The sequence below is a fragment of the Pelecanus crispus genome, chromosome 5, assembly GCF_030463565.1.
Source record: "Pelecanus crispus isolate bPelCri1 chromosome 5, bPelCri1.pri, whole genome shotgun sequence".
Lineage (NCBI taxonomy): Eukaryota > Metazoa > Chordata > Aves > Pelecaniformes > Pelecanidae > Pelecanus > Pelecanus crispus.
In genome coordinates, this window is record NC_134647.1 from 53407320 (window position 1) to 53693223 (window position 285904).

Sequence of the window (285904 nt, forward strand, 5' to 3'; positions counted from 1 at the left end):
AGCCTGAGATGCCCAAGGGCCAAGCTGGGCTGTGGAGGGGCTGGAATATGGAGAGGAGCCACTGCAAGTGCTGGGAAAGGGTGGGTGGGAGAGGGTGTGGAATGTTTGCTCTGAGGATATTGCAAAAAAATCCCCCCAAAAGAGAGGAAAAAGGGCATTTCATCAGCTGCAGAAGCACCCACATGGTGGGAACTGGAGGGGACAGGGTGGGTGAGACCCCTGACATCAGCTGCCCACCTCCTCTGGTGCTGCGGGGCCAACAGAGCTGAGGGTGGGTGCAGGCACCCGGGGAGGACGGGGCTGGTTTTGGCAGACCCTGTGAGCCCCATGGGGTCTGCTCCTGGCCGGGCCCAACTAGCACCAGCCCCTTTCTCAACACTCACATCCCTGGGCTTGCGACCGCCACCTGCCCATCTCCCCCCCGCCCCAGCTTGCACCCCCACCTCGCCAGGCTGAAGGCATTCAGCCCGATGGATAAAATCCAGCTCCATGCTCGCTGCCTGGGGCGCCTGGCTCTGCCCTGGCCCCGCAGGGATTCCCTGGCCATGGGGTCCCCACCATCTCCCCCCCGGCTCTGGAGCAATGCTGATGATCCCAGGTTGCTCTTTCAGGGAGGGCTGGCGGTGGATCCAGTTAGCTGGCTGCGGCCAGAGGCTGGGGGAGCTCCGAAAGGAAAGGGCAGAAAAGAATAAAAATGAAAAAATAAATGCCACACAAGAAAGCACATCACTGGTATGTCCCTGTCCCCCCTATCTGGGTGTGTTGGTGCTGCAGGAGTTGCCCCAGCTGCACCCATGTGCCCACCCCCCCCCCCCCCCAAGGTTTGGGTGCTGCTTTGTGCCAAGCCCCCGGCCTCGCTGGGCACCGCAGGTGGCTGGTGGGGAGGGGGACGGGGGAGGCTGTGCCCGCTGGTCTCCGTCCCCCTTCGACAAGGCCAAACGCCCCCGCTCCCTTCGCTGTGTAAATTTTGTACAGTTCCGGAAAGTGAGAGTCTTGTTTCCTGGGCGATAAAAAGGAAAAAAAAAAAAAAAAAAAACCCAACAAAGAAAAGATAATAATAAAAAAAAATTTCAAAGAATAAAACTTTATTTATTGCCATGTCTTTGGGGAGAAAGGAACCCCCAGTCCTCCCAGACTCGGGCCTGGGGCATTGCTTTTGTACCCTGCCTCCTGTGCGTTGGCATGAGATGTGTACGGTCACCCCCTCGCCTCGAGAGAAAGCGATGTCAAATAAACTCGGGATGCTCTTTAGCAGCTGCTGTCTTTGGGATTTTCTTCCTCAATGGGGCGGCAGCTGCCACCATTGGCGTCGCCTGCTCCAGCGCCATCGGCTGTTTGGGGTCAGGATCCCCTGGGACTTATGAGGAGCCGGCATCCCAGGGTGGGACAAGTGACACCGGTTTTCGTGGCCTGGCTTTTTGCGGACACGGAAAGGTGGGTGGGTTGGGGGTGGGCGTCTCCATCCCTGCCACATGGCACCCCAAGATACCCGCAGCTTTCTGCAAGGGGACCCACCGCCGTCACCCAGTCATACCACCGCAGCACCCAGCGGGCGCAGGTGAGATGGAAGAGCCATGTTGGGAGCGGGGGTGCAAGCCCCTCCATGGGCACCGGTGCATTGGCTTTCTATATTTTAATCATTTTAACATTTAATGCTTCTCAATTAAAGTGATTTCGTGGAGTAGATGCCAGGCTTAGGTCGAATGCACATTAACCACTTTCTGTATCGGTAGTTAAAGGCACCGAGGGATTTAAACAGCAATCCACAAGGCTGCTGGGGAAAGGTTTGGCTGAATAAAGCAGATTATAAACAATAATATATGTCTTTCTTGTTGGTTTTTTTTTTCACCCTCCTCCCTGCTTTTTTTTTTTTTTTTTTTTTTTTGGAAAGGCTCCAACCTCACAAACAGACCTAAAGTGCTATAAACATCTCCAAGGCTGAGCGCTCAGCCCCCAAATGTGCTCTCTGAAAGCACGGGCATCGCGGCTACTGCTTTTCATCCCTGCTTTAAGAGAGATTTTTTATTTTTATTACCCAGCCTGTCCATCAAGTCAGGCAGGGGCTGTGCATTGTGGCATTGCACAAGGGTGGCCTTGCTTGTCCCTAACCTTGATGCCACCATGTCCCCATCCTGAAGCCAGCGGAGCAGCTCTGTGTGTGTAGCACGCCAGCATTGGGGTTGGCATCTTTGCTTCATCCGCATCCGGATGCAAAAGTGACTGGCGTTGCTGTCAGCACCCGTTGCATTTTGACTGCACACGCTGTGGCTGTGATGAGACCAGGCACCGTCAGCCTGCAGGTCCCCTTGGCAGGGTGAGGGAGAGCAGAAGCCATTGCGGGTGCTTGCTCAAGGGTCGGGGGGGCTGTTGCATTGCTTCCATCGAATAAGCATCGCCCCACAGGGACCCTCAATGTTGAAACCTGGCATTTGCTGCACAGCGTTAATGTTTATCAGCAGCTTGTTTCATGCATCTCTGCATCCAAGCTCCCTGCCTGCTTGTTTCACCAGCCCCTTGTCACAACTGGGCAGCAAAAGTGTCCCCCAACACAGAGGGGCTGCGAACAGATACACAAGATGTATTTTATTCTTGCCATCCATGCTCCAGCTGGGAGGCAGTTTCTTTGGGAGGCTCAGAGGGAGCAGGCTTCAGGCTCAAGTTTCCTACTGACTTCAGAAAAAGCCCCAAAGGGACTTTTTTTTCCCAAAACATGGAAAGCACTACTGCAGCTCCCCAGCCCATCGGACCCCTCCAGTATTAAATTAATGGAAAGTCAGTTGACACGGTCAATATAAGGGCCCGTACAGCCCATTAACTTGCCCAAGCCATTTCGTCCATGCCTTGTGTGTGAGCCACGCCGTGGTGGTGCTTCGGCTGCTGGCGGCATTCAAGCCAGTGCAGCAAACTTCATCAGCATTAGCAAAAGCTGGCAGGAGCTGGCAGCTGCCGTGAGGGGCCAAAACCCACGTATGCCTCCTGCCTGGCCAGTCCTTAACGGAGGGAACATTCCCATTTATTTTCCTGAGGCTGGATGCACTGCAGAAAGGACTCGATGGCAAGTAGCTTCCCATCACAGCGATGGAGATTTCCTATGCTCCCCGCAGGCTGTACGTCTCCTTGTCTGGGGAAAAACAAGCGGCATGGCAATGCCCCGCAGGGAAGCCATGGCCTCCTCTTGCTGCGTACGCCCACCCAATGCAGCAGCCTCCCTCCCAGCCAGGAGTTAGCCCGAAACACAAACCCATCCCCAGCAGCTCCCCTGGCCCACGGCCGACCCACCAGCACAGCCCAGTGGGGATCCCGGTGAGGATGCAGAAAGCCCCGCACCCATCCCACCTCACTCCGGCACCTGAGGTATTGCCACAAATCTCCCATTGTTCTGGGTATTTGGCCAGCTGAGAGGACCATGAAGTGTCCAAGACAGGCAGGCCCCCAGGGGTGACAGGGTGAGTGCAGCCTTATGTCTGTGCTCGGCTCTTACAAAACCCCAGCCCTGAACGAGCCACCCTGGGGACTGGCACGTGACAGGAGGACCTGGAGCTGCTGATGGAGGTGGGGGTTTAATGCTGTTTAATTCAGCAAAGCAGTTGTGTGACGTGGGAAAAGTCCTCTCAGCTTGGAGAGGTTGGTCAGCCGTAAAGCATTTGTCTTATGTATGTTAGGTGAGAACTAGAGGGACAGACAGACGGCTGTACAACCCCACTAGCTTTTGTAGCCCTGTCTCCCCAGGACGAGAGCTTGAGCAGAGCTTTCCAAGGGCTACAACAGCTCTGTGCTGCCTCCCATCCTTATTGTTTCCAAGGAATCAAGTCACTCCCTGCAAGACAAACACGCAGAGGCTCTGTCTCAACACTGTGCTTTTATTGATAATATTTTGTTTGGACCCAGGGGGAAAAAAACCAAACCCAAAACTCAACCTGAATGGGAGAGATGAGCCTCTCACCTGGCCCAGCAGCCCTCCCCTCCCCATGGAGGAGCCGACCAGTCAGCACAGGCTGCTCTGGTGAGACATCCGATGCAGTACTTGTGTTTAATACATTAAAACAATACTTGGGGCCTTCTCCCGGCCCTTGCTCCCTTCCCTTGCTCCCTCCCCCCCCAATACTGATAAATGTCAGAGCATGCAAAACCCTGATCCCATCCTGCCCAGGATATGCGCTCAGCCAGCCAGGCCTTGTGCTGGAGAGCCCACCCAGACCCTATGCTCTAAAAGCTCCCCTTCGAATCCCCAAGGCATTTCGGAGGGCAGCAGGGGAAGAAAAGGAGGGTTATTGCGGAGCGTCTCTGTCCTCCCCGCTGCGCATCGCCACGGGGTTAGGTCTTGCCAGCGGTGTGCTGCTGCAGAGCCAAAGTGATGGCTTTACAGTCTGTCACCTCCTCCGGCAGGCAGCCCTCCTGGTCCCGGCGTGTGGGGTCGGCGCCTGACTTCAGCAGCAGCTCCACGATGTCCAAAAACTCGCAGGCAGCAGCTGGAGGGGGAAAGGGAAGCGTTAGTCTGGGGATCCTGACCCAGGGCGGTGGTGATGAATGTTTCTGGAGCGGGTGCTGTAGCTGGCGACTTCTCATGCGTGTGCCAGAGGCAGGAAACGCCATCTCAGCACCTGGCCAGGCAGAGCAGATCATTTTTCGGGGCAGTGTTCAGTACTCAATGTATTACTTGCCTTTGGATTTAACAGTGCAAAGGAAAGAGAAAAGACAGAGCAAAAGCAATGAAAAGCCAGAAGTCCTGAGAGGGTGTTACTGGTGCATCCACAGCCGCAGAGCCTGGGCAGTTTGCAGGGCATCACCTGGGATGATGCACGGGGTGCCTGGGCACCATTCGGCTAATGCTCCTTCTCATCCAGGACTGGAGACAGACCCTGGGGGGGAATACTGCAGCACCACAGAGAGCCCCAAAGTGCTGCCTGGGAAAGCCTTCCCTGCCTGCTTTTGTACCCAGAATTTATAATGTATTTATAATTTATAACATGCTTATAAACCCCTGCCCCTCACCTGCCTCCTGAACCTCCCAGGGCTCCACAGGCAGCACGTCCCAGGCAGGACATCGGCAGCACTGCCTCACTCCCTGCTTTTATCCATCATTTCTCCTTGCAGAATACTTGGATGGCTTTTAGCTGCTGGCCGGACTTCCCCTGAGCACCACCTCCACATGCCTGTGCCCACAGAGAGCCAGTAATGGCACACCACTGTTATTTCTAACCCATATGTCGGCTAGCAACTATTTTTTCAACCCCAGTTTACTCTGCCAAGATAGAATCAAGTTTGACCTGAGCTCTTCCCTGTCCCAAGGACAGCCAGCTCCCTCTCCAGCCTTGCCTAAGGATGTTAAAAAAAAAGAACCAGGAAAAACTCTTACATTGAAGAGCTGGGCTAGGCTGATACCAGAAGTCCCAGTCCCTGGATTTTCCCTTAAGCCCGTGCAACACAGGTCCCAGTGAAGCCAAAAACTGCCTCAGCCCCAACCTGCCTTATGAGACCACAAAGCTGGCAGCTTCCTCTTGCATTGGTAGCAATTGGTTTTAATTATATTTCAGGCACTTTTACAATGTAACCGACTAACTCTTTTTTGCCATTAAATGTAGTAATTAGAGTGTCTTTTGCATTACTCTGCAGTTTTCTACTGACCCAAAGGGACAAGCAGCACTGTTTACTTAAAATAATTCGAAGTGTGATTGGAGCTTATACTGAAAAAAATAAAAAAAGGGGGGGAAAAAGGGGGAAGAGGTTGATGAGGAAGCAGGTGGGGGTGTGGGTGAGGCTGAGCTGAAGGGCTGGGGGGCACATCCTGGGGTGATGGCACAGCACCCTTGCAGAAAGCAGACTTCCAGGGGTGCCAAGGAAGGTGCGGTGGCAGCTCCTGGGGATGGGGAGTCGGTGCCCGCACGGGGAAAGGCGGCTTCCTCATCTGGTGCTGCTGGCAGGCACCGCCCACGTCCCCGAGTGGGCCAGGGACATCCCCGGGGACGAGCACAGCTGCTGGATTTATCGCACCCTGGGACCCTCGATTTGTCAAGGGCCGGAGCGGCAGCCCTGACACTGGCACGGGTGAAGATGAATTTCCATTCAGCGCAGTTTGCCTTCTGACTCCATTAATCCTCAGGGTTCAGATGATGAATTTCTTTCTTTTTTTTTTTATTATTTATTTTCCCTCCAGCGTTCCCTCCCACTGCCCTGCCACAGCACAGAAAGAGCCGAACAGATGGTGCTTTGCAGGGAAGCCGGAGCGCCCATGAGGATACAGAGCCTGCCCACTCCACGGCCACGTGGCCACAAGTGCTCGGAGAAGCCTTGATTTCCTCTGGGAGAGGCAGCGGCAATGATTTTAGTATTCCCAGCGGGTGGATGGATGGATGGAGAGGAGCTGAAGATGAACGGGCCGTTTAGCGGGAAGACTGTGCTCATACCGATCAACACAGCACCGACCGCTGCCTGCAGCCTGGAGCAGAGCGGGTGCTGCGGTGGGTCCCGCCGGTCAGCCGGTGCCTTCGGACCGCGCTGCCGGCTGGCCTCCACTTAACCTCCGATTAAACCCGGGGTCGGCGCTGATCGGAAGGAGGCAGGATTTATAACCCACAGCAGGATGCAGTTTGACACCGGCTGTAATCAGGAGAGCTGTCACCGCAAGGACAGCTGTCAGGCCACGCCGGCTCATAAAAAGGGATGGAGACACCCTAAAAGCAGTGGCTGTCTCACTGGCCTTGCTCACGGGATTTAACCCTTCCCTGAACAGCCTCTAACAAAAGGGAAGGTCTTGTAAAGGCACCGCTCTGCTCAGCACCGCCAGTTTTCAGACAAGCTCTCATGCCTCTCTGCTGCGATTAACAGCTTGGTTACAAAGTGCTTACTGAGATTGTGAGATTTTCAGTGAGTTCTAGTTTCAGGCAAACAGCCACGTGAATCAAAACCATTCACTCATTGAACAAGCTGTTTTCAAGATTGGGGTGATTTATGACCAGATCAGCTAAGTAAGGGAATGAGGACAGCCTGGGTGCAGCGATGGTCAGCCGGGGACAGTGGGGCACCCGTGGGCACACTGGACCTGCGTGCCAGTGACCCAGAGAAGCTTCCCCAAAGATGATGTACAGGGAGGGGAGCTGGGATAATACTCAAGGTGAAGAAAAAATTTTAACACTTAAAACATTTGGGAAAAAAACCCTGGTAAACTGTCATTATAGAAACATCTGAGCTGGCAGGGTGGATCAGAGAAACCCTTTCTGAAATAACGTTAAATAAATCAGTTATGTCTGTTTGCCTGTGTTAAACAACCAGCTTCAGCCAGCAGCCAGAAGGATCCACCTGCAAATAATTTACATTGAGGTGGCGCACCCATCCTTTAACATATTGGACTTGCTTGAAGCAGGTGCTCTTGCATAACTTACACACATGCTATGCTTTTCCACAACCTACTATAATCCACTGTGCACCCAATGGAAGGCAGATGTCAGTGCCGGAGTTGGGAGCAGGGGAGAGCATCTTCCCAGGAGAGAGAAAGCCCAAAATGTGGAATGAGCTGGGCAGAGAAAGAGGCAACGTGGCATTAAGTGCTGTCATTCTGTGGACATTGCTGCACTAAGCAACAGATTTGCTACTTCAGTCAGAATATAAGAATTTGAAAAATAAAGTACCCTACAGGAAAGATCACAATGGGGAGAAATCATACATTATTGTAATTACAGTCTCGGTTCAGAGGCCCTGGAATCTGGTAGGTTAGATCCAGATCCAAATGCTGTGCCTTGGACTGATGGCCTGCAAAGCAATTTTGCCATCCTGCTAATGTCCTTGTGGAGAGATCATAAGAGAGAAAAAGACACAAACACTTCAGAATGACAAGTATGCTCTTAATTACACAGTGACAGGCATCGAGAGAGTATAAAATAATAACTGGGTATGTCTTAATTTTGGAAAAAATTATGATACAGATTAAATTGCTACTTTTTTTCCTATTCCCTGCACATCAGCACCGCATGTGTCACTTTAGTCTCTACTTCTCTCCTTTGGAGATAGAACAATCTTTCAATTAAAAACACTGCTCTAAAATCATGTATCTAATTAGGACGTAATTGTAGGAAGGACACAAACTGTAACTTTGCTCTGCTGGTTCTGGTAGTAGAGAAGCTGCTGCTCTCTCAGCTGCAATCAAACAGGTTTGTCACCAGGACATGTGGAGGTGAAGGCCATCTTGCTCGTCCCCTTCCCCTCACCTGCCTAACCTGTTCAAGCCACTACAGACCCTCCTCTCGACCCCCGATGGCTAAGGGACTTAGCATTCCCTAGCCAGAGCCACTCCCAGGTCTGGAGGTAGCACAACTGCGTCCTGGAGACACACAGGCGCACAGGACAAACTCTGTGGAAAGTGCATCATTAATTGGGGGAAAAGGAAGAATTTAAGGTGAAATTTGCAGAGCAGAAAGAAGGGAGGACAGCAGTCTTCCTCGCTGCTTCTCCCAGGGCTCCTATTCATATCATGCTGGGATTTGCTGGTGGAGGTAGCTGCTGGTTAATCAAATGCGGCTTCCCTGCTCATATTTCTGCTGAAATTTGCTTTCTGTACATAGACCATTTACTCCAGCTGCAAATCCATCCTGTTAAGAGGGAACAACAAGCTGAAAGGCAGCTTACCGTAATGGAGTGCAGTCTGGCCTTCCCCGTCCTGAAAAAGAGAGAGACTTGATTTTAGAGGTATAGGTAATGTTGTGGGGATACAAGTAAATCCCAGTTTTAAATAAATAAGCTGAATCACAGCAATATTTTAATTGTCTAGATAAACAGCCCAGGACACCCAGCTACCTGGCAGCCAGGCTTTGAATCATCATCCACCATCAATCCGTATTGATGGATAATCAATACCTATCCACACATAAGAGTGCGTGTATCACGTCATGACATGAGTATAATTCAGTTCATAGCGTTATCACTTCCAGCCCATAAAAATGAAGGATTTCGGTCCTACGGCCTTACTTTGGGATCCTCACTAATCCTGATGCTTTAGTGCAAGATGCTTCTGTGCAAGCCCAGCCTTGGCCAGCTACTCGAGAGAAGGGTAAAGCACTGGGACGCTAGCACTGCTCAGGGTGCTGCACTCGTCAGCGCAAGGGAGCACACAGGGGAAACCCCCACTTTTCTTCCAACTGAATAAATCTTAGCTCCTCACTCTTCAGAATTCAGGTCTGGACAAAGGTGGACCCAAAGCCCAAATAATTTCTGTTGGGCTGCTGGTGTCCCTGCCATACGAGGGTAAGGAAAGGGCTTGACACTTGTTGTAGGCGCAACACTTGGGAATGAGAGGCGGCTGCCAAACTCATCCTTGCAAAACACCTGCGGTGCAAGGGCAAAGCAAACCGCATGATTTGAAGACATCGGCACACAGCTTCCTCCTCAAGCTAACATGTACACCACTGCATCAGCTGCAATGGTTTGGGAAGCATGTCCTGCTCCCAGACTTGGCCAGCACGGGCTGGGCTTTTCTGGCGAGTGGTCGGTGCTCACATGGCACGTCCAGCAGTGCAAACCCAGGCACTGCACTGTGCTGCAGCCTCGCCTTACCACAAGAACAGGTGAAATAACAGAAGGAAAGAATTACCGGCCCCTTTGCTTTCACTACCCCGCCAGGATTAGCCTCTAATTCAGTTCTTTGCCTCCTTAATTTATTTGCATCTGTTTATGGAGACTTAAGTTTTTAATTACCATCATCTTTGGGATTAAGGTGCAAATTCTACAGCCTGCCGTGGATTCTGGAGCAGGCAAAAGGGAAAAGAAGAATAAGGAAACAGGTAGAAATCCCACCCGTTCCTGTTTGTGGACTTCTGGTTTCCCAGCCTGTTATTCTGTTTGATATCAACCCTGTTCTGCCGAGGAACCAGGAATGACTTGTGTTTCAGGGTGGAAGGTGCCATGCTCTGCTCTGGGACATCGCACTGACACAGGAACCACAGGAGCAACACGGACAAAAGAGAAAAGCCAGATGTAACAGGCATCTGCTGCCTAAACATCCGTTTCACGTCTTTGCTGGGGAAAATGTGGGGGGTGAGATTTTTTCTTCCATGTGCCGCTACGCCCCATTCGTGGCACTCACACTGACATTTGGAGGCGCCTCATTTCAGAAACCTATTTCTGCCCAAACTGTGGGCAGCGTAATGCAAATGGGTGTCATTAGGAGATACTGCAAACCAAACAAGTGAAGGAATCAAGGATGGCATCCATTGATTATTCCACATTAATAAGGTAGCCGATCTGAGCCAGAGCCCCTGAGCGGTCCTTAAGCACATGCCCACTCGGAGGAGTGACAGGGCCGCCACTGACTTCAGCAAAATATGGAGCAGGCCTGGGGAAGAAGAGGCGGGAGCGCTACAAATGAGTTATTGGTAAGGCAGGCTTTCAAATATGCGGGCTGTGTGTGTGTGCTGGGGGATGGGAAGCCAGCTCCCCTCTGCATCACCGCCTTCAAAATTGTAGCTGACAAAACCCGCAGGTGAATGGGACTGGAGATGTGCAGCAGAAATCCCTTTCCATGGGAACGCTTTGCTGCAAAACTCCTTATAAAATACATAGGACTGCTCCAGGAATTACTACAGCCATTTGTTCCTCTTCCAAAGGCTTGCGTAAAGCACTGCTGCTTCAGCAGCAGGTTTTGGGCTAACGAGGCTTTTTATTTCTCTTAGATGTACTTTCTGGCATTTATTGGGCTAAGAAGAGAGCGCAAGTCCTGGCATACAAAATGCATCTCTTTAATCCCAGTGTGGTTTTTAAAAAGAACTATTAATCCAATGTTATGCAAACATTGTTTACACTTTATTTGAGCTGTGGATTTTTTTTTTTCCCTTTTGAGCCTGATGGCTGGCCAAATGCTATTTGTTATACTTCTCAGATGCTATGCTATTTGCTTGTATTTTCTCTGTGACAAATTTTAATCCAGGTAAATGGAAAAAGCTCTACTGTGGTCACTTAATAAGGGCCTTGAAATGTCCTCGGGAGGCTGCTGATCTCAATCCCTCTTTGATTTGGCTTTTTGGAGCACTGTGGCTAATCAGAGCCCAACGTGCTCGGCTGCTCTGTGCACAGCACTTGGCTCCAGGTACGGCAGCGCTGAGCCTTCTGTGCAAAATGGTCACACCCGGAAACTAATCAAAGATGGGCTGTGAAAGTGAGGATTACAGCTCCCATCGTGGAAATTATGTGAGATGAATATCACCTAGTAGGTGCTGGAAATGTTTGTTTTACAACGAAACAAGACGCACAGAAGTGGTCTTACAATGAATCGTAGCCAGCTTTGATGCAAGGGATATTTCTGGATGTGTGAAAGAAAGCAGCGGTTTCTGGAGCATCGTAGGCAAGGTGCAGTGTGTCCTTCTCCCAGCACATGCCTCTGTTGGGATGAATGACCCCAAATGGTGAGTGGACAGAGACAGCCTGCCACAGCCTCCGTCCTCACCCTGCTGCACCCCGCCCAGGGCACCGGCAAATGTCACTGGCCCAGCCTGGGATTGCTGGCACCAGATTGCCACATCGCAGCCAGGAGCGCATCCTCTGCAGCCAGAAGGAATGCAGAGATGCCAGTGGTGATCAGATGGACCGTTTCACTCATCTGGCTTGCAAGCAGGGGCAGCTAATTTTTCTCCATCGAAACCCATCAGGATACTTCTTGGTTTATTTTATACAAAGCACCAAGATGGAGGGGGATGTTTGTCATGGTTGTTCACTTCTCTCTCCAGCTTAGCTTTCAAATTACGGAAATCTAAATCATACAAAGATGCAAGTACAACAAGACCCAGAGTCTATCGATATACACTGAAACAAATCATTTGATAAATCTGTAATGTAAAAACCCAAATACCGTAACCAGTTATTTCTAAACTGTGCCTATGGAAAGTTAGGCAATCATGGTGCATCATCATTTCTGTACTAAGGCATGTTAAAAGAAATTAGAGAGTTTTTTTTTCCCCAATATGAGCTTCTGTAGCATGACAGAAGCACAAAGAGAAGGTGTTGAGTAGGGGAGCTGATGTCAGGGAGTGCAGAAGAAGAGATGGGCAGCTCCGAGGCCAACACTGAGCTCTGCTGTATGCCAGGATGCCTCCAAGAAATGCCCTTTCAACATCACACATCAGCTGGAATAATGTCAACATGACAGGTTAAAAAGGAGGAAATTAGAGTTCTGATTAAGTGAACTTCAACACAAAAGGGGGAAAAGGCCAGGCTCAAAGCAGTAATACGTGTTTCTGTACAGCTTTGCTTTCGGCTTGTGAGGCAGTGGCAGGTACCTGTCCCAGAGCCCTTTTAGCAATAACCTGTCTATAAAAAGGAGGAGCTTGTGGAAATGGCAGAAACCACACAGGCAGACAGAAGATGACCAGAAAGGAAGGAAAAACTCGTCAAATGTAGGAGCACTCAGTCCCACATACACAAGTTACTGACCAACAACAGATCGATTCCAAGCTTTCCTCTTGCCTCCTAATGCCTTGTGCCATCCCTGGTGCCTTTCACAGCCTCCTGGCACATCTGGCCACGGCCGGATGACAGCTGAGCTGCGCAGCCTTCAAGGGAGATGAGAGTGTTTCCAAATACTTAAAAAATGAAACCAAATACCCACATCTACCAAACCCATCAAAACAAAGATGCTACAACATCACCGGTACCTCTTACATCCATGGCTGTGACAGATGTCACTCAATGAAAATCCAACTACCAGTGGGTATCTTATTGGATAACAGGATTTTGTTCTGCTCCTGAGAAATTTAAGCAAGAGAAATGAGAGAAGATGGACCGAGCACAGATGGACCAACTGTCTTATCCGTTAAGTGGTACTATGGCTACTGCATGTCAATTTTGTCTTATAAGTGATAGGATTATACCGGTGTTGCCATCCCATGTTCATTCCTTGGGAATTTCTGTACCCTGCTTAACCTAACACAAGGTTTCTGGACTGAGGGGCAGAGACATGGGAACAGCTTGGCTGAGCCCTGCTGAGATGCTGCACACGCTATAAAACACAATTCCCACTGCCCCGCCACGGCAAGCAGACCTTGATGTGCCAGTGTTTGACTGTGCTGGTTTCACAGGACAGTTTTTAAAACAGTGTTATATAAACACCGATCTTCCAGACCTGCCTCACTTGCTCTACAAGCTGTGTACAGAAACCTCTGTGAGCAGGAGGGCGGCCCTAAGGGAGACACCGTCTCTTCCTCCATCTCACATGTTTTATTTAGCACAAGTACAGAAAGAGGAAAAACAAAACCATGTTGGTTACCTGGGCAAACTTTGGTCCAGCTAGACCACATATCAGTGACAAAGCTGGGGCTGGACAGCCCTCCACACCAGCTGCGAGGGTCTGCACAGGACCCCCATACCTCCTCAAGTGCTGATCCACACCGAGACCTCATCTCTGTGCCTTCAATCACATCTCCAAGCGCAGACACCATGAGCATGAAAAGCACAGCAGAAAACATACACACTAACCTCTCCCTTTTGAGGGACAGCATATGCACTCTTTATTTTAAGGTATTCTTTCCCCCACATCACCTCTTCTTTCTGTTCATTTGTGGCACCTTTTAAGGTGCACGCTTGTTCCCATTGACAGACTCCAAATGTTGGCAGGGATTGCAGGAGATAAGACCGATGAGGTGATAAGAGTGTTTAACAGCGCTGGGTCCTGGGCAGCATGGATGGGCCAGAGAGAAGATAAATATTTACACTACATCTTTAGAAGGTGAGTGAATAAAAAGGGCTAGAATAATGCAGCTTCTGAACAAGCACCGGTGCTTAGGAGCTGTGAATATAAATCTCTGCAACCTCACGACACACACTCACTCAAGCCAGGGAGATGAAAAATAGCAAGAAAATACCTCCCTCCACTTTTAAAAAGGATTTTATTTCTCATTTTTTTCCACTTTAGACTTCAACTTCCCAACAATTTACTTTAACCTCATCATCTTCTTTTTCTCTCTCTGAAATTTTGTCCCCAAGATGACTGAGGGTCAGACTACAGCTAAAAGCATACCAGAGTTTACATGCTAATACCCACGAATACATAAAACCACGCAATGCAGGCTAATGTAACCAGTCCAAACTCCACCAGACAACTCAGTGGATGGCGCCAAGGCAGCCTTTATTTTCATTTACCTGCTGCTTTTGCACACAGCAGCCTGGATTTGGACACGTACATTAATACACGTAAAATGAATGCTTGTCCAATGGAAGCAGATAGATGAGTGGATATGCGTGTGTGCATATGCTGGCATAGAAAAGCAATCGTTTAGTTTGAAAGTTGATCCTGTTTTTTAATATCCCTACCTTAGACCAGTGTGTACCCACACGCACCTAGACTTTTGCTTTTAACTGCCTCCTGAGCCTTAAAGCAATACCAGAGGCAGCGCAATTTGAGAAACAAGACCATCTAACAGCTTTGTGCCAGAACATCTAGAGTCCCAAATAGCTCCGGCCCTAGGAAAATGAAGCAGACTTTTATGTTTTCTCCCCATTTTTCATACTGGGTGGCCCATACGAGGATAACTGGTTAGCTGGTGTTTGTGAAGTGCTTGTGAGGTTACGGTTGTTAGTGCTAAGCATAGGCTGTTGTGAGACATTGTGATGTGCATCCTTGGTTCCAGCTTGAAGGCAGCTCAGGCACTCCCCAAGGACCAATGCTGTGGGACAAAGGATGCAGAGCAACCTCCGGCAGAAGCAAACCCAAAATCCATGCACTGGTCACAAGCAGCTCTTACTTGGTGATTGCAAATAGCCCAAGCTAACAAGCGCAGAGCTTAGATATCCCATAAGTTTGGTTCCCCAATTTAACTCTTCCACCTCCCCTGCATGTGGGTAGGCTTGACAGGGACCCCTCTCTCACTGAGCTGTCCCTCCAAGAGTTTTCTCCTTCGCCCCCTTCTTTCCATTCAGACCTTTTCCAGCACTGTGCCAGGCAGACATCCATAAGGATGGAAGGTGCTAGACAGATCTTTATCATCACCTCTTGGGCCCTTCTCCAGAGCCTACCGCCAGGCTATCATTTGGCCTATCTTCTAAGTGCCTCACGGATAAATTAGATCTGCATAGAGAAGCAATTATTAAATTTCTAATGGCATGGACCCTTACAGCACAATCTGCTACTGAAAGGCAAAGAAAATTGCATTAGCTTTTGTTTGATTCAAAATTATGATCAAGGGAAGAGGGATGTTGAAGCCCTTTAAAGCCAAACCTCTGAGCTGGGGATCTTTCTGTCTGGGGACCTCCCTTCATATTCGCTGCCTGAGCTCATACTTGTGGTTCATTTAGGTGCGCTAATTTGGAGGAGCCCTCCACTTGCAAAGCTGCTGTTAAAACCAGATCTAAGAAAGCTCAGAAAGAACATGATGCCCAGGAACTGCCACTTGCTCCCTCCTGAAGCCTGCATCTGCTAATGCACCCAAATGCCACCGGCCCGAGGAGTTCAGCGTGCCAGGGTTACGCTAATCCCTCATCGCCCTAGTTTCTAACTGGTGGTGTACCTAAATTTCCAAGTGCAATTTCAATGGGATTTATCACATCTACTATCATCAGCATGTAGTGCTGCTGGCACAGATACAGACTCTCAATATCCCACCGCAGACATGGCTGTCTTTAATTGCAGAACAAACTGATTTCTGAATCTACACAGTGGCTCTGAAACTCTCCGTGCTGTTTTCCTATTGAGCATTTTCACCCCGATTTGCAGCCAGCACTCTGAGCAGAGCTGTGCATTTGTACGCACGTATTTCTAAGTCGCTCCAAAGAATATTTGCTACTACTTGTTACTTGCAGCATCAGGCATCTTTCTGGTCATCAAACAAGTGTGTTGGTGCAATATAAAAGCTGCTGGGAAGCTCCAGGCTCCCTCAGCCCAGGGATCAAAAATGTGTTTGGAAAGAGCCAATGCCTAGAGCGGTAACAAGTGTCACAGCGCTGCAGCTGAGCCAGCCCCCAACAAAACTATGCAAATGTAATCCCAGGCTGTAAACAGGACAATATTCCTAAGGGCAAGATGTTAAAATCTCTCTTCTCAGGGCACCTCCCTGCCCCCTCCCTGCATAAAAGTTAGTAGTTCTTGTACTGCTTTATCACTTTAGCGTGGCTGAGGCAGATACCTGGTTATTTAAGGGGCAGGATAAATGGGCTGAGACAGCTTTCCCATCCCCAATTCACTCGGGAACACTTGGAAATTCCACCTGACACCGGGACCGTGCTGTGCTCTTAAACAATCTCCCGTCTGATCCGATTGTTCCCCAGTGGGGAGGCAGGCTGCAGCTCGCTCAAGAGTCATTGATTGGATTAACAGCCTAATTCCCAACAGATGAATAGAATACTGATGTCTTGTCAGCCCACATCATAGAAGGAAAACACAATCTGCTTCTACAGCCCCGAAATTTAACCCCTTGCTTCCCCGCTCCCCCTCCCTGGGGCACGGGGCTGAACGCATGGGTCCGGCACTTTCAGCTCGAGATCCTACCCATTTGAATGAGAAAAGATTATTAACCTTTGGGACGCTTTGCCTAATCATCTGCATGCTATGGGATCATACGTTATTTTCCATAAGGTTGGTTTTGTAAGAAACCCTCTTTTCATCCTTTCTAGACAAAAGAGGTTTATATTGGGGACCTTAATTTTTTTTTTCTTCTCTATTTTACCACCTGCCGTTAAAGGAAATACTGTGTGCTTCACAGTAAGCGCTTGAAAATTCATTCGCTTAACAATATTTTTTCTGAAATATACAGATATTGAAGGTTTTCCAAGTCTATCATTTGATTTGGAGGACAGATCTGCCTGGAGAGGAGCATCCAGCTGCGTTGCAGGAGAGGCATCACTGCAATGCCCTCTCCCTCCAGAAGCTCTTGGCAAGCCGCGGGGCAGGGAAGAGAAGCTGGGCACATCATTTGCTCTCAGAGAGCTCCCGTTCTCCACCTCCTAATGGAGACACTAATGTTTTCTTACCTCATAGAAAGACTGTGATAAGAAATTAATTGCTACTGGTCAAATGTTCACTACTACAGAAGCAGGACCGTGTGCATATTAAAGAGATTCTCCAAGAACAAAATTTATTTATGGACTCCTTGGCACTGTCTGCATTTATTTCCTTGCTCGGGAGACAAGAATAAATAAAAATCATCTGATTTTAAGAAATATATTAAAAATGACCTATTTTTTTCTCAGATTGTTGGGGTCCATAATGGAGTTTGTTTCTTTCTAACAGCTACCTTTTATGCTTGCATTTACAAAACAGGCAGATACACATTTAACTATTGTCATTTTTCAGCAGCAATCCTAGAATATACAGAAATAGAGCTACAGCACTCATGTCAGGACTGTAACCCACACTGAGAGGTGGCTTCTGGAGTAACTCTGATCTAACAGTCTCAGTGGCAATGGCTTACCAACTCTAAATGTTTTTCCCACCTCTGCAAGGTGTGCATCACCTGAGATTAGCCAGGTTGCTCTGCGAAACAGGAGTAAGATATTTCCAGTTTCATTTGGATTTTACAGCTCGCATGCACAGTGGAAAAACTCCCTCCATCACTCCTTAATTCTAAAAAACTAATTAGCCCAGCATTAACCAACATGACAAATAGGAGAGAAAGTATGAAAGAATGGAGGTGCACGCCCTTCCCCCCCCATCCCTTTTAACAGTACCTGTTAGCAATGACAGTTTTCCAGACTTCTTCATTTCACAGCATTAATATGCATATAAAAAATTTGCTAAGAGATTGGCTGAAAGAAACAGGCCTTCTCTCTTCTGGCTGCCAATACATCAACCCTACAGAGAGCCCTGTCTTCAGAGAGACGCAAGGTGCTCCACGTTCACAACAGAGGCAGTGGGGAGTCAACAGTATGCATTAATGACAGAGCTGCTTTAACCAAAACAATTAGTGAGAGATGCCGCATTGACTCAAACAAATCAATTAATGCAGTGTTAGTGCTAGTATTTTGAAGTCATTCAAATTATTAGCTCCTTTTACAATTTGAAACCATAATGTTTCATTTTCATCCCAGATGTGAATTGTTCCAGAATGGCAATAAATAAATAAGTCAAATTACCCCTGTCCAGTCCAGCCCCTGTCCTGTAATATGGCTGCATTGTATATTCACGAATCCAGGGTAAGGATGAGTACTGGGGCAGTTGTGCCCTGGAACTAGCAGACTGCAGGTTTTATAAATACATACAGAAATAATTAAAATCTAAGGGGTTTAGAAGGGTTAATCTCCTTTAAATAATCTCTGCCACAAAGCCTGTAAAGTCACTGCTGGCACCGTGCCCGCATGGGACCGGCTGTCGGATATCAGGACAGCACGTGTGGATGGGAGCAGAGAGATTAAATGGAAGCGCTGCCGCGGTGGCCTATCAGACACGCTGCTCCCCTGCATATGGCTCCCCCGGTCACTACCGAGGGGCTGGAAATGCTGCGGGCAGGATCGGATCCAGCGCCAACCAGCAAGTCAACATGCCACTTGCTCCACCTGATTAAAGAGAGAGAAGGAAGCTTGATTAGGCTGCTAAATTTAGCAGGCTGGACGGGAGACAGCGGGAGCCGAGAGCGTTGCTGCCGCTGCTCAGTTCACCTGAGCCCTTTCTGACTTCAAGGCAAATGCTGGCTTATATTTATTGAAAGGGATTCAGGACTTTGGAAATAACGTCTTTTCTTATGCAGGCTTGAACCTACACCCCTGGGTGGCCAAGGAGATGTTGCACTTTTAATTGTCAGCTTTAATGGACTCAGAGCTGCCACTCCGCATTTCACCAGTCCTCTTTGTATAAAGTGTCCTTTCAAAGCCAACAACTGAGTGGCCGTTAGAGATAAAGAAATCCAAAGAAAGCAGGGAAACTACCCCTGTGTGGCCTAAAGCAGTGCCCTGTTTGAACCCACAGTTTGATTTCTGCTGATTTGGGCAAGGGCAGGGTCAGCTGAAACGCCCAAGAACCCTGCAGTAGCAGCTGGAGCCCTGGCAGGGAGGTTGCAGTATCGTGACGACTGCCGGCACGGTTGCAATAAAACCACAGCCACGTTGCGCATGGCAATGTGCTGCAGGAAGAGCAGAGGTGCTGCTAACAGCCTAGGGATCTTCTTCTCTTTTAAGTCAGTGAGGATAAAGCCTCTGGAGACTCTGTTTTGGTCTCATAAACCTTCCTCGGCTTGGTGTGCAAAATCAGAACTTTCCATGTTGAGACAGTCTGAACCATCCTCTGAACTCATTAAATGAGATCTGCATTTTATTAAGCCAAGCTTGGGGAGGCATGGGGGTAGCAGGGGAGCTGAGTTACAGTGGCCCATGGCCCTCAGCTTGAAAGGCACTTTTTTTTTCCCCCTGTTCTTTTAGAACAAACCCAATGCCTGGGACCCTGCTCAGATATTTCAAAGCACCTCAGGGTAGTCCTGTGCCCTGCAGACTCCAGACAGCCCTTCCTTCCCAAGCACGCCTGTTTCTTAAGCATGATGACTCCTCTTTGTGGCTAATCTGGAATTAGAGAGGACGTTCGCACACTCACAGCTGTCTGCCAGAGGGGGAAAGCATCAGAGCCTGGATCCTGCCCCAAAGTGGACCACTGCCAGGGAGAAGCCGACTGCACGTGTTGACTTAAGAAGCTCCCATCTCATCACCTCAAAGGGTTGCTGTTTTTGTGACATCCAACAGCCTTTTAGCAGCCTCCGTGAATTGTATTAGTAGCTGATTTACCATTTTTTATTTTACAAGGCATGAAGCTGATCTTTCATTTGATCATCCCCCACCAAGTATAACTACATGTTAGACTCTGGAAACTCCCCTCTTAGCCTGCGATCATTGGGACTGCTCCCTGATGGAAGAAAGGAGAAATAAATAGAGAGGGAAAAGATTTATTGATACTGCTTATTCACAGAGAGCCTGCTTTCTAAACAACTATTAATAAAGTGCCAATACTAAAGCAAAAAAGGAAAAATGTCTGGAGAAAACTGACTCAGGACATCAAACTGTATCAGTAACTGGGATTTCTCAATGGAGCCACAGTGCTATTAAAATAAAACTGAACTAAGTACTTGCATTTTGGTCTGTCATTACTTATTTAGTGAGATGCAAAATTGATCTTCACTTTAAAAGGCTCTTTCAAAGTCTAGAGGCAGCACTTGCTCCCCCCTTGTGCTGTATAATAGAGGTGTTCCTAATGAAATTCAGCAGGGTCTGGAGGCAACCAGGGAAAACCACAGCCAACTTTATAACAGACAGATTTATGTTCAGGGATGTCCTGCTTTTTGAATGAGTTATTCTGCACAGGGCAGGAATAACAGGTTCACCATTCATGGGTCGTAAAAGCACGACAGAAGGTCAAGTTCCCCGGTGGTGCTCAGTCCGAGCCGAAGGCTGGGGCTGCCATCACATCTGGGGCTGAGCTGAGCGGGTCCGTCCCATTTCCTACTAAAGCAGCCCAGGGAGCCCGCTGGGACCTGGACATCTGTCCCCAGCGCCAGAACTGGGACCAGCCCATTTCGCACTGGGCAGACGGCCGGGGAGGAGCAGATGGTAGGTACTGGTGGTGGCAACTGACATGGGGCAGAGCTGAACCACTGACCTCGAGGTGAAAGGCTTCGTATCTCCCATTATCAATCCCCAGAGCCCGCTCCGAAGTAAGTGTTGATACATTAATCTTTCTGACTGATGGAAACAAACTGCAAATATAACGTTCCATGGGGGAATCTTTATTTATTTTGAGCCAAAACAATGCTTAAAAACATGAAGTTAAGGGCATGCTTAGGTTTCATTCTTTCACCAGAAATTTTACTAGTTAATACCATCCTTTTTCTCTTCCAAGTACCAAATTTAAAGAGCACATCATCACGCATTAGTCTCTGAGCACAGCCCTAGCGTGGATTGCAGCAGTAAATAATAAACTGGTATTTGTGTTTCCTCCTGTGCATGCTGTCCTCCTAAATAGTTTAATAACAACAAGTATATTTAGGAGTGCTGCTGGAGTGCCTCGATGAAACATGTTGTGTAGGATAAATACCTCCACATCAGGACACTTTTCAAAACCATCAGGCAGAGGGGTCAGCCTGTTGTGGGTTTTTTTAAAACTGCACAAGCTAATGCTTTAAGAGTGTCTTGATGGAATCAGGGAAATTGGATTGTCCCCCCATTTGCTGGCCTAAAACAAGCCTTTTTTTATTTATCCCATTAGAGGAACACAAGGGAAACCTTTTAAATGTCACTAAAATTTTCCCTGCATTGCAAAACCCAGTCAAAAGGGTTTTAATTTTCCCTGAGACCTCTTAAGTAATGCAGTATGTCAAGGTTTAATACATTGCGTGTAAGGGATTGTCTATATTCTCTGCTGTTTCACCAGGGTGACTCTGTAGGGTCGGTCCCGTTTGCTGGATTTGGTCACCACCAGCACTGAGCTGCTCAACTAGCCCACGCCACTTTAGGTCAGTTCCGGTGAAACAAATAGGCAAGTGATAATGAGATGAGATGTGTCTTCTCCTGGATCAGTCTGAGATTCCCAAAAATGCAGCAGTGTTGGTCATCACTCTCCAGTAATTTTGTTCTGTGAGTTGGGGTGCTCTGGTTTTCTGAGTGCCTGTAGTTTACAGGCTTTATTTACTTATTTATAGAGGACTAGAGAGACTTGGCAAGAGGCACTTAGGTACACAAGGCTCCAGATTCTCCTGGAGTATTTAATATGACAAACATAAGCTGCATACCGGAGGCGGAGCCCAGGATTGAAAACTGGCAGCACACAAAGTGCTAAAAAGCACACCGGCTAAAGACAGCAACAGGGTCACACACTCTTTAATGGCTGTGCTGGTGCCCGCTCAACCCTTGCTGTGCCAATGGCTGCGGGCATTAATGCCAAAACAGCTTCTCCCAGCCCCTCCAAGCCCATCCACCTTGTCAGCCAGCCTGTAAACTGGAAGCTATGGGTGATCTATTCTCCCACAGTAATCCCAACTAGTAATGTTTGCTACTCAAGTATACCATTATTTTGCTCCTACAGGATAAGGAGCTCTTTATCCACGCTGTCCCTGTTTCTTTTTGCAAACAGTGAACACGTTGGCGTACCACAGCAGGAGAGGACCTGGGGTGCTAAGTCATTTTGGGTTGACTGTGTAATTCTCCCCAGCCCTGGTTTTAGAGGGAGAGGAGGAACTGGAGAGCAATGAGAACCCAAGCTGGGGTAACGCGAGCCCTCAGCCTCTTGCCCCTGAACTCATGCACACCAAGAGCTGGGAGAGGTGCAGAGCTGGGGAGAGCGAGGAAGAGGAGGCAAATCCCAGCCTCTCAACTAGTCACAATAAGACATGGCCCTGAGACTAAGACCCTGCTTCCTGATCTTCCCTGTAGGGCTGCATAATCTGTTTTACAAAATGTCAAAATTCAGCACGAAAATTAGAAAAAGGGGGAAACAAAATAAAAATCAGACTAGCTGGTTATTGGACCAAGGGCTGTGTTAAAAGGATCAGGAGGTGGTGGGCCGAGTGGTGGGGGAGGGAATGGGATAAAGTAGTGGGCCTAATCAAATCAGTTTAAAAAGCTGCAGCCTCTCCGAGTTAACCTTGCCAATCAGAGAGCGAGCGGGAGCATGTCTGCGCACATTAAAGCAGGAGCGTGTCCTTGAACCCGCAGCATACTCCATCCTCCCCCCGGCAGCCCAGGCAGACTGTGTACCCAACACCCTCGGCAGGCAGCAGGAGAAAAGCCCAGGATTAGGCACCCTCCTTAGCCTTGCTCAAGTGGAAGTCAACACGGCAAAAGCAGCTCGGATGCTTCCCTGTGATTAGAGGTGAGCTCATGGGATTAAGCCAGCAAGAGTTGGAGAAATGTTAAAAAACAAGCAAACAAAGTAAACAAAAGGAGAAACCCTCCCATTGACAAATGCTGTCGTATTGAGTCTGGCAGCTGTGAGATGCATTACTAACCTTTGCTAATGACTAAGGGCACTGAAGTCACTTTAAAATAAATATTCACTAGGAATTACATGGGTAATCTAAAGGGATTATCCTGCTGCCTTAACAGGTCCATAAACTAAACGTTAAATGGTTACACAAGTGTTTGCATTAATTTTGACCCAAATCAACCCTTCTGCTAAAAGCTGTGGAAAGACAGATTCAATTTTGGAAACCGCATGTCTGCTTTGAGTTAGTGTTCTTATAAATTCCCCCAGATCCTCTGTTTTCTGAAGGAAAAATGGGCCCATGGAAGCCAGGAGCCTGCCAGCAGCCAGGGAAAGGCTTTAGCAGAAATGCACGTTCAGAACACAAAGCAGCAGGCACAAATCCAGTCCATCACATAATCCAGTCCCTGTGGCAAAACTATCTGTGTTTAGAGTCTTAGCTCCAGCCATTCTTCCTTATGGAGACAGGGAAAGCACTGTGTGGGGAGAAGGAGCTCTGCCATAAACAGTGGCTGAACCCCAACTGTTCTGTGCCTCAGTTTCCCCACCTGTAAAACGGGGAGTGCGTCATGTACCTTCCAGCTGGGGCACTCATCCCTGTGCCTCAGGCTACATGAGGGGAATTAAGCTGAAGCAGGGCTGTGTGTCTGACCAAGGCTCAGCAGCTAGTATTCAGGCAGGTCAGGAGAGCAGGAGTTAAGGCATATGCTTCAACAACAGGGACTGAATTATGAGATGAGAACAGCTCCTATGCACCAGTCTGCAGCTCCTGACAATAACTTCATTGTCTGTACGTTAAAAAGTATACTCTAAAAACACATTGATGCCTTAAAGCCACCATATATACAATGTCTGAATTGCATCTGATTCCAAAGATCTATCGGACACAAATGGGGAATGAGCACCACAGAGGAATAAACAAAGTACATCAATGCTTCCTTCCAGCAGGCATTTCAGACCCAGCCTTAGAAAAAGGACTCAGGGTTTTGCTCATTTCCCAGCCCGTGCTGCAAGCTAGGGAACACACCAACGGGTTCAGGACCCCTTAGTCCAAGAGAAAAGGTGCATCTCCAGCCTGTAATCTGACATACTGGACATGTGCCCACCTTGCAAACCTATGTAACCTTTTTTAACCTGGACCCCTTAGCCTGTATACCCAAGTCGGCCAGTGAGCACACTTCTGAAGAAAGCTATTTCTCTAAGGCACACTGAATTCATTTTTCAGAATGCAACAGGACTAAGGGAATTGAAGACATAAACTCCTTTTAAATCCCACTGCTCCTGCACAATCACTAGCAATAAGCTAGGGCCCTCTTCTAGCAAATTAGGAAAGTGAGGGACATGGTCAGGCTGCTTGAAGCACAGAAATATGCTACACCAATGGATCTGAAGAAACCATGTCCCTGGAGCCCTTCGGGGTCCACTGTACAACCTAGGGAAAAGAAGAATCAAACACAATGGGAAGCTGGCAGAGAAAACACAGTCCAGAAAAAGATCAATATTTAAAAAGCTTGCTTGTACTAATGGAGGGAAGAAAAACATTTCCAACCTTTATGTTTTTTAAAGACTTCTTCACGATGTTCAGAAGTTCCTGGGGTTTTTTTGGCGTTTTTTTTTTTCTTTTTTTTTTTGAGATTAGAAAAAGCCAGGAAAGTCTAACCTGGTAAAACCTAATTTCACAGGAGATCTTCTTTGAAAGCCTTGGCAATAGGAGTGGAAGTGCTGTCTATCACCCACTGAACGCAGTGTGGGAGACGTGCTTGAACAAGAGCATTTTAAACTCAAATGCCAGGCAAACATTAACAGCAAGTAAAGCCACAATTTTACACACTCTCAAATCAAAAATCATTCCACTAAATGAGATTTCTTCCCTCTGAAATACATATTTTTATGAACTCCTAAATATATGCTAGAAAAAAATGAACAGATAAAAAACTAGGACTTCTGTCTTTAAAGAAGATGAATTCTCCCTCTTCCTTTTTAAATAAACACACAGTTTCAAAGTGTTCTTCATATATTGTAAAAGAATGATAAAGGGGAACATCCTCCTCACTGATATCAATCTGCTAAGTAACCTAAACCAATCTCTTGCAGCTGAATGAGCTCTGAACAAACCTGAGAACATCTCTTCAGTCTTTACTATGCCAGCTCTAAACCAAAATACTAATTGCCATAAAAAAGACACAGTTGCTATTTTCACTTCCTATCCCAGCCAGCAAGGGCTGGGATAAGGGAGCTTTTAAAAAGAGAAACCACAGAGCCTAGTAGGACAAATCACTGTCCGCAGAAGTGTCCCTGCAGGTGTAGAAGAACTCACCCACGAACACCAGCCCCATGGGGTGGGCTGGCAACATCAGCACTTTCTCAATTGGTGGATAATTCACACCAGCAAATATATTTGCACTTACCAATGAGGCCTGAAGCCTTAAATAGGGATTCAGAGCACCAGGTTCACTGCAGGATTTAAATTGGCAGAAATCACATTCATGTGTCTATTAACAGGGAACACCTGTGGGACTTGCTAATACTACTTGCTTTGTGCTGCAGCTACTAAGGGTGTGTGAGTAGAAAGGGAGGCCTCTCAGCAGGGACAATCAGTTCTGCTGTAGCCCTCCTGAAAGCAATATGTAAGCCTGCTATCTGTATTAAACATGGATATTCAAATATCAGCTGCTTCCACAAAAGCTCCTCCAGAAAACTGCCAATCCATCCAGGATAACTCACCCTACTGCACTGCCTGGTCATGCCACAAAGCCTCTGAGCACCTAAAGCAGAATGGAAATGACAGCTCAAGAGCTTCAGTTTGTACTGAACACAGCAGCCCTGCATACCTAAACACATCTACCAAGAGCATGCAAAGTTTATGTAAGTAAAGCCCTTCTGCAAGCTGCATCGATGTCTGATGCCTAATGAAGACTGAATTTGGATATGAAAATGCATTGATTACTGTATTTCTCTGGGCTGATACAAGCAGTAAGGTAAGGAAAAGCTGTGCAATACCTGGGGGCAAAGTGTGGTTGGTTTTTTTTCCCCCCAGAATACCCAGTTATGAGAGATACTTCCTAAGGTGAATGGGTGAATGTGGACTTTGACCATCCTTCCTCCTCCAGAAACCTTTTCTGCTGTAAGCAGGACTTCTAGTTCAAACACTCCTTTTGCTATTCTATTGCTTGTTCTGTAAAACATCCCACATCGCTGTGACCCTGTGAAGGGAGAAGTCCCCAACTCCCTATGATTTTATGCAGTTGTAGCTGTCATCGGAGCAACTGTGCAACAGCATAAAATTCAAAGATAGATAACTTCACTTGGTGGCTTTTCACACCTTGAGTGCTCAGGAGACAATACCCTTCTCCAAGAAGAGGCACAGTGCTATAGACCGATGGTACATATTAATTTCTAAAAGAGGATTTTAATCATGCAACGTCCTCTGCAGTCGCACAGAATTTAATCTCATTGCTGACAGTGGGTGATGGGGGAGCATGTTAAGTGGAAAAGTTGTATTCAAGACGTTCTTGCAGATATGTGCTATGGGCAGTCCCTTAGGAGGAAGAAAATGACCCAAAGTGGTCTCTCTCGCTGCCGACCACCCTCGCCCAGGGCCCTGACGTACCCCAACCATTCTGCACAGCAGAAATGCAGGCGTGTTCCCAAAGTTCTGCACAAGGTTCAAGTACATGTATTAATACAGTTAGCATTTATCAAGGCTTACTTTACAAATATTGATTTATTAATCTAGGCAAGACCCAGGGATATGTGCACATAGTATTCCCATGTTAGTTACAGAAACCGAGACACACAGAAAACCCTCCACTGCCTGACTTACTCAAGGTCAAATGAGGAACACAGCCCACAGCCAGGATTAGTTTAGGGATCCTGAGCTCCCAGCATTATGCTGTGACTATCAGAACATGCTGTCCTTTTCCGCACTAGGTCTTCCCCTCTTCTTGTAAGATCTGTCTTCACCTAAGCCTATGTTTAGTCTTGCCTTCATTTCATTTAGTAATCTGGGAAGAAAAAATAATGAAGAGCCAAAAGTTGAAAAACATGAACTGTGAACCAAATCTCTCCCAGCTGCTAAGGAGACCCACCACAACTGGGTTGGCATGCTGGCATGTGCCTTCTGGATGGTCATCTTCAGTCTTGTTCCGCTTTTGCCAAGGACCGCTTGCAGGTAGCTTTACAAGTTTTGGTCAATTGAACAATTAAGTGCTAAAGATAAAAATCCCAAAGGAATTAATATAATTTGTTCCACCAGTTTTAATGGGACCTTAAAGCTGATATGAAAAGTTGTACTTATAAATAAATTCTTTTTTAGAAGCTCTGATAGAACGAAAGTAATCACTGCCTAGGAGGGATAAAATTCAATCCCCCTTGCCCCCCAAATAAAAATACTTCCCTAATATATCTGACATTAGGGCAACCTAAGCAATGGCCCAACAGAATACAGTTCCATAAAATCACCACAGTTAAATGAAAAATGATACGTGTTTTCAAACAGCACACATCTGATGCCTGCTCTCTAAAGACAGTCAAACTACTGAGCAGGTAAGTCACTCTGTGAACTCCTGTAGCCATTCTTTTCAGGTATTAGACCAGCTTTGGACTACTAATGGATAAAAATTAAGTATCGGACAACAGATCTACTAGCTTTAAAATCCTGAGGAATTAGAAAGAATGATCATATGCTTTTGTATACGATAGCCACGTCTATAGCATGGGAGCACTGCAAAAAGTTGAAGTATCTGAGTGATAACTACACACTATGTCTGAAGGAATAGCTTTTAGAAGACATGAAATTCAAAGAATACTGCAGAACCCTGCAGGAAAATCACAGCAATGCATTATGCACACTTCTCTATAATTTACGTCACTGAACGCATGGTATGTTCTTTCCACTCTCAGTTTGCCTGGAACATGGGAAGTGTGCTTCTTAGGCAGCCAAGTCAGGCCTGAACTCTCAGGATAGAGAACAGACAACATGAGAAGAGAGGATAAAACTTTATCAAACATGGAATGCTTAATGATAGAATTAAACTCTATGTTTGGTCCTCATCTTTCTCCAGTTGCTCCTTCCTTTTCCTCCTAAAATGCTTGATTTTCTTAACAAAACTTGAGCAGTAAAATTGATTACCTGAATGTGCCAGACATCATCTCCTTTAAGTAGTGTGTTATGAATAAATACAAAGAAAATTCTATTTATTTTTTCCCTTCCAAAACTAAGCCCATCATATTCATGATGAGATTTTAATTTGCTTTTAAGAAGTGTTTGAAAATTTCCTTGTAAGGATTTTTTAAAATTAAATTCTAATTTCCATTCAGATGTACTCAGGCACAAGAGAAAACATAACTAATAGTCTAACAGAGACGAAATGTTTCACCTGATTCAAATGTAAAAATTAAGAATGTGAATAAACTAGGTTAAACTATATAATTAAGTAAACATGGACAGACATTGTGTATCTGTTAACAAAAAGAAGAACTAAATTTACTATAAAGGCTATATTTAGCTGCAAATGAACATATTTTAATGGCTACTAACCAATGACAATCAACCTTTCCTTAGAAAAATAACCAAGAACTAGATTTAAATTGATTATTAAATCAATTAAATCAATCCAACCTGTCAGAATCTCTCTCATTAGAGTCGCTGTTAGATGCAAAGCTGTTGCCTGTATGGTATGCCCACACAGGCAAAACACAAAATGATGCAGTGCCAAAGGTATAGTGAGAGCATAGCACCTTCACAGCACATCCACCCCAAATTACACCAGACGCTGCTGGGTCCTAATGCGTGCACAGACCTCTCCCAAACTGAGTGCATCCATTAATACATGAAGCCCATTAATGTGCCCTATTTTCCTGTATTAACCAACGAAACATAAAAAAAGTGGGTTCCTGTAACAGCCTGACCCATTTTGAGAGTCCAGTGAAGCCAAACTGACTTTTATTTCTTAGAAAAAAAAAAAACCCAATTGTGCTTAAACATAAAGCAACCAGTTGCAGCATTGCAGGATTAGTTGGATGAATCCTTCAGTGGATATAATCAGCTTAATGGCAGCAAAGATCATTGCACAGTTAGTGCAGCTGTGACACTCAGAAGCATTTCACCGAAGGGGAAGGTTTGCACGAGGCAGGAATGGTCCCTTTTATTTCCAGCCTTTTTCTTCTCTTCCTCTGTGCAGTCAACATCTCCATTAGCATGAAAGAATTAAGGAGGGAAATGGGTAGGGTGGAGCAATTTACGTCTGTGGGTCAGCATACTTACACAGCGTCATATAATTCAATTAAATGGACAAATAAAGTGGTGCTAGTTGTTTTCCAAACTCAGGTTAATTTTAACTTAATTCCCAGGCTGCTGTGGGCTAAAGGGCTGCCTGCTGTCTGAGGCTGCCTGATACACAGCTAAATGACCAGCTATCTATAACAGAAAGGAATGCTGTAGGAGTTGTCCTGCTCTTACTCTTAGGATACTCCCAAGAGTATCTTTACTCTGAGGATATTCTTAGTATCCTCATCTTCCCACAAAAAAGAGAGACTGAAGGTAAAGACTCGATTCCCCTAATTAGAGCTCTATTTGCACCGTCAAATCCATTGCTTTATACTATGACTTTTTTCACTGTTAAATTGAAAAAAAAAAAAAAAAAAAAAAAATCCACCAACAGTAGAACATAATAGATGTAAGGAGATTTTAGCCTGTCCTGTAAGAAATTAAGAAACACTATTTTCTAGGCTTCTTAAATTAAGACTTTCACCATCAAAGCCAGTGGTCTGCCTCTCACATACAGTATCAACACACACAAAAATAAGCACCTAATCCTAATCTATTCACTGCTAACTGTTCTGTTTCTGGGTTTTGCTTCCTCCAGGAAAAATCCCCTGAGACGCAGGTGGATGCACTAATGACTGAAAACAGCTGAGGATAAATACAGAAGACCCACAACTCTGTTACCTGGAGGAAACTAATGGAGAGATGTGGCAAAAATATGAATTCCTTGGAAACAAGCCATTTGCTTGTAGAGCTTGCTAAGGTCTTCTGCTCTCCGAGCTGGTAAAACTCAAGCCTACGCAGCTGTGCTTTGGAACAAGAGCTCTGAAGGAGAATTAATTTCTGTTTGCAGAATAAAGATCTTCTTCAGTACTGCAGTATTTTGAAGCCTTTAAAATACATCAGTGCTTGAAGATCCATGGCACTTTCCATAAATAATACAGGCGTGCCTCCTTTTCCTCAGCCAAAACTTCCTTTGCTTTCTCCAGAACGTCAGTTCAACATCCTGCTGTCACTCTCTCCACCAGAAATACTTGCATTTCAGCAGTTCTGCATGGATATAATTTGTAAAGTGCTAGGCAAATAAGCACACTCTGAAATGGGAAACGTTATTGACAGACTACCTGGCACTAAGCTTTCAAACCCACCAGGAACATCAGGAGGCCAGATTTGCACATGTCAAGTCCATCACCTTAGGAGGCTTTCAAAGTTTTGATTTTTGCGACTCTACAAAACGCATCTCTGGAGCCATTATATGAATTAGTTGGAAAGGGGTGGGGGGGAAGGAGGAGCTGTTAAGAACAGCAATACACCCCTGTGAGGACATTTAGAAGCATCTGGCTCAGAGATATTAAGAAAGGAAAGAAAAATTAATCATGCCGGCTGGGGAAAAAAAAAATCTGGCATCAGCACAGCCACCTTGTCATAAGGCAGATATTAATAATGTGAACCTCCAGGGAACACTCAGACATCTGAAAGATCCACTTGTTGGCTATCGCAGAGCAGGCAGGTTTAACTGATGCCTCTTTGAAACCTGCTGAATCTCATGCTAAAACACTGCTTAGGAATTTTCTGCAGCAAAACGAAATCCTCAATGCTAAAGCTCAGACATACACTGCATTTCTCTCTTTTTCCTCGATGGTATCAAAGAGAGTGCACAAGGGAGGGCAACACACCTTGCTGCTTATAGTCACGTGCTATCATCCGCAGCAGAATGGAGCAATGCCCAGTAACTGGGTGCAAAAATATCAGATGCTGAAGCTGTGGATATCAGATAATTAGGATGTTAGGAACAGCAAAACAAAAGGATTCATTCCTGGGGATACCTAGGCACCTCACTCCAAGAGACTTTGACAGCGGGAGGCCCGATCAGGCATTAGCCACTTAATGTTTTATAGACCTGTAGCTTAGCTGCCCAGTAGCTATGAGGGACACACAAGAGAAATGGAGGTGAAAACTGGTTGAGTATTTTAAAAGGAGAAGAAGCAAAAAGGATCTTGCCAGAATGGAAGACAATGGGAAAAACCATGCCTGGGCAAGACACCACAGCAATGGGGGTATGTCCTGATACTGCATCTCAAATATAACTCCTCAGGGTTAGAGACGTAAAGTTGGTGGCAGCAACAATAACTAGAGCGCACATGTTCAAGAGAATTTACTTAGCCAACAAAACATGGCAAAACCCTCCTTTTTTTCTACCTTGTTACTTCTCCAGAGCTGCAGCAGTCTTTCCTGCCTAACACTGAAAGCAAACACCATAAAGGAAACATTAATCTGCTTGTATTTGAGAAATGAGGAGAAACATGCTCCAGAATCACAGGACACACAGCTGACTCACTGAAGTGTTGCACCAGCTACAAACGAAGCATCTTGAAGACAAAATGATGATTTGGATATTTATATGCTATTTGATGATGCAGGAGATGCTACCATAGGAGCTAACAAGCAGTCATATCAAACAAGATGGGTTGTGGTTGGCAAATCTAGATGGACAATTCCCCAGTTAGGGAATATTGCCCAGATATTCAGTTTAAAAACAGCAAACTCCTACATTTAAGCGGAAGATGACACCCTGGAGACCAGCGCTGTGCCAGGTGTTTTCAGTAGCTGGGCACAAGGTTGAAAGCATCATCCCTCCAGCAATGCAGCGCTATTATTAGTGCCACTGTCTGCTTAAATCAGAAACAACTTTGCAGCCGGACTATGTTTTTAAACCACCCTATCCCAAGAGGAAACATTTTCTGCAGTGGGTACAGCTGTGATGCATTCCTATGCAAATGAAGCAATTTTCTCTTTTTCTCTATGAAGTCTCCCATTTCTTCCCCATTGCTGAATTTATCTCCCAATGGACTGGATAAAAAGCAACACTTGAAAGTTTTTTTTTAACTGATCCCAGAAAGGGACACATTCAGCCCTAAGATACATGCCAATAAAAGTCCCACTGACTTAAGAAGGGAATTCACGTGTTTATCCTTCATCAGAAGTCCTCAGTAATGACACCTTACCATCCTTTAAATCCTCAGTAAGATGACTTCTGCCATGACCCTCTACGTCATCGCTGTCTGGCATTGCTTGGGGAAGCGATGAGCCAAGAATACCACTTTTCTGCTGATCTCTGTTTTGTTCTCTTACTTCCATTCACTCAACCTTTCCATTTGCACTGCCTGTTGCACTGCATCTGATGCCAAAATTTCTCTTTGGGAAAGGGATGGTCTTTGCTCTTGCTTGATGCCTTGACTGGCTTCTCTACTAGCTACAACAGACAAAATAAGGCAGAAGAGCTGAGGGCAAAATTAAACCTGCCATTACCTATGTGCCAGTTTCCAGTTCTGTCTTGCTCGTTGCATAGAAAGGCACCGCAGTCACATTCACTGCTCACATACATCTGAGGAGACAACTGGGCAGAGCAGTGAAAACTTGCATTTTTAGTAAATGTTTTAAAAGCTTGAAAAGATTTTCTTTTCTACTCAAGTTGGGCTTTCCTTTCCCCCAGGCACAACAAAACATAACACTTTCTCTATGGTTTTTGTAGTTATTCTTAGGTAAATTCAGAGAGCTGTTTCAGATTGTAATTTACATGTGCACAAGAGGAAGGCTTGAACTGATAGGCAAAAAAGAAAAAAAAAAGATGATTTAAAACAGGTCTAAATGAATAGTTTACATCATCTTCAATTTTAGACTCAATACACATTTATAATCTGTCTTTACATTGTGGTTTATCCCAAGCGACTGGACTCCTGTGGCTTAGCAAGTTGTTTCTTACCAGCTGATGAATGCAAACTGCCCACATACATGCTTAACTTTTCCATCTGAGAAGTAAAATTGATGATTTGACGTCACCATAGCTCTAAGTTTTTCTGCTGCTCTGAAACATCCAGATCAAAACTGCCTTCATGGTTTAAATTAACCTCTTTTACTTTGCAATTAGGACTGGAGGTGAGGGTGTATATGATCACTTCCCATCATTCAAAAAAACAAGCACTCGGTTATTAAGCTGTGAAAAATTGATCATTTGCAATTGCTGAGCCATAACTTTACAAATCTCTTCCGAGTCTGACCACTGGAATTTAAAGTGCAATGCTCAATTTCATACCACTTCAGAAGCGAAATTACCATGTAATCTGTGAGCACCGCTTGAAAATATCCTGACAATAGCACCTGGAATAGGGCATCACAGAGAAGGTAGCCAGGCAGCTTTTGCAGACCTGGCTTCTGATTCAGATTTCATCTGCACAGCCTGAATGTGATTAAAACTTGAGTTTAAAAAGAAAAAAGAAAAAAGAGTAAATTGAAATTTCCTGCACACAGGTAATCCTGCCTCTGGCCGAGTCCAAGCATGTGTCAAGGTTTCTCTGTAGCACGTTCCAGCCTATTGCTTTCTGAAATACTTCTCGTCTTCCTTCTGTGTTGGAGAAAGTCAACCAGTCAAAACTCCTTCCTTACCGTTTTGTTCATTAATCACTATCTTGCTTTGAGGGCCATGCTGAAAGGGAGACATTTCTCATCCAATCACCAAGCCAGGCAAGGAAAACGCCTAAAGACAGAGCTAGTGCTTTCCTCCTCTCTCCCAACGTCTCACAAAGCTCATCACTAACCGTGCCCAGCCTCCCTGTTAGCAACAGGGATGTGTGGGGTTTTCTCCAGTGTGCAGCTGCATGGCAGGTTGGACTCAGCAGAGATGCTGCCCGGAGGTACGGCCGTCTCCAGCCACTCGGCTCCATCTCCGTGCCACCCCTCTCCATAGCTTTGCTGCACAGCTGTGGCCAGCCAGGGCACATGCACACTATGAACCAGACCTCCAAAACAGTCCTGGATAAAAACAACCTTTAATGCTATTGCCATTCCTTTCCCCTGCCTCGCAAGAATACTGCTGGATGTACAGTAAAGGAAGGAAATATCACAGAAAAAAAAAAAATCAATTAAAAGAAATTTGCAAATCATTGTGTTAGAGCATCTCATTTGGAGCAGCCACTTTTTATCTGCAGGGCAAGTAATTGCAGTACTATCGGAGCAGTAACATCATGCATCAGAGAAGGTGACAACATTTTTAGGGGTATTTATTGTAAGCATACTAAATTCAAGACTGTACCCCGCAAATTAATTTTCAAGGGTGACAGAAGTCAGCTGGCTAGAGCTGTTATTGCTAATAGCTAGAAAAGACCCACTTAATCACTTTGCATTTTTATTTGTAGAAGATAAAGAAACATCTCTTTCACTAATAGTTTCATGCTTGTTTCATCTCATTTTATCTGGACTGCAAGATCAGTTTAATTTCATTTGATCAGTTTTCTAAGGATCTTAGAACTACCATATTTTTATAATCTTGTTACATCCATAAGATAAAAAATGATTATTTGCCTCACCATTTCCCAAATGGGAAACCAAGACAGAAGGAAATCAAGTGACTTGTTCAAGGTCATGCTGGGATTCTGTAGCAAAACTGGAGAATTAGAAACCTGAACTTGATTCTGAAAATAGCCATAAAGGGAATTTCCTTACCGAATCAACAGGGATTCTACAGATCTGGACATCTACTGCTATGTTTTTTAATGACATACGTAACTGTGGATAACCCAACTCTAAATGCACAAATCCTGTTATTTCTCTCAGCTGAAAAAAAAGTAAATTCTCCCTAATAAATAACACTAGCCTACCCCCACTACCAGATGGGGGGAGCCGGAAGTGTAGCAAAAGCACTTGAAAGTATATCAATTGCTCGTTCTGAAAATTTCAAGTAGCAGGTCTGCATCACAGGTGCGTCTCTATGAAGAGGAAAAAAATAGTAATATTCATATTTTAAATTTTTTCTTCTAAACCTTAGCAGAGCCATAACACAAGTTAAAGGGAAATATCCATCTCAGAGTTCTGTACATTCAGGACACCCGTTGCTCATGACATTTTACTGTTAAATGGTGAATTGTTCAGCACTGTAGTACATCTGGATTTTTCTGTTAGCTTTTATATGAAAATGAAATAAATTACTCAACCCTTCTCTCCCTGCAATGATGGGGAAAACAACAGTTGCCAATGCAATGTTGTTTGCAACTGTAAGCATTTAACAGCCTCAGGAACTCTGTTCTGCTCCTGTCCAGGCTGGGCAGGAACACAGCAGGAGCAGACAAACAATACAACAGAAACCTGGAGAGTGAAGCCACCAACTTAAAAGGAGGAGGGTGAGGATGTGTGATGGATGGGACATGAATGAGGAAAGTAGTATATAGTATAATAGCAAGTAGTATATAGCAACAGCAGTATACGTACATACTGAACAGCTGCCTTGTTCACTACATTCTGTCCACATGAAGCAAATGTCCTGCAGTGGAAAACAAGAGGTGTTTTCCAGAGACAGTTTCAAAAGGGTGTGAGGGTACAGCAACCATTCATACACACAGAAGTATCAACAGTTGCTCATTATGTTAAAACCTGAAAGCTGGCCAGACAAGGTGTTTGACCGAGACCTCTAAACCTGAAGAGTGGAGCTCAAGAGATATTCTAAACGTATTTGGCAAGTTGGACATTATCAGATGCTTTAGACTTATGCAGTGTTAATGGGAGGAACATGTATGTCAAACTAAGTCACTGGCTGCATCCAAGCTGTGGTTTCCATCTCTCTTCCAAGCTGTGTTGAAGTACGTTGGCAGAACAACATCCACAGGGATGTACTGAATGCTGACCACAGCAGAATTTGTCCTCTGCAAAGAGGATATGAGCACAACAGTTGAATCTACATAAACATCGCATTAATAACAGACTGGGTGAAGATTGCATTTTAATATTGAACTCCAGTTGAAGTACCTACTTATTTAAAAGTTCAGAGATGCATCTTCGGTTGCTCGTATTGACAAATATTTCAGTACCCACTCCTAGGGAAGGCTGCACGTACAATGCAATGCCACAGGTCTCAGGCTAGGACCTCATGCTTCTTCCCCTGGCTTAGGAGTTAGGGGATCAGTGTTGTAAGTCAACACCCAAGGTTGAGTTGTGCCTGGGTAAGGGCTTGGGAAACCAGCCATCACTAGCACGTACAAACACCTGTAAACAAAGGGAACATTTTGGAGGTCAGAGCAGAGACACTGACTGCTTTTCTGAAGAACAGGTGAGACCACATCTGCCTCTGCTGGTTTCTCTCACACTACATATCTACCTTAATGATTATTTACACTTCCCTCTTCCAACCTTCCTCTCTCCCCTTATGTAAACGTACTATAAATACAGACTTGGCATAAAGCCCATCCATCTACTGCTCAGCTTCCCCTGATCCTAAATGTCTTTCTCCGGACAAGCTGTGATTTAGCTCCAAGTTCCTGTAAGCCTGAGCAACTTCTTCCAGCCTCCATCAGCACTAATGTGACACATGCCCTTGTGCTACCGATGAGAGACCCACACCTTGAGAAACCAAATCCAGCATGACTCACATGGCCTTTATGGGTATCCTTCTTCTGCAGCTCCCATGAGCCCTTTAAGGGTTCTTTGGGGTTTTGGAGGGAACACTGACAAAAGTCACCCTAGAATATACATGCCATAGGACTGTGCCCCGAACAAGACCAAGACCTCTGGCCAGTGTCAGATAATCCGTCACTATAAGCTACTTGTATCCAAGCCAGATATTTATTGCTATTGATCTGCCTGGTCCCAGCGAAAGACTTTTGTTCTCCCAACCCGGGACTTTGACCTCAATTAAGTTATGAATTTCAATCCGATAGACTGCTCCACTTACCCTGCTGCTCTCCCTGACTGGATTAATTAGAATTAGCTAGGCTGGGAGTCACCCCGAGCGCCTCATGGATCATGTTATTTTAATAATAAATAAAGAGACGGCAGCAGCATACAAGGAAGGATTTTGAAAGATTGTTCATCCAAGAGCATCATTCAGAACCTGCCAATACTAATTTCTCTGAGTTTGATTACCTCATTTACTTCTTTTTATTTCTATTCATTAATTGAGTTTTATCCCCCACCACTTCAGCTCCCCAAATGTGCCCTTCCTATAAAGGAACCAGACACACACTTTGCTGTTACAAAGTTTTATTACTGCAGCTCATCAAAAGTATAGTTAGCAGGAATGGAACACTCATTAGGCATTTAATAATCTAATAGTGCTGAGAAAATATATATATAATAGGGGAGGGGGAAAGGAAAGGAGAGGGACAAGGCAACCCTGTCTATTGCCATAAAGTGTGCACCGAGGGCTCTTTATACAGATAGTTAATTGGCTGGTGGACAAAACCGAGCGTCTTCAAGAAGGTAACATCTAACACTGGAGAAAATGCATATATCCATTAGGATATTTTCTGACATCACAATAATGTCTTTGGAATGAGCCTAAAATGAGTTGAATACCGAAGAAATTTGATTGGCAAGGGGAAGTTTCTGAACTAGTGAGTTGGGGCCTGATAGCTACATTATCCTTATTACTTCTCTTTCCCTATAAAAGCAATTACATACTTGAAGATGTCGGGTTGCCCAGGACTGTACTGAAATGGATTGGCTCGGCCAGCCACGTCACAGACATACTAGGGAGTTATTGACCCATAAATGAACACTTATTTGTCATGCTCATTTTAATGTTTAATTGGCTGGAACCAGAGAAACAGATTTAGATGACGGAAGTTCACCAATTCTTCCAACACTGGTACCGAGCTTGCAGATAGCCAACTCCTAACCTGAGAACAAACACAGCAGACAACTTCAACATGCTTTCCACCTTCATCTAAGTTCAGGCCTTCATTTTATAAGAAACGCTTCTCAAGACAGAATGATTTATTCCAGCTTGTTGTAAGAGGACAGAAGACCCATTTCAACACGCCATGTCTAAGGTGGGACAGCCAATTGGTCTGTTAGATAAACTAGGTTACTCCAGGACAGGATTTACTTGTTTTGCTGCAAAAGCAGCAACTGAGCAGTCTCTCTGTGCGAGGCAGTGGGAGGATGGCACCAGCCTTTGTTTCCCTGTGCAGGCGCGCACCACCAAGACCTCTGCTACCCCTCACCAGAGGGGATTCCTGTTCACATGGATTTCCAAAAGCCTTCTGATAATAGCCTTTGGTGAGAGGATGTAAATGATACTGTCACAGAGCAAGAGGGAAGGCCTTTGCACTGCTTGATAACTGATTACAAAAGTAAAGACTGAATAGAAATAAATGCTCAGTTCACACAATTGCTGGTGATTGCTGGAGCCTCTGAGGGATCTGTGCAAGGGCTTGGGTTGTTCAACCCACACAAATGAACAGGGGAAGCAGGCTGAGAGTGAAGCATCCAAGTCTGTTAAACCAAAAGCTGACTGTAAAATGCTACAAAAGGACCTCAGAGTGACAGGGTGAAAAAACTGCAGATGAAATTCAGTGCTAATAAACACAAAGTAATGCACATGTGGAGAAACAATCTTAGTCTAAATCCACAGTGATGGGCTCCAAGCTAGCTATTACCTCTGCAGAAACAGATCATGAGTTATAATAGACAGCTCTATTATAACACCAGCTCAGTATTCAATGGTAGTTAATAAAAGGCAAACAACAAGAAGACATTTTAAAAAAAAAAAAAAAAAAGAGGAAATAAGAAAACATCATTATATTGCTTCATTAAACCTCATATTGCACTTACAGCTTGGGCACTGAGAGAAGTGCTACTCCCTTCATCTGAAAGGAAATAAGGAAGAACTAGAAATGATTCAAAGGGTGACAAGAAGGAGCAAAGTTACCGAGCAGCTTCCAAATGGGGTAGGATTAAATAGATTAAACTCCTCAGTCTGAAAAAGAAGTGATCAGGGGGAATCAAGGAGGCCAATAAAGTCAAAAGCAGGACAGAGAAGGTAACTGGGGGAACAATTACTGTTTCTCATTACAGAAGAACGATGTGCTCTCACATGAAATGATTGTGGCAAGTGCAAAGCAAATGCACAATTCAACTACAGAACTCCCACTGGCATAAAAGGTTGGGAATCCAAAGAGGGATGAGAGAAATTTATCAAAGAAAAATTCAGGAGCACAAAGATAATACCAATGGTTCAGGAAGCCTCCAAGCCACAGACTCTGGGAAAATAAATGAAATTACCACTATATGCTCACCCTATTCTGTCCCCTAAGCATTCACTCTTCCCTGCTGCTGGACACACAATACTGAGCTAGAAAGACTCCTGCACTTACAGCTATTCTTACGGATGCAGCAGTAAGATGTACAAGTTGAGAGACAGGAACCTCCTAAATTAGCTTTGCCATTTTGAGTGCCATTTTGCCACTTACAATCCCTGGAGCCAAGAAACAGCTATGACAATCAAAAATCTTATGTAAAATCTAAACAAAATAAGCATAAAAGAGTTATTCCTCCAACTTCTAAAGTGTTAGAACAATCTTATTTAGGAAAACTAACAAAAGTACTTTGCACCAAAGACTGCAGATTCAAGATACCCCAGTGATGCACTCAGAACTACTTTTTTGTTGTTTTTTGTTGTGTGGGGGTTTGTTTAGTTTTGTTTTTTAGAGCAAACTGGAAGAGACAACTGTCGACAACAGATTAATACAAAATTCCATTTGGAAAGTAAAACCAGACTTTCTCATATTGAAAAGTCCTCAGGGAAAAAGTGAGTGGCAGAATTTAACTCCTTCAAAACAGGGAAAGCTTTTTCAAGAGGCTGACCGCAAAAAAAGATATTCTAGGAACCATCTCTCCTGAGCAAAGAGTAGCTGATTGCTTGGCAAAGGTTGTTCCTCTGGCAGTGAGAGATGACTGACGCCAATGCTATAGGAAATGAAGCAAGGCTAGAGACCATTCCTGTGGTGATTAGAGACCATTCCTATGGTGATGCATTCACCTGAAAAACCAGCTCGGCTGCCAGTGGTATCCTGTTTGTGCAGTTAACTAAACCCCTTAATGAGGGGCTAAAGCATCTCCAACAATGACTTCACAAATTACAAGTGTTTTAACACAAGCTGATTTCAAAGATGACCATGAGACCAAGAGACAAAGGGGCATGGGACCACCCCATGTTGTCTCAGGGAGACATTCAAGGTAAGGCTCTTTCCTGACTCTGCAAAGACATATAAAGACAGTAGGGAGTAAGATACCTGTTTCTCCTCTGCACCAAAACACAGGACAGCACCATGGTGCCACCTGCACTGACCTCAAAGCTCACTGCTGCTGGCCTGTGTCTACCATGAGCACTGGCAGATATTCCAGCTATTATACCACAAAATAGCTGTGCTGGTCAGGCATAGAAACAGGCACGAGGCTCCCTGATGCAGAGGGTGGTCACGTTCCCTGAGCTAGAGCTATGTGCCCACTGCCAGACAGCATTTCTCTTGCACCAGCACTGGCCATGAAAGTGCCTCCCTCTGCACAACTCAGCCCTCAATACAAGGCGATGCCCACAAGCCATGCAATCTCACAGCAATCCACTAAAATGTGCTGCTGTCCTTGGTCCCTGGCTTTAAATCCTGCATTTTGATTACCCTGACAGCAGCTTTAGATTTTGAGGGTCAAGCAACAGAGACCACTGCTAGTTTTTTCAGGACCAGCTCCTGGATTTCACTTTTCAAACACCGGTTTTGCACGTAGTGGTTGAAAGGACCGTGTGGACCCTGAAATCACTGCTGGAACAACACAGAAGCCTGCAGTTGCTTTCTCAGCTGGTGAGCCTGCTTTGCAGGCAGCGCTGCACGCGTACTGCCTGAGCAAGGGTGCCAACTGCTTTGCTGCACCAGCAATGAAGCAATGATTCATATGTCTACAGGGAGCAGGAGAAACAAAGACTGTACATGTCAAGCTGGAAGATGGGAAGAAACAATGCAAAAAAGGCCAGCCTGCACAAGCAGAAGGAAACATCTCATCATCTGTACAACCTACAGTTTGTGTTGATGAGGCTTGAGGTGTCTTCAGAAGCTGAAGAACAAACCAGGGATAAATCTCCGCACCTCCCAGCATATATTTAGAGCTGCAAATATTTTTTCAAATGTTTCTGCTGAAAGGGACTTTTCTCCCAGTAGGTAAAATCAGCATCTGCTGAGTGGTGACCATTTAACATTCAACCTGCTGCCAATCTACATTCCACAGAGAGACCCGCAGGAGAGACATGGAGCTGTGCCACTTCTAATAACTGTGTGACTGGCACCATGTCAATGCTTTAATGTAGAAAGCTACCCTCTGTCACTAAGCAGATCTCTCCTTTCTTTTGGCTAATGGCTTTCACACCCATTGGCAACAATGTCAAGACTGAAGGGGTATGAGCCTGCAGAGTCTTCTGAGATCTGCTTGGCAAAGCTGACTACAGAAATACCGAGATAGGGACTCGGGGGGCGGGGGGAGTATAAGGAAAGAAGAAAACTATTGAGGTTAATAACTCTGCTCTCATTGCTTTGTTTTTCATCTTTGTTTAGCGTCCTCATCCGTTTGCCACTGTACCTTCCTACCACAGCAATGGTCAATTCAGCAGTACCTGCGACATCCTTTGCTTGCTGTGAGCATAACTACATCAAACCCTCTGCAGCAATCATCAGATCCAGGACAGGGTCCCTCCTGCCTTTATAAGCCAGGCTTTTAGTATATTTAGGGGGAAGTTTATACTAGGGACATTAACTGCAAGGGCACAAGGCTCAGACATTTTCCTTTTTAACCTCGGCCAGGTTTAGAGAATGGTTATAACAGCAGAGTACTTTGGCAGCTGGCATCCTACCTACAAGTGAGTTTGCGCTCATCAGCTTACAGCAAAGGTGGTGAGCTGCATGGACACACACACATATTCACCGGGGAGGGGGAAAGCTGTGTAGATACAGCCTGTGGCCTTTGGTACTTGGTCAGAACAGTCAAGATGCCCACACCGATTTCCTCAACATCTCCCTAAAGATACAGAAAAATGAGGGCATGACCTATATTCAGTGCAGGAGGCACGGAAGGGATGCATGTTTGCTGAGACCAGCTTAATTTTTAAATGTCTGCACAACGCCTCCAACATGAGGCCCATGCAGAGACTGAAGCAGTTTGTATTCTTGCTGTGAAATCCAAATGAACAAGACTGAAAAGAAAAAACCCAGGCAGTGACAGGCAGGCAAGCAGGCCTGACTTTTCCTTGCTTCTTTTTATCCTATACAGACACAATCCTTTTAGAGTCAGGCAGGAAAACAGAAAAAACATCCAAATAAAACAAAAACAACAGACCACCAATCTTAGCAATCTTCGACATATCCATAATTTCTACTTCATTTTTAGCTAATGGTGGAAATTAGTCTTTGGATAGTTGATAAAAATCACCCTGTCTCTGCTGGGTTAGCACCATGATCTGTGGCCCAGCAACTACTTCTAGTACAATTGATTTTCCTTTTTGGCAACCAATAGGCCAGTCAATAATAATGTTGTTTGAGAAGGATTGAGTCATGAGGGAGATGAACACTCCCTGCCATTTATTATGTTTGTATTGTCTTCATTTGAAAAGATTTTTTCTTTTTTTTTTTTTTTCCAATGAGGACGTGAGTGAAGGTATTACAAGGGGACAGCTACTCCACATCCCTGTCTCCAGAAGCCCTCTGACTCACAAGTGTGTTAGCACGCAAACAGAGAGGAGGGAAGCAGCTGTCTGCTAGAGGTGCATGGCAGGGGACTGGGAAAAAAGACAAGCTAGGGAGGCAACCACACTCCTCCTGCTACTCTAGATGTCTTTTAGGGAAAAAAAAAAAAAAAAAGAAAAAAAATCCTGCTACCTCAAAATCACATGCTGACAGGCACGACTTCAGACAGCTGTGCAGCCTTGCATGAAGTGGTACAAGATACAACATTGGTACCAAAGAGCAACCAGCTCTGCAGACAGCACAGACACTAGATGCTTTTCACTGAAATTGCTGGTGTATATAAATGAATAAAATAAAATCCACATATACTAGCAACAGATTTCCTAACCTGATGATTTTCAGCTTCAGTTCTCAAGTTTCCTTCTCAAACCCCTGAGGGTCCATGAGTAACCATTGAGAACTCGTTGACAAGCGGTTTAAAATCTCACTACAGTGATCTGCACCTTTATAGGAAAGTGAAAGGTCAGCAAATAAAACCTGAAGATCAGTTATCGCTTTTTTCATCCTTGTAGTCATAATTATGTACAATTTTAGCATACAGAAATGATTACCATAACATTGATAAGCTGATTAATAGAACTGCACAATGATGTCATTTAAAAATCATAAAATATTTAGATACAATTTTAACTCAGCCACTCTACCACTTATATATGTGCACAGCCCTTAATTATCCTGTGTGTCAAGTGATACAGGTCCACTTACAACTAGCAATATTTATTTTAAAACTTGTTCACATGGCCAGATGAACTTGAAAAGCTTTTTCAAAGCTCATCTGTGGCAACCACTTCAGGATAGTTCCCCACGCATTCCCAAGGGCATGCCCTGAACACACAGATTATTATTTTGGAGTAAAGAGTACCCACAAATGGAACAAAGTACAGCCACAGCGAGTCCAAGAGGAGAGTCTATGGTCTACTGTTTTGATGCTACAAATGAGAGATCCTATTTGTCCTCTCTCTCATTGGACAATTACTATACCATGATGCCCTTCATCTTTCTTAAAACAGCACTAGAAATTTGTACACCCACAATGCTCCCTGTGTAGGATGAGCAATCACATGAGGCCTTTGCACCAGAGCACAGAATCCTTCTTTTCAAACCGCCTTACTTGCCTTGCTCCTGCAGGAAGAGGTGACCAGACTTAGACCCTGCCCCAAGAGCACTCTTCCACCTCATAGCACTGAAGCAGTACACTGTGCCTAAACTTCCCCCTAAATACACTAAAGGAGCTCCTCCGAAAGCCGGCTGAGCAGCACCTCACATCCACGAGCGGAGCCGAGTTCTGCTGTCTCCTCCACACTGGCACTGCACCACCAGATACAACTGAGGACAAACAAAGTCTCCGACCCGGCCAGCTCGCTGCTCCTGGCATGGGGAATACTTGAGGATGCCATGGCACAGACGCAGGGGAGTGCGAAGCTGGGGTGCAATTCTGCATGATTTGCATTCAGTGCCTCCCCTGGCCCCAGAAAACCTCTTTTCCAAGGCCAGAGAAAACATTGCAAGGAAAAGCTCTCCCTGTAGGGGAAAAAGGTTTTCTGTTGTTGCTCATCTTCTGCAAGGAAAACTTATTCATGTCTTCATATATTTTAAAGCTAGAAATAGATATTATAATCATACTGCCGAGCTCCTTCATAACTGTTATGTTATGAATATACTCCCCTTCCTTTCACTTCATCGCTCAATTAATAGCCTACATTTTAGGCGAACAGTTCCAGTGGAAGGAGACTGTTTTCAGACTAAGCCCCAAGCTCTGGGTGTTTCCAGCAGAGCTCCTAAATACCATACCACCGCCTACTTTGAAATGGCCTCTGGCTCTGAAGATTTAGGTAATTCAATTACACAAATGCCCCTTTTCAACAAAGTAGAGAAGCCTGTTGCCTTTCTGTATCCTCTTTGCCCATGGCAATCGCTTACCACCTCTTTTCAAATGTGCTATTAGAGCTAATTATGAACAATCAGAGAACTCAATGGCTGCAGCTTTTCAGTGACATTAGTGAACCACCCTTTTGAAACTGCAGTACCACTGTTAAAAAAAAGCACAGGCACTGGACCACTGCAGTCCAGGAGTGCGTGGTTATTCCCAGACTTAAAACGGTTTCGAGCATGCTACAGGAATGAGTGGAGCCAGGCGACCTCTCCTCCTGCTCCCAAGCTGTCTGTTTATCAACAAAAAGCAGTAAGTTGACTTGTGCAGAAGCTCTTGATCCAGAGACTGCAAGTACTTTGACAATAGATAGTACAAAGATAACTAAAATAAGGCAGCAAAAAGTGAGTAAGGCACAGGCACAGGGAACTGGTACGACTTGCTCCAGGTCACCTAGCAGAGCACCACCATCACTGTCTGCTTAGGGCAGCTAAATCCTTTAGCACTCTCCAAGAGTCAAGATGGAAGAGCATTTATTAAAAAGGTAATGGAAGAGAGCATAAATCTGTCGTGCTATTTGACTAACTTTTTAGAAGCATACTAAAACACAGGCAATTTAAAGAAAAAATTGGTCTATAACATTTCTCTCCTTCCCTACCTGCTCATAACCCTCATAATCCCTAATTTATTCTTTATCTCTTATGCTGCCTGCATGTAGGTACTGCTGCAAAATTGAGCGAGACAGAAAAACACTAGAAGACATGAGTGGCGGGTGGAAATTGCAGACGCTGCTTTTACACCGGGCTCTGGCAGAGGTGCTGCATGCAGCCTGTGAAGGGAACCTCGACTGAGAGCACATAGCTCTGAAATAACAGTGCCACTGATTCAAGTCACCAGAGATTCCCTTACACTTAACCCACCATTCTTTATAGCCTACACATTAACTGATAGTGCATTTGGTAATGTATAATAGCAGGCGATGTGGTGTTTATGGCCTGTTAGGAAGCCAGAGTTTTTCCCTCTCCTTTTTTCTTCTGGTTGCTCTTAAAATTTCTTCTCTTGCTTTGGATGTGAATTCTTACAGGGTAAAGGTCAAAATAAAAAAAAAACCAAGAGAAATAAACATTAGGTCACAAAGTCTTGAAATGTTATTGCAATTTATATATGGCTGAGAATAAAAATGTGTCTGCCTTCTCTGGGAACACACCTACGTGTGAACAGAGACCTTTATAAAAAAATTCTTCTTTATTACCTTGGGGGGGAGGGGGGAGGAATCAAAGATTGATTTTCTTTTTATGGCTATTATTAACCTTTTGTTACTGGCCAAAAATAATCTGCTTAGAAAATGTGCAATACATCAAAAAGAAAAAAAGAGAAGAATTTAACAGAGAATTAATGTGCAGGGAAAAAATAAGATGACTCTCCCTTCGGCCTTTTCTTCTAAGAGTCAGACTTCACCTCCAAAGAAATGAGACAAGCATCAAAGAGAAGTGACTTTACAGACTGCTGCAGTGGTACAGCATCCCAGATAGAATGATCTCCTAGGCTGCCAGGGCAATGGGGACGGTGCAGGTGTCTGATCCGACTGCTCCCCAATTTCAATGCAAAGCTGTTCCCGTATGTATCCAACACGTCACTCACCAGCTCTGACTGAAAGGCTACAATCCAGTCTGACAGGGGGGCATGCAAAGCCCCCCATTTGTACTGGCTCCACTGCCCCTCTTCTACGTAAGGAAAAACTCCTATAAAATCAATTACATCTGAAACCCCCGAGGCCTAAGCATGAAGATACGTGTCTCACTGGCTACTGCAGAGCCATGCTTCCTAATACCCACCCCACCAGCAATTCTGCCCAGGCAAGGGCAAGAAAGACTTTTTTTACAACTATTTCATGTGTGTGTAAATAACAACAAGCTATTTGTAGCTTGTGAACACTACAGGTCTGCTGAGAAGCCTTCAGATTGCAACTGTACTTAAGGTCTACCTCTTACAAATTCCTGAAGCATCTATTGCAAGGCTGCTTAAGATCTCACCGGTCAGAGCTAGCAAATTTGTCAGCAGAGGTGTACCTATGTCCAAACAGGGCAGGAGAACAAAGTCAGTAAGTATCACGCTAGTAAAAAGCAGTCAATCATAATTTGACAGAAATATGTTGGACAATTATTTCCGAACATAATTGCATTTACACAGGTCAACCCTTAATTACAACAAGCTGACAAAACTAGAAGTGTTGACTCATGAGCACAGGCAGACTCAAGCTGGCTGGAATGAACCACTGGCCAAAGCAGTTGCAGAACCAGCAGAGTTCGCAGCCTGGTCTATTAAGGTACCCTACAACTGCTGCTAGTTACGCTCAGACACGTGGGCTGCAAACTGCAGTGGCTAAAAAGCTGCTTTATGTTAAGTCAAATTGTGCTAGAAATGGTGACCCCAAGGGGGTGAGATGGGTATGTGGGGATGGAAATGGCATAGGCCGTTTGACTTTGCCCTCAGTCAGCACTGAGATCCTACTGTAGCAGTCACGTGCCCACCACACTGTGACCTGAAGCATCACCTACCCCTGCGGGGTGCTCTGCTGAAAACAGCCATTTATTGGATGCTTTTCTGCTACGCAAAGTGGGATTCTCTTTCCATTAGTCCACAAAGTTCTGCTGAAAGTGTAGTGTTACCAAAAAAAAAAGAATACATTGGAGAATGCACTTTATGTAGGATTTATGTACACCTCATACACAGGAAACCCCTCTTGCCATCAGTACCACGAGTCACACTGGAAGTCACAACCAGGTGATCAAAAAACTTTACTGCAGGTAGAAGTTTCAGCAGGAACTGAAAAAGGCTCCTTATGACTATGTATTTCATGCAACCAAATTCTGTCATTTTTCCCAGGTCACTTTCTTTAGGTGATAAGTGTTCTGAGAGAACTTGCTATGGAGTTTTGGAAGAATTCAGTTTCTGGGAAACATTTGGTCAGGAGCCTATGTAACACATCAATCAAATTCAACTTCTTATCCCTTTCTTACCTGGCTGTTAACGTCGGCAGCGTGCTGTAACAGTACTGAAACCAGCTCCTTATGTCCTCTGTCACATGCCCAGTGGAGCAGAGCCCGGCCCTGCAACATCCAGGAGAAAATTAACAAAGCCAGCAAAAAAAAAAAAAAAAAAAAAAAAAAAAGCACAAGAGAATCACAGTCTTGCTATGAAGTATTGAGTACCAATAACAAAATTAACACAGACTTTTTAAAAAAACTATACTAATATCAGCATGTAACATACTATTGCTCCTGATTTGGACTTGCAGAATAATGCTAGAAATGTTAAAAGTGACACATAGTTCAATTTTTCATTAACTTAGCATCAAACCCACAACCCAGCAAAAATTTAGAGGGGAAAAGCAGCAAAGCATGAAAGGCAGGAGACATGACATGATTTGTTTTCCTACATAGATTTGGGATTTTGACACCTTTGACTTTTCTGGCAGCAATGACTTACACAGTAAGGGTAAGATTTTCAATGCTGCCTCAGTCACTCGGATGCCAAGTCCCCAAAAGCTCATTCCTCTGGCAGGTCTGAAACACTCAACCCACAGGCCCCGCCTCTGCTGCAACAGAAGATTAAAACTGGGCGTCTGGGCAGGCATCACCCACGACTGTCTCCCTCTCAGCTCTGCAACACAGGCTGCTGCTTCCATGCCTCCAGCCCCTCCCAAACCTCTGCAGTTTTCTTCCCATTCCCTTTCTACAAGTCTCTGCACACCTGAAGTCTCTCTGCGTGTCTCTGTCACCATGGAAGAGCATGCAATGGAAGTTCAGAACTTCCTGCCTGTCAAGGACATGGGAAGTAGCTTAGGACCCCTCTGAGGGCTGGCACACACGTCTGAAACCCCAGCTGGCCTTGGAAAGGACTACGGAAGTAGTGAAGCCAAGCTTCTGGGGCTGGGTTCATGGGTACTGCTCTGATTCTGGGCTAGAACAGCCAAGCCTGTGAAAGGTAATGCTTGTTTTTGCAACGGGACACCACAGCAGAGCTGTGATAACAGTTTTGTATACTTTAACAGCCCTGTGCTGAGGCTGGAGTGCTTATCTCAGTAGCAGAGCCTTTTGACAAGCAGCAATAAGGTATTTTCTATGCACTACAGAAGATTTTATATACTGGCAACTCCAAAGAGGAAGGTAGCTCAAAGTAGTTTGAGACAGAAGGTTTCTTCTTTGTTTACTATGCACCCTGACTAAATTAGACTTACTATTAGTATCAGTCTCTCCTGATTTAGGACGACTTGCAGGGGATTCCTTGGAAATCCCCCTGCAGATAACCAGGAAATCATCCGCCAAGCTGTGACACCGTCAGACTGACCTGAGTCTTCCAGTACGCTACACAGAACAGTCACAGACCTTCACAGATGAAATCAGTTAAATTAGCCCATGCCTGGTTATAAATCTCTCGACAGAGCAGTGGGGAACAAGGTGAGCAACTCATTTATCTGCTAATGGGAACTGTGAGCCAAATTTCCCGACCACGGTGCCAAAACAGCAGGAGGGGCAGAAGACATCTGCAACTGAAGCTCACGCTGCTTCTGCTGGATATTCTTGGGCAGGGCAGCAGAGGTAGAACGTGATTTTGAGTAAGGATATGCAATCTCAGACACAAGGCATTAAGCTTTTTAACACACTTTTTGACCCAGCAAGTAATTAATTTTTGTAACGCATAATTTTAATGTTACACTAATTAACCTTGAATTAGAATGAATTTTCTGACAATGACTTTCTATGGAAGCACTGATGACATCCATGGGCCATTTAATGATTAATGTTCTTGCACTCAATACCACCGTCAAAGTCTAAAAGGGGGAAAAAGTACAATTTAAAACAATTGGTAAACATGGAAAGATCTTTAATTCATGTTTAGCATCCTTAATTCATCTCTGGACTGGCAATTACTTAAGACTTAGGATTTCAGTTGGACAAACACCAACTTTTTTTGTGCCACAGATGTTTCGTGCCACTTCTTTCAAAAGAAAGAAGTATTATCTGCAATGTGCACAACAGCAATAAATACTTCAACAGATTATTTCAGTTTGTTTATATACATGTAGAGGAATGATATTGTAATTACACAAGTGTAATTATTGTGCAATTACATGACAAAATAAAGGGATTTCTATCCTTTATATCAAAATTCACATTACAGATTAGTGGCTATAATATGTTGGTTTGCATTTGTCTCTGGACAAGCAGAATCTCATTTTATTGGTGCTGAACTTGGCCAAGGCCAATAAAGGAAAACCAAGAGTTCGGGAGAGACAGTGCTGCCAATTCTGTCAGCTCAGGGGTACTGCAGCACTGTGCAACTGGTCCCTTCCCATGACACTGGAAGGCTGGTTCTGCTGCAAATGTTGCCTTTTGAACAAGACAAGAGACTGAAGCCTGATCATCTATAGTCATTAAAAATCTCCTTGTGCTATTTGCAGGAGTATGGATTGCAAGTCTTGGGCCAATTCCACTTTGGGTAATTACACTCTGCTTACCTATATATTTTCTCTGCAATTCTAAATGGATACAATATTTTCCAATTAGTGCCTTAAATGGCTCTGCATTGTAATTGTGCACTATTAAAAAGCTGACACGTTCCACCCAAGAAATGTCTGCATCCTTGCAGCATGCTACACCGTAAACACAGGGTGTAAGGGACTTCAGAGACTTTCTGTGCAAGAGCACACCATTTGATGTGGAAGTAAAAATACCTGCAGAAGAATCTCAACCTACTTACTGTATAACAAAAAGCATTACGAAGAAACTTGTATTTAAAACAAGATAATATTCACTACTATTCGCATAATATTAGGCAGATTAAACCACTCAGGAGTTCTAGCTAATGTACTTAGGCAACTCTACGGCTACAAATTCCACTTGTTTCCCACGTCTTCCTTAAAACAAACCTTAGCGATAAGACAAACTTGAATGTACAATCCAACTCTTTGTATAGCGTGGGTATCACCTATGCATGTTGAAAAATCCTTTAGTCCGCACAGCTGTTGCTGTATATCAGCATATAACATGTGTTTGTGTGTTTAAATAACATGGCAGAAATCTTAAGAGCCACAGATTGAGCTTTCCCAAAACACTTTCCATATGACTATTTCATTAAGCAGTGAGAGCCTCAAAGCAACATGAATAATTTTGTATAGGAAAGCACTGCAGTAGTGAGGTCTTGAGTAAATGCAATCAAACATCACGGTACTCCCTCCATGCAATTCAAACACACAACAGTTGTTGCAGAAGTTACTTGAGAGGATGCATTCTCCCCTGCCTTTGAAGTATTTAATAAAAAAAAAGCATAAAAATAGCCCCAGTGCACTAACCCTGCCTCTTAAATCTTCTGTGCTTTGCTTGGATAACCGCTGCCAGCTTGGCCAGCTTCTGCAGCAGTTTCTCAAGCCAACAGCACATCAATTTTGCTCAGCTCCAAGTCACAGGGTGTTCACAAACAAAGCACAGGACAGGGACTTGTCTCAGATATACCGAGTCTCAGCAGACAAACGGATGGGAATGATTTTCACATCAATTAGCCAGTGCAGAGAAAGAGGAGAACAAAGCCAAACTGAATGGATGTGCTACAATATTAAGCTATACTTCCAGGCATGATGCTTGCAGCTGTAATGGCTGTATAGCAATGAGAGCCACTCTAACTTGTGGCAAGTGTTTTATTACTGGTAATTAAGAAGAGAGATATATATAGAACAGCTGCATACCTCCATGACAGCAAAAAACAGTGAATAGAAGGGCCATTGTTGCAATTATACAGGTAAACTTCAGATTTGATTTGGAAGTCAATCGCTTTCAGAGCTCTGAAACATTTGGGGACGTTTTTCTAATGGGAGTAAGCCTGTAAATCCGGAAGTATGTGATCCTTCTTCAAACCCATTTTTTTCCCCTGTCCTTTACTTGGCAAGCTGGCACCAATTTGGCACTTGCTGTCTCAAAAGCATGAGGATCAGGGACTGAGTGAGCATCATTTCAGATGCCTTTCATTAAAGTTTTGGCAAGGGCTTAAATACTGCACACAGGTAACACGTTTGTTTACTGGGATTTCTCCAACAACTAAAAAAAAAAATTATCTTTCTACAACCTCCACAGCCCTTGGCACAAATTACAAAGCAACTCATCTATGCCTTTAAGCAGTTTCTCGTTTGTTAAAAGTTGAAGAAATATTGTTCTCAAAAAGGCAGCAAGCAATCCACACTACCAGGATGTGCCTGTGGCAACTTCACAGCCACAGTCTATTTCTTATTTCATTAGCCCTGCTGACATACGTAAGAGAAACAGGTTGTTTTAGTCTGTGCTGCTACTTCTAAGTGAATGTAAGCTATTGTGTTGAACTCTGGGCAATTTAGATACAGTAAATGGAAGCTTGTACATGATTACTGTCATTAGATTCTTTGTTTAATTCTAAATTGAAGTTTATTATATCCAAACTGTTAGCAGGTATGCTGGCTTGAATGCTGTACATGAAGATTGTTATTTCTTGTGGGGAGAAGACCACTTATGCTTTGAAAGTTGCCAAGTGCATCTATCTAAACCCCAAAGACTTCTATTGCCTTTCCTGAAATTCTTTTGCTTTGAGTAAGTTGGCTTGTCCCCATTTTACATTTTTATTCTTGATTTCTTTTCTCCTTTCGCTAACTTATTTCAGATTTGCACAAAATGAGGGGACACAATTAGATACAGTACTAATGCATCACATGGAAATAAAATCTAAACACCTTACAACCTCAGTCAAGTCTTTATTGTAAAAGAAAAGGCTGAGCCTAGCGTCTTTGCAGTTTAGCACGAGACTATTCAGTGCTTCAGTAGATTTTGTTCTGTAACAAGTTAACTTTTTGTATCTAACCCTGCTGCCATTTTAAATTTATATGCATTTAAATCAAAGGATTGACAGCGTGAGTTATGTTCAGAGGGCTAGGAGAGGCATCTTTTGGATATGGCAGGATGTTTTTATACAGTAACACTAAAATAGTTAATAAAAATGACAAGATTATGCTTGCATGCACTTCACTCTACCAAAAGCTCAGTCTGGGTTATCTCTAGTCTAAAATGGGTTCTAAAACTTCAATCAACCTGCATGATACTGGAAAATAAGCTACCCTCCAGATTGTGAAGAACACATTTAGATATTGAACAACATTGGTAATGGTTTCAGCTCCTTAACACAACATGAAATAAATATTTCTTTCAGATTTTTCTTTTTGGTATGCTTTTTTTTTTTTTTTTTTTTTTACCCAGTTAGAATGAAGCCTAAGGAAGCCAGCACTTGCCAAAAAAAAGGTTGTACTTCCCTGTTTGAGCATTTGCTGGGGTAAGCCAAAATCACTGAGGCTGTGAGAATTTAATCTACGGGGGAATTTTGCACCACTGGGACTCTTTCCATGAGCCTTTCACAGGTAGGCAGGGTTTTCAGTGTCCTGTCTGTGCTGAAGCAATTCCATACTCTGCAATAGTCCTGTGCTAATACCCATTAGTTCTGAAATAGGTCTTCTCTTACATCAGACACTTGTAGGTAATTCCCAAAGAGGATGTCACCTGGCAGTTTTCCGATCTGGCTCTAAGCATTTATGTTGAGAGCACAAAAACATTTCAGCCATCTTTTACCAAGTATTTTGATCTTTTTTAAAAAACAAAATTTCTTTGGCTAAAACCAAGTATATTTCTTGCTTGAACACAAAGGAAGGTACGAGCTTCTGAACTCTACTAACTATGAAAGAGCATCTTGCCAGTGGAAATGAAGCAATGCTAACATAATGTTACTATACACTTATTGCAAGCACGTGATCCCCAGAATAAGCTTTTATTAATGCAAGGACTCCAGCCGTGTTCTGTGCGACTGCCCTGGACATTTACTTCTGTAACCTGTGATCGGCAGGAGGAGGGATGGAGCTCAGAAATGGCGCTGTTGCAGTGACTGTGTGGCACATGACAGTTTCACTTCATTGAATTTATGATGTGAAATTCCAACCCTGATCGTGAACACCCTCCCTCCTCTCCGCTGAAAATTAATTCACATGAATTCCTGATTAATAATAAAAGGCTCTGCCATCAGCATTCAGAGCCCCAGCCGGGGCTGTCATGGCTCAGAGGGCAGAAATCTGCTTAGAGCTACAGGAGAACCCAACTGAATTTGTGGCGTCTCAGTCTATGAATGTGTAAGCACTTCATCTGTTCACCAAAACACAATGTGCTGGAAAGCAGCGCGCAAAAGTAGCTGTACATACATGGACCACAAGCAGGGCTAGGTGGCAGTATGCAAGCATTGAAACCAAGGTGATAAAGCTGGTACCGCTATATTTCCTGAAGCATGAACAGGAAACTGTCCACATCAGGTGTTTACTTTTACCAAGAAAAGGATCAAGCCAATTCACAATTTGAGACACTTATCTTTTCCTTGAGGTTTCTGGCAATGCTTGTATTATCTCCCTATGGGGAAATGGTGTTTTGAGTCTGATGAGCAGAGAAAGGGTGGACGATGTCACTGCTTTTGTGAAGCTGGAAAGCCGGTGTCACCCATTTGCCCTCCACCTGGGAACAATGAAAAGCTGATGGCACGGCAGAAATCCTACTTCACTGGTTAACAGAGTTTATCAGTCAAAAAAGCCATTTCCCTCACTTTCTACATCTATTTGACCACATTTAGTGTACAAGATGGGGACAGGGGGGTATTCAGAAGATCTTATTCTGCAAGTGGCTGCTGGTGTTGCTGAAAATAACATAGAAAGTAAGTTTCTGATATGCTACAGCATCACAGGTAGTACATCCGCACTACTAGAAATCCAGTGGAAAGCTGTTTTCAAATAGATTATCCCTGTCTCAATGACCAAGTGTTTGTCCAACTGTCATAGTACCTTGTTATAACAATCCTAACCAGGGAATTTTGAAAAGGAGCGGCACTGAATTAGTACACCAAACAGTTAAAAGATTGATGGTCTTTATCTTTTCCTCCATACCTCCTCATCTGTGACATTCACATCCACTTTTTTTGATCGAATGGCTTTGGTTACATAGTCAATGTTGTTTTCTCTGCAGTAATCAAAAATGTTCTTGTCCTCTTCCCTATTCAGGAAACAAAAGCAAAAGAAGCAGTGTTACTTCACAACACAAAGGCCACATGCACATCATATGCTCTAACTTTGCTACAGACATTTCAGTAGCATCATTGGACTGAAACAGTCGCCGAGTATTGCACATGCAGAATAATACGGTTTTCTTCCACAGTAAGAGACAGAAGATCCTGCTTCCTAGAAAACAAAGGTTGTTCTTAACAATATTATGCCAGGGCAAAAGTCAGCTTACTCCTGTGAACTGGCACAAGAAGTCTATACAGTTAGCCAGCAAAAACCACATTCAAGTCCTGGTATAAATCACTGCAATCCCACAGAAGATAAAATGCTAAAGCTGCTCTTCTCCCTGCTATACAAACTTATAAACAGCCACTCTGGGTCAGACCAAAGGCCATTCCGATGCCATCCATCTCAGACAGTGGCCACTAACGGTGGCTTGGAGAAAAAAGCAGAAGCAGCAGGACACATGCAAAGCAATCTGTCCCCAGTTAGATCCTCCCAGCTTCAGAAACTCAGTGGCTTAAGGATTTCTGTAGCTAGAGGCTGCATCCAGATGAGCATATTGATCAGTCTTTTCCAGGTTCCTTTTCCACTCTATTCTGCTCTTTAACCCATTCGTATTCTTGGCCTCTCTAAAGGACAAGCTCTACAACATGGTATTCTGTATGTGAAGGGGTCAACAGTGGGCAAGTACTTGATTTGGTGGCTTTAAAACAGGTGTCTGACATTATTGGGCATGCTTTGGTAAGTACTTGTTCAGGGATTTGTGAAATCTTTGGTGTTTGTCTTGGAACCTTGTCACAGGGTTTAGTTGGTTTTATTGCTTTATTTACCAGCCTGCAAGTGACTGCATTGCACTCCTTTTTGTATTGATGGTGTTAAGACAAAGCTTGACTGTGATCTCTGCTCAGAGCAGCAGGCTGGCATATGCAGAGGGACCAGCAGGTGTCTGTGCCAGGATGCCAGTGCGTGCTCACTTAGGCCTGCTAGCAGGCAGAAAGATCAACAAGTTGTGGTGTCAGAGGTGCTTGAGTTACACCTATAGCTTCTTCTAGAGCTAAAAGCGGTACCCTGGCTTCAGACACCTTAAAACTTCTGTTCTTACCAGCCAATCAAACAGAGCCTCTAATGAAGTTAAGACATTTCACAGATTCTTAAAACATTACGGAAGAGCTTTGTATGAGTGACTGGAGTTACAGTGCTTCATGGCAGTTAAAAAAGCAAATATTAGGAATCTTTAGCAAAGGGACAGAGCAGAATGAAGACGTTTTTATTTTGCTGTATAAATCTGCACTCACGTGTCTAATGATGGGAAGTTACTGACACCAGTATTGCTGAGAAAGTACAACTCTCTTACCGTCCATGCTGGTATGCCAGTGGAAAGTTACTTATTCCAACACAGCCGATTTTTCTATGGAAAGGTGTCTATGCCATACTAGCATGAGGCACCTTTACAATAATACTTTTAGGTATAGATACACTGATACAACTGTGTTCCTTGTGAGGAGTAAAGAAGAGGTCCTTGGTTTTCTAGAAGTAACCCAAAACCCCACATACTACCCTCTCTTTCAAGTTTCCAGATGAAAATTATTGCTCAAATGAACCCATCAGCATTGCTATGAGACTTGGCAGCTTCATAAGAGTGCAACACAAAGTCACTGTCTCTCATGACATCCCCAGTTTTCAATCACCTCAACTTAAGATAGTCTGGGTGTTCAGCAGAACTCAGACCTGGCAGTCTCAAAGGAAATTTCTCATAAAAATGGGAGGTTGCTGGAACAGGTCAGACCCTCTAGGGAAGTCGTTCTGCTGCAGGCCTTAGGGGCAGGAGAGAACACCCTCTGCAACGCCACCAGGCAGTTCAAGGAGAACTGATTCCCTGGCGCTAAAAGACAACACCTCCCATTCATCTGCACTGCTCTTGAACCTCACAGGCTGAAGAACATCAGACCAAGAAAAGTAAAATCTAAATGTTATTTGCATTTAAGCAATGGGTTACAATGAAAGAGTGATGCTCTTTGACCTGTAGTCCCAACAAAAATGAAAATACCAATGTCACCAAGACCATGTCCCCTGCTCCCATCGGGACAGGCAGAGCTCCATGACACAACTTTGACTTCCAGTCTTATTATTACATACCTGGCTTACTAAGTTACACTCTATTCTTCAGACCTCAAGCATCTGTTTCCTTCTTCAGTGCCAGTAAAAGGTAGGAAAAAAGTGCTGATATTCAGCACCTGCAGTAAAGTGCTGCTTTCTCCAAAGAAGTCACTTCCTGTGACCTCCCTCTCATGTTGCTCCTTCCGTAGCACTGTTCTCGTGCACATCAGCCCTATTCTTTGTACACATGCAGTCCTTCCTCATAGCTGACTTAGAATCATAGAATCATTCAGGTTGGAAAAGACCTTTAAAGATCATGCAGTCAAACCATTAACCTAACACTACCAAGTCCCCCACTAAACCAGTTAAGGGCAGAGTAATAATTAATTTCACGTTTCCTGGCTTGGTGGCTGGATTATTTTTTAATGAAAGTAAAAACTAGGAATCATTAAGGTTGGAAAGGATCTCTAAGACCATCAGTCCAACCATCAACCCAAACCCATCATGCCTACTAAACCATGCCCCAAAGTGCCACGTCTACACGTTTTTTGAACACCTCCAGGGATGGTGACTCCACCACCTCTCTGGGCACCCTGTTCCAATGCTTAACCACTCTTTCTGTGAAGAAATTTTTCCTAATATCCAATCTAAACCTCCCCTGACACAGCTTGAGGCCATTTCCTCTTGTCCTATCACTAGCTACTTGGGAGAAGAGACCAACACCCACCTCACTACAACCTCCTTTCAGGTGGTTGTAGAGACCAATAAGGTCTCCCCTTAGCCTCCCCTTCTCCAGGCTAAACAACCCCAGTTCCCTCAGCCACTCCTCATAAGGCCTGTGCTCCAGACCCTTCACCAGCTTTGTTGCCCTTCTCTGGACACGCTCCAGCAACTCAATGTCTTTCTTGTAACTGAGGGGCCCAAAACTGGACACTGTTCCAGGTGCGGCCTCACCAGTGCTGAATACAGGGGGACGACAACATCCCTAGCTCCTGCTGGCCACACTATTCCTGATACAAGCCAGGATGCTGTTGGCCTTCTTGGCCACCTGGCCGCACTGCTGGCTCACGTTCAGCCAGCTGTCAACCAGTACCCCCAGGTCTTTTTTGGCCAGGCAGCTTTCCAGCCACTATTCCCCAAGCCTGTAGTGTTGCATGGGGTTGTTGTGACCGAAGCGCAGGACCTGGCACTTGGGCTTGTAGAATCTCATACAGCTGGCCTCGGCCCATCGGTCCAGCCTGTCCAGGTCCCTCTGCAGGGCCATCCTACCCTCGAGCTGATCAACACTCCCACCCAGTTTGGTGTCATCTGCAAGCTTACTGAGGGCGCACTCAATCCCCTCATCCAGATCGTTGATAAAGATATTAAACAAGGCTGGCCCCAAAACAGAGCCCTGGGGAACACCGCTTGTGACCAGTCGCCAACTGGATTTAACTCCATTCACCACAACTCTCTGGGCTTGGTCAGCCAGCCAGTTTTTTTTACCCAGCGAGGAGTACACCTGCCTAGGCCATGTGCTGCCATCTTCCCTAGGAGAATGCTGTGGGAGACGGTGTCAAAGGCTTTACTAAAGTCCAGGTAGATGACATCCACAGACTTTTCCTCATCCACTAGGCGGGTCACCAGGTCACGGAAGGAGATCAGGTTGGTCAAGCAGGACCTGCCTTTCATGAACCCATGTTGGCTGGGCCTGATGCCCTGGTTGACATGCACATGCCTGTTGAGTGTACTCAAGATGAACTGCTCCATAATCTTTCCTGGCACCGAGGGCAGGCTGACGGGCCTATAGTTCCCCGGATCCTCCTTCCAGCCCTTCTTGTAGATGGGCGACACATCGGTAAGCCTCCAGTCATCAGGGACCTCCCCTGTTAACCAGGACTGCTGATAGATGATGCAGAGTGGCTTGGCAAGCACCTCCGCCAGCTGCCTCAGTACTCTTGGGTGGATCCCATCCAGCCCCATAGACTTGTGAGCATCCAGGTGGCATAGCAGGTTGTTAACTGCTTCCTCCTGGATCATGGGGGCTTCATTCTGCTCTCCATCCCCGTCTCCCAGCTCAGGGGGCTCAATACCCTGGGGATAACTGGTCTGGCTATTAAAGACAGAGGCAAAGAAGGCATTAAGTATCTCAGCCTTCTCCTCATCCTTGGTGGCAATATTCCCCCCCACATCCAATAAAGGATGGAGATTCTCCTTGGCTCCGTTTTTGTTGTTAATGTATTTGTAGAAACATTTTTTATTATCTCTTACAACAGTGGCCAGATTGAGTTCTAGCTGGGCTTTTGCCTCTCTAATTTCCTCTCTGCATGACCTAACGAGATCCCTGTACTCTTCTTGAGTTGCCTGCTCCTTCTTCCAAAGGTGGTAAACTCTCCTTTTTGCCCCTGAGCCCCAGCAAAAGCTCCCTGTTCAGCCAGGCTGGTTGTCTTCCCCACCGGTTCATCTTACGGCACATGGAGACAACCTGCTCCTGCGCCTTTAAGACTTCCTTCCTGAAGAACGCCCAGCCTTCCTGGACCCCTTTGCCTATCAGGACTGTCTCCCAAGGGACTTTCCCAACGAGTGCCCTGAACAAGCCAAAGTCTGCCCTCTGGAAGTCCATGGTAGCGGTTTTGCTGGCCCTCTTCCTTACTTCGCCAAGAATTGAAAACTCTATCATGTCATGGTTGCTAAGCCCAAGACAGCCTCTGACCATGACATCTCCCATGAGTCCTTCTCTGTTTGTAAACAGCAGGTCAAGCAAGGCCCCACCCCTGATAGGCTCACTTACCAGCTGCATCAGGAAGTTATCCTCCACACACTCCAGGAACCCCCTGGACTGTTTCCTCTCTGCTTTGTTGTATTTCCAGCAGACATCTGGCAAGTTGAAGCCCCCATGAGAGCAAGGGCTAGTGATTGCAAGACTTCTGCCAGCTGCTTATAGAAAGCTTCATCTACCTCTTCATCCTGGTTGGGTGGTCTATAACAGACTCCCAGCAGGATATCTGCCTTGTTGGCCTTCCCCCTCATCCTTACCCATTAGCACTTTATCATCACAATTGTTGACCTCTGTACAATCAAAACACTCCCTAACATACAGAGCCATCCCACTGCCTCTCCTTCCTTGCCTGTCTCTTCTGAAGAGCTTATAGCCATCCAGTGCAGCACTCCAGTCATAAGAGTCATCCCACCATGTTTCTGTGATGGCGACTATGTCATAGCTATCCTGCTGCACAAGGGCTTCCAGCTCCTCCTGTTTGTTGCCCATGCTATGTGCATTGGTGTAGATGCACTTGAGATGGGCTATCAGTTTCACCCCCAACATTGCCATGCCACCCTTGGGCTCCTCTCTAGTGAGCCTGGTTATATCCCCTTCGAACCTAGTTTAAAGACCTCTCGATGAGTCCTGCCAACTCATGAGTGAGAATCCTTTTCCCCCTTGGAGATAGCTGAACTCCATCTGTCACCAGCAGGCCTGGTGCCGTGTAAACCTCCCCATGATCGACAAAACCAAAATTCCACCGATGGCACCAGCCACATGTTAACCAGCTGAGCCCCGTTCTAGTGAAGAGCTGGGTGCTGCATAAGATTTCACACTCCATGTATAGGTTTAGGGACATTACAGAATTTTTCCAGTCTTAACCAGCCTCTCATGAACTCATTCACTGGAGTCTTGCCTGTATACTACACAAGCTCCTGGGAAACAGATCACTGCATGCTTTAGAGGCAATTACTTTGAATTCTGGGGAAAAAAGAATCTCATGGTGGGATTAGAAAAGGCAAAAGCTTATATTGCTCAAGATGGAGCTTGACAGATTCATGATGGAGGTTATGAGACATGCCTACCCCCACTAACAAGGGCTGATTTGATATGCTGGGAAGTCCCTCCAGTCCTACCTTGTTAGTCCAACCTCTCAAACGTGCCCTTGGCTGCCGAAAGCAGCCTTTTGGGTGAAGCTGCTATTCAGACAACACTGTACAGTTAGTTGGTTCCAGCAGCTTTTCCCCCGTTGCACAGCCACACACACGTCATTTATTACAGATCACTTTCTGCCGCAAAGCAGAGCCCAGTCCCTCTGTGCTAGGGAAGTCCACAACCATCCTCAGTTACTCCTGGATGATTTTCAAAGTCACAACCATGAGCTCAGGCTGTGCCCTCCATTGCTGGCAGTGATGCCACCCAGTCAGCCTGGGTACCGGCATTTCCGCATGCTGCAGAGCCTGGGCCACTCAGGCGCGGCCGCACCTCGCACAGCAGTGCCAGAGATACCAGCATAGCAGAAGGTACACGGCAGCGATAAAGTAACTGTGCTCCATGGGGAGCATGTTGCAGGGTCTGCACCCATGGAGAGAGGGCACATTAATACTGACATAGCAAAACCAGGCAATCCTCCTACCACAGCCTTCAGGCAAGACTTCTACCGTCTTTTCCCCAAGGATATTATTGTCTGTAAGGGGGAAATGACCTGACACAGCTATTTGGATATGATTTAGCTTTTCTGGAATAACCACCTCTGCAAATGCTCTATATATCCCCCTTCCAAAAAACCACTTTTCTTTCAGAAGTCTCCACAATGGAATTAATCCAGAATAGCAATTTCCCCACCTGAAGGTAAGGTTTTGGGAAATTTCGTCTTTCTACTCTGCATTTATTTCTCAAGCTTTAAACCATTCTTCTGCCCCTGATGACCCCTTTAAAAAAAAAAAGCATATATTATCTCCAACTTTTCTATAAATATTAACAAATAGAAATGAGCCTTTTCCTGAATAGATTTGAGGGAAGTCCATACAGTCATAATGAAGACATTTTACCTGCAAACAAAACAGTCACGTGAAGCTGCACTCCAGACATTTAAAACAATCTGATCTAATTGCATGCCAAAACCAGGAAGGAAAACTGATAAAAGAGCTCAGAGGAGTTAAAACCAGATTTTTTGAGGGACCAATACTAGAGAAAAGGCTCCACTTGAATGGTGTGAATGGAATAAAGACAAGCTACTGTTATTTGCTGACTTTGCATTCAAAACCACATGGGACAAGTAAGAAACATAGCTTGAAAACCTTACAACTAATTTCCCCCCTCCCCCCCTTTTTTTTCACATGTGTGTATGTGTACATACTGAATAACCCCTCTACTGTAATAGCTACAAGAAAACAAAAAGGATCAGACCAGTTCCTAGCAGGAATTTGCACTCCACATAGAACTGATAAGAGTCAGCAACCAGGCCCAGAAACTGGTAGAAACAGTCTAAAACCAGACAGAAGCACATCAGAAATACAAAAGTAAGTGACACTGCAAATACATTGCTCAGATAATGTTGGGGGGGGGCAACACAACTCCATAGCATTTCTATCACTATTTTCAGAAATATCTCAACCTAAGTAGAAATACAGCATTCAAGACATCTTCAGATGGGAAAGACCATGGAACTCAACCTAATGGAGATGTGTACAATTATTTAAAACCTGTAGCTAAAAGGAAGACTCAGATGCAATTCTGTTTCCATGTCAGATTGCATGATATACAAGCACCAGCTCTTTTTGTTGAGCTAAAAAGGAGCCTTCAAGTCAGCGACCACTTGCCTGTCAGTTAAAGGCAGTGAATGTGTTCACATCTATTTCCTGAGGATGGCCAGAAGGCTTTCTCTTCTCTCTTGCTGACACATGTTCAACCCCCAAAGCTATTTTCTTCTGCTCTTCCCCATCCCCAGTAAGAGATGCTAACTCTGATTCAACGTTGAGCTAAAGCATATCTGTTGCCTGCAGGTAACACATGGGCAGCTTTTTCTGTTCTTGAATAAAAGGGTGTGGAAGGACTTAAACCAAGCCGTCTCTTCCCAGGCTTAGAAGGCTTCACAAGCCTTCTTCATAAGCTGTCCAAAACACATGTGTTGAGCCAGCAGTTTTTAAACAGCTCATGAAAAAGATCTGCTGCCGGTTAATCAGGCTTCACTTCCTTCTTACCTCGAGTGCTGTAAACCTCCTTGCTTTCTAAACAGCCACCAAGACTGCCATGAAAAAGGGCACGGAAGAGACTTGAAATTCAGATATTCTACCCTTGTGCAGAGAGCATCCTCCAGGTTTGCCCCACCCCCTTCCTCCCCGCCCCTTGCAGGTTACCTCCAGCACAAAGCTCTGGGCAGAGGGCTGCCATCGGGTGCTACTTTGGGCGTCCTCTCCCCTTTTCCCGGGGCTGGTTCAAGCCATGTCCCAGCGGACCCGCTGCGGTGTGGCCCCGGGTACCGCTAACAGGTGGCTTCGCCCGTCTGCTTGGCACAGCGCTGCCGAGCGAGCAGGAGCGTGGCGGAGCGGAGCAGGCGGCGCGCAGGGAGCCGAGACACACTCGCAACACTTACACTGTTTATGTCAAGGCCCTTGGCCCCCAAGGGACCCATTTTCACATAATCTATAATTATCTCTTCGCTTTAATCGCCTCGTCACTTCTGAGGCTCTCCTGGGCACAGCAAGAGGAAAAGCTCATTAACTGAACCTTTTCTCCTCTCTCCAGCCACCCATAGCTTTTAATTGCTTGGTGTTGTTATTATCTAGCAGTGCAACTGGGATCATTTTCATAAGAAAGGGTGGTGGGAGGGAGGGAGGCAGGAGAGGGTCCCTGAGGTATGCACCACAGACAAACCTTTGCTTTCTCAATTATTTATGCCAGCTGAGGTTTTACAAGCTGAATAAATCCATAACTCAAGTTTATTTTGAACTGGCAGGCCGTCCCGGGGGAAGTGTTGCCCACTTGCTGGCACACTTGTGTGCTGTCCTCCGAGAGCAGCCGGGACATAGCGAGACATGTGTCATCCAATTCCCCACCCATCGCCACGCTGCTGCACGCACTTTGGTAGATTAGTGGCAGCACCAGAGAGGAGGCGGACACGAAAACCCCAAATAGGAGCTGCCACCAAAGGATGCTCTTTCCCAAAGGGAAGGCTGGCCTGAGCCAAGCTGCCCCTTTGCACAACAAAGCAAAGCCCCAAGGGTCATCGCTCTGGGGACAATAAAACGGGGGGAAGCAATAAACTTGGCAATCATCTTGAAGGCAGGGACTTGCCTGCTAAACATCACCAGAAGAGCATCCATTTCTAAGTAACACTGACCTGAAAAAAAAACCCAAACCCCAGCTGCCTGGACCCCCAGGTGTTTTGTTTGAGATGCACCACAGCTGAGCACGCCACAGGCCGCTTGGGCTCCGCGCAACCGGGAAAGCTCTTCTGCAGGGATTGCACAGCCCAGCATTTGCGTGAGCGACAGACATCTGCAGCGCAGCCACCCAAACACACACACAATACCAGCATGAGCCCGTAATTCCCGACATGGCAAGGATGCCGGCTCCCACACCTCTGCAGCTTTGCTCTTATTTCCAGAGCCAATGTTCCCAAAAGTGGGGCTGGAGGGAGAGAACAAAACCCAAACCGTGCTCCGGAGCGCTGGGCTCATCTCAAAAGCCGTCACTGCTCTGAAGCGGCATCCTTGCAATGGATGCTGGAAGCAGCTCTTTAAAATTCAGCAGCCTTTGTGCCTGACCACACGCAGCGACCTCTGGTATTTTCTGCCAAAACAGTTCATTTGTCTCGCACAACAACTAATCAATTCCCGAGGCCATCCATCACGGGGGCTCGTGCGAGCCGGCCCGGCAGTGGGGCCAGATGGCGGCTGTGTTAGTGGGATTAATACAATTCTGATAGATTACACGGCATCAGGTGGGCTTCCAAATACAAGGGGTGCCTGCTCTGCGCCCCGATCCTAAACAGAGCCCCACTCGCAACCAGGGTTGCTCCCAAGCATTACAGGAAAGGATGGAATTTTCTACCAGAAAAGTGGCTTCTTCAGCACCCCTTGGGATGGCAGAAGTGTAAAGCGTAGCTCAGGGAGGCCTCCGTGCCGACTGCCAGATGTCATTCCCATCCCAGCATGGTGAGGCCAGGTGGAAGCAGCCCACTGCAGAGTGCAGGAGGGCTCTTCCACTGGAAGTGGAAAGGGACACGGACATTTGGCAACATTATTTCACATTCTTCACCTGCTAAGTCAATGCTGTCGTTTGCTGGAAACACTCCTAAACTGCCTCCCCCTCGTCCCTGCTTTAAAAAAAATATTGAAAAATAACTTTAAAGTTGAATTTCCAATGCTACAGTGTTTTTGGCATCTCCCTCAGTTTGTGTCTTAGATTAGATTTATACTGGTGACACATCAGTCAACCTCATCTCACTGCTCATTTCCCAGGTTTGTGAAACTGTAATTATAGCTATTTGATTACGAAAGAGCTCAACTACTACAGCTTTTGTTCTGGTAATAAGACCAGAAAAGAGACATAAAGCTTTATGTAGCAGTAAAAAAACTCTACCACTATACCCAGCCTGAAATCACAGATAATTTCTAAATCCTTCCTTCCAGGGGAACTTCCAAGTCCCATCATCAGTCACCAGCACGCGTTATTTTTATGTAATGTCCAAAGTGAGATAAGTGATTTGCAGAGAAACACAGAGGCAGAGCACTATGCTAATACATTCTGCAACTGCTCCCCATTAGTCACTGGGGGTACTTGAGCTCTTTATTGCCAGGGTTTATTAATGACTCCTAATTGATGACCAGTGCCCAGCACCCCAAAGTAAATAACTGCTGCGCCTCATTAGCTCAAGAGACCTTCTCCTGATTTGAGGACTGATCTATGAACACACAAATTGCACTGATTTAACCGAATCTCTTTCTAAATTGATTTAATTAGATCGGTATAACCTGTTTCTATGGATGCTCTTGAATTTATTTGGAATCAGTGCAATGTGCTTTTGTGAGCCAGACTGACCATTTTTCTATCTTGTTCTCAAAGCAGAAACATTTGAGATAATTAGTGATAAGGCAAAATCAGCCCTGGCATCATCCCAGTTCCTCCAACTTCTGATGCACGTCACTTTACGGTAGGGTATGGTAACTCCACTTTGTCCAACATTTACAGATTTGCACCTAAAACCCAAGCATTTCATTCCACAATGTAAGCATTATTTATGCATAATTTTAGACACTCAGCTTGAAAACAATGGCATTGCTACTTTGCTTGGTAATTTACTGCTGATGGTAAACTAGTGGTTTACACTAAAAACAAGATCTCTCATCTTCCTATTACATAGCAGCAGCTTGGAGGAGGTTAATAATTTGTTAAACTGTTCCAAAGTTTCTGGTAAGAATAAAATATGTGAACCTGCTTAGGTGAACCTTCAAAACTCTGCTCTTGCATTCTTGTCTATCTCCTGGTGCAAGGCAAGGTTGTGATGATGCCTGGCTCCAGATAAATTAGACAGCCTTTTCCTGCCTTTGCATCAGCGGAATCCTAAAGGGCATATGGTAGGCTGTGTTTGGCAGAGAAATTGCTTTCAGCAGTCTGTCAGAACCCAGGGCTGATGAGGACTTGAGTTTTAGTTTTTAGTACACAAAGTAAGTGGTTTTTTGCTTTTTCTGGGCTTCCTTAACATGATGCTGTAACTAGAAAAGATTTATCCTATCAACAGCCCCAGGAAACAGACTGAAGTGGTTTGATTCATATTCCAAATTTTGCAAGCTTGTCATAAAGCTTCAGTAAAGCCCACCATAGACAACTGAGTCAATAAAATAGTCTGCATCAAAGTTTCTTTTCTCAGATCTTAGGTTTTGAGGTAGCGCACGCATGCATACTGAACTTTCAGCGTGGGACTTACCCGTAACCATCAATGTGTTTAAGTTTATGCTGGCTCAAACTATTAAGTTTTCTTTCCCCTTAAACATTTTCATTTTCTTCCTCTACAGAAAATGCCTTGTTTTTTCAAGACTACATTCTATTTACAAATGCACTGAAGTATTACTGAATGCTAACCTTATGTTCTTGTAAGTAACCACTCACAGCCTCAGAAAAGTCACCCTTCTCAGGTGAGTGGCATTACTATCAAACCAATTCACTCCATGCTCTCTATAAACTTGGATGCCAAATTGAATGTCTAGGAGCCATCCTTCTTTGGCTCATCTGCTTGCAGATTTTGTACTAGTGCAATTTTGCTGTTTAGGGCTATGCTTTTACTATTATAATTACCACCATTAGAGATGTGCCTATACTTGCACACATTTATTTCCTGTTCTAGTAAAAGAATGAACAGTAGACAAAAGACGTAATACATGGGCAACTGCACTGAGAAAGTTGAAGCTGTACAACCTGCATGTGGATGAGATTATGATGACACTTGCTCACTTCCTATCTTGTTCATTGAAGACACTGATGCCTGCAAGCCAAGCTGTGCTAATGGACAACATGAGTTTCCATTCTGCCAGAGTCCAGAGACTTCATTTAACTCACTTTCAGCAGAATCACCCTATTCCAGCTGTGTCAGAGACTACCTCTGCCTACAGCCTCATTTTGTAAGGACTACAGCTATGCTACACTAAACATACAGCAGGTATGTTCCTCATGGTATGTTTGGAAAAAAAAAAAAATTTATTTGGAGCTGTACTTATCTTCAAGTCCTGCACAAGTTATGTTCTCATGGAAGTAAAAACAAAACTACGACAAGAAGATTTAGACTAGTCAAACCAACCAAAGCAAACTCTGTTTTCCTGTATATTGGGTTGTATTTCATATCCAAGAAGGGGCACAGGCAGTACTTGGGATAGCCAAGACTCTGAAGCACTGTAGGACTAAACATAGTTCATACTTAGTACCCAACACTGTGCAGCACTGATATGTTCCACTCCTAGAAGAAGAGATCAAATAGGATTTAAACCACAAGATCAAACTATGAAATCAAGGATGTTGGCCAAGACCTACATTGACCAAGCAGGGAAGAAAAAGGAGCTTGTGGCTAGCAGAAGTGTTAAACCTCAAACAGCCTGTTAAACCAAGTTCATACCTGACAACCTCTGGTCAAGGTCCAGGGGCAAGCTAAAGATGTGTTGGCTCTCCATGCGAGGCAGAGGAGGCTACTGCTGGCCAACTGTTTCATCTTGCTATAAAGCGGACTGCAACACCGAGGGAAGCGTCCGCACTACTTCCAAGCACAAAACTGCCACCCTATTTGCTTATACAGAACAGCCATATCCTTGCAAAGGGTTTGGAGCCACTTGCTCACGATTTATTTTTCATTAGTTTGTGACAACAAGTCAAAGAAATGCTGTGTTAGGGGTTTAACACTTTGGGAAAGTTCCCAGCAAACTTGGGAGGCTGTGTGTAGAGAAATCAGTGTTTATCTTTAATTTCCTGGAACTAAGATGATACAAGACATTCAGTAGAACAGATGGGATCACATACACATAAATGGGTGACTGCAACATGACAGCAAACACTGCTCAAAAATTTAGTCTTCCCTGACTGTTCATTTTAACTAAAAATACGATGGTGTATTCTGAAGATCCTCCAGGCAATCATTTAGGTATTGGAGTTAATATTATACACATGATTAGTAGTCTGGAACAGTAAAAAACCAACCAAACAAGAAAACCCAGCTGTCCTTATTCAGTAGCTAATGTCACTTACTACTTGCACCTTGACAGTTTTTAAATAGCAGCCATTCTAGTTCAGTAAATGCATTTCTGCTATGCTAGCTGCAGAAGCTAGAAAAAATTAATTTCATATAAGGTACAAACTCTCCCTGAAGGCCATTGTCCAACATTAAAACCTTCACTGAACAATCCTTAATGAATGTATTGGTAAAGAAATAACTATTTGGAAAAGGTAGTGTCTGAATAGCTTTCTATTAAAAATATCCAATATTACCTTTTTTTAGCCATATAACTGAAAAATGGGAAGCCTTGCCCTTCCCCCACATCTTGTGCTAGGGAAAGGTTACTACCTGGCAATGATACAGGCAGTTATTGATTTAAATGATTATGGACCTGAAAAGTTCTTTCCTGTCATTTATTATCCTGTTGTAGTTGCCACCACACTTGTGCAATATTAAAAAAAAAAAGCTTAACAAAATGACATTAGAAAAACACTGTTTTTAACTGAAGTCCAGCACAGATAATCACCTGATTGTTTCTTCTTGATATAATGAGCTGACAACTGGGCCTCCAAATGCAGTTTTGCTTTCTTTTCCCCTCTTCTCTGTTGTCTGAAAGAAAAAGAAAGATTGGTCCAGCATCCTGGCTCCCATCCCGTTCCAGCCTGTGCCACTCCGCCGCCATCTCCCACCCCTTCCCCTGCCTGCCCCAGAGATGGGATCAGCCCTCTGGAAGCTTTATCTGCACGGCAGAGAGTACCCCATGGCCCTACTCCATCCAGAGCAGCTGGATGGATCTCTCGGCAAATCAGATCAATGCTCCTCTGAAGGTGGCCCAGAAGGGTCAGCTGAAAGGTAGGCTTGGCAGCCTCACTGTCCCACTCACGAGCCAAAGCGTTGCCTCCGCAGCACTCCCAGCCATAGCCCCTTAGGACCCAAAAGCCGAGCCTCTGTGAGGCAGCATAATGTTATGTTACTAGATTGCAAAGCTTGCCTTTATAAATCTATTTAATATAGATTTAAAATTAAATTTTATAATGGGCAGCATTTCCAAATGATTTACTCCCAGGAACTCTAGGATTCTGAATGATTCCCACCATAATAGAAATGAACAATTAGAATAATGATTGATCGATTCAGAGCCTCAGGCCTACCTTTTCAAAAAAACATCCTGCAGCTTGGGATCTTCAATTGGCTGACTTTATATTGATGCCAGACTTTCAGAAAGGGCTAAGTGCCTCCTGTCTGAAAGCCTGACCCTATTAGGGGGTGCAGGGCACCAGAAACCCTAACTCTTCTAGGGCATCTAGTATCTCAGTCTTCAGGTAAGCAGTCAAAACTGGTTTGCAGTTCACAGCAGTAATTCCTTATAAAACCAGCCCATAATTGCAATGTGCTGTTGTCAGTGGACAGTTCTGTGGCTTTCCGTGATGAGAGATTATCACACCCGGGGTGAATAAAATCAGAAGCAAAGGGAAAGCCATCCCAACCTCTAGCAGTCTCTCAGTAGCTGCAGTACATTGCCGATTATGCCAAAAAGCATTGCTGCCTCATCAGAATTCTACCTAGAAAGACAATGATTTCTTATTTAAATAAAACATGCTTACATTTGTCTTTCTTCCTGCTCAATAGGTTGCTTTTGTTTTAAAATCAATTTACTGTTTCCTCATAATACATTTACTTTTACATTCTGCCTAGTTTGAGCCAACCGCTTCCACCTTTCAGCTCTCCTGTACCAGCCCAAAGCTGTGATACTTCGATTTGCAGCTATCACAGACATACTTCTTTATAAGAAAAAATGGAAAGGAAATTGGCTTTGAAAACTATTCTATGGCAAGTAGGCTTTCTCTAATTTAGAGTAAAAGGTGACATGAAGTTCTCCTTTCCTGAAGGGAAAGGGCTTCAAAGTCTTTACAGTGCAATGCCCCTCTTAAAAAATTATTTAGCAGAGAACCTTACTGTCCATCCATTATTTCCATACCACTTATAAAGAAAATTAATTTCAGATCATCTGCTAGTACATTTAAGAGTTATTTCTATAAAATGAAGCTATACTCACAACTAGTCTATCTTCTTTGATACTGAGGGACAGCAGTCATTCAACCACTATCAGAAACTACAAAAAAATTTTAATCTGTATTCTTTCCTCTCTTCCCACCACAGTTTTTGGTGGTTGCTTTTTTTCAAAGTCAGAAACAACACTTGAGAAAATAGATTTCATCTTTCTAGAGGCAGAAATTGTAAAAAAGGTTTCTTGGATTAAGTTCACCTTCTTTGCACAACCAATGCATTTCTACCAAAGATTAATCATGTTGATTGAGTACACATAAGGTCATCAGCAGACTTAGCGATAAAGGCTTTCCCAAAAATGCTCAGGCAAAAACTTCTCTGGCTTTTAATCCACATACAGGTTACTTTGTCCAAGTAGCTTTTATCTCATCTCTTTCACACAGAAATAGGTAACTCAATATTCAATTTATGAATGTTGAACCAAGCTTATTCCATCAGTCCTTGATATGTAGAACAAGTTTATGAAAAATGTACAGGAAAAGTCTCGGCTATCCTCTCAGGATTTAATGTGTGCCCCTACTCTGCAAAGCCATGAAAGACAGTGTCATGGCTCCACCGTTCATCACCACTGGACTTCCCAAGGGGAATCTGTCCAGGCTATGAGGAATGCTTCTTCCCAAAAACGTTAACTCTGCCTTGACGCAGATACAAACTGGTTTCTTTCCAGCCACCCTTGACAACTTGCCTATACCATGAGCTCATCTGCCCACTTCCAATATCTATACTACCCAGCCTGCCAGGGACTCGCACGCAGTATCTGAGCATTACGTACCAAACTGAGTAATGAAAGAGGTGGGATAGAAGCACTTGCTCCTTCCAAACCACATCATGTCTATTGTACTAACAGGAACCAGTGTTTTTATTTGTTGCTCATACTGGCTGAAGCGATCAGTATGTGCAGATGCACTTTCCTTCTTAAATCTCTTCACATTTCTACAGCAGAAAAGGGCTTTTAGGGCTGGAAAGATAAAGGAAATGCTACATATACACAGATAATGACCAGTGAGTTTAAAGTCACATTAGCTTGCAAACCATAATGAAATTAAAAACTGACACTGCACATTCTCTATCTCCTCCTTTAAAAAAAGGCACTAATAATTAACTATGTGGCTCTCAATTAAGCCAGCTCAATTTCTTTCACTGCTGGCAGTGCTGTCCAAAAGCACTGCAGATACACATGTAACTAATGATAGTTAAGAAATAACATGATCCCAGGCTCCCATAATTTGCAACCTGAATCCGAGAGAGATGACAGCAGCATTTTCCGCAGTCAGGACCATGTAGGACACATGCTGTAGAAAAGGCAAAATTACTCTGGGGTCCACGAGCGTGAGGGGGTTGCTCTCCAATTGCCAGTTAAAAACTGTGGGAATAAAGGGAAATTTGTGACAGCACAGGAAGAAACCTTGGAGGATTGCACTTGAGTGCCAAGCACCAGCAGTAGCACGTACGAGATCCAGGAAGAGATGATAAAGAAGTTTAAGAGACACCTTAAGAGGCACTGGAATTTCTCGTGTTTTCCCCTAATTCTTGCCCATTGACTCTTTGTTGCTCGTGTACAATTAGGGCTGATATCAAAGTCACTATTACTCTTGACAGTTAACTTTGGTAGGTGGATCTCGTTGACCAAAGCTAGCATAAATCACAGGCAAATAGGTGCTTCAGTATGTAGCATATGTACTCATTAAGAGACATCTTCAACTCCCCTGACTCCCAACGTGCTCACAGACTAGCGCAGGGAACTCCACTAAGCCCAGAACTATCCTTCTCAAATGTCACCAGGAATGCCAAGAGAAAAGCCGCGCTCCTCCCGGAACAGACAGCAGAGCATCCTCATCCCTGCCTCAGTGCACTGTATTTGTCAATAAAAGACCAGCTCAATTCAAGGTACAATCGCATCTCGACTGGCTGTCACTGACAATGCTGCTCCAGACGGTCTCAAAGCCTGACAACCACTTTCTGAACAAAATGGAAATACAGGGACTAATATTTGCTAACATCATTAATTCATTTTTTTCTCCACTCCCCCTTCTTCCTTTATCCACGATGTCAAGATGTATACTTTTAAATTGTTGTCAGCCATAAAACAGACGTCGTGTCCCAGTTCAGAGGTTAACATATAATGACAGACACATTAAAAAACCCTGTCCAATGCCTCACTGAAAATTTCAGCTCCATCTTCTCTTCAATGAGACAGTAGCTCAAACTCACTTATAAGCTTTAACAACATTAAAGTCTAATCATGATTGAAAAATAAAGGAGAAAGAGAAGATAGCTTTATCATACTAAGCATTATGGAAACGAAAAACAATTAGAGACAAACATTTTCTTTGTGAGGGTTTTGAGTTCACCTTCTATTTTGGTCTTAAAAGTCTCCTACGATCACAGCATGATCCATTTCTTCTCTTGCATTTTTGGAGAGCAAGATGAAAATTATCATCTAAGAGGAAGAGCGGTGTTGGGGGTTGGTTTGGTGGGCCAACCTCTTACTGTATCCCTGAAGACAGGACAGGAATTTACTATTTTTCATCTCCGAGCCGAAGCTTTGTTCCAAGCTACACAAAACAGCCTACAACAGATTTAACAAGATGGTACTTCCAAGGGCCCTTCCGATGACTCACTTCAAACTCATGTGCCAGAACTTGTTACAGACACACAAGTGAATTTACCATTGGTGATTACCTGGGATTGAACTGGACCGCATGGTACACAGCTATTTTATATGTAGGGCAAGGGACTCATGAATATGCCAGAAGGAAAGGTACAGAGAAGTCCTACAAAGATACTACAAAACAGCAGGAATAGCACAAGTTTCAGTAAAGCTTTAAAAAAACCAACCAACCAAAAACCCCCATCACTTGGAGTTAACAGAAGAGCTAGATCCTAGGCATGGGTTAAATAGAGGGCATCCCAGTTCTATCCAGAGCAAAATGAGAACTCTGCCTGGCTAGTTTTGCATGTCTAGACACCCAGCACACACGGCAGCAATAGTTGTTTGGCAAGGCACGTGGCTGTGTTGCACAGCACATCTATCACCACCCCCAATTCCTTCACATCTCACTCTGGCTTTTCTCCACACCCAAAACCTTTGAGTAGCTTCACATAAATATATATTTAAGGAAAAGAGAAAGCCATTAGCAAAAAAGATCATCTCATCAAAATAATTCTCTTCAAAGTTACACTGGCTAATGCCTTAAAACAGTCAAGACTTAAGTTCATCATCATCACAGATCTTGGAAACAGAAAAGTGAGACAACTTAAATGAGAGCTATGCATCAGGATCTCACACCCAAGCCACCACAATGCATGGAAGGAGTTATCTCAGGTTATGTTCAGAAGCTACTTATTGTACTATTTCTCTCTTCCTCTGAGCCTGATGCAACTTGAGTCAGAGTAGCAGCTGTATCCAACTTTATGGGATGGAGACAAGAAATACCCCCAACAAAATTACTACAATCAAAGCTTCTCAAGAGTTTCCACACCAGCAAATACATAGTGCAGATTCCAGTCTGCATTTGTTCTGCATAATTCACCTTCCCACAGCTCACCTGTTCCTCCAGCTGCAGGTGTCTGCATGGCATGCTCCCTGGCTTCCCTGCATGGCCCCGCACAGATCACAGTGCTGGGGCCAGGGACACACATTACCTTGCTCCATACCAGTTTGAAGAAAGGTGCATACACAGCAGCAGAACAGTGAAATGCCCTGTGTAACATGAACATGGCAGCCTTCAGCAGCCACCAAAGCAGCAACCAAAATCTGCCTCAGCCTCACAGGGTGCCTTCAGGGCTTTGGGGTGCAACCAAGGGTCCTGAGCCACTGAGCCTGGAGGAGCTGCAAGCACTGGATGTTCAGATGTCTGCTTGGCAGGGGCAGGAGAAACCCTGGCCCATGTCCTAACTCTGCAAACTACACCTGGGAGGTGATGAGCAGCTTCAGTCTCAGCTGCCATGACAAGACAGGTGACATCCTGTAACCACATCAGGCTCACATGAAGGTAGGAGTAAATCCCTGCAGAGTGCTGATTGAATTGTAATTAAGCTGGTATAGTCTCAGGTGACAAATTTTACAGAAGACACTTCACAGAATTAACCCAACAGTAGACCTCAAGGCCCACTTTGCTGGCCATCATGTCCCCTTAATGCTCTGGATTAACATTTCTGGACACAATTTGAGGAGTGAGGATTGTTAGGGAGGCAACAAGAAAACTCTCCTAAAGTTTCAGACACTCACCCCCCTCCTCTCCCTCTGTGCCACGGCCTGGCCATCCCCCTGGGAAGGGAACTTGGGCAGACGCTAATTGTATTTGACAGCAGCAATTACACGCAAGGCTGGAGATTAGAAGTTCGTTAATTGTGTGTGCCATAATTGCTGCCGTCTTTTCCTTCACTAGTTAAGGCCAGTGCCAGGAGAGCCCAGGGGAGGAGGGTGTGCTCCACCCCAAATGCAGGTGGTCCGAAGATGAGAGCCCTTGGAGAAGGAGATGTTGCCTCTCCCCAAACACCGCGGGAGGCTCCTGACCCCATAACAATGCAGGAGGGTCCTCCAGCAGGGTGGCTAATGAAGCATGAAATGAGGACAAACAATGTCCTCTTCCAAAGGTATTTTCCACCTGTATCTTTCTGACTTTACAGCTCAGCTGAACTTCATGCTACCTGCAGTGGGAGGGAAGGTAAATATTAACCCTTCAGAGGTGATGCTACTAAAGGAAAAACAATTTTACCATCTATAAAATTAGGCGCTGTATTAAACACTTGAACAGCACTAAAAATTCTCCCTTCCCCACTAAAATGTATGAGCTCAGCATTTCTCACCACTCTACATACTAGCAGAGGCCAGTTATATCTAAACAAGATAAAAATACACCCCAGCTGAGGGCAGCCTCCCTGTTAGTCTCTGCTGCAAAGCCAGCTTTCATGAAAGGCTGTACCCTCCGCACCAGCCGTATTAATGGCCATCATAAACAGACTATTTTAATATTCCTCTCTCAACAATCCTTCTTGGCTCCCAGCAGCAGCTCAGCGAGAGCATGCACATGACTCAGCACCTGGAGTGTTTTCAAGAGACCACTGAGGATCTGTACAATTTGAGCAAACTGTCCTATAAAAAAATGCCAGTATGCTCTGCAGGATAATGTCAGGGTTTTTTTGTTTGTTTGGTTTGGTTTTGTTTTAAACATTGCAGGTTTAGTTAATATTCCATTAATGGCTACATAAAAAAAAAAAAAGTTTTCTGGTTCTTTTAATATCTCATCACAGAATTTCCTCTTGTAAACATCATCTAACACAGGGAAAATATTTTCCAGATTATATTAAAAAAATAAAAACAAACATACTATAATTAATGTGATTGAGCTGCATAGTTAAACAGTGCTACAATCTAAAACAAGGCCTCACAGATTACTCATTTAACCTGTAATGAGTTAATTAACAACTGCATCATAATCACAGTTGGAAATGAGTAGTAAAGACAGTCAGGGGATGGGAAATAAATGTAAAATGCTTCATGTAATTTTGAGCAAGTTTTTTTACTTGCTAGTAGCTATGATTTCATGACTCACTGTACACATTTTAACATATGCATGGAATGAAGTAATATGCTCAATCAAAAAACCTAATGTAGTGATTTCCAACAGTTTTTGATTTGTGGAGTTTTGTTTTGCTTTTTTTTTTTTTTTAAATGGAAAAACAGATATGTAGGTGGCACAAGATTGACAGCAGACTTTCCTTTCCTCGTCTCCTTTTTGTGGATGGTGCAGTAACTTGCAGACTCCCAATGTCTGCAGATCAAAGGGTGAAATGAATGGCCTGTCTGCACCCTTCCAGTATGAGACACTGCAGAAATAAGGCACTTTCACAAGGGGAACACAGAGCACTGTATTGCCAGTCCTGGAAGCAATCAATCACTTCTGTCACATCGCCCATATGAAAACCCACAAATGCCCAAGCAGAGGGGACCAAATTATACATAAAAACCCCACAGCCTGTACTGTAATTGTAATTTATTTATATAGATTTACACAGGCTTTTGTATGGGCGAGAAACGTATTCTGAGCCAAACTGGAAATACTGAACAGGTAATTAGCTTGGGATGAAACACGTGCTCTGAAGCTTGAAAGCTGAAGACAACCCTAACTTTTAAGATATAAAGCAGTGATAGGCCATCAGGCCCCTCCCCCCCCCCCCCCCCCCCAGCCTGCCTGTTGAAGTATTCATCCCCTACTTGCTGGAGCGACACCGGACCAGACAGCATCACAGCAGTGGCAGAGGATAATTTCGCCATTCGCAAAGGAACAGCTCCAAGACTGCTTGACCAGTGCCACTGAAATTTGTTTCCTCCAACAGACCTGGGTCATGAAGGCAGAGGGTGGATTTATGTGCTCTGCAGACAGAGAAATGGCAGAATGAAGATATCTTCATTGGTCCCTGTCCCCACAGACTCAGGCAAGAGAAGAATCAGAGCATCTCAGCAGGAACAGAAGGTTTCTGAAGTTACGGTGTAACCCTTCGCAGGCTCAGCCAGAAGGACGCAGCGGGATCTGGAGGCAGCTGCCTGCTGAACAGCCTTTAGTGCTGTGCATTGATGCTGTGTCTGAGCCTTAACATGCCTTTGTGCTGGTTAGTTCAGCTCAAAATACTTACAGGATGCTCTAGAGACATTTAAGGAATGCCATCTTTTCTTACAGTAGCAGTAATTGGGTATAATAGTGCCAAAATATCTAAGTACTAGACAATACATGCTCTTTCAAAAGCTAACACTTTTTCCACTCTAAGAGACAAATAGCATTTACAAGACATTAACCAATGTGTTAGCTAACATCCAAACAAAATCTTAATCTCCAGTAATTACACTCAATACCTCCTTGACACTTTGTGGAAAGAGCAAGCTAAACATAACCACTTAACCGTCTTCTAACCCGAAAAAGCTGTATTTTCACTAAAGAAACAGCTTTATTATTCTATAGCTTGTTACACATAAAACAATTGCAGCTATTTTCTCCTTACTAAAAGCATATGTTATTTTTAATTATCACAGTCTCTCTAAACCAGCCTTTATACAGCCATGTGAAGCAGCAGGGTACATAAACCCTTCCTGTGTCTGAATACCATCAAGTAAATGCCTGCAACTTCACATGTAAAAATCAAGGCATTACGTACTCCACAGTTAGAGAAACATGTAATTTCCACCCAAGTTCCTGAATTTTTTTTTAACAGCCTCTAACACAGCAAGTTGAAAGTTCTGCAACAGCTTCAATTACTTTGAAAATTTAGATTTTTTTAATTAGAGGTTGCACCCTTCCCCATTTAAAACAGTCAAGCTCCTTGCATAGCCTGGTGGGTTGCTGGCCAAAACAGGAACAAGAGTTTGAGGAGAGGCTGCCACAAGCTCCTGAGCAAGCCACACAGCAAGCCAAAGCCCACCTCCTGAACGCCCATCTCGTGTCACAAGCAGAGCAGACTGTCCCTGCTCCTCCCACACTCACTCACCACCTCACTTTGCTATGCAGGGCAACATGACTTGGGTGCATTAAATCAGGCTCTTCTGGGTTTCTGGGCACCTCAGGACAATGCTGGGGTCCAGGGACATCAGGGAGGCTCCCTGCTGCTTGGGAAGTGACCTGGCCAGCAGGAAGCTATGACTGAACAGAGAAAGCACCTCTTACCCTCCTGGTCCTCCTCACCTCCCCTTGCAGCTTCCTATTTGGTTTTCCTCCCCTTCCAAACCTCCTGTTACATCAGGCTGACATTCAGCCTGCTCCACTTTCTGCCTCTGTCCCAAGCTCCTAAATGCATCTCACTGCCTGCTTACCTCCCCTGCCCATGACAGCATCCTGCTTGGTTCAACACCTCGCCTCTGTCAGCCCATGCTGCAACCTCCCCAGTTGCAAAATTACATTTTGTAATGTTGCCCAGCGCTACCAAAAGCTTCATTTTCCAACTTGTTTTAGCTAGTGGAGTTTCAGTACAGAAATGAATGTAACAGGGAAGTTTTGATTGCTGGTGGAGCCACTTTTCATGCCACAACACTGCTCCTTTCCGCTTCCAGCCTCACACAGCTGCTTCATGAAAACAAGCTTTTCAGTACTTTTGTTATCCATATTTTTGTTGCTGGGGAGAAGCAGCATTGCTGCTAAAATCTGCAACGAATGAAAACTGCACATGGCATTTAAAACCCTTCCTTGCCTTGCCAGAAACTGCCACCTCAAGGTAGAAATAGCAGAAGGCAATACCTGGTTGCCTCTCAGCCACTTCAGCTTGTGGTCTGACATCTTAACAAATTCAACCTTGCCATCTCAATTCAAGCTAAGATCTTGGGCTCTCCCTGGAAGTATCAGCACCTCTCCATTTTCCGTCAACTGAGCCATAGCAGCAACAACCTTCAGCAGAGGATCAGCAGCAACTTAAACCTGATCTGGTGGTCCTTCTGTGATATTGAGATGCTTTCTCAGCCAGGAAAGCACTTGTTCAAGCGAAGTTTTAAGATCCCAGAGGTCAACTGTGTCCCATGCCTCCAATCCCACAGCTGCAGGATCACAGAATAACCAGGTGCTGTGGGACTGCTACCTGTGCACTACAGCCACACAGCAAAACTTGTTACTTCTGCACATCTATTAAGAGGGAAAGAAAAAAGCAACTAGGTCCCTGATGCACAGAAAGTTCTAGGGTAAAGCACCTTACCTCATTCTATTACATCCTGTCATCATTGAATGCCAGGAGTTTGATTTTTTTTTTTTTAAATATAAATGTTGATTTGATTTTTTTTTCAGTTGTCTCTGGTATATCCGGCTAGCATGCAGTGTCTTAATCCACCAGTAAAACAGAAATCACGATGCCAGGACGCCACATGCATCACTATGCTGCAGCAGCACACTCGGCATCAGCAAGGCAGAGTTACGTCTCCAATTATTCTTTTTTCTGAAAACATTCCAGATAGTACAAGATATTTTTTTGAATTACTGCAAGATGATGAAAGTTAATTCATTGACATATTCAAAAGGAAAAACATTTCATCTTTGCTTAAATGTTTAATCAAAATCACTCCATTGGTAGCCAAAAATGACAAGCCCCCCAATTTCTTGCTTGCAATTCCAGAAAACAACTACTCTTACATTCAAGTAGCTGTGAGAGAATATATTATGTTGCCCACAGTACACTAACAACATAGTGCCTCAGCACTGCTGGATCTGAGCCGGAAAAATAAGGGCTAACATCGTTACAAGCAAAAGTTAGCCCTTGCAGGGCTAGTAAGATTGCACATTTAACATACAGTATTTTTTTAGCCAGACTAGGCAGCTTAAAAGAGAGAAAACGTATAAATCCTTGTCACGATAATGCTTTCCTTTGAAAAAGTTTAGGAACATAGAAACATGGGCAACCTCTGTGCAGGATTTCAGTGTAGCTTTCAATACGTGACTGTTTGCATTGCTGGTTTGCTTTCTAAACTTCAACCTTCCTAAAATACAGGCTTGCAGCTTGGCACCGTTGTATTTCAATCAATCGCTTGAACGAGGATTGCGATGTCATAAATAAAAGGAGCTGAGACCATAAATTTCTGCAGAGATGTAAAATCAAAGAGAACAATCCAACAGACTCCCAGGGGGTGGAAGGCCGACACATATCCCAGCTGTTTATATTTCTACTATGAGACACTTGCTCATTTTAACTTTTTCACTTACGCACAGCTTGCCAGGACCACAATTCCAAAACACTGAAAATCTCACTCTGGATCTGGCATTTTGTTTTGTGCTCTACAGTAAAATGCAGCTGCAAAGCAGAAAAAGCCCTATAATTTATCAAGCTTGTCTACAGGCAAAATCCCAGACCACCACGGCTGACAGCCCCACCAGCACAGCACCCCAACGCCTGGGATGCGAGTTACTTGCTAGAACAAAGCATCCTCAGGACATCTCTGACAACTCCATCCTCAGGCCACAGGTTCATGGCACACGGCTGCCAGCTCCCATCTATGCTGTCATCATTACGAACAGAAGTTACACATACTGTTTTATTAATCCACTCCCTCACTTAAACAACAGCCGAGGAATGGCAGTGTTATCTTCACAGTACTGAGTGAGGACTTGCACTGTCCATGAACCTGTGCTGCTTTTAAAAACAGTAAGTATAAATAGGAAACTGAATTTGATTTGCTGCTCAGAGCACAACAGTCTATACAACAAAGCAGGTAGGCAACATACTACCTCCTACTTGGTGTGCTAGAGTTGAGCTATCTTGCATGGAATAAAATTGATAAACAGTTACACGTGCAAAGACAGGGACAGAAAGGTAGCAAATAACCTATGGACAGCTTTGTTTATGAGTAGGACCTATATCAAGTACTTAAAGCATCAGCACACTTTTCTCATGAGAAGGTACAGAGAAGCAAAGGATGTAACACTATCCACCTTTATTGCAGAAGAACGGGGAAGTTTAGTTCATGTTTGTAGTGTGATATTTTACTGTCTTACACAACAGGAACAAGAAAACATCTCCTTGCTAGTAGGAAAAATTGATTCTGAAAGCATGCTCCAAAAGCAAAACACTCAAGGCTAACTTGTGCAGCTGATAAACTGCCTTTTTTCCAACTTGGATAATGTAAGGTGGGTCACTATGCCTATATTTTTGCATGTATGAGTAAGGTATACACAAACTGCGAGCTTTTGTTAGCCATGCACGGCACAGATTACTCCCACAGGAAGGCTGCATCTACCACTAACTCTGCTTGCACGCTAGAGACTATCCCTCACAGAGCTGGCAAAAGGCAGCAGGGCAGAAGAATCCCTCTGCATGTTAAGATCTAACCCCTCTCAGAACATATACCAAACTATCACATACGCCAATGTGGTCCACAAAAAAAAAAAAAAAAAAAGAAAAACAAAAAGAAAAACCCGCCCACCCACCTCTGTATTCTGCCTAAACACAGATGACACTGCAGTCTTACATGCCCCAAAGTCAGAAGCCCGGGATGGATCAGTTTTTTGGGTTTGTTCTTAATTTCTAGTGCTTCCTTTTCTGTTAAAGGAATAAAAAAGATACAGGCTTGCTGGTTTTGTTGTTGGTTTTGGGTTTTGATTTTGGTTTTCTTGTTTTGTTTTTTTAAAGGGGAAGACCCTGATTACAGTTTATGAACTATCTCAGTGATTTGCTTCTTCCGATGTGGTCATCCATTGAAATAAGAGCTTTCAAAATATATGTAGCAAACAGTGCAGTTTGTTTTCTGCATTTTGTTACATTTTTTATTCTTAAGTACAACTATTAACATTTGAGTAAAAAAAAAAAAAAATAAAAAATGACATTCACTAAGGGTGAACTGACACACAAGATTCTTCTACACAAACCCAGAAAGAAACGGGAGCAGTGAAGAGCAAAGACCCTGGCAGCACTGCTGTGTAGCTTGCAGGAACACAGGAGGCTCCTCTCCCTAGCGTGCTGCATTAGCACGGCACAGGAAGGCAAGCTTTAAGGAGCACAGCCATAATTCGATTAGTCCCCACTTTACATGATGCAATTAAATTGCTTTTATACTACAAAAGAAATAAAGTCACTATTTTCAAAGTTTTTGACCTCACAGTATAGCAAGCCATAAATTGAGACATTTACCCAAACTAACTGCACAGCAGGTATGTGAACACACTGCTGCTCATGACAGGCAGAGACCCAAACAGGTCTTTTCCTTTCCTGCTCTTCCCATCCCCCTTGTAATCCTGCCCACACCACTCTGCTGTTCTTTCCTAACCACAAACGGTGGCTGCTTGGTCAGATTATCGAGGAAGACATCTGTTTGACTGATAGACAAAACAGGAAAACTTGATGGGTGCACTCATTTTGTTTACAGTCCGGTTTTCCTAATGCATTTATTAATTTCCAGAAGAAATTCCATCGGCCTGCAGTACTAACCAAAAAATCCACAGATTTCAGATTTCAGCCTGAAGCTACAGTATGATTTACCACTCACTAATGTAATTCTTAGAAGTTGACCAAACATAAAACCTGTAAACTGTAAAAGAGCAAATCTTCTTGCTCCAGATATGAACAGGCCAGATTTGAGCAATGGGTCCAAATTTAAGAAAAATTCAGGTTTGGATTTCCAAATGCCTGTTTTAAAGTCATTGGATACACAGTTTGTATTTGAATCACTACAGAAATTTTCAGTTGCCTTGGAGATCCTACTTAAATACAAAAGGCTCATCAATTTAAATCAATCATTAAAATATTTCAGTAACACCTAGTGCAACCTACAAAAAGCATACCTATACACTCAGCTCCTCTGCAAATCTGTTAATTGCTTCTCCTGCTTTTCACTATACTCTTGAATTGCAAATTCACTTTTCCACATTTTAGTTTCAACTTGCTTGTTGCATTTAAACTGTGATAGAGAAAGGTTATTTCCAAAGAAAGAAGGGGGGGAGTGAAGCCCAGCCCTGTGCATAGGGTAACTGGCCACCCACCTTATCAAATATTGCCCCCTGCAGTACTTCCGGCAAAAACACCCACTGGCCACTGGACAAATCAATTTGCTTTATTCCTACAGGTTTTCCAGCTTACTGGACTGCTCTGAGCCTGCAGCAGTAGTGCATTTGCTATTTTATTCACTCTGAAGTTTGTTTTCTTTTTCATGAGACTGTCTATCCCCAGGGGTCTTCTCCTGGCTGCTCCAAACACTGCGACTTGGTGCTCCCACACCGACACAGCAATAGAGGTATTTTACTCCTATTGACTACTTGGTCCAGAGTACAGAGAAATAACTCCTCTACTCAAACAAGGCAAGAATGGGGTGGGGGGAGCCGGGGAACGACAGACAACAACCAAACCAAAAACCATGGGCAGTGCTCTCCCCTGCAAACATCAGCACCAAAAATTTCAAACCTTTAAGAGCTCAAAAAGATATTTGGTGAATATCTACTTTCTTTGAGCTCGAGCTCTCTTTCTGCTTTGCCTTAGAGACATGTCTCTGATCGTCAGATTCCTAATATGCAAGTTTCCTCATTACACAGCAGAAATCTTACTAAGCGCATTACTGGTAAAGTCAAGTCAAACAAGTTAAAATGCCAATTTTTTTTTTTTTTTTTAATATAGAAATAGAAAATTATTAAGTCCTCCTGCAAGTTTCAGCAGCCAAAGTGAATAGAAAGAAGGCCTCTAACTGTTTGGGGAAGGATGCCACTGAAGTTAGTAGCGTGACAAGCTGTTGAGATTGGAACTGGTAAATGTGCAATATAAGAAATAGGAAGAGGAAATACTTAGAATCAAGAGATGCCAAAACTGCAATCAGCAAATGGAAGGCAAAAACTGATGAGCAAATCTGGATGCTTTTTTTATTATTTATTTTTATTGTTTAAGCTGTGCCATATAACCATCTTGTTACAAGAAACAATCAATAACCGCTCCTAACCGCCTCACTGCAGTGTCATGTACACACCTCCACCCACGTCCCTTGCGACATGAACTCTGTTGAAGAGATGTGTACAATGCTGCTGACCAAAAGAGGTGCTGTCCCGCTCCTGCTTCCGGATGGTCAGTGCCTGTGGACACAAACTCCCATGTCAATCTCAGGTTTGAAAAATCTGGATGCTTAAAGCCAATGCGGATTTGTGGTATCAAGCACATGACAGAGATTAGAATTTTAGAGTGTGTGGGGGAATGGAAACAGCCACTAAGACTGTCTCAAAAACCGCAAGTACTAGAAGTGCCCAATTATACAGTAGAGTGATATACACAAGAGCAAAGTTATTGCATAAAGATGCAAGACAACCAGCTTGTGAAGGTGAACCTCCCTAAATCACCAAACCCACTGCTGAGACTGCAGGATAGCACCACAACAGTAGGTACCGCAGAGCCACAGCGGGAGAGAGGGGTCAGAGGGATGAGCACACGTAGGCAATAAGCTGCAGGTGGCTGGCAGGGAGAGCAGATGAATGTCATTGCCAAACTCCCACACACATCAGCAAAAGCCACTGAAAGCAACATGTCATTTGCTGCCAGTGAAGCCGTAAGACGACAGGTGAACGTATGAGAAGCGAAGCAGCTGGGACACATATACCTCTCTAAAGGACCCAAGGCAGTGGGAGGTGTTGACGGCATGAAACGTTTCTGTGTCAGGATAGAGAATGCAAAAGAATTGCTTCATAAATTATTCTCTGTTCTGGAGGAAGAGTGAATAGACTTGAAGGACAGGTGATGTCTCTGAAATATGCAAATAGAGCTGAGCTGGTCCAAGCAATTACCTTTCCACTGCCTGGAACTTCAGGCCGAAAGGAATGACTCACAAGAAAGAACAAGAAACAAAAGATGCGCTAAAAGGTAGAAGATGACGAAGGAAGACTGCATCAAGAGGAGAATGGAGACAAACACGGAAAAGTATAGTCCTGACCTCCTACTAACAGCTGTTCTTGGTAAAAGGAACAAAACAATCTATGACAGAAAACACAGTAAGACCCATGCCAACATAGGAAGACCTAGCTGCAAAGCATCCAGAAAGGCAGTTGTGATTGTTGGTTCTAGACTTCTGGGTTCAAGATAAATACAGCAAGGAGATTCCTGCAGCTTCACGAACGGAAAGATAATGGATCTCACCTCAGTATCCTTTAGGTTATCTGCTATTTTAAAGATTTCCTAGCAAACAAAATTGCTGAAAATAAATGCAGTATGATCATTTCTTTCCAGGTTTTAGACTAAGCTCTGAAAGAAAAGATTAGGCATGGCTATCAGACAACCTGCTAGCAGCAAGGGCAAAGAAGAAACTAAAACACACTGGAAATAGCCATGGAAATGAGCCAACAGATGTGCCTCTACTTGTCAAAAGTGGCATACCAGCTTCACAGAACAGAGAGCAGCTGTGCCACTGCCTCTTCACACTCAGTTGTCTCCTAATAAAGTGCAGGTACTCCAAACTCCATGCAGGAGTAGGAAGCAGCAGGTCAGATTTTGGCTGCTACTGGTGTTCTCACTGCTTCTGAACACAAATTCAGGGTGGTCCTACTGCATCAGAATGCTTTTACTCCCCCCCCCCCATCCAAAACAAACAAAGATTACTAAATTATAGCAGTTACAGACTGATGCTGAAAACATACTAATACAGAAACTGCAAGGTCAATTTGAAAGAATGAATCAATGAAGAATCAAGAAAAAGGAATGGAAAAGTGGATCTATTTGGACTGCATAAGAAATACTGCACTTCTGTTCTATTAAGAAAAATACCAACAGCCTGAAAGCTGCAGAACAGCAGCAAATCTGCTGGGAAAAAATGAACCTGTGAAAAAGAGGTGGTGTTCCTAAGTTTTAAATTTTGCATATTTAGTACTAAAGGATCAAGACATTAGAAACCCTTTGCAAATATACGAAACAGGAGACTGAGGAGGATTTAAGATAACACACAAGAACAACAACAGATGAACTGTTGGGGAGAAAATATGCAGGTAATATTGAGAAAGCTTTACAATAGCAAAATTCATGAAGCTGCACAATAAGAAAGTCAACACCCTTATACTGTAATTACTATTTATGATTCATAATGATCTGAAAGCCGAACTTTTCAAAATTTGTACCTAGCACTTTATACTGCTTTTAACCAAATACTAGGAGTATTTCATTCATGATCTACTGAACGTAAGAAAAATTCAAAGGAACCCAGCAGATGAGCATGTAAAGGAGACACAATGACAGTGATGAAGCACCTTGTAATGTACCCACAGATCTTTTCTATAAATCCAATTTGAAATTTGAAGACTAAAATAACTATTTTATCTTCATCCCCTGACACACGCATCTCCATCATTTTAAAGAACAGAGCTCCCTCTCGTGGTTCTAGAAGGTGGATTTGGGCGGGGTTGGGGGGGTGGGAAGTACAGAGCAGTATGAGACAGACCAGAGTGAGAGGACTTCTGATAGCATTCTGGTCATATAAAAGCGGAATTAAAAGGAAGATGTAGTAGGAAGGACAGGTGACTTCTTTTAAAGAAAGCCATGTCACCTGTACTTTAATGTTAACTTTTCAATTACATTCTCTGCTAGTGTAGCTTCCTCTGCTAGGCCTGTCTGCACCTGAGCATATTCCTTCAACGTAAAACACTCAGACTCTTAACAGGTTTCCAGCTCAGTCATGGGCAAGGCACAGGAAAAACAAAGAGGGAGGACAAGAAATGTGGCACTTGTGCAATGGTGCAGGGACAGTAAACCAGAAAACGCCCTACGGATTTTCCTCAGCATTACAGCTCTATGCACCGAGACCACACAGAGGAAAAAATCATTGGCTTCAAACAGTCAAGAAATACATGCACAGTTACATGAGTGAGAGAAGCACAGCTGCTGAAATACTGCAACAAAAGCAGCTGAAGAAAGAAAAACCACAGTGCTTTAAGCCACTCTGACAACTCAGCCCTGCCATCTTCACAGAACTTCTGTTTAAGCTCCAGCATTGCTCTCCTCCTGCAAGCCCACACTTCTTTCATCAACTATTCAAAAAGGGAAGGATGGAGCAACACACAAATGAGCAAACATGCTGGTGCAACAGCATTACCCACCACCCAGTTTCTACCGAGTCCTGGGGACATGCTTATGCAAGGACAGCAATGGGAAGAGACATGCTCACACACATTCATTCCTCACCTTAGGGGAAGAGCAGTGCTGCAAACCATTCTTTGTTTGTTATATGGCTTGCTTTTTTAAAAAAAAAAAAAAACTAACAGATTATTCCACTTTCCTAGCTGACAGCTTTGTAACCTGAAGGTCACACCTGTGACAATAAGTATTTCTCTGAGGCAAGAAAGTGAAGGGAGTACCCAAAACTAAGCTTGTCACCATGAATGAGAAGTCTTTTTAACGAACAGAAGCTCTACCCATAAAAATTCAGGAAATTGTTGGGTGTTTTGGTTATTTTTTTTCATTGTTTAATGAATATTCATATGTTTCACTTTACACTGCTAGACACTTTCTTAATTCAGAATCATACATGGATTCTTTTAAAATTATTTTACTTCTGTAAGAGAATTTTTGGTTGGACAAGAATTTACACAGCATGCAGCTAGCTTTTGCTAACTGCACTTCACAGCATATTGCTAACTGCACAGCATATAAAACTATTTTCCCCAAGGGCATTAACAAGGGTTTCCTCTAAATTACAGTATTTCTTTGCTGCAAAAACAGGACCAACACCTTGAAACGTGAACTAGTGAAGAAAAAACAATTACTCTTATGTCTCCAGAACAGCATCGGGAGACAACTGAGAATCAAATTCTTGATTCATAGGCTTGTGCTCACACAAGATTTTGCTTCCAAAGCACAGGACCAAAAAAGAATCAATTTCCTACCATGAAAAGAAATTACCATGCCTTCAGCATTTTGCTATTAGTGAAGTATCTCCACTCTATCTCCAATCAAAGGTAATACTTTTTCTGAAGAGCAATCCTCTTTAAAAATTGTATAAAAATCAGTCTATAAACAGGGAGATATCCTTAAATATTCAATCAAGTAATAAACCTGCCAGATGAAAGACAGATTAATTAAAATGACAGTACAGTCTCCCTATAACACACACATACAGGACTTACAAACACACTTGTTATGTTGGAGTACCTAATCATAATCAGATTTGGTAATTTGCTGCATCGAAACAAAAAGGAAACATTTTTAGAATTGATCATTCAGTTCATGTCACTTTCATGGAGATTACTTTGTATTGATCAACATTTAAATAGTAGTTGAAAAGAGAAAGATGAGAAAAGGATAAAAAGTATCTTTACATGCTAAATACAGCATGAACCAATAAAAGCAAAATAAATTAGATCACTATAGCCAAACCAACCCTGTGCATGCGCTCACTGTAATGAAGATAATTATGAATGAAAGAGATGGTTCTTCATGTTTCAGTCATAACAAAAGGGGAGTTTTAAAAGCGAATTTAGACTTTAATCTGCTCAAAAATGAAGTTTGCCATGCAGCAATTAAAACCTGTGTGAAGCTGAACCATTGTTAGCTTTGCAGAGACACAAAAGCTGGTTTGTTTTCTGAACAATATTTTCATGTTTCCTACCTGTGGATTCCAACTGGGGTCCAGTTTTTTCACTGTAGCAACATACTCCTGCATAGCTTGATGAGGGCCGGTGTCTCCCAGGGCTTTCCAAGCCTCCCTAGGAGAGAGAGCAAAACATCAAGCAAGCCACTGAGAGACAGCACAATGTGTCTGCATAGTGTCATCAGTGGAACACAGTGAACAGATTCATCTAAACACTTTCAGGGGGTGCAAAGCCATCTTTCATTCAGTTTGAAATGGTCAACTTTTCTCTGAAGCCATGAATGGCTACTGTCAGTGCAGCACTCCACTGTGAAAGGATCTTTCAGGGGATCCTGATCCAGGCTGGAACATAGTTTGTGTTCACAAAGTCAAGCTGTTCGTAAAGCTGTAGCTATTTTCACAAAATTTTTGTTGTATGCAGGCTAATTCTGGATGAACAAGGTAAATACAGGAGCCTGGTGTTTCATGTCTGCATCAGGCATGGCAGCAAACATTTCCCTATTAAACAAAGGATTTTAAAGCCAGTTCAGCGGCAGACTCTCAGAGTTGACATCCTCTAGGTTCATAATGTCAACAGATGAGACAAGATGAAACAAAAAAGTAGAGCCAGAAATTGCTAGGAGTTACAAGGATTTCCTCTTACCATTTCTGCTTTCCCTCAAAATCAAAGAAGCTTGGCTTGGGAGTGTTACAGGTTCCAAATTTCACCTAAGGAAAAGAAATTTTCTTCTGTTAGAACAAAGCGAAGGGAAGGGGACTTGCATAAGGAAATACTGGGTTCTGATGGTTTCAGGGTAATTTTGTTCTTATGCTAGAGGAAAGGTTTTTGAGGGAAAGAACTGACACAAGTCAACCCCATCTTACCCCCATTTTAGCACTCTCGCAGTTATTAGCACCTCTGCATCCCTGTGTTTTCTTTGCGTGATGCAAGGGAAGCAATTTTGTTATGCAGCTCATTCCTTTTGCATGCATTACCCAACAGGGATAACCAGCAAGTGATTTCTCACTTAATGTTATGTTTATTACCCAGCCAAATGCCTCATCCTCCACCAATATCAAGAAAAATTCTGTTGATTAGGGTTTCTACAGAGATGATTATTCATTAAGGCTGAAATTCACCTGCTTCCGCACAAAGCTCAAGTAAACAGACTTTGCTTAATTATTTTCAAGGTCCTCTGGAAGGCAAGGGGACAAACTCAGAGCAAAGGAATGCCAAGCAGCTTCTGAATGTGCTCTGAGGCATCTGGCTGCATGGGAAGCACTGCGCAAGAGACAAGTCAAGGCCTGAGTGCCGGAGATGAACCAGTCTGTCAGAAGCAAGCCAGAAATTAAAACGGCGGGGGAGAAATAAGAAACGCAAGGAACCAAGGGAACGAGCCAGAACTGGTGAATAGATATATGGAAAAAATCTTATAGCCAGTGTAAAATGGACTTAGTGCCAGTGGGATTCAGACCGTTTTCCACAGGGTAGTGTACTGATGGGACAAATACAAAGCCCTTCCTCTCACTGCAGGGAAGTCTAGCAGCCCTATCTCCTCCGTAAGCTCACCCACGAAGGGGAATGCAGAGGACTGACAGAGGCTACGCCTGCTCAGGGCTCCAAAGGCACAACCACGTTCCTGCAATGAGGCCAGCGCTGACAACTGCCTCAAGAACAGAACAATTAGCAGGTTGAGATTTGGGTAACACAGGTATTTTGTTGAAGTCAGCTCAGGAGAACGTATAAGTGAATGTGCCTCTGTCCCTGCCTGGAAGAGCCAGGGAACACGGGTCAGGGCCCACCAGATCTGGCTGTTATCAGTACCCCTTTCTTCTAGAAAACAAAGCCCTTTGCACACAGGCGTCACTAGTAAAATGAATCTAACTGAAATGAAAATATAATTGTGATATGGAATGAATTTACACAATAAATGGATTTTTTTTTTTTTAAAATGAAAGTGCTATATATCCCACAGGGATGATGAAAGACTGTAGAAGCCAGAGTCCAGAGCAGAACCACAGCTCAAAATGCAACAGCCCCTGGAAAAGAGTTATCACAGCAAGTCCCCATAACACAGGGTACAGTCCAGTGCAAAGGAAGCCCAGCACAAATGGGGTATTTAAGCAGACCCCAGGGAGGGAGCACAGGTATGTTCTAGAGGTGGGCAAAGGCTGCTGGTTGAACATTTTGTTAGCCAAGCAAAACTAAACTGCATTCATCAAATGTTTTATGAAATATGTACAAGTGTTCAGGCAGGTGAAGTGCTTAAATCAACTAACAATTCTTCACCTTAACAGGGTGGGGATTTTATGCTGAGGATGGAATCATTAATCAGGCTTTAAAGAGAGCATGCCCATGCTGAGAGATATTTATTAGTTGCACTATGTTTTCATTTAAAGTGTTAGAGGATATGAGCGACTGTAACTGAAATTAATTTTCTGTACATCTGACTGTCTCCCAGTGAGCAATTCATTCAAATTAGAATACCTTAGCGGGCCTTTAAAACAACATATTGCATTTTGCGGACAAATAGGAGAAAGGGCTAGCAACAGTTAAGTCCTATAAATCAGTCACGATTCATGTTGTACTGTAGATGTTTTCTGCTGTGCTCAGAGGTGGACTGGACCACTTGTTTTAAAAATCAAAACAAACATGGAAATAAAATGCAAATTCATTATCTGTATGGAAAATGCCTGCTTGGCAATTCTTTAGTGCAATGTCTGACCTGCAAAAATTGGCCAAGTTAGATAAAAAAAACCCTCATCTGTTTTAATATTAATTTTCCACTACCATCATCAAAACACAACAGCAGTTTCCTCTCTTCAGATTTGGCATTCAAAAGCTGTTCCAGTGTCGGAAAGACTGTTAGTAACATCGATAGTAATACAAATCAAGGAACAGTAGTTAAATTTCATCCATTAAGAGGGGGGAAAAAAGTGCACTTGTGCCCTGTTTGCTATTTTAAGATATATTAAAAAGGCTTGCAATGGGTTTGTTGGAAAGAACAAAATAAAGGTTTTGGCTTCCCTCTTTTTGCTGCAAGACTCCATAATGCAGCAGAAACCAACCAGGAATCTAACATTAGAGGGGATCCGAGCCTGAGAGCTGAGGAAGGGGAGTTTTAGCTAAATATGCCAGTACAAATTCATGGCAAATACTGGGGGGGGTGGGGGAATTTTGTCCTCCTACTACTTCCCTGGAGGGCCTCAAAAGCTGTTTTTCTCCATAACCAGCAGAAAGACAAGAGCCCGTATTAGTATTTCAAGTCAGAGTTTCTCATTCTGTGTCCACAAAATAATTACTGATGGTCTCCAGAGGGCTGACTGGTCACTTGATGCTTAGCTCTCCTCATTTACAGTTCATCAGCTGCATTAAAAAAAGACAGCCAGAATGCATTAAATACTTCCCTCGTATTGCTTCTGCATGCAGAGTCGCCTGCAGGCATTATGCTCATGAATTGTACAAAGATGACCCAGGCAGCTCCAAATGGGAAGCGTCTGCAGACATCTCCATTTGTGGCCAAAATGGAAATTTAGAAACCTTGGATGAAGTCTTCACCCGTGAGCTGAAGGTCACAACATTCAGAAGAACGCTTAGATAGACAGACGCTCAGAGATGTGTTAGTGCTGCACACGATCTCCATACAACTTCATCTGCTGGTCCAGACTGTGAGAAACCTTGAGATTCTCCTTACACACTACTCCACAACAGATCCCTGCCCCCCCATCCCTGGTGGTGGTGGTAGTAAAACAGCTCTTTGCTAGTTTTTCAACTAATACATTTATACAGCAGGGAGTTCCAGCCAAACATTCTTACCTGATTGTAAATCTTGTAAGGTGAATCGTATTTGCAGCCTCCCTATGGAGTAGTAACAAGAACAGAACTCGCCTCCATGGACAGCAAGACTAAGCTCTAACTGTACGCAGGCCAAGTAAGCTGAATTTCTGTGCCAAGACAGGAATTCCTGCCTGTTCCTGCCCAAAGCTCTGCCCCATTAACCTGCCCCAACCCATGGGAAAGCCTTGTACTCAACTGACTGAAATTGGGGCATAAGGAAGAACAAGCAAACATCAGCCACAGAAGGCAAGGGGTCCTGGCCCTGATGACCAAGGGGCTGTACGTTCCAGAGAGACAGAGAGTGATTCCCTTAACACCGAGCCAGTGCCATCACACCGCTCCGTGCAACAGGGAGCTGCAGGCAGAAACTCCAGTGTTCAGGGCAGATTTGTGGCATCATGTTCTAAAAATATTTGAAAGACATCATGCAAAAATGGGGTTATATTCTTGAACCTAAACTCAGAGACAGCATAAGGCCCATTCTGCCAAGAGCACTGGATTTCCAGCTTGCCTGCACGTCTCAGCATTTACTTAGGCACTGGCACATCCTCCTGGCAGGGCAGGTTTTTTTCAGTCTGATAATTTCCAGCAAGTTCTGGATTCCCTCCCCTCCCTGAATGATGACCACTACATTGGTCTCCATTACTACAGTTTCTGAACCTCAGTTTTTTGCATCCTCAACACAACAGGCAAGTGCTATCTTCGCTTTACCACTACAGACTCAAGGCACAGACAAGTGATTTGCCCAAAGCCACACAGAAAGTAGGGGGAGGAACAAAAAAAATCAGTCCCAGTCCAGAGCCCTACTGACTAGTCTGTTCTAACTCCTGTTCTGGGGGAGAGTCGTAAACTCAGCAACATCTTCTAAAAACCTCCCTGGAGATGACAACTAAGCAATTCCCTTATTTTCAAGTCTCTGACACATAAACAAAATCAGAGAGAAAAGTAATAAAATCCTGAAATGGCCTCCAATAAAAGGTAATAAAATTCCAGGAAAAAGCCTATATACCCAAACAGTTTGAAATAAATAATATACAGTATTCTAACAGAGAGTTCAGCTGTTACTGTCACCTCTTTTATGATGGTGCTGTACCTTAAATCAAATCCCTTAGTGACATAAAACACTAAACTGAGGAAAGACAAGGATGCCAAATCAAGGACAGTGGACAGATCTGAGTCAGCACCTTCTGTGTGCTAGCAATACTACTGTCCACCGGAGTAATATATTAGCAGCCCATTATGCATACTGATACAGCTGCTATAATTAAATAGAGAAAACTTGCATTAAGCACCCTCGTTTTGATTTAAAGCACAAAATGCTGCAAAACTCAAAGTTAGCAGAGCATAATCCTGCAGTAGCTGTGCTAGCAAACTTCCCCCGTCTCCACTGCCAGTGCTGCCCTCCCAGGCACTGTGTAACAGGGATGGCACCTTTCTGGACAGCGCTGAGCAGCCAAAGGCACAGAAACCCAGGAGCCAAGCACAGCCTGAAACCAAGGAGCACGAAGGCATTTGCTGTTGCATCCTGCTTGGCCAGGGACAAGAGGGACAGTGGAGAAGAGGACAGAAGTGCCCTGTTCCCTTCAGCTGAAGCCAACTTGAAATCTGTGCCGACACAGTGTTAATTATCAGCGTTTTCTGACTTGTATCAAAACTGTTGTGAAACAGCTTCTGATTTAAGTAATTTTGAACTTTAAACACCTTACTGGTCTTACACTCTGTAACACCAGGAAACCCTCTGGAGTCTGTCGTCAATCACAAACTGATATGCAAGTAATGTCTTCCCATTTCCACCTAGGACAGTTACACAGCATTTGCAACAGAGCGAAAAAGAAGAGGTTATTTGCAACAAATCTCTTGAGAATACAGACAAGAAATTACAGAAGCGAAAAAGCACCCTTTCTTTTCATCTCATCCTAGGCATGGTCTTGTTATTCTTAAAAGTTCTCCTAGTATTTTTCCTCTACCCTCCTTTTTCTTAAAAAGGGACAAAGAAACCTGGAGACCTGTTTAAACACTAGAAAAATCTGAAAACAAAACCTCACGTGACCAGTCTGCTTTTAATACAATTAATGTCCACAAACCACAGCCTAGGAGCTTAGAGAATAATTAAATATTGAATTAAAAAATCAAAGCACTTATAAGTGGCAGTAGTAGGACAAGGGTATTCCATATGGGAGGAAAACCGTGGGGAAGATGTGCACACTCAACTTCAACCATTAATCCAAACAGGTGGGATTCAGTTCCACATTCAGTTTTCAAGTCAAAGCAGCATCTCTTGCCACACACCTGAGTTATATTTGTACTTTTTAGTCTTCCAGGTGAAACAATACTTATGATTTTTCTGTTTCTCCAGTTTAGATGATTATTACAGTCCTTCGTATCTTAACTGGTACTTTTTTGGTTTGTTTTACATAAATTCTCCCACAGGAGTAGCAAAAAAGTCACATTGTGTATTCCCACATGAATGCATCCTAGAGGTTGCTCAATTCACAGGGACTGAATGGGAAAAGGAGTCACGTTCAACATTATAACTCAAACCAACCAGTTGAGTTTCCCAGTCCACTCTAAGGCCCTCCACAGACAGATCTGCACAGGCACGTCCTTCGTGTGGCCGCATCAAAACCCCAAAGGCCTAATGCTCACACCCGGTCATTGCTGCAGATGTCTGTAACGGGGAGGTGAGCACCAGCGCTAGTCCTGCGCCACAGACCCCTCGGTCACCTTCTCCAGCCTGCCTGGGCGGCCTCGTCACCCAGCATACGCAGGGAGCCCGGCAGACGCAGGCGAGGCAGCTGTGCTCCCCAGAGGAGTCACCCCACAAAGACTCAGTGGACGCGGGGACAGGCCACCAAGCCCCCGGTGACCTGTCACAGCCAGCGAACAAAGGCCAAACCCTCCACACCAGCGCCCGGCTGCAATCCACCACGCAGCCCGCTGAAGCCAAAGCGATGTCTCCGCAGCAGAGGCGAGCGGCGCGGCGTGAGGCCTATCCGCACCGAGGGGAAAGGCGAGGAACCAGAACTAGTGATGCATTTAACACGACCGTCCCATCAGGCTTCGTCTACCTTCACCACAGGCGAAGCCAGAGGCACCGAACTTTGTGCCGGACAGCAGGCTCCCCGCAGCCATGTTTCCCACATCCCCCGACACAACTTTTTCCACTCGGCATCGCCACGTCTTGTGCAGCGGCCGCCCAGGCCCCGGGCCGGCGGCCCCGGGAGAGCCCCAGGCCCGGCCACTCGCCTACCGGGCCGGCCCCCACGCCGCCCGCAGCCAGGCGCTGGCCGCGGGGTGCCGGGGCCCAGGCCGCGGGCCGGGTCGGGCCGCCCCGCCCCGGTCCCGCCTCACCTGCTTGTAGCGGGCGTACAGGTAGAGCAGCTGCTCCTTGCTGGCGGCGGGCAGCAGCGCCGGCAGCCGCTCGGCCGCCTGCTCGAAGAGCGCGGCCAGGTCGCGGCCCGACGGCGCCGTCCCCGTCTCCTCGGAGCCCGAGCTCGCCTCGCCGCCGCTCCCGGCCGCAGCCGCCACCACCGCCGCCGCCGCCAGCGGGGGCGACGCCATGGCGGCCCACCGCCCGCCCGGTCCGCCGCCGCGCCGGTCCCCCGCACGCCTCGGTACGCGCGGCCGGGCCGCCCGCGGGAAACGCGCGCCGCGCCCGAGGGTTCCGGGGCGGCCGCGGGTCCCAGAGCCGCAGGCCGGCGAGCGGGAGGCACGTCCCCTAAGCTCGGCTCTATAACCTCTCGCCCGCGGCTCTGCTGATGGCGATTAAACACGAACACCCGACGAGGGGGCTGCCCGCACCCTCAAACTTTTTATAACCTTTGCCAAACGTGACCCCCCCCCCCCCCCCCGCACCCCGCGCCCCCAGACCCCGCTTTGCCCTTGGCTGGGACCCGCGGCCCCCCGAGGTCCTGTCCCGGGGGCCGGTGCCACCGCTCCGGCGGCGGCTGGGGGGGGGGGGGCGACACCCGCCGCGTCCCCGCTGCCGCTGGAGGGCACTCGCAGGCCGCCCGCGGCTCCGGGCCGGGCCGGGCGGGGCGGGGAGGGGGGAACCCGCGGCCCTCGGTGGCGGCCGGGGAGGGACGGCGGGTGCCGGATCGCAGCCAGCATCCTCCGGGGATGCGGGCGCAGGGTGCCGGGTGGCGGCCCAGCCCGCCCTGCCCGCCGCTCCGGGGGTCCCGGCCAAGCGCCATCCCAACGGCGGTTTATATTTAGCCCGGTATCTACTTCGGGCGGAAAGTTTCTCCCCTCCCTGGCACAGCTGTCGAGTCCATCTCCCTCCTCCACCCCCGGCCTCAGCAAATGGCAGCCCTGAGTCCCCCGGGGAAACCTTGGCCATCCTGGCAGCTGCCCGACCCACTCCTCCTCCGGCCGCCGGCCGCCTCGGCCGGGGCGCGCTGCTCCCCACGCGTGGGGGGCTGCCCCACAGCGTGACCCCGTCTTATGGGTGGGCACACTGAGGCGAAGAGGGGCAAGCAGCAAGCTGGGGTTTTGCACTGTGGTTTTGGAGGTCCCCGTCTTGCTCCAAAGCACTGGGTGTTGGGTGCACTCCTCTCGTTCCCCTAGGCACGAGGATGAGGATGAAGGTGCGTCCCACGCGTGATGTGGTCCATCCACAGGGCTGCTTGTGGTCTCCTGGCCTCGTCCCAGACACTACAGACTCATTCACGCAGCCTGTGAGCAATGCACGCACCCGTCTTTCCGTCCTGGGGCTTGCAGGGGGAAATGCAGGAGCTGCGGAAAAGAGACCTTACATCACAGCCAGAAATAAGCTGGCTTTTATTCACTTACTCCCTTCACAGCCTCTTCCCTGCCTCGCTGGGTGCAGGGGGTTTTATTTAGGGGGAAAAAAGCCCCAGCACAGCCAGGGCAGCAAGCTGGAGCATCACTGGAGCCCCTAGACATGGACCTGCAGGGCCACCACCACTCTCCCACCGGGCCACCAAGCCATGGCAATGTCCCTGTCCTTGGGCTGTACATACAAGAAGGGGGTCAGGGTCCAACTGCGGGAGCATGGCTACACCATAGCCCTGCACAGAGCATCCAACCCGTGCAAGAGGGAGGTGTGGCCCCCAGTACCAGAGCGGAGATGGGCTCAGCTGTGCTGGAGCAGGGAGAGTGTCTGCAAGCATCCACTCTGCCTGGGACTGCCTGCCGAAGAGACGGAGGGTGCCCTGCGAGCGGGTCTGCAGCCCCTGCAGCCCCCTTGCCTGTGCGGAGGGGATGAAGCCCCTGCTCAAACCAGGAGTGGGGCGAAAGATGGAAACAGCTTGGCTCTGCGGCTTGCAAATAAAAAATAACAACTCCTCTCCAGTGCGTGATTAATACCTAGCCTCATAAACAGACTGCAATATTTACAGCGAACTTGCCGCACCCCCCCCCCCGCCCCGCTCTCCACCAGAAGCTGATCATCTCCATCCAGCTGGCTGCATCACCCTGACCAGCCCCGCTCGCCATTGCGAAGCATCGCGTGGTGCAAGCCTGCCGGCATTCAGCAAGGGACAGGCACAAGGGCAGGCTGGCAGGATGAAACCCTCCCTGAATAGCTTGGAAAAAGTACTTGCAGCAAATTAACCAAAGCGCACAGCCTCTGCACGCTCTCCGCCTCGTCTCCATGGTGAGAGAGGCCTTGCTACCTTGCTGGGTTTCTTCGCTAGAGCACTTTCAGCTCCTACTAGATCTATCTCACTTTTTCCTTGCCTTTTTTTAAAAGAGTGACTGCACCGAGGGCCTGATCCTTCCTTCCACCCCCTCGCTTTGGCAGGCGTGGGAGCAGGTTTGATGCAAAGCACCCGTGGAGGTTTTAGGAGCCTGGCATGGAAACACTGAGGATGGGGATGCTGGGCTCAGACATGCTGTGCCTGCTCTGCGGGATGATGTTTATTTAGTTGCTCATCCCCAGCAGCCTGGGAGAGGGCAGGACCAGGGCTCAGGGGATGCCAGTGCCAATGCCCTTGTGCTGGATGCACCAAGAACCCCCTGCAAACATGACGCAGTGCAGGGCTGGAGGAGCCCCAGTCATCCCAGTATGAGCCAGGCCAAATTCAGCCCGTTCTCCCAGCCCCTGACTGCAGAGCACACAAAACCAGAAGCATTAAGGGCACTGAGCGGTAAAGAAAATCATGCAGGGCCCTTGCACGAGCTGCGTGTGTAGGTCAGCCCCAGGTCCCATGCTGGGATCGCAGAGGCACAATAACAGGCTGTGACTAGCAGTGCCGAGAAGGGAAAAAATATCCCTGCATAATTATCATATCCATCCTGCCGGTCAGCCTGGAGACCTGTCATTGTCCCTCTGCAGAGGGCAGAGGCCAATGCGCACACCAAACCCCCGGCAGCCTGGACGCAACATCTGAAGGGATCCCTGTGAGCCAAGCTATGATTACATTTTTTTTTCCACAACAAAAGGAGAAAGAGGCAATTAAGAGCTGGTTTGTTTGTGGCCATGCATTTTACTGCAGGAGGCACCTGCCTACAGAGGAGGAGCAGGCTGCAGGCTGGGGACGTCTGTGCCCTCCCGAGGGTGAGGGACATGGGGAACAGAGGGAACCTGGGCATGCTCCCCTCCCATGGCACAGCCCCCAGCACACCTTGACCCGGCACACGTCACCACCACCGCAGGCAGAGCTGCACCTCTGGTTAATAAATGTCCCCCCCTGTCTCCTGACCTCCTCCGGGCTACCCATTGCGTGTGTCCTCATCCCACTCCTCTTGTCTTCTTTGTCTTCCTCATTGCTCCTTCTTGGGAGATTTGCCACCTGTGCCCCGGTGGGAGAAGCCTCCTCCCCATCATGCCTCCAACCATCCCTGTGTGGGAGTTCCTATGCACAGGGCACAGGAAGGACCGAGGGGAGACTCACTCCTGACTGAGCCTTTGCCTTTGCCAAACATCCCCATGGGGCACCACCAAGCCCCCTGCAAAGCCAAGGACCCCCAGGCTGGGCCAGACTTTGCCCACTGATGAAGCCTGGAGCTGTGAGGGTGGCAGCTGCCTGCCAAAGCCTCCTCTTGGCGTGACATGAAGCTGATGGCCAAGAGCTTTTCCCCTGGCTCCCAAGATCACAAAGTCCTCACTGCGAAAAACCAAGCCATGCCATGAGTTTCTGGCAGGCGACACGCCAGTGCGATGCTTTGGGCTCCATGCTTTATCCCGCCTTCTCTTCTATGGTGCTACCACCTCTTGCATCTATTCCAGGTCCTGCGCCAAGAAGGACCTTTCACCGCTCTGATCGCTCCCCAGACCCCACGTTCCATGTGCCGAAAGCAGACCTTGGAGCACAGCCACCTCCCTGCATTAAGCAGAGCCATCCTTCCCTGCCCGGACCTGCAGGAGGAGGGCTTGCAATGCACCCCGGGCTGGAGCAGCGCCTGGCTCTTCAGGCAGGGATGGGGCAGCATGTGCCTGTCTCGAGCTGTGATTTCCGTCTGGAATATGGATTTTTTTACATGTATTGCTACGCACGATGCATGTCACAGCACCTGGCTCAACTTCACCCTGCAGTGGGAGAGGGAGGAGGGGAGGTGACCACCGACCACTGCCCCGCTACTCCACACCCTCACTGCTTTAGCAGAGAGATGAAAAAAACCTGCTCATTTTTCATCCTGTGCATGTGTCTCCTGTTAGCAAGGCAGAGCAAATGCACACCCCGCTCAATATTTTTGGGAGCAAATAGATGCTGTAGCAGCCAGGAGCCTGCAGCATGGCTACAAGAGCCATGCCCCCCTGTCCCTGACAAGGGAGGTGATTTCCATGAAATGGAAATGGAATCATAGGCAACGGGAAACTAAAATTCAATACTAGCCAGGGAAGAAGCTAAACAAAGGGCTAAGGTCTCTGCCCTGACATAAGCAAGGTCTCCCCTGCTTGCATCACCTCTGCAGAGTTCAGCTCCATCGCACATTTTACCTGCATTCATTATAGCACTGGGGCCTTTGTTTGTGTATAATAAAGGGGATCTGGGAGAAAAGCATGTAATTAGCACATCCATCATATAGGTTTTTTAGATATCAATAATACATCGATTCCCTGCTTCCATAAATTCCTGTGCCGTGGTGAATACAAATTGGTAGCGGCGCTGGAAAAGGAATGCCTAAACCCCCTCAGAAGTGCATAAATCTCCCCTCTCCCCGGCATATCATTAAACCTCTTAAACACTGTTGGAAAAACTCCTCTGCCAGGTGCCAAGCGCTGCTCCCCAAGCATGCCTGAAGCCTTGCTGGGCTGATATCAGCAACAGTGTGGTTGCAACAAGGCAGCTGACCAGTGGTTCAAAGGTTGCAGCCGGAGCTGTGCAAATAGTGGATCTTTCCGTGGAGAGAGATATCTCACCACTAAGTCTTTTCAGTTTGGGGCAGTCAGATGAAATTTTGTATGGTATTTTGTTTTCTAAATTCAAATGAAAAACATAAGGAGAAATTTAAGTTTGGCTGACCCAGAGTGTTTTGTTTGATGTGAAACACACACAAAAAGCTTCAGTTTTGTTTCACTTTACTCAGCTTCCTGCTCTATCCATCCTCTTTCCCATCTTTTTTCATGCATGTGCAAAAACCGCAGCAGAGCCCTTAGTTTTGAAACAAAACCCTAAGTGTTATTCATTGAAAACAGCAAATAAAGTCACTTCTTAAGGTTCTTTTTTTCACCTAAGCTAATTATGAAATCTAGCTCTCTTTCAGACAGGCGAAACCCTGAAGCTGCGTTGAGAAGACAGAGCTGAGGTGTTCAGCAGGAAAGCCTCGCTGAAGTTCGGCTGCTGCAGGGCTGCCACCTCCACGCTCCCCTGCCTCTTGCCAGCTCCCCCTTGTCTCACATCTCGCGTGCAGCAGCAGACAGCGAGTAATGGCTCCATTTGTCACTGCCCTGTCACTGCAAGGCCACAGACGTCCCTCATTTTGCTCTCCATCTCCCCCAGGCAAGGTCTGCTGCCCGCCCATCCCCTGCTCACGCCATGCCTGGCTGTGCATCCCTCCAGTGTTGCACCGGGCACAGGTACCTGGCTCACAAATCCCCTGGCAGCTCCCCAGCCACTGTGACATCTCACAGATCTAGAACATAGTGTTGGCAAGATGTGCCTGGCAGTGACCCGCCGGGGATGCTACCCTCACCTGCAGCCCACCTTGGGGTTATCTGGGGCCACCAGCAGCATTTCTCCCTGGAAAGCGCTTGGACCTGCTGTCTGTCCCTGCACAGCCCCAGGGCAATCCCCTGTCCTGCCCAAGGAGGTGAGCACCAGCTGATGTTGTGCCCATGGAGGTGAGCACCAGATGATGTGTTCAATGAGCTCTCCTTACTGGGGAGCATCCTGCATCCCTCCCCAAACCTTCTTTACTGGGGGTTAGTCCCCATCCTACATCCCTCCCCCAGACCCTCCCTGAGCACTGCCTGTGGGTGACAAGGTCCACCAGAGAGGGGACGCAGCTCTGGGAAAGCTGCTCCTGACCCCTTCGCCGCTCTGGCGCTGGCTCCGCTTCCCCCCAGAAAGGAGCGATCGAAGGGAGTGCCTGTAATTGCCGCTGTCAGCAGTAACAATCACAGCCCTGCCGTTATAAATGGCTCCAGCCTGACTTTTACTTACAGATTTCCCTCACGTGATGCTACAAGTCGTGCAAGGAAAAACCTGCACCACAGAAAAGCTATTGCACCTTCCAGCTCTGTAGAAGGAGATTTATGGCTTGTTTTGGCCGTAAAATAGAGCGAGCAGGGCTCGGGTTGCAGGGCGATGTGTCCTGACCGGGAAAACTGGAGTGGTTCACCCGGCGTCCCCTCTGCATCACACCGCTGGTGATGAGCCTGGGCATCAGAGCCCCTGCCCCTGCCCATTTGGTGGTCCCTGTGTGCAAGGGAAGGTTTTTAGCCTAATTCCTGCCAGATGTATGATAAAATCACAACAACATCTGGAGCTAGAGAAGGAACTGTGGAGGACGGGGGTCTCAGACTGTAGAGGCGACCCTTGCCAAATCTGACATCAATCAGAGGCACTGAGAAATGCTGGGGGACTTTCCGCATACGTGCGGTTTGCAACACCGGGACTAATTTCTATGGTGAGGACAAAGCCAGGCTGTGTCCAGTCCGTGGCTGCCATCAGAGATCAGAGCCGTTGTTTTCCAAGCAGCTGGCTGGGAACAGATGTGGAGTCCCCAGCACAAACTCAGCCCAGCCGCTCTCCAGCCCATGGCTGGGCTGGGAACCCAGCTGCTGTGCCACCTCTCAGTCTCTGCCCCAGTGGCACAAGGACTTTTGGGATGTGATCCCACTTGCTTTAAATGATTCTTTCCAATCTGATGTTTTGCAGGACCTGGAGTTGTGTGTTACGGCACCTACGGACAGTTCAGACCCAGCCCTGATGCATAAGGGAATGCGACCTGGAGACACACGATTCCTTCCAGGCCAAGCAGGACCCTCCATGGAGAAATAACCTAACCTAGCACTGTCATAGGAGATCACCAAATGGACTTGCTGTGGACGAGGTCTGTCCCCTGCAACACACTGGGTGCATCAGCAGGAGCTGATGACCCTAAGGGTGCTCATGATGCAGGGCTCGGTGGCAAGGTTTGGAGCCCAAGAGGCAGGGTCAAGCCAGGTTTGGCAGGGGCGGCTGTTGTTTTTAGGAAAAAACACAGGCAGCCCTTGCAAATAGGAAGCCTGTGGCCTTTTGTGCACTTTGATAAGGTTCAGAGGTTGTTTGGAAACCACAAAGTTATGGCAGGGTTTCCAAAAATTCCCAGAAAGTCCAGCCAGCTGTGGAGATTTCTGCCATAGCTATTACCACACACCTCAACCTCACCTGCACTTAGCTTTTTATTGCCATTACAGACATGCTGGTTAAGGGACGCAGGTTTAGTGCAGAGAATCCCAGTGACATGTCCTCCAGCGTGCGGTTGCACTGATGCATGGTGTCACACAGGGGTGTGGTCTAATCTGCTTTCCCAGCATGGACCACTTGCCAAGCATAAAGCATCTTTGTACCAGCATCAAGGCACCACCCCAGCATTTGTCCATCCACAGCCCATCGACCATGGGGGTGGCACAGAGAAGGGTGGTTCCCCCACCCCCACCCCACACCCCTGGATCCGGCTGGCTCTGGAGCAGAAGGAGGAAGAGAGCGGCTTGGTGTGGGCTCCTGTCCGGGCAGTGGGAGGGAGGGAGCTGGTCACTTGTGTGTTGGGCTCACAGAAGCAAAGCACCGCTTGGTGAAGCACTGGAACAGGTTGCCCAGAGAGGTGGTAGAGGCCCCATCCCTCGAAACATTCAAGGTCAGGTTGGATGGGGCTCTGAGCAACCTGGTCTAGTTAAAGCTGTCCCTGCTCCCTGCAGGGGGGTTGGGCTAGGTGATCTCTAAAGGTCCCTTCCAACCCAAAACATTCTATGATTCTATGATTTCTACATAGGGCAGCAGTGGGAGCTGTGCCCCCCGCTCCCCAGCACGCTTTGCAGAGCCCACCCTGTTCACGGGATGCAATTGCCTGCGGAGGTGCCAAGCCCCCCCGGGCAGGTTCCCCATCCCGAGTGACCTGCAAAGGGCACGGTGCTGCTGCTAGCACCGCTCCGCCACCTCATCGTGCTTGTGGCAGCTTGGTGCCTGCAGCACTGATAAACCGAGATGCGCCAGTATCTCGTGTTTCCTCTGCGACCTGCCGTGACTCCGGCATGACGATGGCATTGGCTGTGTGAGCCAGCAGCAGCAGCTCTGGGGACGCTGTTTCTTGCACCAGGTCACGTCCCTTCCCGTTGTTTGGTGGGGTGAGGCCCCCTCCTTTCACCCTCCTCGCATGGTTTATTCCCCTGGGAAGGGGCCAGCAGCCAGGATGGTGATGGGAAGGTGAGAGTGTGTTTAACAAGGCAAGTGAGGTTGGGGTAAACAGGATGGGGATGGTCCCAAGGCCACCTGGCACTTTACCAGCCCCTGTCCCCTGGAAAACATCCTGAAGGGATAAGGGTCCATCCTGCCCCAGGGCACCGCGGGGCAATGCCACAGACATGGAGAGGTGCTGGGGGGACAGCTGCTGCACTCCCCTCAGCTGCAGCTGGTGAGGAGGGGGATTTAGCAGTGGGCAGTCCCAGGGCCAGAGCAGGGAGGTCACAGGCTCTTCCTGGGGCTCTCCTGGAAGCAGCCCAGGCAGCTCCGGGGCTTGGAGGAAGCAGCTCTTGTTTCTTCTCTAATTTTAGACCTTTTCGGGGTGTTCAGTTTTCTTAACCACTGGTCAGCTGCTGTCTGCTCGCACAAAGCGAGCGTGCATAAATTAAACCAGACACATATATATATATATATATTGGAAACGATCCAGGAGCAATCACTTACATGCCAGTGAAGGGTGTGAAACCCCCCATCTGCTCCCAGTTGTAAGACAGCGCGGTGAGTCCCTGGCCCAGCCACCACCAGCACAGCTCCCCGGAGCTTGTCCCTCTGTGGTGGTGGGGGACACGGCACCCCTCACAGCGCAGGAGTGGGGCTGGAAGCAACCAAGCAGGGGCACCTTGACCTAAACTGTCTCAGCAGATGTTTTTTTCTTATTCCCCAGCCGGGTTTCCAGGCAGGACAACCCTGCAGTCTCAAGCAAAGCGGAGGGGACACATGCAAGCAGCAAGGAGCTGCCGCCTGCTCGCTGCCGTGCACATATCGGTCGTGAGTCAGCCCGGGAAAGGTCAGCCTGCTCAGGGGTGTCAGGCGATGAGCGGAGGCAGCCCTGCTCCCCCTGCTCCCCCCGCGGGGCAGGCTCCCAGCAAAGGGGAACTGCTGCGGGTTTGGTTTTCTCCTCTGTGTTTCTGCATCCCTACACATTTCGGTAGCAATCATGCCTCTACACGCAGGCTTGCAGCCAGGGGTACGTTGTTGCCCGACCTTGGGCTTTTTAAGATCAGGCACGTTGACACTGGCTGAGCAATGTACAGGCCAAATTCTGCCCCGGAAAGTGGAGGGGAGGCGATAAATAAGGCGGGCAGGGCATGGTTACAGCCCACAGACCCACATGCCCATAAGCTGGCAGCTGGGGACAGGGCTGCCCCATCCCTGTGCCCCCCACAACATGGGGCTGGCTGTTGGGGATCTCAAGTCCTAAATCCACCTCCATGATGGGCTCAAGTCCCAGTGGATCAAATTCAGCTGGCGGGTAAAGTGACCCACCTGCAGCCAAGGTGGAGGGAGGCACGTCCCCTCCTGGCAGGTCTCATCCTGGCTGCTGCTGAAATGGGGATGAAAGCATCATCTTACCCTGCTCAGAAGAGATGCGGGAGGTTATGGCTGCTGGGACAGTGCTTGGAAGAGCCTGGGATCCGTACCGACATCCCTGCAGCTGGAATCAGGGCCATCCAGTGCATTGTTATTGCCTGAAAACCACTGTTCCTCTTGGCTTAAAAAACCTGCTGCAGGCAGCTTGCCTGGGTGTATAAACGTCCTAACAATTCCCAGTGGATTGGCTTCGCTGCTCGCCGTCTGACCCTGTGCACTGCCTCTGCCCTGGGGACAGACACCCCCGCCCCCGAGCTCCTGATGCTCATTATCACACCTTCGTCCTCCACCAGTACCCGTTGTGGAGGGAAAATATATGAAAAATCAATAGCTTCAGCTCAAGCTGCCAGAGGATTTATGCATTTTGCACCACTGTCTCTGGGAAATCCAATATATCGATTGCATTTCTCAAGACTGGTATCAATGAAGCAGACAATGGGAGCTTTTGGGGCTGGCCAGCGGATGCCAAGGGTGTCCGAAGCCCAAGGCTGCTGCTCTATTGATCCTGGCAGGCAGGGCAGCATCTCCTGGGGTGGTTTACTAAATCCCCTCATTGTTCCACGCCAAGCTCACCCCTGACCTGCTTTTACTTCCCTGTTTATTTATTCCCCCCCCTTCCTTTCCAAGCGGCCGCAGTGAAGCTCCTGCTCCTCCCTCGGGAGCAGGAATCACTGCCCGGGAAGGGCAGGGCAGGGCAGGGCAGGGCAGCGGAGGGTGCGGAGAGGAGCCATTTCCCACCACGATGCCCCTGCTGCCTCTGCAGAGCAGCTCTGGCCGGCGGCAAAGAGCAGCTTTGCCACGCCAAGGTCAGGGGCACACCGCTGCTCCCCCCCTGCCCCGACTCAGGCATTATTTCTTCTGGTTTCAATGGAGAGGAGATGAATTTATCTTCCCAGCTCCCCCTGATGTTGACCCACCCAGTGGTCCAGGCTCCGCGGGTCCTGCTCTGCTCGTGGGGCCAGGGAGGGTCGTGCTGCTAAAGCATCCCCTCCCATGACAAATCAAGCCCCTAAATATCCAGGTGTCTTTAAAGTCAGCTGCCTGGAGAGAAGGTGGGAAGAGAGGTGTAGGAATGGTTGTCTGTGGGTGTCCTGCATTGTCTCCTGCTATGGAAAACCCTCCTCTGTGATTTTATGAATGCCATTAAAGAAAATTTTCTCTCTGCGAGACTCTTTTTCTAAAGCCTCTTTTGAAGACTCCTTCTCCCCAGCAATGCAGGATCTTTAAAAGTATAATTATATTTTTAAAAAAAGCCCCACCGTGCTATTTATAAATTATTCTATATGCTCTCAACAAAGCAAGTGCCAGACTGCACTGGCAGAAAGCCCACTCCCGACTTCTCCTTGCTTGGTTTAAAAATGCAAATAACGTCGCTTCTTTTATTTTTTCCTAGCTACAACAGCATGGGGGGAAATCACAATGCAAACTCTTTCCTGGAAAAGAGCGGGAGATGAGGGGAATGTGGCAGCCTGGTGCAAGCGAGGCGTGGGGACCAGGATCCAGACCCGAGGCACGGGGACCAGGATCGGCTGGGATTGGCATCCCTCCTCGGCTGGGATGTGTCGCCTGCGTTCCCCGTGCCTGCCCTCCAGCCTGGCTGCAGGCAGAAGGCACGGTGGAAGGCAGCGGTGGCCCTTCCTCTTTCCTTTAAGGCTTTGCCTGTCCTTTATTCCTTCCTGCCTTCCTCCCCCAGCCCCTGGATGAACAGAGCTGAGAGTTTTGAAACGTTTCAAGGAGTCGGAAAGCCCCGAGTCTCAGCAGAGCAGCAAAACACTGTCACGATGCCAAGCATGGTCCCAAAGCGTGTCTGATAATGAGGCAGGGTTTTGCCAATCAGATATTTAAATGGAGCTGTTGCTAGAGAACATGACAATGGTGAGTAAGAAGTCCAGCCTCTGCTCTGCCTCCCCTGCTATCATCTGTCTTAGATAATAACATTTATTGGTATTAAATAAATAAATAGCATTTATTGGTGGGTAAAAAACTCTCCGAGGTACAAAGGGAAGGTGGGATCACCAGTTATTTTCAGTTGCTGAATTTGCAAGCTGTCGTATCAGAAGCTATTTGCTTATTATACATCACGGTATATATTTCAAGCAATGAATCCAGCAAATAATAGAGAATATTTATTTCTTAATCTGTTCTCCTCCCCCATGCTGCACGTTATCTCTGGAAGCCTGATGGCATTCAAAGGGTCGAAGCTGCAAAGACCCACCTTGCGTCTGCTCCTGCTGAAGTCAATACCACTGATCGTGGTGGGAACAGGCTCAGACCCTGAGAGATTTTATCTGGTACAAGCCTGCAAAGGTAATGCACTAAAAAGCTGGTGACCTGCTAAATGTAAGTCAAGCTGTGACATAGCGGTTAGCTCGTGCTGAGGTCAGCACCGGGCAGGTTGCTGAGTGTGAAGTTTCAGATGAAGGGCACTAAAGCTCTACTCATTAAATGGTTTTCTGCAAACATAATTAAGAGATGGTATCAGTGAGTATCGCTGCTGCATGTACCGCTGTTGCTGCCGGGTAAATCTCAGCGCGGGTAAGAGCGCTCGCAAATCAGAGGTCCCCGGGCCTGTGACAGGACCCCGATAAATCACCAAAGCAAACGCGCTCTGCGGGTGGGTGGGCCGGTGCTGCTCCTGCAGACATCGGTAGGAGCGATGCTCCCGGCAGCTGCCTCCGGTGGCAGGCAGGAACGCTGCCTCGTGGATGGGCTTTCAGCTGGGATGGGATCCCCCGCTTCTTTAACACCCTGGCGTGGCTATGGGAAAAAGCTCCGGAGGTTGGGAGGCTTCAAGGAAAACCAAAACAAATCCTACACACCGTGAATTCCCAAAATCTGGGAATTGGGGAGGGGCAGGATTAGGGCTACTGGGAAAGCCCGGGATAACTGAGGGCTGCAGCCCTGCTCCAAACAGCTCCAATTTGGTCCCTCATGCTATAGTGCCGTGGGTACCAAACCCTCCAGCCCCTGGGGGTGTCTGTATTTCAGGGCAGCTGTGCTCCTGTGCGGGTGGGCTTGCTTTTACACCTGCCCTGGGTTTCCCTGCTCCCCCCAGCCCCGCCATGGTGCACACAGCACCCTGCCGGTAAGCGTGACGAGTGGTGCTAGGGCAAAGGCTTTTGTGATCACGCAACTTTTGGACAAGTGCCCCTTTTTTTTTACTTTTTCCTTTTTTCTTCCCCTCCTCCTTTTCCTTTGCACTGTCTTCTCTTTCTTTTCCTTCCCCCTGGCTTTTTGTGGCCTGTCAGCCCAATTTCCCTCCTCCCTCAATTCTTACTTATCTTTCTTGTGTTTTCTCCTACTCTTCCCCTCCATCTCCATCCTCAAGTGTTTCTCTTTTCCCTGGCTGGTACCTCCCCACCCCCTCACCTCTTCCCCCCACGCACACCACTCTCCCTGCTGCATTTCTCCCCTTCTCCCCATCCCATTCCCATCCCCTTCCCATCCCCATCCTCATCCCATTCCCATCCCCTTCCCATCCCATCCCATCCCATCCCATCCCATCCCATCCCACCCCATCTCATCCTCATCCTCATCCTCATCCCCATCCCATCCCCATCCCCATCCTCATCCCCATCCCCATCCTCATCCCATCCTCATCCTCATCCTCATCCTCATCCTCATCCCCATCCCATCCCATCCCATCCCCATCCCCATCCTCATCCCCATCCCATCCCATCCCATCCCATCCCCATTCCCATCCCCAACCCATCCCATCCCATCCCATCCCATCCCATCCCATCCCATCCCCATCCTCATCCTCATCCGCATCCCATCCCATCCCCATCCTCATCCCCATCCCATCCCATCCCATCCCATCCCATCCCATCCCATCCCCAGCCCCATCCCACCCCATCCTCATCCTCATCCCCATCCCCATCCTCATCCTCATCCCCATCCCCATCCTCATCCTCATCCTCATCCCCATCCCATCCCATCCCATCCCCTCCCCATCCTCATCCCCATCCCATCCCATCCCATCCCACCCAATCCCATCCTCATCCTCATCCTCATCCTCATCCCCATCCCATCCCCAACCCATCCCATCCCATCCCCATCCTCATCCTCATCCGCATCCCATCCCATCCCCATCCTCATCCCCATCCCATCCCATCCCATCCCATCCCATCCCATCCCATCCCCAGCCCCATCCCACCCCATCCCATCCCATCCTCATCCTCATCCTCATCCCCATCCCATCCCATCCCATCCCCTCCCCATCCTCATCCCCATCCCATCCCATCCCACCCAATCCCATCCTCATCCTCATCCTCATCCTCATCCTCATCCTCATCCTCATCCTCATCCCCATCCCATCCCATCCCATCCCACCCAATCCCATCCTCATCCTCATCCTCATCCCCATCCCATCCCATCCCATCCCATCCCACCCAATCCCATCCTCATCCTCATCCTCATCCTCATCCTCATCCTCATCCTCATCCCCATCCCATCCCATCTCATCCCACCCAATCCCATCCTCATCCTCATCCTCATCCCCATCCCATCCCATCCCATCCCATCCCATCCCATCCCATCCCACCCAATCCCATCCTCATCATCATCCTCATCCTCATCCTCATCCTCATCCTCATCCTCATCCTCATCCTCATCCCCATCCCATCCCATCCCATCCCACCCAATCCCATCCTCATCCTCATCCTCATCCCCATCCCATCCCATCCCATCCCATCCCATCCCATCCCACCCAATCCCATCCTCATCCTCATCCTCATCCTCATCCTCATCCTCATCCTCATCCCCATCCCATCCCATCCCATCCCACCCAATCCCATCCTCATCCTCATCCTCATCCCCATCCCATCCCATCCCATCCCATCCCATCCCATCCCATCCCATCCCACCCAATCCCATCCTCATCCTCATCCTCATCCTCATCCTCATCCTCATCCTCATCCTCATCCTCATCCTCATCCTCATCCCCATCCCATCCCATCCCATCCCATCCTATCCCATCCCATCCCCATCCCACCCCATCCCATCCCAGCCCCAAAGGGTCCAGGGTTCAGACCGGAGCTGCCCCGGAGGCGCCATCGCTTATGGCGGGGCTGGGCTGGAGTCCCTGAGGGACGAAGGTGACACGTGGGGGTCCAAACCGACCCCCCAAAACGAGCAGCAAGAGCAAAACGCAGCGGGGCGCCCCCCGCTGGGGGAGCCCCGGCGTCACCGCCTCCCCCCGCGCGCCCGGCGGGCAGGGGCGGGGCCGACCGCCCTCAGCCCCGCCCCCGCCGGGCCCCGCCCCGCCCCGCGCGGCGGTGGGCGGTGCGGCGGTTGCCGTGGCGATGGCGCCTTGCCGGCGGCCGGTTGGCTGTCGGGCCGGCTGACGGCTGGGAGGCGGCGGCGGGGCGGCGGGACGGGGAAGATGGCGGCGGCGGCGGCGGCGGCGGCGGCGGCGGCGGGGCGGCGCTGAGGAGGCCCGAGGCGGGCTGAGGAGTGGCGGGGCGGGCGGGCGGGGGCCCATGTGTGGCGGCGGCCCCCCCCCGCCCCCCACTACCGGCGGCGGCCCCTTCGCAGCCAGGCGCCGCTGAGGCGGCTCGGCGGGCGCAGAGCGAGCGCGGCCCCGGCCCGGCGGCGGCAGGATGAAGTTCGCCGAGCACCTCGCGGCGCACATCACCCCCGAGTGGCGGAAGCAGTACATCCAGTATGAGGTAGGGCCGCGCCGCCGCCGCCGCCGCCTCGGCCCGCTCCCACCCGTGCCGCTCGGCGGGGCTCGGCGCCGCGGGGGAGGTGTGCGTGTGCGTGCGAAGCCGGCCCCGGTGCCCCGTGTCTCCTCGGGGCGGGGTGGTGGGTGCCCGGGAAGCGCCGGCCGAGCGGCGGGGGTGTCCCCCCCCCCAGCGCGTAGCGGTGGCTGGCCGCGCACAGGGGGTGCGAGGCTGCTCCCCTGCCCGGCGGCGGTGGCTGGCGGCCGGCAGCTTCCCGCTCGTTTTCCCGAGCTGGAGGACGTTGTGGAAGCCTATCGTGGGGAGAGGTGGCGGCACTTGCCGTCCCCCAAAGCTCGGGAGCACTCGGAGGAAAAGCGCTGGGTGGCCAGTTCATTAATTAATTGTTGGTGTGGGACAAAGGTCGGAAGAGGCGCGAAGCCAGCGGGACCGCAGTCCGGGGCTGGGCAGCGCTCTGCTCCCGGGCATCCCCGCCGGAGCCCGGCCGCAGCCCTCGGCGCAGCCCTGCTGTCGGTAGCAGTCGTTTTTCAGCACCACCGCCAGTTCTCTGCACAGGCAGGCAGAGGAGGGGTGACTTTGAGAGGCGGCTCGCAGCCTCCGGCCGCCGCTCCCAAGGGCGAGACCGAGGGGCGAGCGGGCCGGGCAGCACCCACCGCCGCCCGGCTGGAGGCCGAGCCTGCCCTTCCTGCCAGCGCTGCCCGGTGCAGGGCCACACTCTGCCCTGCTAATGCTGACAGCCTGCCTGGGTGACTCGAAACGGGGCAGTAAACCTGGCATCGATTGCCCCTTTTTTGGTTTTTTTTTGGGTTTTTTTGGGGTTTTTTTTTTTTTCCCCTCTAAATAAGGCCAGTGAGGCTTTGCATCTCCTGATTTCATCTTGATTTCAGGTGAACCGCTCGAATCGGGACATTTATGAAACTGTTTACACAAAGTTATGCTGCATTAATCATGAATTATTTACAGAATACAGCTTTTCAGTTTTTATTATGCCAGGTTTCTAAAGGTCACGCTGGTTGCTTGGTTTCAGGTTTATCATAGTGGTGCTTGACTTCAGTTGAACTAGATGAAGCTGAAGGTGGTTATTTGTAGCAAAACCATTTCCTATTTCAGCATTAGCAGTAAAAGTGGATGGTGCCAGTGATGTCGGTCTTTTCCACAAGTAGTAATTAAACCTAGACAACGGAAAGCTGATTATAGGAGAGCCATGATCAGCAGAACTTATTGAATGATTGAGTCTGTCAAAACCATACAACGTTTGTTATCATTTGAAGGCCTGTGTTTTCTCCTAGGACTATAATAGCAATTTATTTCTAGTATCCTTATTAATCTGTCTGCATTTGCAAAGAAAATCACATTTATCTTAGTGTGCTTTGTTATAATGTTGAACTTGAAAAGTTTATCTGCCCTTTTGACTGTTCCTTTGTTTTCCTTTACCTGACCACAAAGGAATGGATGTTTAAATAAAAACTGCAGCCGGATTTGACTTTAGAAAAAAACTGTGATCTCCTTGAATTACATGGAGAACTAGATGACCAAATAACGGATCTGTCTTTGAGAAGGAAGAAAACCATTGTCTTGATAAAATGAAGTACCAGCTTAGTTCTGCATCGTGTCTCCGATGGGTTATCCGTGCAAGAGTTGGTTTCTGTTCCTGGAAACAAAAAACTTGCATATCTTTCTAAGAGAAGGTTTGGAGGTGGGTTGGAGGGGAAGGCAAGGAGGAAATAGAAGGGCAAAAGATTTGGCTGCATGCTGACCAGACAGATGTAGAGGGAGGGTAAAGGAGACCCAGTGAACTATGACACCCTGATTAATGTGTGAAGAACTCTGCTGCTTATCGGCCACTGTTTTCATTATAGGAGGTTAATTTTCAGGTGTTTTAACTAGGGCAGTGTTATTATGTCATTCTCCCTTCATCCCAATTTAAAATAAAGATAGATTTCAGTAAAAACTTCCTTCAAGTTGTTACTCTTTCTGGACCTCAAGTAATCTCCTCCTTGGATAGATAGCTTAATGTAGAGTGAATTAAAGTAAAAACCCCACCCTCCCTTTTAGTAATAAGTTTCAAAACTCTTTGTTTCCCTTGTTGCAGCTGGCTGAATGTGAGTCAGCCTCCTGCTCATGCATATTACAGTAATGGAATAGTCTGGCATTTATTATTCAGTAACTGGTGGTCGCGTGGGTGCGGTGCATAAAAGGCTGCCACTACCTCAGTTTACTTGTTGATTGTACTTGAGGCAAAAAGTGCCCTCCTTTGTCAAGAAAAATTCCAAGTTGTCGATTAGCAAATGTAATGTCAAACGCTGCTTGTGTTACTTGTGTGCAATATTGCTTACAGCACGCATCATGGTAAAATTTTTAAAAATTATCTGTATATTTAATAGCATTATAATGTTTCTCCATCTGACAGTTTATATCTTTTCCTTCTTAATTAAAACAGTAATCAAGCACTGTTTCAGAGTGAGAGATCTTGTCGTGTAGGTTTTTAACTCTGAAAAGATTATTCCTGTTTCCAGGGACTTCCCATGTCAAGTTCAAGATGCTGATGAAAGGACTAGAAGATGGTATAGAAATTGCTTTCTTTAAGTCATTCTGTATCGTAAAGCTTACCTGCAGTCATCTTATTTTTCTACTCTGATATTTGTAGTTATTTCCATTGGAGAGCAGGTGACTGATGCAGTCAGACAGCCCTGAAGTGTGGTAAGACCCAGGTAACTTGTGAGATCCTCACCAGCTGACATGTCTCTGGTTTGATGGGATGCGCAGCAAGTGTGGCTGCAAGGAGCTTCGCCTCGCATAAATTGCCAGTCAAACTAGGGGAGGGTGTAATCTGTTGCTGTTAACGTCAGGAAAAAGAATGAGGCTGTTGTGTTTTGAATACCTAAAAATGTAGTTTCATTTTCATATGGTCTTTAATGATTTACAGTCCTCAAAGTTCTTACCACGAGCGTAATCTTTTCCCTTCAACAAAAATCTGTTTAAGTATTATAACTCTGCTTGTAGGAAGTATGGAAGTTGTCCCAGCTTAGGGTAGACATTCAGTCAGTGGAAGAGCTTTAGAGAGAGAAAAATCCATTCACTTTCTTTAAACAGGCAAAAAGAAGATATACTTCAATAGCTATGGCTTAGATTCTTATTTTCTTTCAGCAAAAGCACTGCAGTGACCATTACTGTCCATCTGCTCTTTAAGAAAGAACACTTGGCTTGTAGAAAAGAAGAAAAATGATGACATTTGCTATTCTGTTTCATTCAGCCTTTCGCAAAGACATTTGGCATGACTTAGTCAACGCTAACGTGGAGCTTGACACAAACCTTGATTGACTTGATTTGACTTTACATTCCAAATTTCCATTCTAAAGATTGCATGAAAGCATGCAAATTTTGTATGTCACATTTACTACGCAAACTCCATTCCCAGCCAATGGTTCTTGAAACCTAAATGAGTGCAAATCATCAGGAGGGCTTTATGTGAGGACCAGTGGCAATAAGGTAGTATGTAATCCCAATATAAAGGGGCATTTTTACTGCTGAAGTCCTGAGTGTCGTTCTTGGGCTACTCCCTGAACGTGATTAAGAGTTTAAAACAAGGCAGTGACAAATGCTTAATTTGTGGAGATGCTTGTTAAATATGTTTAACACTAAATATGCCAAAATTTTTAACAACTTTGGTTGTGATTTCAATGTCTGTCATCTGAAAACTTCCTATTTGTTAAAAGAAATGCTTCAAGTTTCTGTACCCGCTGCCTTCTCTGTGCAAAGACCGCAGCAGAGGGGAGCAGCAGTTTTAGGGGTGCTGGCTGCCTTGCACGCGTACCTGGGCACTCGGCTCCTGCAGCTGCACGGTTCTCACTGTGCAACCGGGCAGTGCCCCATGGATATACCCTGACCCTGGCAGTGGGAGTGAAAAGGTTTGGTCACCTTCTTTTAGGGGATCTGGCAGCGTATTTTCTTCAATAAAAGTTAGTAGCCTTTTCCCAGCCTGTGAAATGATTGCTGTGGCATGCGCTGCTTCAGTGTACTTGTCTTAAAACCTTAAGTTTTGAACCATTCATTTCCATTCAGTGCTTTTGGTGTAAAGACAAAATAGGAAAACAAAATCCCATCTTTTTGTGTCAGACAACAGAATTTTTTCACATAGTACTGAACAAATTAGGGTAACTCTTAGATGAATTTCAGCTGATGCTTTTTTGCTAAGAACATGCTTCACTGCATTTAATATGCGTTTTTTGATGCAGTGAAATTGTTGGGCTGGTAGTTCTCTGTTTATTTACAAATCATGCTGCAGATTTCCTTTGCTCTTGTGTCCATCTCTGGAGTGCTTGTAGGAAAAACAGGAGAGTGTTGCTCTGTCTGCTCAGACTTCTAAACATAAGTGTACGTCTGCACGTCTGGCTGATGGAAATTCGGTGGAGTCTTGCAGTTGCCAGATGGCAGTTTTGTTTCAGTTAATCTGGCCTGAATTTGTATATCTGGATGCAGAAGTCTGACAGTATTTTTAAAGAAAAAGTGCTTAATACCTTTGGAATTGCAGCATCTGGGGAAGAAGGAGAATCAGAACAGTTATTACAGGTACAAACTTCATGGGAGAGATGGGTAAAAGGTATGAGCAAGTGTCTTTCCTTCCTTTTTAAGGAGACTTCCAGGTTTTAAGTACTTTTGCCTTTGGAGAAGAGAAACAGGTTGCTAAGTTTTAGAAATAATTTCTCCAAGACACAACCTCCAGCAGGCAGTAGGTGGGGAAAATGAAGCTGATAGCTGAGGTAGTCTGCTTGCCTTCGGGGTCTCTCTTCCAGAAACAGGCTTTCAGTTTTTGGGAGGTGGCCAATTCTGCTTGTCAAACCCTGCTTCGTGATAGGCAGTTCACACCCAGGCTTACCACCTCCTGACACAAATCTGTTGTGCTATTTTACTATTTGTCCTTCTGGGTGTTAGCGGACAAGCTTAGAAGAGCATAAGCGGTTTGAAAGTGACTCGTTTAAAACAACAGTTTTGTTTGAGTGTTTTAAGGTTTTTGTCCTTGAATTTGTTCACTGTTAAAGTCTGACAGTTGCATTTTTAAGTGTGCTTTCTTTCTGCCTTTTTTCCTTGTTCTCTGATACACATTTATACAAGGTTACTGCAGGTGCAAGGTGTGTCGCTAGCACAATTTAAAGTAAGGAGGTAACCCTTTTTGTCTAGTTTGAGGGCAGAAGGAGTAATTCTTAAACATTTGAAGTTGACAGTGATGGATGACTTTTGGAAACAATCATTTCTAAAATTCTGTAATCTAGAGGACTAAATACTTTAGGTGTGAAGGAGCACTGAGCCTTTCACTTTCAGGTGATTGGTTTACTTATATAGGTCAGGTAAGCAGTAACAAAATCTGCTGTCCTGCAGCTGCCAGATTGTAATGTGTCAGTCTGCATGGGGAGAGGTCTGCGGGGTGACTGACACTTTCAGCTTTCAAGGTTGTTTAGTGCAGGACCATCAGTGTTGTGGTTCTTTTTAATTTGTTTTTTAAAATGACTGATAAAACCAGAGATAGGAAGTACACTGCAGGTTTACCTCTGGGTGGGTTGAGGGATGGAGTTCTTACTACAGTGACTTTCAACTTGCTGTCTCTTCAGATATGTTTATGCTATGCCGTGTGGTTGTGGTTCATGGAAAAAGTTACAGGTAGGTGAGGATGATGAGCGGGATGAAAAAGAGGGAAGGCTTTTTGACCACTTGATGCATGGAGGCAGATCATGTGCTGCTGGCCAGTGAGTCATGGGGGGAAAAGGAGTGAAGCGGCCAGTGTTTGGGAGGAATTTAAAAAAAGCACCGAGGGTTGAGGAGAGCTGTGCCGCTGGAAAGAGGATCATTCAGCAATGGCTCGGTTGGGGAAAACAATTACGCAAGTGACCTTTGAGACCTCTGTGGACTCGGGAATCAGACCTTTGAGAGATGTCTGAGCTGCCAGTGTAGCCTGCCACCTAGGATATCTTGTGATAGACAGACATGTCCTTTAGACCTGATATTTACTTAACAGGATCGTAACCACTATGTTACAACAGTGCTGAGTTTCCAGCTGCTGAGCTTGTGGGTTTTGCCTTGAGGTTATTGGGGTGTTTCTTATCTAGGCTGTGATGTTTTGTCCTGGGGGATGATGACACTCAAGATGGTAAATGCAGAGGTGTAGGATTATAGAAGCATAGGATATGTTGGGGAAACACGCGGAAGAGACAGGAACTAGAAAGACCTGAATCACTTTTGTGTGTTAGATTTCTGTGGGCTCAAAAGTGAGGGAGTAAAACCTAGTTTTTGCAGCAGCTGCATGTGAAGCACACTCACGTTCAGTATGTGCATGAAGATCATAGAATCATAGAATGCTTTGGGTTGGAAGGGACCTTGAGAGATCATCGAGCCCAACCCCCCCCTGCAGTAAGCAGGGATTGAACCTGTGAACTTGGCGTTATTAGCACCATGTTCTAACCAACTGAGCTAACCTGGCTGGTCGATGCCTGTCTTTATCAAGTGATGTGGGGTGTGTGTAAACAAATCACTTTGCAGTAGGAATGGGCCTTTCCTGGTGGCTTCTAGTTCGAAAATTACGGTTCAACCTATTCCTTCAGCCATTGATCTGAATTCAGTTTATTTGATTCTTGCTTGTACTTGTGATGTGAGAGCGCGCAAATCTTTAGTCTATGGCTGGAATAATACCAGCATCTTAATAATTGCCTGAAAAGGAGCTGCAAGTGATGAGGTTTCTGATGTGGTGCCTCTCTCCTGGCTCTGGTAACAGAAGGGGTTATTGCCAGGGGTTCTTGGTATTTAGCTGTAGGACCACCTTGCCTCCTCGTCCTGCTGCTTGCACTGCTCATCTCTTGCACCAGCAGTTTGAGTGTGGCTGAGTGTCTTGTTCCTGTGGTCACTGGGAGGCAGCTCACGGTGCCTCTAGGGCGTGAAGACCTGGTTAATAGTTCTGGCTGGTGTTAATGTTGTCCTTCAGTTTCCACCTCAAAAGAAGGCCATCACCCCTGGTTCCCTAATCTCCTTCATCACGTTGTCTTCAGCTTTTAGAATGTATGTGTATTTCTGTAGTCCTATATAACAGTGACAAGAAATCCCTGAGGTGGATTTTCCTCCGTTTGCCTTGACAAACTCCCTTCTGTGTCACGCAACGCGTTTTTTTTTTTTTTTTTTTTTTTTGATGTAAAACCTTAAACATCCTACCAACTGGGAAACGTTTTTCCAAATGATGATGTTGAAAAATGCAGTTGGAAGAATTTTTATGGATTAGTAAGGTAACAGGCTCTAGACAAAGCAGTCAGTAAATGTGAACTTGTGTTTCTCTTGTTAACAGAAATACGTGCGATAGCGTTGACATCACTTTCCATAGCTTTCTCTGCCAGCCTGGAGAATAAAAGGACTTTAATTGCTGTTGTTTTCAAACAGGAGTATCAAAACAATGTAATTTTTTTTTTTTTTAATATTAACGTTATTCCTTGTTCTCTCCCTCTCCCTTGCAGGCTTTAAAAGAGATGCTATATGCAGCTGTGGACCAGGCCCCTTCTATAGAAGGTAAGCAAACTCTAACTGAGAATCATGTTTTTCTTGGCATTGGGTGCTGGACACATAGTCCTGCTACTTTTCTGTCCTCAGTCCTCCTAAATTGGTAAACTTAATACACTGATGGGCAAATGCCTGGCCTTTCATAGCCTGTGTGCTATTTTTGATTGTTAGAACTCTTTGTCCTCTGTCATTAGGACAATAAATGTCTTTGTATAGTTTGGGACTTCAACAGCTGGATTCCTCTTGCTTATAAGGGCATTCACTGGTGGAAGTACTTTCTTCATTGCTTGAGAATAGACCTTTGTTTTCCTGTGACAGCTAGCCACTTCGGGAGATAATTGTGCTAGAGAGATACTGGTTCCTGATTTGTTACTGGTGATTTGAACTGGAAGAGTCTCATCCTTTTGTTCCATGTGCTACCTCTCGTATGTGGACATGAGTATATTTTCTTGTTTGCATGTGTTTATTGCCACTGAGTGTTCTAGATTATTTTAGTACAGCATTTGGTTTTAAGCTCACTGCATTTTGAATAGTTTGTTTAATTAAGTGATGATCTGTACAAAATTTCTCAATAGAGCCCTTTCTTTCTTCTTCCTTTTGTTGTCTTTGAAGTATTGAATAGTTTTTGCCTTTATGTTGCTTCACTCCCTACTTTCTTGCCCTTCGTGTGGATTTCAAACTGTTTTCTAACCTCCTCACCGTTATTATTTTCACTTTGATTGCAGTGCAATGTTAGTTTCACTAACCTCTTTGAACGTGGCTCTGGGCTTCTTTCTTGTAGAGCAGAAGAACAACTGCTGCTTCTAGTATAGTCGGCTAACATGAATAATGCTAGTCGCTACTAATGTTAGCTTATTAACTACTTTCTTTTTGTTGATTAGAATTGGGAAAAGAGGTATGACAGTTAATGTGGAATATTAATTTCTTTTATTTAACTCTGCCTGGTCTTTGATTAGAATTTTAAAACTTGCAATAGTTAATAGACTAAGTGTGTGTGTGTCTGTGATGGGGCAATCTTTCTTTGTACTTTTCAGAGGTGCAATGTAAGCTAAAAACTTCATTGAAACAATGCTCAGACAGATATAATTTGTCAGGTTTAACCTGACAGTTGCTTGCTTGACTCAGCCTACTAATTTTTTTAAATCAATCACCCTTTTCTCTAGAGTGCAGGTCCTAGAACTAGATTTTTAAAAGTTATGGTCCTAGCATCATCTAAAATTTATGGGTTATCTTTGGAAAACTGAGGAAAGCTTGCCAGCAATACACTGGCAAAAGAGGAATGTCTTGCTTCATTTTTTTGAGTGGCAAAATTGCTTAAAAACACCCATAAACCTAGAGGACCTTTTTTCCCAACAGCATTAAACTAGTTTTCTAGCTAAGAGGAACTGAAGTGTTTTGTGTAGGCCAAACTTTATTAACTTTTAAATACAACTTACTGATTTTGTTGAAAATTCAGCATTAGTTTCATGGAAGACTGGAGCATTTACAAGAAGTCTTTTCTTTCTTCTGTCCATCAGTTTATTATTGACAACGGGAGCAAATGGTGCCTGTGCTAATAAAATTTTGTAGTCTAATGTTTGAACGTGACTTACTGGGTTTTGCCTGTGATAGCTAGAATAGGGCCTTGACTTGCTAGCTGTAAAACTCTGAAGTGTTATAATTCAGCATTTTGATTTCTTCTTTTTAGTGCTTTTGGTATATTGATGTTTTGTAATATGCTGTGATGCTTGTGTGTAAATGTATTTGGCAATGAGAGAGAAGGTGAAGAATAAAATGGTACATCATTACATTTCTGCTCTTTTAAATGTTAAAAGAATTTTACCTTGTGCTTCTGCCTCCTTTTGATGCTTTCAAAGCCTCAGCAAAATGGAAGTAATGAGTTAATGTTGTTCTACTTACAAAAAGTGTCTTCTGTTCATTTTTTTGGGGATCGTGTCTCTTCCTCTGTACTGTAGAGAACGAAGTAATCCAAACTACCGTGAACCACTCATATTTAACTCTGTCTTGCCTGGCCCACTTTTAAGTAGAGCAGCTATACTGATTCCTTCACCTTTTGTTCGTTAAGTGAACTGAGTATGCGTGTGGTAGTTGGATTTGTTCAAAGTTTGTTTTCAGCATGTTCTTTCCCTCTCTGTTTCTCTGCTTAGAGTCTGTTTTGCTTTTTAGTTGTTGGGTTCCTCTCTGAAAATTGTGTGTGGCTCAGGATGGGGCCAGGCTGTTTGCGCTGGAGTGACTGAGCTTTCTGTACAGGCAGGTCTGTTTGAGTCTGGATTCTTCTGCCATTGCCCATAGGAGTGCAGAGGTGGCCGAGGGAAGGCAGATGTCTTTCCATGAGCTGCAGCTTTAGGAAAGGCTTGTACTGGAAATGGATCAAGGCCAGGTATTTCTCCATCCCTGTTGCTTACTTCCTTCTCCTTTAAGCCCTTCTGCCTTTGTTCCTAGAAGCCTGAGGCCAGGGTTAGTGTGTGACTGCATACAAACTGTGCCCAAAATACTGCTCTAGTCCCTGTCAGAGGAGTCAGAGGAAGTTCCTTGAACTCGGGTGTGGGGGGTGGTGGTGTAGCAGCTATTGTCAGGGGCTGGCTGTTGGCCTGCATGTTTTCAGTTTAATATGGTTTTTGAGATGGATACTTGTGTGTCATTTTGAGCTTAGCACAGAAACTACAGGAGCGTACCACTGAAATCCAGCTTCCCAGTGTGAGCCTCGTGTAATCTCCTTTTAGACTGGTCTAACTACAGTCCATTTTCTAATTGATCTCGTTGATCATAGACACACTGTAGATGTGCACAGTTGGTTTTGATTTACCTTACATGTATTGTAAAGCTAATCTTCAGTTAATACATTGGACTGAAAAAAAGGGAGTTTTGTATGCCAAAGCTGAGCTTATTCCTAGTTCTTACTCTGCTCGGCTGGATGTATTAATTCAGGACTTGTGAATGAGTTTCTTAGATTTCTGCTACAGGCTTCTTACTGTATCAGTTGGTAAAATTTGTATACATACAGAAACGCTTTGTATTGCCTAGCAGTATGCTGGAAGCATGTTGGAAACTCTTTTAAAAAAAAAAAAAAGTGCTACCCAACCAAGGCATGTTGTAAGTAACAGGCAAGGCAGGTAATAGGTGAACCATCCATCATTAATAGGTTTCATTGGGTTTGTATTTAGGTAAACAAAGCTATCTTCAGAATGACTCTTAGCACTAGGACCATCAGTCACTGAGCTTATTGTAGTGGACAAAGTGTTGCTGGGAAGAGGATGGTAGATCTAAATTGTGCAGTTTTTACTCTGCTCGTTATCCAGTTATATGGTGACCCTTCTCATTGTGCTACATTGAATCATACCTATGTCCGTCTGCTTTTTCCTATTTTCAGGTAACAAACACAGACTGTGATGTTAAACCCTAAAAAACAAAAAAACAAAAGCAAAAACCATAGAAGTGAATGAGCAAAACCTGTCAAGGCAGAATGATAGGAGGAGAATGTTTATAACTGTCCTCTGACACTGTTGCAGAGTGCTTTGGATCCCTGTATTTCAGGAGAGTTATACCAGAGTGCATGTCTCTTCTGGAAGCTGCTAGCTGTAGACATAGATGTCTTTAATCTGTTCAAAGATACGATTTTTTTCCCCTTGTCTGCCTACTTTGTAACAACAGTTTCCTTTATGCCAGTGTTATTCCTCTAGATTCTTAGAATCTTTTTACAAGGCTGTTCAGTGATGAAACCGCACCATCCTTCCACCTGAACAACATCTGCACAAAATTAGTGTTTAGTCTGTTAATTCATACACATCACTGGAAAAAGTATCAAATGATGCTTGATTCCCAGCTGTGTGATGGGGCTTGCTTGAATTTCTGGAGAATTCTTTGATGCGTGTTTGCTTTGTTAGCAGTTTGTCACATGCTGCTTACTGTTACTGGAGCAGCCTGGATGAATTGATGCTGCCATGATGTTATTCTCGGCTTCTGAGTCCTCGTGGATTGGCAGGAATGCCTGCATGCAAGCGAGCCAGGTCAGTGTGAGCAGGCACCGTTCCTCGACCCTCAGCTACCTTTAGGAAGAAGCTGTGACAATTTAGAGGTGAAAATCTAGTGTAGCACTTGTTATCTCCAAGGCAGAATGTGCAGTATCGCAAAAGCATGAAATACTGACCTCACCATGAGCATGTTGATTTTTTTGCATTCCTTGTTCCTCCCACTGCTTCCTGTCCCATTTGTCACCTAAGTAAAATGGGTTACTGGACCACTGTTGCTTGGAGTCCTCCTGATTATTCCACTTGGTGAGCAGATGTGTCGGCATCTCCCCAAGCTCCTTACGATGCAGCTCTCCTCAGCTGCAGTGGAGATGAAAGTGTGGCTGTAAATTATTCATTCTGATTATCTGCTCGAATGGACAGGGTCCACTCTAAATATTATTTCCTAGAATATTTGTCTTTCAGATATTGAAATTTAACCTCCCTTTAATACTTGTGTAAACAAATGTTGTTGTAATATCAGATGGTACAAGAGCATTCTGTTGTATCCTGTTGTTATTATGGAGATGACTTATTCGCTTAACCCCAATCCTGAGTTCCAGTGGCACCTTTTGAACGATCACTGCTTGTTGAAGGGTTGTGTGGGGCTGGAATGGTGTAAGAGTGTAGGAGTGGAGAGTAGGGATGCTTTCAAGATAGAACTCAAACCAAAAATTAGTATGTGATGTTAAAATAACATTTGATTGGTAGGGGAAAAGCTTTAGTGGTGTGGTAATGGAGATCCTCTGCTGGTACTTTTAATCTGTACAGTAACCTATTTATTTGTGCTAGATTAGAAAAGCCAGAGGTGCAAATTTTGGACATCCTGAGAGTGCCAGCACTGGCAACGTGTCCTGTGTAGTTACACTCTTGTTTCTGCTTTCATTTGTAATGCACTTACTATGTTAACTGGCAGCTACAAATCTGTAGTTTGGATTTATTTCTGTTACTAAATAAATAAAATAGTATTCTTTAGGGTAATAAGTAACCTTAGTGAATAAGCAGGGTGTGGGAAATCACATTCTTTTTTTCCAAATTAAGTTACGAGGCCGACAGTTTTCATTTGTTATATGCAGACATGCTTTGTAGGGTTGATCAAAAGCTTATGGTTTGTCTGTATATATACAGATGTTGTCTTTTTATTTCAAAATAAACATTTATTTCCAATTGCATAAGCTTACTTTGTAGCGGGTTGAGGTTTTGTTTACATGGGAATGCTTAAGGCTTAAGGGGCTCTTCAACAGAACTGCTTCACATCAACTACCATGAAGCAGCCACAAGCAGATGAATGCTTTGTCTTTATTTCACTGTGTTATTGCATACCCATAAAGGACATGGGGATCGGTGTCCTTCTGAAGGACGCATGTGACTGAAGGTTAGTGTCTTACACCCTAGATGCTGGTCCTCAATTCTGCGCAGAGTCTAATTCAGTCTGGAGGCCTCTGTATTTATAACTAGTGTGTAGACTAAAAAAAAAAAAAAAAAAAAAATCCCGTGACACTCCGCTTCTCAGTTGGAGACCTGATGCCAGGTATTGGACTACCTATAGAAAAATAGGTTAGCGGGCTTGTTGAAAATGTTAGCTTCCAGAGCATGCAAATGGTGGACAGGAGAACTTGGCTGCATACCAGCATTTAGAGGAGGTGATGTCTGTTTCTCTTACCCTAGGGCAATAAAATTTGAAAGGTAAACAGTGCATATGGTTGGAGTAGGGTGCAGAGTAGTGTGAGAGAACAGCTGGATGATCACCAAAATATTTGGAGCACAGATGCCTATATGAAAATGTAGTGTACCGTGTTCTCATGTAAAAGTCATTTTGCTGTCAAAAGCAAGTACAGTGTTCACAGCAAGTCAGCATTGGGACTGACCGCGGTGCTTGCTTTGTACCAACGCATACCACTTTCTGTTCATTCAGGGTAATGCAGACCCACCTATGCTGTTGATATAGTGACTTCCTCAGGGGTATTGAGAACCAAGTGATTGAATTCTGCTTAACCATTAATTAGCGTATGCGGTTGTGGGAAAAAGGCAAGCTACAGAGCTAGAATGATTGAGAGTAACTTGTTGATAGTGCAGACAACTGGCCAATATAAGTTTTGATTATGTTACCGTTGCATAAACCAGAAGTTCTCAAGTTGTGGCATAGAAGTACATTCAGAGCTGTCTTGGCAGCAGCCTTTGCTGCTGCTCCTGGGGCCGGGTGTGTGGCTCAGGGTCCTGGCCTGTGTGCGGGTGCTAGTTCCTGTGGGCTGCAAGTTTGTATTTTTGCACCTGGCTGTGAATTCTTTCAGTTGTTAGAAACCACTTGCTCCAGAAAGTCTGTGGGAGAGTACCTGTGGCGCTCTCTGGGCTGGTGTGGGACCACGCAGGGTAACAAAGAAGGTTTTGGTGGGAAGTAGTTTAGCAGGTTGATTGTGTGGATTACTGTTTGTTTCTGAAGGAAGCTTGTGATTGCGGTTGGTGGAAACGCTGGACTTCCTCACATTTTCCATTTGCTCCATTGCTAGCTCCTGGGCTGACATGCTGCTTCATCTGTGTGCATAAGCCGAGAAGCTCGTGTTGTTGCTGAGCAAGCCTTTTTTCCTTTTCCCCTGTCTTCTGACGCATTCTGGATAACTTCCTCAGCAGCTCAAAAAGCTTTGAGGCATTCACACTGGGTGAAGAACTTGAGTCCTAAGTGTACCAAAGAGTATAGGTTCAAGGCTTAGGGATGGTCATTCAATTGCTTTGTAATTTTGTTCTGTAACCTTTTTTTTTCTTTACTTAAACATCCTTTGGTATTGAGTACTAAGAGCTATTAAACCTGGGATAATCAGAGAGCTGTATGTAGCTCAGGAGGTAATAGTGAAAGCTGGACCTGGTAGTGAAGGCTGGTCCATGTGAAAGGGCTGCACCTAGAGGCAGGTTTCTTTTGCAAGTCTGCAAACTGCTTATCACTTCAGCTGCAGAAGGGCTGTAGATGATTCCTTAGTTATGTATGGAGGGTAACAGCAACATCAGAAATGCTTAACTGTGCCTTTTTTTTTTTTCTCTTTTTCCTTCCTGCGTTTGCTTTCCAGTAATTTAAAAATGCCAGTCTGTTACCTTTTTTGTGGTTAGAGGAATTAACAGTGTTTGTAATTTAACTGATAGGTGCCAGGTTTCATGTTAGTGGTCAAAACTTGAGGGTTGGAAAGTAAAAAAGATTCATAAAGCTGAAAGATTGACAGACAGCTGTGCCTTCAACAAAGCACTCCTCAGACAACAGCGAAACATCAAACAGCATTTTGGCTGTGGACATGAAGAAGCACTGCACATGTATATACAAGAGGCCAGTATTTACTGCTTTGTTTCAAAAAAAGACTTCACTAGACGTCTTAACAGCAAGATTTAGTGTGCATGTAGGAGGCAGCCTCTGGGTTTCTAGTCATTCTTTTGGAGCTGTATTTGAAATAGGTGATTTGAATTATTAGACAATTAAGATTTTGGATGAGACTGTAGCAACTTGGTGAATAATGCAATACGAATTAAGCTGGATTGGTTTCTCTCTCTCTTTAAAAATGCATGCTGTGGGCAAAGGAATGAGCAGAATATCCCTGGAAGGAAACCTCATTCTTCTACATCATAGCTGCTTGTAAGATGCCTTAGAAAAATGGCCAACCCGCCGATACCCCATGGAGTCCTGACATCTCTGTGTGATGCGATGGAGCAGCAAAGGCTTTACTTAGGCACCCTCCTGCTACAGCGGTCCTTTCAGTTGTGTTACCTTAATCTGCTGTAAGGCTACACCATACAGTGGCTATCACAATAATGTCTCTGAACATTAGAAGGTCTGTCTCTGAGTAATTTTAAAATTAGTAAGGATGTGGTGAAAAGTCAATCCGCTCCTGGTCATGTTTCTTTTTCCTGATTCCTGAAGTAAAAATGAAGGCTAGTTGCATATTTCACCTGTGGGTTTTTTTTTTTTTGTACAGTGTATCTGTAGCCTTGCAGCTTGACCTCTTTTTAGTAAAAGTAGATAATGAATTAATTTTAAAAAGTAATTGTGCTTTTTGTAAATACATAATCTTTAGCTTTAGTTACAGTGTAAAACTGCAAAATTACAGCATCTTAGTTTTACAAAGCCACAGTTCAAAAAAATTGAGTTAAAATATATTTTAGTCCATGGACATTTGGTTAATAAATATATATTAGAATGTTTTATGCTACTTTTGTTGAGTGTGGTAGTCCTTTTCCCCGATGTAGTACAGCCTATATGTAAAAGTCTGATCCTATGGTTGTTTCCCTGTGAACTGAGAAGGGGTGTAGCTACAGGAGGACTGCAGAGGTAGAAAGGGTATTTTACTAATGTATTGTATGACAAGAATACCTAAAGCTCCTTAGCTGTAAGGTAGTAGCACTGTGAGTCAGTTGTGTATATTCAGCTAAAAATCACAGAGAAAACTGCATGAAAATACATGAATCTACTTTTTAAGGTAGTTACTGCTCTGTCCGGGAAGGTGACTGGCATTGCAGCAGGCACAGAGTGCCACTGGGATGGCGAAAAGCCCGCGGGTGAGCACACCCCAGCCTGCCTGTTTGCGGGCACTGGCTCTCGCGTTGTGCATTCAACAGCTCAACCTCCCCTCTGCAGAGGGGGAAGCCTTGTTTATCTCCTAGGAGATGGAAAACCAATTTCTACTTCCTGATGAGAAGCTGACAGGCTATTTGACTTAACAAGAGAGGCAGGCAGTGTGATTGGGAAGAGGGAAATTGCATGCCATAACGTACCAATATAAATGCAATTTATTTTGCATGTGCTGTGTAGCTCCAGGCACACATTTTGGGGTGTGTGAGAATTTTCTGCATGCTGATGTGTGAGCTCTAAATAGCAAAAAGAGGCAAATTTGGCATCCAGACTGTGTTGATAACCTTGGTTTTATTTTTACTGTAATCACTTAGCGTGTTTTTATAAATACTTCTAATGTATTTGTGGGGGCAAAGTACAGAGCAGCTGAAAAGATCAGTGCGAATGAGCTGTTAACTTGGGATCTATCTTGTCCCACAGCTGCAGACTTGTTTGGACGTGTGGCCGAGGCTGCTGTTCTGGTACCGCCTTTGCTGGTGTCCTGTCCCTGCGCAGCTCTCCAGGACAGCTCTGCTGAGCTCCTCGCTTCTGCTGAGATGGAGCAGTTCAGTACCAACTAGCCTGTCTAGTTTTCAGTCCATAATGTGTCAGCTGTAGGGAAAAATGTGCATGATAGGTCTAAACCCCCATTCTTTGTTCTTATAGCTTCCTGTTCTGGCTGATTGGTCATTTATATGAGTTCGTTGTGAATATCTTTGTATTTTTAATGCTGTGTGTCAGGGCATCAGCGGCATGTACAGTATGGTTGCTAATCTGTGAGCCCAGGTATGCTTTTTAAAGGCAGTGCCCTTATGAGCACAGCTGTAGGAGTGAGTCACAGGCAATGCAGTAAAACGGGGTAATAACGAGCAGGATTGGCTGATGTATCTATAAGGTAAATTCTATAAATAGGTTAATGGAATTTGGCTTGTACTTCTGTGTTTTGGTATGACTTTGTCTTCCCTAATCAGAAATAGCAATTAGAAAGCAAGGAAATAAATAATCCGAGAGCCTGATATGGCATACCATGTTACTTTATAGTTTTTCATATATGCCAACTGCTCCTTGAGCTCTACAGCAGTCCAAGGCAAAGGTTTAGTTTCTCCCCAGCCACAGGAGAACACACTTCTCCGTTAGAAACTTGGGTCAAGGCTTGGTTCTGCTCAGACCTTGGTGAAAACAGGTGCAGGAAAACATTTCTTGGAAGTTTTGTGTCCTTTTGAAGCTGTTAAGAGATTACAGTTCACTGTAATCTAGAGACAAGAAGGCTTCCCAGAGAGGGCAAAGGAAAGAGAAAAATCAAAATACCTTTTGCTCATTTGTGATCAAACTGGATTAGCATCAGTGTTCACAAGTGACAATTTTGTATACAGAAGCTGCATTTGTGGGTTTCAGATGCTGTAGGTGATGCTTTTAACACACAACAGTCACTTACGGTGTAGATTTAATTAGTAGGACGTTGATAAGAGCTGTTCATTAAAACATCATGTTTCACAGGGTGAGTTGGTAAAATATGGCTTGTGAATTAAATTTTGAGCAGTTGGAGGCAGAGAGGTTAAGACAGTGTTAAAGGAGCGGCCGCTGCCGAAGCATTCACACACCATGTAGGGAGTTTCACACGCACCACCCCAGACCTCAACTGCTAGGACCGGAGTCCCTTCGCCGTGGGCAGCTCCACCGAGCCGATGGGTGCCCCTTTTGACTCCACACACACTCACTTACTCTCTCGGGCGCGTTCCCTCCCCTCAGGCTCGACCCTAGGTTTCCCTGAAGCAGAGTCTTTGACACAATGTATGCCAGGTGGATTTATTGAGTGGTACGGTGGTAAATGACAGCTTGAGCTGGGTGCTTCTGGAGAGGGACCCTGGGCAATTATACCCTTACAATTTAAGTTTTCCTCCCCTCATGCGACGGTTCGGTCCAATAGCAATATTTGGGTCTGGGGACTTCTTGTTCTTTATTGGATCCTTTGTCTCCAGGCTAGACATTCCTTCTCTTATCTGAATGGATACAGCTTCTGCTAACAGTTGTGGGTATCTTATCTTTCTGGTTTGCACTGGTTTCAGGGCCGCCTTTCATGAAGCAAAGTAGGAGTTCAGCATACAGTCACCATATCTAGGTGGAAGTTAGAATCATAGAATCATCGAATGCTTTGGGTAGGAAGGGACCTTTAGAGGTCATCTAGCCCAACCCCCCTGCAGGGAGCAGGGACATCCTTAACTAGACCAGGTTGCTGAGATACCCATCCAACCTGACCTTGAATGTTTCGAGGGATGGGGCCTCCACTACCTCTCTGGGCAACCTGTTCCAGTGCTTCACCACTCCCATTGTAAAAAATTTCTTCCTTGTATCCAGTCTAAATCTACCCTCCTTTAGTTTAAAACCATTAGTCCTTGTCCTGTCACAACAGGCCTTGCTAAAACCATTGTCCCCATCTTTCCTGTAGGCCCCCTTTAAGCACTGAAAGGCTGCAATAAGGTCTCCTCACAGCTTCTCTTCTCCAGGCTGAACAACCCCAACTCCCTCAGCCTGGCCTCACAGGAGAGGTGCTCCAGCCCTCGGGTCATTTTTGTGGCCCTCCTCTGGACCCGCTCCAACAGGTCCATATCCTCCTTGTGCTGAGGGCTCCAGAGCTGGACCTCCAGAGCTGAGGTCTCACCAGAGCAGAGCACAGCAGCAGAATCACCTCCCTCGACCTGCTGGCCACGCTTCTTTGGATGCAGCCCAGAATATGGTTGGTCTTCTGGGCTGCAAGCACACACTGTTGGCTCATGTTCACAGTTTGCAGCCCAAGGCTTTAACAGGCCTTGCTGCTAACACTTTCTGTTAGACTCTGAGCTAGGTTGTGCCTTCTGCAAAACAGGATACTGAGCTTGTAGGGTTTGCCACACCTGATCAGCCCCATCTGCTGTAATGATCCTGGCTGTAAGGTGACTGCTGTTTCTGGTGAGCACTTCAGATCCTGCAAAAATACCCCATTATCCAGGTGTGAGTTTTAGCAATGCATCAGCAATGGGGAGCCTACCACAGCTTTAATACTGTTCTCTTCAGCAGATGTTTTCTTCGTGGTGAAGCCTCAGAAAGTGAAGGAGCAAGAAGAATAGCGAAAAGGAACAGCTTTATCTGTGTGCATCCAACCTGCCAGGAGCTGGGTCAGGGCTCGGCCCCTGACTCTCGGAGGGGCTGCAGTGCGGAGTGGAGCTTGCCAGGCTGCTCTTGGTTCCTGGCTCGCATTTCTGTGTACATGTGGACACTGTTCTTCCCCAGCTGGTGCCTTTGGCTCTGGTGTTAGCTGCACCCATGTCTTCTTACAGTGGAAGATTTGTTTGCTACCGTCGGTGTTAAATAGGACTTTGAGCTCGAGTCTCAAAGGCTCCAAAGGTACTGATGAAAGAGCTTTCAAATCTGCCCTTCCAGTTTTAGAAATCCAAATGCAGCTCAGCTAGAATTGATGTGTACCAATTTCCCTTTCAGTTTCTTCTGCTTTCAGCCAGCTCCTACAGATTCGATTCCGGCTTTTGTTCTCAGCTGATTGTCCCGGGTTGATGTGGCCGCCTGCTAATGCAGTGTTCTAGATGGAGCAGATGTGCACCTGCTAGCTTTCTGGCTGAGGAGGAATTCAGCCTCGGAAGGTGCGTGATCTGGGCTTGGACTTGCCTAAGCACAAATCCGAGTAATGAATTAGTCATCAGGCACGGAATTCATTTCCCTGGGGACATGGAGAGGGAGACTGGTACAGCCCAGCTGTCAGTCAGGAATTGCTGATGCAGTCACTCTCGCCAGCTGAGAAGGTTCCCCCCACCCCTGCTAATATATTAAGGCTAGGTTGCCAAATCCTTTAGTTTGGTATTTCAGTAGTAACATGAGTGCTTTATAGCATGTGCTTAAAGGCTTTAGTCTCTTTACCTAACCTGCATAAAAATGTGTTAACTGGCTATTTTGAAACTAAAGGCAGCAGACCTTAATCACGGCAACTCCACAGTCTCCTACATGTGGGGCAATTTTAGTCAATCCTATTTATGTGGTAAGCAGGGTATGCCAGAGGGGTTTGCCATTCCATCCATTTCAGGAGTGATTTCATGGCTGTTGGAGGTATATGGGTGATAATGGAGTGAGTTTGGGAAGAGATGTTTCTGCTCCATCACCTTCCTATCCTTGGCTGCAGTTCTCATTTTGTTTTGTTTTTTTCCGCTCTTGTTAGTGTTCAGCTGTAGCATGTGGTTTGTTGTGGCTGGTCTCATGTATGATAATTATTTTTTAAGATATTTGGAAGCTTTATCTATCAAGTACGGAAGAGAAAATATGACATCATGTGCTCTTTTGTACATAACTAGATCAGTGTCTGTTTGAGGTTTTCACTTACGTGCACCATTTTACTCTTTAGAGTGGGTAAAAAAGGCTAGCGTGGGTATTCTCTTCCTGTATTATGAACTTCCCCACCGTAACTGCCACCTATGCTGATCCTTTGGAGAGCTGTCATTATGGCTCCTAGCCAGTGTGTCAATTTTTCTGTTACCTTTGCTGGACAAACACCATGTGCAATAGCACATAAATGAGTGATTGTCTGCTGTAGCGAGGGGAAGTGGCACAAGAACCTCAAGGTTATGATTGATACTGTGGGCTTCTGAATGATTTTTTTCTGGCTACTGAATAATGATGCCAAAGCCTTCCAAATACTAAGTTCCAGTTTGCCTTAACTTTCTGGTACCTGAAGGCTTGATTTTTATTAACTCCTATACTGAATTGTGCTGGAAGTGCAAAATTAAAATATTGCAGGGAGGTTTATTCTGAATATTGCAAGAAGCTGGTATTTGCATGAAACTGCACTTTATACTTGCACTCTTTTCTCTGAATATTTTGCAATTACTTCAGCGAAATCATGTTGGAGTTTGAAAAGGGTCTTTTTGTCAAAGCATAGTCTGGAGAATGGAAGCGTTCAGTTTCTGGTGCTGTAATGTTGCTGTATAATCCCTTTTATACCAACTACAGGAGATCCCACTTGAAATATTCTAATTAACAAAAAAAAAAAAAAGAGGGAGGAAGAAGCTTAGACGTAGTGTCAAATACCACAGCTTCCTTGAGTTCTCTTACAGACCTTACAGTCTTCATGTGGTTCTGCTATTGTGAGATTTTTAAACAGAGGAAGTAAACCCCAAACTTCTCAGGATATTGCCTGATGTCAATACAGGTTTTCATCTTTTAGGAGTCGCTTGTAACTGTAATCCAAAGAGATGGCATTATTTCAATTAATTTTTTTTATATGACAGTATTTGGCTCTAATGAAATGGAGAAAACTGCCACTATAAGTTCTCTTGCCATTCTTACATTTACTTTTTCCAGCCCTTTTGCTAGGCTAAGCCAATATGTCTTGGACTGCTTGAGAACTGGCATTTTGTCATTCTCTGTGGTTTTCAATTTTAAGTTTATTTACATAAATTAGCAAAAATGAGGAAGTGCTTGAAGTACTAAGTTGCTTGAGTGTTGTGCATGGTCATAGTTGGCAACTTCTCTGTTTAAAGTGTTTGAGTCTTATTCGTGGATTCAGATTTGGTTTGGGTCATCATTTGGTCATGCTGTTCTGTTTTTAATCTTACAAGATTTACACTGATAAGAGTTTTTAATACGAAGTCCCACTTCTGATATTTAGTTAGACTTGAGTTCTGCTCTGTGGGAAGTGAGCTGCTTTGCACTTGCAGCTTCTGGATTACGCAGCACTAATTCTTTCTGTTTTGCATAATGTTGCACTGATCTTTGGAAAGTTAATTTATCTAGATCTTCAGTTTTCCATGTCGGAGTGTGACAAGAGGGTATTTGCACTGAAAACAAAGGCTCAAATGGCTATTTGAAACCTAAACAAAGCAGGGAGCATGCTGTCTGAGAGCGAGTTGACTGGTTTTTTTATCCGGTGCCTCTCTTGTACACCACACTTGTTGGAATTATTTGTTGATGGAGAGAAAAGTTCATAGTTTGGTTGCAAAGACCGTGGCTGTTTCCGAAGAGGCGAAGAGAGGAGGCAGCGTCTGCTCTCTGATTACGTAGCTCTGCATCTGCCCACCGACCTTAAATAAATCTTCTGTGCTTTCCTTCAGCGTGTGGGAGAAAAATTATCTGTTCAGATCCTAATAAAAAGTGGCCTGTTTAATAAGTGTTCTGTACATATATTTGTTTATAAATATTATTGATCTTAATTAAAGAATCCAGCTCTGTTACTTGCTGCTTGGTGCTCACTTCCAGGCTGGGGAGTCTGCAAGAAGATCACTGACTGTAGAATTTGACTGCTCCATGCATCCGTCTGTTTAAAACAAGCAGTTTTGCAGCTGATCAAAGCAGGAGGATTATGCTGCTGCTGTGGAACTAAACTGGTGAGGGGGGATAAATGGCAGCTCTGAAGCAGGCCTACCCGAACTGACGGGTTCTTTGTTGTTGACAGGATAATGTGAATAATTTGTTTTTTGTGGTTTGGGGTTTTTTTGTGTGTTTTTGTTTTTTGGTTTTTTTTACAGAGGTGTTGTTCGCTCTGTTGGAATATTTACTCTTGCATTTCAAAGCCCAAACAACTGGTTTAATGGAAAACTGTATTGCATATAGTTCCATATGCAGTGCAAAGTAGTGCTTCACCTAGCTGTAAGGACTATAGGGCATCCTCTGTGGATGTGGGTTTTCAGAACACTCTACTTATAAAGAAAAGAGGGATTTTGTTTTGCACACATGTATTAATAGTCTGAATGTAAAACCTGCGTGGACTGTTACGTCTTGTCTTATTAAGCAGTACATTTATCCCAGAAATGGAGAAGTGTATGAAACTGGCAATATGTTAAAAATTACAGTTGCCTTTTGTGCTATAGGCAGGCAGTCAGGTTGTGTCTTTTCTCCCCATATGTTTCTGGTTTTATAATTTACCAGATATTCTTGCCTAAATGGCATTTATTTAGGAAGCTATATTCCAAGGCGGTCTTTTTGCTTTCTGTCTAGTACTGCTTTTTAGTCATCCAAAGTGCACCTGTATGTATAGTAAGTATTTGTTATCAGCCACTATAATCTTCTTAATGTAAAAAGAAATAGCTTTTAGAGCAAATAATTTTTTTCACATGTTCTGCACTTAAGCATTTTCATTTGTTGTTTATAATTAATCTATGGATGTAAATTTAAAATTATTTGCAAAAACCTAATTTTCTGAGCTTCAATTTAAACTCATGCAAGTCTTGAAGTTTCTGTGACCTATTAATAATAAAACAAATTAACAGAACAAACTTTGATCTAGTGGTTTAGAAATTCAATCTGCTGAAATGCTCGCTGTCCCTGTCCAGAAAGAGCCAGTTGAAGAACTAAACCAGCTGCTATTAGCTGTGGTCTCTTCTTTGTGGATGGTAAGGTTCTTGTCTCTTCTCTTTCATTGTTATTTTATTTCAAGTTAGGAAACCAGTAAAAAGTTGAAGACTTTCCTGTTAAATCAAGAGTAGAAATATGTCAATGTGTCAACTACAATCTGTTTCCAGTTACTGCTCCTGTCAAATTGATTACATTCACAAAGTACAAGTAGCATTTGTGGTATTGGATCATTTTTAAAGGCAGATTTTGCTTAATAGCGTTCTCTTGTCATTTCATTTTTATTCAAGCTTTCTCCTTACTGCATACCGAGGAATTTTATGACTGAAATAGGAGTTGGTGTCTGATTCTTTGACAAGCTGATTTTGAGTCTGGCTGTATCTTGCTTTTATAGACTGCAGTAATTCTTTCATATTTTTTGGGTAGCTAATTTAGTGTCCAGTAACTGAAGTCGCTTGCATATTCCATAAAACTTCAGCGCAAGAGTTTGAACTTGGATTATGTGCAACTGCCGGGGAGCTAAGGAGGAAGAGGAAGAAGCAGAAAACTGTGGTTTGGTTTCTGGGCAAGGACCGAGTTCCTGCAGAAGGCACAGTGTTTGGCAAGGGGAAAAACCAAGACTGATGGTGTTGAGCCGTTTTGCTCCTCGTGTTCATGAAATCTTGTAAAACTGTTGGAACCATGACTCACCCTCTTAGAGAGGAAAATAAGATAATGTGAATAAGCCTAGAGCCTTTACTGCTCTCCAGTGCATTGTTTATATATGACAATGTTTTCCTTAGAATTATTAAAATGGGTCTACCAGATTACCTTAAAGATATCATGACTTGCTTATCTCCTAAGCAAAAGTCTCATATCTGGGAATAAGGTCTGTCCTGCCTTGTCTCTGAGGTTAAGTTAGCTAGTTTGGTGCATGGGCTGTTTCTTGTATCTTTTTTGCGGAATTTTATATTTTTTATATTTTTTGCGGAAGTGTTGTTGGAAGTCTGGATATGGCTCTGTAGTACTGAAAAATGTTGGCTTTGTGTGCCTAATTAAGCAGTCATCATTCTTAGCCCATTGCCTGTAAGTGAAAGCTATCAAAAGGGTACATGTATGCTGGTATATATTCTCTTAGAAACCATAAACAGTGTAGACCAAGGTTGTAGTAAATGGACTGTGATTTTTGTCATGTTTGAGAAGCCTGAAGAGATTTACTGGTGGATTCTGAGTGACTTGGAGGTTGTTCTCTTCTTTAATTTTTTCCCCTTCATGATCATCTTCTGTGGCACTTGATCAGTTAAGCTACTGGTGTTTTCTGCTTTCCAGGAGCAGCTCTCTTGCAAGCTTTCCTCTTTGTGGTTTTTTTTTTTTTTCCCCTCCCATGAAATTATCCTTTCAGTATAGCAGTTGGACTAGTTTTGTTTTGTGTGCATCTTATGCTAGTCATCAGAATGACTGTTCCAGTTGTGAAGAGGACCTCTTAAATAATAGCCGGATTGCACCTCATTCCACGATCCACTGCTGTAGCTGGTTTTGGTGTCAAAATTTACTTGTAATGAACTTCATTTTAAGCTTCCCTAGCAGTTGGTGCTGGCAGAGAGTAAGGACATGATAGTCTGCTTATTAGACATAGCAAGAGGGAGTTTTGTCCTCCTCCCACTTCGTGCTCTGCATTGTCTGTTTGCCAGTGGTGCGAGGCCTCTAGGTTTTGCATCTCCTGCTCTGCCATGGGTCCAATGGAATTTCAGATGTTTCACTGTGTATTAGGGTTTTAATTTTTTATATTTACCCTGTTTGAGGTTCCACTTTACGTATTTAAAGCATTTCCTTTTGGGGGAGGGTGGTGTTTGTTTGATTTGGAGCTTTAATCAGCAGTGTGGCATTAAGAACTTTACCTGAGTATGAGCTTGAGGATGGGAAAAAATCTTTCTGGCTTCTTTGTTCTTGCCATTTGTGTATGAAAGTGTGTTGGAGCTTTCCCTGGTGATGCTGGTACTTTATTTGAATATCTTGCAATGATTTCTTATAATAAGCACATTTATCCTGTGGAAGAAACTTTAATCATCTAGACTTTTTTTTTTCATTACTTCCCCATACCCAGTTGGAAATTCATGAAATCTGGTAGAGGTTCCAAGACCCTTAAGGATTTGCAATGTTAAAATGATTCATTAACTGTTCTAATTATGTGACTTCTAGGGCATGCCTGCGTGCTTCAGGGCAAATAGGTATAATGACAAATACAGGATACCTGGCCTAAATGAAGGCTTCTCCTTAAATGTATCTGGACAGCTGGTGTGACCATGAAGAATTTTAGCTGCTCCCCGCTGCTGCCCCCCCCCCCCCCCCAAATATAATGATTGGTCAGATAACAATACATGGCCACTATACATGTGTGTCTTTATTTGGCAGCTAAATTTATTTGAAGGGCTAAAAAACTTGCCACAGGACTTTCTTCCAAGGGTTAATGGAGGATTTGGTTTATTGATGTTCTGAGTGCTCCTCACTCTTGTAGTCAATAGAGACAGTTTTTAAGAAACTTTTTTTTTTACAGCTGTGAAGCAAACAGAAGTAATCAGGTCTGTATTTTCCTGTGATTGATGTGGGCTGATAGGAGCTGCTTTTGAAATGCAAACTGCAGGCAGCTTCTGACATCTGTATTGCAGGTAGCTTCTCTGAGGTGGACTTGTAGATAAGGCTGTTGTGTAGGTCTCTTGCAACATTTAATGTCAGCTGAGCTAAGATGTGTTAATTTTACTAATGTAAATAAATTGAAGCAGTGATAAAAGGAGGTGGTAATTTGTAAAAGTGTATTTTAAAGAAGCAGTAGACCTGAGTCTTTCCATTTTAACTGCAGTTTCCGTTCAGGAGGAGTAAAATGTCATTAGCTGAAACCAAGAATAGCAAAAGATTAATTTCCTGACAATAGAAGAGAAGCTCTTAATCTAATGAAAACCATAACATCAGGAACAGAGAAAGAGCTTCTTGGGAGAAGTTGTATCTGATGGTTTGTCTTGTTGGTAATCATGCCAGAGTTAGGCTGCTCATTGCTATTTCCAAACAGCGGTGGAGTAAACTTTTGTTGGACTTAGATGGCAAATGGCTTTCACCTGTACTTTGTCACTGAGTGCTGAAAGGCAGGCACGCTGGCACTTCAGAGTTTGTTTAGAATTGCCAAAATGGAACTTTAGTGTATGTTATTAATTTGTAGTATCAAGCATGCCTTTTGAAAATGCTTGTTGTAAGGTTTCCTTTTGAGTCTGAGGAGGGAGAAGTTAAGTTGTTGATATGTCTGTAAACTGGAAATAAACCTAAAATTGAACCTAGAAGTAACTTTCTGTTACTTGTACTGGAAGTGATCATTTGGAGTCTTGAATGGTACCTACAGGGAGTAACAGAACTGGTCCCATTGGAATTAGCATGAAATTAGAGCTTTACATGCAAATAAGATCTGAGGACTAAACACTGCGCCACCACCACCTCCCCACCCCCCATGCTAGTGGGTTGGGGGTTTTTTGTTGCCTTTTTCCTCTTGCCACCCTGGAATAGAGAAGTTCCCAGTGATGTTTCTCCCAAATGCAGAGTGCTCTTGGGAAAAATGCTGCTGTTGGAGCCTGTAGGATTCTGGAGTGAGCAATAGAATCGTGTCTTGTTGCAGTTTAGTAACCACAGGATACTTGAACAATAGAGAGCGGTATGTGGAAGACAACATGTGTTCTTAAGTTGCAGGCAAGAACTGTTTTTCTAGCATTTCCTTTAGAGAAACAATCAGGCTCATTAAGATGATTAATTAATGCAGTTTACTGCCATTAATCTTTCTGAACACCAATATATGTAGCATTCAGTAAAAATCATTAACATGCCATGACCCTGTGCTAATTGTTAAACTCTGCTCTTCTTTTAACAGCTTAGTACTGAGGTAGATGCACACAGATTACAGTGGGGTAAGAATGGCTCCCTCACAAATGAAAATATTTAATTTGATAAACCAGATAATAATGCTAGTTCTCTCGCTTTTTGGTTGTTGAATGACTTAAGTGGAATAAAGTATGTCATTAATGGTATTAAATGTTATTAAATAGGAGCGAGGAAGACATGATATGGGAAGGGAGAAAATCGGTGCATCAATGTGTACAACCTTGGCCCTGTGTCAGGTTGATCCATAAGAGAACTCATTTAAAACTTGTTTATTTAAACTGTTCATCATACAGTTCACTGGCTTCGGAAAATGAAGATGAGGGAAAAAATTAGCACAGTCAAGGTTTCAGATAAACCACGGGTTTCATGTGGCTGTGATTTGAATGACCCAGTACATTGGAAATAAGTGCCCAACTAGACTTGCTAACTGAAGGCAGTCTTTTGAAACCCAGTCAAAATGCTAGTGAGAGCTACATACAAAGAAAATTTTACAGAACCTTTTTTTTTTTTAAACTGTTTTACAGTAGTGGTGTGAATACCTACTTGAAGTAAAAATATGATGTGCCTATAAAGATAGACAGTACCTGAACTTCAGGAAGAGTAAGATGGAAGGTTAAGATGACTGCAGTGACTAGAACATTGATGGAAGGCAATGCTCATCTCCAGAATGATGGATAAAATCCCATGCAGCTATGTTTAGAGAAGTATGTGATTATCTTCATGCTCCCAATTGTATCAAAAGTGATTATTTACATCTTGTAAATTGATGTTTCTTGTTTAAATCTGCAGGGTATTCTTGATGCTGTTCTTCAGCTGATTGTAGAAACCAGTTGGGGGAGAAAGATTTATGGCTACAATTTACTCACAATCTCAATGTGTTTTCATTTGAGTCAGTCGAGAGAAAGAGGTTGACCTCCTCTTATAAGAAATCCACGTGAAGTCATAATTCAGGTAAAAAACCAAAACCAAACAAACCAAAACCTCACTATTTTAACATGTCTGTTTTAGACAAAAGGATATGAATTGTAGATTAACTTTTCAAAATCCTTTACTAAGGGAAGACTTTCTGTTTTTAAGTAGATGTTATTTAGAGTATGCAGTAGTGGTGAATTCTTAGGGTAATGGCAAAGCTCTGAGTTACTTCAAGACTCAGTAAATCTCTCCTTGAAGTACTGCTGGTGCTGTATGTACTGTAACTACTTGGGTCATGTTGCTGGACATCGATGAGGACAGAGATCTGCTCTTGCAATGGCAGGAAGCCTGACACTGTGATATGATACTCTGTTTGAATCTTTCTGATGTTCCTTTGGATGCGTTTGGTCTCTCTAATTTTCAGAAAACTTTTTTGAAACTTCTTCAGACAGCTCCAGCTTCAATGGATATTGAATATTAGTTGTCCAATGCAAGCCAGCTGTTATCTGTTTTGGCAGTGTTCAGTTAGTAGCATTCAAAGAAAAAAAAATGCTTCCCTCAGTGCTGCATTTTTTTGCTTTAACATCTTCAAACAAGGTAATTTTGTGGTGTTTATCCATTTGCCCAAGTTTCTTATCTCTGCAATCCAGGCTTGAGGATTCACTTTGCAGACCTACTATTTGGGGATTTGGAAGGGAGAGGTTTGGAGGTAGGAACTAGTGTTATCTCAATTATTTGTTACTTTTGCATTCCTTCCATTAGTTTGTATGCGTAAAACTATATTCATTTCAACTGGCTGAATCGTGGAAAATGATTTTTGTGCTGTCATAAATGATGGCATTCTTATGCCACTTGAATCTGGTTGGAAGAGCCGGTACTTGTGATGGTGACGTAGGCTGTAAGGAGACCTAATGGTTCTGTTCTTTGGACCCCTGCAACTGTGACTAGGCTTATTCAGTCAAAATTTCACCCTGTGCTGGTACTTCTCAACTCCTAGCATGCATTCACACAGTAAAGAATACGCTTAGGAGAATAACTTCCCGGTGAGACCTCCAGAACATGCTACTCAGTGGCAGGAGGGTTCATGGATGTTCATAATACCTCTGCTGCAGTTGTATTTTTGCTTAGGTTTTTTTTTTTACCAGAATTTAGCCACTCGCAGCTGTGGCAATAGCATGAAAGTCTCTGGTATTAACACATGAGTAATTTTTTTTTACCACCTGTAAATAGGTGCTGTCTGTGATGGGGGCTGGCATTGCTTACACCAGGTCTTGGCTGCATTAAACTGCTTTAATCTTGTACATGGACTTATTCTTCACTAGGTCCGTCACAGGTGTTTGTTCAGAACTTTTAGACTGTTTAATACTGTAAGGATGGAAGTTTGGCTAATTCCAGGGTTCCCTTTCCTCATTAGGCAATCTGATTAAAAATTGAGTCTGGTGGAGAGCAAGTGGATTTCCCTGGTGCTCCACCTGCATGATATCAGTGAGTGTGGGCCAACAATGAGGAGTTTTTTGTCTTATGACCACACTTGCAGCCAAAGTGAGTTATCTGAAACTAATAAGAAATGTTACCATCAAGAAGAGGATGTCTTCTTGAGGATGTTTAACTTAAGGTATTTTCAGATTGGCATGAAATGATTGAGGGTTCTGTTAGGGGTGTGGGCAGTTTTTGGCAAAAGCCCTCAGAAGTATTTGGGTGGTGCTAAGCTTCTGTTGTGCATTTGCAAACAACTTGAACTGCTTACTTGTCTTGTAACTTGAGGAAGGGGGAAGTTGAGTAGATGGCAGCCTGAAAGGTTTTGTGTGAAGTTAAAAAAATTACTTGGCTTCTGTAAAAGTGTTATTTGAGGAATGCACAGACTCTTTCCTAGTCTAGAAAAATGTGGGATTTTTCTCCACTCTGCACAGTTACGACTGAAGGGACTTTGTTGGTACTTTGAAAACGTGGCTTGTATTAGCAACAGAGCATAGGAATCTGTGTAACTGTCTGAAAGTTTGGATCATGTGAGAATTTTCTGTGAGAAAACAGTAAAACTATTAATTTTCTACTAGCAATTGGACCATCTTTCACTGAAAGATGACTTTGAAAAAAAAAGTGAAATGAACACTACTTCCAATGGGTTGCCTGAAATTCTGGTAACCTACTCTTATTTCTAGGTTATTTTTTTATAGGTTGCAGGGGAAAAAGAAATAAAGAATAAACTGAAGAGCACTCTACACACTTTTTTGGTGTCTTAATTCCAGCATTTAAACTTAGAATTGAGGTTGAAGTAGGAACTTTGTTTTTACATGAGGACCATATTGCTACTGTCTACAAAATGAGAGTGAAGCTAATTAACTATAAATAAAATACAGCACTGTTTTGGGCAGGGGTTTATTGCCTGCTTTCTTCACAGCTCATGATTGTACTTGCTCTTCCTCAGTTTTTGAGCATATGATCTGGTTTACGTAGAAAGGTGGAAGGCCTTAGTATTGCTAATTTCCTATATTTTTTCTGCAGAAGGAGGTGGTTGAGAGACTCAGGTTGGGTTTTTTTGTTTGTGGATAGCTGGGCCCACATGAGAAAGCAGAAGTAACCTGTGGTAGTTCTGGAAGATGAGTTTGATTTATTGCATTGTGGTGCTGGAGGTAGGTAATAGATATCTATGAGGAACCCGCTTCTGTTGTGTGTGGTTTTTTTTTTTCCCTATGCAACAGCTTATTTACTACTGAATAATTGCATAAATATGGGGGTAATATATGTTCTGAAAATGTCAATGAAGTTTCCAATTCCTCTATGACTTTCTTGGTGATTATTCACATATCCACTAAGCTTTCTGAGCATCAGCAGGCTAATTCTACTGGAGATTAATTACCTCTGTGAAGTGCTGTATAGTCAGAGAATGAATTTGTTTCTGCGATATTTGGGCTGTTCAGGGTTGCCAACCATATGCTCAAAGAGGAATTTGGTCATAGGTCTGGTGCAGGCAGATCCACAGGCTGTTTGTAGCCCAGAAGTTTGGGACTGATTATTTAGTGTAGTTTCAAACACAAGGAACTTTAATTCTAAATTTGATTCCTACATAGAAATTAGCCAGCTTTAGAAGTTGGAATGCATTCTTACAACAACTTTCATCTTATTTTAGATTAACATCTCATGAGGTCACTCCTCTTTCTGTTTTGAAGCTCATACTGCCACAACATCATAATTAAATGGGATGCATTTTCTAACTTTAACATACATTGTTTGATGGGTTTTTCTGAGACATCAGGAACGGGAATAACTTAACATAGAATGGTAAGAGAAATACACATTGTTCTTCATTGAAAAATAGAAAGAATTGAACCAATATTTGTTCCATTTTTATAGCTGGTAATTTGTTTCAGGTCCATGTCTGTGAGCGATCAGCTGTATCTGTCTGCCTTCTAGTTAAGGAAAGCTGCTGACATGATCTCCAGTTAATCACTGTAATCATTTGAGACTTGATAGCTGCTGAAATAATGAGAATATATCCTCTTTGTTATAACATTTGTAGTGATGGGGTTTTAGCATATATTGAATATTGCACAAGATACTAAAATCTCATAACTCTTTAAAGGAAACCTCTCTACCTGGTTGATCACTTGGATTGGATGGACAATGCAAGATAATTTGAAATGATCTCTTTTTCCATCAGAAAGGATTATTTGAAAATTGGTCTTTTCTAGCCTACAGTGTCTGAATGGTTCTGATGCTTGAGATAAGGAATTGGATAAGGAATTGGTCAGATGGTCGCATCCAGAGGGTTATGGTCAACGGCTCAATGTCCACATGGAGACCGGTGACAAGTGGAGTCCCTCAGGGGTCCATACTGGGACCAGTGCTATTTAACGTCTTCATCAATGACATAGACGGTGGGATCGACTACACCCTCAGCAAGTTTGCAGACAACAGCAAGCTGAGTGGTGCGGTTGACATGCCAGAAGGACGAGATGTCATCCAAAGGGACCTGGACAAGCGGGCCTGTGTGAACCTCATGAGGTTCGACAAGGCCAAGTGCAAGGTCCTGCACCTGGGACGGGGCAACCCCCAATATCAATACAGGCTGGGGGATGAAGGGATTGAGAGCAGCCCTGCCGAGAAGGACTTGGGGGTACTGGTGGATGAAAAGCTGACATGAGCCAACAGTGTGTGCTTGCAGCCCAGAAGGCCAACCATATCCTGGGCTGCATCCAAAGAAGCGTGGCCAGCAGGTCGAGGGAGGTGATTCTGCTGCTGTGCTCTGCTCTGGTGAGACCTCAGCTCTGGAGGTCCAGCTCTGGAGCCCTCAGCACAAGGAGGATATGGACCTGTTGGAGCGGGTCCAGAGGAGGGCCACAAAAATGACCCGAGGGCTGGAGTACCTCTCCTGTGAGGCCAGGCTGAGGGAGTTGGGGTTGTTCAGCCTGGAGAAGAGAAGCTGTGAGGAGACCTTATTGCAGCCTTTCAGTGCTTAAAGGGGGCCTATAGGAAAGATGGGGACAATGGTTTTAGCAAGGCCTGTTGTGACAGGACAAGGACTAATAGTTTTAAACTAAAGGAGGGTAGATTTAGACTGGATATAAGGAAGAAATTTTTTACAATGAGAGTGGTGAAGCACTGGAACGAGTTGCCCAGAGAGGTAGTGGAGGCCCCATCCCTGGCAACATTCAAGGTCAGGTTGGATGGGAATCTCAGCAACCTGGTCTAGTTAAGGATGTCCCTGCTCCCTGCAGGGGGGTTGGGCTAGATGACCTCTAAAGGTCCCTTCCTACCCAAAACATTGTATGATTCTATTCTATGACTCTATATCTTTGGTGATCAGAAGAGCACCTTCTTCAGTAACTTCTAGAAAACCAAGAACAGTTGTGCCAAATACTGTTAAAGTACAAGAGGGGTCTTTGCTGTAGCTATCCTGCTTGAAGATAAAATTGCTAGTCTAGGTGTTACATATTGATGTTAACTGTGGAGTGAAAGGAAGTGGGAGAGGGGAGAATGTGTCCTATGGTCTGAAAATCTACCAAGTCTTGTCTCCTTTCCCGTTTTTCAGATTCTTTGATAGTAGTTAGACCCCGTGTACCTGAAAAGGAGTAGACAAGAATTTCTCCAAACTCTTGGTACTCCTTGGTTCAGACTTTGAAGAAAGCTTTGGATTCTTTTGCTGGAGGTTCAGCATTTCACATTTCTTGGGTGCCTAAGAGGTAAGGAGCTGAAAGCTGTTTTGAAGCCTTGGTGTCTTATTTCAGTATATTAGCTTGGTCACCACCCGTGCTACCCAACAGCCTTAATCCATCATGGAAACCTACCTGCGTCTTGGTTTTCAACTATGCTGTCTTGAAGGATTATTTCTACTTGCCTTTGAATGTGGTAGCTTATGCTTTTTTTTTCTGAACTCGAGTCACACTGAATCTTTTATTAGCTAAAACTACTAACTGGTTTGGCTGGTGATACTGAACTGTGTGATGTACTTGTGCTTCAACTATTGCTGTCTTGGTAGGATATGGATGGCCTTTTGTGCAATGTCTGTCAGAAAACAGGTAGTGTGTATTTGAATCTGACTGTATAGCCATTATTTTCCAGTTTCTAAATATTGATCGCTTATTACACAAGTCTTAAAAAAAGATACCTATTTCAGAAGTGAGCTGTTTCCTGAGCTCTGGAACTGAGATTCCCCCCCCCCATGTTTATCAACTGTGATTTTGGTGTCTGAGACCAGTACAAGCTCAGACCAGAAGCTTTTCTTTAGAAGTGCCTTCACAACAGAAACTCACCTAAACAGGCTTCCAGCGAGTTTCATTCTCTCCTCTCTACCTACTGCTTTGTCTTATTTAGGGAAGCTGCTGATGGGTTCAGAGGTTCGGGGCGAGGGGCAAGAGAGGTGGCACAAGAAGGCAGACATGCAGAAACTGGGCTCAAACGGTCATGCTCCCTGGGAAAAAAAACATCTCACTTAGACTCTTGGATGTTGTTCATTTAGTGTCCTCATACTAGTTTATCTTCATATCTGTCTGCCTGCATGTTACAGTACACCTAACTTAGTAATTGCTGCATTGATGATTTCTAACAGCTAAGATAGCTGAAGCAGCTTGATTAGCAAGCAGATGGGTTGTTGAATTTGAGACTTGCTGAACCGCTAAGCGTTGATACATCATCACCTATAGATTGCCTACTCTAAGGAGATATGGCTAGTGATACAAGGTGCATTATGTGTTAGTGACAATCGCCCAGTTAGGTCTGGCCTTGTGTGAAGAAATCTGCGCAATTAGGATTTTTTCAGAAAGATCCTATTTTATTTTTTTACATAACAGGTGATTCTGTAACATATTTTTGCAAGCATTTCTTTTTAAGGTCTAGCACAAACAACATTTTAAACAGTTTTAAACTTTAGGAAGTTGAGTCTGGACTATTCTGCAAAGTGAGCTGTTGATTTTCCCGCAGTAGTTAAGAAGAGGTCTCTGAACTAGAGAATAAAGGCATTTTATGGGAGGCCTGTTAGCATCATCTGAAGCTTTCTCATTTACTTACTCTTCAGGGTTTTCTTTGCTCTTGATTTTTCTTGTTCCAACCTCACAAATGTTCTCACAGAATAAAAAGTACCTGTGTTTTACAAGGGGAATTCTTTCTTTAAAGAGCTGACACAGATGAGTGAGCATCACCCAGATTTGTCTCCTGCTTTCATGTACTTTCTTGATGGGTCACTGGAGCCTGACCTCACTTATGCTGGCCACTCATGCTTTTAAAAAAACTAAATGGAGGAGTCTGAGGCAGTAGCTCATTCTCCAGGGAACTGGTATGACTTGGAGGATGAAATGAGATTTGGGTACGAGGCTGTGGCTTTCTTTAAACACCACATCGAGGCATAAAATAGTTCTGGCAGTCAGGATTTAAGAACAATTCACTTAGGAGAAAAGTAAAGAACAAAAAACTTCTAGAGGCTTTAAGCAGGTTAGTTGAACATTTTGCAGACATTTTTCCCCCTTTTCAAGGACTAGCTGTTAATTCTGGCATAACTCCTTTGATAGAATCACAGAACACTTTGGGTTGGAAGGGACCTTTAGAGATCACCTAGCCCAACCCCTCCTTTGTGTAGTAACCTCCCAAGCCAGGCCTGTATTTGAGGCTAGTTGTGAATCTGCCTCAGATTATGGTGAGGAAACATTCCCATTTATTCAGACTTGCATAATCAAGGTTATGGTCTTGACCATTGTATTTGATATGCCAGGCAGCGCAACATGAAAGGGTTCATGAAAGGCAAATCCTGCTTGACCAGCCTGATCTCCTTCTGTGACCTGGTGACCTGCCTGGTGGACGTCATCTACCTGGATTTCAGCAAAGCCTTTGACACCGTCTCCCATAGCATTCTCCTAGGGAAGCTGGCAGCTCATGGCTTGGATGGGTGTACTCTTCGCTGGGTAAAAAAACTGATTGGGTAGCCAAGCCCAGAGAGTAGTGGTGAATGGAGTTAAATCCAGTTGGCGGCTGGTCACGAGCGGTGTTCCCCAGGGCTCTGTTTTGGGGCCAGTCTTGTTTAATATCTTTATCAACGATCTGGATGAGGGGATTGAGTGTGCCCTCAGTAAGGTTGCAGATGACGCCAAACTGGGTGGGAGTGTTGATTAGCTCAAGGGTAGGATGGCACTGCAGAGGGACCTGGACCGATGGGCCGAGGCCAGCTGTATGAGGTTCGACAAGCCCAAGTACCAGGTTCTGCACTTCAGTCACAACAACCCCATGCAACACTACAGGCTTGGGGACTAGTGGCTGGAAAGCTGCCTGGCCGAAAAGGACCTGGGGGTGCTGGTTGACAGCTGGCTGAACATGAGCCAGCAGTGTGCCCAGGTGGCCAACAGCATCCTGGCTTGTATCAGGAAAAGTGTGGCCAGCAGAAGCAGGGAGGTGACTGTTCCCCTGTACTCGGCGCTGGTGAGGCCACACCTGGAATACTGTGTCCAGTTTTGGGCCCCTCAATACAAGAAAGATATTGAGTTGCTGGAGCGTGTCCAGAGAAGGGCAACAAGGCTGGTGAAGGGTCTGGAGCACAAGTCTTATGAGGAGTGGCTGAGGGAACTGGGGTTGTTTAGCCTGGAGAAGGGGAGGCTGAGGGGAGACCTTATCGCTCTCTACAACTACCTGAAAGGAGGTTGTAGTGAGGTGGGTGTTGGTCTCTTCTCCTAAGTAGTTAGCGATAGGACAAGAGGAAATGGGCTCAAGCTGTGCTAGGGGAGGTTTAGATTAGGTATTAGGAAGAATTTCTTCACGAAAAGAGTAGTCAAGCATTGGAACAGGCTGCCCAGAGAGGTGGTGGAGTCACCCTCCCTGGAGGTGTTCAAAAAAAATGGGTAGACATGGCACTCTGGGACATGGTGTAGTAGGCATGGTGGTGTTGGGTTGATGGTTGGACTGATGATCTTAGAGGTCCTTTCCAACCTTAATGGTTCCTAGTTTTTACTTTCATTAAAAATAATCCAGCCACCAAGCCAGGAAAGATGAACTTGCTACTCTGCCCTTAATTGGTTTAGTGGTGGACTTGGTAGTGTTAGGTTAATGGTTCGACTGGATGATCTTAAAGGTCTTTTCCAACCTAAATGTTTCTATGATTCTATTCTAGAATTCTGTGATCTAAAGCAACAAAATGTGAGGTTCACTATGATGGAGATCCGTGATGAAAACTCAGAATTTTTTTTTATTAAATTGTGGTTTTGTGCATGGTACAACACAATGTAAAATGATTAGTGTGACAATGCAGCATATTAAGAAAATGTACGGCTTTTTTTCCCCAATCTTGCAAAGGTTTCTGCAAGACTGGAACACAGCATTTCTGAACCGATGCTGTGAGACCAGATGCTGTCAGAAAGTTGCTGGGGAGCAGTCTCTCCTGGCTTAGTGAAGTTTTTGTTCTTGCTGCCTGAGGACATCTGACTGATGCTGAAAAACTCCATATAGAGTTTTATAATTGTTACCCCTTAGGAGTTGGTGAGCTTTTATACTCGTGTCAAGATGCACACACACTGCTGTTTTTTCTTATGAGCCTCTAGAGAGTAGGTTATAATGAATAAGAATAAATGTAGTATTCCAACCAAGAACTGCTTGTTGGTCAGTATTTAACTATCTCTTCCTGATATTCTCCTCATAATATTATGTTTAGAGGATTTTCTTAAATAGTTGTGAAACAGAAGTGGACAAGGAGAAGGTAATTTTCCTTTAACTTAGTGGTGGTGTGCAAGCTGAGCTACTTCAGAAAATCTGTGTGCTTATTTCTGAGAAACAGTTGGTAAAATTCCAGGCTGAGCAAGTGAATAGAGAGTAGATATCACTGCTGGTGTATTTATTGCAAAGTTGTTTCTCTGGCCTGGTATGGTCTTTAACTTCTGAACATCTCTGGCCTTGTAATGTTGTTGTCTTGTCTCTGGTGCCAGCTTCAAGATTGTAACTGCCCAGTTTGTCCACCTAAGTCTCCCACCTAGTAATTTTGCTTCACTTAATTGGTAGAACAGAGTAAAAGTTCTCTATATTTGACTCCTATTTACTTTAATTATAGTAAATTTTGTCAGAAATAAAATACTGCTGTGCTTCATATGTTATGAAGCTCATCACAGTGAGCTTCATGTTCTTCTATGGATATAAGTCATTGTTCTCTGTATCAGCTGTGAATTTAAATTAAGTCTTCTGAAGTCTGCACCTGTGTTAGTGCCGGAACTAGGAACCAAGACATTGCCTTGAGAATTGGCAGTGCAATGTGGTTTTCATCTCCAAGATGTGACTGTTTACAGCATCTGTGAAAGCTGTTAGATTTGCTAATGAACCATGATCTTTTTGAGCCCAGATCTATATACTTTAACCAAGCAGTGTTGTCCTTGAAGTTTACCTTCTCTGTGTTTATCTTCTTTGTGTCTTAAGCCCTTGGTGTTTATGACACAGGAATTTCCTTAGCTCTTCAGGGAGCCCTTAACCGTCAGGTCAGCAATGTTGTAGAGACACTGTGGACATGAGTTTGATAGTCTTTGTAAAGGATGGGGGTTGCTGTCTTAATTTCAGTTCCTTACAGTTGCTTTGCTCACAGCTACGATCAGTTTGTTGCTCTACTTGTGCATGCTATGTACTTCTAATGGTTGATTCAGTAATGAATGCCATTTGCTTCATTGTTCTGGGGTATTTTTTTATTGTCTCTGTGCCTTTGGTCAGTGTGCCACGTTGTCTTCAGAAGTGCTAGCATAGCAGGCCAGGTAGGCACTGCTTCTCCAGAATACCATTACCCTGAGTTACTCTTTCATGTAGTAACTGGAGGGATAATATTCCCAAGTTCCACCTGCAAAGTATGAGCGTGTAGCAGGTATAAGCATGTCTCTTATGATCCACTAAATATGAAGAGCTCCAAGCAGGCTGTTTGTTTTGTAGCCCTCTGCTTTGACACAGCTATTACTGCTACTGCCTTTGGCTAGTTACATAATTTTGTAATGCTGTTGTGGCTGGCTGGCTTACCTCCATAACCAAAATGAAGGTAAATTATAGCATTCAGCACAGAAATGGATCAGAAGTTAACAGTCCTTGTGTTTATAATGCAGTTTGAAATTTACCATAAAATCACAGGATGGTTTGGGTTGGAAGGGACCTTAAAGATAATCTAGTTCCTTCCAACCCGCCCTGCCATGGGCAGGGACACTTTCCACTAGACCAGGTTGCTCAGAGCCCCATCCAACCTGGCCTGAACACTTCCAGGGATGTGGCATCCACAGCTTCTCTGGGCAACCTGTTCCAGTGCCTCACCACCCTCATAGTGGAGAATTTCTTCCTTATATCTAATCTAAATCTACCCTCTTTCAGTTTAAAGCCATTACCACTTGTCATATCACTACATGCCCTTGTAAAAAGTCCCTCTACAGCTTTTGTAGGCTCCCTTCAGGTACTGGAAGGCTGCAGTAAGGTCTCCCTGGAGACCTGCTTCTTCTCCAGGCTGAACAACCCCAACTCCCTCAGCCTGTCTTCATAGGAGAGGTCCTCCAGCCCTCTGATCATCTTCGTGGCCCTCCTCTGGACTCACTCCAACAGGTCCATGTTCTTCTTACGCTGGGGGCCCTGGAGCTGAATGCACTACTCCAGGTGGTGTCTTATATTTGAGATGTCGTGGCAATAGTGTGTCTTACTGTTCTAGCTTGTTTGTGCTTATCCCGTGATCTAGGGATTCAATAACACCAGTGTTTGGTACTGTACTACAAAGAAAAGTGAGGCAGGAGGCTTTTAAAATGAAAAATATTAATGATTAACTATTGGAGTGGAGGTGGATTGTGGCTTTAGTGGGAACTTTGTTGGTTCTTTGCACATCGTTACAGTGGTCATGGGTACAAGTCCTTGGGGAGATTGCAATTTTTTTCTCTCTTTTTTTTTTTTTTCTTTTTTTTTTCCCCTCCATGGTAAGCTAGGAATAGCTCTGTCCTTGAAGCGCATCTTGACTCTGTATGTCTGTGGAAGAAATTTCCCTAAAGCTTTTAGATCTTGGTTCAGCAACAAGAAAATACAGCTGCAGAAAAAGAATCCCTTAAGTTTGGGTTTATTAAATCTGTAAGACTGGAGGGATGGAGAGGCAGACCAAATGAGCATGCAAGGGATTTGGCTACACTGAGGCCCTGACAGCAGTACACAGCTTTCTTGCTCTCCTTCAGCTGTCCTTTGTGGACAGACAAGAGAGGCATGGCTTTTAGGTGCGGATGGAAAAGCAGTGTCTCACTTCTTGTTTTAAACTATTTCCCCATGACTATTGAATCAAGTGCTGTTTAGCCTTAAGTCACTCAGCCTTATTCACTGTGGAATTTACTGAGGCAAATAGCTATGACACACTGCCGCTATTTATAACGTTATCTCATTGTCTGTGGGTTACATGAAGCTGTGTGGTATGAGGATTTGAAGGGCATGGGTGCAGGGAGACCCTTTAGGGTGTGCAGCATTTCAAAACTTTGTGTTTATTACTCCAGCGTAACAGCAGGTGCAGTTCCCCTTGCAGATTGCTGCCTGATGTCCAGAGCTGATGGGTAGGCAGTGAAGTGGTGTCTTTGAGGATCTTTAAGTAATTCTGTCAAGACTGAGATACTAATATCTTGAGGTAAAAAGACTTTCTCTCCACTCTCTGTAAACCTCAGAATTGGGGAAGAAAAGCAAACGGGTATCCAGAAATTATGTTAGACTGTGACCTTTGGAAGTAGACCTTCACCAGGTGTTTCTTCATATAAATATTTTTTTCAGTAAATTATAAGGTGAAGGAGCTCAGATATTCATCCACCTCATGGTACCAAGCTCACAAGGGCTTCCACAGGGCATGGAAGAGGGTCCTCAAAATTTGGTAGTCTTTTTTCTTTGAAACTGCCTTTGGGAGTATTATGATGGGCTTCCATCATCCAAATAAGTTCACAGAACCCCAAAATGGAGTGGTGCTGGAGATGGAATCTAATGCAGGTAAGTATCTGACTTGCCCTGAGAAAAAGTGTGTGGAGCTTTCCCTTTTGCTTTAAGGCTTTTTCTTTAATTTAGGCAAGAACTTCTTTCTGGCTTCTCCTACCTCTGCTCTGGGTGATGTAAGTCAAGCCAGAAATGCATAGCCACACTTGTGTCCAGAACTTCAGGCTTCGCTCTGTTCAGGATGCATCAGATTTGCTGTGTATCATCAGAACACGTGGGTAGTAAAATTGGTGAGCCCGGTGTTTTTGGGAAGCATCCTGCATATTAGCTGCAACTTCTCTGAGACTGCTGAAGATCCTGGACACATGCATCTTCTTTCTACCTGGACAGGTTTTCTAGGGTAGGGGGGAGAACCCTCTGAGAAGCACAGCATGTATCCATGGTGCTGTTCAAACATCAAAATTGCCTGTCTTGGGGACCTTCTTCCTGAAACATTCTACTAGTGATCTTGGGAGCTGCTTCTTTTCGAACACCCTGAACTTTACACGAAGAGCCATTAGTTAAAACTGTCACATCAGCTCTCCTTTTAACCTGGAAAAGTCAAGTTCTCAAAAAAGTGTTATTATGTAATTGTAAATATGTTCATGGCCAGGATATCCCGTCACTGTTGATACAGCTGTCACTGAAACCTTTTGTAAAAGCAGATGTGAAATCAATACCTACAAGATGTCTTCAACTGAGAAGCAAACAAAGCTTATTGCTGGATCTTAGTCTTTTGAATTGGCTCCAAAATACTGAAAGAGTTGGGAATGGGGAATCCCCAACTATGTAAGTTTCACTGGAAGAAGAAACGGAAGAAATACCTTAAGAAACCAGTATGTCATGTGCTTAATTAAGCATGACTATTAATTACTGCAGTGTGATGGTGTTTTCCATGTATTAGCAAAAAAAGAAAAAAAAGTCAGAGTTTGAGAGGCCTAGTGGAAGCCAGCATCAAGAATAGGGAAATGCCTTTCAAAGAACTCTTCTACTGGAAAGCAGCAGAAGAATATATACTTTTGTTTGGCCATGCTCCTAGAAAATGCAGGCTTGTTGGTGAAGACACAGCAGGGATGACCTTAGCAGTGGTTTTAAATATGCTATGAGGATTTAATCCATTGCATTCTTTAGAAAAAAGCATGTGTGTGCATGCATGTATGTACTAGTGCATGTGGATGTGCACACACAACTGTGTGTATAAGCCCTCTGATACTGTCAGAGGGCAGAAGCACCATTTGAGGGTAAACCCAATGAACCGGAAAACTTGTTCTCTTTCAGTGAGGCTGCAAGTGCAAGATACCTAGCATGAGAATTCAAGGTCCAAGGGAGGCCTTAGACTTGCATTCCTTCATGCTTTGCAGGTATGCTCACTGGTAACTGGCTGAAATTTGCAGAGCAGCTGGAGTAGGTGGTGTTTAAAAAAAAAAAAAACCTAATAATATTTTTTCTGTCACTTCCTAATTTTTCTGTTTTTCAATTTAGAACATATGAACTCTGAATGCCATTTCTTGAATCTTTCTTCTAGCTAGGTGGTAGGAAGCCAGGTAGCTCTATGGCTGTGAGATGCTTCCTTTTTCTTCTGTTACTGGTTGTAGAAGAGCGTGACTATATTTAACTGCTCCAACAACCAAAACCAATTAGTGCCCTAAAACGAAGAGACTCTGTCTTCGTATGTTGTAAAATTTTGCAGCTAAGAATCTGAGAGAAGGGAAGAGGGAAATTCTGTTTTTTTACATACTGGGATGTGAACCCTATATAAGTGTGGGGAAAGGACATCTAATAGAAATGCAGAGAACTGTTCATGGTACCAGAGATAATTTTGTGAAGGGGGTTGGGCAGATGTGCGAGTAGCTAATTGTGTTGTCCTTTGCAGCCACAAATGACAAATGTCTTTCAGAGAGGCTGTCTTTTCACCTGAATGCTTGCAGGAATGTCATCTGTTGGGACAGCAATCTTGTTGGAGTTGACATTGGAGCAAAACATCTTTTTACCCTTCAAAAGTGTGCTGTTTGGATTTCCTCCTTGCAGTAAAGAATTGAGTTAATGCCTTGGCTTTCTCCCTTTACTTCTGTTTTTGCAAGCGAAATGTGAAAGCATCACTATACTCTTCTTTTTATCAATCCTTAAGGAAGAGGACATAGGAAATCTTTTAATGGCAGCTGGATTCCAGGCACAGGTAGATTGTGAGGATGACGTTTGTGTGGGTTGAAGTTGCAGTTTATTTTTCTTTTTTTGACATGTCTTTTGTTATAGATCTGCTCTCATCTCCCTGGAAACTGAGGAATTAGAACAACAGTCACAGAAGAGAGAGAGGAGCAGGTTTTAGGAAAAGGAAAAGCTTATTGGGGGCTGGGAGAGTTGCCTGACCATATAGCTGGTATACACCTGAAAAGGAGTATATTTATACTAACCACGCATTAAATGCAGCACTTGCTGCTGCATTTTTTTCAGCTCTCGGATCATGGTAAAACTTTTCACCTTGAGCTTTACAGCTAGCTGATTGCAGAGTTCTGCGTTGCCTCCCACCCATGCGAGAGCCTGCCTCTGTCTGCCATGTCCTTGAATTCTCCTTGCTGTCTGAATACACTAGCAGCACTTTACCGAAAGATCCAGGCTTATTGCACTCGAGATGCGAAAGTGCATGTTCAGTGGAGACATTTAATGTTGTGCTGTATTGGTTATTTGAATACATATTTTTTTAAATAACTCTGAATTTTGTTCTTTTTATATGCCAGACAAAGCTGTTTCAGAAAAGACACGAACTCCACTTGGAAGTATAATGGTAGACTTGGGAAGATGCTACGGCTTTGTAATGCATAAGCACTTTGTATTGATGTGCTGAATGTTCAAGGTGTGTGTGTATGGGGAGTCGGTGAATAATTAACAAAACATGTGTGTTTCATTTTGTTTTGATTGACTAAACATGAGGATTCAAAGTGAGTTCAGCATTCTGTCTTCTTGCTTTATGTTGATTTACTGCTTTGATTATTAATCTTACTAAGCTGAATTTTATGCAAGTTGTCTCTCGCATCCCCATGAAAGAACAAAATGTTACTATAATAGCTACCCAACTGTGGAAATTGAGATCAAGAAACGATATCAACTTTCTTGCATATTATTTTCACAGTTTTGGCTGATGTTTTATCAAGGACAGCACACTCATATGATTGAACAAGACCCCTAGAAACTGACAGTACGTGAAGATGATGGATACTAAATAAGGCCCTCCTGGTTTATCTGCAGTCTTTTTTGGCTGACAGCGTTTTGTATCAAGCTGCTGTGCGTTTTCATCTTGGGCATTGTGTGTTGCATGTGTGTGTATGTAAGGTTGTAGTGAGGCGTGGGAATGCACAGCTGTGGATGTACCTGAGCTCTGATATGGAGCTGGCCTTGATGCACAGGCCTTTACTTTGTACCTGAAGCAGAAACAGGGGGTGGAAAGGTTGGAAAAGTGAGTGTGGGAAGAACTTTATCACTTGAAAGCTAGGCTGCTAGGAAAAGATGGTGCAGTTCTGGTGTTGCTCTTCTTCCCATCTGTGTATACTGCCTCAGAAGGCTTATAGCAAAGCTATATAAAGGCACAAAGAAGGACTGTGATGAAGATGAATGAAGGTGTAGAATGGCTTCTGTGTGATTGTGTTCATTAGCACTATTCAGCCTTGAATAAGATATCTGATAGAGGCCTATGTGATTAAAAAGATGAAAGGTTTACTCTTTCTTCTGAAACAAGAACTAGGGGACATCAAATGGAAGTAGCAGATGCCAGATGCAAAGCAAAAGGAGTAACTAACTTCTTGTCACAGGTCTAGAGGATGCTAGGAGTTTGAGAGCTCAAAAAATTCAACAAATTCCTTAGGAGACAAATATATTTAAGCTCCAAACACGAAGTCAGGATGCCCCTTAACCACAAATAGCTACTTCTGGAGAGGTTATTTAGAGGAAGCTTCATTTACATAGTTGCCTTGGTTTTGCATTCTTCCCTGGATAACCACTTTTGGATGGTGCCGGGGATGAGCTGCTGGGCTAATCTTTTTGCCTAAGTTGGCGTGGCAGTTCTTGTAATACAGCTGGCAAAATGGCCATAACTTTTATGAGCAAAAGTGCTTTGTTGAAGTTGTTCTTTTCTTAGGATGTTATAATAGATTTTTTTAAACATACCCACTCTGGATTTTTCATTTAGACACACTCTTGGACAGAATTGCCTTGTTGCAGTGGAAGAGCAGGACTGGTTATCTTTTGAGTCTCTGTCTAAAGCCAGCATTTTCCCGTTTTTCAAGTCAAAGCACAATAGTTATAAGAAATCTTAATTATTGTAAAATGACTTGTAGCAATCTTTGAGCATTTAGTCCAATGTTACTTTATTAGTGCACCTATCACTGTATGAAGGCATGTATGAACTGTAAAATTTGCTTCTTAATGCAGTATCCTGGCTATACAAACCTCTGAAGATGTCCCCTTTTGTGCATTTTAATTTACAAGCAATCTTCCATTTACACCTCAAAAAGGGGTTTAACTGCATCTGACTACACTTTTTTTTTTGTTTGTTTTGAACAGTCAGATCTCTCTTATTGTTACTGGAAGTTATTAATGAAAAGCGTGGGATTGTTATACCCCTTCTGCTTGCTTTAAATTAAAGAGGAGTATGGTGGAACAGGTGTCAGTCCCTGTCAGAACCCTGTCTTTTGGAAAAGCAATCAAGTAAATAAAGGCATAGGATTTGTCTGCAGACACAGTGAGGTTTACTCTGGGAAAGTTTGTGGTCTGCATTTAGTGTGCCTTCTGAAACCAGAAATCACATCTTTTAAAAGGTATGTCAAATACTGTAGAAACTCTCTGGTAAAGGTCACTTGACATGGCAAGCTTTCCTACCTTATGGACATGTGAAAGTTGTCAGTCATTGTGGGGTGGAGGGTTTTTTTTACTTTTATTCTTTTAGCCTGAGCTGAAATTTCTTTGATAAAGTTTTATTTTACCAAGTAATCTTTCTAATGTCAACTAACTCAGGCAAACAGAATGTTTGTTAACAACAGGCCTGTGTTAACAACAATCCATTTGTGTTTCACTTCTGAGGATGTACTTCAAAATCCGATTTTGAATCAGCAGGTGAAAATTGCTGCAGTGCTGGGCTGTGCTGTGCTGTAAATGTGATACTGGGATAAGGATGATGGTCAGCTGTGAGAAGTGGTAGTGAACAGTGCATATGTAGCACCTTACTCCCTTGGTTTTGAATTGACCCAGACTGTGTGTGAAGAAAAGAACAAGGACCCTGTAATGAACCCTTATCCATGCTTTACGACAGCTATTTCTTAAGAGGATTACGTATCTTTGTGCCATCTGTACTGAAAAGAATATGTCTGAGTGTCTTGGTGTTTCCTGATCTTTGTAAATACTGTTCAGAAATCAAATGCACCTGTTTCCTCAAATGAATCCCAGTATTTTAGGAGTTGTTTAGTAAGTGCTGTCAGAAGTTCTTTGCTTCTGGAGAACGGTGAATTATTTTATTACAACATCTGGTAAGTGAGACATTGTCTATCATTTGAAGTAGTGCAGTTGTGCCAAGTGGCTCTCCAGCTCCTTTCCATCCCTAAAGCATGTCTCGCTAGCCAGCCATTCTGCGTCTTGTCTTAGCGAGATGTTAAATAGTGAAGGGCTGCTGATAGTCTTTGTCTGGTCTGATTACATATATCTGATAATACAAAAGCTCTCTCTTAAATGCATTGGGTGAGATATAGGTGAGATGGTATGCCTGGCTTTAAATATTTAAAATATGCCTAAGTTTGTCCCTAACAGCTGTTATGGCTCTCTGTTTTAATGATGTAAGCCTGGGTGCTTCTGGCTTGTCTAATCAGCCACTTGTTAAAAAGCTGACTGCAATCAGGTCACCAGTGGCTGGCTTTGGGGAGTGTCTTTCTTGATGCTGACTTACATGAATTAGGTAGTTATAATTCAGAGGCACTCGCACAAAGAGATTAATGTGTGCTCATGTCTCCTGCCCAGCCCTTTGCAGCTGTTTGTCAGGTGGGAAGCTGCGCTGGGTGAGGATGGTCTGTCTCTAGGGCTGTGGTGCACCTGCCTGTCGATTGGGATGTTGTCTTAACTGTTTAAAAGCTCATTAAAGTTGCATCTCCTGTTCTTACTTCTTTCCTTACCCCTCTCTGGCTTGCTGTCCAGGCTTTTGTGAACAAACCAGAATTGATCATACCAATTAGCTAAGCCCATGGGAGATTTTGAAATGTTAATGTATATATTTTTTCTTTGCTATTAGATAGCTCTTTGCTACTGCTAATTATTTGTGCTTCCTCGCTTTGATGCATTTGTTCTTCTTCCCTTTAACAGTCCTCAGCAGGCTGTTATTTAGGTAACATAGTAGACCCGGATGTTTGTTTGGCTTTAAATTTCTAACTCAATATTAAGCTGGTGATATTTCCAGCTGCTGTTAAAGTTCTGCTTGCCTCTTTCCCCCTGAATTGTATACACCTACACAAAAGAGGAATTAAATGTTGCTTTTTATGCTTCTGAAAGTTGAATGGTCCAAATAAAGACTTTGTATACTCAGAAATAAGTCTAACTCCAAGCTGCTACAGGTTTTTAAAGGAATCACGTTGTTTAAGGTGTTTCTTGGTTATAACTTCCTTACCTTGAAACAAATCCAATAAAAAAGAAAACTATGTAAAGATTTGGTTAAGAGGCAGTGGGAAACTATGGTCTGAACCTTAAAGCTATGACTGTTACGTATGTCTTACTAAACACAATGCATGCTACAGCACGTAGCTTACCTCTTCTTGAAAAATATTTGTCTTTTTCCTACAGAAGAAGCATTTGGTGTCCTTTTCTGACTGATCTCTTCTTTCTTGACCAAAGTTCAGCAATAACCTTGGTTCTGAAGAAATGGAACCTCAACAGAAAGTTGTGGCTTGACAAGTGAGAATCTCAACTGATGTGGTAGTTTTGTAGTATTGACTCTATATGGCAGTTCTAACCAAAATAAACACATCTCACCCTGTGAACTCTCAGCTTGGAAAAGAGGATAGAGGAAATCAAAGTGTTGGTATTTTAGTCTTTACAATGCAATTGCACAGCACCTAACAGTGATGTCATTATGTATTCAGTTTCCTCTCCTGGGTGTCACAAACAAGCACATCTTTATTTTAGACTAATCTGACTTTTTCCTCTAACATTATTAAGTACTAAAGCTCTTACCCATTTCTGGTGTTGGTAAAAGTCCCCAAATGCTACATATTTAAGTATGTAGGGACATCTTGTACCAACATCCTTCTTAGATTATTTCTGTGTGTTTTGGAAAAATACCAAACCAGCTTGGTATATTCCCAGTTCACACCTATAACATCATGGTGCTCTGTTAGCTAGTTTGCTGAACTGCTGTATGTGTTTGTAATGTGAGTCTGTGGACATCCAGGGTTTAATCCTTTCTACCTTGGTAACCAGACCCCTTTTTATATTATTTGTTTTTATACCAAAATGAGAAGGAAGGTGTTTCTGCTCTCTCTCAGTATAGCACTAATTCTGGAATAACCTCTGTACCTAGTTTGTTGGTGCTGTTTTTTGGGTTGCACATTTTTGATGTGAGAGCAGATGTTAACTGGTGAACTTTTCTTTTATCGCTTAGGTAGGTGGCTTGTCTAACTTAAATTTTCAAGGCACCCCGTCTTGTACTCTTTGCTTCATCCAAATGCACAAGTATTGCATGTGGTGCAGCTGACAGGTTGGCCAGGAAAAGACCCTGCCTGTGTTGCCCCATGATTCATTCCAGAGTGATGCTGGATTCTGGAGGAAAGGTCTCTCCATGCATGCACACTCATGCTTCCTCCTCCCTTCTTAGTATTGGGCAGACTTCCCGCATGCCAGCCCTTCTTTGGAGGTTAGAAGAGCAGCAATGCTTAGTAAAACTATCACAAGTTTGAGTGAATGTGTTAAAAGCCAAACCAATGGCAGGGGAGGAGGTGGTGGTAACCTTTATGTTCCTAGGAGGACCTAGCCCTTACCTTGTTGCTTATATCTAAGGGGGGGGTGTGGGGTGTGTGTGTGTGTGTGATCTTTCATGCATCCCCTTCTCTTCACCCCGCATGAATTTTAATTCTTTCTTCTATTCTGACTCTTAACGTGGGTCATCCTACTGTTCAAACACATACACAAATACCAAATTTTGTGCTTGTGTATGGGGTGCAGTCTTTGATGGGAATATCACTTCCTGTGTTGTCACAGCGTTAGGACTATAAAAAGTACTCTGAAAGCATCAGAAGCATCCTTCATAATATATTTAATTAAAACCATAGTTTCTAGTATGCCTCAAACACACAGATAGTTCCAGTTCATGACATTGTGATAATAAGACGACAGCTTTAAAACACAGTGCTTTGGCTAAGCCTTCTCCTTCCCATCTTCCTTTTTGGTTTTAGGGGCTCTTGATGTTACAGCTTTCATATGGCACATGAATTCTTGGCAGAGTTTGCTCTGCTTGCAACCTTTACTGCTGTTCCTCTCACACATTAAAATTTTTTGGGGTTTATATTCAGTTTCTGTAGCCTTGTTGTCCCTTGTTAACGGCTAGGGATAAATAGTTCTTGCTTTACAAATTCGCAAGACTCTAACAGAATTCTTGCATTAATACTGCTTGGTCATGTTATCTTTTCTCCTTCAGTGACCTCTGGAGATCTCCTCTTCACTGTGAGTGAGGCCCTCAACTCAACTCTGCATCTTTCTCCCTTTCCACCTCACCTTCATGCAAATGGATACTAATTTTTTTCCCCCAAAAGTAAAGACCTCATTGGTTGAAGATGCAAAGATTAACTCCAGAAGAGCCTTAGTTTTGCTAGTAGAAATGTGGAGTGTTTTCTCTGCTGTAGGGCACAAATGGAGGTCACAAGGTAGCCATGAGATGAAAGCACCCATCTCCCATGTTAACTAATTAATTGGCAGTCTGCTCTTTGGTTGCGATATCACAGGCACCAGATGAGTTCAGAGCGCTTTCTTCTGCCCCTGAGGCCTCCAGTCCCCAGGATGGGTGCCATGTGCCTTGCTGGCCCTGTGCAGTGGGTGCGTGGAGTCTGAAAATACAGAGCAGTTCATCGTGGTGGTGGGGTAACAAATGCATAAAACAAATGAACAACATAAAGATTACTTTGGGGTTGGCAACTGTCAAGCAGCTTGCAGAAGACTAATCAGGTTTGGGACCAATAAGTGTGGAAGTGATTACAGCTTTTTTTAAGCTCTGAGGCCCTCTTGATTTCACCTCTCTCCTGTAGGCCACAGGATTAGTTTGTCATCAAACACGTTGCTACTCAAGCTTGGTTTTTGCAAGAATGAAAGCGAGATCGGAGACTGAATTTCCTCCCTTTGCTTGCTTCCGCCAACGATTTTGCAGCTTGTAAAAATCTTCAGTGCCTTCAATGGTAGTTGAATGGCCCCCGATGTAGAGCTGGCAGTGACTTGCAAATGAAATAAGCCTGTGCCATGCGTACGTGCTGAAACGCTGGTCCCTGCTTCAAAGCAGAGGTTTGTAAACTTGCAGAGGAGGTGGCTTTGCCTACTTCTAAAATGTGCTTGTATGTGGATTGACCTGATGCTCTCAATTTTAGATGGAAGTTGAGGGAATTGTTTGAGACACCCCTCGCCATTGGGTAGTGCCAGGCTAAGGGAGAGACCTACTCCTCATTCCTCAAACCAGTTTTGTAACAGAAAAATAACTTGGAAAAGGAGGTTTCAGATGGAGATGGGTGCAATGTGCTGAGCTGGATCAGAGCTCTTCTCTGCAGCAATGGGTGTATATGCATCCAGGGATTCATTCTCAACTGTGTGGTGCAGCCCTGGGCAGGGACAGGGCTGTAATTTTAGGTTTTGAGAGATGGACTTAGCCAGGATTGCAATAGGTACTGTTTTAAGACTGAGTGCTATAAACGTAGGCTTAAGGATAATAATGTATTTCATGATCATTCATCTAGATAATTACTTTAAAATATATGGCGGGTTTATTTCTGTAAATTAAAGCAATTAGATTGTGACTTTCTGTACAGCCTTGCAAATAGGCTGGTGAGGTGTCTCCAGTTCCACACACACTTACCTCAATACCACGTGTGTTATTTGACTGCCACAGCAAAGCTTTTCTGTCCTGGAGGTCTGCGGGCGGTGAGAATTCAGCCTTGCCAGGAGCACAGTGAAGTAATCTGCTTTCAGCTCTGGCTAATGCTGCCCACAGATGAAGCACCTATACACTTGCCCTTACAAGAAACTACACTTCTATACAAGGGTTTTTCATTTGTTTCAAGTGTTGTGCTAGCTTTCTTCTTTATGACATAGATAAACATTCTTAATCACTAGAGTAATTACGATTTAAAACCTTCAGCTTAGATTTCTGAGCTGCAAGTTTTGATCCTAAATTAACCAATTTTTCTTCCCTTGTGGTATTCCCATGTCTGGAGAAGACACTTTGAAGTCAAGAAAATGCAATTTAACTTTGAAAACAACAATGATATACTGTTCATGACTACAGCGGTACTGCAAATTCTTTTTTGATAAACAGAATGACATTAATAAAAGTGGTTTACTGCTTTTCTTTCTGCATGTACTACAATATGTAGACGCTACTGTGGAACGGAGATTGGGGAAAAAGGGAAGCATACAGTTTGCCTTTCTGCTTTAAGTATCTTTGAGACCTTCCAAATGATACGTTTTTTTCCTTTTTTCTTCTGTTTCATCACATTGAGAGAAGTCATAGAGCATGAGGCATATCCCTTCCCCCCCCCGACCTTGACGTAAAGACAGTATCTTCTCAGCAGAATAAAACTAAGAGTATCAAGCCTGTATTCACACACAATTGCATCTATTAGGTTTCTTTGACATAACTAAAAAGCCAATGAGTAATCTATCCAACCTCCAGGAATGATTTTTTTTTTAAAAAAAGTCTCATTTTGAGATTTTGCATGTGACACTTCCCATGATGAAAGGTGCTCCTTACAGCTCCATAGAATAATGTAGGTGAAGAACCCTTGGGAGATCTTTGGTCCAAGGCCATGCTCAAAGCAAGTCCAACTAGATCAAGTTGGTGAGGGCCTCATCTAATAGGGTTTTGAATATCTCCAATGATTGAGATGCCACCACCTCTCTAGACTCACACATGGCTCTTGACCATTGTGGTGAAAACATTTTCTCTAGTTGGGTTTTCCCGTGTTGCAACTCTGTGTTACTTCTTGTCCTTCTACCTCCAAGAAGAGTCAGTCTTCTCTGTACCCTCTGATGACATAGCTGCAGACAGCAGTAAGACTTTGCTATTCAGCTTCTTCATACTGAACAAACTCAGTCGTCTTAGTCTCTCTCAGCTTGGTTATCTTGGACATTTGTGTAAGAGATGAAGATGATCTAGAGGACTTTTGGCCTTTCAGGTGCTTTCTTGCATTTTGACGTGAAAGGAAATATTCATTGGAATAGAACCAATTGGTGAAAGACTGCTGAGGCTTTCTTGCTTGTTCCAGATTACAAGTCTCAGCGGCTTTCCTTTGCAGACATGTATACCTTGTGCCAGACTTGCTTCATTTCTAAACAAGCCCAACTCAAGAGGAACTCACTGAGCTGCCAGACAGGTGGTTTGTATCTGAAATGATTAATTATTGCCACTTGATTCAGGCTGTACAGTTGGAAATAGAATTCTGCTCTAAGAAAAGTGTGTCCAGACAGATTTTAAAGAGTGTTTTTCTTTTTAACTTGCATTGTTTTGACTGTATACTAATGTGTCTTTCAGAAGTAAAGGGAGAATGTTGAACAGCCAAAAATATTCCCTCTTTGTCTTCTCCTGACAGATGAGGCATGCTTATTTATTTGTTAGGGGACTGGACAGCTACTGAAGTGACTCCCATTGCCAGCATGTGGGTCGTGTTCATGTGAGCTTAAGAAAACCCAAGTACTTCAGGATGCATTGTCCAGTCTGATACACTTGCTGTCAGAGAGCCCGTTTTTATTGCAAGCACTGGAAGCTGGAGCCAGTTTCCCAGCCCAAAGCAACAGAAACACTGACTTCAGGAAAGCTTTTCCCCCTCTACTCTGCCAGAGTCTGGTTATTCCCACTACTGCGTTTTGGCACAGCAGTCTGCAGCTGTACTGCGCACTGAAGCAAAGGATTTGGTCTGGCTTAAAACCTTTAAAAACCCAAACAAACAAAAACTAAAAAATACTGTTGTTCTGGTTTTGAATCTTTCTGTGCAGGAGCAGGGGAAGAGGGGAAGGAGGAGTTCAAGGGTAGTATCTGCTTGCTTTCTTGAAGTTGGGTCAGTTCCCTGATTCAAAGCTCAGCCCTGCAAATGGTTGGGCTGAAACAACAGAAGGGCAGATGCTGGACTGCAAGGGGGAAGGACTGGAGCAAAGACCTGGGGTGTAGAGGTGGGAAAGTCAAACTGGTGGTTATACCAGCTTCTTTGTAATGTTTGGGTTTTCAGAAATAACCAGTTCAGACATCTGCCTGCCTAGAACTCCCTGCCAGTTGTGTTGTTAATTATATTTGCTTAAAGTTTATAATACCAGTTTATTTGCAAACAAGGCGTGGGAGTTCTAGTATTTGCTCATGGTATATTTTCCATCTCAGAGCACTGTGCCATTTTTTTTTTTTTTAAAAAAAAACAACTACTACATCTTATTTTTTTGAGTACCTGACCTTAAATAATAACTGCTTTAAGAAAACAAAAACAAAACCCCAAGGAAGATCTTGTTAAATTTTGTAATTAAATCAGTTAGATGCCAGTTTTTCATAATTTTTACACTGAGGTACAACACTGTTGTGGAAAAGACCTGCTCTAGCATAAATTCCTTCCTAAATAAGTATTTCTGTCCCTGTTTCCATTTTCCTCCATTGCTTAATATTCAAGAAACTGGTGTTGCTTCCTAGGGGATCCTGGTTTTGCTTTAGACTGTTTTGCAGCATGCTTTGTTCTTCCCATTGCAAAGGCATAATAATTGGCTAATCTTACCATTATATTCTTATAGTCTAATGTCCTGCTTTTCTACTGTTTAATGTGCTTAGTAATGCCAACTTAGCTTTGAACCTATTAAAACATTGTGTTGCTTTTTCTAACCTTTTTTCCCCTCACTGTGATGTTAGTATATGCTCAGTATCCATGATACTTTCTCATAGTCCTGGTATCTATCTCTCTTCTATTCCCTTCCTTTGAGGATTGGTCTAAACTATTCTCAGTTTTTAGGTTAAAAAAAAAAAAAAAGTGTGATGTTTGTATGTGTTTCTATCTATCTTTAGGAATTTATTCTAAGTGGTCTTTTACTCGTACATTTTCTTGATTGGGATAGTGAAAGGATATTGAATGGCATTGAAAAGATTATTTGGCTTATTTTGAAACAAAACCTATTTTGAAACAAAACTGAAGAAATGCCTGTTTCCTATGGGACACTCACTCTTGCATCTATAATTTAAGGGTACAGGTGTCAAAGATAGAGATGACTGGCTTAAGTACTTATCTTGAAACATGGAAACAACTGTTGTTTTTTCCCTCAGTTGTCTGGCAGAAAAAAATCTGCACATAGTTACTGTAGATAAACTAGGCTTTTTAGTCGTATCTGTAGATTTGGTTAGTCAATTTGCATGGCTGAACTAAATTGCAATGTCATCGGTCTACTTCCTTCCCAGGTTTGAGAATGCATCAGATAAATGCTTCTGATAGCAGAGGAGGCTGTCGCTTCCATTTTTGAGATGGTCTGGTATCCTGTGATATGCAGCAAAACATGATTAGGATGTCAGAGGGGATTTTCACCTTTCCAGCCCTTTCCTGATCACCATTTTCCTTTTCTCCTCCGTCAGTGCTGTGTTTCCAGCTCATGGTGAAAGCTAACAGCTTCTCTTTCAGCTTTCTTCAGGTGGCTTGAAATGTGAAATCCAAAATCAAATGAGTTCTCTTGTAGTTAGTACTGAATGTTGTTTCTTTTCTTATCCCTGTGGGTTTAAATTTCTGCGATTAAGTATTTTACAGAATAAACAAATGGTACTGGCCTCATCTGACATCTTTGGTTTTGTAAAGCTTTGTAGAAATGACTCTTTGAAGAAAGAACAATTCTGCAATTAGTAGGATTTTGCTCAGTGTTAGAGGTTGAAAATCTTGCTGGCAAGGAAACTGGGTCTGTGCCAGAACATGCTTTTAAACATCCATATTCTGATCCTGTTTCCAAAGGCAATACTAAGAAAGCCCAACCCCTTTACTTGGCTGCTGGGAAGAACACGTGTGCTGGAAGGCATCCATCTTATCAGCTTGTGCCGTTTTCCTTTGAAGAGGAGCTCTTTGCCTTTGAGAGCCTCCTGCCTCTCTCTTGTGAGCGATGTTTTTTGCCTATTGTACCCCTCTTTGAGCTGCCTTGTTAGTGCAGGGCTGAGGCGGCCTTTATGCAGGGGTGAGCTGCCGTCAATAGCTCCTTCCTTCCTATGGTACATAAGAGCACTTCCTACTCCTGTCTGCTCCTGGTCCTCCCTTGTTCAGCTTTCAGAGCCTCCACGTGGCCTTCTCATCCACAGGGATGGATCATCTTTGCCTAATCATGCACCAGCCATCGTCACAGGCGTAGGAACTGTGTCCCTGGTTTTCCTTTGTCAACCCTGATTCTCACCAATGATCTTATGTGTGATCACCTGAGAAAGGGCTGTGTGAATTTGTAGCTTCTCCCCTATAGGTGGTTATGGTACGTGTAACTATGTCCAGCCACTGGTAGTTTTTCAGAAACAGAGGGACATAAAATGGCCTCATGGGACTGGAATTTTATTAGTTACCGTTGTTCTTCTTGTGCTTTGGAAAATGCATTGAATTTGAGATAACTAAGGAGAAAGTGGTAGGGGAGCCTTGCTAGTGGCGCCTTCGCTGCCTTGACTCCTGGCTGCGGCTGTGCCTCTGCAATTTGCTAGGCCTGTTGGCCTTAATATATCCATTAATGTGATCTCCTCTTGGACGGAGCAAGCTGCTGGCTGCCAGTCTGCTCTGTCTACTGCTGTCACTTTCCGAATTTGAGGAGCACGAACCTGCAAGCCATTATGTCAGTAATAACCATAGTCCTCTTTTTGAATGCTTTTTCCTGGTGAGCAGCCAGTTTTTTCAGACTTGGAGGATAGAAACAACATGGAGGGGATTAGCTAGGTTGCTTGCACTTGCAGGAGTTATTTTTTCTGCTCTGTAGGACAAATGCAAGAATGTGTAGTCTGTACATGTTTATTTTCAGCCATACAGTAGCAATCCTTGCCATGTTTTAAAAGCTGAGTCTGAGTTGCTATATATTACAATATTGATGTCTTTCAAAGCAAGCTGCCAACTTGATCAAAGTAGAGCAGAGAGAAAACACAAGCTTGGAGCATTTGAGTTTACTGACCTCATTACCTTCTCTCCAGCACTTACAGTTAAGCTGTTCAGATGACAAACTTCCACCTTACTGAGATTGAGAACCAGTTTTGATAGCACGCTGAATTTGTAGTGTCTGCTACCTTCGGCCCTTACTGCATAAATCATAAGGGCATGTTTCCCCCTAAGCCTTAATTAAACCTCCAGATAAGTCAGTTTTTAGTGCTATTTACACGTTCTGTCCAGAATAGCCTTACTTTTGTGCCCGTGTCACTGTTTCCCACGGATTTCTGAGCAGGGAGCAAACGGATCAGCTCGTGTCCTTTCGTGTCTCTGTCTATTTGCCATATGATTTTTTCATTGTTACCAAGGCAACCCCTCCTACCCACCCCCCCACAGGCGAGGTCTCAATACAATGTAAGTTATTGTCTGGAGCAATTATTAGGCTATTATTAAAGCACCATTGAAATATGTCAGTATCCCGTAGGAATTTTAAACAAGTGGGAACAAAGACAATAGGGAGCATTAGAGGGCTGTGAATTCGTCACGCTGCTGGTAGCTTGGGGGAGGATGCCTGTAGCCCTCCTAAAAACATCTCATAAAAAGTATGAGCGGCCTTCCCAAACTGACAGAAGTCAGGACTTGCCAATGTGGAATAACATTGAAAGGTAAAAGAAGGGAAGTTGGTATATCGGTGCTCTTTAGCCGTGTGCCACTCCTTCTCACGTGTCTGTCGTGCACACAAAACATCTTTGCGTGAGTTAAGTGCAGCCCGCTGGGAGATACTGTAGCATTGAGACTATTGTTTTGATGGAAATGGTAGTAAAATATTCCCATCCTGCATGGATGGGAGAGTGTTCTTTGTTGGAAAGTCTTGTACATTCACAATCCCTATTTGTGTGTCCTGAGTTTAAAAGTGAATTATCCATCATCAGTGACAGGATGTGCGAGAACTATGCAGTGAGCAGGTAAAATAAGGGAAGAAAGTGAACCTTAAAATTATGTATTTATTGATTGATTATAGGGTAGTTTTTCTGTTCCAAAAAAACCCCTCTTTGCCCATTTCCCAGCTGAAGGAATTCAGGAGATCTAGGAGGAGGGCTTGCCTTGCAGTCTCCTCTTAGAGTACACGTTTCCTGCAGGTGCCACTGGGGCTGTATTCCTGAAGCCACCACTGCTCATGCAGCTGTAACAGTCCAGCCTTTTCCATACTTTCCCATATGCTGGGACTGAATTTTCTGTCGCTTTTGTCTTGCTGATGCAGTCCTCCTGTTGAGTGATAGCAAAACTGACAGGGTTTTATAGCACCGTATCGATTTCATCCAGGAATTTCCTTCCAAGAACCTGCAGTGTTGTCATGGGTCAAAGATGTCACCAGACTGATTTGGCATTTCATTTCTGAAAGTTGCCAGGAGAGTACTGCAGAGAACATCTTTGTTTCGGGCTGCGCAAATGTTAAGAGCAATTGTGAGTGCAGATGGAGAATCCATTAATGATTCTGCATATGGGGAAAAAAAAAAAAGGCAGGAGAGTTTGCAAGAACCTTATTTCTTGCTGTTGGAAAGTGAGACTGTTTCTGTCTCTTTAGAAACTAATTTCTCTGGCAAAGATTACTTCAAACTCATGTAAAGATCCACCTCCATGATTTCCCCTTCCCACCTCTTGGGAAAGATCTTTTCCTTCATCCCAGACATACCGCAGAAGTAGAGGTTTGCCTCATTCCTCAGCACTGTAACATGTCACAATAGACATTTGGGGTGTGTTTGTATGTCTGTTATTTGGTGTTTCTCTTAGACTAGAGCACAATATCATAAGGCTATAATGCTTAGCCTGATGTATAACATAGTGCTCAGTTCTTGTTTATGGCTTTCCTGCTGTTTACTTCTCGCATGAATTTTGTGTCCATGGATAAGTATCAGTGAGGGATTCCCAGCTAGTAGAGACCCGAGTGCATCTGAATTAATCTGCTGCCAGCATCTGGCAGCTGACTGTCAAGTAAAGCCTGTGGTGGGGTTCAGTTTTACAGTTCCCGAGTTGTTGCAGTGCTTGCCTCAGCATTGCTTGCTGTTTTCCTGACTTCTGGTGAAATAAGTGATGTGAATTTTGTGATCTCTGTGGTTACCCATAGGTTTGTGGATAGCAGCAAAGAAAAGAGACACAAACACTTCCACTACAGCTGCTCAGAGCTTTTCTATATTTCAGTGGCATTGGAGGCAGCTCACCACTGTCTCCTTAATGAACACTGTGGTGATGTAGAAGTTGTTTCACTGAGAATTTGTTAAAGACTTGTTAAAAGAAGTCAGACTTATTAGTTGATAGCACTGGATTCTCTATCAGCATATGTCTTTTGACAGCGTTACGACTTCAGGCTCTGAAAATGATATAACTATTTTACTATAATAAAATAATGACGATTTTCAGAGAGGAATCTAGGGCAGTAGGCTATGGTTCATAAGAAACACTTGTTTTGGCAAACACTTTACCACTCAAAAAGCAATTATTTGAAATGATAAAATCTCTTTTTTACAATGTTATAAGCCTCTTTTCAGTACCAGCAGCATTCCTAAAAGTGTAAAGCTTGCCTGAATACACCATCACCTCTACGCAACATCATTTAATTCTTGTTAAACTTGCCTACGTGAAACATTGTTGTGAATATTTGAAATAGATTATATGGGCCGTTGCTGTTAAATCTTTGTTACTAGTGGTTGTAGAGGTGGCATGTATTTATACTACATTTGTAGGGAAAGAGTTTATTTTCCATCTTTCAGTGCTAATGGAGCTGCTCATGAGGAGAGATATGCAGTCTGTGGGTATCCAAAGAACAATTCATGATCGTTTCTTAAGTAGTATTAAATGATATGCTAATAAGGCACACTAGGTCATGCATTAGTGAATCCTTGTGTTTGCTTTTGCATTTTGAAATTAAAATGATAAAATTCCTTAAAGTTAGCTGCAAAGATGCTTTCTCATAAAATGTCACTTGCTATAAATTTCCTAGATTTGCTCTTGTACAGTAAACACAAAAGCAAATATATCCATTAGTTTAGCAGCAGACGCTCAGATTCGTCTTTTCAAGCTTGTTCTTAAAAAGCAAGATTGATTTAATGGTCAGTGACTTTTTGTATAGAGGCTGCCTGTGTGTAGTTGTATGTGCCTTGTGCCTTGCGGGTGTTCTCCTGTCCCTCAAAACAATCCAGTGTAATTGATACTGTCAGCTGAGCTGTGTGTTCGACGGCTGCAGCACCAGGGCTGCTCAAACGCTGCCAACGGAGGGCTTGGCTTGTGGGTTAGGTGCGGCTTATCTCGATTTAAGGACAGGTCCTTAGAAAAGGAAGGCTATTTTTTTCAATAAATTATTACAGCTCCCTTTAAAGATGTTCACATTTGATTGTGTACCTTTTGTCCTCACTGCCTTTGATACCTTGTGTTCTTGTGGTCTCTTGTAGTCATGCAGTACAAAGCCTGTAGGTATCATGAATATCTCTGCTTTTTGGCTGTTTAGTGTATTAGCACCACATGGACCTTTCAGATGATAGGGTGATTGTAGCAGATGCTCAGCTCAGTCCTGGCCACAAATTTGAAATGCTAGTTAGACCCCTCATCTGTATGAAGACTTTGATTCCATCCCAGACCTTTTTTTCAGACTCACTTCTGCTGTTCCGTGTTAGGTGCGTGGACAGCCTGTAAATGCTTCTTAGGTAAACTCCGAAGTTGGATGCTTTCCCCCAAATGAACTGTGTGTGCTGTCCAAGTCTATCCGTTACAGGAAGCACGCTATCTTTGCCGCCGGCAAAGGCCATTTCCTTTGTGTCAGCAGTTCCTCTTGTAATAGTCTCAAAATTCGTGGTGACTTCTTTCTGTGTCTGGGACGTTAAGACAGGCACATCAACAGATACTTGGGTAAGTTTGCATCCAAGACCCAGGACACTCCTTTGGTCTTAAATGCATTTCTGCTTTACTCAACTGAATTTGAGACTACAACAATTGTGGAAGTTAGCAGCGCTGGAGACCAAAGATATGCCAAAGCTTTTGTTGCAGCAGGTATCAGTATAATTTTTTGACAAAGAGTTGTTGGCATCCTCCTGGCAACCCCATCTTCTATTTCTGCTGAATTCTGACTGTTTTGTCATCTGCACGCTACCTGCCATGTGGCACTTTTCATACACTTGTTTGGCAAAAAGAGAGGAAAATACATCCATGTTCCGCTTTAAAAATAGTGCAGCCGTCTGTAAGACCAGTTGTGTTGTGTTGTGGGATTGCTGTGATAACACTGTCTCTTGAGGCAGATTGATAGCTACAGAATTGCAGTTTCAGGGTGTGCGTGTGAATCAAGTGATAAAACAGCAAAGAAACCTGAAAATTAATTCATATGTTGTATGTGCATTTGCAGGGGGCTTTAATCTTTTGGATTACTTTTTGATAAAAAGTTACCGTTACTTCAGGGGTACAGCAAGAAGCTTCATGAAAAGCTGAGTTGACTCCAGTGGGTCAAAAGAGGTGGCTAAGACCTGGCAGTCCTTGGGCAGGTTTAGCAGGAATAGAGGCCGTGTTTCTAATTCAGGGTGATGGAAACCAAAGCAGAAGCAAATAGCACTTGTCAGGGGTAGGAACAAGTGCAGCATCAGCAGCTTCCCTTTGCATTGCTGCAGTGTGGGCATACGAGTGGTATTACTATCGTGTACGTTTTTATGTATATTCAAAGCCATGGTGTGTTAGTGTTGGCAAACTTTAAGGTTTTTCAGTTTGAGAAATTTCTTTGAGGTTAGCTGTGTATTTCTCCTTCGGGAAGCTCTGGATATGGCCATTTTGCTTGTGTCTCTGGCTTAAATTTTCACTTCATTAATTCCATCCTGTCCCTCCTAACCCATCCCTCTTTTCTTTCATGACTGTAATGAATTAATGATTTTATGTAAATCTTGTGTTTGATGGACTTAGGAGGTATGCCTTGGGACTTGTTTAAGCTATCACATAGGAAATGCATCATCTGCTTCATGTTTTCTGCAATTGCAGTCAGTTTTATTTTTCCTTTATTCCTTCTCCCTATATTCTGATAGGTTGTATTTTCGTTTTTTTTCCCCTTAAAGCAGTTCTTTAAGCAAGTTTAGAATATTTGCCAGTGTTTAAGGATTTAATTCTTTTTTCCATCCTATCTCCCTGCCCCACCCCCCTTATTTTCTACCTTAAATAGGAAGGAAAAAAAGCAACCATCCCTGCATTACATACCTGATTGCTATTCAGTTCCCAAGAGAGAGGCACTGAGAGCTAAATGCAGGGGCTGGAGGTCTAGACTCTCCGGTTAGATTCACTGAATGTCACTAATTAGAGTAAAGTAGCCACTTACATATTTATTCATGTTTCAGACCAGTTGGTGGATCAATTGAGTGAATGAACTGGGGCAGCTTCAATGCTTCTTGTGTGTAAATATGCTTAAAAGAACCCCCCAAACCTACTGAAGTTGGTTCCTTCTGGCTTGCTGGTATAGACCAGCATGGCTGTAGCAAAACTTCATTTCCATATGACTTTTGGGTGATGGTTTTTCCACTCCCCTGTCTTCTGCTGTTGAAGAGGAGCTGATTCCATCCTCCAAAATATTTGCCAAAAAAAACCTACTTCTGGTGAGAAGGAAATAATGTTACCTTTAAGGCCATCCTCACTCTATTTGTAGTTAATGGATTAATTTGCCTAAAGCTTAACTTAAAATCCTTGCAGGAAATAAAATCAGGACAGCAACAACTTGTGCTGATGCATTGCTGACAGATATAACAGCGCAGAATAACCTTGCAATGCATGGTGGGTTTTTTTTTTTAAAATGGAGCAGATTGATTTCCCCGCAAACACCTTGAAGTGTTGCCTTTCACCAAAATTCTGTCTGAATTTAGCTCCTAATTGATAATAGCTCATTTACTTTTTCGGAGCAGGATGGTGACAGCCTCCTGGTCTCCCCTTGCTGGGAGATTTGCATTCCATCTGCTCTGGCTGTTGATCAGCAGCATGCCGGCTACATGAGCAGTGTTTCTGGATGCTACAGTTATCTGTTGCATTAAATTTTTTTCTGTGAGGACACAACCACAAAGCTAAAAGCATGGTTAGGTGAGCAAGAATAACGATTTTGGATTTTGCTGTTGTTAGAAGGAGAGTGCCTCATGGGTGGTGTGGCTTGAATGTGCATCGTTGGGTCCATGTTTCCTGGAGCATAGCAGAAGTTTTCAAACACTTGGTCGACAAAGGTGTAAGTTCCTCCCTGCTTGCTGCTACTGCTGTTTTGAGTGCTTGCCTCTCTATTCGAGTTGTATCACTCATACTTTAAATAAGGAGCAGTCTTTAATTTAACAGGTTTTGCAAAGAACAAGGTTTCAAGTCAACCGTAGCTTCAAAGTGGGCGGTATCTTGTTAACTGCTGCTTGGCAAAGTTGTTGTGTACAGCAGGGGCAGGCAAGGGACTGGCAGGTTTTTTTACAGGAAAGCATGCTTAATTTCATTTACCCGTAACAGAGAAAGTGCCAGTGTGTAAGGTGATGCAAATATGTTTAGAGGTCAGCAAATGTAAAGGTAGGATGGAGAGGGAAATGGGTCCCCTGATATCTGAAACGTATTGTATAACTCTCCCCTCTCCCCAGCGTCTTTGAAAGCAAGTCCAGCTTTTAATCTAGAACAGCAACACACTAAAATGTTCTAATTTGATTGTTTTTTGTTGTGTGGGATACCACAGAGTGAAGCTGAAGTTGGTCATCCTAATCCTGAACTTCTGTGCTGTAACTTGGCTACTTTAGCTTGTTTATAACCTCTTGCAGTGTGGTTTAGTGCGCGTCTGCCTTGTGTCACTGGTGAGTGTGCCAACTTGAAGGTAAAGTGGGTTTCTTAGGGAAGATACCCATAGACTATTTATTCAAGTTTATTGAAACTACTGTTGTTCTGTCCATTTGCACAGCTGGTAGTGCAACTGGGACTTACAATTCAGGGGGTTTGCCACTGTCAGGAATAGGGGTAAAATAGAATTAATTGTGGTGGCTCTGTAATATGTTCTTTGAAATGTAAATAAGAGGTGACTTAGGAAGTTGGGCCTTTTTTTTTTTTTTTTTTTTTTTTTTACCCTCAGCATACTTAAAATTTGCGTTTGGATGCAAAACCTTTCTGTTGGCAGTTACTTCTGCAGTTTGTGTATTCCCTTCCCACCAGGTTTTGTTCTGTAAGCAATAGAAATTACTGAATGGTTCCTTTTGCCTTTTTATTTACCAAGTGCCAGCAGTGCTGTGCATTGAGCCTGGGGGAAATGTAGGGGGGAATCACATGCCTCTAAATCTTTCTTCTCATTTGGGGTGTAAAAATCCTTTTCAAAAGAATTCCAGTTCCAGTCTGGCAGGGATGCTCCAAGAGGAGATACCCAGTCCTTGTGGTTTCTGGCTAGGGACTTGTGCTGTACAAAAAGAAAGAGATTAGCTTGGAAGACAGACAAACAACTGCAGTCCTGGTCTCCGTTGTGTTGTAATCTTAAACTAAAATTACCTCTGAACTCAGTATCTCTGTTGAAGAGTTGAAGTGGGCATAGGCTTTCAAATCAATCCCTTTGAAAGACCATCTTCTGTCCCCTTGAAGGAAGGACATTTGAACTGTAGCTTATTCCTTCCATGTACTTAAATCATACCAAAACTTCCAGTTGCAAAGTGGCATCTGAGGAATGCTACTTTTACTTGAATTTGATTTAAACAAGCCCTTTAAGTGCAGGATTGAGACTAAGGGAAGGCACAGGATGCTACTTGAAGGTGTTTTTGGAAGAAATCAACTCCAAACTTGTGGAGACCTGCACTGGAGAACTTCTGCTTATCTTTAATTTACCACAGTTGTCTCCAGGCATGCTTCAATACATATTTTTTAATGAGTAGCAGGGTGGGGCTCAGCTGGGTGGCTGTGCTCATGTGTGAGCGAAGAAGAATATAACCTTGGGTAGGCTTTGTAATGCTGTGAGGATCTTAACAACATCTGTCGCTATAATACTGTCAGAATTAAAACAGAGAAATTACTGCCTTGAGTAGATAAGCGGCTACCTTAATGCTCATTTACTCGTGTTTGAACTAGACGTGTATCTTTTTAAAATAAAAGTGTTTTAAATTGCAAAATGTTTAGGAAGACACCGATGTAAACACTGGCGAGAATTACAAAGCTTCTATGTTTCTTCCTTCCTGGGTAGTCAGAAAGAGCTGAACATGGTCTGACTGTAAAGGTCCCCTGGTGAAATCTTGCACAGAGCCACTCTCAAGCACCATGTCATTTCTCTGAGATACCTCGGAAACATGTTTTTCTTCATCTGCTAATTGCTTGCTTATTATCTTCTTGATAACTGTTTGGTCTTAATAGCTGGTAAAATAAAAAAGGAAAAATGAATTTGAATTGTGTTCACTCCCTGGGGGGAAATTAAGCCATTGATAGCATGTTTAAAGTAGGCTTGTCTTTGTACTGTGCGTTCGATGTCCTCCATATGGGGAGCCTGTAGTTGGTTCTGCATCATTTGTTTTGTCTTTCTGGTTGCTCTTAATATTAATTGAAGTCTTTCCCAAGGCACAGTTTTGTTAATCTTCCTTTTGTCACACACACACCTCCCGCCCCCTCCCCCAATATTCGCAACAAAAATGCTCTCGTGTGTCTGGAAAGAGGTTTAAAAGTAGCGTTGCTTTTTTTTTTAATGTTGGTGGTCCATTTATTCACCTGGCTTTTACCACCAGTATTAGTGTTTCAATTTCTTTGCTTAACTTCTGAATGTTATATGTAATGTAATTGCTATAAGGATGCAAATCGTTTCCTGGAGTGATGGGTACAGGTCTCTTATCAGCTCCAATTATGCAAAATGTTTCCAATTAGTTGTAATTCCCTTTTCTGCCTCCCCCCAGACAAACACAACCAAGCAGGGTCTCTCCTGGGACACTGGTGTGCTGCACAGGGGCAGGCTTTCCCCATCTAAATTGTGTCCTGTCCCAGGAGCGTTAGGATCAGAAAGCACGGTCTGCTACTCCCTGTATTTTTAAAGTTATAATGCTCTTAATTATACCATTTCCCTAAAGATTTTCAGTATCACTGCTGGCAACCTACGGGAGGAGGTACTACTTCCATCTCGAGATTCTCAGTTTTGTCAGCAGCAACGGAAACAAATGACTGTCCTGGACTGCAAAGCTTTTTCTGCCTTACTGTGCAAAGTCATAGAGGTAGTGGCGTGCTTTGTCTAATACTGGTAACTACCAAATTGGGCTGCTTTGTTAGACGGACTGATGGCTAAATGTGAAATGGCAATTTCTGTGGTGCTGCATGAGGCAGAGAACAGATGCCAGTAACTGAGCAAAATGTTCCTGTAAGCTTTGAGGTGGTTCTGACTCTGAGGTTACCACCTCCATGTGCAACAACAGAGGAGAAAAAGGAGAAAGCAGAACAGTTTCCTGACAGAAATACTTGTCGTATGGAGGCCTTATTTTAAAAGTTTGAAGCCCTGTGGATGTGGATGATGTTTGCTTAGGTAACACAGAGAAGAGGTATGTGCCTTCTGCCTAGCATGGAGAAGATCCCCCTGTTCAAAACAGTACTGACTCTGGTTTGCCAATGTACATACTGAATTATCTGGGGCAGGATGAAATAACTCTGGGTTTAAATAGCTTGGTTCTTCAAAAGAAATATTTTGAGGCCTTCTAGATACTACCTCTGTAGTTGGAGCTTACCTTTCTTCCTGTTCTGTCTTAAACTGACCTTGCTGCTTGTTTTAGGCCTTATCTTGGCCCCTCATTCACACTCCCACTGCTGTTTTCACAGCTGCCTGAGTCCATCAGGGAACTGAGGAGGGTTGAGAATAACCTTTTCTAGCACATCGATGATCGCACAGTTGTACTAGAGGAGCTGAGATTGCTGTGTGCAAGGACTGGCTCTCAAAGAAATGCTTGGGTCCAAAGTGAGGTTTTGTAAAACGAATTCAGTGCCTGTGCTTCTGTGTTAGTTATCAATCCAGAAGAATCACTGTGGGTCCTGTTTCTGCAGCTAATTAAGCACTCCCGTAGGCAGGCAGCCTTTCTCTGGGAGCAGGCTGTTGGACTGCTGGGCTTGGTCTTAGAGCACGCATACAAGGATCCTGAACAGGGCATGATGCTGAAAGATGGCACTTCCTAAAGCTCCTGGAGTATGCATGCTGCTGGTGACCACCTGCAAATCCTGATGAAGAGCAGAACTGCTTAGGTTACATGAGTCTCAATTTGGGCAAGTGTAGTAAGGGTGCAACTGGCTGGCGGTGCAGCAGAGGTGATCTGCTTGTCAGGCTGCATTTGCAGTGATGGCTTTATCACTGTGAAAATGTTGATAGTTTCTGGGCCTCTTATTTCAGCATAAATTAGCACTTTTCTTGTAGGACTTGCTCATGCACAACCTGATTTTTGCCAACAATTTAAAAAGAAAAATTAAAAAAAAAAAAACCACTGTGGAAACTAATGTTACTCGTATGTTACTTTGGTGGAGGGAAGGAGAAAGAAAGTAGGGGAGAAAGCACTGAAAGAACAAGACTTAAATTACATTTCAAGATTATTCTGCCCTGCATTTGTCTTGTTCTTCAGATGAGTGGGTGACAGGTTAAGTCTGCTGTGGCATGCCTGTATGAACCTTGTTCAACCTTTTCATTTCTTTTCTGGGGAGAAGATTTTCTTTCTGGTTTGTACATCACTGTCATACCGAATGTTGTCTGCACTGTGGGGGCTGTGGACAAAGGAAAATGTCCACAAGGGGATGTATGGAAACTTGGACCCGTTGCATAGCCAGTGATGTGCAGAGCATCTTGGATACAGATAAGACCTGTGAGCACATGTGTCTTGGGAAGGCTCATCAGACCCAGCAGAAGACATCCCTGTAAGGACACAGGTGGAGGAGACAGTGACTGGCCATCATGCCCAAGAGTGCTTTGATAGAGGCATTGCCTGCTTCAAGGGTCCCAGTAGAGCTTGCATAGCAGAATGTTGCTGCAGTTGCTTGTGTACCGTCACGTTGCCGTAAATTATTATGTTACTTTCTTTTCCAACTTATTTCTTCTTTTAAGCATTCTACCTTTTTACACTAAAATAACTCTTTTTATTCCTATTCAAAATAGTTAAAACTAGACTAAAATACCTCAAAAATATTTTAACATAAGTTATGCTGGAGTACATTGAACTAGCCAGTTTGTATCCAAGGTAAGGAAGGCTTTTCCCCATAAATGATGCATCGTTACAGAGTTTGAGAGGAAGGGAAGACTACAGGCACACGTGCTGCTGGAGCGTTGGCAGGGGGTTAGATGCTGTTGAGAAAAAGACCAAAGCTTGAACATGTTCAATCTGTTTAACTAATAATCGAGATGTTTGCTGTGTTCATATCAAGTGTATGAGCATGTGATGTCAACTCAAGTGAGTTGTGTTGGCTTTACCAATGTCTCCTTGTCAGCTGAGCTGTGGGATAACACTTTTAGTCATGTCTCATCACAAGATAGACGTAAGTTGAAGGGGTATGATTTGATATTCCAGTTAAATCAGTCTAATGGGTAGCTGCTGCCAGAGGTGTAAGCTCCTTCTCACTGCCTCCTCCCTATCTGTGATGAGCTTTTTCAGAGGACTAAACCACAAGAAACTAGTTTATTGATCAATTAGGTTTTTAATGCTTTTTAGTTTTAATGCTGAGTAGTTCTCTAAATACAGGATTAACTTCCTGGACTGGTTCACTGTGGGCTTGGACGGGCAGCAATACCAGAGCAAGGGAAGGGGCATCGGGTGCGTGTCTGAGCTAGGACATAAAGGGTAGCCTGAACTGCTTCCGAGATTCCCCATCTCTCCATCTACATGTGATTTTCATGGGAAGGAAAAACTTATCTAAGACAAGACTTTAAAAGTGCACTTTATCACTGTTCCTTTAACTGGCTGTAATTGCTCAGGTTTTTTTAATTCTGATCTTGTGTTTTTAGTTATGCCAGATGTTCTGAAGGTTTTTGTGCAGTTTTAATGGGAAGGTAATTGTTATTGCTTAGTAAAATTCTGGAACTAAGACTATTAAAACTGGAGGCTCAATAAAAGGAGCATAAACAGTCATTTTATTATGAAGCTTTATCTACTGACAGAAACCTTTTTTGCTTGATTAAAAGATTCGAAAGATTGAACTTAATGTCTTTCTTGATAAATATGAATGCACATTAAAAAAGATTGGAAAGTTTCCTCTTATTTCTCTTTCCGTGCCATGAAATATGACCTTCATTCAGGAGGTGGGGCAGGGAAGGAGTATTTATGGGTTTTAGGGTGAAGGATCACTACTATATTCAGCACTGGAGCATTTGAGTTTCCTTTAATTGCCCCTTGCTGCTGTGTCCTTATTCCCCATGGTAATTTCTTCCATCAATGATTTGGGAGCTGGCCCAGAGGCCCAAATCTATAGGACTGGGATGATTGTTCCCTCCCCTTTCTGGAGAATACATACATATATTTCTTTAAATGTCACTTGGCTAAAAGGTCAGGAGCTCTAGCACTTGTACTAGAGCAGAGGTTTTGCTGAATGCATTGAGTTTTGCCAGGCTGAAGGGAAACGTCGGGTAGGTGAATATGAGGAAAAACGTCAATTTGAACTCTTGAGCACCTGATTTTAAATCAACAGTTCTGGTCTTCGTTTTCCATGCCGCTGTGTGCTTTTGTGACCTCTTTTGGTTTGCATTTGTCTATTTGGGTTAAGGACCAAGATGGGCAACTTAGAGAAGTATCCTTTATTTCCATCCTTGTGAACTAGCAGAAGGAAGGTTTTTGAGCTTGTTTTGTACCTGTATAAAACACAGCTGTGCTTATTTACTTGAGGTCCATTCAGGGGATCTTAAAAAGCATGAACAGATACTGCTAATTTTTTAGTTTGGTGGCCCTGTCATTGAGAAGGGAGAAAAGCTATCATGTCAGATGCAGTGCTGCTCAGATTAAAGGCTAATGAAGAAATCTCTTTGCAGAAGGAATGGACAGCAGTGTTGAATTCTTGTGTCACGTAGCATCTGTCAGAGGTGCATGGGCTAGTTCAGACCTCTTGTCCATAAGAGGCTGGAGTATCTCTGCATTATTTAACCTCAAATGTGTAAACTGTGATAGGGATTTTTGTGCAACCATAATTGCTGCTGTCTTGTCTTGTTTAAATGAAAGCCAGAACTCGAGGCAGCAGATCAGCAGCTTGAGGAACGTGCAGGTGCATTGTGTAACCAGGGATCGTCCCGGCGTGATCCTGGTAATTCCACAAAACTGAGGTATCTCTGCATCGCCGGTTACTTGTCTAAACTGAGCATACATGACCATTATGTCTGGACAGGTCCTAGTATGCACTGACTGAGTAACTCAACCCTGGTATTCTCCATTTTTTGTCTTAGAGTCTGGTAATGGTCGATGTGAAATTTCATCTGGAGTCTTAGCTCTTGTTGACCGTCTTTTCTTGACCCTTAAGTGTGTGGCAGTATTTCTGGTCTAGCTTATTGGGAAACGTTTGCAAAAACACATAGTGAATCTTTACTTTCCTTCTTGAAAAGAATAACAATTTAAAGGTTGTTCTTAACCGGGGAGGGCAGGTATTGAGAGTCCTGTCACTGTATGATGCCTCCTGGCATCCCAGTCTGTCATAGTGTATTAACACTATTTTTATGGTAGGTTTTGAAATATTATTAGGCATTTGTGCTGCTTCTCTTAATTTATTTTTTTTTCTGTCACAAGTTTCTGCCTAGCTGTCCTTCAAATCTGAGGTACCACATAGGCTTGGTTTTGTTGTTCTACTGGGAATATGGGTTTTCCTAATGGTACAGAAGTGAAACATTGTAAAAGTGTTGAAGCATCGTGGTCACGTATAAGGACAGAGGACAAAATGGAGGCATAATCCCAAAGCTGAGACGGCACTGGCAGTTTGCATATTCAGACAACAATCTAATAATAGTCAATTATAACAGCAAAACTGGGGACAGCTGGGATGTAAGCTTACAGAGCCTTGAGGTCATCTCTGCTCCAAAGATGTGTCAACCTAGTTGGGTTTTTTGCACCCCTCTTGCCCTCCCACCACCCCAGCTACTTGGAAGGTAGTAATTTAGGTCCTCTTCCAGGCGCACAAGGTTAAACTAGCCATACTTTTTACACATCTGCTGAAGGGTTAGAATCTTTTTCCTCAGAAATAAGAGAATTTGAAAAAGGTCAGCTTTGAAGCATCATTGCACAGATGGCTTTGCGGAGCTGTTGTCACAGTAATGCGCGTGTAGCCACGCTTGTACCAGGAGAATCCAGTGACATCACCACCATGCTCTCGCCTTAGTTGCTTCCCTTTATAGCTGACAAAGAATAGTGCCTTCTTTGTTTGCAAAGTGACTTCTTATGAGTGCTAGGTACTTGTTTAAAGAAGTGAACCTGTAGAACAGCTGTGCAGCTACCCTGTAGACTGCAAAACCTGACACGCTTCGAGCTACAAAGCTCATAGCCAACCAGATGGGCAACAGCTGTCTTCTCACATCTGGCTACTGCATTGCCTGTTTTTTCTGCACCTGAGGTTCATACTGGGATGCTGTCATTGCATTAGAATCTATGTTTGCAGAGTTACAACTACAAATAATTTATAGTAGGCACTTGGTTGGATATCTAGCTTGTAGGCGTGTTGTGGAGGTTGCTTTTTCTTTCCAGCTAAATAAACCATCTACAAGAATCTGGCTGGTTTCCTTGTAAGATTTCAGTGATAATATCTAAAAATGAGGAAGCACAATTTTTACCAACCTGAAAATTGTAATTTCTAAAGGTGTTTTGAAATAGAATCATAGAATCATAGAATCGTTTAGGTTGGAAAAGACCTTTAAGATCATCCAGTCCAACCATTAACCTAACATTACCAAGTCCACACTAAACCAATCAAGGGTAGACTAGAATAGAATCATACAATCGTCTAGGTTGGAAAAGACCTTTAAGATCATCCAGTCCAACCATTAACCTACACTACCAAGCCCACCTAAACCAATCAAGGGTAGACTAGACTAAACCATATCCCGAAGTGCCACATCTACCCGTTTTTTGAACACTTCCAGGGAGGGTGACTCCACCACCTCTCTGGGCAGCCTGTTCCAATGCTTGACCACCCTTTCCGTAAAGAAATTTTTCCTAATTTCCAGCCTAAACCTCCCCTGGCGCAGCTTGAGCCCATTTCCTCTCGTCCTATCGCTAGCTACTTGGGAGAAGAGACCAACACCCACCTCACTACAACCTCCTTTCAGGTAGTTGTAGAGAGCGATAAGGTCTCCCCTCAGCCTCCTCTTCTCCAGGCTAAACAACCCCAGTTCCCTCAGCCACTCCTCATAAGACTTGTTCTCCAGACCCTTCACCAGCCTTGTTGCCCATCTCTGAACACGCTCCAGCACCTCAATGTCTGTCTTGTATTGAGGGGCCCAAAACTGGACACAGTATTCCAGGTGTGGCCTCACCAGCGCCGAGTACAGGGGGACAATCACCTCCCTGCTCCTGCTGGCCACACTTTTCCTGATACAAGCCAGGATGCTGTTGGCCTTCTTGGCCACCTGGGCACACTGCTGGCTCATGTTCAGCCGGCTATCTACCAACACCCCCAGATCCTTTTCGGCCAGGCAGCTTTCCAACCACTCCTTCCCAAGCTTGTAGCGTTGCATGGGGTTGTTGTGACCGAAGTGCAGTACCTGGCACTTGGCCTTGTTGAACCTCAATAGATTCCATTCATTCTGGGTTAATTGGTAAAAACAACAAAATGGTGAACCAAAACCTGAGAGAACTTGTGTTGGTGACCTGCAGCAGTTCTTGCCTCCTCCTTTCCATACCCACACATAAACACTGCGTGTGCAGGCAATACCAACCTCATTTGCTACCTGAGTGGTCATTTTTTATTACTAGATTTAGGGAAATAATTTAATAACCAAATCTAATTTGGGCTAAAGCATTCATTAAGTGGAGAGCTGACCAGCTCATCTGTGATGGTTTAGAAAAGTTGGTATAGCCTGCTATGAATTTTCTTAGTGTTTGGTGGTGGGTTTTTTTTTTATATTAACTAGTGCATGAAGCTGCTTCGTTGCTGATTTTATAGTATTTTAATTTGAGGTCCACTTTTTGGTTGATGGAATAGATTCCGAGAGAGATGCACACCATTACATGTGTATGCACAATCTGCAGCTCCAAAGTTAAGGTGGACTAACATGAATGCAAATGCTTGGCTTCCTTCCTCTTCCTATAGCCAGAATATGTCCTAGGAAGAAATTTATATATCTGTACTTCAAGCACTTAAAAGTTTTCTCATACAGGATTTTATTTGCTGCAAGATTGGACATGAAAATGCATGATGAGTAATTAATTTATTGGAAGCTTTCAGTGAGTGATCCAATTTGCAGCTGACCCAAGTGTAGCTTTCTGTTGTGAGTAAAGGAGTTGCCTTGTGGAAGAACCTTTCCTTTGGAAAAACACCCTAATAAACACGAGGATGACACATTAGAAGTGTAAAGGTAATCTTCGTCCTTGCGTTTATGAACTGCACATGCACAGTTTGATTTTTAGCTGTAAAATTTTTTCGCTGTACTGTGTAAAAGGTTGGGAAATAGTACAGTCCTGGTGCTGTATAATTGTCAAGGATATTAGAAAACTGTGATGGTTGAGTAGACGGACAAAACTGATGGGGCCTTCGGAGGCAGATACATGTCTTCGTTATAGTGACCCACTTTTTTAGAATTTTGAGAGTGGTAATAAAAGTGGCCTTTTTTCTTTTTTTTCCCCAAACATGCCACTGAGCCTAGAAGTACAAGCAGTTACTGTCTTCATAGACCCAGGAACAAGAAAACTGTCTTTTAAATCCTGTTAATTTTTCAGAGCACAGTTCTGTTGTTGCAGACCTATTTGAGCCATGTGTACAGGGCTTTTACTTAGCAAGAGGCCAAGGACAGGGTGTGGAAAATATTAAAAGTTTAGTGTATTCAGAATGGTGCTGATGTTAATCTTGTGATCACCTGTTCAGTATGATTTGATGTGTTTAATGCCAATGTTGAGTTTGACTTTTTTTACTGAATAGATGACAGAGTACTCCAAATAAACGAATTGCCTCCTTTCTAGCTGAAGTGTTGAAATAACCTTACTCAGACAAAACTGTTTTGTGGCAAATAGAAGGTGATTCATAGAACTACACCTTTGCTGATCTCATAACAAAGCTAATTAATCTTTTTTAATTAAATACCCCTTAAAATTCAGCATGATAAGACTGAAGGATTTTTTTCTTTTTAATGATTACTTTTAGAGGGCAACGTTCTAACAAAGAAAACTTTTACTGTCTGTTTTCTTGTATGGGAGTGAGTAAGCAGAGCTGCCTGGGATGATGATGTTTTTTTCTATATACTACAGCTGCAGAAAATGAGAAATGAAATGAACAGTTCACAGATGCACTGAGAAATGAGTGCTTGGGACAGTGCAGGAAATGTAACTTGCATGTTAATTTTTCAACTTCAGGTTCTATTTTAGATGTGCCAGCATCTGAACTCTCTGCAAACTAGAAAGTGTGGCGACAGGGGAGTACATCCAGATTGTTGGTGGTTTACCACTTGGCTTTGCAAGTAAAAGCAAAAGCCTTTCAGGCTTACCATGTTTTTTTATTCACAGCAGGCAATTGCATAGGAATATGAGGTCGGGAAGCTGCAATATTGATCAGACTATCTTCTTGGCAACCTTGTTCATGGCAACTTCGTAGAGCTTAGGCGAAATGGAGTATTAGGGCTATAGAAAAAGAACAAAAGGAAGGTTACCGCTGGCCCTTCTTGGCAGCAATAGCTGGATGCCTTTTAAAAACAGCATCTGTTGTCATGGAGTTTCTGAATCCAAGGCCGGTTTCTGGCACAGTGATTTTCTCATGGCAAAAAACATTGTTCTGTCCTAGCCTTGGGGGAAAAATAAATAAATAAAGGCAATAGCCTTGGCAGCACTTGTCTATTATTGCAGCTCAATGACTGAACTGCAGTGGGAATGGGACCAAAGGGAAACCTTTTCTTCACAGAGAATCCTGATTTTTTTTTTTTTTTTTTTTTTTTAAAGCTGGCATCCAGTATGGTCTGCAAAATAGAAGGTGTTTGACATTTGGAGAAGGATTTTGAATAGTTTATATAGAACTTGCTTTCTTCTGAGTCAGCGATGTTTTGAGGCTGAAATAGGGAACTGAATTCCTAATCTCAAGGTTTTTGGAAGGTCTTCCAAGAGTGGTTTGTGTTTTAAAGCCCATTTTCCTTTTCTAAACTTCACATACAGTCAAACAGTTTAACACATCATTTCCTGAAGCAGTCAGTAATGTACAAGAAAATACTTATTAGTTTATTTGGCATTGATTATGTTAGTTTAATACTACGTTGCTTTGCTGAGCTTTTTGCTATCTTAAAAGGTGATATTTTGATTGTCTAGAAATATTCATGCTTGACTTCATGGACAAAAAGTATACTGTGTTTCCTGATGAGATTTTTTTGTTCTTGGATAGTTCCAGTGACTGAAGTTTAAAAATTTGCTTGGATTTACTTTTGCTTTGTGAACTTACTGAAACCTAGAAACAAGTGATGATAGACATGGCTCAGTGTTTCCAAAGCACAAAAGCAGTGAGCCTCTGTGCTTTTATTTCTACATGACTTATTTTTAAAGGCAGGAAAGGATGATTACCCCATGTCAGAAAGCATCTATAGGTAAGCTTTTCTGCTAGAGATGTGCAGACTCTTTGGGCTGAAGAATTTGCCCTTCAGGTCTTTCCTTAAGTCAGCTCTGTTTTGATACTGCCTGATTACTGCAATTTGAAAAGTTTCAGGCAGCTAGTGAATCAACTCTCTGCATATTAAGTATCGCGTAGTAATTTCTGTTGCTTCACCTGCCCGTTTGTGTTTTGTCCACCCACGCTAGTGGCTGTTGGGTCAAGGATTAGGGCTCTCACAGGCAAGTTCAGATTGGCCTTGCTGGTAGGGCCCCAGGGTAGGATGTTGCAACTGCTGTGACTCTGCTGTTAGAAATTGCCAGCCCCAAAGCAGAGTTATTTTCTGTCCTTCTGGTGTCTTAGGCTGCCCGCAAAGAGGGATCTGTGTTGATGCCCTAAGCTGAGCAGGAGTGGTTGAGGCACACGCGTGTGTGGTTCTGCAAAGTCTGCATCAGGCCAGTGACCTCGAGCAGGGGTGTAATGACACCATGGGGCTGCTGCGGTGAAGAAGAGTTGGAGCCCTGTCATTTTGGGGTTTGTTTGCACAAGGGAGGGAGCCCTCGTCCCTGGGAGTAGCCGTGGATCTGCAAGTATAATCGTCAGATAATAAAGGGACCCCGGGAGCCAAAACTTGGAGTTTGGAACAGTCTTTGGAGCCCTTGCAAATTCTTTTCTACAAGCCCTTGGATGGTGGAGTTGTAAACACCAGTCATCTGTGCAGGACTGGGTTTTTTTGTTTTGGTTTTGTTTTTTTTTTTTCCATCCTCTGTATCACTCTTTAAAGCATCATGAAACTCCAAGATAGACTTCTTCCAACGTTGCCCCTGCAGGCTTGTGTTGTTATTTGTTCTTTCTATACAAACCCACTAAAACATTAATATAGTGTTTGTAGGTTTATGGTGTTTAATATCAGTGCCACAAATGTAAAAATCAGGAAATTCTAAATGTTAAAAGTTTAATATATATTAATACTACTTTGAGGTTGTTTTTACCTAGAAATTAATGCTAAAAGAGAAGGTGGGTTTTTTTGTTATGACAGTCCAGACTGTTTATCTGCTAGTGAGTGAAACTTTTCTGTAGACAGTCGTCATCTCAATTTAATAACATGTATTTCAAATTCTGTTTCTTGACCTTATCAAGACTGTAATAAAATTTTAATTTTTCCCTCTTTGTAGTAATACTAACCTTTTTTAGTCTGGAAGACTGCATGAGAATTCAGAAACTGTAACTATGGGGGTATGAAGAGTCTGCTTTATTTCAGCATTAGGAACATTTGGGACAGATGATTGACAGCACTAAAATTTGTAATTGTAGTGTGGATTCTTTAATTTTTACTCATTAAACTAATTTCTTAATTATTAGAAAATTCATTCTGTCTTTGAAATTCTGCACTTCTGGAGGTGCTGCACTATATTCCTTATAATAACAAAGGGACCAAATTGCTGCTTTAGTTGCAAAATCTGACTTGAATAACAGAATTGTACTTAATTCTTCCAAAAGAGTTAAGAGTCCCAGAGCAGTGGGGGAGAAGTGTGGATCTGATCATGATCACCATAACATAATTTAGGCCTCTTGCTTTGAACTTTGCTTCTAAGAGAGAGATTTTATTTTCCAAGAAGGTAGTTTCCACGCAGCTTTCCTTTTTACTTGCTGGGCAGATTTTAGTTTGCTGTGGTGCTATGTTTGTATTTGAAGGATTACAGTGATGAGAAGGTGGGAAGCCAGTGAGTCCTTCTGGAAGGTCAAATGAAGCCTTCAGTTAAAAGCTTGGCACTTTCCTTCTAAATACAATTGTTTGCTAATCTGGGATGAATACTTTTCATGGCCAGTTTTGTTCTTCAAGAGGAAGACCAGTGCCTGTGGTAGGTTGAACCTGCATGCCAGTCCCAGCACAAAGCACGTAATGGTGGGAGTGCTGGAGAAGCTGGAAAGGGCACGGCATGAACATGCAACACTGATGGTACTTGGCTTTCTGCTACGGGAAATCCAGGCAAGAAAAAACAAACCCCCATCATAAACTCCAATCTTTGTTAAGGAGGTTTGCTCTCGCTAAAGTTTGTATTGGAGAACTTGCCAGCGCCCAAGACTGGAGAGCAGAACAACTTCTGGGTGGATAAATGTAAGAATTTAACCCTGACGTAGAGCCATGGTAGCATGTCGAGGGTGGTTATGCTGCTACTTAATCTGCTTTTCTTTTCATTGGAAGATCTTTCCTTGATCTGGCTCATTGCATGGTTGCGTGATGTGGGAGTGCAGAGGGGGACCACCCCTGCAGTGGCTGTGTGGCTTTGTGCTAGTTTCACAGGCAGCAGAGAGGTGGCTTCAGGATGCTGGAGGCAGCAGAGTGGGCAGGCGGGGATGGGGCATGGTCTTCCCTTTCCACTGGTGTGCAGCTTTAGGGTGGCTGACTTTGTGGTGGTATGTGAGATGCCTTTTAAAAAAGATTCCTATAGGTACAAAGTCTTGATCCAGGATGGCCCTACATGTACAGTCACATACAAGCTGGGTTAGGAAGTGGAAACGAAACACATGACATCTGCAATAGCACTTGAAGGATTAAAAAAAGGTGATGGGAACTTTGGTCAAGGTGCAGTTCTACTTATGTGGGTTTTTCCCTATCTTGGTGCAGTTCCTTTTACAGCCAAATACGTGTTCCCTCGGAGCCCTTTGGACTTGATTGTTCTTCTTTCTCTGCATGACAAAGAAGGTGGATTTACTCTGAAGAAATATTTCCATGGCAGCCACTTAAAATTGTTCCTATGTTCTTCTGTTACAACTTTTTTTTTCTATTTTGTTTTATAGACACAGATGAGGACACAGTGAAAAGGTGTTTTGCCACGTTTGAAGAGAAGTTCTTCCAAACCTGTGAGAAAGAACTTGCCAAAATCAACATTTTCTATTCAGGTAAGGTGCTTATTTGTGTATATTTGTGGAAAATACAGCAACACAAAAAGAGTCTGAAGCTCCCAAACTTTCAGAATAACCACAGTGGTCATGCAGGTCTACCATCAGGTAATTATAGGGCAGGTTTATATGGGAAACTGCTCTGGTTTAATCACAGATGTGGAGCTAAACCGTGGTATTTGAATGGAGAGAGAACGTAGGGCAGGTGATTTCATTGCTTTGCAATAGCATCCTGCTGAACCTTATGAAGATGCTCTTAAGTGGCAGTTTACATACAGGGCACAGATACTCAGCTTATCCATGGTGACAGTCTCCTGTGCATATTTTAGGTGTGCTAAGCTCCCTAGCTGGTGTTTACTGAGCTTGTGCAGGAATAGCTATCATGGACTTGCCTGTGTATGGTAACTTGGCTGTCTTGATGTGTCCAACAGGTTTTTAAGCACTTAACTGTCATGTAAGCTCTTGCAACTTTCTGGAGTAGATTGGCCAGCAGCAATTTTTCATTGGCTGTGTATAAAATCCTGTTTAGTAAATTGAGTAAAAATGTAATGGTGGTAAGAGTAGGGATTCCTAGGGGTCATATGTCAAAGTACTGTTGTTTGTTGTTTTCCCTGAGAAAGTTTGCTTTCCCACTCTGTGTTTTGAAAATAAACTTTAGAATAGGATAATCAGAAATTCACCCTGTAATATTGCTACCAAAGGCTTAGTAACAGTGTGCTCCGGTTCCACCCACCATTACACTTCAGCTGGTTTTCAGCCTCTTTTGGTAAGGTTTAAAATGGGTTTCCAACTAGGAAAGTGTTTAAATATGGATATAATGATGCACTGACTTCTGCTATACTTTCTCCTAACATGTTGATTTATTAACCTGGTGCTATAAACAGGCTTTTGCAGCACAATATGGTGGCCTTTTCTATTTCTGATTGTAATCTGGTAACGAAGATAAAGTTTGTGCAAAATATTTTAATAACCATCAGGCGATGACTTTATTGCTAGCTGTTTTATTGCTAGCAGAATCTGGGTTGTGAACATGAGAATAGCTGAAAGCAGAATCATAGAATCATAGAACAAATGCAATAACTGCACTGCGGCTTGCCTCTGTTGAGCTTCCATCTAGGGAAGTAAACCTCTCTTGGGCTGGCTGTGCTTGCTCTTCTGGCTCCCTGGAGCGGTGGTGCTTTGCTGTAGCCAGAGTGGGTGTCAAGGGCAAGGGGCAGTCTGTAAGTAAAGGTGATACGTTTTATTAGGCTAGCTGGGTTTTACACTTTATAGGCATTTTTCTACATGCAATTCGTATGTACCTAACTCAGAACAATTGCTCAGTTTTGTTTCCCTGTGAGATGTTCTGCTTCTCTCCCAGGTCTGAGGTAAGGCTTTTATGCTGAGAAACTTATCTTACTTTTCTAGTTGTATTGGATCCTGTGTACTGCGAGCTAGACTCTGTGGAGGAAGTTCTGTCAATTCAGATGCACAATACAGATTATAATTTTCCCTAATGAGGACCTGCTTTTTTCAACTTGCTGTCATTTCAAAAAGTTAGGGGAGAGAATACATGTAATTTGAAAGTCTCCTGTGATAAGATTAAAATAAGTTTTTTATTTGCAGAAGAGCGACGTGACTTTAATAGTATGGAAACCCTTTATTAGCGTTATTAATGTTAAGCTACATCAAGAAATGTTCCATCAGTGGTTCCTCTTCTTGATCATGTCAGAAATATGTCACATTGGACCCTATTGTAACTCCAGGCATGTGTTGGCTTGGATTGTGACCTGGTACATACTATTTATTATTAGGCTTATTATATGGCTTATTGCATGCTTGTCTTTATGACAACAAATATTGCCCATTTTCAAGAAAGCTAAGCTTTTTGTTGATCTCCGCTTCATTTCCTCGTCGTCTTTCCTTGTGCTGAAGGATCCTCAGTGAGCATCACCAGGGATTGCCACAGCACGGACAACCCCCTCCTCTGGGGATGGGCTGCTCCCGCACCCCAGCTCTTCACCGGCTCCCTGGAGCGCTGGGGGATGGAGTGCCTGCTGCAAAATGCCTTGGCCTTGCGCTGTGTGCTCAGATTGTTGGCTCTCATCAAACATAGCCTTAATTCCCCAGACCATTATCCCAGCTCTGTAGGAAGGAAAATTGCCATTAACTAGATCTCATTTGATAAACAGTTTGTGATTATTTGGACTACGCTCAAGAAAATCTACATTCAGTTGAAAGAAAAAAGAATAGCAGTAAAATTTTCAGATGGTGCCAGTAGAGGAATGCCTGTTCAAGTGCTAAAGTTTTCTCTGTGGCCAGTTTTGGTTTGTGTTTAGGATTTTCTAGAGGGGAGGTTTGTTAAATGTTTAAATTAGCATCATCAGGATCTGCTTGGGCTACTGTTTAGCTAGTAACATTTTTGTGGTTAATTTAGGAGCTGGTTTTATGATTTGTAGGAAGCCACGGCTTTAAAATGGTAAGCAAAATATTGAACATAATATGTACAAGTAGGAAAAGGAAGGAGTGCTAAAAGCGCCTGCCTAAAATGCCCAGAGCCCTGAGCCCCGAGCCGGGTAGCTGTGAGGAAGTATGGGCTGTTTGATTATCTCCTGTCTGGGGAAACAGGTTTTGATTACAACCATGATGAGGTAAACTGGAACTCATAGGGGAAAGTTTACTAGCTCCTTGGTGTGATAGGCTTTTTTTCATGATCCTCATGTATGAACTTTTCTTTAAACGTCGAAAACATAGTCAAAAACAACTTGGAATTGCATAGTTGACGTGATAACTCTTTAGATGGTGGGTTTTAGTCAGGATCTAGAAGCATTTTTGGGGCAAAGCTGCTTCTTTATTGCAAGCACTTTTGTTGAAGTCTGTTGGGTTTAGATTTCTCCTTCATCTTTGCTATGAGATTACACTTGAGCTGAGGACTCAGTGGGCATCAGGTCATGCAAAATGCTGCAACACAACAAGAGTGGTTCCAGTTTCTAAGTGTATGCTGCTTTTTTCTAACTCTTTTGAGTGGCACATTTTTTTTAAAAGTCACTTTTTGGAGTGCTAAATTAGTCATACTGGTGAATGTCTTTTCAATTATTTTGGAGTGAGTTGCAAGCTGAGAAATTTAATTTCTACTCTGCCATTTCCCCAGGCAATTTCCTAGGAGGTTTTAAGAATAGCAGCACACGTTTTGTCTTATTTTGCTTCTGCAATGAATCTTGGTGATAAAATCATACCTTAACAAGATGAAATGATTTGTCGACTGGATAACTGGAGTCGGTGCAAGAGAGAGGGCAGGAGGGAGAAGAAGGTGACAGGACTGCCATTTCTCAGAGTGGCAGGTCAGTTGCCACTGGACTGGGTCAGTTGCCTTTAAAGCCTTATCCTCAGAGGACGGTGATCCTCCCCGATGGATGGAGAGGGCTGTATAGAAGACAGCACATGACTCTTTTCAGCAGTGCATAATTAAGAAGAATGTTTGTATTTGGAGATGATGCTTTTCTTGTGGATGTTGCTTTGCAAACAGGAAAATTGCAGCAGCAGTTTTATAACTATTTCAAAGGGTTGTCTTTTCTTTAAATATTGTGTTATTAGGCTGATGGATTTTTAAGATTTTTCTGGACATAGGGACAATGGAACAGTACTTTAAATTGAAAGATGCAAATTTAAACTCTTCCATATTTAATAACTTGATCCAAAATAAATCTCAGTGTATCACAGATGGTTTAATGTGACATTTCGAATATAGAGAGTGAACTTGTAAGTTTTATTTATATGAAGGCTTTTAATTCTTTCAGCTACTCTAATAGATATCTGTTACTTCTTCCCGAGAGAGTTCACAAAGTGGGGAGAGTTTATTGGTTTTGCAGTCTGACCTTGTGTGTGTTAAATATTAGGTGGTTGTAGGCTGTGGGCAGACACTTCTCACCGTGGGCTGCATTGCCTCTGTTCAGTGGAGTCCTTGCAGCTGTAGAAGTTGTCAGAGAGGAGTTGTCCTTTCCTGTCTTTTTCAAAACCTCTTTTATTAAAGTTTATGATCAAGAAAGTTATAGAGAGTTTCAGGCTCCTCTGTACTTGATTTTTCTGTATTGATCCCCATTTTCTGTTTGGAAAGGCATTCTTCTTCTGGAAAATATCTTATGCAGAGCACTGTAAAATTATTTACAGAGGAGTTTTGCTCTGAAAATTAACCAGAATTGAGTAAGACTGAGGAAAAGGTCAGAACTGTTCCCATAAGAGTAAATCTTACTTTGGGGGGCGGGGGGGGGGAGGGGAGAAATTGAGCATTACCATTAAGTTGTTAAATAAGATACTAATGAAGAGAATTAAATGGACAGCCAGGAGACTGTCGGGCAGAGCTTTGGGTCATGGTTTCTGGTGCGTGGTGTGTGTGTCCTGCTGGGTGGAGGTGGCTCCAGCTCCCAGCTGTCTGCTCCCACGCTGTGAGCCAGCTCAGTGTCTTACTGGCCAACACCAGCACCCATGGTCTGCGATAGGGTTTATCAACAGAGATACCAAAGCTGTAACTGGGGCTGTGGGGGGGGGAGCCTGGAAGGAACTAGTTGTACAGAACAAAGAGAAAGATAATGGTGTCAGTTATGCTGGTTTTAGCGTAAAAAGATTGCTATTTAGCCAAAAAGATTATTTTCTGAAAGTACATAAAGCAGCACATTTAAAGGAACACCTGTTTCATAGTTGAGATGTGAGGAAGAGAGACTGACTTGTTCTGAAGACACATCAAAATGATATTTAAATTCAGATTGACTGTCCCTTTAATCAGTAAATAATGAGGCAATGCTTCTAACCTGCGTGAGCCTAAACTGAGGAAAAGAGGGATAAATTATTACAGCGGATCATGTACAGCAGCAAGTGGTGTTGTAACTCCTGATCAAAGCAGAAGCTGTGTTTGTCTGTCACCAGGAGCTTGGCAGAGGGTTTGCATTGCTCTCTGAGCAACAAAATTCAGCGGCACATTTGAAGTGTGTTTTCTTTTCTTTGGTTTCCTTACTGTCATATAAAAGGATAGTAAACACATAGTCAGTAGTGAGTGCACAGATATGAAAAGTGCTTTGCTTACTAACTGTCAAGTTTCATAATATTGTCTAACAGGTTGTTTTCTAATGTTTTTTTTGTGCATTTGCTTTATTTGAGAGAGGCAAGCAGCTTTCCTTTGCATGCAGGGTAGACGTGCGGTCACTGCTTTGGTATTTGGATGAGACCCTATCTGCCTGGCTGCCTCCAGCTACAGCTCTGCCAGTGTGGGGAGGCCTGACCCTGCATCCCTGTGTTCGTTTATAGCCCCTAGGTGCAGGCGGCAGCTGTGCAGGTTGGGCTTCTTCCATCTGTAACAGGTATTTGTATGGTCCTGGAATGAGCATGCTCTAGAAATCAGATCCAGGGTGAAAGTCGAGAGGTCTGAGTTCATGTCTAATGCTGCCTTAGTCTGTGCTGAAGGGACAGCCCCTTGATTTTGACTATATTAAATAAGACCTGTTTGACATGATGGCTTTTTTTTTTTTTTGAGAACATGTATGTTTTACATAGGAGTGCATTAAAACCTTTATCGAGAAGGAGCTTCATAAAAGAGAAATATGCAGAGTTGTTGAATTTAGTGCTTAGTGGGGGAAGGCCATGCAGTAGGTTATTCAATGCAGTGCTTTTTATCTCCAGGCACATTACTTGAGGAAAAGGTATAGTGCTTCTTATGGGCTCCGTAGGCAAGCTGCTATCCTCTCATCTGACTTTTCCCTTTCCTTGCTAACAGAAAAGCTTGCAGAAGCTCAGCGCAGGTTTACTACTCTTCGGACTGAGTTACAGTCAACTTTGGATGCACAGAAAGAAGCCAGCGGGGCTTCCACGCTGCAGCGGCGCAGAAAGCCGGTCTTCCACCTGTCCCACGAAGAGCGTGTCCAGCATAGGAATATCAAAGATCTGAAATTGGCCTTCAGCGAGCTCTACCTCAGCCTCATCTTACTGCAGAACTACCAGGTACCTGCAAGGTGGTTTTACAAAGCCCTGTGTGTAAATGTCTCTGTGCTTTGTGTATCCTTGAGTTGCCTCATTCAAGCCAACTTTTTGTTTCTTTTTTTATTTTGGGGTCCCTAAATATTTTTAAAGAAAAGGCAGATGCCTAGCAGCTAGCAGCATACATCTTGTTGCTTTTTATCGAGCTAGAAATGCTGGGCTGACCTGCAGAAGGACTTTCCTTCTTCCTTTTCAGGGCTGGCTGACCCCAGCACCCTTGACCCAGGCATGGCCAGGACATGAAGTCACATTGGGGCCTCCTTCTTCTGTAGTGTGTTGTTCTGTGCAGGGCTGGAGCTGGCAAGTTGGGGAAGAAGCTCTTTTATCTAATATTTGTAATGAAACTTGAAGTACTAATATACTGTTTCCTCTTGGCGTTACCATGGTAGTGACTGTGACCTTGCTATATCAGAATTTCTTGTAAAAACATCCATTAAAAAAAAAAATGTTTTTAATTCTGTAGGATACAGGCTCATTTGCCTTGAAGTATGAAAAAACAAATCTTTAGTTGTACTTGGATTTCTGGCATGAAAGGGCATGGTAAATATTGCAGATGCTGATTTAGTTCAAAAAAATCTTGAAACAAAAATCTGAAACCGTTAAGACCTTTTTTTGCTAGACTAGGTCTTTCCATGTTAAATGCTCTGAAGTGCTTTTAAATGTCTTATTGTGGGGGGTTTTACCTTGTTAAATAAGAGTGTTTGAACTTTAAATTCTTTAACTTAAATCTGCTACATCTGTATTTAGATCTTTGCCAGTGTTGTACTGGAGAATTTTACTAAACAAAATTCACCATAAGAATTACTTGAGTACCACTCCACAGTATCGACAAAACTTAATTTTTCCAAAATTCTGAGTGTTTATACCTCTTCTAAAATGATGTTGTGTCCTTGAGCACATGCGCATATGCTGCCAACGCCTACTCCAGATGCCTCAACTAGAATTACCTTGCTTTAATACTGGGTTTCCAGGTTGGAAAATCTTGATCCAACTTCTATTGGAAAAAGCATCAGACTGCCTTCAAGGGAAGCTCACGGGGATGTGTTCAGACCACTTCTTACGAACATTATAACATTATTTTCATTGCTTGAACTGACACCCCTCCGTGAGTCCTGAACACAGGTTTTATAGTTGCAGAAACTATTTATGGCTTTCTCAATAAAGCCCTTTAACTACTAGAGAGACTTTCCAGTTCAAAATCCTGGGAAAGGTAGAGTATCCTTTGCTTTTCAGGTATGGAGTGAAGCAGTGTTACTGCTGTGATTTCTTCACTCTTAAAAAAAGAAAGCTGTTACTGTTGGTTACAGAAATAACTTCTGAGGCTTGATGAAGAATTTAAATAGAGGATGACATAGATCATTCCTTTGGAAAATCTTTTCCTACTCTGCATCAGTGAAGAAAGGAATCTTGCATGCTTATATTTTTGCTTTTTGCTACCAGGTCTTTTGTATGTATACTAAATACTGATGTAAAACCCATCTGGATTTGATAGCTTTCAGTTTCCAAAAGGAGCAGAGCCTCTTTCCATAACATAACTTCAAACAGAGAATGAGAAAAAATAGTTCAAATTGGTTTTGAAGTTGAGGACAAAGAATACAAGTACTAAAACAAACCAACCCAAACCCCAGAGTACTACTCTTAATCACTTCTTAGGAGTATTCAAGATCTTGCTGTTTCGGAGGGGGAAAACAGTAACCTGGTGGGAAGATGACGTAGCGGAGGCCTTTGTGTAGGAGATAAAGTTACCAGCAAATTCCTCCGTCTGTTAGGACTGAAGCAAGAGCAAAAGTTGCATGTGTTCAATCCTAAGGTACACAAACTAAATATCAAGTGAAACTATAACTTGTCTCCAGGGCAGCTGTTACTTTTTTAACTTACCAATGATGAAACTTCTTATTGCTAACAGTAATATATAATTCTAGAGTCAGTAATATATAATTCTAGAGTATGTACATATATAAATTAAATTATTTATTTGAAATACTGTGTTTTAGAACAAACAAATCTTGAGAAATTAAGTATATACTTTATATATAATATAGTACACTTGTGGAACAAATAATGGAGGCTGAATCAGTCTTATTAAACTGCTGTGCATTTGCCTTGCTGGTGCATTTCCTGATGCACTTGTATATGAGCAAATATTTTTGAGTCCACTGTTTGATCCTACTTGATCTTGCGTAATATTACTGTGTAAGTTGCACTGTTTGGGTTTTTCACCTTTAATGACAAAACATACCATTAGTTGGTTCACTTCAATGGATTTGATTAGTATCCAGCAGAAATGGAAGTTGGGCTTGGAGAAAGGCCCTTGCCAAATAAAAGCATCACGAATAGCAAGAAATACAAAACTTACGACCGTGTAAATTATATTTGACTGTTTTGTTTCACAGTTTCATCACTGTGTGTTCCTGTGTGGATAAAAACCAGCAGTGTTATTATCACGCACTTTGGGGTTGCAGAATTTTTGCAGCCAGAGGGTGGAACACCACTAGGAGAGGTTCTAGGGTGTCTGATGTAACTGTGACCAACTTGCCAAGGCACACCAGAGTTAGGCTGTGATTGCACATGGGGCAGATAAAGTGATGTTAGTTCAGGCTACAGAAAAATCTCTGACCAAAATCATCATTTTGTTGCATCTCTTTAATTTCAAATTTCTGAAATAGTGGTCTGCTCTCCCTGGAGTGGAATGCTGCCTTTTCCAATAGAAAGTAATTAAAGTCTCTTGTCTGCAGTAATGCAGATCGTTAATGCATTGGCTTCCTGCTCCTGTCTCCCTAGCCTCATTTCCCCACCTAAACGGTAGGGGTCTGGTATTAAATCACTCTAAGTATAATTAGATTGAAAATAATTTCAGCGAGTAGTTGGTGCCTCTCCCCAGGGCATTGGATTTTGTCGTTTTCTCTGTTCTTCTTTCCAAGCTACTTTCTAAGCTTTTTTTAGAAGTGAATCTTGCCATGGTCTGTCTGCATTCCTGCTCTTGCTTGAATGAAACGTTGAGTCTTTTGAGTGGCGTTTTCTATATAATGAAGTGCAGGATTTCAAAAGCATCTTGTCACAGCAGTTGCCTGCAGTGCGATGAGCTTTGCCTATCGTAGTTACTGTGCATTAGAAGGGTTTTGGGTCAGGGCTCATATATAACTTGGAAATCAACCATTATTTCATGTTTTAATGCAGCACTGTGTGCTTATCTCGACAGACTAGAGAGTTACATCTCCCACGTCTGCAAGTCTAAACTAGTTTTGCAGTCATTGTGCAATGTACTCTGTGAAAAAGGATGCTGTTACGGGGGTGCACTTGGCTGGACTTAATCTGCAGCATTTAAAACTTTCACAAGTTTTCCGTTGTACAAGGATTTCCCTTCTATAATGCACTTATTTGGAGAACTTGATTTGAAACCATGTAAAGTTTGAAGAAACTGGAAATCAGTAGCCTAGTTTCAGAAGGGAAAACACCTTGAAGGATTGGCAATGACTCTGGTAGTTGGGACAAAACATGGTCTTTCTACAGCTTTGTATTTTTTGTTAAGAGCTCATTACAACTACTTCTAATCCAGAGTTGCAGTAGCTGGGACGTGTGCAGTAAGGCATACCCAGACAGAGGGAGCGTGTCTTGAAACAACTTTAAGCATACAAGTTTTGAGTATCTCCAAAGGTTAGTTATCTTCAGTGAGGTTTCATCAGGAGTGTTGTTGCTTCCTGCATTAAGGAGGGAAGTGGCAGTGATATGACTTTTCAGGGAATATGAGGTTTAGGTAGTTCCCTGAAAATAAGTTATTTCTTTATGCCCTTGAGGCCCACAATTTTTCTGTTATTTGCAAGGGATATTTATTACTTCTAATAAAGTAGTAACTCAAAAAATTCCTGAGAATAGTTGCAATAATTTTGATTCTTATTAACTATTCCGTTTTTGCTAGCACTGGAAGTATAACCATTTAACTTTCTTGGGAGCTGACTGAGGTAAAAGCCAGTAACTGTTTTCCCTCATATGCAGAACCTGAACTTCACCGGCTTCCGCAAGATCTTAAAGAAGCATGACAAGAACCTGGAAACAACGCGGGGGGCAGAATGGAGGGTGGCCGAGGTGGAGGTGGCACCCTTCTATACCTGCAAGAAAATCAACCAGCTTATTTCCGAAACAGAGGTAAAGATGCTAGCCTGGACACTGCTCCTCTTTTAACTAGAAAACAATGTTTTCTTGTTCACTACTGATTCCTTTAACGTTTTGCCCTCTCTATAGCTTGTATTCACCACCAAGGCAACTATTAATTGCTTTTGAAATGCCACTGATTTCTGGCACTGCTTATGTAAATTTAGGTATGTTCTCTTCAGCTGGTAACTTTTCAATCTGAAAAGCTCATGCAGGGTTAGCTTCTATTGTGTAATAACCTGATGCAGCATGGTGAGCTTTTCATATCTTTGTTACCGTGTATGAGAAGAGTAGTGGGCCAGGGCTCAAATGTAACTTGGAAATCAGCTGCTGTTTTTTTTATTTTGTTTTAATGCAGTGCCATGTGCTTATCATTAGAATGAACTTCTGTGATATATATCTTTATCTCCTTAGGAAGTGGTGACCAATGAGTTAGAGGATGGGGACAGACAGAAGGCTATGAAACGTTTGCGCGTTCCACCCTTAGGAGCAGCTCAGGTGAGAGATTGAGTTATCTCGTGAAGCTGCTTCTCCAGCTTGTCAAGGTGCCAAATTAGATTCAGTGTTTGAACAAAGTAGTGAAAGTAATTGATGTGAGCGTGCTCCACAAATTGTGAAGGGGGCATGGTCATGTAATCTGCTTTAGTTCCGGAAGATTTGGAAATAGCTTGCTTACTATTCCTAATGCATGCAGACAAGGTAATAAATAGTAAAAGGAAATTTGTGCTAATGATAACATATGCTTAGTGTTTGTGTGGTCTGGAATATTTTTCAAAGGGTGTTGAGATGTCCAAGCTCTGTTTCAAGACAGCAACAACATAGGCAAGAATATTATGTAGCATTTTCAGTTTAAAAAAACCTCACTTCAAGAGCAAGAGTGCAATCAGAGATCAGAACATTGTATCCCTGATTTTAAATTTACTCTGCAAATTAATCTCACTTTGCTGATAACCTATTTACTCCACCTTAATTCCACCATTGCTTTGTTCACAGCCTGTACCAGCCTGGACTACATTCAGGGTTGGATTGTTCTGTGGGTTGTTCATTGCACTGAACGTCACTGTCATACTTTCAGGTGGGTATCCTCGGCTGGACCCCACTGGCTGCCATACCTTGGTTTGGATATGTTCTTGTCACTTAGTGAGGGCCTGGATCTAAACTGGGTTGGTCAGGATGTTCTGGTGTGAATTATTAATTAGTTCTGCTCAGTAACAGGTTGTGGTTTTTCTCATGTTATATGCACAGATTTTGGACTTTGAACATATTATGGTTTGTTCTCCTGGTTTCCTCCTTACTCTTGGAGGAATATTTTGGAGGTGCAACATCCATGTATAAAGAGAGATTTCTGTTACCGTTCTCTGAATGCACAGCCCTCTCCCACCTTGAGAGAGGCATTCGTAGAACTTAAGTTTTGCATGGTACTGACTCCCTAGAGAGAATGAGAGTAGACATGGAGCCACGTGAGCACCATGCCACTCAGGACATCTTCATGTAGACATTTCTAGGATTTCAATGCCTAGTGCCTATTAATGGAATTAATTGAATTTTCCTTGTTGGCAGATTTTGGCAAGATTGTTTAAAAGCTGCAGTAGATGATTGAGATATGTCTCAGGACTTGGTTTTATTCTGCTTTGCGCCTTCTGAGTTTGGACTCTCATTAGAGTAAAAGCCATGTTAGTACTCTAGATCCAGATACAGTGCTTCATCACAGGCGACTTTACTAATTCCGTGTGTGATTTCAGTAGTGTTGTAACTTGCTTAAGCAGTACAAATGAAAAGCCTTAACAAATCAACGTATGAGCTCTTGCACTAGGGAAAGCCCGTGTCTGTGTTTTTGACTTAAAAGAATTTTTAATCAGATGTTTCTGTAATTGGATCCAGTCATCTCTTGGGATAAAATTTCTCTGAGAAGCTGTTTGCACTGCTTCCCATTTGGTCTTCCTATGGTTGAGGCAGAAAGTTGACTTGTCTGCATGAAGGATCCATTTCATGTGTATAAGCTGTTATTTATTCATTGTACCTTTTTTGTAATTTACATGCTTGATCTCTGTGTGAGGTGCAAATACGATTGAAGCCAGTTGTGTTTGCTTTATCTCAGTATTAAGAATGAAAAAGTGACAAGTTGTGAGAATGAATTCATAAAAATGATTATATTCCTAACGCAGATGTTACTAACATAGTGTGAATAATAGGTGTGTTTGTATCAGCAGACATGATCTGATATCTGTACATTACTTCGGATATTGGGGAAAAACTGTATTCTAACTGCAAAGTGTTTGTTTTTAATTGGATATTACTTTGCTAACCTCTCTGCTACTTTTGATAAATTGTTTTTATTATTTGACTAAGATAGGATTTTAGCATTGTATATGTAGAATCTGTGAAACAGCATTAAAACATGACCTCTAGTAGTAAATCACTTCCGTATTGCCTTATTTTAAAAGTAGAACAGCAACATTTTACAGAAATGAGTTCACAGTAACTTGGGGTCCATTAAAGGCTGCTACAGGTGGATCCCAGGAGACTGTCACCCTAAAGAGTACGAATTTTGAGCCTTTGCTGTTTCTGTATCAGCTTTCCTGGGTACCAGGCTAATGTGTAATTGAGATTGAAAGTTTGTGGAAATGGGTATATGTTTTATTAACCAAAAACCTGTAAGACTTCATGCAAAATCTCAAGACTCTTGCTGCAGCAGTGCCTTGTCTCTTGTTTGGGAATTAGGCTGTGATGCCATTGGCCTTGTCACCAGTGGTATCTTCCTCTCTGAGCCCCGTGTTCAGAGCCTGCACTTGCTGAAGGGATCAGTTGATCAAGCATCATGCACGTGCTTGACTCTAGGAGGTGACTTTGCTTGTGGTGTTGGATTTAAGTGGAAACAGTATATGAATGGAAGATCTTTTTGCCTTGGGGCTGTAGTACAGAGCCCTAGACTGGGTCATGACAGTTTGAGACCTCGTACACCTTTGCTGGGCACTTCCCTGCAGGCAGGGTCCTTGAGGGTCTTCAGTCAAACTGCTCAGCTGTAGTGAAGAAAATGGTTAGGAATGCTAGGAAACATGAAAAGGGAATCAAATCTAGCCTTTATACTGCGCAAGCTGAACTAGATAGGGTTTAGTATCAGAGGAGAGCATATACAGAGATACTCTCAGTTTCTGTGGTGTCAGTAGCTCAGCTCATTGTACTGTTCAGTATCTGCTTTTTCTCTAGAACCAGCTGGTGTTCCATACTGCAATTATGGTGCTCTACCACCCTGAGAGTCCAGAAATAACATTAGTGGACATTAGCTATGGAAGTCATATGCTATACTGTCATATTAAACTGTGTTCACCTCAGGATAAACCTTTGTCTGGGTATTCTGTCTTGAACAGCACACAGAAAAATCTGTCCTATTCTGTCTGGTCATTTCTTATTCAGTATTTTTGTGTCTATTCTGTCCTGTTTGGAAGCACCTCCCTTGGTTTTGTCTGCAGGCATTTCAGATTAAAATTTGAAATGCGTGCTTTTGCAATTCTATATTTAAGTCTCATTTCTTTCAGCTTCTTCAGGGTGTCTGTCATTTCTGTACAATATTTGATTCTCTTCTGCCTGAATCCGTCTTAAGTTTTAAATTCAAAGCAACAGTTCCTGAGTCATTGTTCCTTGCACTGTTCCTCCATAATTTCATGTGATATAAAGTACAGATGCTGAACTCATGAAACTTCTTACAGATATGCTTTCTCTGAAGAAAAGTTTGAAAAACTTGGGGCTGTAATTAAGATGGGAGAGTTTGTGAGAATGAATTCTCAGCATCGATTCTTTTTTTTCCCCTCTTAAAAAGCATGTGGGTGAGAAACACTCCGTGACACTGAAAGTGAGGATTCGAACAACTATATTTTATTTGTGCCTTTCTCATAAAACCTGTATTGGGCAACCAGGGGACGGTATCTTGCAAAAGGGCTTGTGCTAGAGAAAGCTGCTGTTGTATAAGGCTGCTCATTGTTTGAAATTAAGCAAATTTGTTTCCAAAACCCTAAAGTCTGAAAAAAGGAAGCAACAGGCTTTCTAGTATTGCTGCCTTATGTTGGGTTTTCTGTTTGGGTGCAGCTAGAGATTATATTGCTAGTTATGAATATGTATTACATTACAGTTGTATTGATTTCAGTGATTAGGCACAGTTTAGTGTTGTTTTAAATGCTGTAAATGGTGCTTCTTGGTTTTGTGGGGAGCTGAAATATTTGTGTATCTGTCTGTTGAGATTTCATCTCCATTAAACCAGAACATTTAAGTGCATAGAGTCACAATTTATGCTAGTGCTGTCCCTTGTGCCTGTCGTGTGAGACAGGGGACTTAAGATGCTGCTAATGACCCAGCTACACCAGCTGGAGAGTGAATTTTCCCCAGAATACTCCTAAATCCTCTGACAGGCTAGGCAAAAAGTCCTCCACTTGCTGTAATATGTGAGTGCATATGAGTGTACCCTGTTTTCACGCGGTACAGCTGAGCGTCTGAGAGCCAGCATAAAGCAGCGGAGTGCAGCTTTGGTTTGTGACATGACTTGTGCTATCACTAAGGTCGTTTTGTTTTTGTCTTTGCCAGGTGTGGCTTTTATAGATGGACCAAATGTGTGGCCACTGGTGAGAATCTATCGAGGTGGCTTTCTCCTGATAGAATTCCTCTTTCTCCTGGGTATCAACACATATGGCTGGAGACAGGCTGGAGTGAATCACGTCCTCATCTTCGAACTCAATCCCCGCAGCAACTTGTCCCATCAACATCTCTTTGAGGTAAACAGAACAGATTATAGAAGTGGTTGAGCTGTGTGGTGTATCAGGAGGATAAATCCTGCACTGTTTCCTGGCAAGGAGTTCTAACACAATTAGAAGAGGAAGTTGCTGAAGTCTGATTAGATTACAAGATTGAGCACGGCTATCCCTCCTCTTATAATAAGAATTAATTGTAGGTTTTGGGGCTATATTTTCATAAGGTATCTATGTGCTTTTTCTATCTTTCTGTAGATTGCTGGTTTCCTGGGGGTTTTGTGGTGCCTGAGCCTGCTGGCATGTATATATGGTAAATTCACCTACATCCCTATGCAGGTGAATCCACTCATCTTGTACGGCTTCATGTTGCTTTTTCTCATCAACCCTACCAAAACCTTATATTACAAGTCCCGTTTTTGGCTGCTCAAACTATTGGTAAGTCTCAAACCTGATTTAAATAAATTTTAAAAAATGCTGAGCAATAGCAGTTCAGTATATACAAGCATCACTAATCTTCAGGAAAGAGGGGTGCTTATGTCACTGTGTATTCATAGAGCAGACCTGATAAGGTATTGACTGCAAATGGTTGTTGGGCATGGGTTTACAGAAGCAACTTCTGCTTGTCTGTACCAGTCTATCATTATCTTTGTATTGCAAGTAGCTGCCTGTTAATCTTCTATAGACAGCTGTATACATACTTTTGCACATACAGAAACACTCAGATATCTTTGCTTGTTTGGTCCTGAATGTAGCAAAACAGTTTGGTCAGGGTTACAGTGCTCTAAGGCAAGGCTGCATGGATGCTCCTCAGCCCAAACTGGGAGAGTGCCAACATTGAGAGGGTTCACTGATGGAGAGGGAACCTTTGCAAAGGTTACTGCTTATGAGATCATGTTCATAGGTTGGGGGGGTGTGTGTTTCAGCAGATCTTTTTGTGGTCTTAAGCAGAACTATTTGTTTTTGACCCAGCTCCTCTTTTCCTGGCAAGATAAATCTGGTAAATTGAATGTAAATAGCCATGCTACTTCAGTCTTCCGGTTATAGGTGGGAGCTCCAAAAGAACAGTTTTCAAATTTGTTGGATGACTTATCAGTTTCTTTCCAAATAGCTGTTTCACATGTTCATCTCCACCCTGTATGCCCTTTTAAATTGACTTTAATCAAGATGGTTCCCTTGATACCTTATTCTTGCTGGAACTGCTTGGAGAGCATTGGACAGAAGAGGGTTTGGCTGGCTGATGTTACTCGTAGAATCATTTTAATACCAATTAAAACAATTAACTTTATCTGGAACATGACAAAGATGAAACGTAGAATCATGCTTCAAGCATGTGCATGCAGGTATGCACACAGCTAGTTAACCTCTGCACGCTTACCTCCGTTATTTGATTTGCTAGCTTACTACTATTTCAGTTTCTTCCTTTTTTGCCTTCCAGCATTCAGCCATCTCTCATAGATGTACCTTTAGTCCCAAGCCTCATTAGTCTTACTGCTGTCCTCTGGTGCTAGGGGAAGTGCTCTAACCATGTGAGCAATATCTGTGCTAATTTACCTTAATGTCTTAACAGGGTAAGATTCTCAGTCTTCACAAAGCTCTTAGTTTCCAGTACCTGCTCTATCCCAGCTATCTCTAGACTATGCTGCAGTCTGCAATACAGACATATCTTCGAGCATGCACAGGCCAATTCATCCCAAGGTCTCCTGGGGAAAAAAGCTTCATCAAAATGCAAGATCACCTTAATGGTGGAAAATGACACAATACATCTGACTGTGTGTTATGCGGAAGGGGGAAGGGGAAAAAAGAGGCCAGACAAACCACATAAAGAGTAGCTGTTAGGCTTTTCTCATTTTTATTGTATGTAATTGGCTGGCTGGGTGTATTTTATTTCTCCTTGCAGTTGCCAGCAGCTATCCAAGTGAAAGGAGGTTTAAATAGTGCAATTCTTAGAACTGTTCTGTTCACACAAATTTTGGTTTGGTGAGCATTTTTCTTCACATGCTTGATACATTTCATTTCCAGCCAAAATGAAGTCTGATATATTGGGTGTAGCAGAGCATTACTGGCACCTTCAATTTTTCTAGAACCAAATTAGGAGCGTGCTTTAGTGTGTGTTAGAATTCCCTGATGGATCTAGGCGGCTTACTCCATCCACCTGTGATCATCACCAACTGCTTGTTGGTACTCATGAGTGGGATCTCTTTTGATAATCCCTGAGGAACTGCAAGTTGCACCTGAATTGATCTTTCTCCAAATGAAAAAATGTTATTTAGCCTGTAGTAGGTTTAATTCCCATGCCAGGCTCTTCTTTCTCACCTACATGGTGTCCTCCTTTGCCCCTTCACTGCCAGATGAGAAGTCCACGAGTTCACTTGTGTAGGCAGAGGAGAGTAGCTCGCTGGGAGGAATCAGATCCGAGCACAGGGGATAGCACAGCGTCTGCATGCCCACTCTCTCTGCAGGGTGCCAAAATGGCGAAACAGCTGCACAGAGCCTGTCTGTGAGAGGTGAAAATCTAGGAAGTGTTTAGCTCTAGCTCAAATATCTACTGTCTCAGCACTTATTAAAACTGCAGTAATCAGCACCAGGAAGTCTGTGCTTGGATTGTAAAACTGTTGATATATAATTGCAGCCAATTACTTCAAACTGAGGTTCAACTCCAGCTTTTGGTGTTTTATGACTTTATTCTTGCGGTCCATCTTCACTGGAGGATGTGGCAGAGACTTCTCAGCTGGGAAGTGAGGAGTTGCCTGTGGTACCTGCCAGCAGGCAGTGTCCTCCACTGCCAGCACCCTCTGGTAGCTGGGCTGCAACTCCAGCTGTGCCTGGGCAGCGTGCGGCAGCGGTGGAAACCACAGTGCCTGACACGTGGGGTTAGGAGGGTTCAAACGGCAGCTCACGTTCTTGAGGATAGTTGACTGAGATACCAGTGCCTTAGCTAGGTCCTGGACATACCTGCTGACTCCTCGTCTGCAGTAACTTTGAGGTAGAAAGCTTCTACTCTCTTAAATTTTATGCTGTCATCTGGCTGTGCCTAAGTGTGTCTCTGTAAATTAAATAACAACATGGATTTTATTAATTTCTTCTTTTTTTCAGGGAGATCTATCTGTAAAGCTGTTTTCACATTTGTTTTAGTTAGCCTTTATTTCTGGGGGGGAAAAAAAAAAAGGTCTATGATGAAATAGGTAAAGATAGTGTCAGGGAGCGTTGGTAAAATGGAGGAAGGAGCTTTTGAAAAGGAAAGCTGGTGTGGCTTCTCTGACCTCTGCAGAAGCTGTTCTGCAGCTGGACTGCTTTGAGGACAGACCTCCCTAACAGCTGGCCCTGTTTGGCCTTTGTAATAGGTGCCATCCTACCTGAGCACAGTGCTTTCTGGGTCAAGATCTGTATCTGCTGTTTAATGCCACTAAGTCTTAATCTCCTGTTTGTCTTTGAAATTTAGGACCGGAGCCTTAAATTGGCATTACAAGCTGATGGGAATGTGTCAGTCCTTTCCCCAGGTTTCTGTAACCGCGTACCCTTCAGGTTAATAAGGAGAGCAATATAAAAGATCAGTGTTAGCCTGTACTTCCATTAATTTAAAGGTTCATAAATCTCTGAACTACAGGATGGTGCTGGTGCTGTCTCTTTGAGAAATTGGCCACTAGTACCTATAACTAACAGGGTAGAGAGAGTTGTAATCAAAGGTAATGGACCATGAAAACTGTCTGGTTTGAAAGTAGCAAAACTGCTGTTAAGGCTTAGAGGGAAAGTGGACTGGGATTGAGGGGGAGTCTAATTGACAGTCAATAGGATTTCCTCTGCCCTTTCTTTAACTCTTTCCCTGCTAGAGAGCATGGATGATCCAGCAGTAACAATCTTCACTCTTACAGCTTCTAACACCAAAGAACAGCTAATGTGTTAAGTAAACCGAGCCAGGATCAGACTAATGGCTATACTGAGGGTCTATAATCTAAGTAACATTAAGTGTGAGGCAGAAGGTAAGTGTGGAAGATGTCAATAGACATGACAAATGCCTGAAAGAAAGCACTGATCAAAATGAGGAGCAACAGGAGAAATGGAGCTGTGTAGAGCTCTGTACACGGAGACTGGGAGTTTCTGGGAAAGAGCTTGGTTGGAGGAGACTGGGCTCTTCTGCCAGTAAAAAACCAAAAAGCGGGGGGCGGGGACGGGATGGGACAACATGAATAGTTGCATACAGGAGAAAGAAAGCAGGAATGTTATTTGTACTAAAAGTGAGGAGACAGTTATCGGTTTTTTGTCAGCAGGAGCGAAAGGTCAGCAATAAATCATCAAGCATTTCTGTTACTTTTGTATTTGTTCAATGCTGTGATGTCCTGCCACTGCATTTAGGTGTCTTTGACACTATATCATGAATTATTCCTTTTATTTTCCTGACAGTTTCGAGTGTTCACTGCTCCCTTCCACAAGGTAGGCTTCGCAGATTTCTGGCTGGCTGATCAGCTCAACAGCCTGGTCGTGATACTCATGGATCTGGAATACATGATCTGCTTCTACAGCTTTGAGGTTCAGTGGGAGGACAATGCTGGACTTCTGGCAAATACAGGTAGAGTAATCCTGACGACCCATGCAAATGTAGTCAGTATGACCCGAAAACACTGAGCAAGGCAACTTAATAATCATCTGTCTGTTTCGAAGCAGGCTACCAGTGACAGAGGAAACTAAAATAATTGGTGTTTCTTGTAAACACAGCATTAGAGAGATTCTCCCCTTTCTTACTTTCAGCCAGAGAAACAGAATTTCACATCAGTGTTGATTTCCTAATCCAGTCATTTAGCCTGACTTGTATATTCATCAAAGAATTTAGACACAGCAGTTCTTGATTGGAAAGAGAAATCCATTTTCCTGGCATTGTTGTTCTATTTCATATTTGCTTTTAGCCGGTTCCTGTTGCTCAGCATGAAAATGAGTTGCATGAGCTTGGTAACCACAATTTTCTGTGCTGTAGCCTGCTTCTTACAGGCTTCGTCACAGTACCCTAAAGCAAGAGAGGATGGAGAAACTTCCTCAGAGCTTGTTAGTGCCACCCCTTATTCAATTAGAGTTGATGCTGCGATGCCAGTGTTGTGCGTGCTCCGCCCCTTCTCTCCTTTCTAGCCAGAAAAGCCTCAGAGTTGGCATATAAATTTTGACTTTGGCCTTCCCAGTGGCAAAATAGTACCTGTCTCCTCCTGGATCAGGCTGTTGTCTTTCCACTTTAAGCATCGACTGCTGGCAAATCGTGTTGTCTGATGATTTTGACACTTGCTGAAAGAATTTGCAGTATGCTTCAATAAGCATCAGTGTTCACTTTGTTCTTCCAATCTGTCTGATCTTTCTCTTCCCTTTAAGACAGTGTTGCAAGTAACTGTATATTTATTTATTAAAAATAAAATAAAGCAACTGAGTGGATAACAACTTATTCTCTTCCAACCCAAACAGTGCTTTGGGATAAATATCAGCTAATAACTTGTCTCCGTTAGTCTGAATAAGGAACGAATGTTTGTTAGTCAGTGAGGTGTTTGGTTTAGATGTGCTGAGTGAGACAGCATAAGAATACAGCATGCTTGGAGGTTCCAGGCAAAGCTGGGGTTTTCTTGGTCATTCAATAAAAACAAGGCTTTCAAACATCAGGGATGTGACACAATGCCATGTTGGTGTAGTTGCCTCTCACCCCAGTTGTTGAAGCCAGGGTTATGCCCTGGCTTTGATTTTTTCTTTTTTTAAAAAAAAAACACCCATGAAAAAAACCCCAAACAAAACCCCAAACACATACTGAAATATGTTTTTTCCTATTACAATATACAAGGAAAATGGGTCAAGGATATCTTAGGCAAAAGTAGCATTTTTGAGCTGTCCTGCAGAGTTTGGAAATGCACTCCCATTTATGCACAAAAATTCAGTGTCAAAGGCCTTTTGGAATTCCACCCTTAATTTGATTATTCACAGTACTGCCAGAGGCACAAAATAAATTTAAAAACAGATTATTTCTAATCTTCTTGTATGTTAATTATACTGGCAGCAGTGAAAGAGTTAGATCATCTGTCTGGATATGTTATTGATGTCATGTCACCTGAAAACCTCCAAGATAGAGTAAAGAGCTTCAGGATACTTTCTGGTGATGAGCTTCTCGCTGTTCTGGATACATGTGTGTGCATAGGTGCATGTGCCTAAGTATGAGACATTGATGGGGAATTGCTTTCATGTCAAGTGATATTACTCTTACAGAAAGGAAGATGATAAGAGTTCTTAAACTTACTGACTCTGTGTCCCTGAAACTTTTTTCTTGCAGATAATCAGATTTGTTACAGCTACTCCTACGGAGTGAGAGCAGTCGTCCAGTGCATCCCTGCTTGGTTGCGATTCATCCAGTGCCTGCGCCGTTACCGTGATAACAAACGGGCCTTTCATCTGGTTAATGCTGGAAAATATTCCACCACCTTCTTCGTGGTGACATTTGCAGCCCTTTACAGCACTCACAAAGGTATTGGTTGTTTTGGAAGATCCTTTGCAGTTCATAGGATTTGGTTTTTACATGGGAGAACCTCAGAATTTGGCATCCCATTGAAGTAGGAACTTCTGTCTTTTGGCACCTGTGAAACGTCTCAGTGGAAAGGCAAAAGCCTGCCTCGCTTGCAGAGTATTTTAAGATCTTTTAGGTATTTTTCGCATACATGGTCTGCTTAGAACTGTACTTCAGGAATGTGAGAGAGAATTTCTAGGTTTCTCTCTCAAAAGGAGAAAACTGAAATCCCTGTCAGTCTTTGCTGTGAAGGGAGGTCGAATGGGAGATGTATAAGGAAAGGGATAACATGGGAAATGCTTCTCCCTTGGCATTCATGAATAGCTGTTGTGGTTTAACCCCAGCCAGCAACTAAGCACCACGTAGCCACTCAGTCACTCCCCCTGCCCCGGTGGGATGGGGAAGAAAATCGAAGAGTAAGAGTAACACTCCTGGGTTGAGATAAGAACAGTTTAGTAATTGAAATAAAATGAAGTAAAATAGTAGTAGTAATAATAACAATATAATAACAATAATATACAAAGTAACTGATGCACAATGCAATTGCTCACCACCCGCCGACCAATACCCAAACAGTTCCCGAGCAGCGATCGCTGCTCCCTGGCCAACTCCCCCCAGTTTATATACTGAGCATGATATCATATGGTATGGAATAGCCCTTTGGTCAGTTTGCATCAACTATTCTGGCTGTGTCCCCTCCCAGTTTCTTGTGCACGTGGCAGAGCATGGGAAGATGAAAAGTCTTTGACTGGTATAAGCAGTACTTAGCAACAACTAAAACATCAGTGTGTTATCAGCATTCTTCTACTAAATCCAAAACACAGCACTATGCCTGCTACTAGGAAGAAAATTAACTCTATCCCAGCCGAAACCGGGCCAATAGCTAACCTGGGTCATCTGAATAAAGTCCGTCCATCGTTCCTGAACACAGGGAGACTTGCACAGTGCCAAGATTTTCCTGTGTGTTTTTATCCATGTTTTTTCTGCAGCTGGTAGGGAGTTGTTTCCAATCCATTTAACTGCAGATTGAGCTCTGATCCCTCAAGTTTCCCATCTCCCTGGAAACAACAGTTACTTGATTCTGCTCTTGTTCTGAAGGAAAAAGCTTTTAGTTTCTGCACTTCAGGCAGTCGCCCTGCCTTTCATTGTTCTGAAGTCCTAAAAGCTGTATTCTTTTATTTGAAAATACATGCCTTCTGTATCTCCAGGAATTAGCAACCACACATACTCATGAGCAATTACTTATCGTGAAATATGATTGTGGTGGGGCAGGGAGAAGTGTTCAAGGCATGCTTCTAGTTAATGTGCTGTTTTTTTGGAGGGGTGGCAGGGTTATTAGAAACCTTCCTGTGGCCAAGAAATGGCTGATTTGATGTAGCTGGGCCTGAAGTCACACTGATAACGTTTGCAAGCCTTACATTTGAATGGCAGAGAAGTGCACTGGTGCAAGCTGGCTGAAGGCTGGAAGTCGGGTTCTCCGTATCCAGAGGTACATGCAAAGCTGGCGTGGGAGCGTCAGCACTGGATGCAACACCTGGCCCCTCTGTGCATCTCCTCCATGCTGCCATGTCCCCGGAGCTTGTTCCCGTTTTAACTTGTTTGCTCAGTGACATTCTGCAGCTCTTCAGTTCCAGCCCTGCAGTCCAGTTAGTCACTGCCGCCAAACCCCAAGATGAGACACATACAGATTGCCTGGCTATAGTCACTGCTTATATGCTTTTATATACAGTGCCTGCTTTGGGGAAGCTGACTAACACTTCTCCTTCCCGGGGTGGGGGGGACACGGGGGGGACGACGGGGACACACGACACTCTGGCAGAGCCTTCTGCAGGAAGGTTGGAGTAGGTTTGGAACCAAGAGGAAAACCAGCATCTGTCAAAATGTCCTGTTGAAGAATTTGACCTCTTCCTACTCCCCTTGAAGTTTGCATCTGTGCCAGTACCGCTGACCCTTGTTCTCGTTGCTGCCATACATAACTGTTGTCTGCTCTTCAAGTCTGGCAGGGAGTGGGTTGTAATGAGGTGTTTATGAGCCAGGCACGGGGCTTGTTCCAATTACTGAGGGATGTTCGTGACTCCCAGCTTTTGTCTGTCCAGTTTTGTTAGTGGGAGTCAATAGCACATAGTTGTTGGTATCATACAAAAAAATTTGGAAGCTTCATGGCCTTTGGAAATTACATGTTAGCACAGATTTTGTAAATGTCACTGCCTGGGCTTGTAGCGATTTTTCAGAGAGCTGCCTAAAGACCTTGCTGTGTCTTCTCAGCCCTGTAGGCCTATTCCTATCCTGTCATAAATGCGCCGTCTAATATGCTATCCCTGTTAAGAATCCAGTTTTATCTATGAGCTTTACATAGATTTTCAGTTCTTTTTGAACTTGGAATCAGATGGTCTATCATCAAGTTGTTATGATGTTACTGTTGAAAATAGATGCACTGCTCGCCCACGCCTTCTCTGTGTCTGCCTAAGGACAGCAGAGATAAACACCGATCTCTTACCTACAAAATGTCTGTTGGGGGCTAGCTGCTTGCTATTAAGAAAGCAAGCACTGCCCAAAACTAGTGTCAAATTGGTAAAGATCCTTTCTCCTTAGACCTGCTCTAAATTGCAGTAAGTGACGAACCTGTTAATTGCTGTGGTAACAAGAGTTTTATTTAAACAGTTTTTCATGCCTGTGTTTGTAAGCCTATGACTTATAGCTCTGGAATGACAGCTTTTGGCTGCCAGGCCAAGAGGGTAATTGGTGGCCTTTTCCTGGGAGGTCAGGTAATGTACACCAGTGTCTGTTCTCCACTTGGGAGTCCTGGGGATGTCTCAGCCCTCTGGAAGGCTTGTCTTCCTCCCTTGATTTGAACATTGAATAATTTGTAGCTGCTCTGTAGGTTTTTAGCTTGTGTCTGCCAGCTGTGTGAAGATGGACTGCGCAGCTAGGAGGATTTGCTGGTGTTGAAAGCCAGCTAGCTAATCATACAGAGTGCACTTACGGCATTGTTGTGCTGTGTTTTTGTATGCTTGTTGGAAAACAACTCAAACTAAAGAAATGTTCAAATGCTACCTTGTTAAGTGACGTATGCTGCTTCTAGTCATTTGTGGTACTCCCTTCTCCAAACCTGCTGTAGTGAAGGATCCCCCCCCCCAGTAACACAGTGTACTGTGAGCTCTTGACTAGTATCTCAGTTTCCCCAAAATACCACTGTTTAATAGTTTGTATTGCTTGGGCAGTGCATAATTCTGATTCTTTCTTCCCTTAGAGAAGTGGTTTCTTTATTTTTGTTCCTTTTGATTTAGATGCAGAATGCAGTTTTCTCTGCTAATTGCAGCTGGGATGTTGGACCACTAAGATCTGTTAGATTTTTCTCTCCCAGACTGGCAATCTTGTTGTCCTGGGACTAGACCAGTTTTAGAGAGTTAACACCAAGCTATCATCTCCTGAACTAGTGAAGCTGAAGTGAGAGACGCTACCCCTTAACATAAGACCGGAGCAGGCAGCAGTTGCATGGACGAGTGCCGACTCAAGCTGCCCGCTTCACCATGGCTCAGAAACACAGACACGTTGCAGGGATGACAGCAGCAACCCAAGGGCAACTGTTGCTCAGCTCCCAAAGGAAGAATTCTCAGTACTTTTATATCGCTCAAAGGAACGGGAAGCAAAGGCCATGTTCTGTAAATATAGTCCTGCGGGGTATGTTTGCACAGGCAAATGAGGCATATCTGTAACTCTAAGCTACCTAGCAACTGGAGTGCGTGCCGCTGGTCCCTGCCCGCTCGCAGCACGGCTGAGCAGAAGCCTCTGCCCCTGGCTCTTTCCTACCCTTGCTTTACTTTCCCTGGCAGTGCTGAGCAGCTTTCCCCCAGAGCTAGCCAACTGAATATTGTATTGCCTTATTTAATCCCTACGGAAATCTAAGTGGTGCTGGGGAAACAAATTATTAAGCCCAAGTCTGCAGCAGAATATTTACCCCAAGAGCAGTGTTATTTTGACACACAACTACTTTTTGCAGTGTTTTCACTCTGCCAAAAGCAGATCCGCTTTCCTTGACAAATGCACCAGTGTAGCTGCTTCCACTTCAGTTCAGCCTATAGTAGTATTCGATGGGGATCCCCTCTTGTATAAGGTGTACTTGCATTTAACAGGGTACACTTGATGTACCTAGAATAGCCAGCCTTGGTTTTGTTCCTCACTCAGACCCAGTTCAGCCTTTGTAAGATAGGATTGTTATATTTAGGTGTTCAGCTCTTATGAGAAACAGTGCAACTGGATTTGTGTTGTCCTACTGAGTGCCAGTCGCTTCTTAAGCTTTATGCACGGTTTATGCTCCAGCTTCATTCTTTGTAAAATGAGATGCTTCTTGGTTTTGCTGCTGTCTGTCAATTTTCTCTTACCTTGTTGCCCTTTTGCTCCCATGGTGTCATTGAAAATATCTGGCTCACACAAAATATATATCTGGTTTCTGTGCTTAAAGAGCTGAGCTTCTCAAGTGCTTTGTACTCTTCCATCATTTTCTTGTTTTGTGGGATTTGCTGTTTCAGCGTGAGCATTTGTGTGTTTACCTTGTTTTTTTCAGGAACGGGTTACTGAGCTTAAGCACAAGTACTGGGTTAAAATTGGCTATGTGGGATTTTGTCCTTTAACTGAAAGGAAAGATGGTTTATGCAAGTTTTCATTGTCTGTTTGATTTATACACCTTATTCAATGAAATCACTGTGGTCTGGGTAGTATCGAGCTATTTATTAACCTCTGAATTATTCCAAAGTTAATCCAAACTTGATCAAGCATCTCTTCTTCCATACCGCTCCCACGCCCTTTGCAGGTACTCCAAATAAGACTACTGAACACTAGCTGCCATCAGCTTGGAAGTGCCATGGAGAGCCTTAGGTCGCTCTAAGATAATACAGCTGCCACACACTTTCTCATTAAACAGCCCAGGAAATTGACAGTAATTAAAAATACCGAAGTTAACTAAATAGGGCTGTCTCTAAAGAGTAGTGCTTCTGTCTGTGTTCTCGCCATTGCTTCAGAAACAGGCTTCTCCTGATGAAGTGATCTGTAATTTGTTTTTTTAAAAGTGTGAGAAAACTGTGAAACTCCTTGCTTTGCCAAGGAATAGAGACGTGAACTGTCAAGGCAAGAGTCATTCTTGGATTAATGGGCTTTTGCAGGAAGGTGTTGGACCATCTCTTACTAATAGAGAGGTTCAACCAGGTCTGACCAGATGAAGATGAATGGGAAATGTGCTGCTTTTTGAAAATATAGTGGAAGATTCCCAGGTCTCGTAACTGCTGCCCACTCCCCATTAATCATGATGGCTTCAGCTGTTACCAGTGGTAATACCAGCTGGCGTAGCTGACTTCACGCTGGAATGGATCGCTGGTTCTCCCATGGTCTGTCCCACTGCAGCTCTGCTGGGGAGGGGTATGACTTCCAGGTGGAGGATAATGAATCACAGCAGGAAGGAGGAGAGGATGGTGGTAACATCAAACTGTTGCAGTGGGAGCTGCAGGAGGATACCTGACTGCACCTTAGTTCTGCTCTTCTCTACCGGCTGAAGTACTGGATTCTGGGTTGTGTTACTTAGCCCTTGTTGCTACCTTGTTAGAAACTGCAGGGTGCAACCCCTGTGGAGTGAATTTGTTGGCAGGTGGAACAAAATTACCTGCAATCCTAAATGGCTACAGCAGGAGACAAGAATAAGGTGATGTGAGAACTGGGACTAAAGTGACTTTCACAGAAATCAGACATTGGTGCAGCAGCTTATAATACCTCAACTGAGAAATGTCATTTCGTTTCTAGGGAGTGGAGTGTGGGGCAAGGCAAAATAAGTGGACATAGAGAATTTAAGTACAAATCTTTTTTTAAAAAAGTACAAAACTTTGTAAAAGAAATTCATGAAAGAATGAAGCAAGTAGCATTTGTGGGATCCTGTTCCCTAGTTTATCCTTGTGTGTCAGTACAAGATCTCCCATCTCTCCCTCTCTTTCTTAGCACTGGAAGAGCTGTCAGTGCTGTGGCAAGCCAGATCATTTGATTTAGATGTCACAAGAGCCTTAGAGAGTGCTTGGATTGACCTCTTGAAGTAAAACAAACTTTGTAATGGGATTAACTGGCTTCTTTCTTAATACTTGCAGTTTTTGCGTGGTTTGCCTTAGCACAGCATCCTGGCAACTCCATCAGGATGATTATTTGGAGCCGAAACATGCTATGTCTGTCACATTGCTGTGAGCTAGGATGAATTTTTGTCTGAAACCCTGTCATCCCATGCCCAGGAGGCCTTCAGTAATGAGTTGTGTTCATTAGCCAGTCTTTCTGATCCTTTCCATCAGAGCAGCGGCAGTGTCATTAGTGAAGAATTGGAGGCATTGCCATGGGCAAACATTTCCATCCTGGCTTCTGACCTCCTCCCAGCTTTGACGTGGGTCTCCGCAGCACCCTGAGTGAGCCCGGCTTCTCCATGCCGGCTTGTTAGCTCCTCTAATTGCTTAGACACCCATCCCAGTGATGGTGCTTTGGGGTGGAGCCAGGAAGGGTGAGGAGCATGCTGGCAGGGCTGTGGCAGGACCACCCTGGCCGGGGTGGAGGTGCTGGCAGGAGCTCGCTTGCCGGCAGCCTGCGGTAAGTGAGCGGGGAAGGCAAGATGAGATGGCAGGCTGTGCTCAGTGGGGAGCCTGGGAGGAGAGGGTGTTAGGCAGAGTGATTTCGGGAACTGCCGCCGCACCCTGAACGTCAGCACAAATGAGGCATAAAATCCCACAGGGAAATCTTCCTGTGCTTTGTATGTCTGCAAATGTCAAGTGGGACATTCCCAATGCCGACAGCCATGCTGTGGAGGAGAGGCAACCTTGGCACCCTGCTGCTGAGTGATTCATGCGTTTGCTTCTCAAGATTGCAGCTGAGAGAGAGATGGATTTTAATAGCCAGGATTTGGAAAGTGGACTAATAGTACCATTTGTATCACTTAATACACTTTTGTGTTAAAGGCGACTTGAGAAACAGGAACACTAATGAATAAGGTGTAAGTAAAAACGGTGGCCTACTGATACCTCATTTCATGGGCACTTAAGAGGGGTAAGCCTGACCTTTTTCTAATGGAACATTTTAAGAAAAGCAACTGACTACATCACAAGCAATTTTCCTTTCAAATGTATGCAGGTCTGGAGCTCTCTGGGGCTGCAGAAATCTAGGAGATGCAATCATCCAACAACTTTTTTTTATTCTGATTTTTTTGGTTGCTATTATATTTTGAAGGAATCTGCTTTAAGATCTCAAAGCACTATAGAGGTAGCAAATGACATTGTGTCCCAGTCCCTAAATTGTCCAACAAAGGCTCGATTACCATGCTATTTATTTCTGATTGTGAATCCAGATGTTCTTATTAGCAAGACTGCTGGCAAACGCTTAGGTTGGAAACTCCATTCTTCTCAAGGTAGCAGTTAAACATGCCCAAGAACACATCTCAGTTGCTAGAGAAGCCACCAGAAGAAGAATCAGATCAAATCTCAGCCATGACTGATGTGCTTCCTCCTGTTTGCAATTAAATCACATTCTTCTGTTTGTGAGATACAAGCAACGAGATTGCTGCGATGTCTTGAAATTAGACACAGTTGTATCGTCATACAAACCCAATGCAAACCTGCAGAGTATTTTTAGTCAAAACATGATTTGGGGATTTCCCTGCTCTGCAAATGTAGATTCTAACTAGAAGAAGAAACGAGGTGTTGCCTCCTGACAGTTCTTCACTGTGCTCGCTGCTTTGCTTTAAATTGTGCCTGGAGGCTATAGCAGAGGTTTGCAGAATCTAACGGGAAAGTTGTTCAAATGAAATGGTTGGTATTTGACAAAGCCCATCAGCACACGATGGCGAGTCCTCCGTATGCTCCTCTGGGTTGTTTGCCTTTTTACTGCATTAAGTCCACTGTCATGTCACGCCTCTGCCATTGATCAGTATTAAATAGCGATACGTGCTGGCTGGGCAGAAAGGCAATGCTGCTGCTATTCCCTCATTAAGATGTATAATTACTGAGGCAGCGGTAATACTGCACTTCAAGCAGTAAGGTGTTAGACAAATGCTTTGGGATGTCATTCTGATGGCAGTTCTTATGTAGATAAGTTGCTTCTGGCTGTCACCCCCTTCCCATTGTGTGCTGGGGTGGAGTTAATGGGCACGTGTCATCCCTGGGCTAACCGGGTGGCAGAAAGTATATGCTCAGTTCTCTAGTATCTGTGCTTGGCTATCACACTGTAAATATATACTTTTTTTGTTTTGGTTCCACTTAAATCTGTGATTGAAAGGCTGGTCATCAAAGAAAACTCAATTTGGCATGCCTTCATCAAGAGGTTTTTAATTGACGCCGGAGGCAGAACTGCTCAGGCTGGGTCAGTTTTGTCTCGTAGCAGGGCTACCCGACTGTGTTTCCTGATAACCTCATACTTCTTACAGCTTCTATCACAGCTTTCACCATCAGCAGAAACCACAGCCAGCTGCAGTGGCTGACACACCAGGAGTGCTTATCGAGGGCCATTGTGCTCTTATCCAGATCTTCAATAATACATGGCATTGATTTTTGCTGTGTTGAATACTATACAGTGTTTACATTCCCCAGAATAATTCAGCAGGGTAAACAGATAGTATTCTTTAGAAGTAAAGTCAATATTAACAGCGTTCAGGATAGTATTTGCTGTCTACCTTTGATGGAAAGCAACCTTTCTCTTGCCTATGTTTAGAAGGGGCTATAATTTCTGCAGAGTATTATTCTCTCAGAATGCTAGTCAGATATTGTGTCCCCTGGGACTGGGTTTGGGATCCAAGATACTGTCTATCAGCAGTTTTTGCAGGCAGTAAATTCTGCTGCTGCAAGTGCCTTTGGCTGTTTTCTGGGACTGTGGCCATTCACAGCTTTAGTTCAAAGGTGGAAGCCTTCCATTATTTATCTAGTTGACCTTCTGGGGCAATTTGCTGGTGTATTTGTGCAGAGTATCTACTGGAATTGCCTTTTATAGGGTAAACTGAGGATGCTAATGGAAATTCTGTGGTGAAGGTTGCAAATGGCCCCTGTGGTACGCTATTTCCCATTGACTTTGCAGCAAGTGGAGACAGCAGGGCACTGCGAACTGGAATAGCCTCTGACATAGCTCTGACACCTCCATGTTGCAGACATGCTAATGTAAATGTGTATCGAAATCTGCCCATCAGCAGGGAGGGTAAAGCTGCACCTGCAACTTCACATGTCAAGTTTTGTGCTGACAGTGTTATGTCCTGCACGTGCTGTTTTGAATAACTGTAGCTTAGGAAGTTGCTACATGGTGGTGCCCTTTGGAGCATCAAGTAGAATGGTCCTTCATCCACCTCTTGCAGGGTGGACTGGCAGTTGTGCTGCTGAAGGGTTGCTACAGTCCGTGGGATGTCGAAGACTTGGTCTTCTTTCCCTCTTGGAGAGGTTGAGATCTACCAGGTGTCCAGAATGCTTCTCTCCTCCTGAGACTGTCGCTCTCTAATGGTTTCTAGCACATCATTAAACAAAGAAAAAACACAGGATGAAACAGTTCCTGCTTAAATAGACCCTGATATCATCATACATATGCACAGCTATGTATTGCTACTGAAAAACTGGCAGGAGAGGAGTAGATGGAGCCTCTGGGCAGAATATGAATGCCTTGATTTTCTAGCCCCCTGAGCAGCAGTGAAGAGGGCCACTAGGACCAGCCAGTGGAGATTGAGATATAATTGCTTGCCTAGAGCAGTAACATATTTCTGTACACCAGCTGAATACCAATGAGGACAGAAGGAAGGAAGGTATCAAACGCAATTGCAGGCAGGAGGAAAAGGAGGGTAAGTGATTAAAGGAAGGGGCTTGAAGGCCAAGGCTGAAGACAATAGGCTAGTTCTGGTTAGAGCATTTTACCAGGGAGTGATTTGGTTTTTTTAATGAAATTTTTCAGGAGCTGAATGCATTACAAAGCCGGTTGGTGAGAAAGCGAGCAGGAGCAAGGGGCAAGCAGCGTGACCCCAGGTGCCACTGAAGAGACTGCTGCAAAGATAGGGGCAGGGAAAGGCAGCTGAGGCCACGATGACCTAACTAGAAGCAAGCACATCCTTTCGAGGTGGATGAGGTTAATGCCACAAGATTTCTTACTTGGGCCTTTTTCTTCCCGGTACTCCTCCTTTCCATAATTGCACACAATAACCTTTCAGGCAATTTAGGTTTAAGCAGTGTGAACCTTTGAAATCGCCGTTCTGTGTAACTGCTGACTTAAGGGGCTAACAAACCTGTATCCTATGTAGTTTGAGATGATAGTCTGGGGCCAGGCTGTCCCCTCCATGACCAGAGGACTCTGAAGGAGCGCCCAGCAATGCGGCTTTGCTGCAGTGCTCATGGCTCATGCCAGGGATGTGGCTGAAGGCATGGCAATGGATGGTACTGTCTGTGCTGCCTTCTCCATGGCTGCTCCGTGAAGATGTGGAGCAAGACTCAGTTTATTTGCATTCTTTTCTTAAGGAAAAAAAAAAAACAAAACAAAACCAGCATGACCTAAGTTACTGATAGGAAGCATGCAGCCTCACAGGGTAATCTGGAGCATTTTAGATGTTTTGAAAGCACTTAACCCATTAACTACCTCTGAATTATTGTTTAGGATCTGGTAGTGGGAACTAAACATGGAGATCTAATGAGCTAAAAATAATGTTGGAAAGAACAGGCTTAGTGTCTCTGAGTCACTGAATGTCAGCATTTGCCTTTTTTTCCTGAAATAATGTAGTGGAGGCTTCAGAGGAGCTGGTGGGGGAGAATGAAATCCTGCAGTAGAGCCCTAATTGCTAAGCTCCAAAAAGCTCACCTGTGTCCTGTTTTGTGGGCAGCTGCCCTTCAAAAATGGATGGGAGAGGTGGTTTCAAAGCAGCAGGATTAATGTACCTGGGCATCAGAGCCTGTATTCTGCAGGACTTCTGTGCCTGCTCCTGGGTGACGTCATGGCTTTCTGCAGTGGCAGTGGCAGGTGATGCAATGCTAGACCTGGCCCTGGGTAAAGCCAAGCCTCGGGAGGATGCAGGTTACAGCTCAAAGGCTCCTAACCTTGCACAGAAGCAGGGAAGCTAGTCAAACCTGAGAGCTGCAGCAGATCTCATGTCCTTTTCCTCCGCTGATGTGAAGCTTCACTGCAGAAAGGCTGCGTAAGTGGCTTTAATAGGTTTGCTTTAGGGGGTGTGTTTTGAAAGGAGAATGAGTGTGTGTATTTGACCTATATCCTGCACATCATGTCCAGGAAGCCTGAAAGGCATAATGGGAGGAATGTACTCTTACACGATGCCTCTCATTTTCACCTCCATTAATTTTATCAGATTGCTGCATTACGTTTATATTGTAAATGTTAGAAAATAAAAAGGGAAGGAGAGAGCAAATTGCCCTGTTGCTCCCTCTGTGATCGGCTTTGGGGATTCTGTTGTTTTAAAGCCACATATATGGAAAACAGTGCTGTCACTTAGCGTGGCATTGGATTTGGACTGGAAACATTATGGCTTTTTTGTACTAGAAGTGTTATTGGCTTTGTTAGAAAGAATCAGTGAATGAGCAATTACAGCGGCTGCACAGACAGGAGGAAAGACTCCTGACAGCAGGGAGATGCAAAGTGTCTCAGCCTTGCAAAGCATGGTAATATGTTTTATTTTTATGAACTTTATGTCCCAGATTTTGCTAATTAAAAGCAAACAGAGTTACTGGATCTGTTTGTTTTTACCCAGCTGGCTGATGTACGGAAATGTAGCTGAACTGAGAGAGCAGCGTATCCTTTTGAGGGGTGAATGGGAAACAACTTAGCTGCAAAAATGTATCTGCAAGACTTTGGACCCATGGTCCTGTGTTTCACAAAGAGGAGCTCTGTATGCACATTTAAAACTCTGTATGGAGCCTTCTTCAGGATTTGTACATACATGTTAATATATTGCCTTCTTTTTGCTTATTTTCCCCTGCCACCACCACCTCTGAAATGGCTAGTGGAAATTCCTATACTGCCCTTCCTCTTTCAGGCTTTTAGTGCACTAATTCACAGTTGGTTATATTTAGACAAACTAAAATATTCTCTTAGAAAACCCTCCTGACTGAGTACTGCCTCGTTGCTTTTTCCTTTGTACAGCCTGTGTCTTTTGTGAAATATGGCCCTCAGCTTCCATCTGCTGTTCAAAGATAGAATGGCAGGTCTACCACAAGTTTCAAGAAAATAAAAATACTAGTGCAAATTTCAATCCCAAGTGCAAAACGTTGAACAAGATGAAAGTGGAACTTAAATGACAATATAAACCTGGTCCTGGTAAGGCTTTTGGTTTGATTCACATTAGCTAGGCTGATTTTCCCAGAACTTGAATAAAAGGGGTGTTACTTCCACAGATCAAGTCAGCCAATTTGTAGCTGTTTTAAGAAGCAATCTGCTCTAAGTTGTACAGAAGTATGCTGTTCTTCTCTTTTCCAGCTAAAAACCACAGTGACACCCAAGTGTTCTTCTACCTGTGGATTATCTTCTATTTCATCAGCTCTTGCTATACCCTTATTTGGGACCTGAAGATGGACTGGGGTCTCTTTGACAAAAATGCTGGTGAAAATACCTTTCTTCGAGAAGGAATTGTCTACCCACAGAAAGTGCGTATACAGCCTACTCTTACATTAGGGAAGGCTTTTAATATTTTAACAAAACTTGCTGAGTTTAGAGCATGTTGCAGTTGGCCACTGGTGCTTCCTGAATGCTATGTGCTGGGATTTTCTAGCAGTAGAGTTCACTTGTTTCAAAGAGATCATTTAATACTTTTCACTTTTCTAGTGGTTGAGCAGCAAATTCTGTATCTTCCTGAAGGCCTGAAGAGGTCTGTCTTCTGTGCAGAACCTGTACAATGAGCTGTCCGGTTTGTCTGTCTTGTTCTTCAGGCATACTACTATTGTGCCATTGTAGAAGATGTGATCCTGCGTTTTGCGTGGACCATCCAGATCTCCCTCACTTCCATGCAAATCTTTCCGCATGCTGGGGACATCATTTCTACTGTATTTGCCCCACTTGAGGTATTCCGGTAAGGCTGCTTGACTGAACAGTTCGTTTTTCTTTTACATTTTTATTAATTGTATAATGTCACTGTGGTGGGAAGTGCCTTGCTCCTTGGACGTGGAAAGTACCAGTCCTTGAAATGGAACACTGAGTCTAACAGGAACATTTAGTCCGAGCAGGGTGCTGAGTGAAGAAAGGTGTAGAGGGTTCTGCAGCAACGTGGGGTTGGGTCCTTCGTGCTGTGTTTGCAGTTCTGAACCTAGACCTAATCCTGAGAATTCTGTTGTTATAAATTTCTCCTTAAAATTATCTTGTTGAAATTTCCAGATGAAATTTCACGTGATTCTTAGGTTTACAATTATTCTCAAATCTGTGCTGCTTTTCCAAACGCTAATTTGTATCCTGCAAGGTTTCAGGGCTCTTCACACACTTGTCCTCTAGCCGGAGACCTACCCCCACAACTTCTCAAGATGGTAAAAGCCCTTAAAGCTGAACCTCACTCATGTAGATGGCGGAGATTGCGTTTCTCTTGTAACGCCTGGTGCCTCCGTGCTGTCCAGACTAGGGCTGTCATCGCTAGGACAGTGAGTGAGCCTGACAGATCTGTTCTTCTCCAGAGAGTTGGGAAGATGTTGTAGCATCTGCATTTTTGTCCCAAAAATGTAGTCATTTGCTGTTTCTCTGTTCTCCCAGCGTGTTCCCAGAGGCACTTTGATCAGTGAGAACAGTCAGTGATATCTAGGTGCATGTACCAGTGCTTTGCCGAACATAGGCAATGCTTAAAAAAGTGGAACCAAATGGGTAATTTTCACTTTTTCTCCACCCAGGCGGTTTGTGTGGAACTTCTTCCGTCTGGAGAACGAGCACCTGAACAACTGTGGTGAGTTCCGTGCCGTGAGGGACATCTCTGTGGCACCGCTCAATGCCGATGACCTGACGCTCTTGGACCAGATGATGGACCAGGAAGATGGTGTACGAAACCGCCGCAAGAACAAACAGTGGAAGCGCAGCCAGAGCGTGTCCTTACGCAGACCTCGTCTTGCTTCACAGTATGTTTTGCCTCTCCTCTAGCGCAATGGACTATGTCATGTGTTAGAGTTGTTAATGCTTGGTGACCGTTTACGGACTGGGTAATCATGCAAAGATCTCAGCCAAAATAGTGATTCAAAGGGAGGACAGATCCAATTAGTAAATGAGTATTTCTCTGCTGGAGGGTTGATCCGTCCTTTACATCATCTTGGGGTTCTGGTAAACCACTGGAAAAGGGAGTTCCCTTTACAAAACTCCTCTTCTGCAAAAAATAGCCTGTAGCAGTTGCCAGAGGTTGTAAATCCAAACTGGAAGAGAGGTTCCCACCAACACCGGCCATTTCCAGGCTTCAGACCACTCCAAGATTTCAGTTACCATTTGGGTAACATTTCCTATGTGACACCTCAGACCCTTTCCTCTCCCAAATCTAACCCCATACATTTTTTTTCTTTCCACCCCTCCTCCTTACAGCCTAGACATTTCCCCACCTTGCACCCCAGCCCTGAACCTGTTGACTGCTTGTCTTCACTGCAGCGCCTGTGCTCTGGGCGTCGCAGGGTGCTCCAGTGTCCAGGCATCACTTCTGCCGCAGCAGCACAGCTGCAGAGCCCTGCCCTTTGGCCAGGAGGCAAGCTCGGGCTCCCTGGGGACGCTGAAGCACAGCATGTCAGGAGTGTTGTGCAATCCCTGCAGCACATCCATCCCCTCTTGCATCACGGCATGGGAGGGGTGGATGGGGAGGAAAAGGAGGCCGTGGCTGTCACGCAAAGGGTGTGCTCTGGCCTGAGCCGCAGCCCTTGGGCCGTGCTTGTCTTGTATCTTTGGCTCAGAGTACACGGATGTGACCAATACCAACAGTCTTTGTGTGGCTGCTAGAGACTGAAAAACTTTATGCAAAGGGCACGTGGGCCAAAACCTGGTCGGATCCCCTACATCCATGTCCGTTTACCCCTCAGACATGCAGCGAACTGAGACGTGGCAAGCCTATTCCAAAATAAGCTGCGGTACCTTTGTGCAGCCCGGTGACAGATTGAGCAGGAATGCTCCCTTGGATTTGCAGCTCCTGCTGCAACGGTTTTATGGAGCTGTGCGCGGAGAGGCGGGTGGGTGCACGGCGCCCAGCAGTGCCGCCACGTCCCTGTCCGTTTGTCGGCACAGCCCGGCAGAGGGCATTGTCCGTGCGCGCAAGGGGGCCGGCGTGGCGTGGGCAGAGCCGGGGGAGGAGGATGCTGAGGGACAGCTGGGGCATATTTGTAAGGCTTGGCTATTCCCAGTGAGAGTGGGAGAGCGTAAAATAATTCCAGTAGCCTGCTTATTCCCTCTCCGTGTAAGAAAGATTTTTCAAGTACAGTGTAGTTTTACTGTCTGCATGTAGTAATGGGAATTTCTTCTCCCCAGTGAGTGTTTTCCGTTTGGTTTTTTTTCCAGGTCCAAGGCTTGTGACACTAAGGTATTGATAGAGGACCTAGCGAATGAAGCGAACACATGAGATGTCCACGGTCTCTTATTCCGCATCCTTTGTTTTCTCGTTCTGTTCCCCTCTTCCCCAAGTAACCCGATCTCTGGTACAGTTCCAGCTGAAAACAGGAGAAAACATTGAACACGTTTTCCAAGCTCTTCCAGACCAGATCCTATGGACTCCAACAAGCTCACTGTGTTTCGTTTCTTTTCTTCTGGGTTAATTTTAATGTTCTATTTTAAAAAAAAATAAAATATTTTACTTTGTTTTGCCAATAAAGAGGACAGTTCAGGAAAGAAGGATTGTTTACAGTCTCAACAAGGACTTACAAACCTATCTGGATAACGAAGCATCATAGGGACTCCCTCATGGGACAGTGCCGAGAGCACACTCGGTTTCTGCTTGGCCCGGTTTTGACTGGTTGAAACCGGACTTAAGTTTTTAAATCCAATTTTTTTGTTTTGTTTTTTTTTCTTCATATCCAGCGCTGAGGCACTGGCTGCACTTGCAGGGAAAGTGCACTTAGAGCAGTATCTTCATTCATGAAGCTACTTTTTAATTTGATGTAACTTTTCTTATAATTTTTTGGAAATATGATGTATCTGTTGCATATAGTTTTCACATTATTTATGAAACTTAACAACCATATGAGAGTGATTTTGAGTCCTGTGCAATGAAGGTTGTAACGGTAAAACAAAGCCGGGAATGTAGATCTAGATCTCCAGGGTTGTGGGGTTATGCCCTGCAAGTACCCCTCTCGTGAGACGACTTGCACCTGTGTTTACCTTTTCTCTCTCTCTTTCTTTTCTATTTTATTTTAAACCAAAGTCTCTCTTTCTGATGTTTTTTAGTTGCTGCTACTGTTTCTGGGCATGTCTCTTGTGCCAGTTCAACGCCAACTTTCCATGCAGCTGTGTGAAAGTAGTGCAGATGATCTCCTAAGGCCCTTTTGAAAGGAGAGTTGGGTCCTACCAACAGTGCAAAAAGCTAGGTGAACAAAGGCTTCAGAACTTCATTTGCCACATCAAAAAGTATTTGCAAAGCCTTAATAATCCTTAGATGGCATGAGGGCATCCCATACTGATCAGGGAGCTTTCCTGGTGTTCTCCTGCAGCCCAGCACAGCAGAAGTGAAGTGGGACAAGGCGAGGAGGTGATGGTTCCTGTGGGCAGGGAGGGAGTTTGGCAGGCTGGGGTTCAGGAGTATTGGTGTGTTAGAGAGCTGTCAGGGAGTGTGGAAAGGACTGTGTTGTGCCCACCTGATGGGGAAGGTGAAATTGAAAACGGGTCTCCTTGTGGCTTCTGGTTTGGCAAAAAGCCTCTGTTGGGCACTATCCCGGCACAGTGCCCTGGGGTTTGGCTGTTACTCGTGCCCCTTGCCTTGTCTCACTAACCTAGTTTGGGAAGCGCGATACTATTAAGCAGACGTGGGTAAAGGGCAGCCATATCGCTGAGCAAATTATGTTGGAAGAGCAGTGCGAACTCAATGGTCTCGTTGGTCTCTCCTCTCATAGGAAAGGAAACACACGGGCCTGCAGAGTCCCGCTGTCCTTCCCCTGGTATGCTGTGTGCTCCCCGCTCTCTCGCAGCAGTCCCGGTGGGCAAGGGGAGCTGGAGCTGAACCTCGCAGCCAGGACTGCTGCCGCTGGGTTGGGTCAGCATGGCCAAGGTCCCTGGGACTGCTGCCTTCCCCTCTGCCCGGCTCGTGGGCAGCTGTGGTGCACAGCTAGGAGTGCAAGGGAAGGGTGAAACTCCTGAAGTAGGATCCTCGCACTGATGTCTGTCTGGTGACTTGCCTCTAGTTTGGGCAATGGAATTGCAGGAATCCCTGCTCAGCTGCTGTTCAGTGGTTATTGTTTTTTAATTAGCTAATAGCATGGTTTCTCACATGACCGGTTTCTGTTTGTTTGCTGTGCCTCTTGCCCAGAGGAACTGAAGAAGGAAACTTAGTTCTCTTCATTTAATTTGAAATAGATTAAAATTCAGCATCGGTGAGCCCATGCCAGGCCAAGGGCAACACTGCAAACCTGTACCTACCTACACTTCTGTGATGTGCTCTCAACTTATAAAGAAACTGGAACAGACCTGCCGGGAGGTGCCTCTGCTCTGTCAGCAGTGTGTGTGGTGGAGTCGCTGGTGTGTCTGTTGTGGTGCTCCTCCTCACCGCTCCTGCAGCATCGGTCTGCTCCGGTGGGAGGGCAGCTGGACTAGCAGGGGTTGTGCTGTTCATCCTTTCGGTGCCCAGGAGCCTGTTTTCCCTTATTTAACTCCCTTAGGTCTGTTGCTCTTACTTAAATGGAGGGTTTCTGTTCATATGGAAGTGGAGTCTGAGATACAAAGCCCCTTAAAATATTTCCATTTCCTAATTTGCGTTGCAGCAGTTGCTGCCATGTCCAAACCTTGCGTAGGTGTTTCCAGCAAGAACGGTGGGAGATGAGTGAAGCCATACCTACTTAGGGACGTTTAGAGGAGGGCAGCGACACTGGGGAGGGCAATCCAGAATAAACCAGTGCTGTTACTTAAGCAAGTGGTTCTTTACAAAAAGAAACAGAGTTTACTGGTAACTCATCCTTTCAGAGGGAAGGAAAAATACAGAGAGACGTTTTGAAGTGATGCCGGTCCTCTGGGAGCACTCTGCCTTCCTCAGCTGGGCTGGGGAGAGCGGGGCATGGCCGGGTGGCCTGCGTCCTGCCTGCTGCTGCACTGTCCAACTGTCCGCTTCTCAACCTGGCAGGGAGGGTCAAGTTGCAAGTAACTAAATTCTTACTCTGTAATTTACACAAATCCTTAGGGGAAGCAAGAATTCAGTCTGTTTGTCTGCGCTGCTCCCTGCTCTGCTCTTTCCCTTCCCTTTTTCTCTGTCTTTGCTGGCACGAGAAATAAGAAAAAGGGGAGGTGGCATGCTACAGCTAGCAAACGTTATCTCCTAAAATAAAACATTGTCCCTTTTGGCAGTGAAGATGCTCTCTTGGGGGAAAGGAGCCTGAATTCCTGGAGGCATGGCTTTTAAAGGCTCCCAGCTCCCCAGCACTGCATCTGCCTGTTCCCTGCCTCCCAGAGATTTCTGAGAAATCAGGCGTGCAGATTCCTCCCGAGAGCGAGCGCTAAAGCCAGGATGGCTCCGCGTCTACGAGAACATCTGGCCAATAAAGGAAGACCTAACGAAGCAGAGCAGATGGTGAGAGAAAATAGCCCCGTTGCTCCTTGTGAGCAGCCTGCGCAACGGGAGCGAGGAGAGCGGGGACAGTCCCAGTACGGCTTCGTTTCATGAGCGGGCTTTGCTAATGGGTGCTTGAAAACACTTCTGGAGGGAGAACAGCAGGGTGACAATCCAGAAGTATGGAGAGCAGAGTTAAAAGGAGCTGGTTTGTTTTGGTGGTTTGTGTTTTGGTTTGGGATTTTTTTTTTTTTTTTATCCAGCGCTTTAGTTGTTGGGATGTAGCTGGATGGAAAGTGGAAGCGGAGACGGGTCTGCGCTCTGGCTGTCGTGAAGCAGCGCTGGCTTTTGGGTGTTGAGCTCTCCCTCTCCTTGCAATTTGGTGCAGAGGTTGTCAGAGGTTGTGGTTGTGTGCGGCTCTGAGGATGGTTTAGAAGCTGCTTTTGTCTGGCTGAAACCCTTGTAGATGGTCCCGTCTAAGGGCAGGAGATGTCACAGTGTGGCCAGTCACTTTTGGAGATTCCATTTGAACTCGCTTCTCCGTGCTGATTCCCTGCTGCTTTCCATCCTTCCTGCTCTTCCAGGGATTTTCAGGTTGCGGGAGTTAGGATTTGCAGCATCCAGAGTTTATTTGCTAGCTGGTGTCTCCTGCATGGCTTTGGGACTGTGTCACCAAAACCGCCAGGTCCTCCTGCCTGGGGGAGGCAATGCCATGTGCTGTGGGTGAGCACCCCTGAAGGGGCAGTGGGGCAGGTTTGGGCTTTACGGGCTTGGCAAGCAGGAGTGGGAGCTGCTCCATCAACGGGAACAAATGCTGGGCCATCACATTTTAAAAGAAATGCATTTGCAGCACTCGTGGCTGTGGCCTGGATGTATCAAATAAGCTCCTATCTCTCAAATCCAGACACGTTCCCGGAGTCAGCTGTTGCTCATCCTGCGCCTTTCCCTGCCCCGCTCCCAGCCCTCCTCGTTCTGTCGGTGTCTTTGCCGTTTGTCCGAAGCCAGTGGCACGCAGGGCGCGTGGGGATGACCGGCAGCAGCCTTCAGCATGAAAATCTTGGTGGGGAGGGTCTCTTGTGGAGCAGAGTTGGATCCTGCTGCTCTTGCTTCCGTAACACCTTCTTGTGCTGCTGCTTCCGCTTCCTCTCCAGCGCTTGGCCACCGCAGCCGTCTGGGAAGCAGGGAGGGAAAGTGCAGTCCAAGTTCAGGAGATAACAATCCCTGGGGATTTTACTGTAGATCTTCCAAGGAGCAAGGGAGGTGGCACAAAGCCTTTGAGCTTTGCTTGCGTTTTGAACAGCCGAGTGAATTTGGCCTTATGCTGCAAGGATGCTGCTGCGTACCGCTTGCTGTGACTCCAGTGCGTGCCCCACGCTTTTGGGGGGGTTGTGACCCTGACTTTGGGCTGGGGCATGGCTTGGCTCCTGTTGGGAACACACAAGCCACTTTGCTCATGTGCTGTGGCCCAGCCCCATGTCCTCCCTCCTCTCCTCCAATGTTCTGCTTTGCACTCGCAGGGGGAAGATGCCTTTAGCATAGGTTTGGGGTTTGTTTTGTTTTGTTTTTTAATTTTTATTCCGGAAGGTGATTGGATTGTTTTGCCTCCTTGGAAAAGAGGGGCTGGGGCTCCTGGGGCGAAGATTGGAAAATCCCTACAGTAACTCTGCAGCAGTCATGGTTGGGCTCAGTGGCTGTCACCTCATCAAACCTTGCCTCCCTTACGTGACACCATCCCAAATACCGCACCTTGGGACGAGCTGTCGACCCGCCACCACTGTGGGGTTAAACTGGTGTGTTGGCATCCCTCGGGAGCTTCAGTCCCTGCTGCAGCACCCTGGCTGCAAGAGAAATGCAGGTTTTGCAGGGGGAGGAGAAGAGAGGGCTGGTAGTATTGGGTGTACCCAGATACCGATGCTCCAGCCCTGTTCCTGGTGGGAGTCGGAGGCTGCTCTGGCCCCGGCGCAGCCGTGCCACGGTGGGCGAGAGGCGCCGACCCTGCCTGGGGAGACCCCCCCATGGCCTGACAGTCCCTCAAGCTCTAGAAACCAAATTGCAAACTCTTTGCTCCAGAGGAGAAATTGGGCAGCCTGGTAGAACTTGTGATGCCCTCCCTGTCCCATGGGTCCTCCTGGTGAAGGATCGGCGTTTGGAGGGGGCTCGGGGTGGAAATGCCAAAGTTTTCCCCCAGGTCCTGCTGCCGCCTTCCTCTCCCCCTCCCCACTGTGTTGGTCTAAATGATGTTTCTATGAAGCCCTGTAGATGTCAAAAGTAATTATGGAGTGTGATTAGTCCTCTGTGGGTGCTTTCTTTCTTTCCTCCTCCTTTCTCTTTTGCTATCCCCTTCTCCACTCTTCTTTTTTGGCTAAGTGGAAAAGGTGAGGACAAAGAATTGCCGCTTGCTTGGACTCATGATGTATCTGTGACTGCGCTATTAGCTGTCTCCTCTTTCCTCCCCAAATGGATATAATTTTTGAAGTGTGGAATACCCTTCTTGATAAGTAGGTTTAAAAAAAAAAAAAAATGCACAATGTGATACTGTTTCATAGTTTCTAGGTGGTTGTATAAAGCAAAGTTACTGTGATTGTGTTTTTCAAAGGAAAAAGTGATTGGTTACGAAATCTGTCCTTTTTTCATTATTACAAGCTCTTTGTTTTCCAATGATCTGATGGCTCTTTTGTCCCCGGTCTTTGTGTCTTTCTTCCCACGTCCCACCCCTGGTGCTGCATCCACCCACAAAGTGTTTGCTTGTACCGGTCTGTAAAAAGGCGCTGCTCTTGCACCCTTAGGAGCTGTGGGCTGTCGCTGGTGGCCGGAGCTGGGGGACATCTGTGTCCCGGGAGAAGGTGGAGGTGCTTGCAGGAAGGAGATGGGCAGGAGGGTTTCCCAGCCTGCCTGGGGTTCATGGGAAGGTACCCAGGGCTCAAACCCAACGCGCAGCGGGTGATGCTGGAGGAAACCTGCGCAGACCATGCTGTACCAGCAAAAGGCTCTCAGTCCTGGGAGCCTTTGGTTGCCTCTCTCCAGCCTGTCTCTGGTCCAGGGTGTCGTCCTGCCTGCACGCTGGGTGACCGGAGCCTGAGCGGCCCAACCCTGGGTTGTCTGGGGTCTCTGCTTTCATTTTGCTCTCTTAAATCTCTTCATCATCTCTTGCAATCAATCTTCCTCCAGAAGAGAGCCCAGCGCCTTGAAATCACTCTAAGCCTGTTGCTGCTCATGTCAGCCGCTTCCCGGAGGCTTAATCCCTGGCACCCCGGGTGCTCCCTGCCCACGGCTCCCTGCCTGCGCTGCCTGGCTGGTGGCAGGAGCCTGGCTGCCCTTGCTTTGGCACCTCGCCGGGCGGTTTGTCCCCAGCTTGATGGGGATGACATCTCCCAGGTGTGTTTTCCTGGGCAGAGGAGCCGGGACGCCTCCCCGGGATGGCATGGAGGTAAGGATGGGTCCTGGCGTCGCAGGGGAGGTCGGACCCCAGGGCTGGGGTGCGGGGCGAGGAGGCTCGCTCTGCCTTGGGCTCTTCCACCCAAACCTGCCAGCAGTCCCCTCCTGCCTGGGAGCAGCTGGGGGAAGAGGCTCGATCTGTCCCCCATGGAGCCAGGAGTCATCCCGATGCCCGCTGCGAGCGTGGCCAGTCCCCGCAGGGAAGAAAGCCCTCGGGCTGTTTTGGCCGTGATGGGGGCCCCGGGGCCACTGGGGGGGTGGAGGATGTTTTAAGAAGATAAAAGTGATTTCTTGCTGCTCATGCTGGCAGGGGCCAGCGCGGCCAGAGCCGAGAGGATTAAAACAATTTCATAATCCTGGTGATTTCCTTTTGATCGGGATTATGAAACCAATCACGAATATCAAAAGCCGTGGCTTAAAGCGGCAGCCGGAGTGGAGCCGGGACACCCATGGCCCCCACAGCACCCATCCTGCCCCCCGGGGACGGCGGCCCCGGCGCCTCCAGGTGAGCGGTTGCCCAGCCGGGTCCCTCCTCCTGTGCGATGAGTTTTGTGGGGTCTTGGGGGAGGAGGGCAGGGGATGGGGTTTCAGTGTGGGTGGCTCTGCAGGGTGCATGTTGCACACTGGTTTTAGGGATGATGATGCATGGATATACCAAGCTTGGCTCCCCCCCCCCGGCTCCTGCCATCCTCCTGCCTGAAGATGCTCGGTCTGGAGCCGTTGGCCTCGGCTTGCTGTGGCGTCCAGGCAGGATTTGGCCTTTGGGAAAGTAGGAAAATTTAGCATGTCTATGAACATGTGATGCTTGCAGGAGGAGGGTGCCTGAAGCCGGCAGGCTTTGCTGCTGGTCTGAAGGCTGTTGGAGCAAGCACCCCCACCCCGGCGGGACCACCCTCTCCATCCTTTTTGCCCTCCTGAAGCCCCAGCCACTGGTGTGGGCCAGACCCCTCCAGCACCCCGGGGTGAGGTGCTCCCCCCGGCAGGCCCAGGGAGGTGGGCTGGCTTCACTCCCCGCTCGCCTCCCAAACCCGCAGCCCAGACAAAGGACATTCCTGAGAGCCGGCCAAGGCAGCCGGGCTTCCCTCCGTCCCGGCATGGGGTGTTGGATTCCCCTTTCCCCTAGGGTCCCCTCCATCCCCCTGTGCTGTGCATGGCCACGGTGGCGTTGTCCTTTGGGACCACCCGCAGCCATTGCGGGGGCAGGCGGTTCGGCTTCGGGGTCGGTGCAGGATTTGACCCCAGCGTGGGGTGCGTGCTTCGGAGGCGCGCGGAGGAGGAGGAGGAGGCCCAGGCAGGAGGCAGGGCCAGCCGTGGCCCCACAGCCCAGCCAAGCAGCTGAGCTCTGGCTCGGCTGAATGGGCTGGGATTTGCTGGCTTGTCTTTTTTTTTCAAAATTTTTTTTCCCCTCCCCTGCTTCCTTCCCTTCTTCCGCCTTCTTCTCCCTCTTCCCAGCCCTCTCCCGATGCTGCTCCAGGGGTAAGGACAGCCCTCGCCTTCCGCCTGCCGCTCTGCCCCAGGGCAGCGAGGGGCTGCAGTGACTTGGGGGGGTGATGGGGCCTGGGGTGGGTGCTGCCCTGCAGCCTTGGCCACGGGGGAGGCTCCTCCAGGGGTACCAATGGGGACGGGATGCTCCCGGCGGGGTGCAGGGGGGCAGCGGCACCCGGGTGCCACTGGGACCATGAGGCCAGTGCAGCATGGGTGACCAGTGTAACCCTGGGGGCTGGGGTGGAGCAGGGGGCTGGTATCTGTCTGGTGGCACCTTCTGCAAGTTGCATCCATGTGGGATTTCTGGGGAGTTTTGGGGCCCTGATTTGGCTCCGAGAGTGTCAGTTCCACCTGGACCATGTTGCTGCGTGCCCCAGGGCACCCAAAACAGCACAGACAGGCTCAGCGCCCGGCCGCCTGCTTTGGGGAGCCACTGCTGCCCCGTTTGCCCTGCTCCAGAGTGATGCTGGGACGGTGTCAGTGCTGTGGGTGCTGGCCTCGTGCTGTGCCACGTCCCTGTCCCTTTCCGTGCCAGGCTGTGCACCGCAGTGGCACCGCATGCCTTCGCCCCCACCCTGGGCATGGGCATCACCACTGCTGCTGGCCGCAGAGCCTTGGGCAGGCATGGGTGATGCTTTTTGCAGGGGGTGCCAAGATGGGTGCCAGGGAGGAGGAGGGAGGGTGAGAGCAGCATGGGGGCTCGCCCACCTTCCCCCGGGTCTTCTCCCCACAGGGTGCATGGAGGGGGGCTCTCCTACTGAGATGTGGCGGGCACCGCGGCCCCCCAAGCAGCACGGCCAAGCCCCCACCCTGCCGGAGCACCCCGAGGCTGCCCGCGGACCCCACACCATCCTGGAGAGCAAGGTGAAGGCGCTGAAGGAGAAGCGGGGGGCCGGCCGGCCGGGGACCCCCGTGGCCACCTCCGAGCGCCCCTCACCCAAGAAGCCCCGGCCCCGGCGAGGGAAGCCGGGGACGGATGCGGCAGCGGTGGAGCCACGGGCTCAGCTCCGCACCTACCTGACGGATGGGCTGCTGGATGGTGGGGAGCCTGTGGCCAGCGACCCCCCAGCACCCCACACCAGCACCCCAGGGCTCTGGCGGGTGCCAGCACCCAGGGGAGATGTTCTGGGAGGTACCGAGCTCCCCCGGGATGAGGGCAGCAGGTCCCAGGGCTCTGCCTCCCCCCATGAGACACCCCCCCTGGAAGAAGAGGCACAAACCCCGCCGCGGGACCGGGGGGGTCCCTCTGCACCCTCCTCCACAGCGGAGGGCTGGGAGAGGCTCTCGCTGGCCGAGCGGGTGGAGAGGAACCGGCAGCTGCTGCAGGAGGTGCTGGGCCTCGCCGCGGCTGGTGAGTATTTGGGGCAGGTGGTGGCTGCTTTGGGGGAGCCAGGGGGAGCGGGAAGGAAAAGCTTCGCGGCAAAGGGGGGTCCTCGGTGCCATCCTCCAGCCTCCCACGCTGCGGGTGCAGCTCCGTGCTGGCTCACACCTCAGGGCTGCCCCGTGTCCCCCTGTGGGTGCTGTGTCCCCTTCACCGGCAGCTGTAGGATATGCCCACAAACAAAATGGGGTGCTGCCTCACCAGGATGCTCGGGGTGCTGCTGGTCCCCTCTGGCATCCTAGTGATGGATTTTCACTGCTAAAAGCAAGAAGAAGAAACCCACTTTCTGGGTCACTCAAGGTCTGCGGGCATCATTTTCCCTTTGCAAGCTGCTACCAAAAAGGAAATTAATTTCTCCTTCAAAAGGGTCTGCCCTAACGACCCCACAGTCCCTATCCCCATGGGCGCATCCCACACTGGGTGGTGTTACTCCACGTCCTGCTCCTCTGGGGTCTCTCCAGCACCCTGTAGGGAATTAGCCCCCAAAAGGGTGTTTGTTAGGATGGGCTGAGCCATGGGGCTGCAGATATGGGCGTGCTATCAAGGGGGGCTGGGGCAGGGGCCGCAGTCCAGCCAGGCTGATGCCTTTCCCTGTCCTGCATTTCAGAGGTGCCAGCGAGTGATGGGGACTGGGACTCGGGGGTCTCGCTGCAGGACACCGAGGGCTGCAGGTAGGTCAGTCCCAGCGTGGCAGACACAGACGTTTCCCTCCTTCCCCCTCCCCAGTCTTGTATTTTAAATGCACCCTGCAAAGCAGCGCTGAGGCTCAGCAGGGGTCCGGGGGAGGGCTGCAGGGCAGCCCCCCAGCGTGGCAGCTGGTGGGGGGGAGCGTGGAGGGGCTCTGGTGATGCTTTGGTGTGAGCGGGGCAGGAGGGTGAGGCCGAACTGGGTGTCCACGTGGTGTTTGGGCACGGGGGGGGTCCCTGCCAGGACCCCAGGGCAGGAAGGGAGCTGGGGAAGAGGATGGGACAGAAATTTGCTCCAGGTGCTTAAGAGGATCGAGGCAGCAGGCATGTGTAATCTTGTTGCACTAATGATAAACCTTAGAGGTACGGACTAAAAATACGGAAGCGGGATGGGCAGGTGAGCTGGGCAGCAGCGTGCGGGCTGAGGAGCAGGGCCAGGGGCTCGGGGGGCTGTAAGGGGGAAGCAAGTGAGTGGGGAAGACCCCCCTGTATTGTGGTTACTGGTTCTGCTCCGCTCCGGTGGTTGGGGTTGATGGGTGACAGCTGGGTGCAAGGCAGAGCCGGGGATGCTGCATTCCCTGCGAGCAGGGACAGCCAAAACCTAGGGGGAAGCCTGGAGCCCCCATGGTGCTATACAGGGGGGTTTCCTGGGGGCCGGTGTGTGCCCACCTTCTTGCCGTGAAGAGGTTAAGGCCAGGCTCCCCAAAGTGACTGCCTGAGCTGATTATTTTAATCAGGGGGATTAGGGCCATGGCCAATGGGGAAGGCAGCACTGGAGCTGTGCCCTCCCATAGCTGATGGATCCCCCACCCTGCAGCCAGCGGGGCTGGGGGGTGTGGGGGAAGACCCCCTGCAAGGAAGGGAAGGCAGCCGGGTCGGGGGGTCATCCCAAACCTACCTGTGTTCTCATTGCTGCGGGATTTACACCGGCGGGGATCGGAGGCAGCATCTGCCTCAGTTTCCCCATCCACCTCTGGGATGCCCATGGTGCAAAACGCTGCCTCGGCTGAGCCAGTCTCTGAGCTGTGTGGGTGCAAAGCCACCCAAAGCATCACTGGTGCGGGGTGCAACCCCCCTCCTCCTGCTTGGCACTGGAGGTACGGGGGCTGCGGCCCGGCTGCCCCCCAGCACAGCAACCCACCTGCCCATGAACGGAGGCTGGGCCCCACTTTCTCTGGGCAGAGCAGCCTCATCGTCACTGTTAAACCACGTCTAATCCCTGTTATTTTTTCCTAATCCCCCTCCCCGCTGCGGGGCCGCAGGGCCTTTGTCCCCGGGCAGGAGCTCGAGCTGAGCCCGCGGCACGAGCAGGCCAAGCAGCTGCTGCAGCGTGCCCGCATGAAGGCTCGGACGAACCCCCTGCGCGCCAGCCACGACATCCTCCTCCTCCCCGCCGCCCCGCGCCCCAGGTCAGTGCCAGCCCCGCGGGCCACGTCCTGCCGCCCCCCCGCCGCTGCCTCGGTGCTCTCGGGGGGGGTGCATCCAGATTTGGTGCACGTGCAGAGCGTGCATACATGTGCAAAGCGTGCGCATGTGTGCAGAGTGTGCACCCATGCGTGCAGAGCCAGGGTCTGACCTGCTATATTGCAGCCTTGTACCCTTGCGTGAGCATCCCCCTGCCCGCGCACGTGTGATGTCTTGGCAGCGTAATATTTGGGGGGTGTTTCATTGTGTTTTATGGTAATGTGGAGGAATTAACCGCGTGCTCCCGGCTGGCTGGCAGGATTGCGTTTCCCAGCTGATGGGGAGTGCTCCCCAGGGGCGGCTTGGTGCTGGAAGGCTGAACCAAAGCCGTGGCTCGCCGTGTGCGCCCGGTCATGTGCAATTCGGTGTTCCTGGACTGATTAACCACGCACCTCGGTGCAGGGGAAGGGTGATGGAGGTGGGGCTGTGTCGCAGCCTCTCACCCTTCCAGCTTCAGGCGGCCGGGGCAGAGGGCTGGAGGGGAGCAGGGATGCATGGAGCACCAGGTGGACTTCCCTCCCGCCCATCCCACGTTTCCTGCGCTAGGTTTTCCCCCTCCCACCTAAGGGAACCAGACAGCCCTCGCAGCTCATCCATCCATCTGTCTGTCCCCACACCAGGGAGCCCAGCGGGAGGCCGAGCGTCGCCCAGCGGGATGGCGGGAGCCTGAGCGACTCGTCGAGCGGGGAGTCAAGCTGTGGGCAGCCACGGCGGCCCCGGGGGCCCTCCCCGTCCCGTGTCCGCTTCGAGGACGAGTCAGCCCGCGACGCCGAGGTGCGGTACCTGGAGCGGGTGCAGCTGCGGCACCGGCGGGCGCTGGGCTCGGCGCTCTCCTCGCCGGAGCCAGCCAGCAGCAGGCAGCCGGGGGACAGGGCCAGCCAGCCCAAAGCCCGGAGCGGCGACCTTGTGGCCGGGGGCAAGTGCAGCGCCTGCGGCTCCTTCCTCAGTGCCGCCGCCGGCCGGGGTGTGGATTCGCCGGCAGTGACTGACGCGGTTGAAAGCAGCCCTGCAGCACAAGGGAGCATCCCAGGGGACAGTGTGGGGCCGAGTGCTGCCCGGCCAGAGCCCAAAACCAGGGCTCTTGGCCCCCGGGGGTCCCCGCTGTGGATCCTTCCCTCCCGACAGCGCATCCACACCGAGAAGATCAAGGAGACGTACATCGGGGACGTCACCTATGTCGACGAGGTGGACTCGGCCCTAGAGAGCACCGACACCTCCGACGGCTGCCGGACGGACAGCGAGGAGGCAGGACCCCGCAGCCCCCACCCACGGGGGCACCGGGACCCCCGGGCTTGTGGGCACAGGGTACCCCATGCCGCCCCACAGCCAGAGGCGAGGACCGGGAAGGAGACGTGCGTGGCTGGAGGCAGCCCCCGCGCAGGGGATGGGGGCTTGGGTGGCACCGCAAGCCAACCCAGGGCTGTTTGCCCCCCGCTGCCGGGGAGAGCTGGCAGCCGGGAGGAGGGGGACCCCCGCCAGCATCTGGGGGGCAGCGAGGGGGTGGGAAACGCCGCTCATCCCCCGCAGCAGCCCAGTGAGCCCCCGGACCCCTCCTCGCAGCTGGGGGCTGGCACCGCAATGCTGGGCCCCCACCTCCCTGCTCCCCCCACCACTAAAAGGGCCTGCTCCCAGGTGCCTTGCAGGAAAGCCCTCTTCTCCGGTGGCAGCCGTCGGGCGTCGAGCCAAGGAGCCCGGGGTCCGGAGCCTGATGGTGGGAGCCCTGCGCCGCCCCAGCCTGGGGGCACAGCGGGGCCGGGGGAGCAGCGGGGTCACTGCAGCCCCAGGTGGCTCCCGGGGAGCCCCCTCCGTGCCTTGTCCACCAACAAGTGCAACAACACCCGCAGGCAGGACGGGCAGGACCCCCCGGGGACAGGCAGAGGTAAGAGACCTGTGCTCGCATGGGGGTGCCTGGGGGGTCCCCAAAGAGGTGGGGACATGACGGTCTCACTGTGGTTACAGGGGCACCGTCGCAGCCCGCCGCTGGCCCAGTCGCCCCCGTGCCCCAGGAGGCCACTCATCCCCCTGCGGAAGCTGCCGGGACGCCTGGAGCGCAGCAGCAGCGGCACCCGGCTGGGAGCATGGCACATGGGTGAGTGAGCGCGAGGGGCCGTGGGCATTCTGCACCGCGCAGCGGGTGCTGCATCCCTCAGCATCCCTCTGCAGCACAGCGGGACACCGCCAAGCTGAGCCCCGCCATGCCTTCCCGCTGGGACCATGCCTTCCCGCTGGGACCATGCCTTCCCGCTGGGACCATGCCTTCCCGCTGGGACCATGCCTTCCCGCTGGGACCATGCCTTTTGGCACTGGAAACCTCAATCCGGGGGTGACAATCTTGCATGCGTGTGTGTTCAAGTGGGTTTGGGGGAGCTGTGTTTCACCCCGCATCTGGTTCTGCACAGGGTGTTGCAGCAATGAGGCAGCGGGTGGCCTTGGAAGGGTTTCACTTAATGCCAGATCTTCCCTTCTGGGGATGACCGGCTGCTGAACAGGGGCTGCCTCGGGGCTCGCCAAACGCAAACCCGCTGGGCCCGCACCCAGGAGCAGCGTGGCTCAGCCTGGCCGGAGAGCTCGGGGGCAGCACTGGGTTTTTCAAGTCCCTTGGCAGGATGCGATCCCTTCAGGCAGGCCTCGGGGGAGGGCTGAAAGGTGTTAAACCCCTCAAATCATGGGGAAAATGGGTAGGGAGCCCTTCAGGTCTCCTTGGCTCGTGAAGCCAACCCTTGCGCATGCTGGTTTACTGCTGCGGGGAGGTGGCTGCACCCCAATCTCACCGTGCACCCCGACCTCACTGTGCTGCGGCTCTCAAGGCTGCAGAGGTGGGTGCAGGGTGTACCCCCAGCCCTGAGGCAGCTGCCAGTCACGCTCCCCGCCAGGCACACGGGGATGACCATCGTCCCTCTGCATCCAGGGAGCCGGGGCGGCCGGCAAGCCGCAAGGGCAGCAGCGCTTCGGCCTCGGGGCTGAAGAAGCTCCTGTGCAGCCTGAGCCAGAGCACCAAGCAGCGCCTGGGCCGCTTCCGCTGCTATAGCATGGAGCAGCTCCCAGCCCCTGGCAGCACCCCCCCGGACGGCCCCGGCATGAAGAAGTCACCATCCCTGCAGTCCCTGCGGCTGGTGAGCCGAAACGTCCCTCCCTGCAGGGAGGGGTCTGCAGGGGGACAAGGGGGGCCTGCAAAAGGAGGGGTGCTGGGCTGGGGTGAAGCGTTCCTGAGCATTGCTTTATGGCCCTGGCAGTCCCAGGAGGGTGTGGGGGTACGTGCCATCCCAAACCTGCTGGGTTTGAAAAGCCTGGAGCCAAAGGGGGAGTGGGAAGGGGAAGGAGGGAGTGTGTGTGGGGGGTGGAAGAGCAGATTTGGGGAAGGGAGCTGGGGTGATTTGGTTCTGGGTCATGGCTTGTGTGTCCCAGCCAGCTGAGCAGTGAGGTCCCTCCCCAAGAAACCCTGCTCCTTGGATGGGTGTCGTGGTCTGGAGTGGGGAACACCGGCTTATGCCTCCTCAGTGGTGGTTTGGGGAGAGCTCTGGTGGGGGGACAGGGAGCGTGGGATACCCCCATGCCCCCCACTCCCTGGGCATGTCGGCTGGTGAAGGGCTGTGGTGCTGCCCAGTGTTCGCAGTCATCCCCATCTCAGCCAGGTGCTTTTCCCCAGGTGTCACCGTCATCCTTTTGCCAGCCCCGAAAAGCTGCCTCTGTCCAGAGCCTGCACCCCCTCCTGGGCAAGGCACCCCGCGCCAGCGCCTACCTCCTACCCCAGACCACGGCCGACAGGTAGGACGGGGCCCAGCATGTCCCTGCCATGCCTGGGAAGGCTCTTTTGGGGTGCTCAGCCATATGTGGTGGCTCGGTGCAGCCATGGGCCCCATCACCAGATCCCCAGCAGCTTCCCAGGGTCCCCCGCTCATCCTGTCTCCCCTCTCCCCGCAGGAAGGGGGGCTCAGGGCCGCGGCGCTCGCTGAGTGTGGAGGACATTGGGGCGCCCAGCCGGCTGCGCGCGGTGGGGCGCGTGGTGGAGGTCTTCCCGGATGGTACCAGCCAGCTGGAGCTGCAGCGACCCCCGCATGGCGCCTTCGGGTTTTGTGTCACCTCCGGGCATGGCCGGCCTGACACAGGTACAGTGGGGTCATCCCAAAGCGTCACAGGAACCTAAGTGGAGGAGCAGCACAGCCCCTCCATGGTGGCTCTCGGTCCTCCCCAGAAGCGAGCTTGGGGACGGGTGGAGGGGGCTTCTCCATCGCCACTGAGCCCCAAAGGGGTGACGGTGGATGGGGGGACATAGCCACGTGTGGCTTTGGCCGCACACAGTCCCCTGTGTCCATCAGCCCATGGCTTGGGACACGCAGCCCGTCCCAAAGGCTGTTTATAGTGAATTTGTTGCTGTGCACGGGCCCAGTGTGCAGCCCCTGGGCACCCCTGGGGAGCACAGCCCCGGCCACGGGGTGCAGGGTGAGGGGCTCACCTGCCCCTGTCCCTCTCTGCAGGTGTCTACGTGCAGGAGATGGCGGACGCCGGCACGGCCAAGCTGTACGCGGGGCTCCTGGGCGTGGGAGACGAGATCCTGCAGGTCAACGGGGCGGCCGTCTCGGGGCTGGGGCTGGCCCGCATCCGAGAGCTGCTGCTCCAGGCGGACACCCTGTCCCTCCGTGTGCTCAGGCACCGCCCGGCACCCCGGTAGCCCCGGCACGGCTCCCGGGAAGCCCGTTGGGAGGAGGATGATGTCCCTCCAACATCCCGGGATGCTGCAGGACAGCACGACGTGGACCAAGGTGCCCCGCGGCACCAGGACCTGCCCTGCTCCGGTGCCATACTTGGCTTCCCGCTGCAATGGGGGCAGGCGGGTTTCCTGGCCCCCAGAGAGGTCGAGCGGGACCAAGGACCCCCCAGTGTCTCCAGGAGCTGCCCCAAGTGTGGGGACAGCCCAGCCCTGCCATGGTCTGTCCTGCTGGGCGCTGGGGTGGCCAGCGCGGGGACGCCCTGTCCCTGCATCCCCAGGAGATGCGGGGTTCCCTGCCAACTGCTGGAAACCTGTGCCCGCGGGCTGGTGGGTTTCTTTTAAATTATTTCAAACTGGGGCAGAGGGGGGGGAAAAAAAAAGTAATCATGAAACCTGGTGCCCTTGGCTTGTGGGTGGCACAGAGGGGGTGACACTTGGCCAGGGGGACAGGACGTGCCCCAGGGTCGTGGGGCTGCTGGCGAGTGCGGGAGCCAGGGATGGGTCTGGGTGCTGGGGAGCGCGTGGGTGCCTTCCCATGGGGCTGAGCCCCCCGGGGCCGGCGTAACCGCGGTGGGCGGCACGTCCTGGCTGCGGGGTGGCAGGGGGTGGCATGGCGCACGGTTCCGGGGCAGGCAGAGCTGGGATGCTGGGAGGGCAGGAGCTCTGTGGGGCCTGAGGACCTGTTTGGTCTGTGGGATGGGGAAATGGGGACAGGGCCAGGGGGCTCCCCCTGGGGTCAGTGCTCCACAGAGAGCTGTGCAGGGGGGGGGTCTCCCTGGTGCCATCCCCCTTTTGGGGGCAGGTGTCTGGATGGGTTTGGGGGTCTTTGCTGCCTGGTTTCCCATGGCCCAGTCGCTCCAACAGCTGCCTACAGCATTCCTCAAAGAGCAGAACAACCCCCGTTCCCCACTCTGGTGAGCAGCATGGTGGGCTGGGGGGGGTGACAGGGCTGCTCCCCTCTTCCTGCGAGTACTGCTGGGACAGCGGTGGGGACATGCCTGTAACTATCCCTAACTAATCACAGAGGGGTCTGGGCTCCTGCTGCTCGTTTTGGGGTTTTCTTTTTTCCAGCCACGGAAACTCCTGCCGTGGCGCTGGGGCAGCTGTGCAGGGACAAGTCTCTCCAGCAGGTGCCGAGGCTGGCAAGCGGAGGTGGCACGGGCAGCAGTGGCTGCCCTCTGCATTCTGGTGCCCCCACATCTGGGCTGCAGCTGCCTGCAGTGCAGAGGGGACCCCAGAAACTGTAGCTGTTGTTTATGCCTTAAAAGCCAGGAGGGTGATGCCTGGTGGGAGTTTTTCCTGCTACCTGGTTCCAGGAGAACCCCGGCTTGTCCCCAAGCAAGGGTGATTGTGAGAACGACCCGTGATCTCTGCTGCTGCCCAGCGTGGCGCAGCAGCAATGCGTTTATTTAGTGTTAAAGGGAGGGGCACCACCAACAACAGAAAAAGCAAATGTACACAGGAAAAGGGACCGAAGACAGTTTGGTGGCTTGCGGTGATGCCAGCAGCTGGGCCACCCTCCGGCAGTACGCCAGACTAATGAAAGAGCGGTCCCACACGGAGTGCTGGAGTTGTTCCGGGAGGATGCGCGACCACGCCGAAAATAACGCAGGGATCGGAGGAGTGCAAGTATCAGCCAACGGCGAGCCCTGCTCCCTGGCTGGACTTGCGCTCCCGGGAACCTGCTCTTGGAGAGGTATTAAGCCCAAGGAGCTGCGCAGACACTGCGATAGCCAGCCTTGGGAAGGAGACACCGCCTATTTCTTGCAGCGTTACCAAAAGAAACGAGGTGCTCTGCAAGGATAAAGAGCAACTGCTGAAATAATTAGTGCGGGTTGGTGCTAAGGGCACGTGTGCGTTAATGACAAGAGCACCCTCCCAGGTATGGCAGGGCGGCTCGGTCTCGCCCCCCCGTCCGGCACCCGGGCCCGGCTGCGGAAGGCACGGAGCTGCCAGCGCCTGCGGGGCAGAGCCGGGCGGTCACGCAGCTGCTTGAAGGCAGCCACACACCCAGTGGGGAGGTGTTCAGTCCGGGCTAAGCATCCCGGAGGTAAAGCTGTCTGGTGGTGAGCTTCCTGCTTGGGGAGGATGATTTTTGGGGGCCGATTTGCAACTTCAGCAGAAGTCTTAGCGTCAGCACCAATTAACTTCCTCCCCCAGCCCCATCTGAGACCCAGATGGGAGGCGTAAGCCTGCCTGTCCCGAGCCTTTTGGTGTTTGTGACTTAAATATGGGAGCAGACTTTAGTACGAAATTGTTTTTGCTTTCCTGAAGAGTCACCCCGTTTCCTGCAATCGGTGTTTGCAGCACAAAACCCCTGTCTGCGTTTCTCCCCAGTGATACTGGCAGGGTGAGCTTTCTTCACCACATTTTGGTATCACCCACCTGGCTAACTCCTAATTCATTGTACGAGGGACACACTAGGCTATCCAACACTGCTGAGACAACGCGAGTGACAAACAACTTAAAGATAACAAAAGGACGAGAAGTAATACAGAAACGTGACCTAGCTTTGAATCGCCTGCCTTTTGGCTTACAATGGAGTTGTCCAAAAAATAGCGGTTGGGAAAAATTAAGACATCCTATTTACAAGTTCATATGCACTTAGAAGACATAACGGAGCCCCATTCCTCTGATAATGCGTGCCGTGCACCTCAGAAAGAAAGTGGCTCAAACAGTCATCAAAAAAATGTTTAAAGTTTTTTTTTTTCCTTAAAAAAAATAAGTTATTTTAGACCTGACAAATCACTTGCCAAAGGGAAGCAGCTGTTAAACAGAAGCAGTAACACAGTTATACAAGGGCAAAGAAAGCATCAATGAGCTTTAGAGGCTTGTATAACGAAGGAGGCAATTTTAAAAGCTTTAAGAAACTTGCCCTCTGGCTAACGGTTGTTTGCCCACTTTCAGCGTGCATCAACCCAAATTTAAAGCTCTGGGGTTTCTAATTGTGCCTGGCCGGCCGATGGCGGGACGCTGCGCCCTACAGCTCACCTGCATGTAAGCTTCTGCCAAGGGGGATGTGAATGCCCTGCTGCAGACTCACCGCGGTACCTCGGCACTAAGTCGGCAGCACGGAGCCGGCCCACAGGAAGGAGGCAGTGTGGGGTGGGGGGAGTTTGGCCAGGGCTCCCCTCCCTCACCATGGCTGTGTGGGGTTTCACACCACCGCTCCTCCCGGTAATGCTTTTGGCTGGCAAGCACCCGCGGGCTGGCGATGTGGTTTGTAATGCTCAGTGAATTAATTCCTCCCCCCGCCCCCAGCCCATCCTCCCCAGGGCTTGCTGCTCTGTGTCCGCATCCGACCGCAGGCAGCTCGGGACCGCGGCAACCGGCTCCTACCTGCACGGGGTGGAAGTGCAAGGGTCAAGCCCCCCTCCAGCTGCCTCAGTCCAGACCTGGAGCCCAGGTCCAGATCGCAGTGCACCGGGGGAGGAGGCAGCTCCAGTCCTCCACCCCCTCTCCCCGGGGCCAGGTGAGATGTGGGCAGAGCCGAGCCACGGTCCTCAGAGGAGCATGGTGAGAGCTGGGTGTGGGTTTTCTTGCCAGGGACCTCTGTGGGCGGACGGAAACGGTAAGAGTTTCATTTCCCCGTGCTACGGGAGGCGAGGGGGCGGGGAGGGGGGCGTCCAAGGAAGTTCAGTCCATCACAGGACGAAAAACAGGATGAGCACCACCAGCAAGATGACGAAGAGGACAATAATTGCACACCACTGCCGTCGATCTGGAAGGATAAGGAAGCGTCAGTCTTCCTGCTTTAACAGGGAAGGAAAATCAGGGGGGAGCTTTTCTTCGCTGTACTAGTAGGAGCTCAATGCTGCATCGCCTCTGAGAGCTCCTGTCTGTCCGTGGCTGCATCTGAGATGGCAGCAAGAAAGCCCCTGCGAGCCGATGGTACAGCTGAGGGGGCAGGGCTGCTGCCACCCCCGGGCACAGCAGCTACCCCAGGAAGAACTCTCCTGGTGAGCCCCAGCACGTGCGATGCCAGGGATAGCAGGAATGCTCGTTCATAAGTCTTAGAAGCACTCTGCAATGATCGAAGCGGTTTTCCCAGAGGAAAGGGGAGATACGCAAGGTTTGCCATGCGGTCATGCTGCCAGCAGGCTACTGATGGCCCGAAGTGCGCTGTCAGCACGCGGATGGTCTCTCTAGGGCCGTATTTCCACAACCTCATAAAATCCCCCGGCCAGCTTAATCCTGCAGAGCAGGAACGCTTCTCCTCCCAACTCGCTGCTGCCTCCACAAGCTACCCGAGCACCCACGGGAGAGGGGTAATGGAGGAGGTGACTGCTGGGCTCATCGCCAGCGCTCAGAGAGGCGAGCCGGCGGCGGGGGACTTCCCGGCAGGCACGCCGGGCTTCCTGTTTGCTCTGCCTGCGGCGCCCCACCAGCCCACCAGCTTCAGGCACAGCCTTATAAGGACTTTTCTCATGGGTTCAGCCTCCCCCCCCTGCCGCCCCGGCACAGAAATTGCCTCTTTCCTCTGCCAGCCGAGAGATATATCTGACTGACAGGCGCCAGCAGCCCAAGGCCAGGTGGGATTTGGGAAGGGGCTAGCAGCAGGCAAGCGTTTGGTGCAGGAGAAGCCACACACAGTGGCGAGTGTTTTATGGCACCATGAAAGCTTTTGTTCCACAGGCAGCCTGGGAAACTGCAGCAGAGCAGGAGACTGCAGAGCTTCCCCTCCTACAATCTATAGGGGGATTTTCCCACTACGGCAGTAGCAGCATAAATAGAAAGGCATCTGCAAATAAAACAAAGGCAAAGGACAGGCTGCAAAGCAGTGTCTGGGCAGGAGCAGCTGCAGGGCTTGGAAGTCTTCCCCCTCTTCAAGCACTGAGAGCGGCTCCCTTCCCTCTGCTCGGATCTGGGATGGCTGTCAGTGGGTGGGAGCATGTATTGTCCCAGCCCGAAGATCCAAGGGCTTGTCTCTCCCTTTCCAGGACTGGATCCCACTTCCCAGGACCTACCACTCGTCATGTGAGACACTTTGGCAAGCTTCTTCATGACATTATCAAGCCGCGACTGAGTGCTGTCTAATTCGTGGGAGAAGTCATCCAGCATCCTGGGGACAGAGAAGCACAGCACTTACCAGCAAGCAGTGCATCCCTGCGGGATTTCTCAGCACGCTCACACACACTGATCAGAACACTGACACGATTAGTGTATCACACCTTGGCAGAGAAACGCAACATGGCCCGGTCTCCTGAAAGTACCCAAGGGTGGGGGAAAAAAAAAAACAACCTGCTGAAGCAGCAGCTCTGCTTTGGTGGAAAGTGGGAAATTTGGGACTCCTGTTGGACTGGCCCCCCCCCCGCGTGTTTGAGGCTGAGCTCTGTACACCCCTGCAAGGTGAGGAGTGTGGGTTTGCCTCCTTTTAAGAGGAAAGTCTCATTTATAATCTGAGAGAGGCTGGTTAGATAGATCTAGGTGCCAGCTTGCACTTCAAATCTCTTTTCTTGTTCAGAGCTTGCAGCTGAAGCTGAAATCTTGTTCCAATCATGTATCAAGCAGGAGTGAGACTTGCAATTGCTTTTACTGTGCTTTTTAAGCTCTGCATGGAAGTTACCCCTCTACTTCCTCCACACAGCAACTGTAATGAATCTGAAAGCCTTCCTGAAGCTGTACTTTGTCAATGCCAAGAACCCATCTGAAGAGAAACAAGCATGTCCAGAATCAAGGTACCAATCCAATTGTCTCCAGCCAGTGAGACTTTAAAGCTTAACACGTTTCAAAGGACAGCTTCCTTCATCTGGAGATCTAAAGCACTTGTTAAACCTTCACTCACTGAGGAAGAAGAAAGAGTTGTAAAAAACTCATTGCAGTACTTATCTGCTACTGTCTAGCAAGCACTGGTGGCTTACATGATGATCTGGAAATGGACACACCACACTAAACTGCTTCCGTGAGAGCAGAAAACTCTCACACTGCAAGACTTCATACAGGAGGTGGGTTTAAAGTTCCTCCTCTCCATCAATAGACGACATCACTTCACAAGGGACATAGCCCTCCAGTCTCTGTCAGCCAAGGAGGGTTTTTAGGCATGAACCCTTCAAGCCTCTCTGGAAGTGGTAGCTGTTAGCCTGTATTAACTGGAAACTTTATGCACTTGTTTGCAAAGGACATGCTCCGGGAAAGAAATCTAATTTATATGTAAATGGATGGATGCAAATTACTTTGTGAGCTACCCTTTAACCCTTTGCGTGGGTGAGGGGTATTTTTAGCTTTAACTATGAATAGTAGCTCTGTGCTGCGTGTTTCAGAGCAGCAAGGCAGAACTGAGAATTCCTGGGTCAAGCAGTTACCCAGGGGCAGCACAAACCCTTGCGGAGTGGGAAAGCACCCAGTCTCCCCATTACACAGCACCTCCCTCCCTCATCTGTTTGGTACTGCTGGCTGTCTGAAGCCAAGGAGTGTAACTGCGTGCCTTGGGGAGAGTGTTTAAAAAGGAGGAGAAAGAAGGAAAGGTAAACTGGCAGCTAAGCCTGCCCTAGGTGCAGGCTTTCAAATGAATGAGACTGAGGTTGGACCCTTGCAGGCTGTAGTAAGGAATGCTTTCCACTGCCTGAAATCAGAAGCCAGCTAGGAGAGGCTGCCTGAGGGACTAGTAAATTCAAGGCCCTAACGGGGGCAGAGATATGTGTGCGAGGACCTCCAGCTGTGTTGCAGCCAGCCCCATACTGGGTTTTCAGCACTGTGTCTCGCACTTACACTGCTTGCTCCTCCAGCTCCCCGCCAATGCGCTGGGACATGTTCTTCAGCACCCCGATGCTGCCAGAGACCAGCTCCAACTGCTCATCTTGCTGCTCCACAATCAACTGGGGCCAAAGAGAAGGGAAATGGGCAATTACAGGTCTGCTGCCTCCTGCAGCTGGGTCGGAGCCGGTGGACAGACACTCACTGCTCAACCAACATCAGCTGCAGGGCCTGGGCACAGACCTAAGCCACCAGGAACGAGGACCGTGTTCCTAAGAAATGCTGGAGAAGTGACAGCCACAGGAAAGCCTCCCCAGCATGGCATCCCCGCGGCATAGCAGGCTGCAGTCTCCAGACACGCCTGCAAATCCAGCCTCAGCTCAGCCATGCCCCCTCCCTTCCCTGCTGCACCCACTGCTAAGGCAACTCTTGAAAGCCACAGGGGCTGGTCATCAAAACCACTGCAAGCCCCCCTGCCCGAAGCAGGTACAGCAGTGGGCACCAGGGAGCCACGCTGATGCTGTGCCTGGGAAATGCAACCTGGAACATGTTGCAGCTAACAAGGCATTAATGTGAGTAAAAGGCTGTTGCAGCTTCTACAGCTAAAAATAGCAAGCCTGGCCCCTATGTGCCAAAGGAATAGGTCTACTAATGTTTTAAGTCATTTTCAGGGCACAGACACACTAAGGATTAGATTTACCCTAGTTACCTACTTCTGAATCTATTTATCTTCCTAGAGTCACTAGGTAAAACTCGTCTGAAAGCCAGGGCGGCATCATGGGTCAGGAGATTTAGCAGAGTTTGCCACCTCTGAGAAGCTGCCTGTTTAAAAGGCTCGTGTTTGGGTGGGCTGCTGGATGAGGGTCTGCATGCTGCCCGGGCACTTCTCCAGATGAAATCCCCCGGTGGCAGGGAAGCACCTCACCAGGCATTCTTGCAAAATCCTCGCACAGGCTTTCTCACGAATTTCATGTTGACAAAGGCAGGAAAAGGAAGCAGGCATGTGCTCCTGCTCCTAGCCTGTTCTGATGAAGATGCACACAAACAACAGCAAACATCAGCTCATTTTTTTAACCAGGGGAAACTGGGTAAGAGAAACAGGCTCTCTTCTGTTTGCAACGTTCCTACTTTTCCAAAGATTTCAGCAATCCTTGCAGTATTAAAGCTTTGTGTACTACGGCTTCCAGATCATGTTTGCCTTCTGCACAGAGCAGAAGACCCAAGTCTCAAGCATTAAAGTATCTGCTCCAAGATGCATCCAAAGCTGCGCTGTACAGGAAACGCATGCACAAGTATATGCTGCAAGCAAAGGGGAGGGCTGTCAGGCTCCTGGATCTAGACGAGCCAAGCACTGGATTTTTTTTTTTTTTTTTTTTGGCTCTTGCAGCCTGTACCTCATCCCCCCAGCACCCATTTGGCAAGCAAAGCTATTTAGTCTGCATGGTGCCAGCTGCCTTACCTGTTGTTGAGCTTGCTGCTCCTCGATGAAGTGTGAATTTGCTAATTGCAGCTCCCGGTCCAGACGGCTGTATTTGTCAGGTCCAGAGCTCCAACTCTGACTCCCACTTTCTCCCAGGAGCGCCTAAACAGATGCAGAGAGCCCTTAGCAACACCCTTATGTCTGCTCACAGCCCATCTACAGAGTGTAGTGGGAAGGCAGATGAGGCAATACTCCCGTACACACACGTACAGCATCCTTTTCCTTCTGCTCTATTGCTACTCAGCCCGAGTGCTGTCACAAACTAGAACAACACAATGCCAAAATGCCTCTCCAGCACCAGGAGAGCTGGAGTACGACTGACAGACAGTGTATGCAGGAGGTCTGCACAGCACAAAAGACTAGCAAAGATCTGCTCAAGAGGCAGCACTGTGTGCTACAACATGTAAGCTGGGAAGCATCCAGATATATTGTGTTAACAGATGTATAGCTCAAACTGAACACTGTGCTACTAATGACAGGGGCTTAAGAGGGTCTGGATAAAGACCTTAACCAGCTGAGCTGACAGTAAAACAGTGCAATATCTAACCACAGCAGTGTTGTATGGTCATGTTCTTTGATTCAGGCTACCTGTTCCTCTGGCATACTGTTCAGTTGCCAGCACACAAGATTACGCTTGCTACCTGCTCTACAACCTGAATGGAGAAGCTTGCACAAAGCCAGCAGAGATGTGGCTTTCCAGCTGAGTGAGTCTCGTCCCTGGGACAGGACTAACATGAGCAACAGATACTGGGGAATGAACGTGGCCCCTAGGTGAGGAGCTGCACCCTGCAGCACTATGAACAGGTTAGGGAGCTCTGCTCACCAGTGTGGAGGCAAGGCCGACTCGTAACGAAACCGTCTTGCAGCTTCTGGTTGTGGCTAGGAGGGGATGACTGAGTATTTGCAAAGAACAGTGAGACTGACCTTTTAGGCTGCTCCGGCCTCTACTGAGAGAGACTGCCTCTACAGTTCATCTGCCTTACAAGGTTCAAGGACAGGTGAAGAAAACCAACGGACCGACTGTGCAGGAAGCCAGCAGGACACCTGGCTTGGTTGTGCCCCTGAGACACTAAGCAAGCTCCTGGTTCTCTCCAGTTCGTGGCAAGCACAGCTACTGCTTATTAAACACGGTGCACTAGTTTTGATGCACCTTCAAAAGAAAGGCCTCTGTCTGCCAGCCTCAGCTAGTGAGGGTCAGGTTGTCACCAGCCACCCTCTCGGACACAGAGGCACACTGGAAAAGCTGCTGCAGCCCAGCCTCGCACAAACTTTGCGGTCTGGAGAGAAGGCGAGGGGCTGGGGAAGGGAGAGGAAGGCAGCAAGGGGAAGTCAGTTTTCCTGACCAGATGTTGCCATGTGAGCTGGGCCATACGGTCTCCTGCAGCTAGCAGGAACTTCGCGCAAAGGAAAGCAGCAAAACACAGAGACAGCTACAGACTTGTTTGAGCAAGTGTGTAAAGGACTTTGCTTCTTCAAGTGTTTGCCAAGCACGTCAATTAACCCCATAACAAGCTCAGGAATCAGCTCTGTGCTTCTCAGTAGCTTGTTGCAGTTCGTCATTTTTGCCACAAGTGGCAAGACTGATGCAGCCAGGTAAGTGAATTGTATGAAGCACACACCAACTTTTACGGAGGCAGCTCTGGAAGTCAGCTCTGAGATCTCCTTACAGCCTCCCTGTCAGCCAGGGAGGAGCACACGCCACGTCTATTTCTCTTCCTTAGATTACAAGTGCAGACAACCTGAGACTCCCTGAGCTTCTTCCATCTTCTTACATGGCTAACTATTACAAAAGGCAGCTGTGTGAAAGGATATTGCAGCACCTTGGCTCCTAAATACAGCAGAGCACAAGATTACATTCACTGACATGGATTCTAAGTCTGTTCCCCCCGAGGAGGAGGGAGATTCCCCTTTCCGCAGGATGATGCAACACTGACAGTTGTACGCACCCAGATCTGAAGAGAGAGACAGATGGCGAGTGCTGACTTACTGCTTTGAGAGACAAGCTTGGAAGAGGGTGGCAGCAATGTGCCTGTGAGAACTGGATCTCTCAGGTCAGCAAAACAAACGTGGTTCAAACACACAGCTTTGCTGCAGCATGCAAGCGCCTTCCCAGAACAAAGGTTTTTAAGGGGATGAACTACAGACAGGATATATATTGTAATTACAGCTTTTACGCAGTTCTGATCGATGCTATACGATGTGGGGCCTCGGAATAAGTGAAAACGGAAGTTTCACCTAACGCATACCTTAAGACAACAGCTGCTAGAACTGATAAATCCTCCTCACTCCGTAAAGTACCAAACAACCACTGCATCCACTTAACTTGCCCATTTCTGGTTCTCACCTGCCTGGTTTTCCTTTCAGCCAGTGCTTGCATGGAGGAGTTCGACATCTGATCCTTCATTTCCTGTTTGTTCAACAAAAGAAGAAGTATGTGAGTGTTGGATTTGAGGTGACAGGCAGTTTCAGGGTGCTACAGGGCTGTCTATATGCAGCAAGGCTTCTTCAGGGGGAGCGAGGGAAGGGAGATTTTCTTTGAAACAGTACAGTATTGAAGAGTCTGGAAGGATACTGTAGAAAGCTTCCTCACAGTTCATCATTTTACTAATACTAGAATCAATGGCAATGGGATATTTTGAAAATATTCTTTATTGACTACTCATTTTGCTCCACTACAGCCAGCAACACTTTGATTTGTATAATATTAAAACTAACGTTCCCATTGATAGACTGTATGGAAGAGTCATGGTCTTCAAGGTCTCGGAAGCCTGTAACCCCCGGCACTTTATCCCCATTTGCATCTGGTTTTATACTGCATAGGACGAGATAGATTTCCTGTCCTGTGGCCAACCTCTCTGACTGTGCCTATGTTTTCTCTTTTATCAATTAAGTTTTGCTGTTGAGTTCCTGTAGAAGATCGCTAGCCACAGAAGGCTCCCCATCACAACGTAAAGTAGTCTAGCTCTTATAGGGTAGATTAGCAAGTAGCCAATATGATCTAGCAGAGGTTGATCCACCAGCACGGTTCTGATGTCACCAGAACATTTAGGTATGTTTTACTGTTCAGAGACATGTAATACATCACGTAAGAGCACCAGATCCCACTTGATTACTTCTCACCAGCTAATGCACATGCTGCTGTGCATCAGGAATTCCCCCATGGAAACTGGAAGTCAGCTGCATAATGCCACTAACGAATTTCATTTAACAGTAAGAGACGCTGCTCCAAAACCCATTAGCCAGCAGTTTTCAGCCAGGAAAAGAGGACCATAGAGCGAGCTTGCCTGATCCTGCCCGTTTGGGAGTGGACTACACTGAGGGCAAGGCCGCGAGCACATGTCTGCTCTCTAGGGCCAGCGTGGTTTCGGGATCAGTTCCCAGGCAGCAAGCCTTAGGAACTGCATCCAGACCACAGGGCTGCAGGTAGGGTAACAAGCTTGCTGCCAGCCACAGCAATGCATTTCGTGAAGCAGGAACATCAGAGTCACGAGGGGCAGCAGAAACTAAGCTACGCTCAGTGTAGCTATTAATAGGGACAAAACTTCCTAACTAGCAGCTTGTTACCAGGCAGTGAAGATGTTTCTTCTCTATTTATCACCACCAAGTTGTAAAAATCCTCTTTTTGCGTCTGAAGTGTGAGCTTAAACTAAAAAAAAAAAAACAAACAACTCCCTCAAGTTAAAAATAAATCTAGCAGTTGTTTGGACTCTTTTGTAGCGGTAGGAAGTTGAAGTCACCACGTCAATAACACTAGGCTTTAAGCATCTGTCAGTGTTCAAAGTGGACTCTTTTTTGAAAACTAGCGCTACAAAAGCACAGGACAGTTGCAATTTCCTTCAACTCTGAAGGGAGGTTCCAGCCTCCCCTGCATCACAGTGGGGTCTTTACTCTTCCTCCTCAGTTACTATAGGTTCCTAGGCTTGCTGTTGCAAGAGAGGTGTGAAGACTTAAAGGGACAGCAGCAGAAAAGAAGGGTATGCCATGGGGTACCTGCACCCTCACAACCCCAAACCCATCTGGGCAGCCCCAGGAGGGAGCGCACAGGGAAGAGGAGGAAGCCTGAGAGAGAACAGGTGGCAGGTTTATTCTCTGCTCTCCAGTTCAGCACAGAAATGGCCACAAGCTTGCCTTTTTTTTTTATGACAAAATCACTCCCCCTGCATTCCCCAAGCTCCCATCGCAAGCCCATGCTCCTTACCCTGACCACCTGCCGTGTGCTCGTGATGAAGGCTTTCCTGATACCCAGCTCTGTCGCATCGAGGTTGAATTTCCGTGGGTTTGCCTCAACAATGCGTAGGCAGCAAGTCAAGGACTCCCTGTTAGCAGTGTTGGGTACACATACAGAAACACAGCCCCCGAGCATGCTGCAGTGGGGATCTACCAAGTGGCCATTCCACTGTGCCTTTTCCCAAAATTTGATTAACAAAGTACGAAACGGTGGAGGAAAAAACGGTTCTATGCAATACATACACAAGAGGTTTCTCTCTTGCATTTTTTTGGTTCTCTGATGCTGCGCAGTGCTTTCAGGAGTGTTCAGATGAACACAAGGGAAAAGGAGTTGTTCTGGAAGCCAGCCTAGAGTATGTCTGACTACGCAGAAATACAAATTCATACAACACAATAGGCTTTCTAGAACAAAGCATCTTAGAATATACCTTGTCAAAAGGCAAACAAAAAGGCAAAAGGAAAATCCTTTTGCTGAATACATTTGCCTTGGATTTCTCATTTGCAGTTTGACAAAAGCCGATGTAAATGCAAAATTCAATCCCAAATACTCCTGATTTCTGCGAAAAGTAACTACTGACAAGTACCGGTATTTGGCTATTTAGTACAACTTGGGAACCACAAGTCTCTACCTCCAGAGGACCACAGAAAGGATATTAATTGTTTCATCCAAGTCTTCCAGGTCCCACTCAATGCTCCGCAGGTTATTCCTGAGCTCATTAGTGGTCCAGTCAATTTCTTCTCTTGTGGCGATGGAGGGATCTTGCAAGAGCTCCGTCCACCTCTGGAAGAGCCCCTGGGCGGTGTTCACTGCTTTCTGCACCTCCCTGCAGCCAGGGTGATTGAAGAGAAGCAAAGAGATTATCATCAATTCCTCTGCAGCAGTCACAGCAGCACAGCCCTGTGTCCAGCTGAGCAGGGAAGCACAGCTTTCTCCCAAACTTTCTCCTTCAAACATTTTTAGTTTATTTTGTAAAATAAGGATTTGCCCTACCCGCTGGACAATCCCGTCTCTTGTTGCACCACAAAGTGCTGTGCAATAACTTACAGGTCAGCTGTTAATGAAGGGACCTATTTCTTTAGGGGAGGTTTCTGTCAAGTGTCACACAGGCAAGCTAGGGCAGAGTGTCTGAAGAAGGCTGCTCTTTGGCAATTAATGTTTGCATTCCTCTCAGCAGCTTTCCTCTGAAGACTCTTGACTACCTATGTAAGATACCCCAAGGGCACACAGAATTACAGGAACTGCCCCCACAATACAGCCAGGCAGACTGTTGGGTACAGCACTGTTTATTTTAATTCAGCATTTAAAAAATACACAGCTCTACTACACTGGCTTAGGGATCAGAAGTCTTTTCTGCTGCTCTAAGCTTTTTGGAGACAAGCGCATTCACAGCACGGGAAGACAGCTTTGCTGACAGCACTGAACGCTGCTTTGACGGTTTGGGGCAAGCAGGTCTGTGAGTTCAGGTCACGGTCCATCATGTTTATCTGTATTTACAAACTCTGCGGTCCTGAGCTGTGAACCACTCCCCCAGGTTCACAAGGAGCCACGACGAGGGACACAGACGAGACCAGATTTTGCTGGTGTTAAAGGGGCCACCACGAGCCCAAGAGCTTGCACACAGCATCCACAAGATGCAGGTGCTTATCCCCAGTGAAGGAAAGTAGGTTATCAGCAGGGGAAGCCGAGGATGGGGTGCCAGGACTGCAGCTCTATGTTACACCACGGCCTGAAGTACTCAACTTTGTTGTTGAAGCTGCAGTCTCTCGGCACCCTGACGTGTGTTCCTCCTCTTCTTGCACGCCTACGGCTCTGAGTGTGCCACATCTAGTGCCCTAAAGTCAGCAGCCCACACTGAGGATCCAGCAAGCTTTGTTCCCTCCACTACTTGCTAGCAAAAGTTTTAGGGTTTTTTTTTCATCTGGGCATACTTGGGGAAGTAACCAGAAGCAGGAATTTAAAGCACAGCTGGATATCCTCCGATGGGAGGTGTTACAAACTCCAGGAAAGCAAACTGAATGCAATGTGCACGGCCTCCACCAGACCCTTTCACCCCAACCTGCCAGGTAATAATTAACGCTGGGAGTGGCAGCACGTCCTCTCTCCCCTCCCAGCCCTTCCCTGCATGGCGCTGGAACCTCTCTGGAAAGTTTGACAGGATGGCCGCTCCCCACCCACGGCGACTTGTATTTTTTCCCCTTAGCACCAGTTCAACCTGGCAAAGTGATTCACTTTCCCTGGCTGCACCAGCATCCCTTCCCACACCTCTTGCGCTCACATGGCTTTCTCCACCGTTCCCCTACGAGCACCTCCGCTGCTCCTGAGTGCTGTTTCAGCGTGATACAGAGCAGGAGACCGGCCTGCAGTAGAAGCTGAAGCTGGCCCCAGGGTTAGAGGGACCAGAGCTTAGAGCACCGTAGGGTGCTTTCACCCTATTAATTACAATTGTCTTTTCCTCCTGCCTCAACCATCTTTGGTTTGTGTTTGCCTTTGTTCAGGCTGATCTCTGCTTGCTTCCTCCCACGACCACCGTCCATGCTACACTTTCTTCCCCAGCTTGGTCCCTGCTCTTCTCCAGCTTTCCACCCGGACACCACGGCCCCGGCCTCTTGGGGATGCCACCCACGAGCCAGCCAGGCCTGCTCTGCCTGCTGCAGGGCGACATTTCCCAAGCCGCTGCCGCCTCGCTCCGACGGCGGGGACATCCGGGCAGGCTGTCCCCAGGCTGGGCCAGCGCTCCCGGAGCCGCACCTGCAGCCAAGGCCGCGCTGCACCTCCCGCTTCCCCGCCCGCCCCTGTACCCGGGGGTGCGCCTACAAAGCTCGCTCCGGGGGTTTCCTCGGCCCGCAGAGCGGGGAGGGCTTGGTGCGGGGAGGCCCGAGCGCGGCCCGGCACCTGGCCGGCACAGCGCCTCGCCCCGCAGCTTTCCGCGCCCGGTCGTCGACGCCGGGCACCCCAGCACGGCCCGGCCCGGGCCCGGGGCCGCCCCAGCGGCAGAAGCCGGGGGACGTGGGCGCCATTTTCCCCCGCCCCGGCCGCCTCCAGAGACCCCCGACCGCCGCGCACCCCCCACCCCCTGGGCCTCCCCCGCTGCGGGGCGGCCGAGCCCAGCCCCCCTGCGCCCGGGGGCGCTCCCGGCCCCCTCCCCGGCCCCCCACAGCCTCCGCGGCGCGGGGTTTCTCCCCAGCGTCGGCGCTCACCCCTTCACCACGAAGAAGGGGTCCTCCATCGACATGGCGCTGGCGCTGCCGCCGCCGCGCGCCCCGGCCGCCGCGCGCCGCCCGCCACGCGCCACGCCCCCCGCCGCCACGCCCCTTCGCCCCCCAACGCCCCGCCCTCGCCGCCGCGTGCCGCGCGCCTGCGCACAGCGCCGGCGGTGGGGGCGGGCTCACGGGTGACGCCGCGCTCGCCGGCCGGGTCGCGCGCCGCCATGGCGGCCGGCTGAGGGAGCGGCGCCGCCTCGGCGGGACCGCCGGCTCCGGGGGCTGCCGGGGGTCGGTGGGGGCCCCCCGGGGGCCCCCCGGTCCGCTGGCGGGCGGGGAGCGGCCCCCAGGAGGGGTGCGCCGCGGGGAAGCGGGACCGTCCCGGCTCTTCCTGAGGGCTTTTCCAGGCCTGGGGAACCTGCGGCCCTCTGGGCCCCGCGCACCCCTTTGGCGCTCGGAGGCATAGTGTCCTTCGCCGCCGCGTTTCCTTCGTGCCGGCTTCTCGGCACTGAGCAGGCACGTCCTGTCCTGGCTGCCGGGCCATGGTCCTTGCCAGGGTGTCTGGCAGGAGCGGTTCGGCCAGGCTGCGTTCCCGCCCGGGGAGGGAGGAAGAAGGGGCGAGCGACAGCCAGTCTGCTCTGCTCCCGCTACCCTTCCTGCCCCGGGAATGAACAGGCACCGCTTCCTTCCTCCTCCCTTCTGTGGGGTGAGAACAGCCCTTTGGCTCTTGGCTTTTGTCCATCCCAGGGTGAGGACCCACTAGTCCTTTGGCTCTTGGCTTTTGTCCATCCCAGGGTAAGGGTCCACTGCTGCGTCACTCCCCCCTCTTAAATCTCTGGGCTCCTTAGTATCCTCTTTCAGCTGTGAGCACAGATAGCCCTGGGCTTAGAAAAGCTGGCAGGAGGGGAATGGTGCCCATGGAGTGCTAGGGGATGTTCCCATATATGCCATGGCTGAACTCTCTCTGCACAGCATTCTGGGTGGGGGATGTCCCTGCCTTACTCCCATGGGACAGGCAGGCACGATGGTCGATTTTGCAGAGGCTTGGCTGGGAGTAATCCCCCAAGTCTTTCTCCTCTTGACCACAGTGCATGTCGCTGCCTGTGCTTTCCGAATGTGGCTCTGGTCCAGCATCCCTAGCAAAGGCATTGCTGGTTCACTGAGGGAACAGGCACAAAAACCATCTGCAGAGATGCCTCCTCAGCATGTGAACTGGATACCTGGCTTTTGCAATCGCAGCAGCTTTACTCATGAGTGTGGGGTGGAAAGGCTGTGGCACATGTAAAACCGGTTTCTGCATTTGCAGGGTGAGAAAGCCGCCTCCTGCTCTGGCCAGCCCCACGCCTGGGAAGCTGCAGCTTGCCCGGTGTGGTGCAACAGGCGGCAGCTTTAGGGTTTGTGTTTGCCTGCCCTTCCCTGCTGCACCTTGGATGGCTTGTTTCCCACGCCGGCAGGTTTCAGGGTGTCCCTGCGAAATGGGCTTATGCTGAGCACTGGGGGGTCCCTCCAGGAAAAAAGAGAGTGCTGAGGAGGCACCGGGCCAGTTATGTCTGTCCCTGTCCCCCAAAGACCTTGTATTCCCCAAAACCTCACAATCCTCCTGTGATTTCCATTTGTGCTTCACATTTTTCAGAGCTCCCGCCTTCCCCGTTGCCGCCGTTCCCCGTGCTGTGCTGCAGCCCTCGTCTTCTGCTCTGGCAGCTTTGGGATTCTTGCTGGGATAGAGGAGGAAAACCAGTGTGTTCCCAAGCAGGGGAATGAGAGCTTGGGTTGGGCTGGAGCTGCTCAGCAATTCTGGTTTCCTCCTGCCGACAGTGTCCTAGCAGAGGCCTGGTAACTCCTGGGTACCCATGCTGGCTCTCCTTCATGTGCGGCTATGCTCTGCAGGGACAGCATTTCCTGATGCGGTGTGCCTTAATGACTCGCATATTGCAAATGGGCTCGGAGGTGGCAGGTTGTTCCGCGAAGTGCAAGGCACCATAACTTGCCCATCCGAACATACACCCTCAGCGGGGATGCCCCCCTGAAGCAGCCGGCCAGCAGCTCGGGGTGTGTTGTAGCCTCGTTGCTCTGTTTCCAGAGCCTCCGAGGGATTTGATTGTAGTAGTTAGGGTGCTTAAAGACATGGTGTATCCTGAGCAGCGCACCGAAGGTTATTGGGGTTAGATTTGTTCAAACAGTCATGAAAGTCTATCAGGGGCAGTTTGCAGTGCTCTCCTTTTGGTGCACCGAGGCTGCGCAGTTCGGCTCGCTCTCGCAAAGCATCCCCTGAAACCTTCACTACGCTGGGAATGAAAAAGGGAAAAGCTCCCATAGCCTCTGCAAGCTACCAGCTAGGAAATTCAGAAATCCTTTAATAGATTATATGCACGTTTTATTCACGTCACTTTGTAGAAAATGGGTTTTATGCATTTGCAAAAAAGTGTAAAGCTTCGCAGAGCTGTTGAGGGCTGAAAATAAGGAGGCGCTGCTGAAATGTAGGGAAGTTGCAAACTTTCCAGGAATAAAAGAGACAGCCTTTTCTTTGACGCTGGAAATTAATTTATGTGATGCAGTAAATGATTTAGATTTTCACATGAAAGCCACTCCAACCACGCTGCTATGTATTTTTTAGAATGGGGGCATTTTTGCCGTTTCTTGTGGGAAGCTCTGATTTTTTGGTCTGGAAGCACTGGGGAGTGTTTTGGTAGCTTTTCGGCGTGCTCGGCTAACCAATTCCTCCCTGGGAGAGGAGTGCTCGGCACATGGCGCACAGCTGCAGAACTGGTCAGGAAAGATCTGATTAAACACTTCTGTGCTGAAAAGCGCCAACTCGTCAAAATCCCAACCGTCTGCAGGAAAGAACTGGGCTCACTGAAACTTTTATCAGGAAAATTTTTGTGGCGTGTGTGTACACGCAGAGGGGTGTGTGTGTGATCCCATACTAGCCTGGTGCAAAGAATATGTATTTGGCGTGGAAGAGATGGCTTTTCCTCTCAGGCTGGATTGGTTTTAATTTGGATTTGTAAAAGTATAGGGGATTTTTTTTTCCCCCCAGAAAAGGTTTTACAGCTAAAGGAAGAAGTGATAAAGTGGGTTTCAAATGCTTCGGTGTTTTTCATCCTCGTTTGCATTTTTAGTGAAAGTTGTTGAAGATTTTCAATGGTGGTTGTAAGAGGAGGATTAAGGCAGTGATAACTTGATACTAAACACTAGTCTGTTGCTAAATATTCAGTGTTGTGGTGGGCAGTGAGGGTTTATATCAAATCCCGAGGGTTTACATCAAATCCTACCCACTCGTGGCCCGTCTGCATTTGTAACTAGTTTTCCTGAGCACCATTTTTACAAATCTGTGGTGACTTCACTGTGAAGCACAAGGGGGGCAGATGACACGAGGCCTCAACCATGCGATGGCATTGCCACAGAGGCAACGGCTGCCTGGTCAGCGAAGGGGGAGGTGAAGCAGCAGAGTTACAGCCAGCTCTGTGTGCCGCAGAGCTGATGGAGCGGGTTTCCTTGGGCTTGCAGTTGTCTGGGAAGGAGTGAAGCCCGACCGAAGCTTTTCCTGTGGTCGTGGCTTTCTTCCTGTTGCTGTCTCTTGCGGGCTCTCTGTTGTCTAACGAGAGCTGGTTTCGTGCTGTAGCTGTACCCTTGGGTGGGTTTGTAACAGCGCAAGACCTGTGTGCAGCAGAGACTGCAATCCCTGACTGGGCAACCGGACGAAAAAGGTAAAGATGCAATCAAGTATGGAGTAAATGAGCAAATGCAAGGTGATAATTCATGGTAGGATGCGGGATGACTGTTCAGAATAAGGGTTGTTTTGGAGAAAATTAATTTTCCTCTTTGTAGTGCATGAGCAATCGGTTATTTAATAAAGATGAAAATGGGAAATGAAATTGAACAAATGTGGCATTACTTTCTGCAGGGTGAACCTCTGGGAGGGCCTGCCACAGGATGCCAGGGATGCTGAGAGCTTACCTGGACCCAGGAAGAGATTAAATTACATGAGTAGCGAGGTGCTGAACTGCTAGAGTCCTTGTTACTTTTTTAGGTGGGTGAAATGAGAAGGAACTTTTCCCCAGCAGCCTTACCCCGTAAGCATTCCTCGTTATCCCCATGTCCATGGATGACCTGGCCAGGGCTCTGGGCTCCATCATGTAGTCAGCCTCACGAGCCAGCTGAAGGACGAGGTGGCCAAAGGAAGGTCCCTACAAGAGGGAAGGGGCACAGATCAGAAGGAGCAGGGGGAGTCCATGCCTGCTGGCAGGCACAGACATTTTATTTTGCAGTTTCCCTTGATGGTGGGAGGAGGGATTCGACACAGAGAGGATCTGCTCTGCCCTTGCTGCTCTCGTCGGTGGTTGCTACTCTGAGGACCCAGAAGGTTCCCTCCTGGCATGCCTTTTGATTTTTAAGAAGCACTCTGTGTGGTGTGCTTTGCTGGCAAGTCCCAAGACCCCGGTCCCCCCTTTCGTTAGCAGGGAGCGGAGCAGGCAGCCTCTCCTAGGGTAACTGCTCCATGACTTGGGAGCATCATTGTGCAACCTCCCCCTCATGCCTAAGCAGGAAGCAGTCACACAGAGGACACATCTGCGCTCTGGGATGTGCAGAGGGCTGCAGTCGTCATTTTCCTGCCAGCTAAAAGCAAGGTGACATTGAGATACAGGGAGAGAAAAAAAAATAATTAGGCCGAGACTCCTTTGGGCAGGCTATCTACCCTGCGGTTTGCTGAACTGTGACTTTGGTTGGCTCCATGCGGAGTTCACACGATTAATTTGAGATGTTTAACCCCGTGCTGGGCCGCGGGTGAATGCCACCGAGGCTGCCACCTTCTTCAGCAAAGAGTTTGCTGGGGAGCAAATCACTCCAGTGAAAAGCACAGGCTTTGCTGGGCAGCCGGAGGGTCATCTGCTGGGCTGCATCCCAGGGCTGTCCTGCTTCTTTTGCCCCCGGACAAAAGGCAGCCTCAGTCTTTGGAAATGGCACAGGACCCACTACAGGCCTATCAGAGAGGGAAAAAAACCATACAGGAAGGTGGACTACAATAGAAGTGTTGTCTGATAGGAAACCCCGGACAAATAAATGCACTTTTTCCCCAGGAAACACAAACCAGTTCCATAAAACACTGAAAGATATGGGGCCACATTTTTCCAAGGGAAATGGCTGCCTGAAGAAGCTGATAGCTGGGTGTGGGATTTTTTTTCCCTCTCTTTGTGTTTGGAGAGGCTGCTGGAGGAGTAGCAGGATTTCTGATGGACAAGGGGTCCGGGTCACAGGTCTCTAGGGGAGGGCAGGGAAATCCCAAGCCACTGGCTCAAAGTAAGGGAAGGGAAATTTTAAGTCATTTGTGCAGGGGGAAAAGGGGGAATCCCAGGTCACCAGTGGAAAAAAAAAAAAACAAAACACGTAGGAGGGAGTCCTGCCTGCCTGGGGTATCTACACTATCATCTGTGCTGACGGGAAGGGGATTTTTAATCCTGCAAACCCCCTTTGCTTTCTAGTACACGGCTGTGCTGCAGGCTCACACCCTGCTGTGGTTTCAGGGGAGGATGTTTTGGTGCTCTCAGAAGCCGAGGGAGCTGCTTCCTCTCCTTTGGGTTTAGGTTTGTATTGATTTGTTTGTATTTGTTTCACTTGTGCACTGTGTTTGGTTTTCATTAGGCAGCGACTAGCCGTTAGTGCTCTTGGCTGTGTTTTGGGATGTTTCCCAGCTCTTCTGACCTTATCTCCAAGCACGGATAAACCAGAGCAGTTGGGAACCCTGGGGGATTAGTTACTGATATCCAATTGCGGCAGGTCCAGACCGCATCCATGCAAATCATTGATTTTTCTGAATTAAAAAAAAAAAACAAACCCCAAACAAGCTTCCTCCTCCTCCTGAGCACTGCATGGGTCCCTCACAATTTGGATGTTTGTTATTCCCATCTAGAAATGAACTCAGGCTGCAGATGAATGTGCATTTGGAAATGTTCCTCCTTGTCCTGTTTTGCTTCTCTCAGCAATCTCTGGGGACGTGCCTGGATCTCTCCGGGGTTTTGGCTGTCCTGAAGCTCCGTTTTCGCTGCAGGCAGCTGTTGGGGTGAAGGCTTTTGCCCCAACCCCACTGGTGGTGAGGGAGGTCTGGCTGTTTCGTTCCCATCTTCTTCCAGGGAAGGGTCTAACTCATGACTCCTGGTCTGGATCAAAGAGAGAGGGGACGATGCACTGCGGCGGTGCTGGGACAGCCAAGAGAAGTGATGGATGACTTCAGCCTGTGCTTTGAGGAGACCCTAATTTCACCGTCTGCCCTACCCGGAGGGTTTTCCACCTCTTTGCTCTAGCTAGCTTCCCCCTGGGGCCTGGGCCGCACATTTGGTGACAGCGAGGAGCTGGTGTGGGGGGGGTGGGGACGGGGACCGGCGCCGCTGTCGAAACAGGATCTCGCTAACCACATCCTCAGCCCCAGCGCTGCAGGTCGGGGCAGCCGCGCTGCGCGCCAGATGGTCGTGCCGGTACGGCCCCCAGCCATGCCGTCGCCGCATGGGCTGCGGGGGACGAGAGGACCCCAGCCGGGGTTTTGCTGCCGTAGCTGGGGATGCAGGCAGCCGGCACGCAGCCCCAGCAGCCCACACCGCTCCGGGCCAAGATGCAGCCGCGCGAATCCCCGACGAGCTTCCCGGCGCCAGCCTCCTCTGCCCGCTGTCGAAGGCGGATTTAAACGCCTCCAAAACACCCGGCGGTGTGCGCAGCCCTCTGCAATTATTATTTGTACCACAAGCTGCTTCCTGCCCCGAGCTGCTTTTATCTCGCATTGTTTTCCTTTCCAGGTGGGGCCACGGGCTCCCCGCTGCTCGGCCTCCGGGGCTGCCTCCTCGGCTCGCCGGCCGCGCTGCCGGCTGCAGCTTGCTGGCGGAGAGGCCACCTTTGTCTGCCAGCCCGTCCGCCCTCCTCCTCCTGCCAGAGCTATTTCGGGAACCAGCAGCTGAGCCGGAGGATTGTTAATTGTTCGTCAAACCCCTTCCAGCCCGGTTAGATCACATGCGGAGATTAGAGCGCCCCGTCACACCCTTTCCTCCGCCTCCTTCTCCGGTATCGCCCCCCCTGATCCCACAGGGAATGGGGGGCAATGCCCCTTCTGCGGGCAGACAGGCGGACACGAGGCGCATCCGACTGTCCGGGATGTTGGCCCCAGCGGGGTGACAGCTCCCACGCCGTGCCGAGCCGTGGGTATCGCGGAGATGCCGAGCCGTGGGTATCGCGGAGATGCCCTGCTCGGAGGGGAACTCCAGCCCGGTCACCCACCAGTGGGGACCGGCTCCGGGTGCAGGCAGGAGCCCAGGGCAGGCAGGCAGACAGACAACAAAGCCACCCCAGGCGCTGACCTCAGAAGCTGCCATGTGACTGCCTCAAACTTACTAAAGCATGACATCAGCCTGGGAGGGAAAGGCAGGGCTGCCACCAAAATACTGCCTGGCTTAAACGGGCTGCCTGTGCGCTGCCGGGACGGCCTCTGCCTGCACTGCTGCTCGTCCTCTCCTCCTGCCTTCCTCTTCCTCGGCCACCCCTGGGAAAGCAAAGCACTGCCCCATCTCTTTGCGAACGTCACGAAGTGCAGGCAGGGGCAGGGCAGATGTCAAGGCAGGGCTTTGGTGCCCTAGGAATAACATGTGCCGATGGTTGTGCCTGACGCCGGGCGCGGTGTTGGTGGGTGAAACTGGTGGTACCAGGTAGTAGCTCTGCTGTCTGACGGCGTGCAGCTCGGCTCTTCCCTGCCGGCTCTGAAAGTCCCCTGTCTGTGCACTAACAGGGATGAGGGATCGCTCGGTACCCGTCCCCATTGTGCTTATCCCTGGCCAGTGCAGGCGAAAGGCTGCCAGCCTGCCCGTTCCTAGGCAGGGTAGGTAGCCAAAACTTGGCGACCAGAGAAAAATGGTGCCTCATGCCATCGGGGTGAGGCAGCGAGTGGCAGAACAGGTTGGTCTGCTCGGATCCAGGCATCTTTACTCAGCAGAGGTCTTGCGCCCCGTCTCCTCCACCTACGTTTGGCTTTTTCCAGCCGGTGGGGTGGCTTTGCACCTCTGCTCTTCATCCGAGTCGGGAATATATCCAGCCGAGATGTATCAAACCTGGCTTTATCCTTCTAACTGGGGTCGCCTCCGCTGAGGATGCAGGTGCACGGATCCTGCAAACAGCAGTCCCAGAGCAACTTGCCTGGTGATGCACAAGCTGTTTTGCAGGGGCGCAACCGAATGCCGTGCCATGGAGGGGGCACCAGTGGCGGGCAGACGTGCCGGCTGCGGGCGAGGAGGCATGACTGCAGTCCCAAACATCCGAGCCCAGACCTGCCCCGGCTGGTTAGACTGACCTGAGGGCTTAGGCCAGGGTGTTGCCGGCCCTCTGAGGCGCGGGGAGCAGGTTTGGCGGGTCTGGAAACCCTTGGTTCCCACCGCCGGGGCTCGCGTCCCTCTGGCCTCCCACGCCGGGCGTGGGGGGGACAGCCCCAGTCTGCAGCCGGGAGAGGCTCACCCCGGCGCGGGCAGGGGAAAGCCGGGACCAGCTGTTTTGGCTGGTGTTTTGGCTGTGAGGTTGAGGTTGCTCCAGTGTAGTCCTTTAAGATGGAGGGTGGTGGGTTTGTGCAAGAGGAGGTGGACATTTTGAGATGTCAACCCCCAGGTTGACATGCCATCGTGTTCAACATCCAGAAAGCAGCATTTGAGGTTTCCCAGCTGCGCTCAAGAGGAAGGAAAACCTGCCTTTGGTCCGAGCATGGTTTTTTTCAGGGGGGGAAGGCTCCTGGTGTGTTAACCATGTCTTGATGCAGCTGAATCTTCGCTTGGGTTTTGGTAGTGCTGTGACCAGCCACCCCCTTGTCCTTCCAGCAAGCCAGGACGCAGTGGCAGATCCTGCCAATAAAGCATCATGACAGGCTGCGGCTCTCCTTTTGGGGGGTCTGTGGACGAATCGCTTGGAAAAAAAGGGATGGAAGCGAATTGTCGTGTGTCAGCTGGGGATGGAAACTGATACTGCGGGGCAGTGTGTTGAACTTCCTTAATTTTGGGCCCTTTCACTTCTTGCCTCCTTGCAGATGCTGGTTGCTCCTCGGTGGAAGAAGGAGGGTCCCCACTCCAAATCCTGAAACACCCCCTGAGCTTTCTCGGAGGCTTCCCTGGTGCCTGGAGCTGTGTCGGGGGGGGTGGGCTGTCCCCCACAGCGCCCAGACACCAGGCTGGCCCTGCCACCCGGTTTCACAGCTACGGCAGGGTGAGGTTTCAGTTCCCAAACAAAGCGCCCCAGGCTGCCGCGGTCCCCATCACCCCTGGAGATGCTGGTGGCCTGTTGTCCTCCCCCATCCTCCCTCGTAGCACTTCCCGCCCCCGTTGTGGATCTTCCTCTTCTACCAGGGGCCTTCTGCGAGCTTCGCCGCCGGACCCCTGGAGCAGCTCTCCACCTGGCAGCTGGGCAGGGATGGCTTTCTGCTCGACGTCAGGGCAGATTTTCCTTGAAGTACTCAAAGGTGCACTTCCCCCTCCAGCCAACACCAACACGGGTTCCTTCTCTAACACGACAAGATGTCAGAGACCGGTGCTGAAATGGGGGGAGACGTTTCTAACCCGCACAAAACAGGGGTTGCTCTTGGTTTGGTTTGTTCGCTTGTTGGGTTTTTTTTTTTTCCTCAGAAATGTTTCAGTTGTTTTGGCCAAAATTCCCACTGCTGCCTGTCGGTCTGATCGAGCCAACGTGGAGCGCAGTGAAGCTGGGGTGCTGCAAAACCTGGGGTGCTGCAGAGCCCCCGGTGCCGCTGCTGCAGCCCTGCCTGCTGTCCCCCGGCCGCTGCCGGCGGGGGGGCCCCACCAGCAGCGCGGTGCCGGCCTTGCCGCTTTAAGAGCCCTCTCCGCGGGGCGAGCGTTCGAACCCGCTCCCCTGCCTCGCCATTGGCCGGCGCGGGCGCGCGGGGGCCAGCCGGCGGTTGGAGCGGCCGGCGGGGCGCCCTGATTGGCCGGGGCGGGGGCGGTATAAAAGGCGGCCGGGCGCGTGGGCTCGCCTCAGTCGGCGGCGCGAAGGAGCGGCGTGCGGAGCGGCCCCGCGGGCGGAGGTGGCAGGCGCGGCGCGGCAGGGCTTCCCCGTGGCACCGCTCCCCTCGGCCCCCCGCGCCCCCGTCCCCCATGGAGTTCAAGCTGGAGGCGCACCGCATCGTCAGCATCTCGCTGGGCAAGATCTACAGCGCGCGGGGCCAGCGCGGCGGCCTCAAGCTCCACAAGAACCTCCTGGTGTCGCTGGTGCTGCGCAGCGCCCGGCAGGTCTACCTGAGCGAGCCGGGCTGCCCGCCCGAGCCGCCCCCCGCCGCCTGCGGGCCCCCCGAAGAGGAGCCGCCGCCCTGCACCGCCGCCTGGGCGGCCGGCGAGCCGCCGCCGCCGCCGCCCCCGCAGGACGAGGAGGCTAGGGGCGGCCCGCGGCTGCCCGGTGCGGACTGCGAGGGCCCCCGGCCGCGGCGCTGTTGCTGCGGCTGCAGCTGCTGCTGCTGCGCGGCGGCGGGCGGCGAGGCGAACCGCGCGGACTGCGCCGCCAGCGCGGGGGCGGCCGTGCCCCCGCCGCCCCACTGCCCCCGCAAGCGGAGCGCCGGCGAGCGGGGCCAGGCGGGCTCCCCGGTGAAGAAGCCCCGCCGCGAGGTGGAGGAGCCGCCGCCGTCGCCGGGCGAGCAGGAGGACATGGAGACGGGCAACGTGGCCAGCCTCATCAGCATCTTCGGCTCCAGCTTCTCGGGACTGCTCAGCAAGGAGCCTAAGGGCCGGCGGCGGGCGCCGCTTGACGGCGGCGAGGCGGCGGCGACGACGACGACGCCCGCCGAGGCGGCGGCCGAGCCGGGACAGATCTGCTGCGACGAGCCGGTGCTGCGGACCCTCAACCCCTGGAGCACGGCCATCGTGGCCTTCTGACGCGCCGGCCGCGGGCCGCAGAGACTCGCCCTCCGCCGCGGGGAGGGGGGGCCCGGCCGACGGAGGGGCAGCCGGACCGAGAGGTGACACCCCCCGCACCGCCCTCCGCCTCCCCCCGCACCCCCGGCCCGGCGGAGGAGGGCGCCCGCCGCGGCGGACTGCGCGGGCAGCGCCGCGGGGCTCCGGCGCCGGCCAGTCCGGGCGGCCGGCCCCGCCGCACGGGAAGGACCGCGGGGCAGCAGCACTTCCCCTTCCCCGCCCGCCGCCGGCACCCCGGGCCCCGTCTGCCGGCACCCGCCCTGGGAGCGCCCCCGGCCCGGCCCTGCCCTCCCGGAATTCCCCTCCCCGGCCGCGCCGGCGCCCGGGGGAGGTTCCCAGGCCGCCGCCGGCACCGGGGGCGCTCCCACCGGGTGATATTTTAAGCTTGGAAAGTATTAAGTTTATTAAATAAAGTTTCTATTTTGGAAAGGTTTAGGTCAGAACTATTACATGGTGCTTTTTAAAAGTGTTTATTGAGGGGAAACGAAGTTTACAGGCGCTCTGATGGAAAGGCCTTGAGCCTGTTTGTTAGGCTTGGTAACTCCCGGTCTTTGTTGTATAAAGGCTTGGGGCTCCCGTAGGGATTTTTTTTGTACAGTGTTCTCTTTCAGTGATGTATCATGTTTTGTATAAAATGTAATTCTACGTGTACAACACGTATTAAATATTTTCAACTGTATAAGCCTAGTCCCTGTTTGTGCCCCCGCTTGGCTGGGGGCGGGGAGGAGGGCTGCGGGGAGCCGGGCAGGCAGCAGCCAGGGTGTGGTTGCTGCATGTCTGTGGCTGGATCCGCCCTGCCTCGCCAGAGGCTTGGGGTGGGTTGGAGTCCAGCTCCTCTGGGGAGCCGGGAAGAAAGGAAACTTCTGTCAGGGCGACTGGAGTCCTTCCCAGGATCTTCCAGGTGTTTCTGCTGCCCCGCCGGCCGCAGCCTCTTCCCGCGGCTGGAGCTGCCGTGGCGTTTGAGGTCTTACTCAGTACCGAAGTGCAGAGTCACTCTGTGGGTGGGTGGAAGGCGGTTGCTACATCCCAGAAGAGCAGCTGCGCGCAGCCCCGGCCCTGTGGCAAGGGAGGGCTGGCCTCCGGCTTCCCCTGCTCCAGGGTCCGGGCTGGGGGTGTGCGAGTGGATCCCTCCTGGACACAGGCTGTGCTCACGGCCAGCTGCTGCTCTGCCAGAGTATTTTTCAGTGCCTCCTGTTTGCTGTTACTTACAGAGTAGTTAAAATGACTAATATCGGGGCTTTTTTTTTTTTTAATTATTATCAGTAAAACTAGAACTGGGTTAGAGTTCCTGTTCTTAAGGGTGGGGAGAAAAATTTTGGCCTCTGCTTCACAGCGACTGTGGAGCGCCCTGAGGCACTGTAATTAGACTGAATTGTGGGGGAACTTTTTTTTTCCTGCTTCTTGCTGGGAGATTCACTAGAGGCTTCTCTGCTCCTAATTAATGAACTTTTCAACTGATGATTGCGTCTCTTGCAAGTCAAGAGAGATGTTTGTGTGCTGTGAAATGCAGCCTGGGCTATCGAGCCGAACCTCAGGAGCCCAGCTCGGGTGGGAGAGCTGGGGAGCGGTGTGGGAGATGGGCAATGACCAGCGTGAAGCTTTCTGCTGTCTGCTTCCTCTGGCATGGCCGGGATAGGCACTGTCGGGAGGCAGTTCTGTCCCTTACGGCGGCACTGGTGTTGCAGGCTGCAGTTTTTACACCTGGTTTCTGTGAGAACTGGAAGCATCAGGCTCGGTCCTCCCGAAGCGCTGGAAGGGCAACGAGGGGGGGACTTGCGATGGTCTGGGGCGGCTTAGAGGGACCTCTGCTAGTTTGCGTACAAGTTAGTAGCTCCCTATTCTTACGTAAAAGCGAAAGTCCTACCACCTTAATTTTCTTGATAATTGCACTTAATGGTCATATGCAATTTTAGTCTGGTAGGGAACACCAAGGAAATTGCATGCGATGAGACATTTCTTTCCACTTGATGACCTTTGGGAGGTGACGGGAAGGGCCTGGCCCTGCTTCGCTTGGTCAAGTGCTCTCCAGGAGAACCTACAGTCCAACAGCGTGGCTGTGGGACGGGAGGCCAAGTCACCTCAGGACCTCTCCAGAAAGAGGAGAGCAGTGGGGGTGGCTGCGAAGGACTTTCGCCCCAGCTCTCCTGCTCCCTTGCAGAAGAGACGCCCTGCTCCGAGGACACAGGCTGCTCTCCTGGGTCAGGAGGCGGGCTGGGGAATGGAAACGGCCTCCTGTTCCCATACAAGCAGGGCTTGCTTCCCAAGGCAAGGGAGGGAGGGCATCAGTCCTGCGTCTCGTTCACCCACAGCATCTCTGTAGAAGCAGATGGTTTTGCCCAGGGCTTGCAGTCAGCTCCTGAGCGCCAAAATGGGATGGGGGCACTTGGCTGTCATGGAGTTGATCAGGAGCATCTTGGCGTATCTAAAGGTTTTCTGGGCACCCAACCGCTGGAGGAGCATCTGGTCCGGTTGGTTCATGCGGCCCCGGTGTCCCTGTGCGGACAAGACCCAACCTCCCTTTGGCAGAGATCACCCACAGCACTCGTATCTATTCTATCTTCCAGAGCGGAGTTGTGCAACACCTTAATCGCGGTTGGCCTCTGAAAATATGGCAAAGACTACCCAGAGATGCCAACGCAGCTCACTCTGGCTGGCGTGACCTCTCTGTGGAGCTATCTGGGGGTGAGCAGGTCCTCGCTTACCAGCTGATAACCACGGTGCTGTGTCCCCGAAAGACCCGGTCCAGCTCCATCGACTGCCGGAGCCATCTCTGCTGCGCCAACATGTGCCTCGCTTGTTGCTGTGGCTGTGTTTTTATAACGCGTGGGGTTTGCTCCCTGGGACGTGCGTGTCCCCGGGGAGCCACAGGTGGTTGCTGCTGCTGAGAGGGCTGGAAAAAATAACTGAGACAAGATAGCTGCCAGTGAGCTTTGCTGTGCTATAGAGGGGTCTGCACCTCCACTGGAAAATGAGTCTCAAATCGAAAAACACCCGTAATCATGATGCTGTGTTACCTTTGGAATCAACTTTTCTGCTCTTTGTTTTGGTTTTTTTTCCTCTCCTGGTGTCTGTTTTTATTGCTATAATCACTTTTACCTAAACAGGGTCTGTTTTCCTTCATTCATCTGTTCCGTCATGCTTCTTCAATCCCTGGACTTTTCCTTCTGCTCATGGCGCTGCCTTTCGATTGCCGCAGAGGTGAGGGTGACGGGATGGGACAGCTGAGCAAGGAAGGGGGAATGAGCTCAAGGAGAGGCTAATGACCCAAACCTGTTGCCCAGGCCAATGCTGACAGAGGGAGGAGAAGTGCATAAATAAGCCAGATAAAAATAAAAACTTCCATCGCTTGGAAGAGAGGGTGACTCCTATGGAAAGTGCCTCACGGGGTCGAGGAGGATATGACTTAATGGCAGGATGGCAGGATCCTCACCTTCCTATAATAGCAATGAGCTGTTGGAAGCGCTCGCCGGGGCCGCTGCCCCCCCGCAGCTCAGATCAGGTCCCCTCAGAGCCTGGGAGAAGAGCAGTGCTGGGAAAATCCCTTTGCACAGCTGGAGGGTGGGGTGGATGCTGGCAGAGGGAGCCGGGAGCGTGGCGGCCGGGCAGCCCGGACGATGCTCGGGGAGGAGGGCGAGCAGCAGGCTTTCACTTTTCTCAGGCTGTAATCAGCAAGGAGCGATCGCCGGCTGCAGCTCCGGGCGGATGAGCTGCGGCTTGCATCAGGGATACCTTCTGGAGAGAGGGAATGATTTAAAACCGGCTCTTGCCAATAATTATCGGAGGGTTAATGGTGTGAATCATCTCGACCTTTAAAGGGATGGACGTACGTCTGGCCCGGGACAGGCACCAGCCAGAGGCCGGAGGAAGCCCGCAGGGCTGGGTGGCAATGGGCAGCGAGGGGCCGGGGCTCGCAGCAGGCTCCGGATTTCGCTCCGGATTTCACTCCAGATGCTCTTGCTCCCTCCTGGCCTGATGCGACCTGGCTTTACCCGCCCGTCCCTCCTCTCCTGGGGCAGGGGAAGCGGGGGAAGGCGCTGCACAGTCACTGCTGCAGCATCCTGTGTCAGCGCTCAGGAATCCGGCGAGCTGCGGAGCGGGAGGCGGGCGGCAGGCCAGCGCCGCGGGGCTCCCTGCCTGCTGGGGCCTCCCCCCGCCTGGGGAGCTGGCGGGCACCAGAGCAGCCCTGGAGGGGAGGGGGGATGCTTCGCCAAGGGCCTAACCCCAGGGCTGGGGTTTTGGGGCGAGAGAGGGGTGGGGAAGCGCTGTGGCGTGGTACTTCGTGCTTAAATGATGGCTCTAAAGGCTGGTTAGAGGCACGTCTGGATCCCCCCCCCCCCCCAGCCCTCGCGCTGCTGTGGGGCTTGCATCTGTCTCCAATGTACTGTGCTCACTGGCAATGCTCTGCCAATATATATTTAGGGTGGGTGGAGGGGGCTCCCCCAGCTCCCCAGTGGGCTGGGCAAGGCGAGGGCTGCGCAGGGTGCTTCCAGGGGAGCGGGTGCTCGTCCTCGCCGCTCTCCCCAGGGCAGGGACAGGCTCGGGGTTTGCCTGGGCAGGGTGCTCCCAGCCTGGGGGGAGCTGCGCAACGGGAGAGGGAAGGCGGAGAAGCTTGCTGGCAGGGCTGAGCCCGCTGGTGAGGCTCGCAGAAAACCCTGCGGCTTCTTCCAAGGAGCGTCCAAGTGCCTTTGCGAGGGTGGAGTGGGGTCGGCACTGAGAGGGGATGGCTGGCGGGGGGAAAAGCTGGCTGGAAGGTGGCTTGGCACGGACGGACCCCGATGGAGGCGAGCTATTTCAGGCCAGCACGGGTCCCAGAGGCAGGGTGAGGCGAGCACCCGGATGCGGTGACAAACACAAACAACTCCGTTGTCTTGGTCTTCTGGTTATGATTTCTGCTCCCGAGATGCAAACCCTGCAGGGCCCCCCCTCCCCTCCTTCTCCCCAGCTGGGCGAGGGCTGGCCTGGCCGCGGTAATGAAATGCAGAGCTGCTTGGGAGAGCCGGGGCCGGGGGGGGGAAGGCTCTGTTTGAGGTTTTGTGCCTCTGGTTTCCTCTGGCCCTCTCTCCCAGCGGGGTGATTTATTGGTGATGGAGCCTGGGGAGAGGGGGAGGGAAGGGCTTGGAGCTGCAGGCAAATAGTCATCATGTATTTCCCAAGCACTCAGACGAGGTAGAGGAGAAAAAGGGACCAGAGGAAAGTAAACTGCCCTGGGCAGGGGCCGTAGAGCATCGTTTACCGGAGCTGAGCTCTCCTGAGCGTGTCCCAGTTGCTCCGAGGCGGTGCTGAGCGCTTTGCACACCGCAGGACTGGCTTTGTGGTGGATGCGCTCTCCCCCCATCCCGGCTTCCCTGCTGGGCGGGCAGCAGGGTGCTGAGACCTGCCCGCAGGCAGCGGCTCCACCGCCGGCTCTTCTGGCCCAGCCCAGCCTGCAGGGATAGCTTCTCTGGTGCAGGCGAGGGAGGATGAGAGGGATGGTTTGTCTTTTTTCCCTTTCCTGCAGCGGGGGGAAGCCAGCCATGCCTTTCCCAGGACGGTGGAGAAGCAGAGGTACTGGGTGCCGCTGACCTGTTTTCGGGCACTCGTGTGGAGCAGCTGTGTGGCTGGAGGCACTGCCAGGCTGCGACCTTCCTGGCTGCAGATGCATTTGCTGCCTGCAACTACCCCGGCTCAGCCTGGCCTTTCCCTTAAGCCAGGCTTTGGGCTCTGCTGCGTTGCTCTGGCACCGCCAACAGCGAGCTCTCCCTCCCGTGCAGGATGCTCCGGTGTGCCGCGGCGTTGCAGAGTGACCTCCTGCTCGGGAGAAGCGGGCAGGGCTGCCTGTTGTTCACGCTCGCTGCTCTGGTTGGGAACGCGTGTGGTTTCCTAGGGGGAAGGTCTCCTCCTCCTCCTCCTCCTCCTCCTCGCCTCTGCTGACAGCGTCTGACCTCAGCTGTCGTCCCCGGTGGTGCAAAGGATTAATCTGAGCCTCGGGACAGGTTGAGGCATGTCCAAGGTGGAGGAGAGCTTCATGCATACAGACACAGAGGAAGGAACAAAAACAATTCCCAGGGAAATATTTTCCTGTGGCTTTTCCTGGCAGTGAGCAGAGTGGGAGGAAAAGACCTTGCTATAAATTGCTTGCAGGAGACTCGAGTCCCAGATCTGCTTTCCCTTGGCCTCCAGCACCCCATGAAGCTCAGCCCCCCCACCCCAGACCCACACTGGGAAAGCTGCAAAGGGTGCTTGCCCCCCAGCCTGCTGCTCAGCATCCCTGGGCTCTGCTCAGCTGAGGCATCGCCTCTGAATCCTGCTGCCTGCCAAGCTCCGGGGTGCACAGAGCCAACTCGGAGCATTTAAAAAGCAAGGGGAAACCTCCCCACCCCGGAGCAGCAGGGCAGGGTCTGCCGGTGGACTCTGCCCTTTGCCTGCTCCGGCCTTGGCCACCCTCTTCCTCCTCCTGCTGCTGTTTGCTTTGGCAAGCCCGGGGCTTCTCCCTGCCAGCAGAGCCCTGCGGCCCTGGGTCAGGCGGAGCGGGAGGGGAAGCCGGAGGCACGGGGTGGGGAGGGTGCCTGTGGGGAAAGGAGAAGAGGGAGGGAAATAGAGAAGTAGATGGCCGGCTGGGCGGATGGGGCACGCCAGCCCTGCTGCCAAGGGCAGGAAGGACGCGGCTCACTCGGAAATCTGGAGGCTGGCCTGGGAAAGGCAGGAAAGGGGAGCGAGGGCAGGAAGGAGGGAGTGTGTCTGGAGTGGGGTGCAGAGGTGGGAGCCCCAGTACCGCACCAGGTTTGGTCTGTGGGAGTCCTGTGGGTGCCTGCTTCCCTTGCCTGTGGGCGGGGGTTCTGGCACGCCGTGGAGCCTCGCTCCCCTCCCTGAGCGAACAGAAGGATGCGGGCAGCCTGGCATGGGCAGCCAGGCAGCAGCAGCTCCCCCTGCGCCATCCCTCATGGAGCGGGGTCCCAGGTGGACCATGGCTGGAGCATCGCTAGAAAAGAGGGAGACGAAGTGGCTGTTTCAGCAGCAGGAGACAGAGAAATTCCCGCTGGCTCCTGGTCACCAAATGCAGGTGCCGGAATCCTCCTGCTCTGCCCTTTAAAGCTGCTACCACCCTCTGGTGCAGCTCCCTCCCCGGTGGCCCTGCTGCCCTGGGCCTGGGCACCCGCTGCTCCATGGGTACCTGCTTTGCCAGGAGAGCGGCTCCGGGTCAGAGCCTGCTTTGAACCCCCTGGGAACCACTTCATGCTCAGTTCTCCAGGTTTAATCCTGCAAACCCAGGCACAGGCAGGTGGGCTTTTCCAGTGCATGTGGTCCTCCATCCCAGCTCCCTCCATCCCCTGGCGTGCCGGGGGTGGTGGGAGCATGGGGCGATCGAAGCACCAAGTCAGGAGCCATCGTGGGAGGCAGGTTTGCCTCTGGGCATGGTGCTGGGGGTACCAAGCATCCCTGCCTTGTGCGGCCGGGCAGAGGGGAGCTGCGGGAGCAGCGCAGTGTTATGTCTCCATGGCAATGTGGCTGCTATTTTTCAAGGCGGGAGGAATTTATGTGTTTTTTCACCCGGCACCAGCCCAGGGCAGTGTTTTACAGGAGCAAGAGTGCAACATCACCAAGCAGCTACAGTCCTGTGGGGATGGGGGACATGCGAGGGGCAATGGGTCACCCTCACCTCTCTGGGGTGAGGGCAAAACCCCCAGACATCAGTGTTGCCCCTGACCCAGGGCTGAGCATGCTGGCAGCCCCCAGGGCAAGGGTGTGGGGCGGGCAGGGGAGGACAGAGCCCGCTTGGGCAGCTGGCTGCTGCCCCTTTGCAGCCCCGCTTGCTCCAGGGCCCTTGGCACAGCGGAGAGGCTGGGAGCAGCCGCATCCGGAGGAAGGCAAGGCTCCCATGGGAAAGCAGGAGAGACGGAAGGACGGACAGGGGAGGGAACCAGGTCTTTTCTTCTCTTCTTTTCGGTGCCGGGGACAGTCACAAAACGCTTACTGGTGTTTTCAAGCTGGGATTTACCCTGTGCAGCACTGGCAGGGCTGCGCTCCCCTTCCTGGCTCTGGCACTCGGTGAGGGCTGACGGCAGCATCCATGGCAAACAGCCTGTGCCACTTGCTTAATCACTGTGGGCGGCGAGTAGCCCTGCCCTGTGGCTTTTGTATTAATGGAAAGCAAATGTCAGAGGGATGTAAACACCAGCCAGAGGGCTTTGGGTAAAAGCCCCACTGGGTGTTCACGGCATCGCTCTCCCATCCTTTCTCAGAGCACAGCTCAGTCTCCAAAGGGTAGCCCCGTGATGCTGCGCTGCCTTCCAGGGCAAATTTCTTCCTGCCTTATCCTTGCTGAGATTTTCCAGGGAGAAGTGATATATTTTGTGCTAAAAAGCCAATTTGTGCGGAGGTGGCTGGGGACGCACGTGCCTCCCGCTTGCCCTTGTCACTGCCTTTGGGCAGTACCCTGTGCTCGCTGGGGTCGCTGAAATCCCCTCCCTGGAAAGGGCAATGGAGTGAGCGTTTGCCTTCAGCCCAAGAGAGCGTGATGTGATGTCCCTGGTCAGTGGCCAGGCGGGGAGGGACCGGCTGCCCTGGGCTCAGAGCCGTGGCACGGGGCTGACTGGCGCTGGGAGAGCACCAGGAGACGCTTTCCTGGGGAGGTCACATCTGACCAGGAGGGAGGGCTGTTAAAAATAAACAGGGTGAGAAGTGGCAGGAGGAAGGAGCCACCTCTCACGTCCCCCACAGCCCTTTCTGGGGAAGGGGGAGCAGCTGTAAGGTGGCACATGCCGGAGAGCTGAGCATGGGCCCGGCAGCAGAGCCAGGCTCTGATCCCAACCCCGCTGTGGCAGCGAGGTCGGCTCCTGTCCCCAGGTCACCCCAGCGCCTTGCACCCCTCGTCACAGCCTGCTCCTTCCCTCTCAGCTCACGGTGGAAGCCCGGCAGTCCTGGTGATGGATGTGTGCTGGAAAAAGATCACCTTCAAAGGCTGGCAAAAACAAAGGAGGAAAACTGTTACTGTTATCAAGGCACCTCCTGGCTTTTCCTGGCACAGACGGGTGCTTGGGGAGCGCTGGTGATGCCGTGGCAGAGCCCGGTGCTGTTCCAGTGGCCGGGATCCTCCGGCCACACTTGCTGGGCGGGAACACCGCACTTTCCTGTGCCCCACGCTGGGACACGGTGGTCCCCTTCTGCCTGATGGCATTGGTGGAGGGCACCAGGTCAGCTGCTGGCAGAGGATGGGCAAATACGAGCCCAGTCCATCCTGCAGAGCAGGCACACGCTGCCAGAGATGAAGCATCAGGTGGTGGAGCGGTTTGGGTCCCCCCGTGCCACCACCGCCAGCTTGGAGGCTGGTGGCAGGGCAGCTCGACTCCCCGGGGGACCTGAGCTGTGAGCTGGAACTGTTTTGCACCCGTGGCAGCATGATCCCCCGCTTTCTGGAGCTGTGGAGTTCTGGTGCCACAGCCAGGCAGAGCTGGCTGTGTCCTGTCCCTGCAGAGCTTTCGGGGTGGTGAGAAGCTCCCAAGTGCCAGGAGGAGGTGGGGAGGGTGGCTGTGCGCTCAGCTGAGGCTCATTCCAGCGCTCTTTTCGGAGCGCAGCTTGGGGGGGAAGCAGCCAGCATGCAAAGGCGGCCACTGTGTGCCCCCGCGGGTCCCTGCTTGCACGTCACTTCTTGTTAGATCAGGCATGTAGGAGGCTGGAAGTGACCTTGAGAGACGGCGTGCTGCTCCGGCCCTCAAGCGAGACTGGAGGTTACCTGGCAAGGGACGGGCCAGGCTTTGCCCTCATGGGACTCAAACCCCGTGAGATTAAGGAGCTGCCCTACCCCAAACTCTGCTGCTTTGGGGACACGGTTGACATTCAAGGTCCTGCTCCTGGGTGGTCTGCAGTTAAGGCGGTGCTACCCAAAAGCAGCCACATCAATGCATCTGTTCAGATAATGGTTTTTTGTGTCTGTTAGGGCTGGTGAGAGGACACGCTCAGGGCTGGCCAGGCGAGGTGCAATGTGCTGCTATCATTTACCAAAGCTAGTGGCCTGTGACCAGCTGTCCCCACAAGTACCTACACCATGATTCATGTCTCCTTCTAAAGACCAGCATGAGTGTTCATGGAAATCAGGGTGAATTCCTCCATTTATGCCAGCGGCAGAAGATTCATCCTCCTCTCTCCTGCTTGTCCTCTGCCCTGCGAGTTCCCACTGTGGCAGCCCAACAGGCACTTATCTCCGGGGACACACGCATGGGAACAAGGGCACTGCCCCATCCATCATCAGATATGCTTGAAAGCGCTCAGCTCTGGTGGGAGAAATTACAGGCGACAGACAACCCTGTGCCTCCCAAAACATGGTGGCCAGCTTGTTTTGCAAGTGGGTGCGTTAGTGCTGAAGGTTATGTCCATGCTTTGGGGCCAGGTTTGACACCAGAGTCCCCTGGGAAAGTTGGGTTCAGCCCCCACCCAGCCATGGCCAGCTCACCCAGAAAAGAGAGGCTTCAGGAAGAAAAAAAGGCAACTATTTCCAATGCCGTCACTAACATATGAATATCATCAGAGCCTTTGGGTGTAATCCTTGGTGACTGTGTCCCGCTGCTGCCTGCTAAGCTCTGGGTGAGAAGATGTGGGGAAAAGACACGACCTAACTGGAAGCAGGCTGTAAATGGAGCTCCTCTTCGTTTCCTTGTACAGCAAAGCCCTCTCGTGGAGGTCGGCAGTAGCTTGCCAGAGAAAAGCTGGCTGCTGCGATGTGCTGCTTCTTCCCAGGGACACCCAGTCCTCCCCCTGGGGCACCACCCCCTGGGGTCCCACGGGCTGTTATTAACAGGGCTGTCCCACAGCCCCAGCCTGAGAGTGTGTGGGACAGACCTGAATGTGCCGTCACACCCCTGAAGTGCCAGTCTGCACGTCAGCTTTGCATGTCTGTGTTTCATCTCGTGCTGATTTAACACATGGACCATAGGAAGTCTCAGTTTTTTCCAGGGAGCTGCTGAACGTGCTCTCCTGGCTCTGTTAGGAGATGCTCGGCACCCAGTGGGGTGGCCCAGCCCCTCAATGTGTGCCTTAGAAAATGGGAATGGTTGTGATTTTGGCTTGCCTTATGGGCCACCGCTTTTAAGGATACCACAAGACACCCCCAGTCTGTACCATCTGTCACTGGGATCTGTGATGCTGGGATGCTGGGATGGGACAGAGTGTGCTTGCTCCGGGGCTAGTGCTGCCTGGGTCTGCTCCAGACCCTGTGCACATTGCCATGTCCTCGGCATGGACAATTCCCTGGGCCCGACAGTGGATGGTGTCAACCTACTTTCCTTCTGAATGTGTAAGACTCCTTGAGAGAGCTGCCACAGCAGTGAGCGGATTTGTGTTACTCTGCATGCCCTAGCAGGACCCCTGTCCTATCCTCTGGCTTGCTATCCCAAGGTGACACCGGAGCCTTATTTACTGCAGCATATCTCAGTTCACCTGGGAGCATCACAGTTAACAGTGGCATGTGTCCCCTGGGCTGCCCACACCAGGTGTGAGCAAAGCCCCATCACTCAGCATCTCTGCTCCTTTACCCAGCCTGGGTCACCTGCTTGCAAGGAAGCTGTCTTCCCCAGTGCAACACAGCCTGTTTGGCTCTTTAAATCCAGCAGAGACAAGCCATTGCTTCACCTGCAGAGCTGGCTAGCTGATGGCAGGGTCCTGAATCGCCTCACCTGGGATTTCCACCCACACCCTGTACCAAAGACTATATTTAAGCTCAGCCCAGGACACTCAGTTCCTGGCTGGGTTGTCTGGGGGGTGCTGGGCTGTCCTGCTCATCTGGGGGACCTCCTTGGTCCTGCCTGCAGCCTGGTCCTTGAAGGCAGGGAGCATGGTCAGACTGAAACAGCATCTACTGCCTGCTTTACAGCTGAGGACAAGGAGTTTGGGTAAGGTTTGATCCTGCAAAGTGTAGGGCATAAGGCTGGTGAGTTCTGTGCTGAGCCCTGGGGGTCTTTCTGGTGTGCTGGACTGCTGGAGTTGTGGTCCTCTAACTGCTGTAGCATGTGGCAATGATTGTAGAGCAGTGTCCTTTGCCTGGCTATATATAGCATTTAAGTGCCTGGAACAGCAAACAAGTAGCTCTAAGGGATTACTTGCATTTTATTTTGAGGCACCATTTAATGGTCACCTTGCACATTATCACTCCTTTGTGAGTCCCCAAGTCCTGGTTTAATTCCAGTCTGAGTAACTGCATTGTGCTGCTATCAAATGCCTCCCCCGGCCACAGCCCACCCCTTGCTGTCCTGTGCCCCCCAGTGAAGGAGCTATTTTCCACCAGGGAACCCCTTTGGTGCTGCTGGCAGCAGCTGGGTACCCTTCTACCCCAATCCTGACTCGGTTACAGCGGTGGGCAAGGTGTGCCCTTGTGCTTTGGGGGCACCAATACCTTGTGACTACTAAAACCCATTGAATCCCCAGGAGCTGGGCTTTTTCTTTGCGTTGCCGAAGCGCTCAATTCCCTTTGTCCCAACTGAGTTTAATTCCCCATGTTGGTTATGTTTAAGTAATTTTCTTGCACTTCTAGTTACACAAAAATTGTTATGCTGATTGCATTTAAATTGTACATTTGCTACCTCCTCGCCTGGGGGCTGATGGCAGACTGTGTAAATATTTGCTGTTTCTGCTCAGCTGACATCAGCCTTTTGGTTTCCCCAGCCCACCTTCTCTGCTGGTGCTCTGCATGCCACGGCCTTGAGCGGGGTGTCAGCGGGGGCTTGTTCCTTGGTCTCCGCAGGTGGCTCTGGGGGCTGACTTACACCCTATTGGTGTAAGTGCATCTGGGTGAAGACTGGGTGTGTTTGCGTGCCTCTGTGTGTGAGGAGCAAAGCTATCCACAGTCTTGCTGCAACAGTGATCAAGAGCAGATGATTTTTGCAGGTAGGTCGTTGGGTAAGGCTTCGGTGGCCTGGTGAGGCTGGTTTCCGGTGGGCTGTGGAGGGGGAGCAGGGCTGTCTGTGGGCTCATCTCCTGTGGAGCATCCCCTGTACCCACTGCAGGCACTTTTGCTCAGAGCCAGGGTTTTCTGCAGCAGTGCTGGCCCCTGGGTGCCGTGTGCCTGGCCATGTCCTCTCACCCTGCGGAGCTGGGATGTGCTTCCTCTGTGGCCAAGCCGGCAGATGGGGCTCCTGTCCACGGCGAGCTGCTCCGGAGGAGGCTGGAGAGCTGGGCAGGCAGTGCTGGCAGTGACCCAGGGATGCTTACTGGACCAAGTCCCTTGTAAAGGATTTTTGGTCCATTGCACAAGCTTTTTTTGCCTGCTAATTATCTCACAGCAGCTGAACTCAACATTTCCTCGAGGCTTTCCTTGCAGTGCTGAGCCTGCTTGCACACATGGTCACTAGGGGTGAAGGAGTCCTCGACCTCTGCTCAACTTCACCTTCCATTGCCTGCCCCAAGCCTCGCCTCTGAGCTGCTCCTAGCCATGCAGTGGGAAGGATCTGGGGTGAGGGGGGTGTCTGGGGGACTCTTTCCCCTTCAGGGGAGTCTTTATGGTGCAGCTGCACCATGTAGAATTTACGCAGTGAGTTGTCAGGTCTCAGTGCCGTTGGGTGGGTGTCTCCACCCTTGACAGTGTTGTTGACCCTTTTTGCTGGGCTGGAGGCTAAGCTCTGGGGAGTACCAGATTAGAGGAGAGGCACACTGCTTCATTAGCTCCCAGGCAGGCTCTGCTCTGCCAGCACTGGAGTATGGGTTTGCTATCTGTTTGGCATCTTCTCCTTGACCTTTTTTTAAAGTAAAAGTGGTCTGCAACCATGCACTTGGATTGGAGCGGTGCAAAGTGCTGTCCTTGCTCTGTGAAGGCTTTGGGTCAGGAGGACCCTGTGGCTGAATGCTCATGCCCCATGATGTCCCCTCTGCTCCTGCTGTGCCTGAGCACCCTTGCACTGCTCTCCTGCCTGTGGCCACGTGGAATGTCCCACCGGCAGCAGCTACCTGGCTTTTTGCCTGCTACAAATGTACCCAAAACCATCTCCTGGTACCCTGCTCTCAGACCTGTCTCTTTCCAATGTAGGAACCTGGCTGCTCCAGGGTCTCCCTCCTCCTCTCCCCCACCAGACCCTGGCACCCTCCCACCCCTTGCCAGCTGTCCCTCCATGAGTGCCCAGACACAGCATTCATTTTAATTGTTCAGCAACATCTCCTCCTTTGATCGATAAATTACCCTCTGCCATCTCCAAAGTAATAAAATAAAAACCTCATGGGCGTAGAATGAGTTGATTGAAATTAATGATTTTCTTATTGTCTTGCTAGAGCTGTAAAACAGCCTCTTCCAGCTGCTGTCACTCCTGGCTCCTTGCTGCTCTTGTCCTGCTCTGCAGCTCCCCAGGGACTCGGTGTCTCAAGGAACAGCCTGTGGCATCTGGGTTGGGGGCCTGGGGCCACCAGACGGCTGGGACATGATCATTAGCATCATTAGCTGCTGTGCTGGCTGGAAAGAGCTGTGGAGCTTGGTTATCCTCTTGGAGAGGGATTGAGTGCTGCATGCCCCATCTTACATACCTGGCAGGTGCTGGAGGAGGCTATGGGCAGGTGTCCTGGTCAGCTCCTCTCCCCCCTGGGCCATGCTGCTGGATGTTCTGGCTGTCCTCAGCTTACCTGCTGGGTGCTTTCTGTGGTGGGGGAAGAAGAGGTCTGGGGGGTGACTGAGGCTTCTTTGCTATAAAATCAGCAGTGACACAGAAAGGGGGTGTGGGAATTACTTGATTTTGGACTCTGTGAGATCTATGGGACTTCAGCTGGAAGCAGCAGGGTCTAGATACACAAGCTGTGTGGAGTGCTGGTAAGCAGGGGGACCCCTTGCTGCAGGGTGCAGCGGATGCTTAAAAAAAAAAAATCTGATCTCAAGGTGTGGTGAAAGTCTGGAAACAAAAGACCATGGAGGGCTATTAAATAAAAATGACCCCCTGCTGAACCTGGGAGAGCATTTTGGGGAAGCATCACTGCATGCTTGTCCTGTTCTCATCCACTTCTCTAAGCATGCTGGCCATGGCAGAAGGTGGGGTGATGGGTTAGATTAAGTCTGCATAGCCCAGCTGCCCTTCTAGGTCTGAGGATGTCAGGCCTCATTCTTTCTGCCCACGCCACTAGCATTGATTTTGGACTTGACAGGAGCTTGTCTTTGTGCTCTGCCACAACGTTTGCATGCTCTGAGAGCTGGGGGTGTTCATCAGAGGTGATGGCATCACCCTGCATTGGGCTGAGGAGGCTGGGGACTATCTTGCTGATTCTGCAAGTAAGAAGCAACTCATCATTTTCATTAGCTTCATGCAGGTTAAAGGCTCCTGGTGATGACATTAGGATGTAATTAGGCATATCAGAGTAGGTTTATGCCTTTATGAAGCATAGAGGATGGGGTGCAGAGAAAGACAGGCTCTGGGAGGCAGTGGGTCACTAGCCCATCCCCACTATGTGACCCATCTCAGCGCCAGGCTGTGAGAGACCCAGATCCTTGCCTTGGCTTGTTTGCAGCCACAGGGCTGTTTTTCCTTCTGAGCATTTCTCCTTGCTGGCAGCAATTGCAGTGAATTTGAGCAGTCATTTTTCCTGTCTGCTGGGGATGACACACTGCCTTGCACAGTGAACTTGGGGACTCCCTTCAAAAATATCTGTGAAGGTCTGCACTCTTCATCCCTGGCAGTGCTTGGTGTCTGAGCTGGGACAGGCTGCTCATGGAGCTCCTCAGGAATGCTGAGTGGTGGCAGGTTTGGGGTTTGCCTGAAGGACTCCCCTGCAAATAAAAGGTGGCTGAGTGGATCCACTGACTCCCAAATGTGGGTCTGAGGGAAGGGCACCTGTGCAATACCTCTCCCTGCTTTCAAGCTCCTGTTATTTGTCCTCTGAGATGGCCAGCATGGTGCTGCATGGCTGGGTATGTAAGCCAGCAGCAGTAGGTTTTAGCCAGCAAAGCCGCCCCCCACCTCCTTATCCCAGCCCTGTGAAGAAAGGCTGCATTTGCAATTTTCCTCCCTCCCTCTGTGCTCCCCAGCTGTAAGTGAGCAGAAGGCTGCTGGAGCAGGAACCAGACTGCTCCATGAGGGCAATTTTAGGTACTTGTTTCTGATGTTGCTTTTTTTTTTTTTTTTTGACACGTGGATATTCAGAGATCCTGCCCAAGTACTTGCCAGGGTGGCATCCCACCCCACCAGTCCTCTGGAGAGCAGCCCTGTGCTGGGCATGGTCTCTGGCAGTGAGGGAAACTGCACATGAATGCACTGGGAACACTGGTGTCGGACTGGGAATGCAGGGCACTGAGAGCAGACTGCTCACCTGGGAGGCACTGGCCACTCTAGGATGCAGACCTCCTGCTCACAGGTATGGTAAGGTGTACCTGCACTGTGGGGTGGTGGAAATGGCCTCAAAAATGAGCATAGTTATAAAGAATGGTGGAAATAAAGAACAAGGCTTGGTCTTGTCTTGTCCCAGAATGGTCCATGTGCTGTAAGTGGACATCATGACCTTCCCTGGCTGGGAGGGACCCTGCTCCAAGGCTTGTCCCCATGTGAGACCTGGGCCACACCTGCTCGAAGCCCTGCTCTCAGGGTGACTCATGACACCGGATGCAGTTATTGGAGCACAGAAGAGTTGCTATGTCTCCTTGGTTTCCCTCTGTTCTGGCAAAACAGCACCCAGCCCATGCCCTTGGCAAGGATGCCCGAGTCCCTGGGCTGCAGCTCTCTGGTGGACACCCCTGTGGAAAGCCACTGGGGAAGACCACCCCGGGGGATTTATTTTCCTACCCCGGGCCAGCATGGATGCACTTCACTGCTCATATCGCTGTTGTTTTGTTTGCAGCTCCCTTGAGTCCTTGCTCTCAATTAGCTGTGTGGTGATGAGTCCCACAGGTTAATTGCATATTGTATTTAAAAAACAAAAGAGAAGATCTGTCTATTGTTCTAAACTCGTTGTGCTTTGGTATAAATTCAGGGCTGTTGTTTTCATTGGCTTTTGTTGCAATAGAGACAGCAGAACCACTCCGAGCTCCCTACCTCTCCCAGTATTTCTCACTCCCAGGTTCCTGCTCTTTTCAGTCTCGCCATGGCTGAGAGCTCTGCAGTCACCTGTTGGCCTGATGCCCTGGTCTGCTCCTCCCTGTCCCCCATGGAGCTGGGAGGAGTGGTGTGCCAGTCCTACCTAAAGCTGAGACCTCCCCAAGCACCAGGTGAGCCCTGCTGGAGCTGATCCCACCGCAGCATCTCCACGCCAGCAGCTTGCAGAGCCCAGCACTGTGCTTTTGCTGCATGCTGCTCTGGGGACCTCTGCTGCGCTTTTGGTGATGACACTGAGGCCTCCTCCCATCTTCTTTCCAAGCAGCCGCAATACATGTGGTGCCCAGCAATGTGTGTGTGAACCAGTTACTGCCTTGGCCAGAGGACTTTGGTCCTCTGTCAACAAGAGCTGTCACCTGCCCCTACGCTGCTCACCTACCTGGTTTGGGCTCTCTGGCCCCAGCCACAGCTGTTCCTCTGGTTCCCCTACAACCACAGCTCTGGGCTCTTAGTGCCACCAGATGCTTGGGCTGGTCCCTGGTGCTGAATTTTGGGTGTGCTGATTGTCTGTCACTTAATCCTATTTTGTACTGGATGTCCTCATT

At 46.8% G+C, this 285904-nt stretch overlaps 5 protein-coding genes across 9 annotated transcripts; 3 read left to right on the forward strand and 2 right to left on the reverse strand.

The window, feature by feature from the left end:
* Window positions 1-3853: 3853 nt before the first annotated feature.
* Window positions 3854-95644, reverse strand: ACBD6 (acyl-CoA binding domain containing 6). Its single transcript, XM_075710596.1, has 8 exons — window positions 95435-95644; window positions 88910-88974; window positions 88285-88381; window positions 68722-68804; window positions 54541-54646; window positions 47570-47659; window positions 8620-8650; window positions 3854-4469 (listed from the first exon to the last, which is right to left on the reverse strand). The coding sequence occupies exons 1-8, from the start codon at window positions 95642-95644 to the stop codon at window positions 4315-4317; spliced, it is 837 nt and encodes a 278-aa protein (XP_075566711.1). The 3' UTR covers window positions 3854-4314.
* Window positions 95645-110903: 15259 nt separating this feature from the next.
* Window positions 110904-225521, forward strand: XPR1 (xenotropic and polytropic retrovirus receptor 1). Of its 4 annotated transcripts, none has more exons than XM_075710316.1 (16): window positions 110904-110972; window positions 118475-118526; window positions 188474-188575; window positions 194319-194542; window positions 198572-198721; window positions 199142-199225; window positions 199721-199802; window positions 203303-203490; window positions 203722-203901; window positions 207865-208035; window positions 208459-208467; window positions 209764-209947; window positions 222440-222606; window positions 222889-223028; window positions 223831-224052; window positions 225461-225521. In XM_075710316.1, the coding sequence occupies exons 1-16, from the start codon at window positions 110904-110906 to the stop codon at window positions 225519-225521; spliced, it is 2085 nt and encodes a 694-aa protein (XP_075566431.1). The 4 variants fall into 4 exon arrangements, with proteins under 4 accessions (XP_075566431.1, XP_075566430.1, XP_075566429.1 ...); XM_075710315.1 differs by lacking the exon at window positions 208459-208467 and adding an exon at window positions 208582-208597 and having other exon boundaries at window positions 207865-208020; window positions 209756-209947; XM_075710314.1 differs by lacking the exon at window positions 208459-208467.
* An 8784-nt stretch (window positions 225522-234305) lies between these two features.
* KIAA1614 (KIAA1614 ortholog) lies at window positions 234306-241767 on the forward strand. Its single transcript, XM_075711524.1, has 9 exons — window positions 234306-234918; window positions 235556-235619; window positions 236897-237043; window positions 237719-238977; window positions 239058-239187; window positions 240007-240211; window positions 240745-240863; window positions 241020-241204; window positions 241574-241767. The coding sequence occupies exons 1-9, from the start codon at window positions 234306-234308 to the stop codon at window positions 241765-241767; spliced, it is 2916 nt and encodes a 971-aa protein (XP_075567639.1).
* A 3477-nt stretch (window positions 241768-245244) lies between these two features.
* Window positions 245245-257439, reverse strand: STX6 (syntaxin 6). Of its 2 annotated transcripts, XM_075710072.1 has the most exons (8): window positions 257405-257439; window positions 254861-255030; window positions 254178-254272; window positions 252324-252386; window positions 249959-250081; window positions 248515-248621; window positions 246774-246868; window positions 245245-245527 (listed from the first exon to the last, which is right to left on the reverse strand). In XM_075710072.1, the coding sequence occupies exons 1-8, from the start codon at window positions 257437-257439 to the stop codon at window positions 245451-245453; spliced, it is 765 nt and encodes a 254-aa protein (XP_075566187.1). In that variant the 3' UTR covers window positions 245245-245450. The 2 variants fall into 2 exon arrangements, with proteins under 2 accessions (XP_075566187.1, XP_075566188.1); XM_075710073.1 differs by lacking the exons at window positions 245245-245527; window positions 246774-246868 and adding an exon at window positions 247041-247453 and having other exon boundaries at window positions 257405-257436.
* Window positions 257440-267528: 10089 nt separating this feature from the next.
* On the forward strand, window positions 267529-268299 carry IER5 (immediate early response 5). Its single transcript, XM_075711520.1, has one exon. It carries the CDS (start codon window positions 267529-267531, stop codon window positions 268297-268299), a length of 771 nt encoding a protein of 256 aa, XP_075567635.1.
* The last annotated feature ends 17605 nt before the right edge of the window (window positions 268300-285904 follow it).

Bases quoted from the DNA above. Each gene is read 5' to 3' on its own strand.
- KIAA1614 (XM_075711524.1), top strand. From the start codon at position 234,306: ATGGAGGGGGGCTCTCCTACTGAGATGTGGCGGGCACCGCGGCCCCCC. The intron at 235,620-236,896 runs GTAGGTCAGTCC...GCGGGGCCGCAG, and splicing joins CAGGACACCGAGGGCTGCAG to GGCCTTTGTCCCCGGGCAGG. The intron at 241,205-241,573 runs GTACAGTGGGGT...CCCTCTCTGCAG, and splicing joins GCATGGCCGGCCTGACACAG to GTGTCTACGTGCAGGAGATG.
- ACBD6 (XM_075710596.1), bottom strand. From the start codon at position 95,644: ATGGCGTCGCCCCCGCTGGCGGCGGCGGCGGTGGTGGCGGCTGCGGCC. The intron at 88,975-95,434 runs GTGAGGCGGGAC...TCTTTTCCTTAG, and splicing joins TGTACGCCCGCTACAAGCAG to GTGAAATTTGGAACCTGTAA. The intron at 54,647-68,721 runs GTGATTATCTGT...TTTCCTGAATAG, and splicing joins TATCAAGAAGAAACAATCAG to GGAAGAGGACAAGAACATTT.
- IER5 (XM_075711520.1), top strand. From the start codon at position 267,529: ATGGAGTTCAAGCTGGAGGCGCACCGCATCGTCAGCATCTCGCTGGGC.
- XPR1 (XM_075710316.1), top strand. From the start codon at position 110,904: ATGAAGTTCGCCGAGCACCTCGCGGCGCACATCACCCCCGAGTGGCGG. The intron at 118,527-188,473 runs GTAAGCAAACTC...TTTGTTTTATAG, and splicing joins CCAGGCCCCTTCTATAGAAG to ACACAGATGAGGACACAGTG. The intron at 199,803-203,302 runs GTGGGTATCCTC...TGTCTTTGCCAG, and splicing joins CGTCACTGTCATACTTTCAG to GTGTGGCTTTTATAGATGGA.
- STX6 (XM_075710072.1), bottom strand. From the start codon at position 257,439: ATGTCGATGGAGGACCCCTTCTTCGTGGTGAAGGG. The intron at 255,031-257,404 runs GTGAGCGCCGAC...CCCTGGCTGCAG, and splicing joins CCCTTCTTCGTGGTGAAGGG to GGAGGTGCAGAAAGCAGTGA. The intron at 254,273-254,860 runs ATATCCTTTCTG...CTTGCTGCCTAC, and splicing joins AGACTTGGATGAAACAATTA to GCATTGTTGAGGCAAACCCA.